We start from the raw sequence: 214,437 nt of genomic DNA on the forward strand, positions 1-214,437 counted from the left end.
CAGTAGACAATGAAGCAAGTTCTTACTAAGAATGAAAGAGTGATAACTCTGGGAAAATAAAATGAAGCCAAGAAGCAAAACACAAATAAAAGCACAAAAAAAAAAAAAAAAAAAAAAAAAAAAAAAAAAAGGAACACAAACAAGTTATGCAAAAAGTAACCATATTCAAAAAATCTGGTTGCTTTCACAGCTTAATGCACACTACCAAGTGAGTGCTGGAGAAGTGAAAAGGATGACAGAGTTGAAAAAATTGACTACTATTATATAAACAAACAAACGACAACAGAAATGGTAGAGAAGCTCCTTCCCAGGAAGCTATTGTGTTATTTACTGTAACAAATCCCAACTCTTTGAGTTTCCGCTCCTTGCTGCAAGCGGCTGTCATAGCTAGAGGGCATGTGACTTTTCTGAGAATTCATTAAAACTCAAACTCTAAATTGGAAAGTGCACAATGGATTTTCATTTCCGTGCTGAAGTTAGACGCATTAATAACAAAAGGAGAGGCATGTGCCAATCTCTAACCTCAGTCCTCATTAGGTAATTTTAACAAAACATCTTAGGCATATGTCAAAATACAGTATCTAAGTAAGATTAACTTGTGCTTGATGTTTATCCCTAAAAGAATTGTATTAGTTTGGATACTTAATGAAATTACCTCTCCTCAGATTCTATACAAATATTTTTCTATATGAGCATACTGTAAAGGTTTCCAGAAGAAAATATATATATATACATTGCAATATTAATTATCAGCTGAAGTAAAATCATTATTTATTAAAGTAAACAATAATTATCAATGTGTTTTTATCTACAAATATAGATTTAAAATTATTCCTAGTAATTTTAATTTGTGTGTTAGCACACACAATTCTGATATTTTATTCTTCATATATTCACTATTAATCAAAGAGGAAATAGAATTGAAAAATAAAATCAGTTATAGCAATGTATTACATCTTTCAAGTCACTGCCTTTTTAACCAGCTATCCCATTTCCTTCAGGTTTGGTCCAAATTTCCCGATGTAATCCTGAAAGTATTGTTTCTACCAATATCCAAGTGATCAACACTTTCTTTAGGAAAACATATTCAGTTCATAATGTGTGATACTAATAAGGCTAATAAAACTTATTAGAATTTTAACATTTCTACTCTCCTTTGAACTTACTAAACTGGAGAATATAATATAAAGAATGCACCAGTATTATTTCTCCTTGTTTAAGTTTTATCAGCAAATAAATTTCCTACAGTGCTTAATGCTATCCCACATGCACGTCACATGTAATTGGTGTGATAAATAAGTGTTTATATATGCAGATTCTTACTAACCTACTCAGCTTTTCTGCTGTTCCACTAAAGACAGTGTTTCCATCAAACAGTTATTAGAGAGACAGCTATAAGCCAGTATATACAAGCTTCTATTTAAAGCATATACACATTCCCTATGCAGAGATTTTAAGTATTTCTCTTTGTTCAGAAATGATATTTAGTAAATTCTTAGTACAGATTATATTTGTTCTTGCATGTACATACACGTATATAGGCACAATAGTGACTGGATCTGGATGTGGTATACTCTTTAAAGAAAAGCAACATTTCAGGATGCATAACCCATCTCAGCTTAGCATGGTGTGCTGGGCATTTCATGGGAGATAAGATAAAACAAAGCATAGAATGGCTGATATTAATCAAAACTGCAGAGTAATTTATGAGAGAACAGTCAGAGCCAAACTCTGTGGCTCAGTATCACCAGATTTAACAGTAAGTAGTTTTTGAAATTACCTGACTGAACAGATACTATATCTAGTCCTTGACAAGGTATAAAATCAATGTCTTTCAGCTAATTCCATGTAGCTAAGCTGAGTTTGGCCAGTCCAGATAAAATGTTTGCAAAGTGATTTGAAAGAAATTACAGCTTAATTTTTCCACAGAGCGTGCTACATATGAACTTGAAATCATTGAATGAATATTTAAATATTTGATCCTATGTTATTCACATGTTAAGGAATTTTCCCATTGATTTGAAAGGCAACATCTTAATGTCCAAAAAATTAGCAATTTTATTAAATATGGAGACTACGAGTCTGCATAGTCAATCTCAAAAAGTTAAAAGTTTCTTCACTTTAAAAATATAGCATCTGAATATTTCTAGTGCTGAAGCTTCTTTGCCATCTGCACAAGAGAAAAGACATAAATTTGCAATTATAACGATATGGCTATATAACACCCCAATCTATGCCTACTCTTGCATGGATTCAGAGGCTTAATGAAATATTGATGGGAAAAAAATAAATAATAATAATAATAATAAACGGAATGAAAGATCACTTTGGAATTGTAGCAGTCTGTCTAGACAGTTTAGCCAGTGTCCCGCACTGATGACTTGCAGTCTGTTCCTGGAAAAGAGATGTTTCAGCTGTATAAATGAAAAAATTGTTGTTATGTTGCTTCCTCTCCCAGCATAGACAAATAAATCCAAGTAACAATATTTAAAAAGGTTAAGAGAGAATTCCATGGTGCAAGATTCAGAGATGCCTGTTTTTTACATATTCCTAAAGCAAACAGAAAGGTTTGCCTTCTGTTTTGTGAGAGATTAAATTTATGTTGAGTGAGAGAGGTACACAGGTCAGCTGACAGTACAGCAAGAAGATAAGTTGGCTGTTTTTGATGGCTAGTCTGGACCAGAAATACCTGAGTTGGAAAAAGTATGGATTGGTTCTGCCAGTGTAGCAAAGCGAATTCTGAATAAGTTAGGTGCATACAATCTCTTTTCTTCAGATTCTAGGTATTGCTTGAATAGAAGACAAATTATGAAGCTGACTTATACAACATTCTGAAACCACGTTATCAAAGCTAGGGTCTTCAATCTTATGCTGATAGTATTCTACTGTGGTGGTTTTCCTTGGGTGGGCATCTGAGCTCCTCCACAGCCACTCTCTCACTCCCCTTCCTCAAAGGTAAAGGGAGAGAAAATAAGATGCAAGGGGCTCAAGGGTTCTATGAAGAAAGCATTTCCCTGGTTCATCACTACCATGCATAGGACAGTGGAAAACAATTGCCCACTTGGCAATTTCTCTTACTGTAAAAGAAAAGAAACTGTGACTACTACCTGTGAATCATAACAAGGCATCCACCACAGTTTTCACAATTTGAAAGTTACTGAACATAAATTATTTTTTTCCAAATATAAAATGGGGAAAGAATTAACACCTCCTGTGTACCTAAGATTAATCATCAACCTGTAGGAAGTCTGGACATTTCCACTAACAACGAATGATACATACCAGTTTAGCTGACACATACACACACATGCACCAATAAACAAACAAACAAACAAACAAATAAATAAATCTCTGCTGGGGGGAAAGCGGAGAAAAAGAAGAAGGAAAAAAAAAAAAAGAAGAAGAAAAAAAAAAAGGAAAAAAAAAAAAAGCTAACTGCTTTTTTTCTTCGTCAGGTGGTTTATAAGCCATCATGAGTAACAACATTGAAAACAGCCCTCATCCCTTCTACCTCTCTGGAACCTACAGAGTACTAAATATGCCAAAATGAGCAACAGATCAGACACTGAAGCTATTCTGGCCTCTTTGCACTGTAGTCTTCATCAAGGGAAAAATGCTTAACAGGAAGACATGCTACTTGCGACTGTTCCTTAGAGGCTGTGCACCACTGACTCAGGTGGAAGAGTTCCTGTCCACAATGCTACACCATGAGCCAACTCACCATTAAAGTGCTACTTCATTTACAGACATTCAGGTGGTTAAAATGACCTTCTTTTATTTTTCTCTTTTCTTTTCTTTTCTTTTCTTTTCTTTTCTTTTCTTTTCTTTTCTTTTCTTTTCTTTTCTTTTCTTTTCTTTTCTTTTCTTTTCTTTTCTTTTCCTTTCTTTTCCTTTCTTTTCTTTTCTTTCTTTTTTTCAACACCGTTTCTGAAATGCAATTGTGCATTTCCTATTGTGAGTTCCTTTTTGTAAATCACATATATGCATATACATATACATAGATTGCTATGTCCAGAGCAATGTAAAAGTAACTGTGACTTAGATGACACTCATTATTTTAGTTATATACACACTCATTATACACACTCATCTTAAGACCTGTTGGGTTTAATATTTTAAACTATTTAATATGGACCAAACTAACCTAACAGCAGAACAGTGCCAAGTGGATCTGCAGTGGCAGAGTGTCCTCCTCATAAAACAGGGAAAGGTCTATAGAATTTAAAATGATTTGTGTTTTATTTGTAAATAAAAGACTTGAGAATGATTGCAGGAGTGGCCATTTCAGAACAGAATAATTCAATCAACGTTGTAAGCCTTTCTGAATAAATGACTGACACAAACCCAGTTGTCATTAACATGCCTGAGAATAAACATCTGATGGAACCTCTTTACCAGATTATCACCTATCTACCAAAACAAACAAACAAAGCAAAGAAAAAAAAAAAAAAAACCACCACCAACAAAAACAAAACAGGTAGAACAGGTAGGAGGGAAGAGGTCAAGTCTCCTGAGCTCAAGTTACTTGCCTTCACAATGCTCCAAGTCAGCAAGCATGCTAGTTCAGCATATCTCACTTACACAGTTACTGCTCTGCTTTAAAGCTACTGAACTGAGGCCAAGACAAAGCATTAGTGGTGTTATCTGGAGCTCATCAGACAGAACTGACGCTACCAGAAAAAAAAAAAAGAAAAAGTAATCATAGAATCATTAAGGTTGGAAAAGACCTCCAAGATCATCTCATCCTACCATTCCCCTACCACCAATATCACGCACTAAACCACATCCGTAAGCACCACATCCAACCTTTCCTTGAACACCCCCAGGGACGGTGACTCCACCACCTCCCTGGGCAACCCGTTCCAATGCCTGACTGCTCTTTCTGAGAAGAAATGTCTCCTAATTACCAAACTAAGCCTCCCCTTGTGCAACTTGAGGCCATTCCCTCTAGTCCTGTGGCTGGTTATCTGTGAGAAGAGGCCGACCCCCAGCTCCCCACACCTTCCTCCTTTCAGGTGGTTGTAGAGAGCAATAAGGTCTCCCCTGAGCCTCCTCTTCTCCAGACTAAACAACCCCAGTTCCCTCAGCCACTCCTCACAGGACTTGTGCTCCAGGCCCTTCACCAGCTTTGTAGCCCTTCTCTGGACATGTTCCAGGGCCTTGATGTCCTTCTTGTAGTGAGGGGCCCAAAACTGAACACAGCACTCATGGTGCAGCCTCACCAGAGCAGAGTTCAAGGGGATGATCACCTCCTTGATCCTGCTAGCCACACTGTTTCTGATACAAGCCAGGATGCCGTTGGCCTTCTTGGCCACCTGGGCACACTGCTGGCTCATGTCCAGGCGAGTATCTACCAACACCTTCAGATCCCTTCCCTCTGCACAGCTTTCCAGCCACTCTCCCCCAAGCCTGTAGCACTGCATGGGGTTGTTGTGGCCAAACTGCAGGACTCGGCACTCAGCCATGTTGAACCTCATCCCATTCGCCTCTGCCCATTGATCCAACCTGTCCAACTCCTTCTGCAGTGGCTTTCTACCCTCCGGAAGATCAACACTTCCCCCCTACTTGGTATCATCTGCAAACTTACTGAGGGTGTAATCAAGTCCCTCATCCAAATCATCAATAAAGATATTAAAGAGGATGGGGCCCCAACACCGACCCCTGGGGAACACCACTCATGACCATTCACCAGCTGCATTTCACTGCATTCACAACTACTCTCTGGACCCAGCCATCAAGCCAGTTTTTAACCCAGCAAAGAGTGTACATGTCCAAGCTATGGGCTGCCAGCTTCTCCAGGAGAATACTGTGGGAGACTGTATCAAAAGATTTGCTGAAGTCTAGGCAGACTACATCAACAGCCTTTCCCTCATCCACCAGGAGGGTCACCGGGTCATAGAAGGAGATGAGGTTGGTTGGGCAGGACTTGCCTTTCATGAACCCATGCTGACTGGGCCTGATTCCCTGGTTGTCCCGCATATGCTGCGAGACTGCATTCAAGATGACCTGTTCCATCAGCTTTCCTGGCACCGAGGTCAGGCTGACAGGCCTCCTCATAACCCTTCTTATAGATGGGCTTCATATTAGCAAGTCTTCAGGCATCCAGGACCTCTCCAGATGACCATGACCACTGATAGATGACAGAAAGCAGCCCAGCAATCCCATCCACCAACTCCCTCAGCACCCTTTGGTACATCCCATTGGGGCCCATAGATTTGTGGGTATCTAGCTTGCCTAAATAACCTCTAACCCAATCCTCTTCAACCCGGGGAAAGTCTTCCTCTCTCCAGGTTTTCTCCCTGGTTTCCAGGCTCAGTAGTGCATGGGGGCTAGCCTTAGAAGTACAAACTGAAGCAAAGAAGACATTCAGTAACTCCTCCTTCTCTGTATCCACCGTCACCAAGGCACCCACCTCATTTAGCAGTGCACCCACATTTTCCTTAGTCTCCCTTTTGCTGCTGATGTATTTGAAGAAGTTCTTCTTGTTGTCCCTGATGTATCTTGCAATGTTTAATTCCAACTGGTCCTTGGCCTTACTCATTGCATCCCTGCATTCTCTGACAATGTTCCTATTTTCCCCCCAAGTGGTCTGTCTCTTCTTCCATGTTATGTACACTTTCTTCTGTTTAAGTTTTCCTAAGAGCTCCTTGCCCGTCCACACAGGTCTTCTGCCTCACTCATTTGACTTCTTTCTCTGAGGGATGCACCAATCCTGAGGTTGGAGGAAGCAGTGCTTGAATATAAGCCAACTCTCCTGGACCCTTTCCCTCTAGATCCCTGGCACTGGGGATTCCTTCAATTATGTCCCTTAAGCTCTCTTGAAATCCAGGGTTGCAGTCCTACTTTTTGCCCTGCTTCCTCCTCGCAGGATCTTGAACTCCAACATCTTGTGATCACTGCAGTCGAGACTGCCCTCAACCTTCACATTTCCAAATAGACCACCTCTGTTTGTTAGTACCAGGTCAGCGGGGCCCCTCTCCTTGTTTGCTCACCTACCACCTGCATCAAGAAGTTATCCTCAACATTCTGCAGTAACTTCCTGGACTGTTTGTTCTGAGCTGTGTTGTCTTCCCAGCAAATATCAGTGTGGTTGAAGTCCCCCATAAGAACAAGTGCCTGTGATTGTAAGGCAACTTGCAGATGCCTGTAGAAAGCCTCATCCACTTCTTCTTCCTGATCTGGTGGTCTGTACTAAACACCCACCACAATGTCACCTCTGTTGGCTTGCCCTTTAATCCTCACCTATAGGCTCTCGGCTCACACTTTCAGCTGACTCACTTTCAGCTGACCAGAAACCATAGTCAGACTATAATTATCTAGAGCAGGCTAGTGAGCTTGAAAAATTACACTGTCTTCAATTCTTTGGAATGGGAGTCTCTGCTTTGAAGACAAAATATCAATATACTTTTTCATAAGATAAGCACATACATTAAAGTATTTATTTCCATTAACGTGAGGTGTATTCTTTTTTCATTCCTCTTTTATATAGCAGTTTATCATCGACTCTTTTATAAGTGTCTAGTTTCCCTTGAAACTGCCAACCTGTCTGAAGAGAGGAAACTGAAGAATACTGTTAAAAACAGTAATCTGTTAAGATAAGGTAAGGCAAGGTAAGGGTAGGAAGGTAGTCTTGAAAAGGAAAGTAAAAAGTCACATGAAATAATATGAAAAAAAAATGTTCTTTGGGTACTATCATATAAATCTTTGTTACAGCTAACAATTACACAGGAGATGGCTCACAGTCAGATATCAAAAATGCTAGGACCTGGAGACCAGAAAGGACCACAACCACAAAAGGCAGTGCTATTTGATAGGCCTGTTCTGTTCTGCCTCAGTTCGTCTCATCTCACTTTACTGGAAACTTACTGGAAATGTTCCCAGAAAAATCAAAAACACAAAGTAAATGCATAGTGTATAAAACTGAACGGCAAACCTATTGGGAAAAATAGGGAAAATAGGGAAAAAAATAGGGAAAAGCAGAAGCAAGCCTAACCTTTTGGGCTTGCAAATTGGGGTATTTCTTTACTATGACAAACTTCTCATGAATCTGCCAGCAAACAGTATGTCAGCATAAATAAAAAGCATGAACTTGATATGTAATGCAATCAGAATAATGACTTTTAAAGATTTTCATCCTACAGATCCTAACACAAAAGGGACACAATTATGAAGAATCATATACCAAAAGGCAAACATCAATCTGAGGATCTGATGCTTACTAAGTGATACATATTCATTTTGTATTCTAATACAAGTGTTGACTCCCACCATCTACTGCTGCTGTGACAGAAATATAAAAGCACAAAATTTCTTTGACAAAGAAGTCAGAAGTACCAATGAGGAAGTCAAAGTTCAGGTATCCAAATCAGAGTGGCACACAGAGAGTACTTAGCTGTGTCCTGTTATCATTCAAACACTGATGTCATGATGTGCAGAGCTTGTTCCAGCTTGCTCCCTCATAATTTTTAATGCCATTCTACGTTACAATATTAAAATAAATAAATAAATAAATATTGCCTGATTTCCATTGGAAGTTTTGCAAACAGGTGAGTTTGGAAGAGGAAAGAGTGGAAGATAGTTCCCTTTTCCTTGCAATGCATCTCAGCAGTGAGAAGAAGAAAAATAATGGAACTGACTTTCCATTGAGCAAACAATGCACAATTTTATTGCTTATGATCTGTTGAATAAATGTCCTTCAACACAGATTCTTTGAATGAACTAAGCTGCCAAATTTTGATTTCAGTTTTGCACCAAGACCTGCCGCAGCCCTGTCACAGCTTCATGCTGCTTCCTCAGATCCTATTGCTGATCACCAGAAAGAAGAGATCAGTGCCTGCCTCTCTACTCTCCACATGAGGAGGATGTCGGCCACAATGAGGTCTCTCCTCATCCTTCTCTAAGCTGAACAAACCAAGTGACTTTCCACCACGTTTGAGGTGTCTGATGGCAGAGACCATGCTACATTAATGACTAGCAGTGATGAACAATTTGGCTCTTACGTCTCTTAATGAGGAGATGGAGTCTAAGCAAAACACTGCTTAGCTCTGCTTTTGAATATTTGTTTATGCCAAAGTTATTCAAGATTTCTTCAAGGAGATGCACACTCTGTAAGCTGCAATAACCCTGTGGAGTCTACCAAGGAAAACTAGCATTGCTAGAAAGACGTACCAGTCTGTATGTTACCTCTTTAAGCATGTTGTGCTGCCTAGGGAAAAAAAAATTACATAAACACTCATACAAGTAGAGGCTGAGAGAGCTCAGCATTAATATGGCTCCAGAGATGATCTTTTCAGTGTTTACAATAAATATCTGACAGGAAGTATAGAGAAGACCGAGCCAGACTCTTCTCAGTAGTGTCTGTTGACAGGAGAAGAGGCAACAGGCAGAAGCTGAAATGTGAGAAATTCTTTCTGAAGAAAATACTTTTCTTTTTTTTTTTTTCTTTTTTTTTTTTTTTTTAATTATTGGAGTGTTTGAATATTGGAACAAGTTGATGAGAAAGGCTTTAGAGTCTTCATCTTTGGAAATATTTGAAGCCCAACTGGATATAGCCTTTGGCAACCAGCTTGTAGCTGACCTTGTTTTGAGCAGGGGTTTGGACTCAACAGACTCCAGAAGTCCCTTCCCACCTCAAATGCTCTGTGATTTTGTCGTTGCCATCGTGACCTCATCTGGTCAACATGAGAAGAATTCAAGCTCTGTTGTACTGTTTTTTTGTTTTTGTTTTTGTTTTCATCAGGAGCCATCCCATATTCCTAAGAGACTCTTATTATTCTGATTGCAGCTGAAGAACATGTCTTAGGAGGGAAGGCCAGTAGGCTGCCTAGAGTTCAGCAGTAGCAGCTCCTTCTTTCTCATTGTTTTAAGCCTCTCTTCAGAATCAGATGATAATTTTCAGTTACAAGTTATCAATATGAATAAACTTAGTAAGGTCTTGTGAACCACATCTTGTGAACCGCATTACTTCTGCAAAATCCTGGATGAAAGTTTTCACTGAAAGGGGGTAAGCAGTAGAAACAACAAAGCCTCCCTCCCCAGAGGCACACACCAGTGGAGACAGACACTTACAGGCTTCCCTGTCTAGCACCAAAGCAAGCACCTACCAACCCTCATGTCAAATGGGATAAATACTGTCTTCTGGCTTAGTGGGAGAGATGGGAACAGGCATTTATGCATTGCTTTCTTTGGAAAGCCACTAACACACTGAAGATAACAAAAAGTTTATAAATCTTACTATTGCAGATAATTCAGCAAAAGGCTACAGTTATTGTCTAAACCTGCAGAATAGAGTAATCTTCACTTGAAATTATACCAGGCTGTCCCAGGTAACTTGCTTAAAACCATGACAGCTCATAAATCTCAGTCACAGAACTTGTCTTCTTTGCAAGAGACCACAGAGCTCAACACTCCTGCCATCACATTGCCTTTTTACTACACCTCATCCCCTAGGCTTTGCTCTCTTTTTCCTTACATGTTCTTTAGAGCCAGAGAGAAATTAATCAAAATTAAATAGAAGCATTCTCAATTGGATTTTATTTTCCAGTAAGTTTGAGCAAAGCCCACAAGGTAATGTAGACTACCTGAAGGACATAATACAGCCAGAAGAAAGTATGCCCCAAGTCATTACCACAATAGACAAACATTACTCCAATACTTTTTTTTTCAAACTATTGGTTTTACTCCAATAGTTTGAAGTGTTATGCTTGAAGTGTAATGGTTAGGTGTTAATGAGAAGTTCTTTAAACATAATAGCTTTTGAAGTATAAATGAGTACAGCAAAGTGCTATTAGTAGTGGTTGAATGCAATAAAAACATATATGTAGCTCATTAGTCCTGGTTAATGAAGATTTTCTCCTGGTTTGATAGGGACTATTCTATAGAACTTTTAAATCCTTTAAACTTCTGTCTTCGCTTATCCTGTTGCAGTTAGACAAAATGATAAATGACAAAGCATTGAGCATCATGCTCCTTTCTCTTTCTCTGTTGAGCTTTTATGCTATTTACCTTGGCTTTACATATTCAAGAAACAACTAAGTGTAAACTGGTTTTCATAACATTTAATTCCTTGGATAGAAAAGTTTGGTGAGATGTGCATCTTTGTTATCTAATTTCCCTGGCATGATGTTATTTTTTGTCAGTGTTTTTTCTGAGTCACATGAGTAAGGGGACATACCTCTCTTTGTGTGGGACACATCTGGAGAGTGTTAATAAAACTCTCATCGTCAGACTCTTCAGCACAGTGGTTCTGCTGGAGACACACTTCAGTTCAGAAAAATGACTTACTAAAGCAAAGTAGAAGAACAATATGACCTCATATACTCATTCAAAATCAACACCAGACAGTAGTGAGTCTTCAGAAAAATAACCAGGTTGGAACCATGGTTATAGACATCCGAACTAATTAAGAAGCAGATTGACTCTGTTCTCTTTGTTTCTTCAAAAGCCTAATACTTAGATTGTTAATTTTACTTTATTAGGCAAACAGGACAGTCCCACATTTTGTACAGCAGAAGCTAAAGATAGGGACATGAGTAATCTGTGGATTCATTTAACAAGTACCGATCATACACTCAAAACGTTAAGAGCTTTGTTGACAAGTTGCAACAAATTCATGCCTAACGTTGATAGATAGTAATACTGCACATTAACTCCTTCTGATTTGATAAATAGCATCACTCACTGGAAAACAAATTATGGCATCACCTTCAAAGCTTGTCGCTCCTGTGGAATTCAGGAAGAACTCCTGGAAAGTAAGAACTAGGTACACCAAAATCAGCGGGGCATGCTTCAAGTTAGGCAAGTATGGACATGAATTGCAGCTTTAACGTGTATCCTAATAAAAGTGATGCATATATTTGTAAGGTCCTCACCTGTATTCAAAACAAGCTTTGAATACTTTATATGAATAACATCTGGACATTGATAGCCCGTACCCTCTCCATGTTATTACAGGTAAAGAAAACATCAAAATAAACTAAAGTGGGATTATTAAAACAGAACTGAATGTTTTTTAATTGTCGTAGAACTCATTTTTACTACTGAATTAGTTGTAACATATATTAAAGTTTAAACACTTCTGTTTTTATACAAATGTGCAATTAAATTGCAATTGCTTTATAAGAAAACCCTAAACCTAACCAAACTCTAAACCTAACTCTAACCCCTACCCTTCCCTAAACTTAACCCTACACCTAACTGAAAACTAACACTAACCCTAAACAATAACCCTAATGCTAATGATAATTCAACACTAACCCTAATCCTAAAACTAACCCTAAAAATAATCCAACCCTAATCCTAACATTAAACATAACACCAATCTCAATGCTAATCCAAACCTAAACCTACCTGAAGGACTAAACCTAACCATAAACCTTTACCTAGCCCAAACCCTAAAACTAACCTTAACCCTAAAGCTAATCCACCCAAAAACCTAGCCCTAACCCTAAACATAACAATGCTCCTAGGCCTAACCGGAACCATACCACTTACCAAAACTCAAACTCTAACCCTAACAGTACCCCAACCAAAACCCTAAACTCTATTCCTAATCCAACCCTAGCCATAAACATAACCATAAATCTAACTGTAACCATAACCAAAAAAACCCACCAAACCTAACCCTAATTGCAACTCTAATCCAATCCTAGTCCTAACTCTAGAGCTAACCCGAACCTAAACCCTGATCCTACTACTAACATTAACTCTAAACCCAACCCTAACTGTAATTTTAACCAAGAACCAGAACCCTAACACAAATCCTAACTCTAACCATAACCCTAATCGCAACTCTAATCCAATCCTAGCTTTAACCCAGACCTAACTCTAAAACTAACGCTAACCCAAACCATAACACAAAACCTAATGCTAACCCAAATCCTAACTGAAACTCTAATCCAACCCTAGATGTAACCCTAACCCTAACACAAACCCTAACCCTAATCCCAACTCTAATCTAATCCAAGCCCTAACCCAAGACCCAGCCCTAACCCTGACCCTAACCATAACCCTAAAGCTAAACCTAAACCTAACTCTAAAGATTTACGCTAACTCTAATCCAACCCTAACCCCAAATCCAACCTAAGACCTAACTGTAACCCTAAACCTAACCCTAACCCCAAACATATCCTAACACTAACCCTAAGTGAAACTCTAATCCATTCCTAGAGCTAACACTAACCCTGACCGTCAACCTAACCCTAACCGTAACCCTAACTCGAACCCTAACTCGAACCCTTACCCAAACTCTAACTGTACTTCTCACCCTAACTCTAATTGCAATTATAATCCAATCCTAGCCCTAATCCAAACACTAAATGTAATGTGAAACCTAAACCTAACCCTAACTCTAACCCTAACCCTAAATCTAAACGCAACTCTAACCCTAACCCTAATCCAACCTTTACACTATCCCAAACCCTAACCCTAACCAAAACTCTAATCCAACCCTAGACCTAACCCTAATCCAAACGCTAATCCAACCCTAACCTGAACCCTTACACTAACCCTAACCCTAATCTAACCCTACCCATAACCACTAACCCTAACCTAACCTTAAACTAGACTTCACCCTAACCATAAACCCTAACCTGACCCTAACCCAAATCCCTAACCCTATCCATAACCTTAATCCTAACACTAACTCAACCCTAACCCTATCCTAACCTTAATAAAAGGTCAATATATCCAAGGAGGGTCATTTCTCAATTTTATATGATTCCTTATTCACTTCTAAATCTTAAACAGTTACTGAGGCACTCTTCCTTGCTCCTTTTTTTCCACCTTTGAATTTTCAGTACATTTTTCAGTCACAGTCAGTGCTTTGCCCAATTTTTCTCAAGAGGTCAGCAGTTCTCTATTCTTTTTGATTACAATTCTCTTTGCACAATCATCATTTTCTAAATATTAACATAAATAACTTGATTTTTCTTTCAGGGTTGTAACTTTACTGGCCATAGCCTCAATGGGTTTTACCTTCTTGTGGAATGAGTGCCCCCATTAGACTAGGATCCCTAGAGAACATCCTCTTTGGGTCTTCCTGTGCTGAAGGCTGCTCTTTGAACTCCACTATCAGTATTTCATTTCCCTCTTCCTTCCTGACCTGATCTTGAAATAGCAGGTACCATCACTTAGTGATTATTCTTATCCAGATTACTGAAAAAAATCAATAAATAAAATGAAATTTCTTCACAAAAGCAATAATTTTATTGGAAATAACACAGTTGCAAGAAGTTTTAGCATACAGTGTTGCACTATGTATGTTTTGTAATTAAAAACTGCTGTCTAGCTGGAATCACTACAACTGTCTCTGCTTTAAAGCTGCTTAACAGAACGTCACAGACACCATTTTAACTTTTCTTACACACCATCTTGTGCTAGGAAACCTCCATGTTTGGCAAACTTATTTTTTGAAAGAGAAAGTGGTAAACAGGCTATACAAAAGTAATCTTTCGGTGTTTTAGTTAATTAATTGATTATGTTTACCATTGTCAACCTCCATTTTAAACTGTGTCTTTTTCCACTTCATTTCAGTTTAACAGGAGGCTGACTTTGAGTTTCGCCATCACCTGCCTCCAATTCATTTACCCCTTCCTGTAATTCATCTTCTATCTCATAGTCTGAGATTGAATCATTGTTATCATCCAAATAATCAGCTTCGGATCTGTCCATTAAGTATTTCTGTGGTGTGATGTCATCATCAGGAGGATTCCTCATTTTTTTCTTTTTCATTTTCTTTTGAATCTTTGACAGCTGCTGCTCCTGTTTTTGTGTCCGGCAAATGCCTTCTGTACCTCTTGACACTTTCAGTCTTTTGTAGTCCATTATCTGCTTATTCAGCAGTTCATGATCAATACCAAAAAGATTAGATCGCATGGGTGAATCAGAAGATTGAGTTGCTGAAGAGAATGGTTCACTGTGAAAAGGAAAAAAAAAAATGTATTTTTCCCCCTGCATATAATTAAAGGAACAATACAAACTGGGACAACTTGAGGAATCTATAAATAAACTGGAGTTTTCAGTTTGACTTTATTAATGTCCTGTATTCAGCATTGTGCTCCTTATGTTAAGAAGGAAGCAGTACCACTGCACTATGTGTAGACTGGCTACGTATAATCTTGTCAGCCTTTCAACAGATTCAGGGGTGGGTGGGGGCAAACAACTACATCATTCCAGATTAAAATTTAATTCCAGAGTGAGCACTGGATCTGGGAGCCCCAAGGAAGTTAGACCACTCCTAGCTTTTTCAAGAAGTGAAAAACAGCTGCCTGTGCCTAGTACACATCAGACACACATACCAATGACCATGTAGCACCTTAAGCTAGACAGAAGTATTCCCACAAGATACAAACAGAACAAGCTGTTAGGTGCCCTGTGGGGAAGTCTGTCACAAGCAATTTCCACCAAGAAGCAAGTTCTGATTTGCAACTGGTAGTCTGAAAAGTCATTTCTACCAACAGACTACAGCACACAAGTGCAAGGCTCTTGGTTTTGAGAGCCTCCAGTTCACGTAATCATTATGCTAGGAGATCACCATCATTGTCCCTCAAGAGCCAAAAATCCCTCGTAGAAGAATGCTAAATTAAGTAACTTTTTGTTGATTTAGAGAGACTGATCACTAAAATGTATGCAGGTATATCTAATGGAAGGTGTCCCTGCCCATGGCGTGGAATTAGATGATCTTTAAGTTCCATTCCAATCCAAAGCATTCTACGATTCTGTGATTCTATGTACAAGTGCAACAATCCAAACTTCTGCCAGTATAAAAGTGGACAAATGGAAGGTGAGCAATCTATTTATATTGGTAAATACAAGGCTTATATTCTCATAAGACTAATAGCAAGAAACAAATATTACTGCCGTGAAGCTTTTTTTTTTAAATGTTTAATGATTGCAGACACAGTGAATATCGAATTCTAAGAAGTTCCAAAAATATTTCTCTCATAAAAGTTAATATACTAATACTGGAATAAGTATTAGGTCTGCAAGTAAAAAGGACTTATGACTGTGTTGCCTCAAGTTTAGATGTTAAACACAGCTGATTTTTAGAATTATGTTCTGATATCGCCTTATGTGTTAGTTGCCTCCAAAAGCATATAAAGTATAGTGTTACAAAGGATAATTCAGTCATTTTTCAAGCTTAACAGAGGTCCACTTTTATACAAAACCCTTTCTATATTTGCAAACCTGCAGCAAGGTACCTATACAGAAGAACCAAAGACAAAATAACCTATAAAAATGTGTCTGTACTAAAATAGGAAAGTAAACTAGAGCATATACAGTAAGAAATATTTTCTCTCAGTTTTAATAAATGGGTGTGATATTAGCAAAGCTTAAATGACAAATTAAAACACCATATTCTACATTGAATTTCTGGGATGATTACTTTTTTATCCTATTTTTTTTTGTTTGTTTGTTTGTTTTTGTTTTTCTGTTAATAAAAGACCCCTAATTGGCAAGGACTTCCATAAAGTCTCTTTTCTACCTTTTATTTCCTTGCATCACGTTGCTGAACTCTGAGATAACAAAAATATATGTATCTAATTAAAATATACTTTGTGTCATGCCAAGCAATACCCTATACAAATAATAAATAATACACAATACAAATAATAAATAAAATTTAAGCTGGTCAACAGTGATGAAAATGGACATCTGCAGCATTTTGTTTCAAAAAACTCACCTGGAATCATTTTGAGTTAGTACTTTTTCTTCTTCAGGTCCAAAATCAGCAATTGATAATAATTCCTCAACCTGTAAATACACAAAGAAAATAAATATTAAAGGCACTGTACTAAATTTACTTTGTTCATACCTCTACAAAAAACAAACACAAAACATTTTTTTCTACACGTTAGAATACTTAGCAAAACCATTTCAAAATACCCTTTTCCTCCATTTACATTTCACTACTGCAAAATATACATTAGGGTATAATTCTTCACTGGCTGTAAGATGAAATTATATCACATCAGATCTTATGAACTTTTTGGTTTCCAACAGTTCCAGGAAACACTATCCTTCTTGCCTAGGAAGTTTGTGTCAAATAGTATAACTGAGCCATGGGTTACCATTCTTAAAAGTTTTTTTTGCCTTATGTATATTCTGAACAGCTCGTTAGGGATTGTGTGATAGATGTAATTTTTTTTTTCAGCCTTTCAAATCATTTTTCATAACATCCTTACACCGGGATTTCAGAGACATAGAATGGTTTGGGCTGGAAGGAACCTTAAAGATCATCTAATCCCAGCCCCCCTGCCATGGGCAGGGAAACCTTCCGCTAGACCAGGCTGCTCAAAGCCACATCCAACCTGGTCCTAAACAGTTTCTGGGAGGGGGCATCCACAACTTCTCTGGGCAACCTGCTCCAGTGCCTCAACACCCTCTGAGTGAATAATTTCTTCCTTATATATAGATATAACATAAATCTCCCCTCTTTTAGTTTAAAGCCATTACTCTTTGTCCTATTGCTACACTCCCTGGCAGAGTCCCTCTCCAGTTTTCTTGTCACCCCGCTTTAGGTACTTGAAGGCCACTATAAGGTGTCCCAAGAGCCTTCTCTTCTCCAGGCTGAACTACACCATCTCCCCTCAGCCTGTTTCTTTTCCATTTCTGTAAGTTTTTGTCCCTAATATAGGGAAGTTTCAAGTTCCCTTTTAACATCTAACCAGTAAATGCTAAAAATCTAGTATATTCAGTAATGACAAAATTTTCACAATTAGGTACAGTTTATCTCATTCAAAATTTTTATTCCTACTTTACATTCCTTCCCTTCTAACTCAGGGTTTAATCCTTTTAATTAAAATTGAATAGGATGCTCCTTCTCTCCTGCAATGCTTAAAAATCAGTTTCAGCTACATTATTTCTAGTTATCGAATCTGTAGATTACATACATCTGACAGTCTTTGAAGTATGAAAATATGATCCAAGTGCTTTCTAGTGCCATTCACTGATAGGAGCTACATATGGAGGGTTTTTGCACATCTTGAGTGGTTAACTTTTTGGGTGCCTGTGCTTCAAACAATTTCAAGGTAAGGTGGTGCAAGGGTTTTTCATCTTCAGAAAGAGTAAGTGGTTGTTTAAAGAAGTTTGAGATACAGTGATTAGCAAAACAGGTTCCATAATAACCACCCTGAAAAGTACAGCCTGCAGGAATAGCTATTTGTAGCTCCATCTAGATATGTTAATAACACAGTGATTGTAAAGACAAAGCACTTCCATAATCACAGGTAGGTTGTGTAGAAATGCTTGTGATTAGGTGGAGAGTATGAACAAACATAAACAGCTTTCAGAAGTGTTTAGTTCATTTTTGTTCTTGTGCTAATGTAGGTTATAAAGATCTGCACTGTGGATCAGTACACTGGCATCAAAGTGTCAGAATTTTTCACCAAAACAAGTTCTAGCCATTTTACCGCATTTCTAGAGAGTATGAAATCTTATTATTTCTTCCAGCTCTGCTAATATGCACCACATGAGCCCATAAGTAACTAAGAGAATTTACATATGATGGTCTCAATAGTAACACATCTAAGAATAAGGCACTTCAGGGCATAGAAATGTGAAAAACATACTCTTTTCAACTAATGTCCTTTAAATTCACATCAACAGCTTGAGGAGCCAATTTTGCACGTAATTTCACTCAATAGTGTCACTCCTCTCTTCTAAAATTCTCACTTCACAGTCCTAGTAACAGTGGATTTCCAAATAACATTATTCTGAAACTATTTCCACACCATGATAGAAAATCAGTATTTGGAGAAACAAGCCGCTGGTATGTAAGGAATTCAGGTAGCTATTGTTTCACATTAGTAGAGTAAATTTAGTGAAGCCTTAGACCACAGCATGAGCTCTGCATCAGCTGAACCTGGTATGCAGTGGTGACTGAGCAACTGTGAATGGCATTGTGTGGGTACCGGGTGGTGCCAATAGGGAAAAGGGGGGATGTGTTGGCCAAGGGCTGCACCAGATCAGAGCCTGCTGAGATAACAGAAGCCACCCTGCTGTGCAGTAACAGAAGCCATCCTGCCCTGCAACAAAGAACCACTATTCTGAAGGAATATAATGTGTTGAGAACTGATTGGACTATAGAGGACAAAAACAAAGATTGCACAGGTACAAGAACCCATGGAAAATTTTGAGCAGGGTCCTTCCCTTAAAGGCACCCAGTTTAAGCTGATATCTAAGTACCATTAAATTCTTGCTGTTTTAAGAGTCGACTCTCTGAATGAATCTCAGGTGCCTGGTGAGACCCATTCTACTAGGAGAAACAACAGGATCCCCCAACAAATAATAAAGGCAAGTTAAAAAGAAGGGAGAAAAATTAGTATGAGTGAGCTTAAATCCTCTTATGCAAAGATATGCCTTTCCCCAGAAACGTTATAACAATTCACAAATGGAAAAGGGTTGGGGTAAAAAAACTAAAACTAAAAATCACTGATTAGATTCACTGAGATTTTAAAAACACGTAATATTTAAAATATGGAAGACAGCTCCTCAGACCTCATTTTATACATAATCACATATGCCATACCATATATTGGCTAGCATGTATTATTCCTTAAAAATGTAATGTCATTTTTTAGGATTTATTTTTTAGCTTATTTAATTATCTGTCACAAGCTTCTCACTTCAGAAGTTTTAATAGTAGCCTCAAAAAAAGTTAATGAGGCAATGGCTACAAAGGTTCTTTTACATTGTATATAATCATCAATCTTACTAAAGATTCTGTGCTAAAATGCTTTGCTAAAATGCTTTGGAACATGAAGTACAACAAGTATAGACAAAGACCGATCTTTAATGTAACAATTAATATATAGCTCTTGAGCAATCAGCTTTCTCAGTATTCCCAAACATTGTGATATCTAGGTCCTACATTTGCATGATATTCGTATGTTGAGTCAAGGATTACAATTACCTTTTTTACAGCCGCAGCTTCTTTGTCTTTTACAAATACTATCGGGGGTACATTTCCTAAAATTTGCTGACTCATCAGGAGATACCTGCAAAAATACAACATTCACCAGTATGAATAACAGTACAGCATTTCGAGGAAAGGTAGAACACATTCAATTAATTCCAACAGTACTACATGTTTAAGGATCCAGACAGCAAAACTTAACAGTATCCATTGTGGTTAGTGCTAAGGCACTAAGTAACATCCCTGCAAAATCCCAACTCTGAATGTGTAACATACAAAAACTATTAGCTGCAGATCCCTAAGTAGTGATGGTATTAGATTTGTCTCCTATATGCACAGGCTGATTCAAGTCTTTCCAATCTTGTTTTGGCTTCCTCATCCCCGCTGTAACAGTGAGAACAGTGGTGGGATAGAGCCCTCACAGCATGGCAAGACAATAGCACTACATGGTATCTGCAAGAGGGACTGACTGAGCTTCCTTTGTCTTCTTCCCAGCCAGCAACATTCCTTCTCAAAGTGCAGAAGCTATTGAGAGCAAAGGAGGCCATTGTGATGGAGCAGGAATTACAGGCCTAGGAAAACGGAGGAAAAAGAAATAGACCTACAATTTTGCTTCACTGACACTTTCCCCATGAGGTGAAATCCTGACCCTCCAACAGACTGGTTGGATAGCAGAGGGTTTAGCCATGCACAGAGGGAGACAGAAGTCTCCATGGGTATCCTGAAAACTCATTGGACCCTCCACCAGAAATGAGTACATGTATCATAATACATGGTAGCATCCTGACACATTTTTTGTTGTTGTTTTGGGTATTGTGAAGGATTTCTGTAAAATCAGTCATCCCTTCTAGAGGTCCAATGTGTCTCTAGTGATCAGAATTGCACAATGAGCCTGTAAGGAGGTAACTGTGTTAATTGCCAATCCTCTTGTGCAGCATCACATTCTGACCTACTGTTAAGTACAGCATATTCAGGCCACCATCACTAGTACAATGAAGTGCTACTTTATCCAAACTCCTCTTTCTTTCTGCTCAATTCAGTCAAACCCTATGAAAGCAGAGAAACCAAGCAAACCAGCTGCACTCCACTAGGAGAATTCACAGCTGCTCTGACACAGCCATCCATCCCTGTGAGGCTCATCACAAGAGATGCTCTGACTCCAAATGTATAAAATAAAAAAGCATTCCTCACAGGTCAGATTTAGACAGTCAGAAATACTCATTTGTTACTATAACACAGCTAGGAATTTATGAAGCAGTCTAACTGTTCGTCGCACAGCAGTACCGTATACGTGGAGCACTCTTCTGCAGTAAACTTTCAACATAACTTTCGTTCTCTGTAATAGCAGCAGGATTCCAATACACACGACATGCTGAAAAGTTTGATGCCAGGGACACCTGCAAAAAGACAAACGTGACTTTAAAACTTTGTATCTATATACGCACATATACACTTCATATACAACAAAGCCTCTGGTTCATGAATAAACATGCAGTGACTCAAACTAGGTATCTAAATTCTGAAGAGAAACTGTTCTTGCATCCCTGCTTCTAAGAACCAAAATTACATGGTGCCTTTACAGAGCTATGGTTTACGTTCAGTACCTGAAGATGTTGTTGTTTTTTTTTTTTAATTTATGCAATTCACTGCCCAGTCTCCATTTTAACTGAAATTAAATGCAGAAGTCTGTCAATACCTCCATGTTACTGACAGTGCTATATTTAGTCAATATGCGGGTACTACCATCTCAAAGGCTGTGGATGGGGTCTATCTAGACTTCAGAAAGGTTTTTGACAGTTTCCCACAGCATTCTCCTCAAGAAACTGGCTGCTCGTGGCTTGGACTGGCGCACGCTTCGTTGGGTTAGAAACTGGCTGGATAGCTGGGACCAAAGAGTCGTGGTGAATGGAGTCAAGTCCAGTTGGAGGCCGGTCACTAGTGCTATCTCCCAGGGCTCGGTGCTGGGGCCCGTTCTCTTCAATATATCGATCTAGATGAGAGGAGTGCACCCTCAGTAAGTTTACAGACACCAAGTTGGGCACGAGTGTTATCTCTTCAAGGGTAGGAAGGCTCTGCAGAGGGATAGGCTGGACCAACAGCCTGAGGCCAGCTGCATGAGGTTCAACAAGGCTAAGTGCTGGGTCCTGCACCTGGGGCAAACAACCCCATGCAATGCTGCAGGCTGGGGAAAGAGTGGCTGGAAGGCTGCTCAACAGAAAGGGACCTTAGGGTATTAGTTAATTGCTTGGTGATCATGAGCCAGCAGTGTGCTCAGGTGGCCAAGAAGGCTAACGTCATCCTGGCTTGTACCAGAAATAGTGTGGCCAGCAGGACTAGGGAAGTGATTGTCCCTCTGCCCTCGGCTCTGGTAAAGCCAGCCTTGAACACTGTGTTCAGCTTTGGGTCCCTCACTACGAGAAGGGCATTGAGGTGATGGTGTGTGTCCAGAAAACAGCAAAAAAGCTAGCAAGGCATCTAGAAAACAGGTCTTATGAGGAGCATCTGAGGGAACTGGGGTTGTTTAGCCTGTAGAAAAGGAGGCTCAGGGGAGACCTTACCACACTGTACAATTATCTTAAAAGAGGCTATAGCAAGGTGGGGATTGGGCTCTTCTCCCAAGCACCAAGTGACAAGAGGAGGGAAAATGTGCCATAAGCAATCCCTAAAGACCTACAGAGAAATATGGTATGTAGGACAATGCACACGCTGATACAAAAAACAAAAACTTTTTAACTTCACCCATGTAATTTTAACCATTTGTTTGAAGACAGAATGAAATCAGCCAACAAAAAGATCCATTTCAATTGCAAATGACAAACATTCTGTCACAGATGCGGCTATGACATATTATTTTTTTTCCACACTTGTAACCGAATAAGCTAAGTCTGTCAAGCTTTTGAGCTTGACATTTGTATCATTTAATTTGAAAAGAACAGCAGACAGTGCAGAAAAAACTACTGACAGTAAACAAGAATGTGGAGAGTGACTTAGTTCCTGAATCACAGTTGTAACATCCTTTTTAAACCTGTGAATTATAACAAAATGAGATACAGTTAGCTCCAAATTCCAATTCTTTTTGAAATCTTGCTTGCCAATGCCATTGTCTTAGTCTTGACTTTTTTTGCTCTAAGCTTATGCCCCATTTAGGTCATAATTAAGCTGGTAAGGTACTCAAGGATGAATCAGCTCTCACACAGCTGCATGAAGACTCCTGGAAAGATACATTTATGTTGGTAAAAATCAGGGCTCTCCTTCTGAAAGGACAATATAAATTGTACATGTACAACAGCAACACCATTTTTCAGTTGGCCTAAATGGCATTAGCATTATACTGACAAAGGTCTACTAAATGAGGTGCAACAGTGGCAAAACTCTCCTTGCATGAAAGGTGAACTGAGGCTCATTTTGCTGTGCAGCAGCAATGCTGCAAAACTCTTCCTGCACGCATCACAGTACCTGGGGGCTTCAGCACACCACACCAGCCTCAAGTTGCAGTCACAGCAGCTCAACAGGAACTCTAGCTTTTTTCACTTGCCTTGCAGATTTCCAGCTTGAGGTCATAAAGCTCTGGATTAACTTCACCGGTACTCATCATCTCTGACACAGCTTTATGAATAAGGTTATTCAAGACTCTACAGCGTATGGTATCTTCTTTCCTAGTTTTTGTATGGTCACCTTTCACAACAGAGGTCAACTTGGTTGGCTCATACATCTTAAATCAAACAAACAAACAAACAAACAGCTGTTACAAACTTACATTAGGAAATTTTATATAGTTTTGTACCACTAAGTATAGTCTTAGAATGGCATTGTTGCAGCTGTCATGGCTTTGTATAGGTCTTATGTATCAGATGTTTTGGTAGAGGGTATTTCTACTCATAAAATCTTTGACCTTCATGTACTACAGTCAAAATTTCTTACTTTACTGTTTTGTAGCTCAATAAATCAGTTTTCTAAAATATAGCTAGTGTTAACTGAAAAACACTGATCGCTTGAAAAGCAAACATAATTTGTTTTCCAGGTAAGTTTCATGCACTCACTTTTTGCAACATGGTTTGCCTGCACAGAGAACTATGAGCACAATTTTAACTAGAAGTTAAAGAACTCCCAGCATATCTAGTAATTAAAGGCAATGAAGGCAGAGGCCTGTCATTCTGTGACTGGTACCACTATCTCCAGACTGCTGATCTGAATTTGCCTCCCACCAATAAGAATTGATAGCAATCCTAATCACTGATACCTCTGGCACGCACACTGTCATTTTCAGTATAGGAAAACTGGAGAAGATTTCCTGGATTCTCAGACCTCGTTCCTTGAAATCATAGGCAACCATATAACAGACACTTCCAAAAGGATCCACAGAACATCTATTCCACATACTCCTACACTTCTTACAGGAGCAGACCACAATGCTGTACTTGACCTAAAAGCAACTTTTTTTCCACTTGGCCACTGTTTCATGGTTCTTTTTGCTGCCACAAAGTAGCAATACCACTTACATAATTGTTAGCTTTCTCTCGTAGTGTATCCTCTTATTTATGCTAAGCACAGGTTATATGCATCCAAGACTTGCTGAGAACCTTACTGGGAAATGATCTGGATTAAAACTAAGTGTGTATACATAAGTATTAACCTGGACCAGATTTTTGATACAGGCTCAAAACCACAAAGGGAAGTGCTGGGGCTCGTACAGATTAAAAAAATGACACAAAGGAAGAAATGGTCAAGGGAAGAGCTTGACAGCTTCTCTCACAGCAATCCTAGCATATCACAGTAAAACTGGAGTGCTGGCGTTCACTCATTAAATTCTGCTCTTTCTCCACCAGAAAATGCTTTTCCCAATGTTATAGGCAATGGAGGAAATATAAGCTTGTTCTCCCTGGAAGAGGTGCACGCAGCATTTTAAAAGCTTGTACTCACCATTTTAGACCCCAGGGCTGGGCTGTCATACCAAAACTTCTTTCTTTTGGAAAAAGGAAAAGCATACAGCTTTATCAACTCAGAGGAATAACGGGTAGGTACCCTGTTTGAGTTTCCCACATAATATTTATATATTAGGGCGACGTGCAGCGATGCTTCCCGTCCACAGCAGAAGCTACACCGGGGAGGCAAGGCAGAGCCAAGCGCTAACATCCCCGCACCGTGGGACAACCACAACCGGCCTCACCCTCCCCGGTGCTCCCGCAAGCCCGGGCCGCGGGTCCCCGTCCCCCCGGCCGGCAGCAGCGCAGCCCCGCACCTACTTCTTCTTGTGCAGCATTTTCTTCAGCAGGTTCCTGGAGCCGCAGGCAGGGGCCGAGCTGCGCAGCGCCCTGCAGCAGGGCAGCCCCACCGCGGCCACCGCCGCCCGCCCGCTCCGCCACATGGCCGCCACAGCCGGCCCCGGGCTCTGAGCGCCTGCCCCCGGGGAGGCGAGGCGCCACACGGCCCCGCCTCGCTGAGGAGAACACGGCCTGCTGCTGGGCCGCGCTGTTTGGGCTGGGGGAGGGTTAGTTTTCGTCACAGGAGGCTGGGTTTGGGGTTTTTTGTGGTGGTGGCAGCGGGGGGGCTGCGGGTGCGCCAGGGTCTGGGAGGGGATGCAGCCAAAACAGGCTGACCGCAGGGATCTTCCGTGCCACATCGCCCCATGCTCAGCAATAAAAGAAAGGAATTTGGGGCACATTCAGAGTGATGGTATCTCTCTTTCCCAAAAAACTGTAGTACATGGTGAGCTGTGCTTTGCTGAAGTGGCTGAAGACCTGCCTGCTGATGGGAAGAAGTAAATGAACTCCTTCGTTTGCTTTGCTTCCATGCACAGCTTTTGCTTTTACCTACTAAATTGTCTTGATCCCAACCTATGAGTTCTCTCACTTCTACTTTTCTGATCCTCTTCCCCATCCTACCTAGGAAAAGTGAGTGAGCGGCTGTGTGGTGCTGAGCTGCCTGCCTGACAGGGGTAAACCACAACAGCAACAAAGGGGTGACACAAGACAAAATGAACCCAGGGGACAGTTTTGATAGCACTGAAACATCACTTGGGAATGTGTCTGTGTGACATGGAAAATTCATGGAAAAAACGGGGGAAAATTCAGACTCCTACCCCATAGCCAACCGCAAGCCCTGTGCATACAATTAATGCACAGGCTCCATTATTTGCATAATCTTAGAAGTGAAAACAAATGTGGTTGCTACATTGCTATAAGAAGGCTGTACCAGCAAAGGCCTTGCAAATTATTCTCCAAAGAATAGTTCCATTGCTGCTGGACTTTCAGGAGTAGTTGGTCTAAAATGCTGTCTGCAGTTTGCCGCAGTTTGCTGTAGGTCTTGAGTGGCACCAAAATACGGGGCTACGTAATGACTAAAATGTCCTTTGGTTTAGTGTTACGTTGATCTGCCATTCTAAGAGGATGCAAACAGCATGAATCGTACCAATTTAAGACTAGACTCCTGAGTTTTTCACTGAAGTTCATGACAAAATATGGAAGTTTTTCACACAGAATCACTTTTTGTTATTTCAATAAATTAAAACCACTAAACCCATAAATTAAAACCATCTAATTAAAATCATACTTCTACATTTATTCTGTACAACATATATAGGCTAATTACATGAAACATTATCAAATTACTGTTTCCTCACACTAGGATAAACACTACTGATGTTAACATTAAATGCAAGCCACTTTACAGTAATACTTCATAAGGGATAGGACGATTTGTAAGAGCTGCTTGTATGCTTTCAGTCATGTTTTCCATCATAAGGAGGCGTGTCTTTTTGGTGGCACTTCCAATGTGAGGAGTTATTAAAACATTATCCATTTTTAACAAAGGGTGATCCCTGGGAAAAGAAAAGAAATGCTGAGGTATTCAATCAGAGAGCGTGCTTCTTCAGCACCTGCTGAAGATGCTTAAAATAGTAATTAAAAACTAATTGTATGACTTTAGTGTACTAAGAGTTCAAACTGATACCTGGCTTGCAGCTTTTTATTTAATAAATCTTTCAAATGAGTCAGCATGGATTTTGTTTGGCTGCTACAGAAGGACTGGGGACATCATTTCAGCAGGACTAGTGCACATGCATTATGTACAGGATTATTAACAAGATTATGTAATTTCTCACATGCCCATAAACTTGTATGCACACACATTAACTTAATTACATGCCCTACCTTGGCAAAGGTTCAGGATATGTCACATCCAGAGCAGCTGCCTTAATAACTTTGTTTTGAAGGGCTTCCACCAAATCATCCTGATCTACAACCAGACCTAGGTTACAGTAAGAAAGATACTCTCATTTTTGTATTCCACACAGTTCTTTCACCATCTTTTTTGGCATGATGGTTAAGCAAATTGTAGAGCTAGTGATGTTCACAAAGCAGAAATAGCAGCAGAGGGTGCTCAACCAGGGGGAGGAAGCTTGGGTACACACATCAGAGTTGGACAATTGGGAATATTAAAAGGCAGGATGTAGCAGCATAAAATAAAGTACAGCACCAGGCTTCAGAGTGAGCTTTGCCACCTAGATCTATGTTAGGAAGCACACTGCATTAAGTAGAGAAGAAAATAAAACGCTTAAGTAAGACATTATATAAATACACACGGGCTTCTGACACTCCAAACTCAGTAACATTTTAGAGACGTACTTACTCATTATGGAAATGCTTAAATATTTTGCTGAGATATGACCATGGGCTAAATAATCTAGTAATCAGAAATTTAATTGAAAATTTCAGAGTAACAGACTCTTTATTGGAGTTGGATTTTCCCAGGTCTTTCGATACAAAAACTTAATAAAACTACATTATGGTTCACTGGCAGTTATCTATACTGTACCCTACCTCTGCTGATGTTAATGAGAGTAGCTGTGGGTTTCATTAGCTGTAGTTCCCTCTTCCCAATCAGTTTGTGTGTCTGAGGTGTCAGGTTCACAGCTAGTATCACAAAATCTGACTGCTGGAGCAAATCATCTATCTTCTTACAGTAGATGGCTCCAACAGCATTTTCTTCTTCCTTGTTTCTGGGAGGGGAGGGAAGGGAGGAGGAGAAAATTAAAGTCTAATCGTAAGCAACAAGTTGTAGGAAAAGTTCAAATCAGCATTAGAGGAAATGCTTCTTCATTTTTTCATTAAGAAGCAGCTAGCTAATTACCTGAGTGAAATTCAATAAGGAAAAATTTTAAGCTCTGTTTCCCACAATATCAAGTGCACTATACAAACATGTGCAGTACTATACCCATGGGAGGAAAGTAAGAAATGCACATAAATGCAATGAATAAATAATAAAATAAATGCATTTATACCACAGCTTCCGGATGTAGGAATTGGTTCTTTTCCAACCCAAATGCAAAACCGATGTCTGACATGAATTCCCTTCCCTGTGAAAAGTAACTCATCTGAAAATTGCTGAGGAAACAGATGAGGCAGGGCAGGGCAATTTTCAGAAATCTGTGTCACCAGCACTCTGCTTCCTATGAGTATCAGCGCTGTCTCACTGAAACTACCTACTGTAGGATCAGACAGCGTTTTGATCCGTATCAGGATAAATCAGGGCGTGCATTGCCTTGCTCCCGCCAGGTTCCCACAGAAGTAAATGAGGCACGGTATGTGGGAGCAGGCCTTGCCAAACAGGTACACAGAAAGGCATGTGTGTTTCATACAGAAGACAGCCAAAGGGCTGGCAAGTCCAGTTCTCGTGGCCAGCTGATTCTAAAAGGATGACTGAGGTATTTCTACCTGCATCCCTGCTACATGTACGTCACAGCACCTCCCTGGTTTGGTCTCAGCCCAGCCCACTCACCATGAACCTGCCTGATGGCTTGGACTTTTGGATGAACCTGGCCATGGTCTCTGTGCTGAACACCTGGGCCCTGGCCAGAGAGGCCTCTGCCCTGCTGGCCATGTTATCACTTAGGGAGCAGCTCCCCTCGCTGCTTCCTAACATCTACAATATTCAACAGTAATGCAGAGAACACATCATCCTATCCTAACGTGGGGCATACGAGATTAATTTGTCAGTGAAAGCTATGAATAATGTTCAAAAGCAGTGACAAAGTAGACTTTTCATGGAGCTGTAACTGTTTTTACCTCTGTTTCCTGTTGTGGTACAATATTTTCATTTCAAAGGCTTTGGCTCTCTCAGCCACTTTGTAGCCAATGGTGCCCATTCCAATGATCCCTAGAGTAGCTCCAGAAACCTCAGCCCCCAGCCAATTGGCAGGGAAATATTCAGTGTCAGGGGAAACCGCCATTTGATAGCCTTCGGGGAAAGAAAAAAAAAAAAAAAAAAAAGGAAAATGTCATGTAAAGAATTGTACGGCTCCTGGCATCTGGTTACTTTTTATCATAACACAACACAGAAACAGAGGAACAATAACATAATGCTATTGTGTTTCTGGACAAGACTCAAAAAATGCTGCACTGGCAACACAATTTCTTACATTGATTCCTTGCTTGGGATATAAGTGTATCCAGACTCTTTTTGGAAGACAGGGAAAGGAAGGCCAAAGCAGCAACCTCACTTTGATGTACAACACCAAACCTACTCATAGTCTTTCTTTGTCTGCAGTACAAATTATTGTTCAATTAAAATGCACCTCAGCAATACAGCTTCCTACTCATGGAAGTTCATCACCAGCACTAATGTAACTGAAAGTGCCACAGATATCACCTATGCTGTAGGCACTGAATAATGTAACTGATGAAATATAGGTTGTAGTACCATCAAAAGACTTTCAGCGAAGCCAAAATATGTTTCCCAGCCATCTTACAGAAACAACATAGCTCACAGGGAGAAGAAATACAGTGCATGGTGGACAAATTTCTGGACAGTTTGTTCATAATGACTCAAATTGGTATCAGCTTGGCAAAGACAGGCTTCAGGGTTCCTTGCAAATAACTTTGTTTATTAAAACTTGAAAAGCAAGACTGCAGTGAACATGTAGAATGAGTAAGTGGCTATGGACTGAAGGAGAAGAAGCCTGAACTCAGGGCCATCTGGAAAAAGGAATGTATCTACCTTGATAATATATCTGTTCAGAAATTGAATACACCATGTGCAAGTTCTCATCATCAGCATGACAGATTAACATCTCCGTCTTCGTATTTTTCTGTATTGCTACTATTAAGCTTACCTTCACAGCAGCACACACTTTCTAATTCCATGTTTTGAACAGCCAGCTTTTCTTTAAAAAGGCCGAAAGCATTTCAGTTATTACCTTCCACAAGCCTCCTGGAGGATGCCAGCATCAAAGCCATCCCCAAGTCTGCAGTGTCAGTGGAAACAATAAATGGAGTGTTAGACACTTTCACACCATAGCGGGAGAGGAGGTTCAGGTCCAAATGGTCTATTCCCACTCCAGAGCTTGCAACTATCTTCAAGTTAGGTAGGCTCTGGAGTAATTCTTCATTAATAACTGGTTTGTGATACCACATATAAATAGCTCTGATCTTTTTGCCGAGAATTGTCTTGTTTTCATTATATTCTTTCATGGTGATGAGACAAAAATGTTCCTTCAGTAATTCAGCATGATCTTCATATACTCCATGCTTCTCTCCTATACAGTCAATTAGCACACAAGGCAGCTTCTGATCCTCCATGCCCTACAAAAACGAGAAACCAAGAGGACATCTCCTTAAGTGAGTCATTATACCTTTTTTAAAAATAGGAATCAACACGCCTTTTCTTACTTGATGATAGAGTTGGCTAAGGACAGTCACTTCCACACGCAGAACTTCTGTGTTCAGTTTTTACACAGCCTTGGTAATAAGACAAGAACACATTATTGTTTCTAGCATACCAGCCAGGCTAACACTTGACCAAAAGAGCTACCATATGTTACACCTGCTCAATGTTCAGTCCATTCAGAGGCCAGCGTCTTAATAATTTACGAATGTGGCCATAAGAGTTCAAAACTATCTTTTAGCCTCCAAGTTCTGCTTTTGATTTCCATATATGCAGTCACGTCGATTAAAAAAGCATGAATGAGATTATCTCAGGAAAAGCCTTGTTGAATAAAACCACTACAATTTGTTAACTACGGACTCTGGAGTTAGCAATTTACTTTCTCAATGTAAGATTGCCCTTTTCTTCCCCCTCAAATCTCCTTCAGTATCCTGACACCTCTGCTCGGAGGGATGAGCACCCTCCTTCCCCCCCAGCCCTGCAGCACGCATTTCACGGCTGTTTCAGCCGGCGGGGCGGGCTGAGCCCTGCATGAAGCCCCCTCTGCGGACTCTCGCCGCCTTCCCGAGGAGCCTGCAGGTGGAGCTGAAGACGAGAGCATTCCCGAAGGGCAGCCCGGCGCCTGGCAGGACTCGCCCTGGCCATGGCCCTGCGGGACGCCCCCAGCCAGGCCGGCTCCCCTCTCACCGGGGGCCGCTCGGCCCCGCTGAGGCAGCGCCGGGCTCGGGGCCGCCCTGCGGGCGCCTGAGGCGGGGCGGCCGCCGCCGGGCCCCGGCGGGCCGGAGCCCCCACAGCGCTCACCTCCGCCTCTCGCCGCCGCCGCTGCCGGGGAGAATCGGGGCTGAGGGGGAAGGAGGAGGAGCAGGAGGAGGTGCTGTCCCCTGGGAGAGGTGCCTGGGAGGAGGTCAGGCTGCCCGTGGCCTCGGCTGCTGCCTTCAGACCGTGTACATATATCTATTTGGTTTTTCAGAAGCGTGCTGCTTTTGTGCTGTTGATACTTTCAGAATAAAGAAGATTTTGCGTTAATGTCATGTTTGCTTTCCTTTCATCCATACCCTCTTTGAGTAGGAGGCATGGTCCTGTTCCTCTGGTGGGTCATAAAGCTATGTGCGCTTGAGTTACTGCTTCATGAGGAGTCTCTGACCGGCAGACACCCGTGACAGATCTCATTGCAAGCACGGAGAATACTCCCAGTGCTCCTCTGAGATCTAAGGAGCCGGGACAGGCTAAGAGTGGTCGTTCATGGCAGCTGTCACCCCTGTTATAGGCAGTCCTGTGTCTATCACAGATGAGAAATGTGTAAACGTTTTCCTGTCATGGTGACTTGCACCATAAATCACAGGTAACGGAGGCTGCTGAGTACTGCTTCAGTATTTTGTTCACTAAATACATGCTGGAGTGATTCCCCCTAATATAAAGGCGACGAGCAGCCACTCAAGGAGGGACCTGACCTGTGTAGCGAGAGCAGCTCAGGAGCCAGAAATCCCTCCTTCTGCCTGGGGCCAGGGGATCTCTTTTCTTTCCAAGCTGAGATATAGCTGTCACTTGCAAACTTCTGGGCTTCCCTTGGGCACTGCAACACTCTGAGATGGTGCAATCGTATACAATTGCATCTCCTCCAATTCTACCAAACACATTTGGATATGCTATACAGAGAAGCAATCAAGTTCAACACAAGGTCCTCTGTAAAATAACTAAGAAGAGATAAAGGATAATAAAAAAATGTAATAATTATACAAAATTATACAAAGCCATAAACTGTTATCCTCTTGATGACTTTGGAGTACATTTGTTCACATGGATTTCAAGTTTGCACAGTTAGACTTTAAACTAAAAATTCATTAACTAGCAAGACGGAGTTAAAGCGTATTAACTGGATTCCTAGTATAAGCAGGGTTTTTTGATCTTTCAAAAGACAACAACAAAAAAAAAGCAATAAACACTTAATGCTTACACATTTCATGTTCCACATCAACCTCTTGCAAGTCTGCTGATGAGGCATAATAGATGATCTTTTAACTTAGTGCTTATGCAAGAATGCCTGAGATCAAAGGACCATTGTAAAGCAGAAGACACAAGTTTGCTCTAGCTATAAGTCTAGGAAGAAAGTCTACCAAATTTTAGTACTGAAAGTAAAAAAAAAAGGGGGGGGGGGAACATTTCAAAGTACACTACAATACTTACCCTTTTATATATCAAATCAACAAATTTGGATCAACAAAATGAAAACACAATTAGCCAAAGAATAACCAAACAATAATAGTCAAAGCGATGTTACTGTTTTTTAAGCAAAAATCCAGGATTTATGCATCAAATGTTGAGAAAGTGCCTCTATGAGGCACCATGCTGGTAGACATGCCCATAGCCTCTGGGCCCAAGATATACTTCAGCTTTGTATTGGGGAAACAAGCCTGTGGGGAGCGAAAATTTTGGACAATACAGCAGGTCTAAGAAGGAGTGATGATTCAAGCCACTTCCACACATTCATGGTATGTTACATCTTCAGATAAAAGAATTGAGAGAAACACCGATGTAGTTTTAAAAAGTGATTTTGTGGAGTGGTTTACTGCTCCCCTGGCACACAAGTTCCTTCCTGTTGTTTCCTGCCGCCTACACTTCCCTTTGGCCTGTTATCAGTCCCAGCATCTGGGCTGCCTCCCATTCTTATTCAAAGCACTTTCACAGAAAAGCCAGGAGTGTAGGGGCTGTCTCTGCCAGACCTCTGCCTCCGGGCATCTGGCGGGGCTCACTCAGTGTTTAAGAGAAATAAGCACAGATGACAACGTGGGCAGTGAATCCGGGCAGGTGATGTCCAAAGCTGCAGCCCCAAAAAAACAGTCTGCAGAACTACCACCTGCACCTCTTGGTCAACTATGGCACTTAATTTGTAATAACAGTCTCTCTGATTGCTATTTTCAGGTAATAATCTGAGACAGAAAACAGAGCAGAAAGGTAGAGGAAGAAATTTTCACCATGTCTGATCTGCCTGCAGTACATGCACCAGCTGTGTGGTTCATGCAGCATGGTGCTGCACGCACCACAGCAGAAGCTGGCTCATGTTTTGTACTCAGGCCAGTGAACTGTTCTTAATATTACCTCAGCTGATGTTAATGAGAGTAACTGTGGGTTTCATCAGGTCAATCTCTCCTTTCCCAATCAGCTTGTGTGTCTGAGGTGTCAGACTCACCACCACCATTGCAAAATTTGCCTGTTGGATCAAAGCAACTATCTTTTTACAGTAAATGGCACCAACATCCTGCTGTTCCTGCTCTTTCCTGATGGGGAAATAAGAGATCACACTGCAACACCTACAGCCTGATTATCTCATCCATGAAACAAACCGGTGGCAGATTAAAGTGTGTTTAGTGTCAGCTGGCTGTTTAGGCCCTTATTCTGCAAGGTAGCAAGTCCTACTGCAGGGGATGGATTGCACGCTTGCCTCTCAGCCACTGTGGTGCAGGGTCCATTGGCTTATTTTAGTGCCTGTAAGTGGGCTAAGCACTGTGAAGGATGTCAGCACATGGTCTGTTCTCCAGGATCCTCTGTGGGAAAGGCGCACCTCACAGGATGCAGTAATCACTCAAAACAGAGTTGTCAGGTTCACGAGAATTCATCCATGGGACCTCTGAGTGTGCTGCTGGTCCTCATCCTGTTGCCATCATCCAGCAAGCCTGTCATTCGGTGATGAGAGGAATCAGCAAGAAAATGCTTTGGCAATTTATGATGGGCCCTGGCTGCTCCAGGACTTTCATGAAATAAAGTGTTCAATGCAAAACATTACCAAAGTAGACAGAGATTTTTAATTTGAACTTTTCACAGTAAAAAATGGTACTTGCCATTTCTGCTGTTCATTGTAAACTTAGCTGCCTGGACTTTGGGAACTAAGGAAGCAATGATAGGAGACTACATGTACAGCATTTTGCTCCTGATTGCAAGAGAATGACTTTGAATTATCTCACCCCTAATCTAGAAATAAAGAAAGAAGTAACATGAAGAAAATAACTTCAGTGTCACTTAGGACCACGTGTCTCCTAACATATCCATTTTGTTGTTTTCTTTTAGTGTCTGAGTCAATAAACAGTGAATAAGCGGGAAAAGAACAGACTGGAATTACCCCAGTTTTGTAGCACTCAGAATGCATCTTGCTTCAGCACACAACATGGAAATGTACTTTAAAATAGGTAGTTTTGTTGCACTGTGCACTGATAATTCGTCATTACACTCTTAGATGAATATCAAGGAGCAAAACATATTAAACAGAGGAAGGTATTGAAGACTAGCAGGAAAAAAATAATAATTTGTGCTTTATTTTCTCTTTATGGTTTATAAATTCTGAAAGATCACTTTATAAATTCTCAAGAACTGAAGGAGGGAGTTTTCTAGTATTTTTTTTTCCTATGTGGGTTTGCTCAGTTGTTATAATTTCTGAAGTAACAGTAATTTCAAATATGGCTAGAGATTTCCAGACTTATGGCTAGAGATTTCCATCCTTGTGGTTTGGCTAGAACTAGCTAGAGCAGCAACACTTCTGCTGCAGTCTATGTACGGCGAAAATCACTCAAAGACAGTGGTACTAGTACTGCAGATTCTCCCTTCAACCAGGGAGGAGTAAAGCTGTCTCAGGGTAAGTCACGATCTATAGCAGTAAATATTTACTCTTCTTCTTGGCTTCACCCAGTCTGGTTGCAGATGTCTTAAGTTGTACATGGGAACCTTTTTCACCTTTATATCAGAGCCCCCTGCCAAATCTCTAACTAAGCTCAGATTCCCAGATGTGCAATTTAAACGGGGCAAGTAATAAAGAGTGAAATCCAGTTAAATATTTGGCAAAGTTCTTACGGACTTGAAGAGAAACAAGGTTTTCTCAAGATCAGATCAGCAATCATTTAATCAGTCCTCAGATTTTCCTAAGTATTCCCTTTCTAATTCTTCAGTCACTCAGAATTTCAGCAAGATCAATCCTGAACTTTGACATATGGGAAAAAAAATAAACAAACAGCAGAGTTATATGTCACTATGGTAAAACGTAAGAATTAAAAAGGTATAAGCTTGATTTTCCTTTTTCTGCTCACTTCTCCAGAAAACCATAGAAATTCTAACATTAAAGCTAAATTAACTTCTCAAGTGTTGTTTAATCAGTAAATGATGCAAACACAAGACTGTTTTGATGCAACCATTCTTTTCTTTTCTCTTAATCCTGGCCCTATTCTTCCATTCCTTGCTGTGCTGACATAATTCCTTGAAATGGAAGTACAGGCTATCTAAAAGGCAATTTCTGCTGTAATTAGGGTCTTCACCTCTGTGTCCTGTTGTGGCACAAAAATCTTCATTTCAAATGCTTTGGATCTCTGTGCAATCTTACACCCAATGCTGCCTGTGCCAATGATTCCCAGAGTAGCTCCAGTAACTCGAACTCCTAGAAAATAAGCTTCACAGTGAACTTCAGTAAACTTCAAGTACACAAAAACCATTCCAATATGAAAACTGAATGGGGTCCAACACAGAGGAACAAGAAAAAATAGTCTATGCTTGAGGTGCTACTACAACACATATGTTTAACATTCACAAACACAGTTTTAAATAGCAATGCTTTTTGTAATCTCCTAGGTTATTCCCTAATATATCATCTTTCCCTGCCATGTGTGTGATGTTCCCCACTTGTTCTCACCATACAACTAAATGCCTTTTGATGTAATCTCCCCTAAAAATCCCTTTAGTGCTTTAGACTCAGAAGAGTATTGACCTGTTCTGCATCAGTACTCAAAACAATTATTGCCAATAACGCTGCAGAGGTTGGAAATGTTATGAGGAGAATAACACCAGATATTGGTCATGCTATTTAGAATAAGAGCAGGTTTCCTGTTCATCTCTGCCACTCTTCTTTGACAGGGAAATGTGACTTCTTTAAAAATCACTTCTCAGTAATTTCCACAGATTATCTGTCAAACCTGCAAAATTGTGTATGGTTACACAAACAGAAAATAAACTTACATGCACAAAGAAACAGAGTTTATTAGCCTGCTACTAAGGTGAAAGGCTTCTGATGTTTCAGTCTTACAATGTTGCCAGCTCTTCTAAAACGTAAGCAAAATATTATGAAAGTGAAAATAATAATAATAATAAAAATATTTCTCTACATATTATATATATATACACATATGCCATATATATGCCATATATATATATATATATATATGCCACAGGATAAAAACTCAGTCATGCCAGAGCAGAGAAATGCTGCCAGGGATAGTTTATGGAGGTGGAAACAAGTCATTAATCTCCCCTTTAATATGTCTCCTTCTTCTGAGGTAGAAAAAGATCTGGGGGGAGACACTTATCACTCCTTTGAGTTTCTATGAATCCTGTGGTAGAGGAGGCAAATCAAAGGCAGGTAAATTTAACAGGATAAATCTGAAGGATCCATTCCTGAAGCAGAAGACATTCTAACCAAGCCAAGGATAGGTCTATCAGGGAAAACAGCAATAAAAAAAATGAATAAATAAATAAATAAATGAAACTGGAAAGGATGCTACTAGCAGAAACTGGAGCAGCCTGCCTTGTCAGTCCCTGATGCCTCTTAAATTACTCAATTCCAGCCTCTAAGATCAAGCCCTGTCCACAAATGACAAAGTCATATTTGAGTACACCATGATAAGATTCTGCTCAAGTATTTTCAACCCAGGCTGGTGACCTGTGAAAAATTAACCTCTTTGATTTTATTTATACGTGGTTGAAATATGTGTTTGTGTATAAAGTAACAATTTTGATATATTTATGATATATAAAATATAGGAAGTGCTGGAGTTGCCATCCTTGGAGGTATTTAGTGCATGTGACACTTAGGCATGTGGTTTAGTGGTGGACTTGGTAGTGTGAGGTGATGGTTGGACTTGATCTCATGGGTGTTTTCCAATCTAAATGATTCTGTGATATCAAAATACAAATTATTCTGTTTGCTAACCCAACATGCTTATTTTTTATGTTTGATTGCACTATGAATATCTCCAGATAAACAACTCCATTAAAGTCAAATTAATGGTATGTAAATCTTGTATGATTTCTAGAAGCTACAAAAGAACTGAAATGTTACCTTCTAGCAGTTATGTCTTCTAGCAGATGTCATCAACAAAGCCATCCCTGTATCTGCTGTGCTGCTAGAAACAGCACATGGAGCATTAGCTATTTTCACATCAAAACTACCTACAAGTTTCAGATCCAGGTGATCCATTCCTACTCTAAAATTTGCAATCACTTTCAAGTTTGGCAGGCTTTGGTAGAAGTCTTGGTCAATGACTGGTTTGTGCCACCACAATTAGATTGTATGGACCTTTTTACTCAAATGCTTTCTGTCTTCAAGAAATTTCTTCACAGTGATGAGGTAGAATTGTGTTTTTTTTTTTCAGAAACTCCATGTGGCCATGCAAGTATCCCAGGTATTCCACCAATTTCATTTACCAAAAGTCCAGAGAGCACTCCTCCTTCCATAATCTGCACAAAGAAGAAAGACATAGTATCAGAAGAATTGCACATAATTATTTCCAGACATTTTAAAGAATCATCATTTTCTTGTCCTGTTTCATGACAACTGTGACAAGAAATCTTATAAACCACATATTTGAACAGAGAGGTAAATGAGCCAAGAAAAGAAATCACCCCTTTTAGTATACCATCAATTATACGCAACTGAGACAGGGAACAAGATAAAGGATGTTGATTCCGTAGGTCTTAGCTAGCACAATTGTATGTTGTATAATTGTATGTAAAAGACTGTATGCATAGATAATAGAACCAGCAAGAACTGGCTTGACTGCTGAAGTCTGTCAAAGAAAGGAAAGGTCAGGAGTTTAGCAGCAAGGAAGACTTCTGGCCTTCATCAAAAGACCACCAGAGTACACTGGAGGACCACCCAAGGACTCCAGTATGCATGCGAATAGAAGCGGGAACCTATGTTAATGAATCTTCGGAGTTGAATATGCAAGAGCCTTACAGGAAATGAGTTGAATATGTATTTGTCCCACTAATATAAGCACACTGCCAGTAACCCTTGGTGTGTGTGTGTTAGGCGGAGCGATGCCTCCCACACCCGGTGCCCTAATGAAGAATACCTGCTTCATAACTAGTTATTGAGTTTTCACTGTGTTACAACAAAGAAGCAAAATGAACAAACCAAAACAAAATAAAAACCAACACCCCAGTATCACATAGTGAAGTCTGAACAAGTTCTGTCCCTTAGGGGCTGTAAAGTTTTATATCACTGTCACCAGGGTCAAAACATGCAATTATTTCTGATTAATTACTGAGTTTCAGACCGTAAGTATTCTGGTGTACAAATCTCCTTTCCTACCCTGAGATCATAAATTACTCTGTCTAAATATCTTACATTGAACCAAATCTTAAAATTCCTGAAAATAAATTCATTTCCTGAAAATAAATTGCATAGATTTGTCATGAACTTTGTGCTACAGGTTAATTTTTAAATGTTTTATTGCAGAGACTTTTGCAGCTTCATGTCCTGAAGAGACACCAGTGACTTCTTAACTGCAGCGCTTTCTCTTGAGGCGATCAGAAATTAACAATATAATAGTTGCTTAAGCAAGCACTTTCAAACAAGGATTTAAGCACTTGAATTATTTTTTTTTTCCCCCTTCAGGAATCAGAGACCATCTGTTTAAGGGTTAAAGGCAGTCTGGGAATAGACAGCTGTTTAAAAAAAAATAGACCTTTTACAGTCACCATGAATTTTCCATAGCAATTCAGTAAAGAGCTGCCGGTGGGGAGAGGGCAGGGCAGTGTTCAAGGTCTGAAAATCTTGGAATCCCCTATAGCAATGCCGACTGCTGCCTTGTTAGCAGTATTTCACTATTTGCATGTGAATGTCTTGCTCTTAGCTTGTCTAAAGTTACTGTGCTAAATCTTCATTTTACCATCACATCAAGAAGCCTCACCGTATTCCAGAATAATGAAGAGTCTTCATGGTTGTATGGAGGTTACAAATATTTTACTGCATTTTCTAATTGTATTGCTTGCTGATAGGAAGGCAAATGCAAGAAAAAAAAGCCTTTGGCTGGAAGTTAGCCCTGATCACAAATTTTGCTTTAGGCTGTGCCCTCATCCAGTTGATTTCACTGCTAGAACTACCACTGTTTCATGCTCAACAAAGAAAAAAAACCAAACACATAATTGCTGTCTGCAGAGAGGAACTAAATTTACTGTGAGGATCCTGTCAGGTAAATCAAAGATATTTTTTCAGTGGCTGGCTTCACTTTGATTTGACATGTAGATGATGCAGAGTTCTTCTTACAGTAGAAAACCTTAGGACTAAAATAATTTCAAAGGAGTTTGCTTTGTTGAGAGTTTTGACATCCAAATAGAATATTGAAATATTGGCTAAAAAGAGTTTCGGGATATGGTAACGTTTCTGTAGGATATTAATGCTCGATTCACCTTAAATATATTTGAGAGTCTCATGCTAACTGCTCAATGCACTTGCTTATCATTATTGTACTTGCAAGTACTAGGAACAACACACGGATACTCATTGAAATAATGAAGATATCGAAGCACATAACTGCTCAGTTTAAAACCTTCAAACAAAATCCTTTTATCAATTTTTTATTTTTCAGAATTGTAAATGACAATACAGGGTAAGTCGAGTGAGATGACAGCTTTGCAGTATCATGACAACATCATCAGTGCAGAAACAGTTACTTTTTTAAAAAAAAAATTAAAAGTGGTACTGTAGGAAATAGTGCCTTCTTATAGATAAGAGATTTAGCAGTGTCATCTGGCCCACATCATTTGTGAAACACTTCACTTGGAATGGGTTGACCATTGAGAACTGCCAGAATATTTGCTATTGCTTCTTCTGCCATCATCTGGACGGCTTGGACTGTTGCAGTTCCAATGTGAGGGGTTATAATGATGTTATTTAATTTTAACAAAGGATGATCTCTGCAAGAAACAGAACAAACAGAATGCATTACACATCGAATTTACTCTGTTGCTGTTACATGCCAGTTGTTAAGGACCAAACCGCAGGAAACAGCAATGGCATGTGAAGGTAAAGGTGCCACACACACAGGATGGGCAGAAAACTGTGGGAAGCTCACTTCCCATTTGTCCTTCCTCTGTATTGGTGTTGTTGTCTAGCTTGTCAGTCAGGTTGGCAAAGAACTTCTAGATTTGGGGAGGGGCACAGTTTGTCATTTACTTGTGATTGTTCAAGATAAACTGAGGTTCTGCTCTTAAACAGTGAGACACTCCCCATAGAGATCAAGATTATGAGCACACCTTTGCTCACAGTTTAAAACATTGCAGATTAACAGAATGGAAAACAGGTTTCTCTACCTTGGCAGAGGCTCAGGGTATGTCACATCCAGAGCAGCAGCCCTAATGACGTTATTCTGGAGAGCTTCTACCAATGCATCTTGATCAATAAGTGCACCTGTATTGAAATAATATCTTTCTATCATGACAAGTTAATGAACGCATTTTTACCTGGCAGCAGGAAAAGGTCTCAAGACTCCAGTGAGAAAAATTAAAGGATCTTTGTTTTGTTAGAAACTAGAATGTCCGTCTAATAACCATTAACCAAAGAAAACATAATGAGATTTTATTTATTAACCTTTAATTTGAGGTGTATTTTGGTCTAATGCATACATTTTTTCCTGGGATGTCAGAGATCTTAGTATTTTCCTCATTTTGATGCCTACTTCCTGTATTATTCTATAGTATTGCTTCCTGTGTTATTATATGTAGAAAATAACTTAATTCCTTTGAGCTTTTCACTCTTTTATCTCTGTTTTGTTTACTGATTTATAGTCTCTCCAGGTCTGCTCTTATATATATTTGTTCAGTACCAGCAGATCTGTAATCCCATATCAGGTTTCTTTTCCACATAGCTGCTCCAGTTGAAGCTTATGTTTTCCTTTGTACCCCGTTCATCATCCAACCTTTGATGAAGAGTAATGTTATTTCCACTATGAAAAAAGATGTCTTCAAGTTAAGGCTACAGAGATGCAGAACATCTGCTGGACATTTCCATATTCCATAGGACCTTTGAACACATGGTATCTGAATTACGGCAAGTCACTAATTTGTATATTTCCAGCTATTTTGTGACTCAAACAACACAGGGATATCACAGACTGACGCTGGAGTGTGGAATGCCAACATAATCAGGTAAAACACAACCTTAACTATGGAGCCATAACCGGTTCTGGTAGATATTCCTACCTCGGCCAATGTTTATAAGAGTGGCTGTGGGTTTCATCAGCCCCAGCTCCTTTTTCCCAATCATTTTGTGAGTCTCAGGAGTCAGGTTCACAACCAGCATAACAAAGTCAGATTGCTGCAGCAAGTCTTCCATCTTCTCACAGTAGTGGGCATCAACTGCCTGTTCCTCCTCTTTTCTTCTGAAGGAAAAATGCATATCCAATTTGACACAAATACTTTGAATCGGCTTTAACAATCAATCAGTCCTAACAAAGAACTTGAGCAGCCTTAATATTAAGAGGTCTGAGGCCAGGATAAAGGAAAAGACATTGATAAGAACAGATAGCAGAAGGGAGGGAAGGATGTGGCCTTGAAAGAACAACAGGATTGAGGAGTGGTAGGACACTGGTAGAGTTGCATAAATGTGAAATCAAAGCACATAGGTGATATTAGGTATAGGGGGCTGGATATGCAGAAGGCCCCTGTTTCTTTCTCTCCTGCTTCTGTGCCTATACAGTCCCTGTAGACTCTCTCTTTGCTTGACATGTCAGGTCTTGTGGTGGAAAAGGGATAAAGAGGAAGAAAAGAAAGAAACTATAAAATGATGTGAAGTTAAGATCCTTGGCATTAGTGTGGTGACTGAACTGTCTGGGCTGAGGAAAGGGGTGACAGCTTGAGGGACAGCCTGGGCTGGGCCAGGGATGTTGCCAGAAGCCTGAGAGAAAATTTTGGCAGGACAGGGTCTGGTTTGTCTCAGCTACACCTTAAAAAAGGTTAGCACAACCCTTTCTCCAAAAGTACAAATAGCTAACTAGAGAGGAGTGAGCACAAAGGTGAGGAGGAGGTGCTTCCCAGCAGGAGCAGCAGGGAAGCAAAGTGAGGATGTGGAGGCACGGTGATATTTCCTCATGTGGCTTACAACTGTCACAAATGACTACGAAGAACAGGGACACAGACCAGAGCTTCCAACACTGCCCCCAGACTAATTTAACTACACACAGGAAATAAACATTTTTACCTCTGCTTCCTGTTGTGGTACAGGATCTTCATGTCAAAGGCTCTGGCTCTCTGAGCCACTTTATACCCAATTCTGCCCATCCCGATGATCCCAAGAGTCGCCCTGGAAACTTCAACTCCCAGCCAGTCAACAGCAAAATACTTTGTGTGTGGAGAAATTGCTATCTGGGAGCCTGAATGTAAAAACACGCTGAGTGGGTACAAACCAATCATAAATTCAGGTTGGGAATCAGAGGAAAAAAAATATCTCACTGTTACAGCAGGGTTCAGAAATACTGTTTAAAAAATGTCCTAACTAATTTAAAGATGAATTTTGACCAGTTTATGGACAGGCCTGGATGGTGCCATTCCCTGCAACAGCCAAGACCGGATCCAGTGACACAGAAGGGCTTCCAGAAGGTGGTATCCTCCTGGGAGGAATTGCCTCCTCAGGAAATTAACCTTTAGTGACTGGAATATTTTTTCTGAAGATCAAAACTAGCTTCTGGGTCATTTACCACCCCACAAGCATTGACTTCACATTTTTTTAGCACGGACAAATCTCATAATCTATCTGCTGGACCATAAACCAAAACAGCTGTACTGCTTGAGTGAGGTTGAAAGTACGCCGCAGATTCCAGCTCTGCCAGGGATCTCTGTGAGGCTTTATACATCAGACTCGAGGTTCAGCAAGATGCAACAGTGGTAAACATCAAGGGAAAAGAGGAGTAACTTCATACTCAGGTATGCAGCAGTGATAACAGAAATTCTGAGTCTCAAGGCAGAGGCAATCTTGTCCCTGTTGTCTCTCTTTCTTGTCTCTACTGACACCTTCCTCCCCCAAAGGGCATTACACAGCAAGGGCATGGGGAGAAAGGATCTACATTTAGGCACATAACTTAAGGTTGGTGGTGCAGTTTGGAATAACATTATCAAAAGGATTATCAGCTATTTCACTAATAATGCTGGTACTACTCTCAGAATAAAACCCATTGGTTTAGACAAACTCTTCACAGAAACAGGAAAAAATGAAGTGCTATACTCATTCCTGCTCTAGAGATGCAACTGAAACAGTTTTACTCTTGTCACTATTGCCTTAAAGAGAAGTGGGACATGAGAAAAGAAGAGGCCTCTGAAAACTGAGTCCTCAGAAAGTTTTTTTCTTGTAAAGGCATCCCCAATATCGATTCTGACAGATCATCTGTAACATAGGAACGTGAGATATGCCAAAGAAATACATAAGATCCAGGAAGATTTAAAATATTACCTTCAACTAGTCTTCTGGCAGAGGCCAGCATCAAGGCCATTCCTATATCTGCTGTAGAGTCAGCAACGGCATGAGGGGTATTGGTGACTTTCACACCGAAGTTAGAAATCATTTTCAAGTTTAAATGATCCACTCCAACCCCAGAGTTTCCAATTACCTTTAAATTAGGCAAACTTTCTAGAAGTTCCTGGTCAACAGTTGGCCTGCACTCAGACACAAAAACGGACTGGATTTTTTTGCTCATTTCTTTTTTGTTTTCAAGAAACTCCTTCATGGTGATAAGGCAAAAGTGTTTTTTCAAAAGTGCTACAATATTTTCTTGCACACCATAAGTTCCTCCAATATCCAGAATCAAAAGACCTGGCAACTCCTGTTCTGACATGGCCTACGATAGAGGAATAGGAGAAATACACTGTTGTTTAGTAGAACATCCTTAAAACAGTGACGGTGCATTGATCATTTAAATTCACATCTGTAAAATAGGAAGGTAATGGAACCTAATACTCCTTTTAATAATACAGAATAAATCCACTATCACGTGATACTAGCATGTTCTTACATTAGAAATGTTCCAGTATCTTCATTAAGTGCTGAATTAGGCTGTAACACCAAGGAATATCCACCCCATTGGATCTAAGTCCAGTTTAATTCCTACTAGGTGCTCTTAAATAGTTTCATTTTAGTCCTGAATTCATACTGATTTCATACAAATCTGGTAGCTTCTCAGTCTTATTCACAAATTTATTATATGAACAGTGGTATGAAACTTCTGCTGGAAAATTGCTGAAAGCTTCCTGTCTATTGATTACAGCTGGTGAAGCTGTAGGTAGTGTAGGGAGGCACTGGGGCTCAGACAGGTCTGACAAACATCTGTCTTGAATGGTTCGGGTCTAAAAAATTTGCACAATGAAGGATCATCCTTGGACAACTGCTACACTGCTTGCCTTCAGTGTTTTAAATATCTTCACCTGAACTTACTTCCTGCAAAATTTAGCAGTAAAAGTCAATCTTTTGGACACCTGTGCCTACTTGCTGAACCACTGGGGAAGAGCACTAAAGGTGACAGTGTAAGTCCCATTGATAACAGTCCTTGATACTAAAATTTTTCAGTTTCCCAGAAATTTTTGAGACCAGTCTTGCCTGCAACAGACCATGCAAATATATTGTATCCTGCAACCATACAGCAAAGAAATATTGAGTTCTTAAATATATCTCATCTATTTCTTGCCAACTGAAGTCTTTTGAAATCAGCCAGCCCACCATGGTTGTGAAAATTGTCCAAATTTCCCCAGCTGTAGTCTGTGTATTTCTTAGAGTATCACACAACATGGCCTTAGAAGGCGAAATTAGATTTAATTCTCCAGAAATGACCCATAAAATAAAAGACAAGATTTAATGTCATATTGTGACAGCATTAGCCAGCTTTGTGATGCTACTGAAGAAGCTTATTCAGACTGGGTGGCAACTAAATCTTCTGCAGTTACATCATGGAAAACTGAAAACTGTTTAGGTACTGGACATGCTCACTTGGCTGGCAGATGCCAGTAGAGCAGGATTGTGTTAAGCCATTTGCTTTCATCACCATTTCCTTCTCTGGTAAAATATACCACTCATGATGGTCATAGTCAAACCCACGTTTATTTTAGAAGCACTTTCTAAACTTTGGAAAAGTTTATAGACTCATAGGGAAGCCACAGTACAACACATCAAGAGCTGATTTAACTTTAAACAAACCATCTTGTTCACACAAAACAGGTTAAGTCACATATAATTACTCTGCTCATTACTGTGGATACACTGAGTAAGCCACGGTTTCAGCCATGTTTGATGTGGACAGGAACAGACTGCAGCCTTGGTTCAAGAACTGGGCTTCTGCAAGTACCAAGTACAATATTAAAAAATTATATTGATAGCAGTACTGTAAATACATTTAAGGAAATCTTGAAGAGGGAAAGGGGCTCTCCAGATACTAACCTTGGTCTGAAGAGCACTACCTGCACCTGTCTTGTACCTCTGTCTGTATGCCACACTTCTGTGAGGGCGATGTCCATGTGAAGCAATAACTGGATGAATACCTTTATAAGCCAAATTTGGCTGGCCAGCCATCAAGTGAATAGATTTTAACAGATTGAATGCTTTGCTCCTGAGCATAATTATTCAGATATAGGATGTCTTGTCCAGTGTGCTAAATGTAACACCTGTTAAGCATATGACAATTTTGGTTTTGGACTAGTATCATCTGCAGTAGTGCCGACTTTTTTTTTTTTTTTAAGCTGTCTCTCCACTCATTTTCTATTTACATAAAATTATCTGCTTTCATGTATCTATACATCCATAACCAGATATAACATATTGTTATAATGTATGTGCACTGATATCAAGTTCAGGTCCTTGCACTGCAGAAAAAAAAACTCTGAATATGTGACTGATTGAGACAAATAGGCAAATAAACAGGACTACTTGTAGTTATTAACTTCAGTGTCACTGTTTTCTTACGCTAGCCTTATTTCTTATTTGGAGCTTGATTTGCTACTTACTTTCAGATTCATTGACTGTCACTGCTCTATGACTTCATTTAGCCGAATCGTAGCAAAACAAACCTCCACATTTTTTCCTCTCTCTGCTTTCAATTGAAATTAACAGTGCATTTTACCCAGAATAAATTCCTCCCACTTACTTAATTACAGAAGAAAACTAATTACCTTGATAACCACCAAAGAATTAATCTGGACCGGTTCCTTTCTGACGATGTTTTCTTTACAGCTAAATCTCGCGGCTCCCGGAGGAAGCAAACCCGAGCAATTTCCTGGTTACTTGCAACACGCAGACCCTAGCCCCCTCTGCCACCTCCGTGCCAGGGCCAATAGCTGCTTGCAGTTCCATTCCGCCAGCAGGGGCACGTCCTCCCACGGAAATTTCAGCCCCTGGCTGCTACATGCGCTTGCTTAACTCTTGCTCTGCCTGGTTTTGTCTGGAGGGTATATATATCTGGAAAAGTCTCTGAACACTTCCAGAGAAAACCACGACATGCGGCAGAAAACTGACACAGCCTGGCCCCCGGGTGGGAGATCACCACTTGCTTCTGTGAGGCCATGTGAAACAAGAGTGCCCTTATCTGAAATGAACCTAACTTCTCCTCTCAGTTTTGAAACTTAATTTTCTAGAAAGGACATCCTTTCTGATACTGTAGAACAAGCACCTTTTGGTACTTTTTTTTTTTTTTTTTTTTTTTTGAGAGAGAGAGTTTTGCAATTCTGTGGAAAATAATTTGGTACAAATTCCACCTACCCTTCTAGGACTATTCTCCAAAGCACAAGTTCAGGTTTGTGTGGATTGTGTTGAAAATATGCATTTCATTTCTCCTTGCCTGCTGCAAGCTAACCTTTTGAAAGAGTTCACATATACATGTATATATGACTTTCAGATAAAGTCATATATACATGTATATGTGAAAGCCAAAAAGATAGGCCTGAGATGCCTTCTCTCAAATATCAACTCAGTTCTTTCGAAACCTAATGCTGGTAATGCAATTGTCCTGGTTTCACTACTGATAACTTCAACCTAAATATTTACCCAGTATGTTCAGGTACCAGCCTTTTGGTTGTGGGAGGCTGTGGTGGTTTTACTCAGATGGGCAGCCAAGCTCCACCACAACCACTCTCTCATTCCCCCTCCTCAAAGGGAAAGGGGGAAAAAATATGATGAGAAGGGCTCAAAGGTTGAGATAAGGACAGGAAGATCACTCAACAATTATTGTAACGCGCAAAACAGACTCAGCATAGGGAGATTAATATAATTTATTACTGTTATAAATTAAGTCTCAATCTGAATTTAGTAATATTTATAAAAGGAATATTTATAAAAGGCAAGTAAACAGTGTTGGGTGTGCGGGGAGTCGACGCTCCACTGCACATACAAACATCAAACATTCTAAATATACAGAACATTGCTTTTACATACTAAACCCGAGCACGCCTATACATATGTACAATCAAAAAAGGTAACAAACAATCCTTTAAGTTCCATGACTTAACAGTCTCCATTTTCCATTCCTTTTCTTGATTACATACAAGTCTCCATTTTCCATTCCTTTTGAACAACATGTCTCGCTTTAAGTTATCAAGCAACTCGGTCTTCGGGCCTTATGTATCCCGTTCTTCCCAGATCGAAGAAAAGCATATCCATCTCCTTTTCAGGGCCAATAGGCCTGGGTCAAAAGGCACGTTCAGGTCAGCAGGGGGCGTAACAGCAAAAGCCTTCGATGGCTGTAGCAGCAGAGGGGCCGATGGCGTCGCAGTCGGATCAGTAAAGGAGCCCGCAGCTCCCTCACTGTCTGGCAAACCACACGTTTCTGACTGTGGCTCCACATGGCTCTTTAAGGCCTCAGACTGCTCGCCAGGTGCTGAGCAATCCCACTGCAACCTTGTCGTTTTTAGTTGCAGAGTCCCACACCTTGACCTCAGTTTGGTCTCATATTTCAGGCTCATAAACTGTCCAGTTGTTAATAAGGAGAATAAGCTGTAAGGTTACCAGGACAGTCTTTGTTTCTAAGGACGAACGATTCCCCATAACGCACAACTGCTTAACAGCGAGGGGCAGTTGTGTGCCGGGTCCGCTTCTCTCAGCTTGAGCTTCCCAGCTCCGGTGCGCCTGTTTCCAGCGACTTTCTGTACGAGCTTCTCTGAGCAGTTTGCTGAGTTTGGCCAAACCCATCTTCATGAGGCGATCAATGTGCCTGTTCCTGTCCTGGTGTCCGTTCTGGTCGCCTGTTCCTTTTCATTCCTTCTTTCTGCCTCTTTATCAATGACATAACTTCATTATATCGTGTTGCCTTTTTTTATCTTGAGGGCAGGCTCCCCTCTTATTCCCTTCTCCCCACAGCAGTCCTTTTCAAAAAAACTTCTTATTGGTCAAACAATTTTGCATATAACAACAACGGCAAACACCCAGAAACTTCCACGCCTCAAGGGCTGGAGAACAAGCAACCAGAGATGGCATGGCGTCTCCTGAATCACCCTTCTTTTTTCCCTCTAAACTCTTTTACATTCCTGATGGCCTCATCGTTAAGAGTCTGATGTTATCATCAACTATTGGGCTTGCCCACCCCCATGGCCACACTCCCACTTCTGCCCCTTCTTTATTAATATCAACCATCTTCTCGACACGAATTACCACTCAATATATAACAATTACCTATTACTAAAAAAACTAGAGTAGTGAGAAACAAACAACAACAATACAACTAGAAAGAACTTCCACCCATCCACCCTCTTCAACGTCCTCCCCCTGAGTGGCACAGGGGAATGTGGAATGGGGGCTGCCATCAGTCTGTGACATTTTGTCTCCAGTGCTCCTTGATCAGTAGGTATCAGTACAGTGGGAGGCTGTACTGATACGTACAGTACGTGGCACTTCACGGTGAGGGTGGTGGAGCACTGGAGCTGCCCAGGGAGGTTGTGGAGTCTCCTTCTCTGGAGATATTCAAGGTCTGTCTGGACGCCTACCTGGCCCTTGAAAGATGGGGCAGCTTCTGGATTCTTCTCACAGAGGGCAACCCCTGCAGACCCCCACTACCAAAACCTTGCCACGTAAACTCAATACAAAGGAGGCAGGGCATAAGGTACTTAAATATAAGTAATAGCAGGAGCAGGGCACTGCAGCTTCCAAGGACAGGATCAGCTTGTGGTATAAAATATATGGGAAAAAAACACAGAAGATGTATATGCTGTTGTGATCCACACGGTTAAGATATATCCATATTTTCACCCAGCATTCAAGCCACAAATATCACTAGCTCAATCATTAAGGTGTTTATTTGTCACAGGTTTATTTGTTTATATGGTCACAGGTGAATGTACTGAGCAAACAATCCATAACCAGAAAATACATGCTGCTCTCCGTGTTGGAGTCCTTGATCAAATCCAATGGAGGCACAGGAAGTTTTTAAGACCCATAAAGTGGAAATTAGAAGCAGAAATTAGGAGAAGGCTGAGGTGACCTCCATTTCACTGGGCTGCGCCAGGCACCCCAGCACGGCTCCACACCCCTCGTGAGAGGGGGGAATGGCTGTGGATGTGTCTGTGTGTCAGCACAACCTGCCCAAGCGCCTGGAGCGAGCACCTCCATGCAGCAGGGACACCCCCCCAGCAGCCATCCACCATCTCGGCCCGGAAGCACACGTTTATCAGCAGGGCGCCGGGCAGCGCTGGCTTTTCTCGTCATTTCCCCTGCCTGCGGGCAGCGCTTGTGCCGCCCGGTCCCGCCGAGAGAAGGACGCCCACGGGGTGAGGGAGCCGGGGGAGGGCTGGGGGGGGAGCCCCGCGGGTGCTGTGGAAGCGGCGGGCGGGACCCGCAGCCGGTGGCCGCAGCCGGAGGGCTGTGGGGGGGCTGCCCTTGGTCGGGGAGCCCCTCTCAGCTTTCGCTGTCGTCCCGCAGGCCGGTCGCCTTCCCGTCAAGATGTCGTACATGCTGCCGCACCTACACAACGGCTGGCAGGTGGACCAAGCCATCCTGTCGGAGGAGGACCGCGTGGTGGTCATCCGCTTCGGGCACGACTGGGACCCCACGTGCATGAAGATGGACGAGGTGCTCTACAGCATCGCCGAGAAGGTAAACCCGCAGCCGCACCGCGGGGGGGACGCTTCCAGCACTCGGGGTTGTAAGTGGCTTATGCAGAGTCTGAGGTGGATTGCAATTTGGTTTGTAATTTGGTTTCCGGAGAGGTATTCCTGCAGTAGGAGGTAGCAATGGAGCTGTTGGCTTCACTTTCCTGAGCATCTCCTAAAGCTGCTGACTGCCCTGCTGTGCATAACATTTAGTGTCGTGAAAAGCGTGGCAAGTTCAGAAGTCACGGTCACTAACTGTTAATAATCCATCACTTAATTAACTTTATCATTCAAACACAGGCACGGGCTTGGTAGTAGGACTGTCATGACTCTAGGTAACACAGCACTATCGCTTCACAGAGTACGTCGTAACTTCAGGCTTCCATTAAAAGTCACATTCATAGTGACGCTTAAAAATGGTAAAATCCTGGTGAATTTCCGACTAGTGTTAATTAATACATCAGTGATACTCTGTGGAAATAGATGGCGCTCTCTTGAGATGCATGGGCTGAAATCAACTTTAGGAGCAAGGTGCTGAAGCTGTTTTCAGACAGAAACTGAATGCCTGCTGACAGCTGGCTTCTTGCTCAAGAAAAGGATGTTGAAGAAAAATTAGACTGTGTTTACATACTTTAAAAGGCAAATCAGACCTGATCGTGTATTTAGTAAAGGTTTTGCACGGTGATACGTGTAGAAAACAGCTCTTCTGTAACTGAATCACACAGAAAGCAAGCAAGAAATCTGAATTGGAAGTGGTTACAATTAAACTTGGGTAAGAAAAGGATTCAGCTATTTTCATGTCCAATTATGTGTAGTCAATAACTTACACATAGATCTTCTTGTGGTATTCTCCTTTGTATTCTAATGGTGTTGTTAAATAGATGTACTTCTGTCTCTAAAATCCCTATGTTAAGTATCTATGTCTGCAGTGAAATGTTAAGACGTGATAGAATACAGTAAGGAGTTGTGACATGGTTTAACTTCGACTTTTTTGTGTTTAATGTGGTGGGAGTGTCTGAGAGCACTTTTAGTATTTACTTTTGGCAGGATGCTTGGCAATCTAGCAGACGTTTTGGCAGTTAGGGGTGATTGGGGGATGAAAGAACAATGTAACTTGTTATTTAAAAATCTCCCTCTGCAGAATTGGCAGATTAAAGGGGGAGATCCTTCCTCATCCTCTTGCTTACAAGCCATATTCGGATCTCTGCTGTTTTAAAGAGTGAGTAAATGTTCAATTGTACAGGTGTTTATACAGAGAATAATACAGAATGTTAAGATGCTGTAATTACATGCTACATTTGAAGAAAACAGCCATATTTTCCTCTTTTTTTTTTGCTTTTGTTTTACATTTGGGGTAGCAGTAATATTATCTATACTTTAAAATATGAAATCAGGTGGGCTGTTTTGCTGGGTTTTATTTTTTATTTATTTTTTTAAATCCTTTTGGGGAAAAGAAACCAGAACACCATATGAAAATTCAAAGCAGATTATTTCCCCTGAAATGTATTCCACTTATAATTAAACTATAATATATTTTTTTTCAGTGTTAAACATGAAAAAAGGCAAGGTTTCAAAGAGTTTCAAAACAAAACATTTTAAGATGTTGGATGTTTTGGTTGAAACCTAGACAAAACAAAAATCTAAGAACTTGAGTTTTACTAAATTCCCGTGGAACACCTTTTTTTTTTTTTCTTTTTTTAAGAGAAGGCTCAAAATTGCAAAAGCCCATTCCTTGCAATAATTTGCTTTGGCTGCTAAATTTCATTATTACCTTTTATTTAAACTAATATACAAATCCTGCCCTGGTTTGAAACCAGGTCACTTCAATGAATACATTGTACTGGGTGAGTGCTGCATTAGTGAAGATTGTTCAAATGTCTTGCACTTACTTAACCATAATCAGAAGTGTGAACAGCTGTGGCTTTTGCTCAAACATTAGTTGTACTTCTGCCTATCTGTTAAAGTTAGAGGAAAATGGGGAGTGGGAGGAGAAGAAAAGGAGAGGAGGAAAAAATAAAATCCAAAACATTGGCATTATAGTTACTGGTGTTTATCGTTGAGCAAAGCTGATCCATTTACTTTAGCCCATGTTTTTCAAAATTGTTAGCTCTATGCATTGCATTTAGTAGTATAATGTCTTTCTCTTCTACCATATAAAATTAACACCTAAATTTACAGCATAGTTGGAATGAGAAAATTGTCTAATGACAATGCAGACCTTGAAGTTTCTACTTAATAGTGTTTGCAGCCTCTTTCAGTTCAGTAGTGCAAGTCTGCTAGGCTTCTTCAACTTGAATCAATTGTTTCGAAACCTATTCTCATTTCCCCTTCCCCCCCCCTGTGTGATTTCTTTGTCCATAGGACATCTAAACATGAAAATAAAAGTCTAGAAACTTTTTAGGAAGATACTAGTTCTTGACTCAGATTTCTTTAGGTATTTCCTGTATGCATTTTGGGCCACAAGCGAAGAGAAATTTCTTCTTATTTCTTCGAGAGAGTTGAAATTATAACAAAAAATGTCTTTACCTCCACCAGAAATGCAAAGAAAACTAATGTGATCCTTGCAATTCTTCCTAGTCATTGGTCATGCTGTGGCAATTTGGTGTTGTAGGCATGCATTAAATTTATTTGAATGATATTGTTAATGAAATTTTGCAGGAGAAATTATATTTATTTTATCTGGCATATGATTTTTCCCGTGTTTGCATTTTTTTTTTACCAGCTAAGTGTGAGACAGGATCTACAGAATCTGTATATTAAGTTCAGCTATATCTGATGTTAAGTGTCCTATATATTCCTCTGCTTTATAGTCTTGAGGCACTCCATTTACAGATTAAATAGTAGTCCACTGAAACAGACACAGTTCTGCAAAGTATTAAAATACTGGCCTGTAACTATGGTGAGGGAGTAATATACTTTTGTTTCTGTGTATATTTGTTGAATAACATAGATTAATATGTGAAACTACTTTTTCTATTGAAAATGGGTTTTTATCTTCAGGTGTTGAAAAAGTGGTACTGTTTGAAAAAAGGTAGATCCAGTATAGTTTTTTTGTTTGTTTGTTTGTTTTGTTTTTTTGTTTTTTTGTTTTTTTCCCAGAAAGAAGCAAACGTACTATATTGCAGTGTGTGTTACAAGGTTAAGTACTTTCACAGTAAACTTGGGTTGACCTGTAGCTTCTAAAATGCTACAGGATTTTTGCACACTGTACAGCAAATTTTTTGTTTAAATTCGGTACCTTAGTGTGGAGTCTGAATTGTTACAACTTTAGCTGCTTTTACAGTGCGGTTTGCTTCCTCAGAGCTGTGTTTAATTCTTGCTCTGAGGTTCCGGTATCATATCTGTAGCTACAACTTAAGTCAGAAGGAACTTATAAGCAGCTGCTGCCTTGAAATGATTGCAAAGCTTGTTCTGCTTTGAAGTGATAGCAAAGGGATGTAGTTTTGAACTGACAACTCTCTGGAACAAGGATTCATGTTGCGATGGATGGGGAGAAATTAAGATATACGGAACAAGTCTCCATATATTTAATAGCTCAAGTACAGATGAACTCCTGCTTCTGTGCCAGCTTGAATCCAGAAAGACTTGAATTGCTTTTGCTTAAAATGAAGCCTAGGTTAACCAAGTCTGGCTCTATAGGAAGGTAGCTCAGATGCTCTGTGCTACTGTTTTTGTTCCAATACAGTGGCTGAGATAGTAAGCACTCCTTCAGGCTGTAAAGCTGGTCAGTACTGTGTAACGAGACATTTGAGTAGTTCTGCAGTTCTGCTCATCTCTAAATAGTGTTGAAATAAAATGCCTCTCAGTGACAAGCCTGCTCAGTCTGGCATGCCAGTGAACAGTAGATACTATGGCCACTGTGGTGCTTTACTGCATCACCCTTTCCATGAACGTTTTTAGCCTCTTACCTATCTCTTTCTCTATTTAATTCTTAGGCCTGAATGCCAACTTTCTGTTCCATATGTTGTAGGGTTCTGTGGCAAGGCCCATGTCGTGGGTAAATTTGGCAGCCAGTGCCCAAATACAGAACGAAATGCATCCTTTTTCAAGGCAGTTGGAAGCTAAGTGGCTTCAGAGGGATAAATGCTGTAAACTAGTATCTTTTCATTGTGGTGCTTGATTCTAGATCTGAAATTAATTCTTCAGATCTGAAATTAAGAAACAGCGGGGAAAAATACAATTTTAAACCTCTGAATTAACATTTAAGTCTTCTATCTAGCTTTGAGGTCTGCTTTAGACATCAGAAAAGGTTTTGAGCAAGCCACTGTGCGTCATCAGTTCCAGTTCTTTAAAGCGAGTAGCTTTGATTCTTTTATTTACATGTAGGAGAGAAGGGAGATTCAGTTAATGTCTGAGATACTTGGATTATGTTGGTAACTTGCATATGTGCTGTGCAAAGGTGATTCAGATGAAACAGTCCTCTTGAGTGATTTTTAGTTAATAATTTTAAAGTATCCGAGTTTCAGAAAATAAGATAATACATTCTTTAATTCTGGTTCTCTTTTCTAAAATCTTATGCTTCTGGGGCTCATTAATAGTGACAAGCATTTCTGGTTCTGCAACAGCTTGACTAAATCAAGTGTATATAAAATAAAACTAACTAAAAGTTTTGTTGTTCTAATGCTATGTGAAGCACAAAGTTCTTGGAAGTAAAATCTTAGTTTAAGACTTGTAGTAATACTTGGTTTAACTTAAAACCATTTTCGTCTCCAAATTAAAAACAACTGTCCAAAGATTGTTTAGCTTATGAGAATCACCAAATTCTTGTGTTGTTGCAGAAATTGCCACGCACAGTAAAGCTGTGCTGCTGATGCTAATACCAGTAGAATGGAAGGAGAAATAAAAGGAAAAAATTAAAATAGGTTCTTCGGGTTACTTTTTTAAACCTGTGTTTTGCCTCCTAAGGCTAACCAGAGAGTAACTTTAGTCAATTCTCAATAAAATTGTTCATTTTGAACATTCGCTTAAGTTTCTTAGAAATATTTAATGTAAAAGTGAAGTGAGAATGAATAATCAATTCAGAGAATGTTTAATCTGAGTAACTTGGGTTTTTAAGGCTTTACCTTTTGACTGGTTTGGAACATTTTTTAAATGGGATGGTTTCATTAGATTACTGGTATAATCTAAGATTATAAATGGCTCCATAATAGCACAATAAGAACTATTTAAATGGTGCTTCAGCCCAGAAGAGATTTGACTTCTTTTCGCTACTTATTTTCAAAATATTTTTGAATAAATATAATGCAGAAATTGTTTTGAAGTCTGATAAAATTTATTTACTATGTGCTGCTGTTTTTTTTTTTTTGTGAATGAGCATCTCCACACTTTCTCAACTGAGGTGTTTGCTAGGATGTTTAAGTACAGGATACACTGCGTATGATTTTTTTCATGCAGTCGAATCCTGTTTTCTGGGCTAAAATAAAACACCTTTACATCAACCAGAAATTACACTTACCATAGAACTTCCAGACGCTTGATAGCAAAGGTAGTAAGTAAAAAAGCACTTTGAAGCAGTAAGATTGTCACAAATCTTAGACCAGTTACACTTCAGGCATTACGTAGTCAAATGGGAAGGATGAAGGTGGTGTTTGTACGTAAGGATGGAAGCAGAGTGCATCCATGGAATAGTGCATGAATATGTAATTATATACCTTAAAGGTCTGTGTAATGTAGATGCCTGCAGTCATGTATTTAATTTATGGGTATGTATTAACTTCTGATGTACCTTCCTGTGTATAAACTAAGTTTAGAAACTAAGGCCTAAGGCTTCCTTATGGTCAAACGTGCTCTGTATAGAAAACAAAAACATGACAGTTTTCATTCAGGAATTAAGACATTCACTGTGAAATTAAAGGGGAAGAATCTGGAAATTCTGGAAAATGAAAACCTATCTTAACCAGAATTGCCTAGAGAACAGCTTCTCATCAGGGTATTTTTTTCATAATCAATTAAAATCTCAGTCTCCTGTTTTCAGCTTTACAACTGTCAAAAACATTAGTTGTTATTACTAAATTATCAGTTTTATTTTCATTTAATGAGCCCAGTTAAATTAAATAGTTTAGAGAAAATATGCTTGGAGGTAGGCACCAAGACATTTTAAGTGATTAATTTTCTGAAGTGTGTAAGCAGCTGACAACAGAGGTAAAATGTATAAATGGGTGAAATGGGTAAAATGTGTCAGCAGGTTTTTTTAAAGTTACTTATTTAGAGCTGCGCATGTCACTGTGAGGTCACAGCTGTATACAAAGGCTTGTTTCTCTGGATGTTCATTTAGCATAGTCAATTTCCATTTGAAACTGGATGTGAAATTAACATATTGGCTGTATGTAAGGGTATTTTCTATGTGATTGGTCCTTGTGCATTTAAAAAGAATTACAAGACTGTTTACTGTGATTTCCTGACTTAGTATTTTGTAAAAATAAATGTTGCAATTGAGAAAGTCTAGGTCTTTTAATCACTAATACAATTAATCAAAGGCTTGTTAATATATATTGCTTTTGTATTTCCTGTTTTCTTTTGCTTAGGTGAAAAACTTTGCTGTTATTTATCTTGTGGATATCACTGAAGTACCAGACTTCAACAAGATGTATGAGTTGTACGATCCCTGTACAGTCATGTTTTTCTTCAGGTACATGATGGTTTTTAAAATATAAGTCAGCTGTGAATGTGTTCTTAGTACAGTGTCTCAGTAGAACTATAGATCATTTCTAAATGCATATCAGCATGCTGATGCTTATGTTTATGTTGCTCTAGAAAAGAACAAACTCTTCATCAGAGTATACTGATAGGAAAAGGGGTAATTGCTTTAAATTGAAATGTAGATTTAGATTAGACATAGGAAGAATTTGTTACTGGGAGGGTAGTGAGGGTTTGGAACTTCTTGCCCAGAAGAGTTGTGGATGCCCCATCCCTGGAGGTGTTCAAGGTCAATTTGGATGGGGCTTCGAGCAACCTGCTCCAGTGGAGGGTGTCCCTGCCTGTCACAGGGGGGTTTGAAATAGGTGATCTTTAAGGTCCTTTCCAACTCAAACCATTCTAATATTATATGACTGAGTAGGCAAATGACTTGTTTGCCAATTAGCATCGTAACAGTATTTTGATGATAAAACAAATTAGTGATAATGAAACCTGTTTTTATTATGCTTTGGGTATAGTTGTAACTAAAAAAAAAATATATTATAGAATGCTGTGGTAATAGAGGGAGGAGTCAACCTTGTCAAACTTGCTCTAAAGATATACCTAAAGTTCTAAAATTTTTCGAGCCATGGCACCTACTTTGGTATAAAACATACTACTGGTAAGTGTGGCATTCTTGTGTTAGATGGTAGTGGGAAAGAAATACAAATAATGAGGAATGTACTGAAGAGTAATTGCATTGAGTAGCATTCTTCATGTGGGAACATGTTTGCAGTCATTGTTTTAGCTTTAGGAATAGGCAATAAAATGTCACTTTGAGGGTGACAGGAGTGGATACTTTGACACTTATTATAACCTCATTGTTATAAGGCTTCTTTTGAATCCTACAAAGCATTCTTATGAGGGATAGATAAAGTTTCTTTTTGAATTATAACTCTATTAACCTGTTTGGTTTCTTCTCTCCCTGTAAAGGAACAAGCACATCATGATTGATTTAGGTACAGGTAATAACAACAAGATCAACTGGGCAATGGAAGATAAGCAAGAGATGATTGACATTATAGAAACTGTTTATAGAGGAGCCCGAAAAGGTCGAGGCTTGGTGGTATCGCCAAAAGATTATTCCACTAAATACAGATACTGACACGTCTTTGGGGCAGCCTTTTCTTTTAGCCCTGCATCTACTGAAATTTATTATTGTGTATGTGCGTACTATATATATGTCTATTTAAAACAAAAATAAACAAAACAAAACGAAAAAAAACAACCCCACAAATTGTTCAACTTTGAGCATATTTGAATTATTTAAAAGCTTTGAATTTTGTTTTAAAAAGGTAGAAGTCAAATCCTGGAACTGTCTTGACTGCAGTAATACTGTAGCTGGTTTTTTGTTTGTTTTTTTTTTTGACTTTTACTCTGTGTTGACCTTTTGGTATGATGCATTTTTGTACACAAAAAGCCTGTTTGTAGAAAAACATTTCAATTGTCTTTGCTTGCTTTTGTTACATAAATATCTGGGAAAATTATAGTGTAGTTTTTTTAAGAAGAATAAAACGAGGTCCACTGATTTGCCTTAATGTTCTTTAAAGTTGAGAAAGAAAACAAATGTAATTGGATGCAAAATCATAATCTTGAAGATAAAGGCTTGTCACTTTTTTGTGGATTTTCTTGCATAGTGTCTTGGTCTTTTGTATCCAGTAACAAAAGGGAATATACTAAGGTGCATTTGTTAATATTTAACAAAGCTAAATAAAAACATCTTCAGTGATCCCCCACCCTTCAATCAACTTAATAAAGTTGTGATGGTGGAATTTTCGTTTTCATGGTGATTATATATGCTAGTCATTTCAAATACATCATAGTAGATTCTGTTCCAAAGTTTAGTTGCAGTTCTGGAGCTGGTTGCATAGTCAATGCTTAAAGAAAGGATGAACTGTGCTTTCTCTAGAGCTGAATTTGTCTAATGGTAGAGCGAAGTGTTTATATTTATCTACTCATGAAACTTGGATTGGATTCCACTGTGGTATGGCTTTTGAAGTTTCCATACATGCTTCTGGTAACTTCTGTTCCACAGTAAAGAAGTCACTGTTGGTTCGTTATTTGCTTTTTGTTACTGCTCTTTGTTTGTTTTTTAAACTGATACATGAATATTTAGAGAATTAATGAAAAGCAAGCCAGACTGCAAGAAATGAGGTACGTGTATTTTGAATCCAGTTTGTCACAAAATGAAGTGTTCAAAATGGAATTTATATTTCTGTTGTCCATTCTTAACAGAAAAGTAAATACTATTCAAACTACTTCAAAGGTTCTATCAAACTAGCTTAGTATACAATGTTAAAGAATGGAATTAAGTCTAGTTATTCTTAGAGTTGCTTCCATGAACCTAAATAGAAAACTTACTCTGTTTGTTAGTGTCTAAGCACACAAAATTCATTTATGACTCAGTTGCATATTCTGTATTGCCAGTTGCTTACAGGCTTATCCATAGAGATAGAGTTTTTATACTTTGTCTTCCCAGCGATTGCAAAGCTGATCTACAGTGTGATCTCAATCCGTGTGATTGATTTAGCAAGATGTTGTAATATGGTTAGGCCATACCTATTTCGGTACTCAGATGATAAACCATTTCAACAAACTACTCGAGTGGATGGCAGCTTTGTTACAGTTGGGTACATTTTCTAACGTGAAGAATTTGAGCATCAAAATGGCACGTGCAAGTGGAAAAGTATTGTCATAGAAGGAGCTTGTTATCCTGAGAACTCTTAAAAATGCAACAAAGAAACATGATGAAAATTTTAATATTAAATGAAATTCACTTTCCACATTGAAAAAGTTTGTGACTGGTAAGCTTGCTATACAGGATAGTTTTCTAACCATAATATTGCTTTTGCCTCCCCTGAAATGAGTGGTTCATTACCCATTACAGGAATTACAGTTTGGATGAATAAACCCAGCTTCTGTCATGGCATGGTGCAAGCGTGTTGGTTTCCACTGGTATGTTTTGTGATTGATTGCAAGCAATGACACATTCCCTGATTCAGTGCAGTGCTGTTCTCCCTTTATCTTTCTTGATCACATCCTCATTTCAGTGCTGCAAAGAAACAGTGAAAAAGTAGGTTAGTGGTTTAATTATTCATGAATGTGATTCAGCATAAAATAAGATCTCTATACAGTTAAATATACAGTTAAATACATCTTCGTAAGACTTTCCATATTTGTAAAAATAATTTCACAGCTTATCACCAGGAAAAAGGCAAGATAAATAGACACTGAAATTACTTCAGCGTATTTACAGACATTTCTCTCTTTCACTGCATAAGCAATCTCAGTTGGTTTAAATCAGTAAAGCCTGCAACAACAGGAAGAAGGCAACAGCGCATTGAGAACTCTAAAACAATGCTGAGATAAATACCAAAAAACACCAGCTAAGGCATACATCTGGGGGGACTGTTTGTAACAGACAGCAATATAAAATCTGACATGCAGCCCACCTACTCATACTACCAAGTATTTGATAACAATGTTGTTAACTTCCTCGTTAACTTCCACCTCGCATTTTACTGCTGCAAAGAATACATTATTGCTCTGTTCTGGGCAAGGTGTTTATGAGGTGTGCTCTGAGTCACACTGGGAAGCTGTAGCAAGTTTAAAAGAGGTGTACATAAATTTACGCCACAGAGAATCCTCAGCCACATCTGTTAGCATACTTGAGAGACAGGAATAGTGGACAGGAGTGCTTTAAGCCACGCACATTTTCTTACAAATATACAGCCTCAGTTTACATATTTTGGATTAGTTTGCACAGCAAGCTATAGTTTGGGTTCTTCTACAAAAGTCGTAGCATCTTTTGGCTCTTGTGGAAAAACAAATCCAAGGTAATTTTAAATATTTTAAGTACATTCCCAGTATATATTAAAATCCAAGTAAATACATAAACACTACTTTCATGCTAGGTGCTGCCCATATTTCAAAACTGAGTAGAAATACATATAATACAGGAAAAGTAAAGTTTCTTTACTCTTGACTCTTCATCGGTATTCTCTATCCCAGCCTCTGTCATTAGGTCAGCAACGTGCTTCTCGAGGTCATCAATGCGCTCGCCCATTTCTTCCAGTAAGAAGTTAAAGATAACTAAGAAATACGAATGCTATGATTGCATTTTTTTTTTTATTCTATGAGAAAAATACAGAGCTTTCTTCCAGATGCCTCAGCCTTTTACTTACTCATGTTCAACATTAATGCAAGGTGAAGCTCACAGGTGTATCACAAGGCTGTATTATAACAAGACAATCCTACTTTCTCCTGAAACAGGGAAGCATTCCAGTTCTAAATGTTATCACATGCTTTCCTGTCTGCCTGCGAGTGAACTAGAGTATCTTCTGTGTAAAAGATTGTTTTCTGTCCAAGGAACTATTTTAGGTAATGCCATATGGTCAATATAAATAATCAAGATAAAACTGCTGTTAAACATTTATTTTTCTTTATACTAAAGATGCAACTTCCTGAAAGTGGGGAGTTTCAGAAGAGTAAAATGTGTTGAGTCTGTAGTTTCAAAAAGCAGAGATAGGTCCTGTTAACCACATCTAAGGAGAAAGCTCAGTGACCCTTCATGTCTTGTTTTCTTTATCTGTGCTTACCTTCCCAAACTCAGGAGCCTAACAGAGTTGTTTCTAACCCACCAACATGCAGTGTTATGCTAATTTAAATGCATTTTTGAAGATAGCTCTTTTTTTAAAATGTACCTCCAGAATAGTTGCACATAATTTGTCCTGTACTTTACTTGAAAGCTGGAATTGATGTACAGAGACTAGCTCACTGGGACTGATCTGGCCTTCAGGAAAACCTTTTTAGGATTTCCTTAGTAAAGGGAAAAAAGAAACAGGGTACAGTTCAGCTGTCTTTATACCACAGGTGTCTAACAACATCAATAACATCTTAATTTGATATTCTGAAAAAAAAAAAACCCAACCACATCCTGATTTTAAAAAGAAGATCGACAACAACGATGACAACAAAAACAACAAGACTTTACATCTATTTGTTAATGAAGGGAAGGGAAGGGGAGGGAAGGGAAGGGAAGGGAAGGGAAGGGAAGGGAAGGGAAGGGAAGGGAAGGGAAGGGAAGGGAAGCCTAACCCTGTGGAGGAGCTACACCTCCAGAAGTTATGAAACTTGGCTCACAGAGCTAGTAACCCAGATTAAAAAGAGGATATTTCTCAGCGTTATCTTTTCAGTCGGAGCTTCGAAATTCTCCTGCAGCTGACACAGCAGGCTCTCCGCCTAGGAAAAAAAGAAACGACGAGATAAAAAGCAGGAGGGTCCCAGCAAGGACAGCAGGGGGTCAGCCCTCACACAGCCGCGGCTCTCGCTCCCTTCCTCCCTCCCTCGGCCGGCCTCCAGCCGCAACCCCCATACCTCCCCGTCTCCCCGAAGGGAAAGCCGCTCTCCCCGTGGCCTTTTTGCCTTTTTTTCCCATCCTATTCCTCCAGGGCAGCCGCTCCGCTGCGGGCGGGGGGGGCCCGCTGAGGCCGCCCCAATACGAGGCAGGCGCCTGACAGGGGGGCACCCAGCCCGGCCGGGCTTTCCTCGGGGCATCCCCGACCCGCTTTGCCCCAAGCCCCCCGCCCTGCTGGCCGCAGGAGCCAGCCCCGAGCTCACCAGCTGCGGAAGGGCCCCCGCGCCCGGCGGCTCGGCGGCCGCCATCGCTCGCGGTGCCGCCTCCCCGCCAGGTGAGCGCCCCGCCGGGGCCGGGCCGGGCCGGGCCGCGTCGCTGCCTGACAGCCTGCGGTGGGCTGTAGGGAGCAGGTTTTGTCCAAGACGCTGATTTATTTGTAAGGTGTTAGGGGTAGAGCTGGTGATTCTTCACCCCTTTCTTCGCTGTAAAACTTGAGAGGTATGACAAGGCTGGAAAAAATGGTCTCATAAGTGTTTATGTTACAAAACAACTATTTCTATTATGTCACAAAATAACTATTTCTGGTTAAAAAATCGTTAAATTTTGTCTACCTGTAATTTTGTCTACCTGTGGTATTCCTTTTTTTTTTTTTTTTTTTTTTTTTTTTCAAAATACTTACACAGAGTGATAAATAAGGATATTGGGGTTTGATCTTCAGGGGTCTTACAGTTTCACAGGACAGAAGTGCCAATTTAAATAAAGAAAAACATTTATCGATTAATAAGGCCCAAGCTTTTTTCTTTCTTTCTTTCTTTCTTTCTTTTTTTTTTGTAAGTTTGTTTCCTTTTTCCTTGTAATTAGTTTTGTAATACAGACTGGCCCAAATACCAGTGCTCTTTGAAGCTTGTTGCACCAGGACTTCTAAGCAGGCAGGACCAAAGGCATGGACGAGAATTGCCTGCTGCCTCCTAGCAGCCCAGCTAACACGTAGGTCACCCGTGGTTTTCAACTTTGCAGCACAAAACCCCCCTGGTCTATCTATTGCAAGGGTGTCTTACTGTAAGTAGAGTATTCCAGGTGCTGTAACTGTTGCCTGATACAAATGAAGAGGTTTTCAACTTACAGTGCCTGTATAATTAGAATATTACTGTTGGGCAATAGCTTTCCTTAGTCTGTTTTTCACAGATGTGCCAAATACGTAACAGTACTTTCCTCCATAATAATTCTCTCTGCTGAGCTAGTAACCTGAAGTGCTGGGAGGATTATCTTTTGTAAGTCTACCAGTTGGTATCTTTCTTAATAAACATAATTGTTTTCCCTTTTGACTTTATCCTACCTGATTTAGGAGGGAGAGAGGTAATGTCTGTGGTGAGATTCTGGCATCAAAACAAATCTCCCCTTTGCTACCTGCTTCCAGTTATCACGGCATCTCCCCTGTACATCCTTATCTTCCTACTCTTGCAGATTCTTCTCCTTGCCTTTTTTTGTTGTAGAAAGAAAAATCAAGCAAGTTTTTCAGAGTTTGAGTAATCTACCAGCATCCCATAGATCTACCAGCATCTGGAAGCTCTAGAAGGCTTCCAGATAAAACAATGTGAACAATAAATCTATGTTGATATGCTTTGCATTTGTATGTAGCAAGATGCTGCATCCACATAGCTTTTTCATTCTGTTGCATAAATAATAAGAAACAATTTTTGTTTTTTACATGTTTATTAGTTGCTAATAGATCTCCTTTCCCTTAGGAGCAGATAGTAGAGCTGTACTGCTTTTCCATTTTTACTCCTGATAACAACAATAGTCTTTCTGGTTTTCCCACTTGCCAGAACAGCTACGTAAGCTTCCCTCTTACGCAGCTGCATTTTCCCCTTGAGGCAGTTGAAAAGATACTGGCTCCTTGGGTCAAGCTATCTTGAATAAAGGCATAGAGTCCTGTTTGTGGTGAAGAGCTTGCAGATGTACAGAAACATCTGGAAGTATGGAGGATTCATCGTACAAACAGCAAGCTTGTGAGAATTGCACTAAATCTCTAGCACAACATTTTAGCAATGGCTAGGTGGGGTCTAGAGGGGAAGACATACGAGGAGTGGCTGAGGTCCCTTGGTTTGTCCAGCCCAGAGCAGAGCAGGCCGAGGGGAGGCCTCATGGTGGCCTGCAGCTCCCTCACGAGGGGAGCGGAGGGGCAGGCGCTGAGCTCTGCTCTCTGGGGACAGCAACAGGACCCGAGGGGACGGCATGGAGCTGGAACAGGGAAGGGTCAGGCTGGGGGTTAGGGGAAGGTTCTGCACCCAGAGGGTGGTTGGGCACTGGGACAGGCTCCCCAGGGATGTGGTCATGACACTGAGCCTGTCAGAGTTCAAGAAGTGTTTGGACAATGCTCTCAGACATATGGTGGTCAGTCCTGCATGGAGCCAGGAGCTGGACTCGATGATCCTCGTGGGTCCCTTCCAATTCAGGATATTCTGTGACTCTGAAACATGTAGCTGTGTATAGCTAATACAAAGCTGTTTTTATGAAGCAGAAATAAAAGTGTTTATAAATCCAAAAAAAATGGTTGTGGAAAAGATCCAAAGTTCAGCAAACCTAAGGACAGAGGGGACAAACAGAGGACAAACAGTTTTGCTTAGCAAAGAGTATATTTAAAATAGCATTCTCAGCTTGGCCCTGTTATCCACTGTTCTCTCCCTCCTTAGAGGGCTTAGTTTCTCAGAGTTGAGCTGTTACATTCATTTCCAGGGTTTGAAATCCAGCAATATAAATGAACCATATTTTAAAAACAGTTGTCCATGTTAGGAGTGCATTCATGGACTAGTTGAACCTGAGCAAAAATGTTTTTATTTTTTTATTGGTTTCAAAGGCATAGGTTTAGATGAGAGCCAATAAACAGCCAGTACTGCTAGTATTTATGAGTATTTACTCCAATAAGTAAAGAACAATTCATTTATTAAAAGGGAAGTTGATGTTGGTAATGAATACAAAAATAGATCTTGAGGGGGCCAGAGAGAGGAAGAGATTTGACAATGTAAATTCAATTCCCATCCAAAATAGGCTCTGTGTTACTTTCTTTTAGAAAAAGTCTTGGACTTTAGTCTTTTTCAATTTAAAAAAGTCCTTGGTATGAAGCGCATGAAGTAAAAATAAAAATGGGTTCACCTAGAAACTGGGGAGCCATCTTCTTACATCCTATTTCAGAATTGCAGGCCTGTACTGTGAACCCTTCAAACTGTGCTTTTATGATAGCCAGAGCGTACTTCTTGCTCTTTCTTAGGGAAATTCCAGTCCCTCTCATTCTAGAAGGAGATGTCAGGGCAGCAAGATAGGAAGTAAAAATATGTTTAAGCATTTACAGTTCTACACTCTGTCAATGCCATTACTATAAGACATGATGCTGTAAAGGCCTGCAGTGTGGAGAGAGAAAGGAATTGTTTTGTAGAAAAGTGCTATTCTTGCTGTTCAAATGTTATGTAAAGTCCCTTCCCTCTCCTCTTTGCTGACAAATGAGATTTTATGTAACGGGGGTCAAGAATCCTTCAGTTGTATACTTGGAGCATGTCTGGCTGAAGGCTGCTTTGGAGCAGTGGTGGTGATGGAGAGAGAGCTTCCCAACAACAACAAAACAACAAAAAACAACCCAAACACGTGTTTGGTAAGAAAGAGATCAGGTAATTTAATCTTAGAAGGAGACAGGAAGGCAAGCATTCCTGGGACACCATGGTGTGGTAGCAGCTTGTCATACTGTAGGTCAGAAGGCGGTATGCAAATCATGCTGCAGCTTTTGGGGGTTTTGCATTTTTTATTGGGAGGGTGGCACAGGCACGAACAATTGTTAAAATTTTATTGTGAAGAGAAGTGGTCTAGGTACAAGCTAGTTCTTGCACCACAGATGTGCTATTTCTGCTACCAAATTGTACAGTTGGGTGTTTGAGTCATGCTTTGCTTGGTCTTTCCCTGTCTCTTAGGAAGTCTCTCTTACATCACAGTTTTCAGTCATTGTTCGGAAGGATACAATGTGCAGAAAAAGTATCTGGCACTGCTAGGTAATCAGATTTTGCATGTTGAAATCCTAAATGTAGCTGGTGTTTCTTGCAGGCTCTGAATGTTTATTTCTCTTGACTCGGCATAATCTAGTTCACTGAAAACTTGTTCCACTGGAATACTCACTGGTGAAGGCATCAGTTTTCTTTAATCTGGTAACATCAGTAGAAGCTACGTTATTGTTACTTGAAAGTATGAAAAAGTGTGGTGAGTGAAATGCAAATGTTTCAGGCATGGAGAAGAGGAGTTGAGGTCAGCAGTGTCTGACAGATCTAACACTTCTTTGAAAGGTGAGTCATTTGAGGTGAACATTAAAAACTTGTGCATGTTTCAAATTTCAAATTCTGCGTCTCTGAGGAGAAAGAGGTAATTCCATTGGTCAGGAAACCTGATTTCTGATTGCCACGTTCTGCCTTCAGTGAGGTTGTTGCTTTTTGGTTCTGCTGCTCATGTGAATGCCCTAAATGTGAAGCTTGTTCAGTCGGTCCCTTTCTACAAATTTCTCCAGAAACAAAACTGTCAGGGTTAAAGATACTCTTTATGAGAAGTTTCTTGTGGGAAGTAGGGTGTCATGTATCACCAAGTAACTGTAAGAGAAAACAGGGTATGGTTTTCTCTCTAAGTGTTCTGCACTGGGGATAAATGTGCGTTTGTAGGAGGAGCAGAACGCCCACCTGCAGATGCTTCGGGTATGGAGACTGGAGTGGCAGTGTCCTTTGGCTGTGTGGAGAGTTTTGTATAACTCATAGCTGTGTGGAATCACCTGCTGTTGAACAAATTATTATGCTGTAATCCAGAAATCTCTAGCGCTTTTTCTCAGGTATGGTTGGTAAAAGATGCTACTTGTGCTGTTTTCTGCTCCAACCTAGTTGGATGTTGTAGGTGCCAGATGGAGCTTTCCTGAAGAAAAAAAAAAGTGTGACAGGTAATGATCTGCCTGTGTCCCACCACACTGGTGAGGCAAAGCAGCTTTTGCAGCACAGGGATGGTGATCCAGCTTCACGTGGAAAGGCCCCTTGCTCAAATCCCATAGCCTTGCCTGTCTGTTTAGGTGCCTCATGGCCACTGCAGAATGTACGTTTTATACGCAGAGATTAAACGCGGTATGGGTGTGGGCAGGGATATGATGGAAAGAGTACAAAATTTGTTGAAAAGGCCTGTGCTGAAGAGGCTGGAAGCTGGGCAAAAGATGGAATAGTTCTGCTGGTGGGAGGTGGTGAGTGATTGCCATTGCATCACTTGTTTTTCTCCATATATTAAACTGTCTTTATCTCAACCCATTAGTTTTTTTCTTGCTTATGCCCTTTTGACTCTTTCCCCCATCCTGTTGGAGTGAGCAGCTGTGTAGGGTCTTTGCAGCTGCCTGGGGTCAGCCCACTGCGCTCTTTCCTTGGTATCAAAAGCCCCTTGCTGAATGCAGTGATCCTGTAATTAGTAAGTGTTTTGCACTGGGGACTGACGTGAGGGAGAGAGAGACAGTACAGGGCTCTTTTTATATCTCAATAATGAAGGCCTGATGACAACAAATGGCTTAATAAAACAGCTGTTTTTATAAGACTGAATAAGAAGGGGAATATAGATAGCAAGTAAATCTATAGCCCCTTCAGCTGCTGGGCACCATATGTTCATGCAGCATCAGATGGACCCTGGATGGATATTCCCAAGGGACACTGTGCAGTTCCTGTCCATAGAGAGAAGCTCCTTCTTTTTGGTCCTTCGAGCTATTAAATAATTTTCTTACAAGTGAACAACTCCATTCCTAAAAGTTGTTCACATGACAACTCCTTCCCGCACTGTTAGATAAAGGCAAGGCCACACAGGTGGAGGGGTCACTGGTGCCAAGTGTGGGCTGCCCACTGGCTGCTCTGCCACTGGGAGCTGGCTGAGGTGATTCTGCAGTCAAGGGGCACGGCGACACAGCACAGCAAAGTGGAGCATGCCACTGCTATGTGGAGTGAGAGATGGGCTTGTATGCCAGACACATGTTTTGTAGGTCTGCCATGAAAATGGAGAGAGAATTCCTTGTCATACCAGTGGGTGTTGCACCCACATTTATACTCACTGGTCTGTGGAGATTTTGGTCAGTTTACAAGGAACAGTACAGAAGGAGAAAGAAAAAGTGGTGAAGATGAGCAATAAAACAGCCTCTCCCATTAATGTTAGTTTAATTATTTCTATCAGTCACAAAAACAGGGGCTCACCTGTGCTTTGAACAGTCCAGGAGGTAGCTTCTGCCACCAGCTATAACAGGGTTGCTTTAGAAAATCAAGTGTGGAGTGAAGAGGACAGCTGATTTAGTGATAATATATCTTGCTAGGAACGGTCAATTTCAATGTACTTAAGACTCATTTACTTGTTTTATGAATGGTACAGTGAATATTTCCTTTTAATCTCACTGTGACTCTATTTATAGGATGAGATAAAATGTGATAACGGAAGGGAATTTTGGCTACTGCAGGAATTCACATAAGCCTTATGACAGCATTTATTGTGCAATGCATTCAAGGCTCGGACCTTATCTGCATTGTGTCTTTAGACTGTCTTTCAGGGACTTCCTACATTTGCTTCAGTGTAACAACATTTGCCTAATGTAGACTATAAAATAATTTTAATACTCATCTTTTAAAATGAATTGTCGGAACACAGACCAGGTAGAAGACTTGCAGCAATCTGCTTCTTTTGCTGCTGCAGTGATGAACTGTGAAGCATCCCCAACCCCCAGAAGACAAATGAACAAAAGATCCCAAACTGCAGAGAAGTTGCTAAGACTGCTAAGGTCTTGAAACTGGTTGAACATGGATGGTTGATTCCTGCGTCCCAATGTCCCAGAAGGCCCTAGCATTCTTCTGCTGAGAATATGGCTACGTGGATCCAATTGTAGAAACAAGCCTCTTCTAACTCTCCTAATTCAGTAGACCTATCTACAAAGCAAAACCTTATATAATACTTTTCTACCTCTCCAATGTTAAAACCCATTTGAAAAACATCCCGTATCTATTCAACACGTTCATCTTGTGTAAACTGTATCCAAAGACAGGGCAATTCTGGATAGGTACCATCTCTATCAGATTTCTTAATCTGGAATAAATCAAAGTTCATGTTCCCATTAGAAGTTTAGGTCCTGTGCTGTTACCCAAATACTAACTGCTGGGAGCTAGTTTGTAACTAGGCGACTAAAGTTGCTCATGTACTCAATTTCAATGTTCTTACAGCAGTTATCATAGAAGATTAATGTTAGTCTTCAAAGACCTGGTGTGAAGTGTCCTGTCTGCTGCTGTTTTCTGAATTATTAACACAGTTCTACCAAATGAAAGATAGATAGATAGATAGATAGATAGATAGATAGATAGATAGATAGATAGATATTTTAAAGGGGGAACTTTGCCAGTCCATAGGGAAACCTAAATACACCTATTTTGTCTGCAGTTCACTGGGATTGATTTCTGGCAGTGTAGCAGTACTGTTTCCATGGTGGGCTCCGCTTTTACACCAGGGCAGTGGTCCTCCTGAGCTCCCTCAGAAAAGTAGTTGGATGTAAACCCTTACAAGGGTTCATCTGGCTGAACCCAGGCCTGTAGGCTGCTGAACTTTTCCTCGGTGAGGCGATGTTTAAAACCAGCTGCTATGTCCCGAGCTGTAGATTTTCTCCACAGGATGTTCCTGACAGAGCCTTGCTGGGACTGCTGTGGTGGGATGTTCTGCGTGCCAGGCTGTGTGTTATGGTTAGCCGGGGAGCACCGTAGGTTGGCACCGCTGCCAGAGGATGTTACTTCAGCTGTTTGTTCTGACACCTGAGCAGTGCCCCCCGTGCTGGCACAAGCTGCTGTGCGGCTCAGCAGCTTGAAGCCAACCTGTCACCGCACCTGTCAGCCAGCCTGGCACCGGCAATCATTTTAGGTTATGTGACTAACTCCTGAACAAGGAGGGCCTTTTTAAGGGACCAGATCTGCGCTACGTTCAAGCAGCAGCGTGTCGACGAGCTATTATTTTTACATTTTCGTCTTCATCTGAAACGAACCCAAGCGACTTTTAACAATTCCACGGCGTTTTCTCCAAAACCCACTCGTATTTTACGCTAACAGCACCCGCCCTCCTTCCCGGCCCGGCCTCCCCTCACGGCGGCCGCGGGGCGGCCCCGGCGCCCATTGGCGGAGGCGCTGCGGGTCCCCGCGGCGTCACGGAGCTCGCCGGGGCCCCGCCGGCTGCCGGCGCGGCCATGGCGGGGGCCGCAGCGGGGCGACCAGGTCGGGGCGGGCGTGAACCGGGAGCCGGGGGGCTGGGGGGGGGATTGGGGCGTGCGGGAGGAGCGGGGAGGCCCCGCCCGAGAAGCGGCCGGGCGGCGGGGCCGCGCTCGGAGGGGCTGCGGGGCTGCCCGCGCCCCGTGCTCGGCGCTGCGCTCACGCCTCCCGTCTCCCCCCCACGCAGGTCCCGGCGAGGCGTGCGGCTGAGAGCGGCTCTCTCCGGCCCGTCCCTGCTGCCTGCCTGCCTGCCCCCGCCATGGAGACGGAGGGCCTGGAGTGGCTGCTGGTGCCCGTGCGGCAGCTGGTGGCCTGGGGCGCCGCCGGGGCCATGGTGTTCGGCGGCGTGGTGCCCTACATCCCGCAGTACCGGGACATCCGCCGCACGCAGAACGCCGAGGGCTTCTCCACCTACGTGTGCCTGGTGCTGCTGGTGGCCAACATCCTGCGGATACTCTTCTGGTAAGCGCCCGCTTCTGAGCCTTCGTTTGGAATCCCCCGAGGAAATAACGCCGTTTTTATGTGCTTTTTGATGCTTTCTCTCAAACATCAAAAAGCTGCTTCGTGGGTGAATCTGCACCGAGTGTAACCAGCCGGGTGCAGGAGCGCTGCGTGTTGCCCTCGCCCGTCGTTCCAAACAGCATTTTCTGACTTGCTGCTAAATAAAAAAAATTAAATAATTATTTTAAGTCAGACCTCTTCTTCCTCTTTTATCTTTCCCTTTCCCTCCAGCTCTGAGCGAAGGCCCCGGTCCTGCGCGCTCGTTGTAACCTCCAGCAGGTCTGAAAGCTGCTGGGACGCTGGCCAGATGTGCTCGCCCTTTCCTGCGATGCCAGCTGGCTTCAGGGGAGCTCCCGTTCGCTTCCGCAGCTCCACGGATGAAAGCATCGTAATTTGATAAGCAGGAAAATGGTGGGCTGTTGCCCAAAGCACGCTCTTCCTGTTTCCAGCACGCTTCTCAGCGTTAAAAGGCGTGTTTGTTTTCATAGCTTGATCTGGTGCTGCTGAGCAAATAACGTTTTATTAGGGCGTGCATGATTTCCCTGAATAAATTTTATTAACTTATATTCCTCGCTACTTCTAATAGTGTAGATGCTGCAGCATTGGTAATATATTTGAGAAACCAATGGTGAGAAAGTTTGGGAAACGACTGCAACTAAGGACAGTTATTCTAAGAATATTTTGACTTAAAATAGCGCTTTGTAGTCTGCAAAGGACTGATAGGTGAAAAGCCACTTCCTTCTGTTGGTTTCCAGTTTCTTTTCAAAGCTTCTCTACTTCCTTAAGTGTATGCAGCTTTCTGGATTCTTCTTCAGCAAAATCAGTGTTGCAGTATAGCAGGGAAACCTGTGGACCCTCTCCTGAGACCATAGCTAGCAGTTGAATGGGGGAATCATCACTGGATCAGAGCTACTTGTGCTGGAACTCTGCTTTCTTGGGGAGAAAGCATTGGAAAGAGAAGTGTATGGGACAGGTGTTGGAAAAAGCAAAAGGAAAGTAGAGGAGCTGACGGGAGGGGAGAAATTAAAGATTTTTTTTTTGTTTTGTTTTACTAAGGAAGCTGAAATATACAAATGATTTACAGCCGAATGGAGATGCTGGCAGTTCCTAGGTAACCCAAGAGAGTGCATCTGTTAAATGAGATATGGAGTATGGAAGAGCTGGAAAATCTTATTTGAGTTGATTTTAAATATATCTCATTAAGAGATGTGCAGAAGAATAAATACTGTGAATAGTGAAAAATTTTATTTGATATTAAACTTAAAAGCTTTGTCAGCATTTGAAAAGAGAGAAAATGCAGTTACATTGGTTATGTGTTTTTTCTTAATTATTTTTTTGTTTTATTTTTTGCTGTGTGTATTTAAGCTGTATAAAAGTATTACTCCTTGACACACAGTAGTTCTGTGTGTGCTCTGGTCATCTCAGAGCTTGTCAGTGATGCTGAATGGCTTCATACATCATATACATAGACATATCTGGCATGGCTACAGCAGGAGCATAAGGGATGCGGATGGCTTGTGATACAGCCACTTCAGGCTTATACTGTAGGCATGAGCCTGCAGAAACATTTCTATCTATGCTTATAATGAAGTGTCTCTTTCTGTCTCTATTAGCTAAACGACAGGAGAGAAGACTTGCCTAATGATAATTCAGTGTTCATGGAAAAGGAATATTTAGTTTCTCTACTTGTAAAGATTAGGCATCCCTACTAGTCCACAATAAACACTAGTAAGTAACAAATACAGTATTGAGGGTGGATATTGTTCTTGGCCATATGGTTGGTTAGAGTAAGATAGCAGAGTAAGAGCCTCAGACTTACTGGAACATGTTTTAAATGCACCCATAGAGCAACTTGGCAAAATGATTTTTCTGTTAATTGCTTAATGTCATCTATAGCTGATGATACTATGTACCTTATCTGGGATGCAGCGCTCTAGGTAATGTGACATAAGCAGCAGAATTATTTTAATCATATATGTCATTGGAAGGAATTAGTTGTGGTGTATTTGATTTTAAATTTATTGAATAATTTGATCCATTCTTGTGCTGGAACAGAGCTGTTTATTTTGTTTTGCCTATAATTTTCCCCAATCTGACTTTCAAAGTACCAGTTGATAAGACCAGTCCCCCTTTTCTTTAGCAAATCAATCCAGATCTTAACACAGGTCTCTCTTTTGAAATCTTCAGTGACATTTGGCTGTTATTTTCAATTATTTTTAGTTTCTCTTCATTACTTTGTTATCACGTATGTGCCAGATTCATCCTTCCTGACTTCCCCTCCATCCTGATCCAAAAATAAGTACTTAAAATTGTAGCCTTTAAAAACTCTCAGGTTCTAATTCTGCTGCTTTGCAGGCTCTAATTATTCCTTAGGAAGGCTGTTTGTTTATTTTAACTTCAAAGACATTTCTCTAATTTACTGATCGTTTCTGTTGTTACTTCCAGATCTTCCTTAATTTCATATATTTTTCTTAAATACAAGGGTCACAGAGTGGAATGTCACATTTTTTTCAATCCATGCATAACAGGAACAGACAGTTCCTGCCTTTTATGCCATGTTTGCTATGTGTTTTCATTCTTCTTTATGCTGGTCTTTCTGTATCTGTGTCAGTCGTAACAGATGTCCAGGCATTCAGTCCCAGCTCTCCCCTCCTGGCTCTACTCTGCCTGTTCACTTAAGCTCTGGGACAATTCTCTCATTTCCTATTTGTGAATGGGCAGATTCCACGCGTTCCTAGAACTCTACTCCTCTCCCCCTGATGTTGTCATGGAGTTTGACCTCCTCTCCAAATAGGGTATTTATTTCCCATTCTTCTTGACATATTTTTGTAGGTGGAGTGATAACACTGTGATGGTAGCTAATGAACAAAGTACTTCTGAGAGCAAAGATAACAATCCTGATTCCTCTTTTCAATTTCTTCTCCTCTGATCACACTGTTTATAATGGTAAGCAATTTTTAAAGTTGGAGGACTTAGCACACTGCTTCTTCTCCTCATCTTCCTCCCACCTAAACCCTTAGTTTCATGGCGTGCTCAAAGAGAAGAGTGTACATTTGCTAGTGATGACAGTAACACATTATCTACTAAACCACTTTTCATGCTTCTCTATTTCAGAGCGTCTCAAAACTTCATCTTTAGAAGGAGAGTTCTGCTTTCACTTTGGGGTGTTTGGCCTCGTCTGTGCCAATAGTGAGCTTTATGCCAGAACTTTATGGAAAAGCAGTGGGAGAGGACTGGCCTGCAAGAACGAAAACAGCATACAGATAGCGGTGTGCATGAGTCCATTTCACTCTGTTTACACATACGTGGCTTTCATTTAGGAAAAAGAAAGTAGAAGTTTGAGCATGCCGTCTTTTGACTTTTTGCAGCACCGTTTTTGTTATCTGATTCTTCCTGTACTTGCTAGAGTTAGCTCTGATTTCTTGTTCTAGCTTGGTTGGTAAAAATATCTAACGGATGTGCAGTCTTACTGGTGCTTGAGCTTGGGGTGGTCAGTGATCTGGTGAAGTTGTCTTGTGCTGTTTAGAAGCTGAGGGCTGGCTGCCAGCTTCAGAGCTCACTGTGGCACTTGAACACGGCGGTGACAAAGATGAACGTGCCTTCTTGGTGCGTCTGCCCTTCAGTTTGCCAGCTGACTAGCTTTGAATTACTGTGATCGAGAACAGGAATAAGAAGGTGAAGAGTTGTGCAATCAGCTGGGAGTGGAGCATGCAGAAGAATTTGCGAGAGTTCTCTCCCTGCCCTCCTTGCCCTCTTCTTTTGTTTAAAGCAGCTTACAATAAATTATGGTGTCTTATATTATTAAAACCAGAATAAATAAATAGCTGGAGGAAAAAGAACTACAGATTCATTAGAAGTCAGCAGTAGGCATTTTAGTTGTATCTTGGGAAAGTTCAGCCAAAAGCTTCCTGCTGTTTCCAGAGGGTTTTGGACTTTTTTCAGTTGTGCAGTTAATAAAATGCTTCATATAGTAGTATAACATGACTTGTATATTTTTCAGGAAGATGATCTGTATTCCATGAGTTTTGAGATGCAGTTCTGTTGGCCAGTGGCCTAAGCGTCATGCAGCAACGTCCGAGAAATCCAAACAACAGAAAGTAACACACAACCTTCCCATTTTTGAGTTCTTGCAAAATTGTTGCCTTGAGGCAAGCTCTGAAAACAAGTTGTGACAGTTAGGGAAACAGTGGAAGCTGCTGATTTTGTTATTTCTGAGCAAAGTCACCCTACTACCCGTTCCATATCAGTTCATCTGAAACAAGCTCGGTTTTGAAAGCTAATGCCAGTAGAATTGGGAGCTCTCTGTGCTGGAATCTGTAGAATCAGCTGCCTGTTTGTAACAGGCTTACCGAGACAGGTATGCAGTGGGAGGTGATGTGTAGGAAGGTGTTGGACTTGCTGTTGGACGGGGTAGGCTCCTACACATTTGTTTATTTTACTGCAACACCTGCGGTGCTGCTTGTGGATCAGCTCCTGATGTCGGGTGTTGCTTTGACTTCAGGTAGTAGGCCAGTGGGGTCTGCAGGACGTACTGTGGGAAGGAGAAACTTCTAAGACTTCTGTTACTAAAAAGAATACTGGTAGCTTTTTCTACACGGGGAGGGTGAGATGATGCTGGAAATGTAACGTTGAGAGATTGCTTTACCTGTGGTCTGCTAGTGGAGTCTTGCTCAGGTACTGAGAGCAAAAGTGCTATGCAATTCCTCCTCCTCATAAATGCCAAGTACAAAGTGCACTGCTGTTCTGCACGAAGAGTAAAGTAGGACTTTGTATGCCCAAGTGAGATGCTTGTTTTGGGTGCTCTGTAGCATCCCAGAAGTTTACATCTCAAGGAGGAGCTCACATAAAGAAATCCTGTTGTTAAACTAGTTTTTTTTCTTGAGCTTCTTGCTGATTACATTCTGTGATTGTGTGGGCTGTCTTTTCAGAAAGGCACTGTGTGTCTTTCCTGTGGCCCAGCTGGTGGCATACAGTGTCCTGCACGCTTTCCATCTTCCGTAGGATCTTTAACTTCCCGAAGAGTTGGAAAAATTGATCCAGGGTGGTGAAACCTGTGGTAGCTCTGGTTGCTTGGTGGTTTCTACTATTGCAGTGAGCAGAACTGCCTTTGTGAGCTGAGGCAGTGCTGTGATGGGCACAGCACAAAGAGAAAGCCTTGCCCCGGGGCTGGGCACTGCTGGGAGTAGCAGACAGCACTGGAATGGTGGCTGTGGGTGTAGGAGGAAACCATGCGGTCGGGATGGTGGTGATCTGGTTGCACCAACAGCAACCAACTTCTTTTGAGAGATGTTTTAGGAAAAGAGATTTAGTCTAGTCTGTTTAGTCTAGTTTGGGCTGCTTTTTCACAGGACTGGATTAGCAGGATTGTTGCAGTAGGATTGAGGCATCCTGATGGAATTACATAGTTTTGCCAATGACTAGTTAGTTTCTGCTGTGGCCGGAATGTCTCCTCCTCTTGTCTTCATCACCTGACCACGTGATAACTAGTTTAAAGCTGTTGAAATACTAATAAAATGTAAGACCCTACCCTCTTCTTTATTTCACACATATAACTAGTACTAGTTCTTAGGAAACCACTGTGTTTTTTTTTTTTTTTTTTTAAGAATCTTCACAAATCTTGTTTACAGAACGATTCTTGTGTGTTGAGCGTTCTGATGTGCTTTTTTAATTGTCAAAGAGATGAAAAATCTGCCATAATACTTCCAGTCTCATTTACATTAAGGCTGTAGTGATGGCAAATTGTTACGACGAGACAGCAGGTGGCCTTGCTTATGTGTGTGTGTAGTGGGTGGATGTTTGTACTCTAAGCCATCCATTTGTCACACAGCCATTACTGAATCACCGATGGTCTCATCAGCGGGGAGAAACTAACCTTGCAGCAACCTGTGCTGGATTTACTGTCATAATAGTTTCTAGCTTATTGCACTGCTAGCTCAGCCCCTCTTGAATACCTTATGACTTTACATGCAAACGTGTTTGTAATTGGAGAGGGTTTTTCTAAGCTTGGTGTAAACATTTTTAACTGTGTGTTAATTCTAACTAAGTTTTAGTTGTTTCTTCCTCATTCCTTGAATAGGAGACACATACAGCAGCAGATTGCAGTGGTTCAGGGGACCTTAGCCACAGTCAGCAACAGAGGCTGCATGAGCTTTGGTATTGCGGGCATGGGACATACACTGGGCCAAATTTGGTCCTTCTGCCTTACATTTTTTCCCAGTGCAGTGAAAGTCAGAGCGCTCAGTGCTTGCAGTTATATGCATCAGTTGTGTTCTTTACTCCTTTCCTCGTGATGTCCTCCAAATGTGTTAAGATACTGGCTGTTGTGACCCACCACAAAGATGGCAGAAAGAAGGGTAGGACTTCTATATCCTAGTGAAATATATGTCACTGTTACTCTTCCAGTGGTGTTTTTGACGATGGTGTGGAGGCTCAAGGCGTTGTAGTATTCTGGCTGTGCCATTAGGCAGGGAATACTTGTACACTTTCCTTGGTGTGGGCTGGTTGGCTGCTCTGTACAGGAAGATTTCCAAGGAAGCTGGTCTCCTGTCCCTTATCAGTTGGTTCATAACAAGAAAAAAAATATAGCTCTGTTGGAATGGTTGTCCTGTAATTCAGTATCATGTAACAGAGTGTGATGATGAACCTGTTTTTTACCAACACAGCTCTGCCACTGAATTAGCCCAGGCATAAGAAATTATTTCTTACCATAGAGCAGGCACCGTCTAGAGGCGGTTATCGTGGCTTTGGATGTGGCTGCAGATGGCAGTGTAGCTGAGGTCTTTGGCAGCTTGATGTGCTTGGATAAAGGTGTCAGTAAATGCTTTTGGAAGGTCCGTGTAACATGGTGTGGGCTGAAGGAGCTGGGGAGTACAGCAATACGTCTTCACCATTCTCAGCATCTCCATCCTCAAGGCATAAAACCCAGAAGAGCTGAGCAGAGAGAGAACTCCATGTGTTGTGTAGCCTTCCTGTTGTTAATCTAATATCCTTCAAGAGCTGCATGTGTAAAGCTTCCACCCTTTACCCCTAATCCATTTAGGGAGCATGTCTGGTGAGGGTTGCTGAACTTCCATCAAGCAATGCAGGAAGAGAAACTTGAAGTCACGAGTCTTCACTGAAGGGTCTTGTTTTCACCTGGCAGAACCTTATGCAAGCATGGAAGAGAAAGCCCTTCAGTAGAGACTCACCACCATCCAAATTTCTCTTTTTGTGTTATGTTCAGGAAAGCTCAGTAGGCCCCACCACACATCATCTCTGAGACAATGGAAATTCAGTTTGGGGCTGGGGGTGGAAGAGGAGAGGGCAAGAGAGGACAAAGTGTGAATGTTCAGTTCTAGTACCTTTTAGATATTTTTCTTTCCCAAACCTTGGTCCAAATTAGATACAGCCTGATGAGTAAGTTGGTGTGGTTCTCTGACCTGCTGCTCAGATATCTGGAGGCAGTCAAAGCATGAGGCTTACATATTTTTTTCTTTTTCTATAGGAGGAATTTATGTTAATCCTACTAAACTAATAGCTGTGGGTATTTTTTATGGGCCTTTCACAACTGTTACAGTAAAGGTAGTTTAGGATTTCCTTTTTCAGGTGCTTAGGGTGAAAGAATGAAATAACTGAATGCAACATTTGTCATCTTTGAGATGTTTTATATATTTTCCTTTCCTTTTTGTTTTTTGTTTTTGTTTTTTAGGTTTGGAAGGCGTTTTGAATCCCCTCTTTTGTGGCAAAGCATTATCATGATCATTACTATGTTACTGATGCTGAAACTGTGCACTGAAGTTCGTGTGTCCAACGACCTAAACATAAAACGCCGCTCTTTTGCAGGTTAGTGACAGGAACTAGTTGTTGCAGAATGAACCTTTTTGAAAGTGTATTGCACTTGTTTTGGACAGAAGTTCTGCCTGAATTGCAACCCAGTCTCCTTTCTTGATGAATCAGTGTAGCGCTATTTCAACTTTTTTTTTTTTTTTGAAACCACTTCCTCCCAGATGAATGTTTAGATGAATGTTTAACATTTTAACTTTATTTTAAACAGGTCTTGGTTCAGTCTGGAAGTAGTTCTTAATGTTTCACATCATGCCCTAGGACACAGAGCTGGCTGTCATGCAGTTATGCTAGCCTGGATATTTTTTAAGATCTTGTCCTGCATAAGAAATTTTCTTCTAGTGTATTCTCTACCATGTTCTTAGGTGGGAGTTAGATCCTGATCATACGCTCTTATCTGAGATCTTATTTTGCAGTTGCCAACACTTGCTTTTGCACAGAATTTATTTTCTGCTTAATAAATTGTTGGCTATCAAAACAGATGTTGTCATATTTTAGATGCAAAACTGTCTTTTTGTATACTTTTTTAGTGTGGGAGTTATGGGAACTTTCACATATATTTTTATATAGTTGTTTATCTCATTTTTAGGCATTGATACTTCCAGCTGGGACCAGACTATTATCCTTTATGTAATCAAATATTTTTGTTATGCAAAATGTCTTTGATTTTTCTCCCCTCCCCAGATAATGACATGAAAGGGATAGTTTTTGTTTTTTATCTAGAATGACTTTGACTTACAACATTTTATATTACAGCTTATTACCAACAAGATCAGAATTAATACTATCAGCTAAAATTTTGGCAGTTGTTTTACCAATATGGATGCATAATTTATTCTCTCCATCTGTTCTCTTCCTTCACTCCCTAAAAATTGAGGGTCTGATTTAGTTCCAGATATTCATGGCCTTCAAGGCAGTGGATACTGACTGTGCAGTAGGGTAATGTATCTAATACCTGAGGAAACTACTTCTATCCCTGCTTACTATGGAGTGTAGTGTGAAACTGTTCAGTTAAGTAAATTCATGTGGAAAGGGGACTGCACTGCACCTCCTGAACAAAAGTTGCCGTGTCCTCTAGTATTGTTAGTCTGGCAGGATGAATATTTTAAAAACTTAGTTTCATCCATCTTTAGCAGCAGTTAAATCCGGGGAGTATTTAGGAGGGATGTGTATGCTTTCTGCCTCTCAATGCTTGCGTTTCATGAACTGGCAGAAAGGTTTCTCTGTTTGCACTTTATGAGGTGAAATTATCCTTGTGCACGTTTATGCACGCTCTTGCAGGCTTCCTCAGTAACCTTTGGACAAAAAGGGAGGCTATTCAGTTTAGCATATAGCCTTCTTTAAACATCCCTTCCTGAAAGACATACAGTTTTTTATACCAGGTAATGGAAACTCCTCAAGGTTGTGTTGTGTCATTTGATCCTTTTTCCTGAAACTCAGCTTGTTACGTGTTTTAGTAGCTAGAGTGACTGATTTTTACTTGTGGACATTAATTATTTCTTGTTGTTGGAATGCTTGCATCTTCCCACAGACTTTGAGACCAGTTAAAATCCTTTTCTTATGTGTGATAATTTTTCATCTCTTACTTAAAAATCAGTCTCAAATGTCATCAGGCTGGACAGAACAGACACACTGAGGACATTGACCCTCTGCGAGCTCTACTGGGATGTCTCAGAACATTTAATTGCATACTAAACTTCTTTCAAGTGAGGCAGAAGAGGGTTTATATTTCAAGCATGTCGAGTGAGATTTGCATTTCTAATCCTACTTCTAATCTTATCTTAAGTTTTATGGTGATTCAGACAAGCTGATAAATCTGTGTACTTACTTTCTTTCCTCATAGTTCACCAGGTTAGTGGGAAGCTAGGTTTGAAGTCAGTGTTTTTCATGAACCTTTCAGAATCCTGAGTGGAAAGTGCAAGATTTCTGTATGTTAGTGTAATTTATAATCCCTCAGATGGCTGGTCTTCGATTTAAATCTTTTTCTTTAATTTCTATCCTCCCTCTGAATGTTTCTACAAAACAATCCAGAATATTTAGAAAATGAAGTTGTTCTTACTGCTTTCTTGTATTACTAGTAGATGCTGTGGTTCTTCCCTTGTCACATTAGTGTATTTTTATCGGTATATCTTGAACTATGTCAGAGTTACCTTTTCCTTTTCCTTTTTTTTTTTTTTCTTTTCATTATTCTCAAAGTAAGGTCACTTAATAATAGTCTTGCAAAGAGAAAGCAAGTTGAAAGTGGCAGAGCCCATCTTGTGCTGCTGCTGTCTTCTCTGTCTTTTTGTTCTGGATACATAAATTTAGCCTTAAAATGCAGGTACTGCTTGAAAAGAGAATAAGCCCTCTTTATATGTCCAATTGTTGTATTTTTTTTTTTTACACTTGACTGTATAGCCAGTTTTTAACTTAACTATTTTGGATTGAAAGAAAAAAAAAAAAAACAACATCAAGAGAACAACAAAAACTTTATTTTAAACCCTCTAATGATAGGCCAGTTTTCTCTTGGCATGTGACTACCTCTGAAAGGTAGTGTTTATGTGAAGAAGTCCTCAAATGAAGTCAACAGGCATGAATAATAGCTTACCATCTTTTATACTTTATTTAACACCATTTTAATTCAATCTTGAATGTTTTACATGTAGATTTCCAGGCACCATTGTTGTGGTAACAGCTCTCCTTATTCATTGCTGGTATTTAAATTGGTGTCTGTCCAGTTGTATTTATGCTGTCTTGTTGACTCAGTACAGAAAGGCTCAAGGTTCAGTGCTGCTTTATTTTGTTAAAGGTGGTTTTGTTCAAAATGCTGTATTATTTCTGGGTCATAATGATGCTACCATGATAGAGAGCTAGATACAGAAGAACAACGTCCACATGCCTAACTCATTTCTTGACTCCAGAATCAAGGCCTTTTCAGGAGGCTGAAGCAAGTTGCTCACAAATACAGACTGCTAAAAGCATCTAGTCACTCTTGGAAACGTTGACAGGCCAGGACAGAGACTGCATATGCTTGGAGTGGCACTCTACTAAGGGTCTTCCTTTTCTTCCCCAATATAAGCCTTCACCCTCTTCTCAACAAAGATTCAGTTGCAGTTATGCCTAAGGCATTGTGCCAGATGTCAAGAACCCTGAGTACATGAACTATGCTGAAAGCCAGCAGGCAACTTTTGTTAAAAACAGGTTCTTAGACATCTCTTCTTCTTACAGTACAGTAAAGGCTCCTTACATGGTTATCTGGTGTTATGCAAAGATGATTATGTCTGGTCATTTGTCCAGTTTTATCTTCCTTCCAGCTGCTTATTTTCTTAAACTGCTTTATAACTGGTATCTTATTATAGCATCTTGATCTCTTGAAGAGCTCTGATTTTGTCACTGGAAAACACTCTTGTACAATACGTGGTTTTCAACTGGCAGGAAAAGGAGAGTTAAAGATTTTAGGATGCAGAATGATTGCAGATGGGGTCTACTTTGTCCTTGTTGATAAGATTACATGTAGCTTGAGCTGAGGCTTTTTGGAGCTATTTTAGAGCAGTATTTTCCCAGGAGGTAATGCAACTGTATTGTCTTAATTGATTATACATGTGTGTATATATTCAATGTTGCTGGGCTAACAACTTGTTTTCTGTGATCATGAGAAACATATGAAGTGAGAGTTTAGCTTTCTCTTCCACTGTTTTTAAGTCTTCATTTTCTCCCCCTGAGTAAATTGCTGTTGGGGATGTTCACTGAGGCTGTTCTGAGCCTTCCTGCTGCTTGACCCTATCTTAATGTCACTGGGTGGAAGCATTATAGAAAGCATGGAGACTAAAATTTGTCATATTTTTTTTTGGCTTGTATGTTTTATAAGCAAAATATACTAACTGACTAAACGTGAACTAAAAGACCCACTGTTTCATTTAATCATACAAGTCTATTTTGTCTTTCCTTCCTTTTTTTCTCCCCCTCAACTTTTTTTATATAGCTGCAGATAGTAAGGATGAAGAAATTAAAGCACCTCCCAAGAGATCCTATCTGGGTATGTACTGTCCAAACTCACTCTGCATGAAGTTGCCTTTTCAACTACCTATTTCATGCTTTGCCACTTTTTGTAACCATTTTTAGAAACAATTGCATGATCACTACTATATTAAATGTTTGCATTAAGTTTTTGTGACATATTAAAGCCTGGTGCATGGTTTCGTTTTAATTTTCCCTTCCTCAGTTTTAACCTACATAGTGGAAAACGTGCTTACAGTTCTACTTCAGAAATCAGTTTTTGAAGGCAGTTGAATTCATTGCATTGTGTGTTTCACATCTTTCTCTTTTTCCTTCCCCAAGGTAGAAAAGCAAAATACTGTGTGATACATATCATCATAGTCATATTCCTCCTCTTCTAGCCCTGCCTCTGGAGGAAACAATGGAAAATACAGGAGTATCTTTCAGCATTGTTCAGAATGCTAGATAAGAATTTTCCCATAACATCTGATGTTCAGCAAAATGCCTGCATCTTTGCGATTTCCCCCCCCCCCCGACTTGTTCCTCTCTTTATTAGAGTAGCCTCAAAATTGTTTCTTGGTAATTAGTAACACTCTAAATTGGAAGTATTTAGAAGAATACTTTCTAAAGAAGTATTCTTCTAAGGAATTCTTCTAAAGTATTCTAGAAGTATTCTTCTAAAGAGGAAGTATTAGGCACAAACTAACCTCGTAGCGTTTTCAGCTCTCATTTTTTTTTTTTTTTAAATTAGTTGTGGGTATCATGTTAAGGTAATTATACCAGCCACAGACACAAAAGTTGTCCAAAGTCAATTTTTATATTGGTTTAAAATGAATTGATGAAGAATCTCACATTGATACTAGTTATTTTCTATTGCAATTCTCAAGCTAATAAGGGATCAATTAAAGACATACAGGGTAAAGAAAAGTATTCCTGGTGCAAAAAAGTCTCTACTATATTTATCAACAGTTAATTAAACTGGAGCAAGCTTTGAGAAACACAAAGAGAAGCATTAACCTGAGTACTGTCTTGAAACTGTAAGACCAAACCTGAAAGGGTTAAATAGATTCTACCATTAATCTTCTGGATCTTTCCTTTCAGATTTAGGGACAAAACGCATCTTAAATTGGTTTGATGGCAGTATTTTGCAAAGTACCTTTTCGTTGTATGCTTTCAAAACATTTTTTCTGGACTTCGTATGAAACTGTTTTATTTTGCTGTTTGTTTTCTACTTTGTAGTGGTTTTCACTGGCTTGCAACACTAACCAATGGAAAGTAAACTTTAAACAATTCTATCCTTTTCGCACTTATCTTCCTGTTGTCTTTTACTGGTACTCAGAAATGTTTTATTTACAGTGGCAGAGTTAGAATCAGCTGCCTCTGCTCCTAGATATGACTGAGTGGGTTATTTCAAAATGCTTCATGTGGTTAAAATTAAACAGAAAAAAAGTAACTTAATGTGACCTTTTATTCATTTCTGTTTTTTTTTTTAAGTGCTTAAAAAGGTTGACATTTGTAAGGAAAAAAAACGTTTAATCTTAGTCTAACTGATTTAAATCTGAAACAATTGGTTAATAAATGGTGACTGAAGGTCATTTTGGAACTGCTTAGCAAAATAATGAGATGAATCGCATTATCACTAAGGAAAAAGGGTAGTCTCATGCTCAGAGGTTTAATGATAGGTTGGCACGTCTGTTCTCTGTTCAAATGGCGTAATTCTTACTGCTGCAAACAAAGTAAGAGATGTTTTGAGGTGTTTGTGTGTAGTGCACATGCAGAAGTATGCCCAAGCGGGCGTACAAGTGGGCTATACAGTGCTTTACATCACAGCATAAGTCATACTTTGACTGGCAGGGGGTTATTAAACTGAGTGAGCTATGTCCTCAGGTGCTCTGTTTGCTACAGCTCTGGAAAGCTCACTGAGAGAGTAGTTAAGGGGAATATTTGCTGTATTCTCCTGTGGTATGAGGACATTCTCACAATGTCTTCTAATGAGTTCTAACAAAAATTTTGTTCAAGGAGAGATTGGCTTCTTCCTTTTCCCTGTTTATTTTGGTTTTCTGAAAATATTCTTCAATGTGCTTTCAGACTCCAGAGATCATTGTATTACTTTCTTTTTCTTGTTATGTAGTAAACATTCAGCCTATTCTTTTTGTAGATGAAGATTGGCTATCCACAAAAACTATTAGTGTAGATGTTGAAACATTAATCCGAGAATGTACTGTGAAAGTTAAGGACATGATTAATTTATTTTTCTTGATGAGGTGCTTTAGAACAAATCATAGAATCATTGAATGATTTGAGATGGAAGGGTCCTCTAAAGGTCATCTAGTTTGTGAATAAATGTCTTAATCTGTTTCACCGAATTGCAGTAAAATAAGAATTAGAGGCTGTCGTCACAGAAGTAGCAAAACACTAAGCAAGACTTTGCTCCAAAGATGTATTGTGTGAAACTGTTTCAAAGGGTCTCATTGACATGGCAGATGAATCCCAAAGTGAATGTGATTTGTTTGATTTTCCAAGTAAATATTTAAACACTTTGAAGGACGCTTCCAGTAGATGACAAGAGTTTTCCTCCCTTTTGTGAAGCTGGGTTTAAAACTTTCCATGCTACTGAACCCTGAACCTTGCTTTTTGCCCAAGCAGAAAGTTATCCAAGTAAGGAGTTTTAAAGCAACAGTAATAACTAAAATGCAGATGATCTACCTGTTGCATTAATATTTAAAATGACTTATTTTCTTTGGGTGAAAAATGTAAAATGTCTGTGCAGGTAAGTTCAAAGTTAGAACCTGCATGGTAATGAAGACAAAAAAGCAATGTGAATGAAGTAGGAACCTGCATAGTAATGAAGACAAAAGAGCAATGTGAATGAAGTAGGCACATCTGCTACTCTGTGCTGTTTCCACTTTGTCCTGGTTTTGTCTGGGATAAAGTTCATTTTGTTCCCAGTAGCTGGTATGGTGCTGCGTTTTGGATTTAGTATGAGAATAATGCTGATGTTTTCAGTTGCTGACAGGGAGCAGCACTAACACTAAGCCAGGGACTTTTCAGCTTCTAATACTGCCCTGCCAGCGAGGAGGATGGGGGTGGGTGCACCAGGAGCTGGGAGGGGACACAGCCAGGAACGCTGACCCACGTTGGCCAAAGGGATATTCCATAATACCCGATGTCATGCTGAAAAATAAAACTGGGGAGGTTAACCAGGGAGCAGGTTGACTGCTATTCGGGGACTGGGAGGACATCAATCAGTGGGTGGTGAGCAATTGCACGGAATGTCAATTGCTTTGTGTATTATTTTATCATAATTATAGTAATAATATTTTCCTCTTCCATTTCCTTTTAAACTGTCTTTATTTCAACCCATGAGTTTTACCATTTTTCCATTCTCTCCCCCATCCCACGGGGACGGGAGGGACTGGCTGTGTGGTGCTGAGCTGCCTGCCGAGTTAAACCACTGCACAGTCATCGTGGCAGCCCTGTGAGTAACTTACATGTTCACCTCTTCTTTTGTCCCTTCACTTCACTCAGGGGATCAGCTGGCTCATGATAAATTGGGAGTTGGCACGCTCTGGGATGCAGCTGACACATCGCGTGCACTGTGACGGCTGTAAACTTTTTTCAGTCAGCTCTCTGGCTCCCTCAGGTCGTAGTACTCAATTTGTCTGAGTCGAACAGGAGTGTCCAGCTAGCAGACAAGCAGATGTGCAATGTGGTTGTCTGCGAGTGCTTACAGCGTGCTGCTCCATCCAGGCCTCGCTAGCTTGAGCAGAGCCACAGACACAGTTTCTCTTTGCCAGTTATGTGGGCATCGCTTTGGTTTCATTGAAAGTGTGTCTTTCACACCATAGTTTCTAGTTATTGAATTCCCCGTACGACTGTTGGGTAGTTAAATACATAGCAAAAGCATAGCAGTTGCTGGTACACAGCTGCCTCTGTCTGTGCATAACTGCAAGTAGACATGAGGGGAGTTAAATACCGTCTTGCCAGGAGTACACGCTCCCTTGTTAGACTCGTGTTGAAGTGCTTTTTTTGGTCTTTTAGGAAGGGAGCCTAGGAGAGGGGTTTGCAACAGCATCTCTGTGTGAAACTAGGATGTTTGCCTGATAGAATGACATCCAGCTGCATCAGCATTTCGGCTGTGGTTTTGTGTGGTGGGGACAGTTACTCCCCCCTTCCTTCTCTGCAGTAGTATTTAATCCTTTTCAGAAGACATTGAAAATAAAATCAGAAATGGAGAGTCGAAGGATAAAGTGGCAATTTGTTATAAAAAAAAACTTACGTTGATAGCTGTAGAATCTTATTTAAAATATATAGAAGAAAAGCTCATAGCAACATCCAGCCACATGAGGGTGCTCTCGGGTTTCCCAGTCTTCAGCAGAGCCACTCACCCGGAGCCTGTGGGGGACTGATCCTGCTTTCAGGCCTGTTGTGCTACTTGTAGAAATAGTGAATAAACAGATTTTGAAGCCTTCTCTTCTGGAGGCTGAAAAAATCAGTTCTTAGTTTCTTCATGTATGCCATGTACCTCAGCTCCTTAGTCATCTTGGTGACCCACTCCTGGGCTCATTTCAGTACAGCAATGTCTTTCTTGTACCTGGTGGCACAAAACTGAACACAGTATTCCCAATAGGGTCTCGAGGGTGTTGAACAGAGAGGAATAAACACTTCTCTCCACCTGCTGGCTGCACGCTTACTCAACTGTATAGTTCAGTATGCAATTGGCTGTCTTTGCCCCAAGGGCTGACTCATGTTCGGTTTGCCAGGCTCCCCTCCACTTTTCCACAAGCCTCCTCTCTAGTAAGGCAGTCCCCTATAGCCGTCCTGTGGCATGTTGTTATTGCTCCCCGGGCGTGCAACTGCACTGAACTTCATGGTATTCCTGTCAGCTTGTATCTCTATCCCTTAGAATAGCACCCCATAACTTGGTGTCGTTCATGAACTTCTTATCCAAGTTGGTAATAAAATGTTAGGGAGTATTGGCCCTGATATTGATTGCTTAGCAGGTTGCCTTGTAACTGACCATCAATTGTGTGTTTTTCCATTGAGAGGAGAAATTTGTAGAGCCTGATGGTCCAAGACAATTTTCTGCACTCTTTATTCTCCACTTACCAGTTGGTATCTTGCTAATAAGCATACTGTAGGAGACTGTCAACTGCTTTGCTAAAGGCAATATAAACAATATCCAATCCTTTCTTCTTTCCCTTAAAGTCAGTCATCTCCTAACACAAGGTAATCACATTGTTCTAATGCACTTTGCCCTTTGTAAATCTGTGTTGTCTGTTACTAGTCACCTTTTTGTCCTTCATGTGCTTTGAAATGGATTGGAGGAACCATTTTCTTCCATATTTCTTCCATAATCCTCCTAGCGATAAGGTTAGGGTGACTGGCATGTTGGTTCCACATATACTCTTCATCGAAGATGGGTGTGATTTTTCTTGTTGTTTGTTTTTCTCCTTTTCCTTTTTCCTGTCATTGAGAACCCATCCAAATCACCATGAACTTCTAGAGGTGACTGAAAACATCCTTGAAAGACATAAGCCTGCACTTCAGCATCCTTAGAAGTATCCATTAACATAAGTGCTTCCAAACTCATACCTTCATCATCTGTGGGTAATACTTCATGCACTCAACCCTGTTAGTAGGGCTCAGGAACTGTAGAGGGCAGTCCTTACCAGTGAAAGCTCATTAAAGTATTATTAATGCAAGAAAGCAGAATGTAAGTTTACATCCAAGAGAATTAGTTGTCCAGCTTTCATTGTGATACCCTGCTTTGCTGCCTGTCTCACGTATTTCAGTTCTAAGCAAAGCAGGCAGGTGAGAAGAAACTGTTATTTTCTATATGATAGCCAAGTTGACAGACACTAATCTCCCTGCAGATTTCCAAAAGATCTTCCAAGGTGAAATACTTTTAGTTCTTAGTAGAGATATGTTGGTAGCTCTGTTTTTTTCAGTGGTTTGTAACACTGGGTGACAAGAAATGCGCTTAAGGAAGTGTTGTTACCCAACTTTGTTCAGACATAATGGATTGGCTGGACAACTTGCTAGGGAAAAAAATCAGGCTGCAGCACACTTTTAGGATCTTGTTATAGATCCTGGCACATCTATATTTTGTAGATTTCATGTATTTCTAAAGAATGCTGTCTTTGCATTTATATAAGCGATTTAGAATCAGCAGTTCAACACCTCAACTGGGCCCATACATCAGCAGTTACGTCCTGTACAAGAGATGGAGGGATAGCTTGCACCCAATTGCTGCTGCTGATTTTTGTAAATAGACTCAATATGAAAGGTAGACATGCTGTCACTCTGGAAAGCTGCTCGTCTGATACATACTCAAGACTTCTACTTCCATTTACAATTTGTCTTAGTCTGTTGGAAGTAAGTCCCCTGAGATAACCATACCCCATGCAGTATGTGGAGTGGGAGGAATGGTCAACGAGGTGACCCAAAGGGTGGGCACATAGAAGTGCTGAGCTAGGTGGCAGCTCTCACTTGGTCCCAACTGCAATGATGTTACGGGGGCTTGTGTGACAGTAGGATGTCTGAGCTGGCATAATGCACTTTATGAACTGAGCTATATGTGGAGCTGATGGTAAAGGAATATCCTTATTGTTGCATTCAGCCTGATTTATTTTTTTCCACTGCATTTTGTGTCCTTTATGTTTTATTAGCCTTCTGTCATTTAAAGTGCGCCAGGAATGTAAAATTAATAGTTTCTGCTAAGCTAGAAATAGGGAACGCATTTAATAAGACTGCCATTCAGAAGCTCTTATGTATAAATAAAGGTGTTAATAAGGCATTTCCTTTTGCTGGATATTGAAAGGCACGTATCACTGCAGCATCGTTGCTGTTTCACGGGGGGTGGGAAAAAGAAAAAATGACCTTTTCTATTTAAACCCAAGTGTCATGTTTTTAACTTGTAATGGACTACACTGACTATCCTTGAATGAAAACAATTAGGGATAACTTTATTTTACTGAAAGATTCCCACCTTCACCCCCTATGCACTCCCACTTTAAAAACAGTAATTTCCCAAAGATACATTTACTAGAAAAGGATTTACAAGCCCTAGGTAGATTTTTCAAGTAAGAAGAGAAATCTTTGGTATGCTCCGGTTAGCCAGTCTCCCTGGGCTGTTTGCTTTTGGGAGGAGATGCAGGAAATTCCATGTTATGCCTGAGGTCTGAAACCAGAAAACTAAGCAGTGGATTAGACTTTTATCTAGATATTGCTCAGGTTTGGTGAGATGAATAGTGACTGTGCTCTGTGGTATTGAGGATCAGCAGCGCCTTGTATAAAACTTCCCCCTTTCTACTAATGAGTTTTGCTTACTAATTATTCTTTTAAGACAGTGAGTTCACAGTTGTCTTTATTAATGTTTATTTTTTGTGTTATTTTTTATGAACCTGCAGGCCCAAGGCATACTGAAGAGCAAAAAGCAAACAAGCACCCCTCTGGTACAAAGTGCCAAATTGTCACTTTTGATGCTGGCAAATTAACAGGTTGCCCGAAGAGCAACTTACATATGCTGACAAGAAGAAACTTGTTTAGGAATTAGTCCTAGGCTCTGTTCCCAAATGCTGGGGAGATAGGCATCGCTAAGGAAAACAGCACAGAGCTAGGCATTCAGCGCAGTGGCTGTTTGATGGGAATGCTGCGGTAGCACAGACTTGGCTGGCACATAGAAGCTGATAGCTAAACTTTTGGTTTGTCGTACTTTGGATAACATAGGGAATCTATTTCTTCTGAATTTAGTGAATTTAGAAGAAATATTTTCTTCCTATGCCTGTACTCTGTCTCAGCATGACAGTCAACTTTTGAAGAAATGCAGTATGTTATCATCTCCATTCCCTCCCTCCTGGCAAGAAACATTTTATTATTACATGCACCCTAAATAAACAATTTTAGAAGAAAGAATTGCAGTAGATATCAGGACAAATGGTTTAGACATGTAGCAATGAGTATTTTTAAGAGGCATGGTTAAAAAAAAAAAAAAAAAAGTTAAAATGAATGTTCAAGTTGAGATATACAAATTAATAGCACTGTAATGTGTCTGGAAAGAAGAACTTGCCCATCTCCTGCATGATGAAATAAACACAAGTTTTTGCCTATGGTGTGAGAAATTACATTTTTTATCATGTTAGAAATGCATCAGATGTTCATGTATTAGACTGCTTTTACTTGCAACGTATGTCAAACAGTTTTTGTTTAAAAACTGATTTCAATTGAACTGCAGAATAATTGATTTAAATTTAAAAAATTGTAAATAAGCTACAGTATATTGCATATTTATTTTGTGGGAACATACTTTTTAAAAAAGACTATTTTTTAAATATCTATTTTTGATAAATTTTCAATAAAATTAATTTGCTCATCTTTTTTCTTATCTCATTCTTTTTACTCTCAGTCATTCTTCAAAGACAGAGAGGGAAACACGTGTTCATTCAGTTCCCAATTGTTGTTTCCCATTATTTGAATAAATGAGGTATTTTTACAGAAAAATCTGAAAAAGTAAAAAAATGTTCTTGCAGGAGCAAACAAAGCCTTCTAAGGTCTGGTTCCAGTGAAATAGTTGGTAATTTTTGGGGTTTAGTATTTGACTCTTTAAAGCTATGCAGTAGATGCACAGTGATTTAAGTAATATAATAGCTTGGTAATCACAGGCCTCAGTTAATGTTTGCAATCATATTTTAAACTTTTAATTGGTTCTGTTTTTCAGAGTAAAAGTTTTAAATGTTAAAATTTCATTTTATCATGTTACTAGAACAATTACATACACTCTGTCTGTGTGAGGAGATGACAGTGCTGAGTGAGGTTGGGGAAGAAAGTAACCTAGAAGAATGGGGGAAGAATGTAACCTAGCTGTCCGTGAGAAGGTGCTGCCTGTATCCTCTTGAATCAGTAACAGATAAGGTAGCTTTTTTTCTGCAAATCATGAATTTATGGTGAGAGTCAGGGCATACGCAGTCTCCCTTCAGATACTTTGATGGCTAGTAATCAGCATGTTTTACTCCTTGTGGAGGGAAGTCTAGCACCAGTAATCCTGAAGTTCTTCATGTCTCCCTTCATATGCATTTATTATGTGCCCTAATTTCTCTTTGTGCTGCTCTGTGATCAGTATGCATTACACATATTGCATCAGGATCCTATGTTCCTTCCCATGGGTAGGGGAAAAATCCCAAACCCAGAATTCAGTTCTGACATTTAGTTTTACTTGCATTGTAGATTAAAAAAAAAAAGGGGGCCTTGTTCAACCTGGATGGATTCCATGGAGACATAGGAACTAGAGAAATGAAGACAGATCCTCATAATTTCAGGGAAACGCTATTTAATTTTAATAGCTGCTTAAAGCTATCTTTTTTACTATTACTTAGTGCAGCTGAAAAGCCTGATGAGAACTTTGGAGATTAAACATTTTAAATATTCAAAATATCTCTGCTTCTTCAATGAAGGTTTATGAGATTTAGGATTTTTTTCCCCACATCAAAACCAGGACCAATATAGCTGTTTCTAAACTAGAGAGACTGCTTTGTTTTTATACACGCTAGCCTTTGTGGGTTTCCTGCCCTCTGTGGGTTACTTACTTATTTACACCCGCCCACACCCCACCCCACATAAAACTTGACAAAAAAAAGGATTTTCTCCTTATCTCCGATTTGTATAGCCTTTGGAGAAAACAAAACAATACAAAACAAACTGTTGTTGGTTTAAAAAATTCTCTACTTCCTTTCACATTTTTTTTTTTGTCCATTTATACAAACCACCAAAACTGGGAATGACTCCTCGCCTATATTGAAGTTTTACATTGCTGTACTTTCTCTAATCTTTGTACCCTTTGGCATGTAAAAAAATCAAAGCAGTTATTTCAGAAAACTTAATTTGCTCTAAATTCCTTACTTTGTCTTCAGAGACACTATTTACTCTCTTATGCCTTACTTCACTCCCTGTTGGGAGTAGGATGTAGCAGAACATGTAACTGTGCACCGAGGGAAAATAGCGAACTTAATATCAAAATGGCTTAAGATAATCTTTATCTACAAGTTCCTCGTTAAATTTCTGTGCGCAGTGGCTGTCAAAGGCTGTTCTTTGACAGCCACTGCGCACAGAAATTTAACGAGGAACTTGTGGGTAAGACTGTTGTTCAGCAGTCAATTATTTATGGTTCATCAGCTGTCATTTCTGCATCCCCTGCACTCCTGAGTGAGGGATGTGTAAAGGATGTGGCAAAGGAAGGCAAAGTCCTGCATCACTTGGTCAGGAGAACGAAGGCTGTAACCTGTGGGGACAGAGTCATCTAACTGGTAGACACTGACAGCGTGCTGTCTTCTGTTTGCTTTGGATTTTTTGTTGTTGTCATTTTAAAAACTAATTATATTTATAATGGGGCATAACAGCCGAAGGCTTTTGCCTCCAGCAGTGGCTGGGTGCCAAACCCTTTGGCAGCAATGCCTGCCTAAGATAGTCCTGATCCTCCTCCTCTCCTACCGATACTCCCCCTCCTGCTCATCCCAACCTCCTCGCCCCCACTTTCTTGCTCTCGCAGTGGTACTGAGAAAACTGTTCCTGGGATTATGTTTCGAACCAAATAAAGAACAGATCTGGCTGATGATGCAGGCTTTTTTTTTTTTTTTTTTTTTTTAATTAAAAAAAAGCCCACATTCTTCATCTTCAATAAGAACTAGCTGCTTCAGGAAACTAAACAGTTGTCCTGTTGCAGCTTGAGGGGGGTGAGAGGGGCTTAAACTTCTGCTTGGAAATGTGAACAGTTTGTGAGTGCATGACCTGCATTGCAACCAAACTCCTTAAATCCATTACTGCTACCTTTCTTTCCAGATCTTGAAGACACCTTGACTAATGCAACATTAAACTGTAGACGCGAGGTGTTCAGAAACCCTGTGGTATTCAAAAATGCATCTTGCTTAACCATCACTGCTCCTGTCAAAGCAGGGATTTATCTGCGGTCAGACTAAACAGCTGGGAAGTTGAAGGGGAAATTCTGTTTCAGGGTGGCTCTGTTTCACTTGGCTCCTCCAGTTACAAGTGCTGTAATCAGTAAAGCAGCCTGCAAGCACTCAAGTGAAACTCTGTATGGGTCTCCCTCCCTATAAATTCCTCCTGCTAATGTAATGAAGTCACTTGTATGGAAATTTCTCCTGTTTGGTCACCACATACAGTACTTTAGATCTCTGCAGACATGTGGTAAATAGAGTAAGTTTTGGTTTAAATGTTGTAAGAGAACACTGCAGGCTATGTAGGATATGGAAAACCTTCCACTGCCAGAAGGCCCTTTTTTCCTTTCCTTAAAAAATCATATGGAGAATAAAATTATTTCTAACTTCATCTACCTAAAAAATATTTTTTTTTCAAAATGATTTTCCACAGTTAGTTCTACAAGTGCCAGTATGCTTACCTGATGTTTATGCTAGCAAGTCAGAAATTATATTTGAGATTTTTCTGTTAGTGCTGGCCAGAAATTTGTGAATTGATTGTTGGGGAAAAAGGTTGTCACTGGCGGATGATCACATGTTCACAAACACACGCATAAATGATTTCAACGAATTTGTTTCATCATCATGATTTGTTCATCTGTAAAGGGTAGGATTTATGCTGAGCGAAGATGCTTTCTGACCTGAATAGGTCTAGTGACTGGGTGGTCCCTTAGGATGTAGAAAAACCTGTGCTGAAGGTTCTTATTTCAAACCATAGAAGGAAAAAAATTGAATCTTTTTCCCAAATCCCATCTGTATGTTTGCTTCTCTTCCTCCTCACAAGGTTTTCAAAGTCTTTTGTTCTGCTATACAGCAAAAATCCAGAAATACCAATTTATTTTTTCAAAACAGAAATCTTGTTCACCACCCTCCCCTTTTGTTCTTATTTGCAATTGATATTTAGAAGGATACACTATGAAACAGAGCAGATTGTGCGGTCACTTTGAGGTACTAGCATCTTTGTAATGAGTTCTGATTATTAAAGAAAATGTCTAAGGTTGTCATATGGCAGTCAGAGAATGGACAGAAGGAGAGAAGCACGTGAAAGAAAAAAAAGATCCAAAAGCTTCCTACAGCTTCCTACGTGCATCTGAGAATTCTGAGGTGTTAAACTACTGATACTGAAAATGGGTCGTTCTGAGGTTAATTTAGGCAATTGCCAGGAGATGTTTAGCAGGCCACACGGCATACTTGAGCAGAGGAGGCAGCTGCACAACGCATGACTCTGTTTGGGTACTAAATTAGTAGGGCCAGTTTGGGGGTTAGAATTTGTCTTGCCTGGTGGTGGGTTACCTAGGCAACAAGGACTAAACTTTCAAAAAAAGATCCTAAATGAAGAGAGGAGTTTATATTTTTAGGAAGGCTGTTTAGCTTTGTGTTGTATACACGTTTGCAAATGCATGCCCGACTTTGGTTTCAGAAAACAAACAAAAAAATCACACAAATGCTTTCTTTCTGTGGTGTCTTCACAACAGAGGAAATGGGGCCTCAGGTACCTCAGCTCAGGGTTAATTAAGAGAGATCATTTCTCTTTATGCAAGTCAGTTGGTATTTAGTGTTTTCCCCAGCGACGTGCAGTTCAAAAGGGGGGTGTGTTGTTGTCTGACAGTCACTTCAAGAGTTTCTGGGGGTAACTTGCTGTATTGTGTGTGCAGCCTGGCATTGTAGTCTCTGGTGCTGTGGTAACTGAGACAGCCTGCATCTAGACTAATGAACAACTTGTTTTTGTAGTATTTAATATTTTTATTCATCTCTGTAAGTCTAATTGTAGTCTTGGAATGGAGTATGACGTGTACACATTGTTTCTAGCAGTGTAGTAGGCTTAATATCTTTTGAGAATTAGACTGTGCTAATTAGACGCTAAATTAGCCTCGGTACTATTGAAAATAAATTAAACTGTTTCCAATAGAGTTTGTAACTCCAGCTACAAGAACCTGGAGCCAAGGCAGCCTGCTCTGCAGTACTTAACCAATTGCCTCTTCGAGAGAAGTCTTTTGTCTGGAGACCTTTGTGAACTGCCTGATAGGGCTGTGGGTGGTCACTTAGAGAAGCCGTGCTGAGGGTAGTGTAAAATGCTGTTGAAATGATTGTAAAAATAGTAACTTGGTGCTATACGTTCTTGCTGTGACATCCGCCTCATCCCTGGTTAAAAAAGAAGCTGATTTCTATAGTTAGCGTAGTATCTAGCCGAAAGAAGAATTTAGCTCTAATCTGCTGCCTCCATGGTTAGTGTCATTTGGAGTGAAGGCCAGACTTCAGGGCTGTCCTTGTGGGCAAAGGGCTGGGGGATTTATTTGCTTAGTTTGACTTCCTGTGATCCTGTGGTACTTTGGGATTTTCGATGCTCTTGGCAGGAGGTGAGCAGGATCAGGGATGTTTGCCTCCCGTAGTCATCAAAATTCCTTCTTCTGGGTTGCTCCCTGGGCTTGCCATTCCTCTTCTTCCCTGGCCGCTTCTTGAGATGCTCCTCCTGAAGTCCACGCTTGCTGTCTCATGTGGTTTATAAAGCTGTTCGTGCTGCTTTCACTCCGGCTTTCAAATGCATAGTTTGTTTTCCACAGTGCTAATTCCTTTGGGTCACAGCTACCACATTTCAGTAGCTTTCCTAGCTCCATTATCTGCCTAATTATTAAGCTGTTCTCCTTCATCAGTCATCTTGTAGGTCAGATAATAGCTGCTTTTTCCAGCCGTTGAGATGATCTCATAGAGGCAGTGAGTAAGAAGAATGGTCAGTGCATTGGAGTAGAAAAAGGGAGCCTTTTTCTGCTCTGAACAGGCCAAAGTAGCAGGATCACAGTAGATTATTTCTGTGTTAATGTTACTGAGAAGGCCAGTCTTCACAGAGGAAATGCAGTCCTATTTTTCCTATTCATTTTGATATATCTAGGATAAATTTAAGTGCCTTGCCTTAGTAGCAATATTGGTATGTATCTGTGGCGGTGGGCCTCTCTTTTTTCTTCTAACCTGACTGACCTGCTGTAGGAGTACAGAGTTGGTGTTTTCTCTCAGCAGGAATTGGGAGGAAAAGATTGGATGCATGTGTTTCATGAGGTAACTTGGTAGGTTATTGCAAGAATACCCTCTGCGCGATTGCCTTGAAAACATCTGCCATCTGTATTAAAACAAAAAGTCTTTCTTCTCCTCTGCTTACTTCATAATTTTGCTTTCTCTTCAATTTAGCAGTAGTGCCATGAGGAATATAGATGCATGTATGTGTACATATGAAAACACACATGAAAATTTCAACAGAGGCTGGTTGTCGGGCATCACAAGTGATGTAGACAATTTTTTATCTTTTTGCAAAAACAGCATGAAATGCTGAAGGTGAGTTAAAGGTAGTTTCAGGGACTTGTCTTTTTTTTTTTTTAATTTAATTTTGTGGGTTTATACAACTGCATTTTTCTCTAGAATGTTTTTTTATTCTTTTTAGTGTGAGCCTCCCATAAATTGAAGCTTGTGTACAAAGCAAATTACACTGTTAGCACAGCAAAGGCTGTTTGTCAGCTGCCCAGGGAGAGTGTTTTGGTTTGGGTTTTCATTCTTAGCTGTCTTGTGTATTGTTAGCAGCAGGGGGTGAAATTTTCAGACTAAGTCTAACTTTTAAATTGCTGATCCTTAAGGTTCACAAAATAGTCAATGGGGCTGTTACTGCTAATTATCTCTGGTAAAGACCACTGTGCTAAGTGATATTCAAGGGTTTCCCTTAAGCCAAAGGCCACAAAATCAGGAAAAGAGCAAAATAATGGGAAAGGTGAGGTGTTACGAAATAGAGTGTGGTTCTGTGACTTTTTAATATATACCAGTTCATTTGCATGTTTGTTATTTTTTTTAAGTAACTAATGTGTTAACCTTGCAATTATTGATTTCCTTTGGTGAGGTGGTTGAGTGGACCTTAGAGAAACTGTAGGAGGATACTGAGGAACTGAGGAACTGTATGGAGTATGAGCGTAACACTGAGGTGGGGACAGTGCTGGAAAAAAAAAGAGGTACATATCACCCCACTCCTGTATAGCTCTGTTGACAAGGAGGAAGAAGAGTGGGTGACAACCTGATAGTGGGGAAGAAATGAACTTGATGTGACAAAGCAGAGAGCTAGTATAAGAGACTATAAAAGCTGGTGACAACACATAAAATGAGGCAAAGAAAAATAAGCCAAGTATGTGCCTTCAAAGGATCCCCAAAATGGATTTCATTAAATGACAAAAATTTGTTTTGTATAGGTTTGGTTGATACTTCCAGAAGGTTTAAGACTTTCTGGATTATTTTGCTTCCATCCTAGAAGTTCTAGAGAAGAAGCAGAGACAGCATTTGGGTACTACCGAGTGTGAAGGCCAGATAGTAGGAATCTGTAGGACAGGAACATTGTAAGATAGACACAAGGAGATGCTTGTGTACTGTGGTAGCAGGGCTGTCAGATACTGAAACGTAAACAGAGATGCAGAAATTCCTAGGTCACAAGCCTGAAGGAATGGCGATACAGAGGGTGTTGATAGTAGCATCTTCGTCTGTGCATGATGAAGGATTCCTTATTATATATTTTTTTTTTCTGAAGAAGAGGAGTTTGGATCAGAGCCAGAAGTTCTTGGTGCTAAACTCTCATTTCTTCTCTTGTACCCTGCGTGAAACATAGCAAGTGCCTCTTTAGTCCCAGAAAGTGTAAAGGAAATTCTGGCTTCACACAGTATGTTGCAGGTTTCTATCACTTTCTCAAAAAAAAAAAACAAAGAAAAAAATCCTAAATGCACCAGTATTCACTGTATGTGTCTTGTGCTGCTTCCTTTCTTCTTCTTACTGAAAGAAAAGAAGTGTCTAGCTGGATATATTGCTAATGAGCATGTAAGAATTGGTTATGGATCACCTAGGAAGAGTCATGCAAAGCCCTCCAGGTATTTCTTGGGTGCCCAGTGGGGTGCTCATGAATTTCCGAACTGGGGATTGGAGAAACGCACCTGCTGACTGGGGAGCTGTCGAGGATGAACAAGATGGGAAGTACATCTAAATGTCCTATCAGGGAGCATAGCAATAGGACGAGGTAATGATTTTAAACTAATAAAAGATAGATTTAGCTTAATCATTAAGAAGAAATACTTTACTGTGAGAATGGTGAGGCACCAGTTTTAGGATGTCAAAGCCTTTGCTTCCCAAAAGAAACTAACATAGCTGATGTTGTAAAATGCTTCTTGGCTAAAAATAATTTAACCATTTGGACCTCTGTGTCACACTCACCCTCTCTTGAAAGCCAACACTGTAGACTTTTTATGTCAGTTGGCATTTACACCACCCCAGAATCTTGAATTTTCTGCTTTCAGTTTGTCTTGACTAATGCCAACCATGGCTATTTGTAATAGTGTATCTGCCTGCTTAACATTTTTTATATCTAACCTGCAACATACCTCTCAAAGGAGTATTTTAATCTCATCTTTCTTCATCCTTAATCTACATTGGCTTTTCTGCATCTGCCCTCCCCCCTAGCATCAATAGGATTTTCAAACATAAAGAGGAGGAGGGGGAGCTAGTGAGAGGAGTGAACAGTGCAAACAGTGCCTTCCTATTTCAGGGAATAGAAAGGTATGCATCTGGGCTTAACTTGGACAGATTTTGAGATGACTGATGGAAATAAACTGTGGTGCAGTGGAATTTCCTGTTTCATCCTTTTAAAGAAAAAGGGTGATGTTTGCAGGGGAGCAGAAGTGCCAATATTTTCTTTATCGTTCACAATTTTCTTCAGATGTAAATATTTTCAATAATAATTTGTAACCTTGGTTATAAACAAGAAATGTACTCATAAATTTCAGAAACTAGAATTTATGCATAACTTAGTATAGCAAAATGGACACTGCATAGCATCATGATAGTTTTGAGCAAAAGATGAAACAGAAGAATCTCAGTCTCTTTCCTTGTTTATTAATTAATTGCTTCAGCTGAAGTCCTGTTTCACGCAATGGTTTTCTCGTCTGTGTGCGTATTATAACAGAAATAATAGTTAAGGTTTTCAGATAAAGGATGATGGCTAAATTACTGCCATTACCAGATTTCCTGTCTGCCTAATACTGGGTTCAGAGATGTATTTACGTGAATGGAAATGAACTTCAGGGTAAAAATACTGAAAAGGCACACGAACAGCTGACAAAGTAGGAGGTATTCATGTGTTCAGGTGCTTGCACAAGGCCATGGATCTTGTAGCTGGCCTCATGGTAGGTCTATGAACATTGACTTCTTTTATTTTAGAGATGTGCTCTGTTCATTTCTGTTATGACAATGAATTTGGGGAAATAAAAATGTGGTGTACAGTGATGATTATCTTCAAAAGGGTCTTTGAGCATGTGGAGAATGCAGGAGGAAAAACACAGGGTATGCAGAGCAACTGTGGCAGCTGTGTGAGGGTTCAGTAAGTGAGGGGCCACGAGTCCTGATGCCATGCAAGCGAGTTCCAAACTAAGCTGCTGAGTCCATCCTTTGAGGTGTAACAACTATGTGCCCAGCTTGAGAGCCAAAAGGGCCTCTTCTAGGGCTGGAGGAGCGTGGCTGGTGTGCTCTTGTCTATGGCTGCCACTTGTTACTAATCTTCTGGTAGTGGTCTGTGTCAGTTGTCTGATCAACACTGTATAAGGTTGAATGACCCGTGCTGGAAAGTAAATGCAGGTTTTCCACCCAATGTGTTTGAATGTAAGAGGTCTGAATTATAATAAAATAATTGCCTCTTTAAGGGATGAAGGCCAGTGCTTGAGGTGTCTGTAAAAAAAAAAACAAACAAACTAACTAAAGTCTCTGAGAACATCTCAGAACCGGCGTTTAAAGAAGTAATCCGGTCAAAGTAGCTATTATGTCTTAATCCAAAGCCGTCAGTAGCTCTCCTCTTCTAGAATGGACGCTGCTTTTTTAAATGATCCATAATCTTGCCACATTTTTATCTCTGCACACTTTTTTTCTACTGTTCATTATTCTGTCCACACTGTCAGCCCAAATGCCTCTGTCCCAGAGGGTCTCTATTTTAACAGTTGCATAGTGTCAGGTCTCTTTTGGTGGGTTAGGCCATTTGCTTGGGATTGCTCAAGAAGCTGAGTGCATAGTGGAAAAACCAGTGAATTTACTCTGTTCTCCCTCTTGCTAATTAGTGTTAGACTAAGGATAGCATAGGATGGAGTAGTTCAGTTGGAAGGGTCATTGATTCAGTGGTCATTGATTCCTGCTGCCTGACCACTTCAGGGCTAGCCAAAAGTGAAGCCGTATTGACGAGGACATTGTCCAAACATCTTTTGAACACTGGCAGGCATGGGGCATCACCCACCATGCTGGGAAACCTGTTCCAGAGTTTAATCTCTCTCATGATAAAGAAATTTTTCCTAATGTCCAGTCTGAACCTGCCCTGGCATAGCTGTGTGCCATCTCCACGTGTCCTTTCATCGATTACCGGGGGGAAGAGACGGGCACCTCCCTCTCCACTTCCCCTCCTCAGGAAGCTGTAAAGAGCAACATGTTTGCCTCTCAGCCTCCTTTTCTCCAAGCTAGAGAGACCAAGTGTCCTCAGCCTCTCCTCCCAGGACATGCCTTCCAGCCCTCTTACCAGCTTTGTTGCCATCCTCTGGATGCTTTCAAGTGCCTTAACGTTCACTTTATATTGCGGAGCCCAGAGCTGTACACAGTATTGAAGGCGAGGCCACGCCATCACTAAATACAGTGAGGCAATCATCTCTTTTGACCAGCTGGCTATGCTGTGCTTAATGTGGTAAAGTAAAATGAATAATGTATTTCCTGCCTTGGTGGTTATGGCTGTCTTGTGATGTCCTTTTTCTGCTGCTTTCTGTTCTGTTCTTCCTTCACCCCCACAAACAAAAGCCTTCACAGAGCTCCAGAAGTGCGTGTGTGATGCTCGCATGCTGGGTTGGCTGTGCCAGCACCAGGACTAATTTTATTTAGTCTTATGTTCCTGGAAGTGAACTTGAACTCTGAGGCTGAGGAGGCACTGCCATAAAATACTGAAGGTCAACATTACATTGACAGTGGCTCTGTCAGTGTAATGTAATGATTATTTAATGTAGTGTAGTTCTTGTAGGTGATGGCTGACGTACAAAAATGCATTATGCAGCAGGTTGCATATGGCTTCTGGCTGTTTTTGCCTCCTTCTTTGTATGGCAAAGAAAGGATTTAACTGGGTGCAGTAGTTGTCTTGAGGCACGGTTTTGCCAAGTATTAAAAAAGGGAGAGTAGTTAATAAAGAGCGTCCACCAGACTAATAGCTTTTTTAACTTAAAGTGCTCTTAGAAAGGAAGACACGATCAGCAGCTGCAAATGAACAGTTATTTCAGGATTTTTATTATTGGAAATTCAGCTGTTGTTTTTCTATACTGTCAATGACTTGACTATGGGTTTGTATATTTTATTATTCATCAATAAAATAAATGTGTATCTTCCAGTGGTATGTTGTTAATGTAAGCAAACATCACACTTGGCTTGTTCTTTGTCTTATTCTTTCTTGAGAGAGAGTATTTTGTGGCATAGCGTTCTCATAGGCGTAAAAATAAATGTAAACCTTACACTCATTTGTACTGGCAAAGTACAAATGTGAAAAAGTACACCTTGCCCTTGGAGAGCAAAGTGATGTCTGTGGGAGGTCTTGTTCCAGGTTGGATTCTCTTCACAGTTGTGCATCTTCCTCAGTAAACCTGTACTGCCTGTGCATCACAGCTTGCCCTTGGCTGCAGGCAGCAGTACCACACCAGGGTACAGAGCTGCGGACTTCAGGTGACCTTCTTTCAGCCTGCATTCAGGCAGTTTGAAGCTAAAGATAATGGTACTAAATGAAAGCACACTGGCATTGATGTGCTTGGGACCCATGCTTGGTATTGTGAAATTTTTTGTGGAGCACTTCCTGTGCCAACTCTGCTACATTCATCTCTAGAGTTTATGTTTCATACCTGAAGGTCAAAGATTTGTCTTAACAAAAATGACTTTTTTTAAAAAAAGTAATATTTAAATTAAAAATAAAGGTTTTGCAGGTCTTTGTTTTATTGTTCCCGTATTGAACATCCCCACCAAAAAAATATTTTGCAAATCAAGTTTTTCATTTTTTTTCTGTTTATATATATGTATTGAATTTTTATTTATTTATCTATTTATTTTAAAATAAATAATTTTCCTCTTATTTCTGCTTCTCCCCTTCCCCAAAGGCTGACAGTTGTACTGGTTCTCAATTCCACCCTGATAAACTTCGAGTTAGGTTGGAAAAACCTGTTTTAATTCCTCCATTCCTTTTCTGTTGCAGATTTTGACTTGAACTATTTTTGGCATTGGAGCAAGTTTACAGACTACGTGCAGTGTGTCCTGACCTTCACTGGTGTCACCGGTTACATCACTTACCTCTGGCTTGACTCATCTCTGTTCGTGGAGACACTGGGCTTCCTTGCAGTGTTCACTGAGGCTATGTTAGGTGTTCCCCAGCTCTACCGTAACTACCAGAATAGGTCTACAGAAGGAATGAGGTACGGTGTTTGTCTTAAATAAAACAATAAAGTGCGTGCATGTGTGTGTAGGTAAACTTTTGTATAGTGTGGGTATAATACTTTCTGTGTGGGGCGACATCATCTTTTTAAATTTTGCTTGAAAATACAGCAGTTGTTGGAGTAGGTCCTCTGTCAGCACACGCTGGTGCTGGCCTCACTTATCCCTCTGAGGTTGGACCCATTGTTCAAGTCCAGCTGGGCAGTTCAAAGGTGGAATGTGTTTTATTAAAATAAATGTGTAAAACCACTGCTTTTGCCATTAGCAACATATTGTAGTTCAACTCAAGCTGTGCCACACTTCTGATTAGGAATGGACTAAAGAGAAAGTATTTTGAGTCTGCAGCTTGTCACTGTCAAGTGTAACTCACATATTTGCTCGTCACTTTTTTCTCACAAATTTATTCATCACTTTTATGTAATAGTGTATTTAAAAATACTGATATTTTAAAAAGCTCAAACATGAGAAGTTTACAGTCACATAAACAAGTGTGGGACAGAAAATTTTAATCTTGTGCCGACTGTTGGGGCATTAAACTAGATTTTTGTTTCATACGGTTTATTGGATATGTCAGTGTTAACACTAAGGTTTCCAAATTGCAAAGGCAACTTGTAAAATCTTTAAGAGAGGAAAAATTCACTGTGGTGCATCACTGCACAGGTCTGTAGAAACAGTTCAGCTGCAAATTCAATTCACTAAGTGCTTTGGTCATTTGTGATTGACTTCTGTTTCCTTGTTTTGAAACACTTTCTCTTTCATTGATTTTAAGCTTGCTAGCCTAATTTTTACTTTGGTCACAACAAATAACCACTCCCCACCTCTCTCAGTTCAAAGTAATTATGTTTTTTTGTGTGTTGATATTGTTTCCCTTGCTTGTTTGGCTTGGAAACACTTATGTTAGCTACTTAAGTTCTTTTCCAGCTTGAAATGTTTTTGAGGGAATGTTTAGAAATCTGCTTTGATGCTCAAGGCATTTTTTGGTTGGGAGTACATTTGGCACAGAGTCAGGATTTTCTCCCAAAATATTTGATTGTTTTGCATGCACATGATGCCTTGGTATTGTCTGTACCCATGATACCCAGACAACAATTTACCTGCTAGACCTTGTTCATACGCTGGTTTGATTTTTCCCTGTATGTTTTTTACCTATGAGTTGTAATAACATAATGCCATATTATAATAGCTGCTGCCAGCAGCTGTGTTTTGCTTTTCCTTAGTTCCTCTCTGGAGATCTGAGCTTAGTTTTCTAGTCTCCTGTATATGCTATTTCGTAAAAGAAGGAAAAAAATCTTTGTGTTTTCATGTAAAGCATTAAGCAAAGAATTGCAGAATTCTCATCTAAAACTGCTTCAGAAAAGAATGCTGTGTTTAGTCAAGAGAAAACAGCGTAAAAGTTCTCATTCCCTTGCCATCAAACAGAACTGGGTCCAAAGGTCCATCCTCCTTATCAGCTGTGCCGATGGGTTTGCTGTGGGTTCTACTCCCAAAGCAGTACTTTGTATGACATTGGGTACTGATGAGACTGTATACCACTTAGTGTACATGTACTTATGTTTGTGCCAATGTGGATGTTCATATCTTTCTTTTCTCAGGTTGTACTGTAGTTTTATATATCTTGCTGGAACCACATATACTTTCTAGCTGTATGCAATACTGAGTTGACTTAATGATAAGCATTACCAGGCTGTTCCTACTGTTAGAATGACTTCTGCTACTATTTTAACAGCTGTCGAAGAAGCTGTTGGAAATTTTTTTTTCTCAACTTGCTTTCCTGTGCCTACTTCTCTGTCTAAAAGCATGTCAGAGAAGATACACCAGTCCTGGAAGGACAGAATTGAGCATGCAGCAGTCCAGCCAGGCTACTCACAGGACTGAATTTACGAACTTGCTGATGCCCATGGGGATTTATTTACCACTCCATGCAGAAATAGTGCGCATGTGGATGTTTACACTGTCAAAAGCAATTGAGCTGGTGAGCCTTTGCCTGTCAGTTGGACCATAATGGCTGGCTGCCAGATATTCTTGTAGCAGTCCTCAGTGGCAAAGTAAAATAGATGAGCTTCAAATATCTTTGTGGCTTTAAACTCAATGGGGAGGGCAATGAGAATTAAGCTGCTCTGTTTAGCCTATTTATTCTATTTAGTGACCTTCTGGACAATTATGTCTTGGTTAGAGATGATAACTTTTTAAACCACAGCAATTTTGTCACCCGCGTTGCATAAGTGGAGCCCATGTCCCTGATTTGCATCACAAAATTTACTGAGGTCAGAGAAGAGGTTCCTTGAAAGTCCTCATGGCTTGGCTGAGGAAAACAGCAACATGCATCTGAATTAGGGTAGAATATGACACAGCAGCTGATATGTTAAATATATTTCTATTTTAGCAAAAAAAATACTTTCCTAAGTGTAAACCAACAAAATAGAGGCAGCGATGCCAACTCTGCTACAGTTGCAGTCAGATGCTCCTGGTATTACTCAATGCTTTTGCTTTGGGACAAAAACCATACAGACAAGAATTTCCCTGCTTATTTATCTTTGTCTCCCCTCTCCTGACATACTTGACTTGTAGATGCTTTCCCCTTCTAATAAGCTGTATTTTAGAGAAAGGGCAGTGTTCAACGTGAGGCACCAGAGAAGGAGGTTCTAGGTCTAGCACTGCTGCACACAAAGGTAGGGACCTCCTGGACAGGAGGATAGGACAGAGAATCCCACCCTTATGGGGAAAGCAGCTTTTGCAGAACTCCTGCAGTGGGAGTTGTGTGCTTTTTGGTGGGAAGAATCTCATCTCTGCGGAGGCTCAGGCTCAGGCAGGCACTGGTGTTATTATTATGCACCCTTCATAATCTCATTAGACCTGCCTGTACCGAAGGAGGAGTGTGGAGGGTGTTCCTCTTTGTGTACTATGAAAAAGCTGTAGGTGTGCTGTCCTACGCAGGGCTGTGTTAACCCTGGTACTGCACAAGGCGTGGGTTTGCTTCTGGGCAGTCTTTTTTTTTGCATTCCTGTCTGCTGTCCTGCCCTGTTCTGGGACAATAATTGACCATCATTGAAGGTTTTTCACAGAAGCTCATCAAAATCACTTGGCAGTGACCCTCTTTGCCTGTCAACTGCTGCTCAAGCCCCGTGGAGCTGTGGTTTCTTTCCAGGCAATGCTTGGAGTTTCAAAGCTGCTGCATTGTAGAAACTCCCCAGGTTCAGGAAGGGGATCCGGCAGTAGGACTGAGCTGGGCTGCGTATCTTGGAGTCTGCCTGAGAGGTAGACCTTTCTGCATATCCTTTGCCAAGTTTGGCCAACACTGGGTAAAAGGCTCAAAGCTTTGATACTCAGGGACAGCTGGCACAATTGGTTAGCCTGCTTTTCTGTTCCTTTCAATCTGTCTTGAGAAAGCTGACCTGAAAAGGCTGAACGAGGAAAAATTCGGTATGGCATTCAGTCAGATTAGAGTGCGATGTAGGTCGCTGTGATTAGCAAGTTTAAAAAAACACAAGTTGGTATTTTTGGGGGAGACAGAATTTTGTTGTAGGCTGCTTTTATTCAGAACTGCTCTATAGCTTTTTCCTTTATAACATGTGCAGTTCTATATAATTTTGAAGGGAAGCTTTTGGCTTCTGAGGAAGTCTTTTCTTTGGGTTGTCCCAAAGACAAGTTCTCGCTTTATCCAAATTCCTTGAAGGTTAATGAAAGCTGCTAGACTTTTTTGCTTGCATTAGGTTGGTCAGCTGCCATGATAAACACATGTAGAAGGCTTTATTTAGGACTGGTTAACCAGTATCTGGTCACCTACACTAGTGAGATTTTGGATTTAGGCATTTTGGTCAAGTGCTCTAAAAATGGTACTGCTGAGTTAGGCTGAGGGAATTTTTGAATAGCAAGTAGGTAGAACAACTCAAGTGAGTTATTATCTTTGGAGTTATGGTATTTAAAAGAAAACAAAACCCTAAATTAGAGAGAACTGGCAAAAGTTGTGGATGTTTCCAAGGCATGAACTATACATTAGCGTCTTAACTAATAAATAAATTTAGTTCCATTGAAAAGAGATGTCAGATACCATCAACATCTGTTATAGCAATTTTGTTAATATCTGTGGTTCCTTGGGACAGTTCAGTAAAGGAGGAAGAAAAATAAGCTGGAAGAGGATTTAAAAAGTGCTGAAAAGAAGGAAAATTAAGAGTAGAGAATGCAGTCAATGGCAGTATTGTGGTTTGTTTGTTTGTTTGTTTGTTTGTTTGTTTTTACCCCAGCTCTTGTTTCTCATTGCCAGAACTTGTATGGATGATAGCAAAATCAAAAAGAATAGGATAAGAATAAAGGATGCCTGTATAAAAATTTTAAAGTAGACACTTGAATATGATGGTTACCTGAGTTGGTAATGCCTTGTGTCTCATCTGGTGCTTTTATCAATGAAAGTACAAAGAGAGTTAATTGTAATTGTACGGTTCACTTGTATAATTCACATGATTTTTCTGGGGGTTTTAGTTCTTTCATCATCTTGCTTTGCTGACTTTTCTTCTTTCACTACTATAGCACTGATTAGCTGGTTACTATTGTCCTTTATAGTGACCTTTATAAAAACTATTCTTTGGGGATTATCGCTTTTGGTCTTTGTATATACATCCAAGTTTGCAGAAATTTATGGAGCAGCCAGTAAAGAGTTTTCATGACAAGATGGACAAGATTTTGGAAGGCTTAGCACTTTTCTCTTTACCTCTTCTCTCTTCACCTCTTCATTTGAGTTTCTAATGAACACCAGAAAGATTCCCTTTCTGTCTTCTTTAGAGTTAAGTGGGTAAAGCAAGTGTAAGTCCTCAGAAGATTGCTAGCCTCTTCTAAGAGTTACTACATCAGGAAAATAAAGGGGCTTGGTCTCTCTTAAGTGCCCTCAGAATGGCATGGAGTCCTCTCTCAGCAGGTAAACAGATAGCATGAAAACCATTTTGTTCCTATCCCTGGAAGTAAAGAGCTCCTCTCCTATTTTCCCACCCGTTCTTTTCAGTTCCAGCAAACCTGTGATCTCTCTGCCCTTGGTCCTGTGTCCTTGCCCTTCCCTCTTCTGTGCTTCAGTGTCTGCAGGCTTTCTGTGGACACATTGCCTGCAGGTTGCTGTGCTGAGGCCAGCACCATGTTCATCTCTGTTCTTGCCTGGCATGTCTCCCCAGAGCTGTTCTCTCGAGACTTGCAGTCACTCAGTCTCTCGAGACTTGCAGTCACTCAGTGTGAGGCTCCAAAGACAGTTCTTTGTGCCCTGTATACCCAACACATAGGAATTTCAGGAACTGAAGGAAGAGGCGGGTTGAAAAAAAACACAGGAGGGAGTGTGAGACCTTCCTTCCCTCGCCCTTCCAGCACTTCTGACGGTGTATGAGCAGCAGTATCAGCTTCCTTATGCATCATCCAGATTGTAGCATGGTATGGATTGCTAAAGCTCGTGTACATATTGAACCTCTTTCTCTTTTCTCTTCCCCTGGCACCTAATCCCATCAGCTCAAAAAGCAAATTCAAAGAAAATGACTTCAAACCAAAAGCATTCATCTTTTACAAATAGTTCAAGGCTTCATCACATTAAAGGGAATAAAGCACTGCCTGCATGTCCAAGCAATGCTCTCTTCGGTTGGTGCTTTTCTCTGTGCCCTGAAAATTTGAAATACAAGAGAAAAATTTTTGTACTTCTGTAACAAAAGCATTCCATTAAATCTGGTCACACTGTTTTCTGCTGGCAAGGAAGTTTCATGCAAGTTATTTTGCATAATTAAGGCCCGGTATTGCCAAATCACATAAGGTCAGAGTTGGTCTTATTACAGGAACCTGAGAGAGGAAACTTTTCTAAAAAATGCATTGTTCCTTTGACACCTAACAAATTTGGGAGCAAAAATGCTTTGATTCTTGGAATTCCAGCACCTGGATGATTCTGCTGTCGTTCACAGCAGCCAGTTGTATAAGAAGGATGATTTGTTTGCTTATGTGGCAACAAAATTGCCCCCCTCCATGCAGTAAGACCAAGCTGGATAAGGAAACTGGAACGGAAGAAAAATGAGATTCTGCTTGGGACAAATGTAAATTGAGATGTGAGCATGCAAATATCCAAAGTGGTGATATTAATTGTGATGAAGATTTGTAAAGTGCGAGTGATTAAAGTGGTAAATAGTTGAATAGCAGAAAAAACGGGTTAGTGGAATTTAGGCTGGGAAGTGACTTTGCAGAATGGTCCAGAAAGATGGGATTTTCTGTTTCCAGTTGACCTGCAATGGTGCATCTGGTCCCTGCTCTTCAGATACTGAGGGAAAAACAAAGAGAAGAAGAGCCAGCAGTGCTGTGTCTGATGTGCTGGATGGTCTGCCCAAAAGCTGAAAGAGGGAAAGAAATGCTTGTAACATTCATGAGTGGGATGATGAAAGAAGTGAAACTTGCTGTCAAAAAAAAGCTGTTTCGGTGGTGCTCAAAGGTAGGGTTATAATTTGTTCCAGGGAGGATGGCTGGAAATGGTATATGTGAACATAAGGGAATGGAATCAAATGACAAGAAAGGCGTCCTGGCATTTTCATGTAAGCTTTCACAGTAGTGGTGGAAGAACTGTCCCTTCAGATACTAAATCCTGTGCTAGAGAATTTCCTAAAACAGGATTCATACTGGGCAAAAGAGAAGATGGGAAAGAGTTTGGGGATGAAGTTAGCCTAGGGGATGTCTGTCCCTTTTGGATTGCATTTGGATTTCATCCCTCTTTAAATTGATTGTGTCCCAACTTACTTACAAGTATAAAATGAAAGAGAGAGAGGTAAAGGGGGACAAATGCTCTAGAACAAATTTGTGAGGGAGATCCTAAAGGATGCTGTAATTCAGGTGTGCTCTAGACCATCTCCACTGAACTGACACTACTGGGCCCTGTGGTGGTAGCAGACTGTGCTGTGAGCAGTGCAAGATGTGGTTTGTTTCCCAGCCCCTTGACCTGAGGAAAGCATCTTCCTGTCTCGACAATTCTTGCAACTTCCAAACCCATCAGGAGCAGAACTCAGAGTCTTTCTGATGCATGTTTGTGCCACTTGTCTGAGCAGCCCTGGGCTTCGCAGCCTGGCTGGTGTCCATTTCTCCATTTCCTGGAAGGAGGGCACTGGTGTGAGATGTGGTTCAAGTCTTTCCTCTGATCCACAGAAGAGGTTTATTTTAACACCTGCTGTGCAGACTGAGGGTGTTTGAGGCTGTTCAGATCTGCTGCCCTTCTTCCTGCAGCATCATATAGCCTAAGGCTGTAGAGCATTAGAAATTTATGCTTGCATACATAGAAGGACCCATATACACATTTAGTTCCCAGAATTTCAAACTCCAGCCTTTGTATAGCTGATCCCAAAGTTGCTTACCCCCCCCAACTTCTGGCATGCTGAATGATTTGCCTAGCATCAGGAAAGCTCCTTCTTTGTTAAGCCTTTTTGTTTGTTTGTTTTGTTAGGAACAAATGCTGTGTTTACTGATTTTTGTTTGTTTTGTACAGTGTTAAAAATACCACGCCATTAGGATTTCATGTTTTCCGGTTTTGCATTTCACTGTTGAAGGCAGGCCAGCCTCTGATTGAAGTGCAGTGTTTGGGATACTTGTTGTCTTCTCTAAGCAGCTTATTTTGGAGCTGCAGATGGGAGCTGAAAGTTTTCCAGAGTCAGGGTATTGTAACAGAATCTGCTTTCTCTTCCAAACATTCCCATGCAAATGGCTTGGGGGAGGTAGCGGCTTAAAAGGTTGCAAGAGAGAGACTTTCTGTCCCCTCTTCCTCACTTCCCAAGAGCAAATGCAGTGTTGAGAACGTTCATTGAAAAGCTATTTTCATGTGGACCTTATCCCCCAAAGGCGATACTTGCTTGTCAGCCTTCAAATGACTTTATTCTGCTTTTATATCCCAAGAACTATTGCATTTTTTAATACATGTATATATGGAAGCCAGCTGCCAGTATATGAGTAAATGCCTGAAATTGTGGCAATCTACAAAAATCAGACTTTGAATCCAGCATTGCCTGTGTCTTGGTCTAGCTCTTGGCCATGATTTGGGGAAGTTGTGGTCACCTTCCACTAAGAAGTCTTGAACAAAAGGAATCTAAGCTAATTCTCCTTTTTTTAGGTCCACTTGCCTGAGACAGAAGGAAAAAAACAGCTTGTGAAGTAGATGAAGATTAATAAATCTTATTCGTTTTTCTGTTATTGAACATAGCTGTTGGGATTTTTGTGATCATTGACTGCCTGAGCACAGTTGGCACCAAGTTTGTGGCCGTCACAGGATGCAATTACATCAGGGCAACATGTACCTCCTGTTGCTATTTGTGCCAGTATGTCTGCTCAATCCACTACAGAATTTCGCAGCAGAAGTCACTATCTAATGTCTGATTCTCTTTGTACCTTCCAGAATGCAGCGTATTTTTGGGTTTGCGTGTTAAGATACAAACATGCAGTCATAACATTGATGTAAGAAAATCTACAGAGCAAACAGGAAGCGAGCACTGCCATGTTTCTGTTTTTGTGTAGGTTGGTGCCAATATCAGACCATGTTCTTCAAAGTGCTGTTCTGCAGCTCTGCTAATGTGTCACAGTTCGTAAGTTGTTGTGATAGGTGGTTGCAAGTAGTCTTAAGACGGAGTGGTTTAGCAGGGAGGGAAGGGAGGAGGCTTCTTGTGTATTTTTTTCTACAAGTTTGCTCTTCCAGATGAAGACAGAAGAAAGGTGTAATGACCAAGAAGTGGCTAATGTTGAGCAGAGTATGCTCAACAGTCTCCAGCAGAAAATCAAAGATCTGAGATTGTGACAGCCAGGTTTTCAGCAGAAGGAATGAAAAAAATGAAAAGCTTTTCTGAGTCCAGCAGAATTAATTCTGGATAATGGGGCTGGGGTGGGTGTTGAGCCTAAATATCTGGCTAATCTCACTGTTTTGTAAATTACACAGACTTTAGTACAGTTACTCACAGAGAATAAACACAATGTGTTTTTTTTTTTTTTTTAATACACTTTACAAACTCTACACATGAATAATTTGTTGAGTATTCTTTAAAAACCATGATTCATTGGCTGACTGTAGATAATGGTGTACTCATCGACATTATCTCGAGTTGCTGTCACCTCAGAATTAATACACAAAGTACAAGGAACCTGAATGAGGCAAGTTCGTTTCTTGAGAAAAATGAATGCTGTTTTCCAGCATGCCATTTATTTGTTTAGAAAATGATATTGGTGCAGTGTCCTTATGATACGTGCTATCAGTGGCACAGTACAGAAGCACTGTAGGGCATTTTTATATTGCCATATTAAACAATAGAATTTAGCAACGCAACCCTAGTCGTCATCAGAAATGATGATCTAAGGAAGGTGCTTGCTTTTACGAGGCTTGTTGTCACTGGGCACTGCAGTACTTACTACTTTTACATTACATTACATTACAGGTAGGTGCTATTTTTACTTCACATCTGCTTTGGCCTCTGGCAGTACCATCTATTTCTGTGCAGTTCCTTCCTCCTGCCCTTCCAGTTGGCACTTCTGTTGTTACAGAACCCAATGCTACCATTTGTTTCTTTCTGCCTCCTCAAATTGCTCTGTGGTTCTGCACTCCTGTAACCCACTCACTCCTTTGTGCCAAGAGCAGAATGGACATTATGCTCTCCTAATTATTACATCCTTCATATCAACAAAGTGAACATTTCCTGCCTTCCATGCCTCTCTGGTGTGGCTTTAGGCTGTTCCTGGAGGGATACCAGTTTGTTTACTCCTAAATCCTGCTTTGCTGTGTGCAGCTTCCATGTGCTGAGCTGTCCAGTGGTGATGATAGGGCCTGCCTGCTTCTTGCAGCAAAACTCATCTGTGTTAACACCATGGCAGCTCCTCTTGCACTGTGATGCTGTGATCTGGCAGCTGGTGGCACCTGGTGCGTGGTGTTTTGGAGATGCAGAGCCAGGCAGAGGGCTTGCTCACCACTGTTGACAGCCTGCACTAGAGCCGCTGCTGCATTACGTGGCTCTGTGTAACAGCTCAGGCTGTTACTGTCATCCTGCACATCTGTCATGTGGCATGCGGAGTCCTGCAGGGAAAGAAAGCTGAGGGACTTGTGGGTTGTCCCCTTTAGAATATTGGTGGCTTTTTAAAAATGAGCTGCAGACATCTTACAGGAAGGGACTGGAGCAAGCGGAGCAGAGGTTACAGCAGAACACTGGAGGAAAGGCTCAAGTGTACTCCCTTTTTTTCCTGTTTCTTCCCCACAACCAACTGAAAAAAAAAACAAAAAACAAAAAACATTTATTTGGTCAACAAAACCACGTTTCTGCACAGACACTCTGCTCTTTTCTCCTCTGAGGCAGATAGGATGGCAGCTGATCTGACTAGAGTTCGTTGCTTTCTTTGTTTTCTACTCCAAAAGTAAGAAAAAATTCACAAATTACTTCCCTTTCCCGAACAAGTGGGCAGTGTTGAGAAGCTGCAGACAAAAACTGGCTTTTCTATACAGTCTGGAAGTGAAACAGTAGCTGGAAATTAGAGAGCAGTGATGGTATAACCATGCAATTGGTCATGCACAATCATGCACACACCTTTGCATTACTGTGAATGACGTATGCAGCAAGGACGAAGCAACTGCACAGCCTAAGTATGGGGGCAGGACCATGACTATTGCATTCTTCCCAAAGACTTGTACCACAAGTTCGCCTTTTTCTTCCATTTGCTGTCATCCCCTGCACTGTTGTAGCCTCTTTTTCCCCTTCTCATCCAACCAACCTCTGGTATCTTACCAGCTTTCCTCCAGGGCTTTTCATCTCCTCTCACTTCTTGTTCGTCCCCGTTTCCTTGCCAAGCTGTTTTGGGTTACCCCCCACACCTTCAGGTCCGTGCTGTACATGCTCCTTTCATCCAGACCGAGTCTCTACTTGAGGGAAGCAGAGGAGAGTGAGCAGCCAGCACTCCCTGTCACTGTGCTGCATTAACCCTGGGTTCTGGCAAGCTAGGTGCAGCTGCAATACAAAATGTTTGAGGAACACCTAATATTTTATGTGTTTTTGTATAATATTTTGTATTTTTACAGTCCTTTGGTGATTTGCAGGTTTTGTTCAAGCTATTCAACAGAGGAAGGGTGTACATTTTTTGATTGCTGTTGTTAGATTTTTAAACTGTCTGTGATGTTTCTAAAATCATTTTTGAAAAGGACAAATTGAGATGTTCTTGTGTATAGAGCATTTGGCAGATCTAGGTGAACATCCCCGGCATGTTGCTGCTTTTCTTGAGCATCTGATATGCCAGCTGAAGAGAGGGACTCGAGAACATGCGAAGGCTCGTGAAATACCTACCAAGTTACCCAGTTGGTATTGTGAGCTGCTGAGTTCACAGGTGGTTTTCCAGCAAAACCCTGAGTTTGCTTTAGTAAACTCTGGTGATTTAACACTGATGGCTAGCTCAGTACCACCACAACATGCTCTCACTCCCCCTCCTCAAAAAGACGGGGAGAAAATGATAAAAAGAGCTCATGGATTGAGATAGGGACAGAGAGATTGCTCACCAGTTATCATTATGGGGAAAACAGATTCAGTGTAAGGAAAATGAATGTAATTTATTGCCTACTGATAACAGGCTAGAGCAGTGAGAACTATAACCAAACTAAAACCACCTTCACTCCATCCACCCTCTTCTACATTCCTGAAGTGACACAAGGGAATGGGGACTGGGGGCTGCGGTCGGCCCCTAACACTTCATCTCTGCCGCTCCTTCATGGTCACTCTGCCCCTGCTCCCCATGGGGTCCCTTCCACAGGATGCCGTCCTTCCCAAACTGAGCCTGCAGGGGCTGCCCACAGGCAGCAGCTCTTCAAGCATTGCTCCCACACAGCTCCATACCACGGGGTCCATCCATCCCCCAGGAGCAAACTGCTCCAGCACGGGTCCCCCACGGGTGGGTGGCAGCTCCCCCCAGACCCCTGCTCCTGCGTGGGCTCCTCTCCACGGGCTGCAGCTCCGGCCCAGGGCCTGCTCCTGCGGGGACTCTCCATGGGCCGCAGCCTCCTCCAGGCCACATCCACCTGCTCCACTGGGGGCTCCTCCACCCATGGGGGGGCTGCAGCGTGGAGATCTGCTCCATGTGGGACCCATGGGCTGCAGGGGGACAGCCTGCTCCACCAGGGGCCTCTCCCTGCACAGGCTGCAGGGGAACTGCTGCTGCCTGCCTGGAGCACCTCCTGCCCTCCTACAGCTCTGACCATCAGGCGCTGCAAGGCTGCTTCTCTTCACATCTTCTCACTCCTCTCTCTCCCAGCTGCTGTTGTGTAGCGTTTTTTAGCCTTTCTTAAATGCGCTCTCACAGAGGTGAAGCCAGCATTGCTCGTTGGCTCAGCTCTGGCCAGTGGCAGGTCCCCTTTGGAGCCAGCTGGAGCTGCCTCTGATCTAACATGGGGCAACTTTTGGACTCTTCTCACGGAGGCCACCCCTGCAGCTCCCTCTGCTAACAAAACCTTGCCATGTGAGCCCAATACAAAACTCAGCACAATGTGTGACACAACTAGAAGTCTGTGTCTAGAGTATGGTTCCTAAGGCACTGCTGAACTGCAGGTATCCACAAGGTTTCACCCAGTGATAATTCCTTCTTTGGGTGTTGAAACTGTTAAAACTATAAACCTCCTGACAGTGCATTTTTTCCACGTCTTCACTGCACTGTGGGGTCATTTTTAAAACCTGGCTAGCTTTCTCCGTGTGGAATATAGGCCAAACATCCCATGTATGTTAAATTCCTATTCAAATCTTTGGTGGCATGCCTAAATTAACTTTATGTTGGTGACATAACAGTTTGTCTGGCCTGCCAAGGTTAGCACATACTGCACCTCTAGTGCTGGTCCCCAGCCATGCTTTTAAATGGTGATCAGCTGCCCAGCAATCACTGACAAGCTTAAAAGCAGAAGAGGAGGAATCTTGGCTGCCTGCAAGCAAATTGGCAGTTTTCTTACCCTCAGAGTTCACCATCCAACCTAATTAAAATCCCACACAATCCCCACCACCCCCCTACATGTGTAAACCGCCCGTAAGTAGGACATAACGCGATCTGTTGAGACTGGGGATGGATGCAAGGCAGGTGGTGCAAACTATTTGTGCTGAGCACAGATGATGCTGTGGGTTCAGCAGTTGTTTTCCTTCTTCTCTGATCATTTATGTACATTTTTAGAATTACCTTGAGTGGGGAGTGACTGCTCACTCAGCCCCATGTCATTGCTTGCACTTCCACACACTGCCTCTCTTTGAAAGGTCTGTAACATCGCAGACTTTTTGTTTTATGCTGTCAGTCGGGTGACATGAATTACAAAAGCCTATGTTTCTGTAGTGCCCTGAGTCAATATAAGCTGATGCTCTTGACCACCATTCCCGTCTGAGGAGGGAGCGGGCTGCAGCATTTGGCTTGCAAAACAGCGTTGTGTACTTGTGTCCAAAACAAAAATTGTGCTAGCTCCCTGGCTGAATGTTAGGGAAGCGAACATTCTCCTAACCTGCTGTGCGTGCGTGACTGCATTTGATGAATTGAAGTCAGTGCTGGCAAAACATAATTGTTCCTAATTACGACAAATCATGCACAATGCTCATACTGTGAACTACAAAGCTTTTGTCTACTGCCGCTTATCCAGCTGCTCTGTAAACTCTCCGGTTAAAGCACATTAACCTCAGAAACAGCCTTCAGGAGCTAGCTGTTCATGTTTTGTTGAAGGCATAGAAAAAAATGGTTTGTGTGAAGTTTGAAGAACTTGCTCCTGTTCCCCAGAGTTTTTGTGATGCATGAGCTGGGTTGCAGGACAGGAGGTGTCTTGGTGAGACAGCAAGATAAAAGCAAAGATGGCTTATTAAAAGGAAGTCTGGGTGGGCATTGGTCTTATTCTGTGTCCTTGATGAAAATCCCTGTTGATATTCAGCCTTCTGGTAAACAGCTGCAGGCACATGATTTCCCCTCTTTCTCTATTACTGGACAGTCTATCTTTCCGGGTTTTAGGTTTTTATTTTCTTCAGTAAGAAAAGATTTCTTGTATCTATCAGAAACGTGTGTTTCTCCCTGATGCTAAAGTAACATGATGCTATTCTGTTTCTACAAGATGCTAAAAAAGTGTGTGTGCACGAGGGAGCAGGTATATCTTGTTACTTCACATGGTGTAAGCGCAAAATTGTACAGACAAGAAGAAGCTGGGGTTAACTGATTTTTTTTGCATGCACTGGATTACTTTGTTTCATGGTCAGTGCTGTCAGCGTGTTGGTCATGTTTACAGAGCACTTCTGAGTCAAATATCCTATCTTGGCATTTTAAAACATTGGATGTCTAAAATGTACCTTCATAGCCATGGCATTTGAAGCTATAGTTGCTGAGGTAAGAGCACCGGAGGTTGTGGGGTGGAGAATTTCCAAGTACAGCACCACACCTCATGGCGAGGCTAAGCTGTGTGTCCTAGCAGAGAGGAACCTCAGCCTACCGTAGAGTATAAACCCTTGCTGATGTAGGTGGATCCTCTGGTACAGCTGATCTAATCACACGCTGAGTTCTTCCTTGCAATAAATACCAATACCCTTCTTCTCTATCTTTTAGTGTCAAGATGGTGCTGATGTGGACGAGTGGGGACACCTTCAAGACTGTTTACTTTATCTTGAATCAGGCCCCTTTACAGTTCTCCATCTGTGGACTCCTGCAGGTCTTCGTGGACATCGCTATCCTGCTGCAGGTTTACTTGTACAGCTCCTACCCTCAGAAGCCCACCTCCCACACGGCACACCCTGCCAGCACCAAGGCCCTGTGAGGCGCTGGGCAGGACAGGCTGCAGGTCAGTGGCGCTGCAGGGTCAGCCACGGCACCTCCTCTTCCACTTGTAAATACTCCTGCATTGCTGAGCTGAAAGCAGAAAAGAGAACAAGGATCGAAAGCCTGGTTGCACTTCCAGCTCTGGGGTTTTTATTTTAAATAACTTGCTCTCTCTGTTCTCAGGCTTTGCTGTACAGAACTGGTTCCTGGTGGGGGGAGGGACACTTTATTTTTGCATATGTACCTATGAGCCTTATCAATTCACATAGGTTTGTATATTAATCACAAGGGCTGGATGTTTTGTGTTTTTAATGCTATTTAAAAATGTTACACCACAGAAATGATAGGATATTTTGTCTGAGACTTTTACCTATTTATATAATATGAAGTCTGTATATTGGCAGGAAGGTTGTGGCATACGTTAGCATTCAGTATCTCCATGACGTAGGAAGAAGTATTGGAGAGCAAATGTAGGAGCTTTCTCTTTTTTTGTTGAAGAAGGGTAAGCAGAAAGGGAGAGAAGCCCTGCAAAGAGGCGAACTACCAAAAATGAGCAAGTCATACACAGTATGAAGTGTCAGCATGCCGAAGAGTGAACTGTAACACATGCCTGCTGCAGAATCAGTGCAGCAGGCAGAAATGTCAGCGTGAGGAATGGTGGCTGAGCACAGGCACCATGTGTAAAGCAGGCACAGTCGATCAAGTGGTCAGACAAAAGGAGAAGCGAACAGGAGATTGTGTGAGGGGCTCTAACAGAGCCTTGCTCAATGGGATTTGGGAGCAGACTGACTGCTGCAGCCATGCACAGGATAGGACTGGGCTGGAAGATGCCTGTCCCAGGGGCCAGTAGACGTGCATTGCCAGGCAGGTACTTCTAGGCAGCAAATCAGAGCCACACAGGTGGAAGTGAGTCCACTTTCATTGCCCTAGAGGGAGAAGTGAAAAAGTTTGAGACAAAGTCATGTCCTATGGAATAGGACTAGCATCTGACCACTTGATTTGTCGAAGCTGAGAGTCACGTTCACGCTGTTTAATGCCAAACAAGAAGCAGTTTGTATTTGGGGGTGTTTCTTGCGCTGACCCAACAAGGAAGGAGTCCACATTTTTCCTTTTTCTGTTGCTTAAGATCTTCCAAGCTCTTTGGAGAATCAAAAGTCTGTAGTTGGACAGAGGGACTGAGAAAGCTGATAGGGCAGAGAGTTTATTTATAAACACAGACGTTGGCTGTACTGGCTGCTTGCCAGCATAGATCACTGCGCCCTTTCTGAGCACTGCACGTCTAGCAGCTGTGGGTGGTGTAGGACCCTCACGGAGCTGTGCCCAAGCCCATGGGCTTCTTCTGCCAGTTGCCATGAGGAAACCACCACGGTTGGGCTGAGACAACTACAGCAAGATGCAGAGCCCCAGGAGCATTTATGCCTGTGCTGCTTTCTTCTTTGTGAACCTCCCTCCCCGCTGCGGGATGAGCCCTGTGTGACTGCAGGCAAGGCATAGAAGCTAGGATAGATTTCTGAGAATCATTTTTTTTTCTCCAAGATTAGCACAAGAGCTTATGTTTTCTTATCAACGGGAGCAAGTCTGAGGTTTAATAACTTCACTGAGTAAATCAGGTACTTTCCCTACCCTATGTTATTTGGGAATCTCATGACCTGAGTCTGGACTGTCTTCACTGGTGGCAAACTCCCCTCTGTTGGGAAAGCAGCAGCAGGCCACAGCAGCAATTGCATGACGCCTGGTTAGGAATGTCCCTTGTAGGACAGGGGGGAGTGGGCTGGCCCCGCGGTCTGTGCTGCTTTGCAGACCCGTGCCCCTGCTGCTCCCCAGGCAGTCCAGGCTGACATCGGGGCTCGTGCCGCACGTGCCATTTGGTTTTGGCACTGCCATGTCGGTGGCAGAGCACTGAGCCCCAAACCTGTGAGCAGAGGTTGTCCCTTGAGGCTGGGCCACCCTTCCCTTCTGTGGGACACTGCTGAAGGTGGAGGTAAGGGGCATCCTTGCAAAGTCCCTCCTGCCCAGGCAGATGCAGCAGACCAGGAGGGAGGGAGGCTGCTCTTTCTGAGGGGTGGGCACAGATGCTCTGCCTGGGCACTGCCTCAATGCTCCTTGTTCGATACCCTTCTCTTTTAGGCCTGAAGTGACCTTACAACGACAATGTACCCGGCATGGCAGACTATGAATGTTTTGTTCCTCTCTCTTTTTTTTTTTTTTTTTCTTTTTTTTTTTTTTTTTCCAGTGTTCTGGTTATGTTAAATGAACATCTGGGCTTTTGTCTTTTTTAATCGAAGACTTATTTAACAACTGGCTTCTCTGGTATGCTGCTTTAATGAGGATTGTATTTCTACTGTATGCAAATGAACACTTTCCTGTGTGTTTTAATGGTCTGATTTTTTTAATACCTTGTAATGATAAGATTTTTGTATATGGTGGTCTTTTCTAATCTATGAAAAGGGGATATAAAAATTAAATGGCTGTTAAGAAATACGCTTCTGTATGTTACAGCTTCACCTGGGAGTGCACACTTTTGGCCACCCCTTTGGCTTTAATCTACAGGTATTATTGATAAAATAACTTGTTTTTTCCATATGGGACTCTCTCCTGGGCAGTTTCTTGAGCCTGCCACCAGTACCCAAACCAGTGTGCAGTCTCATTCACACTAGAGGTGCAAATATTGGAAGAGAAGCCAGTAAAAACACATCTAAAGTCATCTTCTGTATGTGGCATTTAATAAGGTAGGACTCGGCTGGGAACTGTTGAACATCACCTTGCAAGATACTTTACAGAGAAGATGTTACAGAACTTTGTTCCTTAGTTGTCATGAAGTATCTGTATCAATGATCACCTCGGAGAAAAATAAATCAATTACTTTAAATAACTCTTTGAATGTATGGCACATTTCACGAATTTATTTTCTGTCAGTTGCAATGCTTTTTAAATAAAAGAAACCTATTATACATAAACTGCAGCATTGCTGTGTTTTGTTTGGATATAAGATACATGTTTCATAACTGTTACTGTAATTCATCCTGTACAGAGCATCATCCATCGAAATAATTAGCAGTGTTTTTCCTCCTGATGGGTGGGTAAGCACAAGGTGTAGCTTGTTGGGAGATCGTGATAGAGGATGACAGGAATTGTGCATATCTGTCCTCAGCTCTTTCATACATTCTGGGGCAAACTTAACTATCTTTTTTTAACCTACCCTCTTGTATGGTTGTGATGTTCATGGTAAAAACAAATTACCAAGAGATTACTATGTAGATTAAAAACAAACAAACAAACAAACAAACAAAAAATACACAAGCAAACAAAACCATGTCAGGCAAACTGCACAAAGAGGTCAAAGACAGGATGCAGCTGAGCGCTCCCCCCCGCCCATACGAACACCTCCTCTAATGGCGGTCTGCCGCTAGCTCAGCTGCAATGGTGTACACCGGGCACAGCGCTCTCTAGGAAGTCTGTACACACCCAGACCGACTGCCCGCTCAGTTCAGGTCTCCGGGTGCAGGGAGTGCCTGAGCCTGCTGCTACCACCTGCGGGGGGCAGAGACTGTGTGTGTGAGGTGCGAGCAGGTGGACGACCTGGTCCTCCTGGTGGCAGAGCTCAAGGAGGAGGTCGAGAGGTTGGGGGATATCAGGGAGTGTGAGCGGGAGATAGACTGGTGGAGCAACTCCCTGCGGGGCCTGAAGGACAGGTACTGGGGTGAGACACCCCAAATGGGGGTGGACCCCTTGCCCTGCTGCTGTCGGGCAGAGGGAGGGGACCTGGGAGTTGAGGAGGAATGGAGACAGGTCCCTGCTTGACATCGCAGGGGATGCCCTCCCCTACCGGCCCCACCTTCCCAGGTGCCCTTACACAACAGGTTTGAGGCCCTGGAGCTTGAGAGACTGGTGGGTGAGGAAGAGGTAGAAAGTGTACCCAGGAGGATGCCTAGGGCAAGGAAGTCGACTCCACGCCTCAGGACTGCCTCCACCAGGACAGAAAGAAGGGTGATTGCTGTGGGCGACTCCCTGCTCATGGGAACAGAGGGCCCTATTTGTCGGCCTGACCCTACCCGTAGGGAAGTCTGCTGCCTCCCTGGGCCAGGGTCAGGGACATTGCCAGAAAGCTTCTCGACCTGATTCACCCCTCTGACTGTTATCCTCTTTTAATAGTCGAGGCTGGCAGTGATGACATTGAAGAGAGAAGCCTGAAGGCTATCAAACGGGACTTTAGGGAACTGGGACGGTTAGTGGATGGAGCAGGAGTACAGGTGGTGGTTTCATCCATCCCTACGGTGGTAGAGAGGGGTACAGAGAGGACGCGGAAAGCCCACCTGATAAACACGTGGCTCAGAGGCTGGTGCCAACACAGAAATTTTGTGTTTTTTTGACCATGGGGCGCATTACTCGGCACCCAGCCTGATGGCCGCAGATGGGTCCCTATCTCTAAGGGGAAAACAGATCCTGGGCCAGGTGCTGGCGGGGCTCATTGAGAGGGCTTTAAACTAGGTGAGAAGGGGGACGGGGCTGAAACAAGGCTTGTTGGAGCTGTGCCAGGGGGAACAATGGCAAGGCTGGGAGAGAAGGCAATGGCCCAGCTGAAGTGCATCTACACTAATGCATGCAGCATGGGTAACAAACAGGAGGAGCTGGAAGCCATCGTGCGGCAGGCAGGCTACGACTTGGTTGCCATCATGGAAACGTGGTGGGACCACTCTCAGGACTGGAGTGCTGCAGTGTCTGGCTGTAGGCTCTTCAGAAGGGACAGGCAGCATGGAAGGGGTGGAGGTGTGGCTCTCTGTATCAGAGAGAGTTTTGATGTCGTGGAATTTGGGCTGGGAATGATAAGGTTGAGTCCCTATGGGTTAGGATCAGTGGGAAGGCCAACAAGGCAAGCATCCTGGTGGGGGTCTGTTATAGACCACTGAACCAGGAAGAGGAGACTGATGAGGAGTTCTACAGGCAGCTGACAAAAGTTGCGAAATCGTCAGCACTTGTTCTTGTGGGGGACTTCAACTTCCCAGATATATCCTGGAAGCACAACACAGCCCAGAGAAAGCAGTCTAGGAGGTTTCTGGAGAGTGTGGAAGATAGCTTCCTGACACAGCTGGTTAGTGAGCCTACCAGGGGAGGTGTCCTGCTAGACCTTCTCTTCACAAACAGAGAAGGACTGGTGGGAGATGTGGTGTTTGGAAACTGTCTTGGGCAGAGTGACCATGAAATGGTAGAGTTCTCCATTCTTGGAGAAGCCAGGAAGGGGACCAGCAAAACCGCTGTCTTGGACTTGCGGGGGGCCGACTTTGAACTGTTCAGGACACTGGTTGGCAGAGTCCCTTGGGAGGCGGTTCTGAAGGGCAGAGGAGTCCAGGAAGGCTGGGCGCTCTTCAAGAAGGAAATCTTAATGGCGCAGGAATGGTCTGTCCCCACGTGGCCAGAGACAAGCCGGCGGGGAAGAAGACCAGCCTGGCTGAACAGAGGGTTGTGGCTTGTGCTTAGGAGAAAAAAGAGGATTTACAATCTTTGGAAAAGAGGGTGCGCCACTCGGGAGGACTATAAGGATGTTGTGAGGTGGTGCAGGGACAAAATTAGAAAGGCCAAAGCTCATCTGGAGCTCAGTCTGTGTACTGCCATCAAAGACAACAAAAAATGTTTTCACAAATACATCAACACAAAACAGAGGACTAAGGAGAATCTCCATCCTTTACTGGGTGCGGGGGGGGAACTTAGTTACAAAAGGTGAGGAAAAGGCGGAGGTGCTTAATGTCTTCTTTGCCTCAGTCTTTAGTGGCAAAACCATTTGCTCTCTGGATACACAGTACCCTGAACTGGTGGAAGGGGACGGGGAGCAGAATGTGGCCCTCACTATCCATGAGGAAATGGTTGGCAACCTGCTACGGCACTTGGATGTATTCAAGTTGATGGGGCCAGATGGGATCTACCCGAGGATACTGAGAGAACCGGTGGAGGAGTGGCCAAGCCGCTTACCATCATTTATCAGCAGTCCTGGCTATCAGGGGAGGTCCCAGTCAACTGGCGGCTAGCAAATGGGATGCCCATCTACAAGAAGGGCCGGAGGGCAGACCCGGGGAACTATAGGCCTGTCAGTTTGACCTCAGTGCGAGGGAAACTCATGGAGCAGATTATCTTGAGAGTCATCACTCGGCACTTGCAGGGCAACCAGGTGGTCAGGCCCAGTCAGCATGGGTTTATGAAAGACAGGTCCTGCTTGATGAACCTGATCTCCTTCTATGACAAAGTGACGTGCTTGGTGGATGAGGGAAAGGCTGTGGATGTGGTCTACCTTGACTTCAGTAAGGCTTTTGACTTCCAGACCTCCATCCTGCCCCTTCTGTGTCCCAGCTTACTTGGATTTGACTCTCACAGGTACTGTCCTACCTGTGCTAAGCTGCAGCTGAGGGGTTTTGCTCAGCCTCAGGCGGGCCAGCAGAACCACACGGGATTTTTTTACTCTTTTCGTCTGCCTCTTCCCTCTTCTGCTCCAGTGCTTCAAACTCTGTTAAGGCTATATTTAGTTGGAGTGAGGTGCTGTGAGAGCTGTGGATATTGTGCTCCCTGTGAAGCAGCTGCTGTGAGGCTGCCACAGGTTATGCCTGTTCTGGCCCTGTTGCTGTGACAGCAACCTTTGTTTGGGTGACCACTGAGTGTTTCGACTGTCATGGTTTTCTTATGATAGTAATTTTTCTTAATTAAGGTTGCTCTGAGGTGGAAGATGGCTGTACATGTGCCATACCAGTAGCAGGAATTGTGCCTGACTTTGTGCCACTCCCTCTAACACTGTCCCTTTACAAGCGTGTTACCACATTTTTAGCTCTCAGACATCTCAGTCCCATGCCAGAGAGGACATTTTTTTTTTTTCTTTGATGCAAAGAGAATGTGCTGCAACCATGAAGTGTTAGATTGTGCTTCACAAGAAGTATATATAGCTATCTACTGGCACTGGCATGCATGCAGGCACTAGCACAGCATTTTTTCTAGTTAGTGATAAATGGCCCTAAATCATTCATGTGCCATGTCAAGGAAAACAACCACACACAAAACCAACAATTCTCCAGCTATTGATCAAAAGTAATAGCCATCACTCATAATAACAGCTATGCTGGGGGGAACTCACTGTCCTCTGGGTATCTTTCATGTCTGGCAATGCGTGCACCAGAACTTTATACAGCTTCCAAAAATAATTTGTTTAAAAGGTTCCTGGTTTATATTTGTCTCCTCATCTGTCATCTCAATAGATAAAATGAAACTTTATTAAAAGTCAGACCTCGACTAACAAACATGATGAGTGGGTTTTGTCACTTTATTAAAAATCCGTGTGTGCTGGAATTAATTATGTGCCTTTTGAAAATACAAAGAACTCGCTGTTGTAGGACAATAGCAACTTGATGGACCGCAGCAATAATGGGTGTCAACTTTTGCTGCACAGCTGCAGAGCTGCAGTTAGCTGTCTCAGGGTAGTTTTTTCACGCTGTAGGACCATGGGAGGCATTAATTAAAGCTTATTTGCTAGCACTGCAAGCGTGAAGCTCTTCATTCTGCAAGGATGTCTGCTTTAAGGTGAGTAAGCTGTTAGGAGTAAACTAGTACTGATGAAAGTTCATGGGCCCTACCCCCCTGAGGAGATGTGTTCTGCACCCTTTGAGGGGCCGCTGCTCACTGCATTCACACCAGAGATTTAGCTCTGAACTGAAGGGGATGTGCTTGGGACATAAGTACCACGGAAGGCTTTCACCTGAATGCACACCAAGACATCATAAAATGCGCTGTCCCCCCCTCATCGCCGTGCCATGCCTTGCCCACCCACGTTCTTCGCTTTGCTGGATTTACCCAGCCGCAATGCTGAACCTCAGTGTTAAACCTTAATAAGCCTTGATGCAAGAAACTCCTGTGTCAGGATTTAAGAAAAAATAAATTCAAATCTCTCAGTGAGTCACAGCAACCTAACGCTGGTATTGGTTTGCCAGGAGTCTGAGTCAGCACAGGTGGCATCCATCACCCTCCTCGCCTGGCACACGAAAGCGAGCTCCGTGTGGCAGCAGGCTGTGACTGGTGGCACAGCCCTGAGTTTGTTTGTAACTCAGTGCAGCCAGGGGACTGGAGACCCAGATACAGCCTTCTGAGTGCCTGGGCTCAGTGTGCTCCCTTCACATCTCACAGCAGTGCTCGGGGGTGTCTGGCATGGCTGTGCTTCCCTGAGGCACCCTCTGCTGCGGCAGCAAGGGAGCAGTGCCAGGGCTGCAGCTCTGGTGGCTGCAAGCACGAAGCCCAGAGTGTGTCCTGCAGCCCTGATGCTGGGAGCCTCCCATAGCCACGTGCCTCCACAGCCCTGCTCCCGTCCCCAGAAACAGGCACACGAAGCTCCCTTCCCTAGGCAGGTGGCATTGAGAGGGAATCGAGCCCTCCCCTCCCTGCAAAATGCATTCGTGGCTGTCCCGAGCAGAGGCTGCATGTGTATGCGTATGTGTGTGTGTCTTGCCTGCTGACTCCATCAGGCACATGCCAGCACAGAGAAACATCACCTTCCCCCCATCATGCAACTTGTAAGCATCACTAGAGGCACTTGTTCTGCAACACAGCTTCCCATTTTTATCAAAATCAAGTGTAACCTTTTTTTCCCCCCTTGCTCCATTCCTATAAGGAATGGCTTAATACAGAACTCTGCTAGTGTAGGGTTGGTGCTATAAGCTGAGGCAAAAAAAGCAACCAAAAAAACCAACAAACCCACCTTTAATATTTTGTTCCCTTCCTGGTATGAGGTGAATATGAAGGACGACACCACGGGGTTGGTCCTACAGCTCTGCTAATACCAATGGAGCTGTAGGTACAAGAGGCATTTGTGCCCTGTTTCCTGCTGTCTCCTGAAGTATCCCACTTCTAGGAATACTTAAAAATGCACACAGTGCACTGACTTAGATCAGCTACATGGCTCCTCAAGTAGCAAAACCATACATTAGAGGACTGGAAAGCTCATGAGACGAGCAGCAGTAAACAACATGCAGATGACACCATACTCATTTTCCCTTCCAACTGACAAGTTGTTTTTTTTTTTTTTTTTTTTTTTTTTGAGAGCCGGGGGGAACAGACAGAACAATAATATTGATTTTTAGATGACAGGATCATCTTTTTCTTAGTAGTGGGGAAAAAAGCCTACTCCTAACGTAGCTCACAGCTGCTATGCTGCAGCTTAGGCCACTGGAGGAGTATCATTGACTTTACTCAATTTGAACTGGTCCTGACTGCAGTCACTGAGGAAGAGTATGCAGAACTGGGAGTCATTGCCGGTATAACATCACCTTCCCCTTCTTGGGCAGGACGTATTTGAGGTTTATTCTTCTGTTAAACGTGGTTTTGATGTATGGGAGATGGAAAGCATTAAAAGAAAATGGAGAAATGTTGTGAATTGTAAAAGTATTTCTTATATTCAACTGTAAGAAAAAAAAAGAAAACCAACAATTCAACATTCAGTACAACAGTCGGGAAGATTTTCTATGTATATTTCTGTCATGGGGCTAAGATACAAAGCTCACTGTGGTAAATATGCATATTTACTAAATAGCGCGTACTGAGCTAGAGCACACGTTGGAGCTGGCAGCTGGCAGTGCCTGATTTGTAAGACAGACAAAACCAAGCCCCTGTGAAAGCCGAAGAGTTATTTCTGCCCTTCTCTCCCCCTCATCCCTTTGCTTGTCTGAGATTCATGTTCCTCGGTGGAGCTGCCAAAATGAACTCCCTGTGCACGGAGCACACCAGGGGAAACCCCTCACTCGGCATGTCGAGCACGGTGTCACAGAGCAGGGAGGAGGCGACACGTTCACTGCCCCACCAAACAGCACCCCGGTGTGGACTCTTGGTGCTTCAATATATCCTCCTGTCTGGCTGCATTCAACAGCTGCTCCTTGAGGTTGCCAAAACCAGTTGCTCAATAGAAAAGAAATGCCCTACAAATAGTGATGGAGCAGAGCCGAACTTGGTAGAGTTCCTAGGGATGCTTTTCAGTAGGCCCTTAAGATCAAAAGTTGGTCTTTGGGGAAAATCTTGTGTGTGTCTGCCCCTAATTTATGCAATTCAGGCGGTTCTGATTGCAGAATTGATCCTCCACCTCATGTCTACTGCTTCTTGTACTGCCAACTCACTTTAACTGTTGAGAATTAACTTCTTTTGGCTTCCTGGTCCACCGCTGGCTGACCCACCTCCCTGGCAGCATCTAGTGGGGATGCAACACTGTCACCACCTGTGAGCTTGGTGCTCTCTTCTAGCTGGCGCATCTGCCTGCTTGCTGCTCGTTGCTGCTGCTCCTTCAGCTCACTGTAGGAACGGGAAAAGGTATGAAAGATGGAGGTGACCGGGAAGGCCATCAGTAAAATACCGCTCAGGATACTGCTCAGGGCTACCACTTGTCCAGGGATGCTACGAGGCACCATGTCCCCGTAGCCAACAGTGGTCATGGAGATGACAGCCCACCAGTAACTGGTGGGGACACTTGTGAATTCTTGCTTGGCTCCCAGTTCGCTCTCAGCCAGATACACCAGTGGCGAGAAGAGGGCCATGGCAACGCAAAGGAAGAGCAGGAGGAGCCCAAACTCCCTCGTGCACCGGCGCACGGTGAGCCCCAGGGTCTGCAGCCCCAGCGAGTGCCGCGCTAATCGCATCACGTAGAGGATGCGCAGAGCCCGCAGAAAGCGCAGCACCAGGCCCACTCGTTCCAGGTACTTGTTCCCTGCTCCTCCGCCAGGCTTGCTGCTGTTTTTTGTAGAGACCATATCCACAATGAGAGAGATATAGAAAGGCAGGATAGCCAGGATGTCGATGATGTTGAGTGGGGTTTTCAGGAAAGCACACTTGTTCTCTGCCTGGATGGATCGCAGGAGGAACTCAAACGAAAACCAAGCCACGCACACTGTCTCCAGCACAAAGATGTTGTAGCACTTCTGTGAACATTCACCCTGGGGAAAAGAGGAGCAGGAAAAACAAAAAGGGGGGAAGAAAAAGATTTAGCCAGAGAGCAAACCAAAGAAACACCAAGTAGGAGTTCTTGAAGGCAAGTACCAATAGCATGTTACATCGATACAAATCGCTAGCTACCAAAGTAAAATCATTACTGCTAAGAGCAGTTGGAATGAATGACTGAAAAACAGAGCAACTAACTGTGTGCTTGGCTGCAGGACAGGTTAACAATGTTCTGAAGTGTCCCAGGGCTGCCAAGAATTTGCTGTGATGTTATCAGCTGCCAGTCGGACAGCCCCTGCTGAAAAGCCAGCGTCTCACGTCTCATTTCTGAGCAAGCCTTTAACATTCTGCAGAAAGGATTAGTACATGATTCACAGACCTTAATAAATGGAAGATTGCACCATCCCCTCCTGATAAATGATAAATTGCTTATAAATGGCTGATAAACACCCACAGCTTTTTATGTTGTGTGGTTGGAGTCACCTACAATCTATTATTCACGGAATACAAATGTTTTTGAAACGCCAGTGAGCATTTATTAACCCACTAGCCCTATAGCCAAAAGCTCATAGGAAGTACTGACAAATGTAGGTATTTCTAAAAGAAAAAGAGGAGGAGCTCCGTGGACCATTTAAAATTACCTAACCTATAACAACCAATGACCATGATGACCCCACAAGCTTTCTGAGGTAGAAAAGCACTGGAAAAAAAGTCCCCCAGGCTCAATGAGTGGAAAATCAACAGAACCTTACTTCTTTCCTTACAAAGCCTGTAAACGAGCATCTGGAACATGTGAACAGAAACAAACAATAATGGTGATGATGACTGTTCTTTGATTGTTAATTCAACAGCAGAAATACTGTGGCAATTCTCCTCTACTTCACTGCTGGTAACTCCAGCTGAATAATAACCAGCTTCTTTAAATAGATTTTGATGTGGACAATTATAGGGCTAGCACTGTTTTCTCTCTAAATGCTCACATAAAAGTGTTAATACACTGGTGGCTTTGAGCGGAAGGGAAGTGTATATTTATTTATGGGAAGTGTATATTTATTTGGTGAATCAGTTTGACTTGGAAGAGTTCATGAAAACTCTTGTAACCATGCAGGAATACATCCACACTGGAGGGATATGTAACTCCCACTGAACACACCAGCTATTAGGTATGAATGTAAAACATCGTTCTGCTTGCCTATGCTAAATCATAGCGATAAAATCTCATTAAAGAGCTGTGAGGCTGTGTCAGTGGGAGAGGCCTGTTTCACCAATGGCCAATCTCAGAATCTGGCACATCTATAAACAACTTCTGCCCACACGCTCACCACAGGTGTCTTCTGTGAGACAGAGCTGAGGAAATTTTTACTGCACAGTGACACATCCTACTTTCATCACTTCTCTAAGTGTTTATACATTCTGTTATTCTTGTTGTTAAACATAACAGCAAAAAAAGTAACAGATTTTTCTTCAGTCGCTAACTACAGCATTCCCCAACTTGCGAGGGAGTAACTGGATACACATTTCGAGTACAAAAGCCCTGCTACCCCAAGATATTATCCAAAGTGCTGAGGTGTTCTTCCCCTTTCACGTTTAAGATAGGAATCTTCAGATCCTGCTTTTGTGATCCTTGTATAAAACACCATGAAAGGCTGCAGCGCTTTGTACTTCAAGCTGTTTTTAAATCAGCTTCCTATTGGCATGATGTACATGTACCTCCCATTGTCTCCCGGAGGGCATTCTGGTATGGAAAGAAAATTAATTACTTGTCCCATTGAAATTGCTGCCCTGCCAAGATCTTAAGCATATCACAGGGAGGAGAGAATCTGGTTTTCCTGATGTAGTAGCTCAGCCTGTAATCAACTTCCTCTCTAATTTTGATAGGTATGAAGACTAGAATTTGTATCTGCCTCACTACACTAATATGGTCATAAGTATTTTTGTCACAGACATAACACATGGGACAAAACGCTGTTTTTAGGGGCTCCTCTCACGTCATAATTAAGTTAGGAGGTTCTTCTTCCATTAGGTAACGAACAAAGAAGCTTTCATCCCACTGCACAAATCTAGTTTATCAGGATATGCTTGCTCTCACTCCTAAGGGCAATGGTTGCAGGCGATTTGCAGCTCTTGACACTATCCTTGCTCTTACACAAAAGGATCAAACTGAGGCTTTCTGAAGAAAACCTACAGAAGAATAATCCTGGCTAAAGTGAAGCAGCAGAAAAGACAAGAAGGAAACAAAACAAAACAAAACAAAAACCCACCAATGTGCACATTTCCTTTCTCTGAATGGTAGATCACTACCTGGACCACCATGCAAGGAGACTAAAATGTAGCCTGCTTTAACAGACCTATCTGCCAAGAAGTGGTCTTTATTTTTATGTGTTTTCCATGCCATTAAAAGTTTAAGGAAGGTCAGTGAAGCCTATGGATAATTTAGCCTTGGAATAAACCTATGAAGATGTTAAGATATTTAATAGTTAACTTGGTGTCTAGTATTCCATCCCACGTGGTGCAGAAGGGAAGGCAACATTCCCAAGTAATTCTGTCTATGAATTTTGGTATAGGAGCAAAGAGGAGTGAACATTGTTCTCCATTAATGGAATACCAGAGGAGATGTCTTCCATAAGACTCTGTCTGCCTTCCTACATTGTGACATGTTTATCCTGGGTAGATTCACGAATCCACAGCTTTGCTATTTATGCCTCCAGTCTCCTGCAGAACTACATCAAAAAAGCAAGCGCAGGAGCAGCCTGGCAAGCTGCACTCAGCTCAGCATGAAACGCTTGGCTGTATCCGGAGTTTGGGCCATCCAATTCAGCAGAATTAAACCAGCATCTTTACCCATCACTGTAATGAAGAGCCGAAATGTACTCCATCCGGAACTGATGGGGGGCTCTGGCTTTTCCCCACTCTTCCCACTTTCTGCAGCTGACATTGCAAATGCTGCGATGTTTACTTTCAGTAGAGAGGAGCGATAATGCTCTGATACACGGAGCTCACTTTAATGGGATGAAACAATCCCCTTTTTTAGCTGATGCATAATTATCTTCAGCAAAGTATTACTCCTTCTCCGTATCGTTATTAACCTATTGCAATCTAAACAAGCCCAGCTCTGTCCAAAAACTGTCCTGAGGATAAGAGGGTTTGAGCAGGTCTTAGAAAGCAGACCTGTGTGTCAATTAACCTGCCACAGGCCTTTTTGCATTAATTAAATGTCTTCCCCTTCTCTGGACCATGTTTCAATTACATCTAGGCATGATCTGTTACAATCTTCAGATGAAATCACAAACAGAAACAACGAACACATGTTTCATGCTCCTTGCACTTTGCTTCTTTTGGCTGCAGCTGCTTTTGCTTGCAGATTTTTCCCCTTGATAACAACATTGTAAAAAAACAGCAAATATTCTCATTCTAATTTTTTTTAACAATGCATTTAAAAGTCCATCCAGATGCTGTAACTGTGCTTAGGTTTTTGATTTTTTTTTTTTTTTCTACTCAAGAAAACAAATAGAAAAGTACAGAAACACACACATGGGAAAAAGGGCAACCAAGAATGAACCAGCCATTGGAATATAGGAAAAACAAGTCCTAACAGAATTGGATAGTGTCCTGCCCAAAACAGATCCGTATCAATGCTGCATGTTCTCATAAAAAGATGAAGTTATATCATAGCTATAAACACATATATCAACAACTACATATTGCTTTTTACTTTTTCAAAGTAAAAAAGCTCTTAGCTAGCTCTCACTCTGACTAACCATATTTCTTTGTCTGGTAATCTAACTGATACATTTTTATGGTTACATTTTCATACCTAGTTTTATAAAGATGGGCCACGGATAAAAAAAAAGTTTTTTTAGTTTTCACAACAGTTTGATTTCTTCTTGTCATTTAGGGGTCTAAACAACAACAAAAAAATAAATGAACAGCAATCACAAATGACACTCCCATTACACTTTTTTTTTTTTTTTTAATACTAAAAACCTAACATATGTATTTTTTAATACATATGTAACCATAACATTAAATAAATAATGTCTTAGACTTTTGATTACAAAAAGCAGTGGTATAGTAAAAATACATCTGCAGTTACACAGGATTTTGGGGACACGTGCTAATGTCAACTCAGGACACAAAAAAAGAAAAGACAGAATGTCTTAGTGAATAATTCTGTGCAGTCAAATTAAAGTGAGTCTCTTTCACTAGGATTTACAGAAATTTGCTGTCAAAAAGCCAACTGCAGTGCCTTTCTTCTGGGGACAGATTCTCTTTGCCAAAAGAACTGCTGAGAAAATTACATAAAGAAAAGCTGGTGTCACTGGAGTTCAAACCCGACTGTACTCACTGCTCTACATAGCCTAAAAGTTTCATCCGCCTCAGAAATGTTGTGGTTTGGTTGTGGGGTTCCTTCCACTGGCATTCCCTGGACTGTGACTCAGAAAAATTCTAGACATTGTTACGTGACTTCTTGATCCTTGTTTTGTCTGATTTCCCCTGATTTTTCCTCTGATTTCCCGAGAAGAAATTTTGACTTTTCTCTAGGTTCTCACAGGCTTTGATGCCATCTCCCCCCTCTGGTATGAGAAGATGCCAAAAGCCAGATCATCTCTTAACCATCCCAGCTCTTGTGTTGTTTTGCATGCATTTTTGCATGTTCAGTAGCTCCACAGTACTTTCAAGGAAGAAGTTTCAGTGCCACCCCCTTTACCCGTATAGAGAAGGATTTCCTTCCCTGTCCAGTTTGTAGGGTAAGGAAACAATAACAACAACAACAAAACCATGAGAGGAATTGCATAAAAAAATCCTTACATAAGCTTTAAAATCATGACATTTCTAGAACATTATTGGGATCCTTGTTTTTTGACAAGCCTTTTGACACTTGGGCATTTTGGGTCTTGTTTTTTGAATGCTGCTCTGTGCATGACAAATCAAGTTGTTTTTTAAATAAGAGATTCTGTGGAACGACAATCTCAGCACTGGAGATCAGCATCACAGAGACCTGCAGACAAAGGTCCTTATACAAGGGTTGTCCATAGCTGCAAAGCGCGAGACAGCCCCCAGCCCGGTGCTTTATCTAATTCTTGCCAGATTTGGGTGTGAGGCTGAGCTGCTCGCTTCACTGACTGTCTGCAGAGAGGTCTGGGGGACAGACACACCTTTCCCACATCCCCTTCCCTCCCCAGACACACTTCCAATTATTCAGCGACCTAATCATCAGTGTGCTTGCCTGGCTGGTGAGAGACCCAGCTGCTGCTCTGAAACACAAGTGTGGAAACCTGCACCTGGCCCTGTCCCAGCCTGGCCCTGCCTTACTGGGTCAAGGTCCTGAGCATCACTCCGAAACTGAGAACCCTTTCCTGACAGAAGCCCCAGCAAAGCCAGCAGCATTACCAGGCATACACACAAAGAAGACACAAAGGTTCTGCTCCCACTGGCATTTTCTGATGAAAAGCAATTTCGGGATGAAAAGCGATTTTCTGATAAAAGTACCCAGCCAATTTTCACAGCAAGGATGGGTGTACGACTTCTGCTACGTGACCCACCACTGGAGTGCTGGAATGGCAGAGCAACCCCCCTCCTTGGGCACAGGCATGCTCCCCTCTCCTGGTGGCCACTGACAGACTCAGTTACTGCAATTTAGTACTTCTGCCATTAAAACTGAGGTCAGCCTGAACTGGCAGCCAGCCTGCTCTGAGCATTTCTTGTGCTCCTGAGCAAAGATGATTCAGATGCTGCACAGTCTGTCCTCACAGCTCTCTGGCTGTGAATTCAAAGTAGTGTTATCTGTTTGTCAAGCCACCAAGGGGCCACAGTACAACCCTCTAGTTCTTGCTGTAGACGCTTTGATCTGGAGCTAGAGCTCAGTTTGTGCTTCAGCTAGCTGCTAGAAGAGATAACAGAAGTCTTGCCTTTATTGAGGAGGATTGTCACTAACAGTTTGCAGTGGTATTACTGATATAAAATAGCTTTTTTTTTTTTTTTTTTTTTTTTTTTTTTTTTTTTTTTCCACAGAACTTTATTGAGAACAGAGGAGATGGGCAGGAGCAATACCTGCTCTCTCTCTGAATTCCTTTTGACCTCCAATAGAACACAGCCACAAATCACCACTTTTCAATACCTTTCAGCTCGTAACTTTTAATCTGCTGGTGAAGCTGCAAATAACCATGGAACACCAACAGGAACAAGAGGTGCCTACAGACTATGGTAACTGCCAGCCATAAATGTTACTAAGCTGTAAATGTTGAACCTTGAGACCCATTTACCCTTTTTCCCTGAAAATCTTGTAAACCTCTTAACAGCTGCACTCTGACTGCACAGATTGGGTGTATGTATCTGAATATTGGAGGAAGATGCAAGAATTTCTGGGAAGAATGGAAAGCAGATAACTCATCCTACAGGTGCACAGAACAACCTCTCATAAGCATCTTCTCAACCAGTTTTCCTCACAGCTGCACCTACTTTTAAAACCCACATCTCAAAAAGCAACAACATTTGTTGGAGGGAAAAGAGTGTTATCTGGCTGTGCTTTATGGAAAGCAACCAAAAACTGTGAACTCCAAGGAAGAAGAAGTATGTAAAGAATAAAAGAGACCATAAATATCCATGAAATAGAACATGATCAACCTCCCTGTTCTTCAGATGATTATCAGTAATGGAGCAATACCTCATCTGGTGAGGCTGGGGGGGATGTAAAGACATCTAAGACCTTAAAAACTCCTCAGACTCTGTGACTGACTTGAGGGAATGGTATGTGCCCCAGCAGCCAGCTGCTGCTATCTCTCAGTCTGATCACACTACACACGAGGAGAGAGGGGCTACGCTACTACTTCAGAAGAAATAAACAACATTTGTATGTGGAGCTCACTGACAGATTGCAAGATGTAAGTGAAGGATTTGATTTCTTCAAGAACCATTCATGTTCAAGAAGGATGATTCAAACTGGAATGAGTTGAGAAAGTAATAACCCAAGGTTACTTGGATGATTAGTAGAACGGAAAAACTACCTTAGAAACAGACAATTAATTGCATTTGAGTTGTTTGCCACCATTAAATGAAGGTAGAAAAGAGGCACAGATGCTGTCTGTAAATATTACAAAGGGATGAAGAGAAGCACTGTTTAATGGTGTGGTCAAATGTTCTCACACAGATTTATGTGGACTAGCTGAAAATACTGTAATCTTAATTGACTGCCTGGATGTTTAGTCCCCATCTCAGCCCACAGAACAGGACTTAATCCTTTTCATTCTTTAATTCTTTATCGCATAACCCTTAATTATTTTTCTCTAGTCCTCTTCAGCACAAAGTTAAACAGGATAACTCAAACTTCCCTCACTTCCCTCAGAAGCTATCTCTACATGGTCATGAGCAACCTCTTGGTGTCCCTGCTTGAACAAAGGAGTTGGACCAGATGATCTCCAGAGGTCTCTTCCAGCCTCAACCGTTCTGTGATTCTGTGATTGTTATTAATCTAAAGGACAGTGTAAGACAGTAAGTGGGCTAGTAATGACATTCAGAGCCCTATGACCTCTGTGTTCAAGAACTTGTTTGCCATCATTTTTGTGAACAGACACTCTGAGTCAAAACAGCAGTGAGCTGTATCTGGGCTCTGCTTTGGCAATTTGATAATCTCTCAGTGACCTTTGGAAATTGCCTGAAGATTAACAGCTACACAAGGAGACATAGGTCCATGAGAATAAGATACTATATCTGAAATTTAAGAGCTGCCACAGCATTCAAAGCAAGATTTCACAGGCCACTGCCCATATCTCTTTCTTTCTAGCAGCTTTGTTCTGCAGCAGATCCTCCCTGTGGGAAGCACGCAAGGGCAATGTGTGTACGTGGCTCCCACAAAGCCTGTCGTGCTTGGACCAGGCATTGCTTGCCCAGCCTAACCTCAGGGAGCTCAGTGCAAAGGATTTGTTTATCAGTGCCACTGCCAGTATTACCGACAGCAACACATAAAAGAATGATGATTTTTAAAAGGTTGGACCACATGATCTTAGAGGTCTTTTCAGACCTTCAGGTCTTCTTTTTTTATCTTGATACAGATATACCATTTCTACAACTGTGAGCTTCCTAAGAATCATAGAATAGTTTGGGTTGGAAGGGACCTCAAAGATCATCCAGTTCCAATCCCCTCCCGTTGGTAGGGATACCACCCACTAGTTGGTTGGTGGGGTTGCTCAGGACCTCATCCAACCCAGTCTTGAAAACCTCTAGGGATGAGGCATCCACAACCTCTCTGGGCAACCTGTTCCAGTGCCTCACCACCTCCTGAGTGAAGAATTTCCTCCTAACCTCTTATCTAAATCCCCTCTTTTAGATTAAAACCATTCCCCCTCATGCTGTCAATATCTGACTGAGCAAAGAGTTGTTCTCCATCTTTTTTACAAGTCCCCTTTAAGTACTGAAAGGCTGCAGTGAGGTCACCCCCTCAGCCTTCTCTTCTCCAGGCTGAACAGCCCCAGCTCTCTCAGCCTTTCTTCATGGAGGAGGTACACCAGCCCTCTGGTCATCTTTGTGGCCCTCCTCTGGACCTGCTCTAACAGCTCTGCAGCCTTCTTGTGCTGGGACCCCCAGACCTGGGTGCAGCACTCCAGGTGGAGCTTCACAAGGACAGAGCAGAGGGGTACAATCACCTCCCTCCCCTGCTGCCCACCCCTTTGTTGATGCAGCCCAGGATGCAGTTGGCCTTCAGGGCTGCAAGCGAGCACTGCTGGCTTGTGTTGAGCTTCTCATCCACCAGAACCCCCAAGTCCTTCTCTGCAGGGCTGCTCTCAGTGAGTTCTTCTCCCAGCCTGTGCTCATGTCCGGGGTTGCCCAGGCCCAAGTGCAGCACGTCGCATTTAGACTTGTTGAACCTCATTAGTGGTTTAACACGTGGGCCCACTTCTCAAGCTTGTAAGCCCAGCATCATATTCTTTTCTTCTTCTTTTCAAGATTGCTTCACACACTAAAAGAGACTCTTATTCTCACTCTCACACACACATTTTGTAACTTGCTAATTGGATTAAAGAGAACAACTGATTCTTTAAAGCATTTTAAAGCTTATTTTCCCTCTTATTTTCCCTAGTTTTCCCTTTCTTTCAATCCATTTTATAGGCTTTTCTCCTCCTACTGCCTCCCACTCACTGCTGGTTCTATGTTACTGACCCAAATTAGTTTTACTGGTTCCTGCAACCCTGCAACCTGCTATAGAAGTTGGGGGGTGTCTGTTTTTTCAACTTGGAGGAATGAAGGACAGAGTCAAGCTTATTCTTTTCCTCTTACATGTTTTTCCAAACCTGCTTTTTTTAACCCTCTCTTTCACTTTATCCTATTAGCTGAAAACAAGTGAAGGATTTGCCTGTCTTGCCTCTGGGCAGGTTTGCTCCCCTGCTGTGTAGTGGCTCAGCTGCAGCTGGCAATCTGCTGCTGCATTGCCCTTGCATTAAAACACCCTGAGCTGTATTCCTGAATTTGTGAAGTGGGTGATTTTTTTGCATGATGAATCTGACCACTGTGAAGCCCTGCACTCTTCTATATTTCTTCTTTCTGCCCAAGGCAATGGTGTTTCCTGTGATGCTGAAGCAGAGCAGAACTGTGTGACTTACCTTAGAATTAATTAGTCAGAAGTTCTGCCGTGTACAAAGGCAGCTAGCTAGGGACTTGGAGAAAATATCCACAGCTTCTGCCCCCAAAAACTCTGTGTGTGTGTGTGAACTTTTCAGAAAGGTGCTGGAATTTCTGTTCCAATCACAGCTCAGGATGTACCAAACCATCAACAAAACACCTAAGCAGCTCTGAACCAAAACCAGAAACAGTTTCATGTCTTTCCACATACACTGTCAGTGGGTGATGATTTCTGATGGTAGTTTTCTGCTACTTTGAGATCTAATAGAAATTTGTAAAACATTTAATGTTAGAGGTAAGTTTTTGAAAAATGTCATTTTTATTAAAGAAGGATATGTGGCACTGATTTAAACATCTTACAGAAGTATAAGTATCACAGAATCACAGAATCACAAAATTTCTAGGTTGGAAGAGACCTCAAGATCATCGAGTCCAACCTCTGACCTAACGCTAGCAGTCCTCACTAAACCATATCCCTAAGCTCTACATCTAAACGTCTTTTAAAGACTTCCAGGGATGGTGACTCCACCACTTCCCTGGGCAGCCTGTTCCAATGCCTCACAACCCTTTCAGTGAAGAAGTTCTTCCTAACATCTAACCTAAAACTCCCCTGGCTCAACTTAAGCCCATTCCCCCTCGTCCTGTCACCAGGCACATGGGAGAACAGACCAACCCCCACCTCACTACAGCCTCTTTTGAGGTACCTATAGAGAGCGATAAGGTCGCCCCTGAGCCTCCTCTTCTCCAGGCTGAACAAGCCCAGCTCCCTCAGCCGCTCCTCGTAGGACTTGTTCTCCAGGCCCCTCACCAGCTTCATCGCCCTTCTCTGGACCCACTCAAGCACCTCGATGTCCTTCTTGTAGCGAGGGGCCCAAAACTGAACACAGTACTCGAGGTGCGGCCTCACCAGAGCTGAGTACAGGGGGACGATCACCTCCCTAGCCCTGCTGGTCACACTGTTTCTGATACAAGCCAGGATGCCGTTGGCCTTCTTGGCCACCTGAAGTACCTACACTAGAAGTACCTACACTAGAAGTCATTTTTTCCAGAAAACTTCACAACTTTATAAAATTATATTGTTTGACTAGTGAGGCGTCTTCTGAACAGAATTATTTTTTATAGTTTTACTTGGAACTAATATTATGCTTATCTTTTTAAAGTCTATCAATCTTGTAGTTTTCTTCCAGCCCTTTCTTAAGCTTTTGTTAAAAAGCTATTGTAAAATTTTTAACCTTTTTTTTTTTTTTTTTATTTGTATACCACTCACTCCTCTCTTAATTTGTCTTGAACTTAAATGTCTCCATGAACACTATAAAAAGTCCTCAATTTCAAGAACGTCTATACTTCATCTTAGTCATGACACGTTAAGCAATGAAAATCTAAGTATAATGTTAAATGCTTTAGTGCACAGCCCAGTCAGCTCATTACCTCAGCCCACTTCTATGAGATCTAGCCAATCAAAAATCTGGTTGCTTTCTTTTATTCGAAACCTCTGGGATGGACAGCGACATGCCCTGGAGATCTGAGATGAATACAGAGACCTTGTTTTTGTTACAAATCAGTGAAAGATTCCTCTCTTTAAAAACACTAGGACAATATTAAACATACTCATACAACATAAACTCTCTTGCAAAATGCAGTGGCACAAACCATGGGGTGAAGAAGCTATGCTGTTCCCTGACAATATTACAATCCAGGCTATACTGAGTAGCTGCATTGATTTTACAAATGTGACTGGAGACCACACAACTATTATCATGAGATTGCTTCAAAGACTCCCTGGATGATTTACCTAGATGATTCAAGCCCACCGGTAGGTATTGATGTTTATGGCAGTGGAGCCACAGAAATTTAAAAGAAACTAAATATGAGTACAATTTTCTGGGTGAGACACATTGCACAAAACATAAACAAGTTAACATGACATAATTACCAATGCTTTTATGGAAGCGTCTTAGCTGTTTAATTATTTATCACTAATGTTATATTGCAGTATATTTATACAATATTTAGAAGAAAACCTAAGCCTGCTATTTATTCATGAGAAGATACCTTGTAGACAGAGTTCATTAGTACATCATAAAGTTATGAACAAGTCAATAGGAATTTTGCCTTACCCAATTCTTACTTCATCCCCAAGCTAGCAGTGCAGAGAAACACTCTGCAGATAACCAATACAGATTTAGATTCAGATCCACAAAAGAAAGATTAACACACATATTCCTTTTACATTAAGGACTGTACCATTCAGGTGAACCACAGGCAAAGCACAGTTCCCTGTGGGAATCTTTGGGGGCCAAAGGACATTATCACCACTATCACCACATCTTCGTATTTGCAGAGAACACCATGCTGTTAGTCTTTTATTTGCACATTCCATGGTAATTAGATAAAAGATGAACACAGCTCAAAAAAAAAACAACCAACAACCCACATAACTCAACATTTAAAGTTTAGATTGTGGAGAGGTCCTCAATTCCTTGATTTTAAAGGTATGTGTGTGATCCACAGAAGCAAACGACATCATTTTCAACTGCTTTCAGTCAGCCTTCAGCTGCCTGAAAGGCAACATGCACAGCAAATTTCTCTGACCGTCAGATAGGAGCTGGGAGACTACACCACGATGACTCAGACTTGCACTGTGAGAAAACTTGCAGCTACTCCTCAGTCTGAGATAGTAACGATATCATACAGCGACTGCATCTTGTATGAACTAAGATGGTCTCATTGATGAAAATAGTAATTAAAAAAATTCTTACTTAGAAACCTAGCTCCGAGGCTGACATATGATGAATGTGCACTTGTATCTGAATAGCGTTATAGATGCAATTTTTATTTGTGATCATAAAGTCTCCAAACATACTCAGGCTTTCTGTCCAAAAGCATTCACAATCTAACTGAACTACAGGAGATCAAACTACATGAAATAGATGGAGCATGCAAACATTGAAACAAACTTTTGCTTATTTCTGATGACTAAAGTGGTGGGTAAAGGATTATCTCAAAGCCTACAATTTGGTGTTTATGTTACCATTTTAATGTAAGCACCATCTGAACAGAAAATGTACCTTAAGTTTATGATGGAAAAAAAATAAGAAATGCTTCAATTATAGTTCACATACAGCTCTGCAGTGCTGTGAGTACTGTGTGAAAGTGAAACTGAACATGAATCTTAGGAGTCTGCAGGAACTTCATTGACAACAATGCTGTAGAAAAGGCAGGTCACAAATCTTAGCAAGTTATTTGGTCCCCTCCATTCCTCCCCCCCAGCTAGCTGTGGTGTGGACTGCCCAGAGTGAACACAAAATGCAACCTAGCAATATGGGAGACGACTACATCAGTATGATGTACTGACAGTTAGATGCCTTAACTGCTGATATTGCCAAAGCTCATTGTTTTTGCATTTAAGCAGCAGAGCTGTGGAAATGGTATAAAACATTCTCAGATGATCCCTAGGGAAATAAGTTAGTTCAGTTGCTTAAGATTCTTTTTATAAAAACTCACCCTTTGTGCCTATATACTGTAAATAGTTATCTGCAATGCCAGATGGGATTTTTTAAAAATACGCATTTTATGTTGACTGTGTGGTAATTCCTGTAACAGTTTATTCCATAAAGAAAAGAAAAACACAAGCTACAATTTTATTAAGATTTTCATTCATGAAAACAAATGATCTATGCAACACAAATGCTGCTGAGTTAAAATCCTCTACAATCCTTTTTCACTGAAATCAGTGGATGACTTAATGTAAAAATGACAGTTTTCCCCATTTAGAAGTACCTCAAACTACACGACTTTTGAGATGAGGTGGTATCTATCTTTCATTCAACAAAATGTTGGCATTTCTGACACCCCGAGGCCCTAAATACTTATATTTCTTCCTCATTTAATGACCTATTTAGACTACAAACCTAAAGAAATCAACATTAATCATCAAAGAATCACTGAATGGTTGAGGTTGGAAAGGACCTCTGGTCAAGGTCGTCTGGTCCAATTCCCTTTCTCAGGCAGGGCCACCTACAGCACGTTGCCCAGAACCATGTCCAGATGGCTTCTGAATATCTCCAAGGAGAGAGACTCCACTAGGTCTCTGGAATACCTGTACCAGTGCTCAGTCACCTGCACAGTAAAGTCACCTGATGTTCAGACAAAGCCTCCTGTGTTCCATTTTGTGCCCACCGCCTCTTGTCCTGTCACTGGGCATCACTGAAAAGAGCCTGCCTACTTCCTCTTTGTACCATCCCTTAGGTATCATTGATAAGACTCCCTCTGAACCTTCTCTTCACTAGGCTGAGCAGTCCCATCTCTCTCTTCATCATTTTTACGGCCATTCATTGGAGTCTCTCCAGTAGCTCCATGTCTCTCTTGTACTCAGTTGTGGAGCCCAGGAGTGGACACAGTACTCCAGGGCTGACATTGCCAATACTGAGTAGAGGCGAAGGTTGACCTGCCTCAACCTGCTGGCAATACTTTGCCTTATGCAGTCTGGGATACCATTAGCCTTCTTGGCTAATTTGCTAATGGGGCACATTGTTGGCTTATGTTCAACTTGGTGTTCACCACGATCCCTGACCAGACTGGCCTCCAGCCAAACTTTGCACCACTGATCACCAGCCTAGGCCTGTCCATTCAACCAGTTTTCAACACATCTCACTGTCTGCTCATCCAGCCTGTACACACATCAACAGCTTCTCCTGATGACTCGTTATGCAAGACTCTCTTAACCTTGTCTGAAATTAGGTTTGTCATGTACCTTTGCAAACCGCAGTCTTTAGTCACAACTTTGTTTAAAGCACACATTCAAAATTTATCTACTCTTCATGAAAGTCGAAGCACAGTGTGCAAATTAAGCTTAGAAGGTTAAATTGTTTCAGGCTTCTTTATGAGCTATTATTAACTTCATTATTTATGAGTCTCTCTTTGTTGTAACGTTCTTCAGCTGAAGGTTACTGAACTGTAACTTCCTATCAGAGCATCTTTAATTAGCCTAGCTTTTCCCAATGCATTAGAAAGCATAGTGAAGAAGGAAGTTCCATCTGATTTTCTTCTCCTGCTTTTTACACAATACCACTACAAATGATTGAGCTCAGTGGGACTCAGCCCTACAAATGCTTTTGTGAATCAGGACAAAATGGCTGATGTTAATCTCTTTGTTCACTGTTTTTTTTTTTTTTGTGATGAGGAAGATTGCCTAACAAAAGAAAGAAGCTATCTTCTTTAGATAGAAATGGTTGAAATTTCTTTTTTTCTCCAAGAAAAAAAAAGAAGAGTCTAGTATGATGACCACCTGGCTTTCAGGTGAATCTCTTAATGTCTTAATGTTCAGCTCTTACTGTGTTCTGAAAGCTTTTACTGTAATGTATTCCCAACTTGGTTAAGCCACTTCACTTTCCTGCAAATTTCAGAAGCAGTTAGCATGTGCATCACTGGATTGGTGGATTTATTTGATTTAATTAGTAAACAAAAGCTAAATGATAAAAAAAATCACAGAATGTATGTCCTAATTTGGTAAGTAAAAAGTAGTTTAGAATCTGATTCTGCCAGCTTTATTAATAGTTGTATAGCACCTGAAATCTGATACTATTTCCAAAAAGAGTAAAACTTGTGATGAATCAGGGTGACCATTAATGAGGATAAGATGGTTGCAGTGCATGGGAACACTATCCTTTCCCACTCTTGACACTAGGGATTGCCACTGTCATTTAGAACACCTGGATCAGCTAATAAAGACAACAAAATGTATCATTGATTATTTTTCTGTATTTTAAAAGAGATAAGCAGATACCTAAAATAATGCACCTTGAGTACTGTGTTCAGCTTCGGGCCCCTCACTACAAGAAGGACATCGAGGCCCTGGAAGGTGTCCAGAGAAGGACTATGAAGCTGGTGAAGGGCTTGGAACACAAGTCCTGTGAGGAGCAGCTGAGGGAACTGGGGTTATTTAGTCTGGAGAAGAGGAGGTTCAGGGGAGGCCTTACTGATCTCTACAACTACCTGAAAGGAAGGTGTGGGGAGCTGAGGGTCAGCCTCTTCTTGCAGATAACTAGTGGTAGGAATAGAGGGAATGGCCTCAAGTCGTGCCAGGGGAGGTTCAGGTTGGAAACGAGGAGACATTTCTTCTCAGAAAGAGTAGTCAGGCACTGGAACGGGTTGCCCAGGGAGGTGGTGGAGTCACCATCCCTGGGGATGTTCAAAGAAAGGTTGGATATGGTGCTTAGGGACATGGTTTAGTGGGTGACATTGGTGGTAGGGTGACAGTTGGACCAGATGATCTTGGAGGTCTTTTCCAACCTTAATGATTTTATGATTTCCTCATATACTTGGTAATTAAGGCTTTTAAGATCCCACATTTACTTACACCTCTTCAACACATCACTGGTAGTAACAGCTGGTCCCTTCAGATCATATTAAGAGATCAGGGTATGAAAAACTGCTCTCCAGCACACTTGGTTCATTATAAAGTCCTCTCTTTCCCTGCAGCAATAACAGGACAGATAGGTGGCATATAAATCTCTTCTAGAAAATGCCAGCTCAGGGAAAAGACCATTGCTTGTTAATCAGAGTACCTACCGCAACAGCTCTGACACAGAATCATAACAACAATAACTCCAGCCAGACAGCCTGGAAAATGTACACACTGAGTACTGCACGTCCTTGAAATAATATTTACTGTTTGTTTTTGTTCCTTAGCCAGAAGAGATGCAGACACATTTCTGCTTGTTAGGAGACTGCAAAATCAGATCAACGAGCTACCCATGGGTACGAATTTTATAGTAGGTTCTAAAGGATACAGCTCAGGACGATTAACATGCCTTTGAATTCACATGAGCTCTCTTCTCTCCACACCTATTATTTGAGGAGCTGCTTTGCCTTGCCGAGCCATGTACAGATGACACACAAGGAGTCTGTAACTTAGGTCTCTGCTCCGACAAGCCACTCCACGTGGGCAGATGCCTGACTCCTTGCCCAGCTTTACTGAGGCTGAAAAGATCTACACAAGTATTCACATCCATTTGTGCAGGACCAAAATCAGTCATTGTGTATAACTCCTGGAATGACTAATTACAACTCAGAGTGCTGCCTTGCTCTGGCTCAGTAGTAGGCCAGGAACATGACATGAAGTAAGCTATGTAAGAAGTGATATCTCACCTGTGCTCTGTGCTACAGAATTACTTTTATCTCAAAAAAAAATAACAGCTTCCAGTCTGTCCACAGTCCTTCTCTGTGGAAAGGACAGAACAAAGCTTATTTGCAGAAGGTCTGTGCTTTTGGAATTTAAGGGCATAAGAAAACATCAGATCATTTACTCTGATCTCCTTTATATCACAAGTATTTCACCTTTGCAACTTGAACTGAAATCAGTAATTTATATCTAAATGAATTAGAATTTGTTTAGCCAAGGGCTACCTTCCAGCAGGGCACTGAGCTTAGAACTCAAAATATCAAAAAATACAAAATCCAATAATTCTCTTCATACTGCCCCAGTAATTTATCACTGTGGTATTGAACATTGACACCAAGTTTCCCATATGAATTTACTAGTATTCAGATTTTAACCATACATCCTTTCTCTTCTTAATTTAAAGGTCTTGTAGTTTATATACTTCCCTCCCCCAATAAAAGGCTCTTTTTTGATTAATCAAGTCACCCTACAACGTTCCTTTTGATAATCTAAATAAATGAAAATGTTCATATTTCTTACAGTATAGCATTTTCTCTAGGTGTCTAATATTGATAATTTTTTTCATCCTCTTCCATTTTTCAAAACATTTAAAAATGTTAATGCGAGAACTGACTGCAGTATGCTAGTGTCACTCTCATCTATGCTGCACAGAGGCACAAAATTATCTTTCACCTTCTAATCGCTACTGCCTAAGCTTGCAAATTCAAGGATTGTATTAACCCTTTTCATTTTATACTGCAAAAGGAACTTATATTTCATTGATGGTCCTCTACATCCTGTTTAGAGACTCCCCATTTTTGCAAGAGTAAGTTTGCCTTCATTTTCATTGCACAATTTTTTACCTGTTTGTATGAAAATATGCTCCTTTTAATGGCCACAGATTACCAAGAACTCCATGCTTCTCTCATATGTTTGCTCTGTCCCCCTTATTACGCTTCTCCTCCCAAAAAATTTTATTAGTGAATAGTCCCTATTCATGTTCTGATCATTGGTAAAAATGTAAGGAGCCTAAACTCCAACAGAGTATTCTGAAAGCAATTGTTCAGCTCTCATTTAAAGCAAGGAACATCTAAATATAAAATACATCTCAGTTTTCAACCGTAAAATATCCCTCCTGTGCCTAAAATTCTAGCATACTGGAGCACTATTGTTTAATTAGAGTAAAAGGCATACATTTTAGAAATAAACTTTTTATTATTATTTTTAATTATTAGGACAGTATAGCTTTACCTCTTACCCAGTTTAGCTACTATCCTCAAATTTTGTATGATAAAAAGCCTTGAAAACAAAGGTGTCATAATGAATCAACCATTAAGCAACATAATAAATATTTTTCTTTTTTCTTGGCATGAACTGCTGCTATTAAATGATTCAAATCAAACAACTCAGTTGATATCTAACCTAAGCATACAAGCAAAGGTTGGTTTAACTGCACACAAAGTACTCAGTCAAATGCAGCATGAGTTTCTGTGGAATTGCTGGACCCATTTTCCATCTGCAAGCTTTTACTTCCAACAGTACAAAACACTAAATGTCTTCTGTCAGTTAATGACCACTCTCTTTCTGTTAATAGCAGTGAGTGATGAGCCATTCAGCACCTAGGAGATGGCACACAAGAAGAGATCTGCTTTAAGGTGAGTTTAGTATTCAACTAGTAGACAGAACTTGACTGGATGAAGTACTGTCTTGGGAGGTGAAGTTCAGAAATGCATTTAATGATCATTGGGCTAGAAAAGAAGCCCAAACTTTTAGCATCTTGCTTGGATCTGAAAGGAAGGCGTGGGGAGCTGGGAGGTTGGCCTCTTCTCACAGGTAGCTAGTGATAGGACAAGAGGGAATGGCCTCAAGTTGTGCCAGGGGAAGTTTAGGTTGGAAATTAGGAGACATTTCTTCTCAGAAAGAATAGTGAGGAATTGGAAGGGGTTGCCCAGGGAGGTGGTGGAGTCACTGTCCCTGGGGATGTTCAAGGAAAGGTTGGACCTGGCACATAGGGACACAGTTTAGTGGGTGACATTGCTTGTAGGGTGATGGTTGGACCAGATGATCTTGGAGCTCTTTTCCAACCTTCATGATTCTATGATTCTATTCTATGATCTGGATAAAACTAAAGAGGCCATGAACTCTGCTAAAAGTTGCCACTCCAAACCCATTAGATTGCATTCCAGCATGCATTGAGTTCAGTTGTGAAAGTCCTCCTTTATCAGTCTTCACATGAACCCTCTTTGGCCTACATACAGTTAATTCTAGGAATCTGAACTTCTGCACAAACAAAGCACTAAATCCTTGGGAAATTTACTCTGTTTCTACAGTTAAATCTCTGCCTCAGCTTCCCTGCCCTTTAACTCACCTGTAGTATTAAAATATTGTTAGATATGTTTTTTACAGTGAGTTACTGAGGGTTCATTAAAATGAGTACGTTAAATTTCTTCTAAGGAAAACTGATCTGTTAGCTCTTAACTCTGAATGCTCTTCAAAGCATTAACTCCCAAGCAAGGCTAATTTTGATAACCACAACAGCTAGTTTTTCATCTTGTCATGATAACAGTAAACAAATCTGTTAGATAAAGCTGTCGACTTGTGTAAACTGGCAAAGATGTGCTGGCAAGATAGAGCTTGGCCCCGTCTTCCCTCAATATTAAGTGCATAATGCTTGCTGTGCTCAACTCTGGCCAGCTCTCCACATCACAAATACTGAATATAATACCTGCAAGAGCGACTTTGCCTATCACCTTCCATGAGGAGACAACAACGCAAAACACACTTTACTCTGAGAAAAGCTGCACTCACCCGATCTTCTTCTTCTCTGACATCTGGCATGGTGCTGATACAGAGGCTGACTGCAGTGATGGCAACAAAAGAGATTGAAATACAAGCAAAGATCTTTCCTGGGATCCCTGAGTGGGGGTTCTCCACCATATCCCTGAGCTTTCTCATGCACAAACTCAGTCGGCTATTGTCCTGGAAGGCACATTGCGTAGTTTCACTAAATACCATCTCCCCTTCATACAGCCTGGCCTCAGCTGCCTCCTCCTCTTTCTGTCGCAATCTCTTTTTACAGCACCACTCCAGGTGGTCCTCTTCTATTCCCCAGTACACAAGCTCCTCCTGAAAAGAAAGAGCACACATCTCCCTGAGCAGCCTCAGCTTCCCAGCTGTCAGGAAAGTCATGATTGTCCTGAAGGCACAAGGATTACGGTCAAAAAAAAATTCATTGCAGCTAACATCATAGTCATCACAGATGTTCATGATCTCATCATAATTGTTGCAAGATTTTAGCTTCCCAAGCCTGGTCAAGGGGCAGTTCTCCAAGGTGGTCCATGGGATTTTGTATTTAATGCCACCTACATTGATGATCACAAACCTGGTCCGGTCATCCAGGCGGGCTAAGCAGCACAAGTCTTCCCCAGGGTGCAGAAGTTTGGCCTTTTTGTAGAAAAGTCCTTTCTTGGTTTGCACTTCACACAAGCTTTCCAAGTTATTGAAGGAGTAGGAGCTGAACGCAGGATCTGCATTTCCAGTGAGTAATGCCATTTCTTAATACATTTATGGAGTTCATAGGGAGGTAGGGGCTACTCAAACAAGAGCATCTGGTCCTTGATTGGAGAGTTGGTCTGTGAAACAGAATTTTTAAACAACAAAATGAATACTTTGCTAGGTGAAAAACAACCTCATCTCATTAAACTTTTCTCCATGACATTACTTTCCCCCCTATTATGTTAGAACCATATTCGTCCTATGCCCGCTGAAGAGTAAGAACTTAAACTGCAGTAAGGTTGAAAGCCATGTCCACACTTCTATAGTTTAGTCATTGAATGAATGGAAAAAAAAAAAAAAGTGTGTTACATTTTCAGCAATCTCTTCTACAGGTTCAAGCTCTATCCCAGATGCCTAGGGAAAGGAAAATGGGGCTTTTAGATAAATGGGAATTTACATTTTAGCAACTTAAGGAAGGAACTTAGTTGCAAATCTTTTTTGATTATTTTGACCCATCTATTTAAAATACCCATCACAAAAATGCCTGAAGTGTGAGGATAAAATGCATGTCTACAGTACCATCAGAAATGCGATTGCAGTAATGCTGGTAACTGCTATTTTAAATTTGCCAAGTTTAGCTACTAATAGCAATGAATATGCTGGAGCTGAGAATCAAGTTTGCAGCCAGCACCCAAGCCAGTTTGGGTGCTTGAGCACAAAGTGTGTACTACTGAGATTCATTTGCTACTGTTGTCCCATCAAAATGCATTAAAAGCTATACTGGGCATACCTACCAGTAGATAAAAGCAGAAAAGCTGTGCTGTCATGCCTAGGTAACTGCCATACAGTCTAAAGAAATCTCCTGCAGGGAGGTGCACATCCTGCCTCTGAGTGGAGGCTGTCAGAGGTGGCAATCTGGAATAGAAATCACTCCAGGAGCCTTGGGAGATTCTGGTGTGGTTAGACTAACTAATAGAGATAGAAAGAATACCCTGCAGCCCAGCAGCAACTCTGAAATGGGAAGCTGAACCTCAGAACAAAGCAGAGCTGGAAGCGACCAGCTCATTGCTTTTATTTCTGGGTAATGCAGAATCCAGCTGATCCCAGTTTAATAGAGTTAGGTATAAGGTAGTGATGGCTCTGCCCTCTTCCTGACAAATGTTCCTGAACAAATAACCAGGGTGAAATCAGATGGATTTTTCCACTGATCTGAAAGGGGTGGCAGAAAGCAAGGGGCTGGGAAATGGATTTTACCTTCCTTTTCTAGCCAGGCTACAAGACAAAAGAGAAGTTTGCAGCTTTTTAATGTGAGGTGAAAGATTCTTGCTGCAAGAAGTTTTGCTCAGACAGCTAAGTAGGCTAATATGCTGCTGCACTCTGCCTTACCCAATCAAGCATTATGGTAACTCCAGGATTCAGTTTGTGCTTTCTGCTTACACATCCTTTACCACATAATCATCCACAGATCTCTTGAACACATTTTTTCACCTGTTATGTTGCTTCCTCACCTTTTCCAGAGTTTTCCACCAAAGTTCTCCATGGCTGTCTCTCCAAAGCGGTATTAGGATGTCTTGAATTGCTACCGTGTAACTACATTAGTGAATCACCTAAAATTTCCTCAATTGCTTAAATGCAAAGTAGGAAACAAGAAATTGGTGTGAGTGTTGAGACTCCACATGAAAGATTTGGACAGAGAGTGGATACAATGATGGTGAATGGTTTTAAGAAGAGAATGTAGAAACCTTGCAAGCTGACAAAGGACAGGAGAAAAAGTTGAAGTATGAAGGATAGTCTAATGTTACTGATGACAAGATGGTAACCATGAGGTTGTAATTCCGTAATTTATAAGCAACATCTTTCTAATTCCCTTTGAGTCTCATGTCTCAGCCTGGAGAGGATACTGAACAAGAGGGTGCCAAGAAAAATTAGAGCACATTCCCAGAGACGCATATTCCTTTATCCATAATCAACTCACTATCTCTGAATTCATTAGACTTAATCAAAACAATCTCCAAAAAGAAGTGGTGAACGTTTGCTACTCAAGGCCATGAGTCACCCTCTAAATACTACCAACCACATCCAACTGAATCATGGCAATTGCAGCGGTATTCCCACTTCTGTGTTTCAGATACAGACATAAAATTTTAGAAAGGCATTTATGTTGTATATTTGTAAGAAGTCAGAAAAAGGCTGGTTTACATATAAAAAGGGTGCTCAGTCACCAAAAGATACTTTTTGGCACTGAGAAAATTTAAGAAGAGCCAATGATGCCAAAACGTTTCCAGATTAATTTAGGGCAAAAAAGTTTTTTCAGAGATTTCTTTACACGTGCCGACACAAAAAACAGACCAAATCTCATTCCTCTCACTAAGGGCCAGTAAAGGGTAAATGATAGCAACATTCACTCTGAGAAACAGGTGCTTTCATATCACAGGCCTGAGTGCAGCTGGGACTGCAAATACCATTACTGTCACAATAAGAGCGCATTGTAAGCACAGTGTATGCCTTAAGAATTTACTTTCTTGTTTCTTTTTGTCAGTAAGATAAAATATTCACTGCTGCTACTCTGGGAACTGTGCTTCTGTTTTCATGCCTTGCTTGTTACACAAGTCAACATTTAAAAAGTAATGTACGTTGTTTTGACATCAAGTCCAGGATTTGCTTTTCTCCTCTCCCTCATGTAGCAAGTCGTTGCATAAAGGAATCAGATACATTTCACAGAACTATTTTGAATCTAACCTTATATCTGTTTCTTCCTTCTTCCAAGAAGCAGCTAATTCAATGTGAAAATCTGGAAGTATATTTTTTATTACAAAATCTTGGGCTTACAGATGGTTAGTTTTTTATGTTGTGAATATAAAGTTATGTTGATTAAATGTAAAGCTTAAGGATGTATCTATTCATTTTTATTTTTATTTTTTGGGATCATCAGTAGATAAACAGAAAGTAATATTAGAAGTAGTTACAGATGCTGCTGCGTTTAGTTTGATAGGCTGATTCTGGACATTAGACTGTTCAGCTCCTAAAGTAAATTTTTTGTCCTCATTCTTTGTAAGACAAATACTCCAGATTCCATAATTCATAACAGTATACATTATTAGTTGGCAGCAATTGTTTTGGAAATCTCAGCTAAAAGATAAGCATGTGTATAAAGTTGTATTATTATTCTTCTTGGCACCTCTGTGAAGTGGTTGCCCAAGACCAGGGCTGAGATGTCAGTGGAATGGCATGAAAGAGCTTGTTGTGCCACTGTAACTGCCCTACAGAAAAACAAAAGACATTAATGCAGGCTCCCAATCTGAACTCTATACTAAGAAGTAAAATAACCCTAGAAAGTTTGTTTCTGATCTTACATGCATGGAATGTACCATGACCTTCAGTGAATATTAAAGGTTATTTCAAAATTATTTGGGTCTTAAAATAGTTTTTGCATGCCTACTGGAAAGCATCCCATTTAAGATTAACTTAAAAAACCAATAGTTCCAGAAATGATGGTACATTATCATCCATTCCTACCATTCGATCAGACACATAGGTGCAGGAAGGACAAGAAAAAAACCAGAGCCTGTAATACTCTTCCTGTACAGTGACACAGGACAGAATTTGGCTCTATATTTGTTGTTCATCATTTTAAAATGCTGCAGAAGAAATGCCATATAAATGCTTCAGTTTGAATGACAGACTGGGGTGGCAAGGAGCAAGAGCTGTCCTGCATGTGAGAGAGCAGAGGGAATGCACAGGGCTCTGGCTAGCAATGGCAATGAGCCTATCAAGAGCTTAGGGGTCAGGGCTGGTGGGCCAGAAGTGGGAATGGGGAACCCAGGAGAAATGTGCAGGAAAATGGTTAGGAAAGCTGAAGGCCACCTAGAATTGAATCTGATGAGTGTTATGAAGGACAGCTACAAGGGCTGCAGCAGGTGTGCATCAGCTGCAGAAGGAAGAGGAGAGAAAATGCTGGCCTGCTGCTGAATAGTACAGGGAACTGAGTGACAATGGAAAAGTCCAAGGTATCTATTGCCTTCTTTGCTTTGGTCTTTACTGCTAAGAATTGCCTGCAGGAATCCCAAGCTGTCAAGACCAAAGGTAAAGTATGGAGCAAGGAAAATTTGCCCTTTGTGAAGGAGGATCAGGCTAGGAAACACCTGAACAGACTAGACGTACACATGTCCATTGGACCTGACAGTATGCACGCACAAGTACCAAGTGAGATGATTGATGTCATTCTGAGGCCACCCTTGACAATCTTTCAATCAAGAGACACTTCTGAGGACTGGAAGAAAGCTGATTCTGGTCTTCAAGAAGGGCAAGATGGATCTGGGGAACTACAGGCCAGTCAGCCTCATCTTGATCCCCAGGAACATGATGGAACAAATAATCCTGGAAAACATTTCTAAAAACACGAAGGAATCACAAGAAGGTGACTAGGAGTCATCAGCAGGGCTTTATGAAGAGGGTAACGTGCCTGACCAACCTGACAGCCTTCTGAGATGATGACAAGCTTGGTGGACTAGGAGAGCAGTGGATACTTTTTATCTTGACTTTAGCAATGACAGGGATGCCTGCTGAGTCTTCAGACAAACGGAGAAAATACAGACTCGATTAAGTGGGCAGCCAGGCGGCCTGAAAACTGTCTGAACTGCTGAGCCCAAAGGGTTCTGATCAATAGCAAGAAGTGCAACTGGAGGGCAGTCAATAGTGATGTCCAATACTTTTTAATATCTTCATTAATGACTGCATGATGGGACAGAGTACACACTCAGCAAGTTTGCAGATTATATGAAATCGGGAGGAGCTGTTGATACATCAAATAGTTGTGCTGACATTCAGAGGGACCTGGACGTGCTGGAGAAATACATCAACAGGAACCTCTAAGAGTTCAACAAACGTGAAATGCAAAGTCCTTCCCCTGGGAAAGAATAAGAAAGGATAACCCCGCGCACCTGTACAAGCTGGGTGCCAATCAGCTAGAGACTGCAAAAGGGAATGGGGGTCCTGGTGGACTGCCCATTAGAAAGATTGCTGTCAGCAGGTTGAGGGAGGTGACATATTGGTGCAACACATTTGGGAGTGCCGCATTCAATTCTGGGCTCCCCAGTAAAAATGAGGCATGGATGTACTGGTGAAAATCCACCAAAAGGCCATAAAGACAATCAAAGGCTTGGAACATCCAACATATGAGGAAAGACTAAGAGAGCTGTAGCTGTTCAGCTTGGAGAAGAGAAGGCTCAGGGTGATCTGATTGATGTTTGTGAGATGGCAGGCAGTAAAGATGGAACCAGGCTCTTTTCAGTGGTCCCCAGTGAAAGAACAGGAGGCAATGGGCACAAATAGACATTTAGGAAATTGTTGCATTTCCTGTATTCTTCTTAAATGTAAGAAGAAACTGGTACTGTGAGGGTGGTCACACAGGCTGCTGAGAGAGGCTGTGGGCTCTCCTGGAGTATTCAGATCACAACTGGATACAATGCTGAGAGACTGCCTAGCTGATTGCTCTTTGAGCAGTGGAAGTTAAACTCAATGAACTACACAAGTCCCTTCCCACCTCAACTACTCTGTGATTTTGTGAATATGCTCTTTTGAACTTTTGCTTTAAGTTACAAAGTTCTGAACGTTTATACTCATACTATGGCAGCAAAAGGAAGCCACAAGGCTTTTTAGTAATTAAAGTTTTAAAATTTTCCTTGTGAAATGAAACACACTTTGACAGAGCACAGGTTACTTTGTCATAATTTGAAGTCGCAGACATGAAGCATAAATTAGGGTGAACACAAGATGCTTTCTCTCAAGTCCAAAGAGAGTTGAGTCAGTGAATTCATTCTGCAGCACTCAGCCATTTTCCGTCAGAGACAAACTTGACATTGCTGCCTACTGCCAAAGCAGTACCCACAGCTTGCTGTGACATTATTTATAATTTACCATGTACACAATTATTTTAATTGTAAAGCTTACACATGCAGTTGACCATACATGTGGTGGTATTACAGCTAATGCTTTGGATGAAAATGTTCAGGAAATCCATGTTATCCTTACACTTACTACATTTTGGTAGAACCTGGATTCCCTGCCAGACATTGTGAAACCTGAAGAGATGACAGAGATGAAGAGACGACAGCACCTGCTCCAGGGGCTTAAACAATATAGAACAGGTGGGATGCAATAGACAAATGGGAAACAAAAACAAAAACAAAAACTGAGACTAGGAGGATATGGAAACAATAAAACACACATCTTAGCAAAAAAGCAGACTTCTCCTGATCTGGGGAGTTTCTGAGTTTGTCCACATCAAATATTTTTGCAGTCTGATACTCGTCCATGCAGGCAGAGCATTCAAAACTCTAAGGGTTGCATTAGACTACTTCTGGCAGCAGTGTTTGAATATCTACATTCAAATTCCCTTGATAAAGGAACTACTCTACATGTGTACAAGTAGACCAAACTACAAGCCAAGACATATACAATGAGGTCAACAAGGGACTACAACTTAGACACAAAATTGGAAAGAGGTGAACCACAGCAAGACAGATCCAAGACTTTGTACCTCAGCTCTCCAATCTACGTTAAAGTATCTTTATACAAAGACATGGACAGAATTTGTCTCACACTTTTCTTTGAGTTTCTGTTTAAAGTTTTCTAAGCAAGAACCATCTTACTGCATATTTGTACCCCTCCAAGCACAACAGGGGTCTGAATTCTGCCTGTTGCTTTCCTACTTTCACATCACAAAAAAATGTTGTTTCATAAGGAATGAAAGTGGGACTGTAACACTGATTAAACCATAAGCACCTAAAGCATCTTTCTGCAAATTTTCTGGAGCAGAGACATCATTGATAAAAGCAGTTTTGGAATTAATCTAGATTTCAAAAATCATGAAGACATGTAAACACAACTTGTTTCCTATGTATGGTGCTGGCTTCACTCTCAAAAGACTCAAGGAAAAGAAAAAAAAAAAAAAAAAAGAATGAAAATCAGCACAAACTACTATAAACTAGTAAAAGGTATACCACAAAGGACAAAGGGGAGATGTGTTAATTTCACACATAGTATTTTCTATGTAACTCCAAAAAGTTGAACTTTACGTGTTTTTGTGTTTACTATCAATAACCTATTAAACACACTTAGAAAAGGCAGTAGTCCAAGAAGTTGAAATTATGAACAATCCTTTATTATTTTTTTCATTTCTACATCAGTTACAGGATCTAACGGAGAAAGGCACAGTAGACCAGAAAAGCTAAAATAGCCTTTTCCAGAATAGTCTGGGGCTACAGGGAGATGCTGTATCAGTTAACCCAGCAACAACAACAACAAAACAAAAACAGGAAGAGTCATACTGCAATGGTAGTTGCAAAATTCAGCATGTGAAACTGGACATTTTTGGCACATCCTGAACGTACATTTTCTTTTAACAATTTCATTAATTTAGTAGAGGAAAAAAGGAAATTTTCTCATCTTCTCTCACTACATCTTTGCCATGCTGCACAATTAGCTGAAATAATTCAATTTGTAAAATGAACAAGTCAAATAACTTGACTCAACACTAATTATTCTGACATGTATCCATAGCTATACAAATAGCTCCATTAGGCAGATTATGAGTTATCTAGTGGTACTGCACTTGCCAGAGCTGTACAGTGAAAGCATTATCACTGTGAAATTCTTAAGAAATCAGAGACTTGGTACAACAAGCTACCTTAAGATATAGGATCCTTATCTGTATCTCCATACCATAAAATAATGTTTTTCTGCATTTCCACAAGCTTTCATTGCTCTTAAACAGAATTTATTTATTTTTTCTGTGAAGCTATTTGCACATTTCAACTGCACAATAGATGAAGACAGACATGCTAGAAAACAGACAAATGAGAGGAACTAATGCTTGCTTTTACATTCTCCCCACAATTACAGAATTTTGTTCAGGCTAGCAAGCTTGAAGATGTCACAAATGTCTTAAAATTTGGAGTGCACTTTCAAAGTGTATTTAAGTAAAGGGAACTGATAGATCCTAAGCAGTAAAAAAAAAAACATAGAAGAACCTAAAAGATTTGGGAGATCCTACGAGGATTTTCTACAAAGTAGAAAAGTTTTTCCCTACAGTTCCGGTTAACTACAAACATGGATGAAGTATACAGTCTCATGAGTTTAAAATTAAAAGGTATTGTATGCAATGACATTAATGATAAACTAAAATCATGTTGAATTCAAAGGGAAACTTCTCTTTAAACAGAGAAAATGGGAATATTCTTCAGGTCAATACACAAATAACTTATGAATTACATGAGAGGAAGAATGTCAGCAGCAAAAAAAAAACACAAAACAAACAAACAACCAAAAAAAAACCAATGAAAATGCATAAGATCCAGTGTTAACTTATTAAATCTAACAAAAGGAGCAAGACACATCTTTATACAAACACTTTATCTTTTCTGTAAAGGATTTCATATGGAAGATAAAAAAGCCTAATGTTCATTTAAAACCTACAGGTACTTGATAAAGAACATGTATTTGAAAATATATGTCTAATAACCATTCATACAAACCTGTAAATGGCCCAAAAAGATACATAAGAAGAGGTACACTCACCCTTTTACTAGGAAAAGTGCCCCAGCAAATCATCATGAACATCTGGATGTGAAACTGGGCCGAGAGTTGCGTCATACAGTCTGAACTCCGTATTTCCAGTCAGGAGTGTAAATGCTACGTTTTGTATTAAATCAAGTATATTAGTCATCTGGGTGGGAAATTGCTAAGAATAGAATTGCAAAAATCAGTGGGATAGATCAGAAATAAAAGATACTGGTATCTGCATTAGAGAAGGAGCTATAAACTGCTTTCCCTACTGCAGCGATGCAGATCCACTGGAATACCTGAATCATAATTCCATGACTTGCAAAGACACCGTAACTCATTTGTTTTTCCATGCTGCCAGAATTTTGGCAACATAAATGAGATAATCTGTTTAATTTCCTGGGTGAGAGGAATAAACAATGCTGTTTTAACACCCTACACAGTCTGTCATTTGCATATGATAGTGCCATTCACATTGTACCTTAGGCCAGCTGTGGATGCATAATCGTGACTGAAGTACATATTTTTAAAAAAATGGATTCTGATGATCACACAGAATCACACATCTGATGATTAGTTATGCCGAAATACAGCAATCTAAAGGCATGGAAAGAAATATTTCAGATTGGCAACTAACACCACCTTAAGTAGCAAAGTTTAGTACTCATATACAACCATATCTGAGTCTCTTACGCTGGCCGATTAAACAGGATAGAAAAAGGATTAATTGTTAAATCTCCTAGAACAAACTCATGCATGATTCATAGAAGGATAGAAATTTCATCGTCTAGTCGCTGCCAGGATTCAGGATCAAAGGTACCCTGTTAGCATGGCTCGGTCACTGACCAAGCAAATGCAGAAAGAACACATTTTAATTTTAAACTCTTGAGACTGATCCATGTTTGTAGTTAACAGGATCAAACAGTACTCCATGCACAATCTAACTGCCTCGAACTCTAAAGTATATTTCTTGATCTGAAGTCTGTTCACTTTAGCCATCGCTAGGCTTTGTTCATACCTGGTACCTTGCTAATGTGTTCTGGAAACTAGAACTGATTATGAAAACACATTTTACAAGCATACTGTCTTCTTGTAACCAAACTAAGGCTTAATATACCTAAACAAATAAAACACAATTTGGACATGAAGCTCTGTTTTTAAGTAAAAATAATTCTGTAGGGAAAAACTTCTCTGCCTAAACTTTGTAGATTCTTCCAGTTTTTTACTACTTAGTCTCCCTCACTTCCCTTTTCTGATGAAAGCATACTCCAGATTTTAAGGCATAAGTGAAATCTTAAAATTCAGCCATTTGAGCATGGTATCAAATCAGCACAGAGACCACATAGGAAAAACAGGGATGACATGTAACTCTTTCCAGCTGAACCCATGATAATCTACCTGTGGTGGGCTAGCCTTGACTGGCCATGAGATGCTTGCCCTCTCACATCCCCTCCTCAGAAGAAGGCAGGGAGAAACTACAATGGAAAAGCTAATGGACTGAGGTAAGGATAGGGAGATCACTCACCAATTACTGTCACAGGAAAAACACTTGACTTGGGAAAGATTAATGTATGTCCAATTAATAACAGAGTAGGACAGTGAGAACTAAAATGAAAAACACTTTTCACTCACCCTCTCTTCTTCCCAGGTTCAACTTCACTCCCATTTCTGTGCATATGCACAGGGACAAATAGCTTAGCACAATATAAATAAGGCTGCACTTTTAGAACTGTTCTATGAGGTGACCTTCAAACAGAGAGGGTTTTTTAACTCTACAGTAGAGCTCCAATGAGGCATGGTGCCATGTACTGAACACTAAGAATAATGAAAAAAATGCAACTAACTGCTGCATAATGCAGTGAGCATTCCCTTTCCTCTGCTCTGTGGGCAGAATTAGGAAATCCTGCCTGCCAGACATGTTCTTAAATGAAAAGGCTCTCCAGATCTTGCCCTGTATACATGTTCCATTTTCACAACTAATAAGCTTCGTTGTCTGGAGATGAAGATCCCAGAGCCTTTCTATTCTGTGTAGTCTTTACCAAGTGACACTCACATTTTGCAGCTTTCATGTGGGGTGAACTGGAAATTTTGCAGAAGCTTGAAGTAAATTAATTTTATTTATTTATTTTTTTTTCTGAATTAAATATGAAAATGAATAATATAACTAGGAAAGTATCCCTCATGTGCTTATATTATTTTAAACATAAAATACCATTTTGAAACACCATTCAATTTCATGACATCTTCTGTTCTGAATTCCTCCTAGGCAGGTGCCTGTACTAACAACATTAACCTACTTAAAAAAAGCTGACAGGACGAAGTTAGAGCTTCTGGGTGGAAATGTTGCTGGTTTTGGCTGCTGGAATGGTAGTAGATGGCTTGGATATTTTTCCTCAGTCAGGTGACAGCAGAAACCTTTGGCAGTTTGGTGTAACAGATCTTGCAATCTTGACCTACTGAAAATGAAGATGAAAATTTATGAGGATGAAAAATGACCCAGAATAGTCCAAGGCATCTCTGTAATTCATCTCATCAGCATCCCACTTCTCCTTGCCCTGACTTGCCATTGCTGCATTCTGCAGAGAAACCCTTAAATTCGCTAAACATGTTTGTTCATTTCTCTTATTTCAGTGAGCTCGCGGAACAATGGTGATAGAATTTAAGACCTTGCTCTCTATACGTCTGTATTTTTGATGGACTTCTCTAAGTGACACAGTGGCAATGAGGGAATTTCACTGTGAAGATGACGGCTTTAAAATCAAGTAAAATATGACTGTCCCAATTACGTGCAATATCTTCAACAATCATATTGAACCCTTCAAAAATTATGTCCCTTTCCAAAAACCCTGGAACAGGTGCAAGAGGTAGGGTGACAGACTCAATAATTGTGTGCATAACAGATGAAAACGTTGCAGTGACATCTTGTTGGAGAGCACTGGTGGACCAGAGGTTGCAAATACAGACTCTGGCATAACATTAGGGAGAACTGCTTCAGTGACAGAAACACAAGAAGCTCAGCTCTAACCGTGCCTCCTGTCTAGGGGTTTTTGACCCAACAAGTTTATAAGAACTACTGAGTAAGGAGAGCTTTTGGGGCAATGAAAGTAGGTGAGAAAACAGTATGTTAAGAAAACAATCCAGGCCTTTGGGTGATGCTCAGGTTGGTAATTTATTTACTAATTGTTTTAGCAGGTATTTCATTGTGCTAGCACATGTACAATTGATGCCCTCCATGAGAAAGCACTCCTTTTTTTCAGAACACTTTCTGCTTGTGCCAAACTGTTGTTCTACCTGAAATGTCAACAGATACACAGAAATATCAGGATAAAATAAAGCTATGGGGTTCATTTAACAGCATTACTGCTACCGACAGGGGGTTGTTTCTGAGCAGTTATTTTCATGTTGCGAAAGAACATGTTGTTACTCACAAAGCATACATTATTCTGCAAGTGCTGCAAACAATAAATCTTTCTGCCAGATCACAGAACCGTAGAATGGTTTGGGTTGGAAAGAACCTTTAGAGATTTTCTAGCTCACCTTCCCCCGCCATGGGCAGGGATACCTTCCTTTAGACCAGGCTGCCCAAAGCCCCATCCAACCTGGCCTTGAACACCTCCAGGGATGGGGCATCCACAGCTTCTCTGGGCAGCCTGTGCCAGTGCCTCACCCCCCTCTGAGTTAAACATTTCCTTGTAACATCTAATCTAAATCTACCCTCTCTCAGTTTAAAACTATTACCTCTTGTCCCATTGCTACATGCCTTTGTAAAAAGTCTCTTCCCATCTTTCTTATGAGACACTTTTAGGTACTGGAAGGCTGCTAAAAGGTCTCCTTGGAGCCTTCTCTTCTCCAGGCTGAACAGCCCCAGCTCTCTCAGCACTTCTTCACAGGAGAGGTGCTCCAGCCCTCTTATTATTTTTGTGGCCCTCCTCCAGACCTGCTCTAACAGGTCCATGTCTTTCTTGTGCTGGGGGACCCAGAGATGGATGCAGTACTCCAGGTGGGGACTCAGAAGGGTAGTGTAGAGGGAGAAATCCCAGTACCTCTGGCACACTCCAATCCTCATGGATTTCTTCTCCAAGTTGTTCTTCCCCTATATCATAAATCTCATTACCATCAGAAAGATGACCAGGAATTTAAAGCTACTGCAGTCCATTACCACCCAAAATTCTCCTTCTGTGAGGAAGGCTCCATGAGCTGCACTATCTCATCATTTTAAAATTGAAATTTAGAGGTTATTAATCCAAGGGCTTTGTTCAGAAGGTGTGTAAGACTTCTGCAGAATCCAGGGCTTCTTCAGGGTTCCCAGTAGATGATCATTCTCACTCAGTTCTAACTTCCCAGTGCAACTTACACGTAACAAAACTCCATAGGTGTAGGGTTATTATGTGGTGTTGTGCAGACACACAATGGATTTCACATAAGCAAAATCACTATGACCACATAAACTAATTTACCCTGCACCTGGATTATGTTGGATATCTGACACTTCAAGTCTGAAGATAAATACCGTGTACTGCATGATCACCCTAGTGCCTGCCTTGATGACTTCACTCACAACTGTATGTACAAAGGGCAACAGATCTGTGGGAACCCCATTACCAATGGAAAAGAAAAAGGTGATTAAGATGTTGGTGATCTGGGCCTGTAGAGTTGTGGAAATTGATTCTCTAAGTTCCCTCTTCCCAGTTTGCAACTCCAGGTTGCTTGCTCCTTCTTCATTCCACCTTTACCTGATAGGCCAGCATAGTAGCTAGCCATTTTATTTTTTCAACTAAAAGGGTATATATGACTATTCCATTTTCAGCAGTGGAAGGCTGCTTTAACTTTCTTTGTTGCCAGAAGCTCCAGCATGCTCTCAGAAGACCTGGAGACTGCCACATGTAGTCATAACTTTGCACCTCTTTTTCTCAGACCAATGCTCCTGACTGCCAAAGAAGGCTCCCTAGAAGGTGTTCTGCAGGTGAATAAGCTGGTCTAACTCATCAGGTCACTTTTTTTTTTTTTTTGGTGGTGAAGTGCTGCATTACCAGCGTTGCTTGGGGAGAGTAGCTTGATGCTTGACTAACTGAGAAAGCAGAGTTTCACAGATAACAACAAAAAGGAAGGTATGACACATCTCAGTTTCAAGTTTGTATTGTGAGTGGCAAATATCTAATATGCCTTGTCCACTAAGGAATTTAGAGCCTGGTCTCTATAAAGGCAGTTTCACTCCATAACAAAAGTACTGAGTAAAAGTGTTTCTATGGCACAGTGTTTATATGCTCAACAGCTCTGTGATATTTGCATCATGAAATAAAACAGAATACCCCAGATTTACCTACCTCTATTTTACTTATCCTATGGTATTACTCCCAAACAAAACTTCATTATTTTGTTATTGTTTTCCTGCTAGACACTTCTACTACTCATACAGAAGGCATTGAGGAAATGTGCACAAAAAAAAAACTTTTGTCCTCTGTCCTCCTGAAAATTTTCAATAAATATAACATTTCATAAAATATAAATTCATATCCCCTTTGCTTTCTCACCAAGTGAAGAGTAAACATGGATATCAGTATCTACAAATGTAAGTAAAGATAAGTAAATAAGTAGATAACAGCTACTTAATGAGGATGTTTGAAAGGAAAGCATGTAATCTGATTTGTAGTGTATAATTCTTTTTGCATAATTTATTTTACACTTTTATTTAATGCATTTAGCAGTCTCAGTAGCTTACACTGATGCAGAATTGTTTAGCTTAAGCTCTGAACAAGTAGCTGCTCTCGTTTATTCAGTCTCCTTTCTAACAAGAGAATTAGCTCTCCAAAGTCAATCCCATACAACTACATGAAATAAATATTAGACTGCTGAATAATTCTACATCCTGACAGGAATTTGCAGCCCCATTTGGTCTCAAACACTGTGCCAAAGTATAGCATCATACTCCATAAGCCCTAGCCTGAATTGACTCAACAGGAATTGAAAGGCTATGGAAACAGGCTTCTAGGGATGTAAATCCTCAGGCTGGAACAGGGGGGATCGCTGGCAATGCCTGCCTGATAGAGCTAATCAGTAGAAAAGATCCTATCAGTGTCATACAATGAGTCTGGTTCATAATGTAAGTATCTGTGTTTGTAGTCATTACATGGATCTTTTGAGGCCATAAAGAATAGCCTCATGATCTAGAAACTAAGCAAAATGTAAAATAAATATATGACATAAGCTAACATAAACGGGTTTACAGAAAAAGAATGGGAAAGAGAAATCACTTAGCCAAACCTCTTGTGGTTGACAAAGAAATGTAAATCGCACTGTTCCAGAGAAACTGTGATAATGAACTAAGATCGCTCGGTGGTTTTATGCTTACAACAACTAATAAGTCAAAAATAAATATGTAATTTCCTGAAATGCTGTGAAGAAGGAGAAGTGAAGGATAAAAGGCTTTGAATAGAGACAAATATGGTATAAAGCAGCTACTTCATTATTGTAGAGCATAATCCAAGGCTATGCTGAGTCCCTGCACATGTAAATTAGTAACTGCCAAGCAAAATATAATAGTAGTAAGCTCTCTACCTTCTCAGAATCAGGCCTTTAGTATGCAATACCACCTAAGAAAACTGTTTCCAAGTAAATGCATAACTGCTACTAAGGACAAGCTTAAATGTGTGTGTGTGTTCCCCTTATATATTTTCCCCATACATCTATATATTACACATACACACACTTATATCCACACACATACAGATATTTTCCCCTGAACACACAGGGCAACGACAGACATGAGATTCGAGACATGAAACACATGTGCATTTCCAAGTACAGCCCTCAGGAGCACAGGGCAGGGAAAGAACAAGGGTCAAATCAGCCATCAGCTCCTGCCAGCTTACAGTGGAAACAAGAAAGCTTGAATCTGGTGCCCACCCAGAGGGCAATCTGAGACACCCTGGGATATCTGAGAATGGCAGACGTGATGTTGGTGTGATGTGTGTGGTAGCACTAGAGCCTACCTCTCTGTTTCTCAGGAAGCTATAGAGAGCAATGAGGTTGCCTCTTGGTCTTCTTTTCTCCACACCAGACAACCCACGTATCCTCAGCCAGTAGTTCCCTTCCCTTCCCTTCCCTTCCCTTCCCTTCCCTTCCCTTCCCTTCCCTTCCCTTCCCTTCCCTTCCCTTCCCTTCCCTTCCCTTCCCTTCCCTTCCCTTCCCTTCCCTTCCCTTCCCTTCCCTTCCCTTCCCTTCCCTTCCCTTCCCTTCCCTTCCCTTCCCTTCCCTTCCCTTCCCTTCCCTTCCCTTCCCTTCCCTTCCCTTCCCTTCCCTTCCCTTCCCTTCCCTTCCCTTCCCTTCCCTTCCCTTCCCTTCCCTTCCCTTCCCTTCCCTTCCCTTCCCTTCCCTTCCCTTCCCTTCCCTCTCTTTCCATTTCCATAACAAAAGATCCTTCAAATTTATAACTTTTTAAAGTATGCCACTCTGACATCAGAAGTCAGCACTGAGTATCAAGGGATCTCTCAGAAAAGATACTGACTGAAATAGCAAAAATACTACTAAAAATCAATTGATTTCTACATTTTTGTAGTGCACATAAACCTAAAATATTCTGTAATTAAAACTGAGTGCTATGCTTGAGGAAGTTTTTTGTACGACTCACAATAGGCTGGTATATTTATTACTAAATGTTTCTTGTTTTATTGAAGCAGAACGTATTCCCAGAATTTCTGTTAAGAGGTATATCCCCTTTTAATTCTTCTGTTAAATGTAATTGCTGCAGATACTGGTTTTGCTTGTACTCAGCCTATGCATTCAAATTTCCGATGTGCATAGCTTGATTGAGTGTCTACTTGAGTGTCTACACAGGTACTTGTCACAGGAAGCAGGTGGAAATATGTATATGTGTGTTTATGACAATATATATGCATCTAAGCTGAAAACAGAATACATTATTCCTGGATTTGGAAAGAACATACCTTGACAGTCCACAAGTAACAAAAGGGCTGTGCTTTTCCTTTCAGACAGTGCTCACACATTCATTCTAAGGTACATATACATAAAGAAGAGTCATATTGCAGAAGAGAAGCCAGCACAAGGGTCAAAGACTGTCAGTTGGTGTCACCTCTTCTGGTGCTGGATAAATGTTGTCATCTAAAAATAGGAGATACCCTTCTCGAACTGCATTCCTCAGGAATCACAACAAAAAAAAAATGCAAGTTTCCTTCAAACCCTAGAAATCGCTCTATTCATTTTACTTATATGGAAAAAAAGCTCAGTGATAAAAATAATATAACTAATCAAATAGATATATTTTTTCTGTAACACCTATGTGAGGATCTCATGCTTTTACCCTTTGCCTCTGTTTTATGCATTCTCTGCATTCCCACTTGATTAAAGGCAACTTGCATTTTGTTACAGCTATAGGAAAGTCAGGGTCATTGACTTCACCAGCCCACAACAGTTAAAAAAAATAAAAAATAAAAGCTACTTTTCATAATGCATATAAAAAACATCAAATAAGCATTAATTGGTAGCTGTTTCAGAATGCTTATATATTGTGCTGTTTGTCACACTGTCATAAAATGTTATAAATGCACAGCTAATAAAGATCTTAATTGTACATGTAGTCTCGCAATATGGACTGCTTATTTGCATCTAAATATAGAAGGTTCATTTTAATTCTGGATATACGGAACAGCATACAGCAAAGAATGTCCTCACTCTTGTAAAACTTGTTAAGATTTTCAGATTTCTGATTAATTTGCACACAGAAAAACCAGTGTTTCTTCAGCTCCAGCAGACCTACTGGATTCAGTGAGGCCCCACTGAATGAGCTGAAAAAGAGAAAAGCAAAGAATGAGAAATCACTACACTGGAGCCTTCCTGAAAGAAGAGTGCAAAATAGTAGCAATAAGATGAGGACAAGGTAAGGGACAGGACAACACGTATCCTCTTTTCACTCCCCAGTGTCACACTCCGAAATGGCTTTATTTCCTGGAAAGAGTGGAACATCAAAAGCTCCACTGCCCCCAGCCAAGTCATCCCAGGAGGACAGTGGAGAGGAATCCTATAGATGCCATAGACATCTTCATGCCAAATTTTCCCGGATGTGCCATAATTGCTGCCAAGCACCTCCCTTTTAGACATTGACTTTTACACCCTTGCCAGTGTTTAATGCTTCCTCCTCCCAAGGAAATCTTGAGCTTCTTTTTTTCCTAATTAATGAATAAAACAACTTCTTCTGTTCTTCTAACAATCCTGTGTAGTGATTTCTCATTCTGCTACTTTCCTAATAAAAAGGCATGGAGCTACTTTTTTTTTACTTTTCAATCTAGGAGTTGGTTGGAAAAAAACTTAATCTGGTCCAACCATCACCCTACTGTTCCAGTGCCTGACTACTCTAAGAAGAAATGTCTCCTAATTTCCAAACTAAGCCTCCCCTGGTGCAACTTGAGGCCATTCTCCCTCTAGTCCTGTTGCTGGTTATCTGTGAGAAGAGGCTGACCCCCAGCTCCCCACACCTTTCTTTCAGGTAGCTGTAGAGAGCAACAAGGTCTCCCCGAGCCTCTTCTCCAGGCTAAACAAACCCACTTCCCTCAGCCACTCCTCATAGCACTTGTGTTTCAAACCCTTCACTAGCTTCTTAGTCCTTCTCTGAACATGCTCCAGGGCCTCGATGTCCTTCTTGTAGTGAGGGGCCCAAAGCTGAACACAGGACTTGAGTTGCAGCCTCACCAGAGCAGAGTACAGGGGGACGATCACCTCCCTGACCCTGCTGGCTGCACCATTCCTGATACAAGCCAGGATGCCGATGGCCTTCTTGGCCACCTGGGCACACTGCTGGCTCATGTTTAGCCAAGCATCAATCAGCACCCCTGCATCCTTTACCTCTGCACAACTTTCCAGCCACTCTCCCCCAAGCCTGTAGCACTGCATGGGGTTGGTGTGACCATAGTGCAGGACCCAGCACTTAGCCATGTTGAACTTCATCCCATTGGCCTCTGCCCATCGACCCAACCTGTCCAGGTCCCTCTGCAGGGCCTTCCTACCCTCCAGCAGAACAACACTTCCCTGCAACTTGGTATCATCTGCAAACTTGATGAGGGTGCAGCAGTTTCTTCACCCTCTCTCCAAGTCCTTTTCCACTACAGCAACATACTTATACTCTCTTTACAGACCCTTTCACCCCAAATAAACATCTCACAGTATGAGCTCATCATGCATCAGTTCTGTCTCCTCATTATCAGATCAATTTTCTCTTCCAAAGAGACATTCATAATTATGTTTATACCATTTAGCATATATAAATCACATATAACTTGGTCATGCGTTCTAAAAAATAGTCCTGCAACTGTTTTCTACAACAGAACTTCATTCATCACAATTATTACAATTATATGTACCCATCAAATCTAAGCCATAAAGGTTGCTCTTTACGGTTGCTCTGACTGAATATGGATTACTGAAGCTGGGTTTTGAAAAATTGTCATTTATTTACCTAAGCCCTACCTTCTAAGCTATTGTGATTTGATCCACACAGGCCTTGAAACTGATTTTTGAAAGAGCACTTAAATCAGCTTTTCAAATGATGAACTTTTATTTGGTAGTTGTTTTAGAAGTTAACTCTGCCTTTTCATTTACTGTTCTGTGCTCTGATGTCATCTGTTCTTCTTTGCTTGTTGCTGTGTGCTCTGACACAACTGGATTTGTGAGCTACTATTACCACAGAGGGAATACGTGGGCAACAAAAATTTCCTGACACTTTAAATAAGCAGTGACTAACAGCTTTTTAATTATCCAAACAGTGATAAAAGTAAGTGATATTTAAGGTTACATTTTTCACTGTCTCTTTGTTTGTATGCACAAAGTATGCCCACATAGATGTATCAGCTAATTAGCTAAGCAGCTATTCAAATGCTTCCTCAAGTGCAGCTCTGTATGCGCAAATACAGATTTTTCATATCTGAATGAATGTAAACACACAAAACAGAACCTCAACAAAAATTTGGCTATTAAAGCTAGAGGATATTGCATATTGAATAACAAAATCTGCATTTTAATATTATAAATTATTGCTATAGTACCCCATTCATCATTTGCAGTTTGTGCATGAAAAGAATCACATGCGATTCACTGAAAATAAATCTGGTTAGAGAGTACTGTAAAATTTAGAATGTGCAAAAGCTCCCACAAACAGAACAAGCAGACCTGCCTGATGAGTGCATAGAGACTATTTTAAACTTATTTTACTGACTTTGTATTTCTTCTGTTCTTGGAACTTCTTCCTATAAGTTATCTTATGCTCTAATTAATGTTACTCTAAGTCCTCCCACCTCTTTTTGTTCAGTTCTGCAAATTTTATTGCTTGAAACTTACTGTAAGCATCTGTAACAGATACTTACATTTAATGTTCCATATGCCCCTTTTTCCCATATCATCTTTTACCTTCTAGGACAAAGAAAAGCATCAAATTTCCTTTATTTTCACTAGCTTTCTTTCTTCCTGTTAGATGGCACATGTAACCTTTAGGCTTACAGTTTACTAACTAAATAAACTGTCAGCACTTTTCATCTTCCCTCAGCATCTTTTCCCTCCATAGATTTATCTCTATTGATTACACCTTGGAGTTCTAAAAACCTTCAGAATTTAGTCTACTGAAATTCAATACCCGTATGGGATGACATAAGGACAGTTTATAATCTTGACATAACAGTATGGTAAATTTTGAGCACACAGCTCTGCTTAGCCCTGACTAGTTTTACTTTGTTTACCATTCAATGGCTAAAAGTATACCTGAGGCACACTATATGAACCAAAAAAAACCCAAAACATATGCCTGTCCTAGAAAAAAAAAAATTATTCCTTTATTCCTTAGTCAATGGATAAACAAGCAATTCTAAGGTTTTCCTTCTAGTCCTTGCTTTTATAAGATTCCAAGTACTCTGACTGAAATCACACTATCTGACTACTTTCCCTAAGGTAGCTGGATATAGATTATTTGAATATCTTTCTCTCTCTCTTTTTTTTTTTTTTTTTTCTCCTTTAGGGGGTGAGGCCAACAAGTTTTATACCAGATTACCAACATGCTGAAAAGGCAAAATTTAAGGAAATACTCTATACATCTCCTGCTCTAATTTTTGATGTGGAAATGAATATTTCTCATGTTGATTTGAACATAAAAGGGCCAGGTATATTAGAAACAAAATCTCAGTTAGTTACACTGAGCTATTTTTCTTTTATTTGGCCTTCTGTCTCCTCAAACCACATCACTCTAGTTTGCACCAGCAACTATCTATCATTTGCTCAACAACTCAAGGCAGCACTCCATGACTTCTTCAAGGTGGCTCACAGAGCATGAGACCAAGCTCAAGGTAACTTCAAGTGAGAATAAAATCTGCAACTTGTCACACCAAACATAACTTCTCTTTCTACGAAGTCCCAGTTTCCTCCTACCTGTACTTCTCCTCCCAGCCCTACAGAGGGGAAGAAGTAGGGCTGCTTCCTTTCAGAGCAGGAAGAAGTAGGTTATTTGAAGCATCAGCCTGCAGATGTTTCTGAGATGTGCCTGTGGTTAAGTAAAGATCTTCCTTTGATTTTGTCCAGCTCAGAAGCAGATGAAAGATATGAATCTGATGCATAGACCTCTGTGTGGATAAGGAATTGGCTGTATGGTTGCACTCAAGGAGTTGCAGTCAACAGCTTGATGACCAGGTAGAGATAAGAGACAAGTGGTGTTCTCCAAGGGTTGGTATTAAGACCAATGGTAATTAACATCTTTTCTGGTTACATGAACAGTGGCACTGAACACACCCTCAGTAAATTAGTGGATGACATAAAGCTGTGTAGTGCAGTTGATATGCTGGAGGGAAGGGATGCCATTCAGAGGGACCCTGACAGATTCGAGAGGTTGGCCCATGAAGTTCAACAAGGCCAAGTGCAAAGGTCCTGCACTTGGGTCAGGGTGATCCCAAGCACGAATACAGGCTGGACTGAGAGCAGCCCTGAGGAGAATGACTTGAGGGTATTGGTGAATGAAAAACTGAACATGAACTAACAAAGCTGTGGATGCCTCATCGCTTGTAACTGTTCAAGGCCAGGCTGGATGGGGCTTTGAGCAGCCTGATCTAATGGAAGGTGTCCTCATCCATGGCAAGGGGCTTGGAACTAGATGTCTTCAAAAGTTCCTTCCAATCCAAACCATTTTATAATTCTATGAAAGTAAATGGACTTTTTCTTCATAATTTTTTCTTCTGTATGCAGTTACTCTTGAAATGCTTTTGAAATGTTTTCTAAGGATTTGGCCTAAAATCTTGGTATATTGCCTTCTAAAATTCTCCTCTAATGTATGTTATCTGCCTTGAAGCTGATAGCATCTTTCCACTTTGGAAAAAACTTCAGTCAGCAGAACCTTGAGATTTTCCATTTCCAGACTCAAACCATTCAGTTGTCAAGGAAAGAATTAGGTCTTCTACAAAATGAAAGTTAGGGCACATGGTCCTGCTCACACAGAGGAAATGAATCTGCTAAATATGGAGGTGTCATTTTGCACAGTGCCTTTTCAGAGCCAAAATGCCATATGATGTTGTTTAACTCTCCTTCACTCACATCCTCTCTGGAGGAAATCAGCTCTCTGTACTTTAAGTCCACTAAGACTTCCTAAAAATTTTCTACTTTACAACTGGTATCTACTTGCAGACTGATGTATCTTCTCACCCTGCCCCATGGTGCTGAAATACATTTTCAGTGCTTTAGGCACCTTTAAAAGAAAAATATAGATCTTTTCCACAGATGTTGTGTTAGGTGATGCAACAGGGACATGGGCTCATGTGAGGGTCCATGGTAAGTTAAGTCCAAGATGCAAAGCAAATGATAGGGAGAAGGGGTAGTCTTTTGCTAGGACTGTCTTTTTGTCTCTGACTCCTTGTGAGTAGCACACAGGGTTGAGGTGGTGGAGGGAACCCATAGTGTTGTTCTGATTCCCTGCACTGCATCAAAGGAGCTGGAGAGAAAGGCAATGGGAGAAGAGCCAAACCTCTGCTATGCCCAGCCCAAGTCTATCCCTTTAACACTTGCTATAACAAAACAACAGCTTCACTACGTATCATTAAAGTTGAGCAGTACCTTCTGTGTAAAGACAGACTCTTTGAAGTGCTCTACAACATCAACACCCACGTGGAGTCAGAACTGTGTCGTGCAATACTACTGAAAGCCCTTACAGGTTTGTCCCTATTCTCCTCTAGCCTCCCATGCTAGCTTCCCCAAACACTAGCTTCCTGCCCTTCCACAGTAAAATAAACCTTATCACCTATTACCCTCAAAAAAACTTTTTGAAATGGAAGCTCCACCCAAGACCTCCCTCTCGTAACCTCACCTATCTTCTCTCCTGCCAAGTCCTCCATGCCAGGTCACGGAAAGCACTCCTCTCACCACCTTCACTTGGGAAATCCATTTCTTTATCATGTTAATTCATTATTTTTCATCCTCTCTCACTAGATGAGAAGCAAGCTATGTACCACCACTAATACAGGTGCTAACACCTAGGGCACAGTCCTGGGTTTAGGAGTTGATTTAGAAGTTAGGCATTGCAGACCCTAGCTTGTAAGCACCTACATCCTATTTCTGAGAATATGCAGCTGGTGGCTGCAAAGCCACTTTAGATGGCTCTTTGAGACATCAGTTAACTCTCTGAATGGTTAAGTGAATGGGGACAAAACTTGTTCTTCATGTTCAGGACAGCAGAGGACTATATATACTGCCAGATGTGTGGATAAGCAGCCTGAATACTGTTCTACTTTGACCTGGTACCATTTGAAGCCAGAATATCAGTCTGTGCAGTTTTACTCTAGCTTCCTATTGTTATGCTTATATTATGCCAATTTTAATACATTTCATGGCCATCTGAAACACCAGCAACAAATGGATCAAAGTCAGACCTCCCCTACTAGCCTTCATTAATAAAAATAAGAGGTAAAAATCAGTATATAAAATAACACATTTCACTGGAAGGTTCAAGGAACCTCATAATGCACAGCAATGGCTATCTTGCTCATAAGGGCAAGTAATGCACAGTAATGGGTATATTGCCTTTATGATGGGCAAACCCTGACACTGCATTTTCATTTACATTCTGAAAATAAATGGCCTGATTTCTTTTATACCTTTCTATACTATTTAATATAACTGCAGCCGTTTCCCTTGCTCCATTAGTTTGCACTGAAATCTCCAGTAATTCATCGAATAACTTAAAAATTGTAGTGTAGGATTATTCTGTAGTACAATTTCTTTTTCTTTTCCTTTTCCTTTTCCTTTTCCTTTTCCCTTTCCCTTTCCTTTTCCTTTTCCTTTTCCTTTTGCTTTTCCTTTTCCTTTTCCTTTTCCTGTGGCATAAACTGACATACTCCTGTGTATTCTTAAGATTCATGGAAAAAGATAATTAAGAAAATATTGCTCTCTATCAGGACTGCAAATTATTTCTGTGAATTCCTTTGAGATCTTCACTCTGTCTCTTCAACAGTTCTGCCTGCAATTGAGGTTGGTCAAGCTATGGAAAGTATGCAGGCAATAACTAGGTTATTGAGAAGGAAGGTACTATCAAAATCCTTTAAATAGGTCATTATGGGCCTCATATAGCTCTTGTGACCAAGTTCAGGGCAGTGACTGCAGCATGTGATGCCAGGATCCTGCAGAGATCTCTTAAGTGATGATGATGGAAGAGTACTGGAAAGAAAGATGAAATCTGTCTTGTCAAAGCTACTGCTAACCCCATCATGGCCAGGACGGTAGTAATTGGCTTCTTTCTTGCTTCCAGAGAGATGCAATCAGAGTGTAAACAGGCATCAATCTGCAGAGCTCACTGCTGCATGTGCTACCATTGAGCTTATGTTTTATCTCACTTCTTGTGCTTACTTACAATGAGCAGCAACCTTACTTTATAGTTGTAATTCACCAAGTTAGCCATACTTCCAGAGTAAAAGAAGAACAAATAGACACTATCATATTTGCAAGGATATTCAAGTATGAATAATCAGAACAAAGGGTGTCAAGGAAGCAAAAAAAAAGGGGGGGTTGGTGGGCAAAAAGAAATTCATGTCAACAACACATTGATTTTTAGGTCAGCAACACATTGATTTTTAGGTCATCCTTGAAAAATCTTCTCAACTAAGAAGGAGGCAAGAAAAGTCCAGGGAATTGTTGCCTCCAGAGGCTTAAGAGAAGAATCAGGCTGCCACCATTATATATGACAAATCCCTATCTGTCTTTGGATTTTCAGGCTGATAAATGCATACAGCAAGGTAACCCCCTTACAACGTATTTATATAAGTAGTGCAGTTAACCCAGTTCATTGATGTATAAGTCTTGGGTGCATACACTGGTCTTCTCTCACTTAAGCTGAAGGAAGACACCTTCATTTGGAGAATAAATGTATTCTAGACAATCTTAAAAAAAAACAACACACAGCATTATTTAGAATAATAATATGTTGTTGCATAAGCAGCTTGTTTAATATGAAACTAAAAAGTATATTTCTGAGAAGTATGCACACATACATCTACAGAATCTGAACAGGTGTTATTTGTCACAGTCTACCACATAGACTATTAGAGACTACAGAGAAATGCATAAAATGCACTAAAAATGATTCGGCACTTATTAACATGACAAAGCATAGGAACTGTGAACTAGTAATTAAAATGCATGAGGTTTAATAAATATAAGGTTTCTAAATGTTCTGTAAGGACCCACTCTTGAAACTCCTTCCTTCAGGAGTCTGTACTTAGTTCAGGATACCTATGTATTCAGTAGCAATGTTTGTCTGAATAGGGATTACCAACAAAGACTAAAAGTCTTGCAGGATCAGACACTGAATGTAAGCTCTTTTCACAAATTTTTATTTTAATGTTAGAAAAGAAATCAAATCAGAAGTGTTACCCTTGTTTAGCCCAAGGACAGTATGTTATTAATCCATGACTCTGAAGTTTTTAGCTGTAGACTACAGTACAAGTATAAAGAAATACTAGAACAAACATCTAAACCTTGAATGTGTTCTCATTTATACCAAAGTAATTCTGGACAGGCTCTTTTGATTTACATAAAACAAACAAACAAACAAACAAACAAAAAAAAACTAACAACAAACAACAACAACAACAAAACAACTGAGAATATTTTGGTGACATTTACATTAAAGAATAGACACACAAAAGGGAAGATTCACAATCTATAGTCCTACTCAGTCCTTCCCGAAAGTGCTTCCCGAAACACCTTTGATGACAGAACAGACATCTAATAACAGTAAAAAATACAGTTGAAAGGCAAGCCTGAATAAATGACCTTGAAAAACATGAGAAACAAGAACACAGCAAGAAAATTATTCTACGTACAGAACTTAGAGGAAACCAATTGTATGTGAACGCAAACTGGTATGCCTGGAGTTATTCTTGCTTTCTTGTAGGCTGAAGAGTGTATGTCTAATGCACGGCTGTGGAACCACAACTCTACCCAATTCACCAAATTCAAGATCAGCTAAATGGAATGTAGGAGGAGATACATAAAACTTAACTTAGAAGTAAGGCTTTATATGTTAATGTGACTACTGCCACAGGAATTGTCTCCGTGTTTAAATATAACAGGGTCAAGGTTTTTAACGTGTACTTCTGGACATTGAGAGATACCATATAAATGAATTATAATATGAATTAAATCCATATTAATTCATTATGAATTAATTCATTAAAATGAATTAATTTGAATATAATGCAAGGTAAGCATATGTACATATCAACAGAAACCCCAAACAAGCTTCCTGTGGCTTCACTGACTGCTTAAGTCTGACAACTGCTGGCAGGTAAGATCACTAAGATCAGTCATAATTCTGAACAGTGGGGTAAGCGTAGAACTACCTTAGAACCAGGTTTATTTCTTGTAAACAAATTTACCAGTTCAGCTGATCAACAACGTTGTGCAGCCTGAAAAGATGGCAAAAGGTTCAGTAACAGTGATGGTAGTAGTTTTCCTGTGGAGACACATAGCAAATTTCTGCCATCAAAACATAACTGCAAATTCACTACAGAGAAAACTAAAAGATGAAAGGAAGTGAGAAGCAAATAAATATGGTATCAATCCTGATAATGTATCAAAATCTTCATAACCCAGAAACACTTCACAGTGACCACCATAAGGAATAATTTCTGATGTCAGAATCACAAACTAGAATTTCTGAGGATGCTTTTTAATAACTGCTGGGAAATAACTGCTTTTTAATGTATTTCCCCCTTAAATCAATCCCATTATCAAAGGCAGTCTAGAAAGAATGAGAAATCATTCTTGACAGCCATGTAAAAATTTCATTTGAACAGGTCAGAATAAAGTAGCATCCTAACCTATACAGACTTCAGCCTTGGAATAATATTTGAAAAGCTGTAAACTAAAGAGACTTGGCTTTCATTCAGACTTCTGTTGAATGAATTCATGTTATGATTTGCAGAATCTCTAGCTTCATGGCTTTATCAGTTCAAAAAACTGCACTGAATCTGAAGGAAAGCAACTGTTTCTACTGCTGTCCACCACAATCTGCTCAGCAGGGAGGACCTAAGGTTCTTGCACTTCACTCTGAGAAGTTCAAAGACCCTCACCTTCCTCAAGCTCAATCTGTCCCTCATTCTTCTGACCTTTCCAGTGTTTACAATACACATCATTAATCTACATCCTTTCTACTGTTAAACTGGCATGTTCCTGCTGCTGCTGCTGAATATGGTGTTGTTACATTATTACTAACCCAAGTGAGCATCACTTTAGCTGTAGCAGATTTTTCAGTTTAGCTCTGAATGAAATTGTTCCAGCTCAGGCCAGTAACAGCTCAATAATCCTAAACCCACTTGAACCTGCAGCAGTGTAAGGCACAGAAACCAGAGCTCATGATTTGACTGAGCCATGGCAAGGGATAGACTGAAGAGGAAGAGGTTTATCCTAAATCTGACTCTTACGTCTCCTCTTTCCTTGATCTGTCCAGTCTCTTCCCAAACATTTTAAAATTCAAGATGTCTTATAATTCACATAGTGGAGTAAATATACATAAAATGAAAATGTGTGAGGAATTTGCCTTGCAGCCAACACACAATGCCTGCTTTACAGTACACCTTAGAAACTGCATTTTCAGCTCATTACAGTAATGTCTGACTGGAAACATAAAAACAAAAAATCACAGTGTGGCAAAAGGTACACATATATAGGCTGGCTTCTCAGAAAGCTGAATTTATCATTCCTCTCCCAAGTTTCCAGGGGACCGTGCTCAAATTCAGGGTGGACCAAGCAAAGCCAACAAACATATTTGTCAGCTCCCCTTCCACTTGGGGAGGAAGGGAGGCAATGACTGGATCTGAAACACAGTTCAGACAAAGGCATCACCAGCACACCCACAGCTGTTCTGGTGGGGCTCCTGTTCAGTAAAGGGAGTGTAGAACTACACTTGGCCATCCTGGCACAAGACAATCCTGAATCCAGGCAGCCCTAAAGCTGACCAATTATTCCCTGACTTATTTATATCAATCTATTCATTCTACTAATGGAATCATCAATAGAAGGCTCAGGCAAATGGTTCTAACTCAATTGTCAAAAAAATCCAACACCATTGGTCTTTCAAAATGCTTCCTGTGGGTGGTATCTCAGCCTAAACAATATTTGTTTCTTCAAGAATTGTGAAGTTCTGAAAAACAAGACTATAATAATCTGTATAATCTTTGATGTGTAATTCTTCATATTCTGAAGCAATGCTGAAAGGATATGTTTTTAATGCTTTATTTTTTAGTCTTTATTGCTTTAGTATTCCTGAAATCTTCAGCACAGTATTTTTCCTTTTAAATATTCGTGTTCTTTCCCATTTGTCTAATATTGATTTACCTCCTGCCAGCTGTGCAGAGCTCCACTTTAACACACTTTAGTTGGATCCCTTGTTTTCAACAAAATTCACAAGTTCTACCAAGATTGCTCAGAAAATGAAAGATACTGGTTAACCAAGTAGCACGGAGGACCATTATTTGTGTAGATGTCCTGTAAACAGCAGTGTTGTGATATTTTTTCCCAATAGCTGGCATCACAGTTACCAGTATTAATGATCCTTATTATTTTTAATTTAGGTTAAGACAAAAGAAATACAAAGAGAAAGAGATCACTTGTCACCTTTTCTACTCAGGAGTAGAAACATGTTACAGTGACTCCATTCAGTTACAGTAGTTTAAGCTCCTCCTTTAGTTTTCTGTCACTAGGAAAACATGCCACAAACCTCAGCATCTATTTCACTTTAATGTTTTAGATTCTATCATCATTATGGTTCTGAAATGGCAAATTTGTTGATATAACCTGAATGTTTAACAGAGAAGTCAGTTCATGTCAGGAAGTTGAGAGACTGTATATTTCTCATCTTTTTTTTTTTTTTTCCAGGGTGTAAAAAAAATAAATAAAAGAGAGATTGTAAATATTTAGTTAGAACGATGCTCCAGAAATTGCTCTTCAATGGAATACATGCACATAAAGTTACTGGAAGCAGTACTAAAAGCACACTGGCTTTTAGTATGATACCATAAATGATTTTTGATTTGATAAGGGCAAAAGGAAAATTATAAGATAGCAGAGGGACTCTGGCCCCTCTCTCATCTTTAATAACAAGAAGAACATCCATACGTTCTGCTGGCAAGCCAGGGGAAAGCTACTGGCAGTCAGGGAGCACTTATCTCACATCAGACATTATGACCAGTGCCAGCATCTTCAAAATCCTTCTTTTAAAAAAAAAAAAATCTTGGTTCTGCTCAACATTTAAACACATTGCACAGAACCTGAATTCACTTTAGTATCTTTGGAAAAAAATAAAAAAAATAAAGTGGAACCAGGGAAAAAGTCTTCCACAGAGCAAGACAAGACCACAAGATTATGCAAGAGGAAAAGAAGCAAAAGTCTGATTTTCCACACAGCTAAACTGCATCCTGAAATGGGAGATAGGTTCAGCTGTGATACAGAATAAGAATACAAACTAAATTCACCAGGAAAGAAGCACGAGGTAACTGGAAGTTTTCAGTTTAATTAATGAGTACTTAAAAATGCCTGACTGACAAAAACAAAACATTAAAGTCCATTGAATATAAACGGTGTAGTATTCACTGTAACAAAGACATGAATCTGAGTAGGGAAATGTGTAAATCATATAACTCTGAACTGATGCCTTAATTGAGCAAATGAACTACTCAATGCCATGTAATATACGCTGTCTGTTTAAAGAGGTACCTGATCAGAGCAGACAGGGCTTTTTCAAAAAAAATTTTTTTTTTAAACTACAAAAAAAAAAAGAAAAAAGAAAAAGAAACAATCTTAATCCTCATCACCTACATACATCTGACAAAGATGTATCTGAATCCCCTAATGAGACCTACCTGTATCAAAACCTCAAAAATTCTGGTCCTAGAGTGCCTATGTAATTTTTAAAATAGGAAAATGCCTCCTCAATCACTTAGACATTTAGGAAATGTTTAGAGTTTTCACTATCTCCTGTTTTCTGTTTCTTCCCTTAATAACATTCAAATCAAAAATTTATTTTACTGTCTGTCCAGTCTCAAGATGCTGCTGCCCATCTTTCTGCCTTGCAAACTATGTGAGGACATGGCGATCACATCCAATTCTGTCCTTCTTCCAGTTGCTCAAAATAAGCAACCAAACAGTTGCCTACAAGCAAGTGAACAAGACAAAAGCTGTGCTCAGACTTCAAAAGACAATACTTATTCTGCTTATTCTACTCACTGTCTGGATACACTCACCCTGTAGCAATAGTGCTGGTGCATGGTGTTAGTGTAGGTTAGATACCACATATTCAGTTCTCACCAGCTTTTCTGGCCCTAGCTTCTCTAATTAGACAGGTCCTGAGACCATACCTACAAACTTATGACTTTTTTTATAGATGGTTTTCACAGCATATAAAAAAACAGCCAACGCTGGCTTGTATGTTTCCAGACAGAAATGGGTTCAGTGCCTGATACAGGATGGATCACCTAGAAGCGATCTCAGACTGTCCTGAAATCATAGTCAGGCATTTAAAGTTACTTCTCTGAGAATCAAACACAACAGCAAAGAAAGGGGAAAGGCAAAAAGCATGCAATGACCATTGTGATCCTGCCTAAGCATCTTGTTCCAGAAAAAAATGCATCTGTTCACTTTTTTGTTCTATCAGCACAGAGCTGTTAGAGGAGAAAATAAATAAGTAGAACACACATTTTAGGGCTTCAAAACTGAAGCCACAGAAACAGAGCTGGGCTCTGTTAATAAGGACAGCAGGTCTGGGCACCACGAGAGTTATTCATACACAGGGCAGTATCACATTTAAAAGCTGAGCTGAAAGTTTCCCTTGCATGCCATTTTAAAACCATTTCATAATTAAGCCCTAAGAGATGACAGACATTTACTGACAGTTAATGCACTGCTGCTAATAGGCACAGGAACAGAGGTGCAAGGGCAAGTGCTGTTAATCTCCTAACAAGTGCAGTCGTGTCTCAGATACACACTGCATGAAAGTATCTGGCAATATTGCTAATATTATTTAAAAGGCAGAAGTCTAGAGATTTCACAGAAACTGACACGCTGATTAAGCAACCAAAATAATGTTGACCTGGAAAAAATCTGAGATAATTTGCTCGTTTTAAACCCTCTTTTTCCATGTAGGGAATGATGCATAAAAAATGACCACTGTCCCTTCCCCTGCCCCATTTTGTCCTTTAGCAGTATCAAATCTGATCTTTTTTGCTTGGCTAGAAACCTTCCCGGGATCCAAAACAAGTGGGGATGTCTGTCAGCTTTCCCTCAAGGGAAGGGAAATGCTGAATATTCAGTCCTAGGTTTCTTTTCAAACGCTTTACGTGTTTGTTTTAGGGAAGCCTTAAGAAGAGCAAATAGAAGAGGTCTGAAACCCTCCAAACAAAGTTGAATTCCTCCTCTGAATGCCATCCCCAAGTCATTTCAGAACCACGGAAATAGCAGGGGTGGAAAAGCAGACTTGGAAGACACCAATCCTTCTGAAACGGCTTTGGTGCTGGAGGCTGTGCCAAAAATATTCCTCCACGTGAAGGTTTCCCGTTTTTTAAGGACCTGACCAATTTTCCCCATGAAAAAAAATAAAATAAAAAAAAGGAAAAAAAAAAAAAGTGACAAAAAGTTCCTTTGTACAAAAGTAACTCTGGCACCAAGGCTTCCAGGAAAAGAGAGCTCGTCTCTTATGGAAAGATGCCATTGGAAGTGATCAAGGTTATCGAGGGTCTCACAGACAAAAATCTTCCATGGGACAAATCTTAACCCCTGCTTTTGGGACAGCACATGAAGACTGTACGGTGTGGTTCTGAATCAGTAATAATCATAATTATTCTCAAATTACAGCCAGGTCTTGCTGAGAATTTGTCAACACTCACATTTTCTAAGGCATTTAACAACTCATGACTGCGACTGACATGCATATTCAGAGCAAATTTTGCTGAAGATCCCGACTGAAATTCATAATCGCGTTGGCTCTACATGCTAGTTAGCGGCTGTGGCAACCCGACCGAGTATTTTAGATATTGATTAAGACCCCGGGACCCAGCGGGGACTCTGCCTATGCAAAAAAAAAGTACGGGATTTGGGGCTCGGGGGCAGTCTCCTTCCAGAGCACACTGTCTCCGTGCGCCCTGAGCCCTCCCCGTTATCTTCAGCCGCGGAAGGACGGGCCGGCAGCCAGCGGGGCGCCGCCGATAAACGCCGGGCTGAGCCCCCCGAGCCCGGCACCGCCTCAGCGCCCGCGGGGAGGTCCCTCACGACCCCGTGTCCCCGCACACCGCGGTCCCCTCTCACCTCAGGCGCTGCCTCCTCGCCGCCGGGCGCTCTCCGCTCCATGGCGAGCCCCGCCGGCCGGGGATGGGCTCGGCGCCCCTCCGAGCGCCGCCTGCCGCCGGGGGCACGCCTCTCCCGGGGCAAGCTCCCGTGCCAGCCGCCGCACGGAGCCGGGGCTGCCTTGCGGAGGGGCTGCCCCGAGCCCTTCACCGCCGGGCTGGGCGCGGGGAGGCGGGGAGCCAGGCAGGGACCTTCCGAAATGGTGAAGGCGCCCTCCCGGCTGACGGGTTCGCCCCGGTCGCGCCGTCCATCTCGGGTAAGTTCAGCCCGTTCAGAAAGCCTCTCGCAGGGTCGGTGCAGCAGATGCAGCTCGGCTCCGGCAGGCGAGAGCTGTCAGCGAGCCCGCACCGCGAGCGAAGTGCTTTCCACGCCTCGGGAGAGCTGTCTTCTTCCCAAGTTTCTGCTGAACTCTGGCGCACCTGCTGTGCGCCTACGTGCGGGGAGCCGGGCAAGGAAACGCATCTCGAAGCAGTGCCTCAGGACCCCAGCAAAGCACGCCCCGGGGTGGGTGTGCACAGACCCTCTTCCAGGTGCCTCTGGGGCTTCTAGGACTCCTCGGACCAGCAGAGCCGGGAGCAGCGTTCACATACGGACAGGGACAGTCGTTTCCCTGCCCGAAGCCTCTGGTCTGCATGCAGGGATGCAGGAAGATGTAGAGCCTTTTGATGCCAGTGTGTGTTCAGGGTCTGCCCACGTGTACCACGCTGCCGTGCAAACAGGAAACACAATGCCTGCAATTTTCGTGTTTTTAATAACGAGAACATGTCCAGGACTTCCCTCCGTCAAGTTGTTCTAGGCTATGGCATCTTGTTTGCAAGAGGGATTGAAATACTTTTCCTGAGGTACCCCCTATCTCCCAGTTTCTTCAAAATGACTCTGTGCTTAGTATCTGGCTCCTGATTTTTGTCAGTCTTTACACCTTTTAATTTATTTACTGTGTATGGTATCATTCTTTCCAATTTCTTTTAGTCCTTCTTCTGCCCCATCTCCTTGGGGAACCTTCTGGCTATTATTGGCTTCTGTTATGCTTTTTGCCTCTTAAGACCGAAGCAAAGATTGTGTTTGTATTATTAGTGTCTTTTCTCAGTTAGTGAATCTGATGCAAGAATATAGGAACCATCAAACTTGATTAAAAACTGCCAGTCTCTGGCAGCCCCTTGCCTCTGCAAGGAGCCAGCTCTGCACGTCTCAGAGAAAAAAGCAAACCCTTATCTGCTGTAAGCAGCCACGAGGATGCCCACTTACAGAAGCGTGGCGAAAGAAGCCAGTGGGTTGCACATCTCATGCTGCTTGATGTTCTCTGTCCCCATTTAGTTGTGTTTATACAATCTGTAGTCATTAGGGAGGTTCTCTTTGTACATACGTTTCATCCGTCTACAAGTTATTGCTTACATTTAATACAAAAGTCCATCAAGTCTCAAGGGAGTACTTCATTGTTCTTAAGTATCTGATTTTCAAGGTAATATTAAAGAAGAGATCATCAATTTAAATATATTGCCTCCTAAGTTCATTTCATATTCTTTTCTTGCTTTATGGAAAAAATGGACAAACAAGACCACCCATTCACCCTTCCCTGTGTCCTTCTCAGCTCCTTCTTGGCACTCCTTGCATTCTCTCCATGAATCATCGCCTCAGCTCTCCCATTGAAGTCTGTGGCAGTGAGACAGGCATCTCAGGATCTGACCTTGTTTTTACCCATACTAAAGAATTATCCAAAACCACTCACGTTTCTCTCACAGCAAGATCTTTTTTATTTTGTTTGTTGCCTGACAGCACATGCAGCCCAGGACATACTTCTGCTGGCATGAGATTTCTCCCCATTTACTTTTCGACATTCTCCTGTTTATTTATCTACTTACCTTCACCATATACAGCTTGCATTTTGTCAAAATGTTCTGAGTTAAAAAATGCTGAAGCATACCTTTATTATTTATTCCTCTAATTCCTAACCAGTAATTTGAGAACTCTATGGACATTAGGAGCCTGATTCTGTTCATGTGCAGGTGGACTTCATAAGTTAGCTTTTGGCTTGCAGTGGGCCAAGCCATTCTGCATGCAGTTAGTTGGATGTCCCAGAAGTGAAAAGCGAGCATGACTGCACAAGACTCTACAAGTGTAATTTCATGTCTGAATATGTCCAAAGTATCTAACAATGTCTTTATTCTCCAAATTCCACTGAGTTCCTAGACATCTGAATAAAATTCTCTACTGGACTCAATAACTGTGATGGCGAAGAGGGCAGTATGCCATTTATAGGGTCCATGCCACTGACCTTCAAAAATACAAACCTGCTTTTACAAACAGGTGGAGAAAAGGTTGCATGGAGCACTTCACTGGTTTGGATAGGACCATAGTTGTACATTTATGGCAGAACTGATGTTGAAAGCCAAGTCTCCACCTCCAGTCTTCACATGGTGATGCTGCCTTTGTGTTGCTACGTGCTTGTGTTCCTTATGGGCAATCTCATGTGTGTCTTTCCATGCCTCCTCACACCACACCCACAACTGCAGCAGGGAGGCTGTAGACTCCTATTCAATCCTTCTGAAGACCATAGCAGAAATACTGGGCAACAAATCAAAATGTAGAATGGCAGCTTAGCTTCATGCTATGCCTGTAGAAGAGTGGGAGAGCTACTGTTCCTTCTTACTCTTGTTCCAGAGCTTGCCTGAAGTAAATGTATCAGGTTTTGTTTACAATCAAGCCTTCCTATTGCAACTAAAAAGACATTTCTATGATTTTCTCTGAAGAGCTATTTTTACATGAATATATAGGTACAGCCTCATCATTCTTACAGTTTAAAATTTCCAGTTTCTAGTTGGTCTAGTTGCTTCTTCTCCAAATAAAATTATCACCCGAAGTCCCAATTATGTCAAAGAAAGTATGATTAAATGCTTTGCAGATATGTTTGCCCATTTCTTCCCAATCCAGTCTACTGGTGTTACCATTGCTTCTGTTCCACAAAAGCTATTGTCACAGCGACAGGGCAAACACCAAAGCCAGGGCATACATCAGTTTAACTTGTTTAATTAGTTTAAAACTTCTTAAATAATCATTTAGAAAATAAACTTATAAACTTAAAATCATTCACACCTTACATGCTTGCAGTGCTCACTGAGACCTACTTTCATAAAGCAGAAAAAGAAGTTTGTAGCACAATCCTTAAAGGTTTATTATCTGAAAACTGAGAAAAGATAGACTGTTATCCAAGAGCTAGGAAGAGGGAAAGGCTGCCATACTCTAGATTTACTGTAGGGTCATCCTTAACACTACTGGCTTGTTGATTTCTCTAGATTGTTTTATCACCTTGGTTGTTATTACTGCCATGATGAATTGATTTAGTATTTGTATTATCTAATCTAGAATGGATTTTGTGGGTCAATAAGATGTTTCAGATGGGTGTTGAAAAACACTCTGTAAATGCTTTCACCTTCCTGGGACTCTTTTGGGATAAATAACATTAGGGATTAAGGTTTATATAGGTATTAGTACTCCTGTTTTGCAGAGGGAGAAACTGAGACACCATGGTTAAATTACTTCACTGGTGACCAAAGAAATGGGACACAGCTTTAGGCAGTAAGAACCTGTACTAAAGCTACAGAGTGATTTTGCAGTTTCATCCTGGTGGCCCAGTCAGCCAGGTTGTGTTATCTGGAAACCGGGTTGTCTCCATCTGTCTCAAAGAGTAAATTGGAAGTCTTTGCAGGGAACATGCCTAGAAACACCAGCATCAAGCAGAAGCTGAAGCTGATGTGTTGTTCTCACGTAAAAAGATGAATCCCAAAAGAGAGGGAAAGGTGATGGGTGACCGTGAATTTTGACTGCCTGGGGTGTGTTGTAGACTGTGTCGACAGGTATAGAAACTCACTCCTCAAAATAAGTGACAGAGATAAAAGGAAGCCCCAGGAAGCCTGACTCCCACTCCTCAACTCTAATAGCAGAAAGAAATCCCAGAGATGGCAAGTGAAAGTGTCTGCAAAGACTGTCAAGAACCATTATTGCAATAATCTTGATAGATTGTCACCAAGTATTGCTGAGTGTGCTTTTGAAGGGACAGAGAGACAGACAGCAAAATTTTGCTACCTGTCATGGAGATAATTATTTCTGTAGCTGTAAAGAAGGAAAAGAATAGGAAAAAAATGAGAAAGGAAAATGAAGCATCGCTTGCTTCAGGTAAGAGTGATTTTTCAAATAGGAAATAATTAATTCAAACTGTGTTTGCATGACTGCAACCGATTCCTTTCCAGATACCTGATGTGAACGAAGTTCTTGGAGCTGAGAAATTATACTACAGATAGCAATGCAGTGGGGAGGGACAATGTAACTGTATCAGTGACAGCAGTGAAGAAAATACAGTAGTTTTTCCCTCAAGCTATTTGTGAGTGAAGTGCTCATGTGCATGTGCAAAATATTAACAATTTGCTATAACAGTGGCCAGACATATATAAATATAATATTTTTTCTGTGTATTTATGGTTGTTTTTTTTTTTTTTTTTTTTTTTTTTTTTTTTTTTTTGTTAAAGAAGGAGGATGTAGATATTTCTGCAACCTATATATAGGAATTATATAACCAGCTGCAGGCAGGGTGTACTTTTTATATTAAAGACAATTTTTCAAAGTATTTCAGGGAAAATTACCCTAGCTGTAAAATCACAAGAGTTAAGTAAACAAAGGAAATTAAGAAAATGACAAGACATCATAGAGCTACTGTGGTGATGGGCTCATAATCACTCTATATCCTTTCTGTGTGGAAATAATATTGCTGTGAGTTACAGCTCTGGTATTTCCTCTTTTATTAGACATCAGGTTATGTTATTGCAGCTTTGCTGAGAGTCACAACAATGAATTTGGGTCTCTACAATCTTTTGTATCCAGTTCCAAGACCACAGGTGTAACAAACAGAACACAAGCTATTTCCCAATTAAAGCTAAACTTGGATTTAAGGCAGTATATGCAAATCTACACTGAAATGGAAATCTCATTAAACTCATTATCTATGGAAGTGTTTATTTTCTCCTCATTGTGTTTATCTCCAGAGGGCAGGTGGGGTGGAGGGGAGTGTAGCTCTTCCAAGCAAGTAACTGCTAGCTCCTTGGCTCTTTGATTTGAAAATGAGACCTAGGCATACATATTAACAGTATTTATCAAACCAGAAGCCTCTGGAGAATGAAATGTACAGTTATATTTCAGCTACTTTTTTCCAGTGGGGGTGAAAATTTATGCTGTGACTGTCCCCATGTACAGATCTGACCAAACTGCCAATCTCAGGTGGATAACAGCACTCCTCCCATCCAGGCAGCAATGCTGTTCTGATTGTAGGCTGTGCCACACATTCAGAAATTTCTTTTCTACAAAAGGTTCAAATGTAAAAATCAGCATATGTCAGCCTCCATGTTGGCACAACAAATCCCATCAGCCAGGCTCAGGCTGAAAAGATATTTTGCTAGTGTCAGGATTTGCCCACTCAAAATACCAAGACAGAAAACATTCTGTAAGTGGGAAGAAATACAGTGCCTAAACTGCAAGGAATTTTGAAAACAGGTTTCATCTCTCAAAGCAGACATAGGCACCTGAGACTCTGAGATGAAATGATGCTTACTGAATAAAGACATGCTTAGGCAGCCAAACAAACGAGGAAAAATCCAACAGTGTTGATCCTACCCTGCTTCTGGCAAAATTTCAACCTCAAGGGTTAATGCTTCTTTAACACAATTTGTTGTGTAAATTCAACATTCACCTGAAGTATTATATTTGTTGTATTACAGGCTTTGCAGGCTGAAGACTCTTAAGAAATTTGGCTGAAAATCCAGGACAATGAGAGGATAATATCAGGATGATCTCTATGGGGTTTATCTACACTTTTGTACTCAAAAAATAATCCAAATTAACCACTTTCAGATTTTTTTTAATGGATTATTGAACCAAGGTAGGTTTCTATGTTGACTCTCTTAATCAGAACTCAGGTTTTCTCATTAAATTGTAGTTCATTTTGGGAAATGCAATAGGAGAAGTAAATCTGAATGTCAATACTCAGAAATTTAAAACAGTTTAACAAAATCATTTTGAAAGTTGATTCAGATTAATATTTAATAATTCCAGCATTGCAGCCTTGTGGAAGTTTATGAGCATGGGAAACTTAAGGTACTGTAAAGCAGCTTTCAAATTCTCATTGCAGGACAATATTGTACTTTCACAAAAGACTAAACTACCACTGGGAGTGGTCTGTGTAAGGAGTTAATATACAGTAGTGTTTACAATCCCACTCTAACTTCACAGTAACTTCCTGCATAGATCTGCATACAAATAGATAGGATAGATACAGTGTACACATTATTCAGCTTGCTTTGCACAAATTGCAGCACTTCAGGTACAAAATAGATCAGAGGACAAGTAGTAAATGATGGCTATGCCAACATTAGGGGGAAAATGGTGTGGAGGACTCAATATCTGCACTCTATGTGTTTCAGGAGTTTTTAGTTCAGACTAGCTGCAGCATGCACACAGGGACACAGTGCCCATTAGTAGCTGAAGTGTGTCTTTCAGTTCAGTTCCTGCAGAAGAGCTCCAGGTCAGGCAGTGTGAACCCCAGAAGAGTAAATGGGGAGTAAAAAGAACTGTTTTCAAAAGCATGGTCGTAAGCTGAACAGTGATGCTAATGCAGACATGCCCAAGCAATGCATGTCGTACACAGAAGGGCTAGTCCGATGCCAGCCTGGGCTCACCGGGAGCCTGGGCTGACCAATGTCCTAGAGACCTGCTAAAGGATGGCTCGGGGAGCCCCTGCACTAGCATTTTCCATTTTGTGGGACAAAGATGCAGAAGAGCACTCTTTATTTTGATGCCTGTGGCACCATTCAAATTGTCACAGCACTTCATGTGGAAATAAAAGCGACTTTGTTCAGAGCACGCATAGCACTCTGTTACAAAAAGCACGTCATAAAGGCTGCATTGAGAACTGGTCCTGAAGCTCTTCCTCCCCAAGTCTGTTTGCCATGAGAAACAGTAATCAAATAGCACTGGAAACACTGGACTCCCGTAAGTAATAAACATGCTGCCTGCAGAATTCACTAGGCAAGTGGTCAGTGGGCTTAATGAATTTGACTGTGTCTTTTTAAAGATTTCATATTATTAATGACATTTGCAGCTTTCTGTGTTAGCTTACTGCAGAGCCTTTGAAACAGATTTAAAGGTTCAAGAAGGGATCTATTACCACTGTACTACCATTGACTTTAGCGTTTCTTTTGTTAGCTATGTACATTGCTGTGAGGATCACCTTTCAGCCTTTAATCTCTCGCCACTGAACAAAAAAGAAACAGGTAAATAATTTCCTCATGTTGCAATTAATATTTAATGTAGTGCTGGCATATGTGGCATTTTTTCCTAAGAAAACAGACCTACACTTCAAGCAGCCTGCAACATAAATTAGAGAAAACTGCGAGGTTCAGCAAATGTGTTTGTCCTCTTTACATAGCAATTAAGACAGAAAAGAAAGCAGATGGCTACAGGTGGGTCCCAAATAGCTGTGGTTATGTTCTGTACATAAATCTCAAATATCCAAGATACTATGCATCTACTTTTTTGGATTCTGGTGTGCATAAGAGATAGGTGAAGGGCTTTCTGAAAAGCAAGATGCACATTGTGTTATCTGCGATTCTGTCAGCTATGGGTTTAAAAAAAAGAGAGAGTTAGGATCTGTAGAAGGATGCAGACATCTGGAGAATGGGGAGAAGAATGCTATTACCCCATTAATTCTGGCGTAGTTCACATAAGCAATGTGTCTTAAAAAAACAAACACAGAATTCCACTAAGACTTGTAGAAGAAAGTTTGATGTATGTTGCATTGTTTGTGAAGTTGAATGATGTTTAAATATCTATTTGCAAATGACAGTGGGTCATAGCATGAAGCAGAAAAAAGCCACTGCAGTGAAGAACATGAGTAATTTCAGTGGTGGTATCTGCAGAATTATTTAAGTGGATTTGTGTGATAGCTGAGGCTATTTTCATAGCGTTTAGGCTTGATGAGGGTAAGACTGATGTCTTCTCTGCTCTGCTTATCACATTTACTGCTTAATAGCGATGGAGCTGCTCAAAACAAACAAACAAAAAATTGTCAGGAAAGTCGAGTGATTGCATTACCAGGTAATGAATACCCAGAGTCACCAGCAGTGTTTCTGGCAAATAGCAAACAAACACCAAACTTCTGAATTCCCAGAGGTGGAGGTGATTGCTCAGAAACACTGGCAGGGATTCTGCCAGTGGGAAGTGTTACAAAAAAAGCCAATTGCCTTTGGCTCCTCCTCCTTCTTTGGAACCTTTTCCATTTCCATAGAGCAGGAATTGCTGTGCAAGAGAAGGGAGGACAAGGAAGGAGACAGAGTGAAGTGTTTTGTCAAGGAGCAGCAGCCATCTCGGCTGTCTTTTGCTCATTTTCAGTTTCAGACTGAAGGTAGCTTTTGAAAAAAAAAGTAGTTATTAGGCTATTTGGGAGCTGGCACACTGCCTCTCCTCAACCAGCAATTAACTTGAGTTAGAAGATGAGGCTGCTATTTTGTGAAATGCTTATTGTCACTTAATGGTCATGACAGAGATGAGACTGCTGGAAAGTGCAAAATTGACTCACTTATGCAAGTCACAATGCAACCAACACCATCCACAGCAGCAGAATCAAACCATACTTTGTGCTGGGAAATTCTTGTGTTGAACCGTTGAAAGCAAAAGATGTCACTCACTTTTCATTGCCCTCTTTCAGCCAGCTGGTTTTGAGATGTGGTTTTATAAATTCAAATAGAACCCAACAGCTATTTTTATTTATTTATTTATTGTTTGTTTTTTAGCCCTTTTCAGAATGACACGCCCCAGAAGCCCAGAAGCCTTTTGGTTTGATGGTGCATATTGAGCAGACATCTTTGCTTAACCATTCACAAATATCTCCCCAGGATTTTTTTGTTTTTTAATTTTTTATTTTTAATGGGAAGGTAACACCTCATTTAGAGACCAACAGGACACCTGAAAAATCCATATGAATTTCAGGTGAAACACCTCTAGGTACAGTGTGGAAACAGATGGTTTACTTGACTGAAGAAGGTAATTTCTCATTCTAGCTATCTATCTTCTGTATCCCTCATTCTAGTTATCTATCTTCAGTAAAACCAAGGTGACAGATAAAATGTCACTAACAACCTTCATACTTTTCCTTTTAATTAATGATTCTTTGGGTGAATCAGCAAACACGTAAGACTCATCTTTTTTTATGAGTAATTTGCTACTAAAACCTATTTCATTATTGTAGTTCAATGGTGCGGTTGCTTCCTTACAGTACACATTTGCAAAACACTCTTTCAAAGCCCAAGAAGAAATTAAAGTTGATTAAATACGTAGTACATTGCCAAAAGCTACATGGAAACTGGCACAAGTATCTTCACAATCTAGAAATGTTTATTTATTTATTTTCTTCTAATGAGGGGGGTTCTCTAGAAGTTACTATGAAGATCTGAGGGTTAGACCTTGTTGCTGAGAAGGGCTGGAAGCAGCTATAGCAGCTGGCTTTCAGTTGGCCAGCTGGTACAAATCTCAACACACAGCCTTTCAGGGCTGCAATTTTTCTTCCTAACTGTCTTCCACAAGTTTATTCCAAGAAGAGACATGATAAATTATAATTAGTGTTTAATATTTACATTTATTTCATTCAAGATATTACCAAAGATGTTATTCTTCCTTTAATTTTCTTTTTCTTTTCTTTTATTTATTTATTTATTTATTTATTTATTTATTTAAGAAAAATACCATGCTTTCCTATAATCTTATTAAAATCAACAGGTTTGTCTGAGCTTACACCAAAGAATTATGCATGTGCTCAGCATTTTTCTCATTTTGCATCTCCTCTGGCTTAGAAAACGTTGATCTTTCTCTGAAGTCTGTGTAACTAAAACACCAAATGAATGTATTTCACATGACCAACTTGTCTTCCTCACCTCCCATCTCCTCATTGTGAATTTATAGGTCATTCTGCCTGGCAAACTGTTATGGGGAGAGAAGATGTCCCACAGCTGGGTCTGAGGGTCCCAGTTTCCTGACCGGAACTTTGTGCAGACTGGCAGTATGACAGCTGTTCATCTGCTCCCTGACCCAGAGCTCTACGGGGAAACCAGCTCAGTGACATCAAGGGTGACATGGTGTACCAGAGCCCCACCACATGACTGACTTAACTCTTGTGCCACTGCAGCATCTGTCAACTAGCTTGTCTGTGGAAAAAAAATATATATATTTACCTGGGATGTCAACTAAAAAACCAAACCAAAACAAAAACAACAATAAACACACACAAAAAAAAACCAGCATAATGAAGTTCAAGATTATTGTACTTTCTGCACATGTAAGAAACATTCACCCAAATGGTCTTTTTATCCTACTACTTAATTCAATTTACAATAATATAGCAATTTCCCAGGATCACGAACACGTTCATGTGCAGAAAGCAAACAAACTCAGTAAGTTGCTGATGAAAACAAACCAACCAAATGTCTTTCCCCAGAACAACATGCTCTCAACCATCATCAAAAAAAGACACCTGTGTAAAAATGGTGACAAAAAGTTCATACTTAAGGCACCCTCTCCTGTACTGCACTACTTGTGATATAAAACCATGTAGTTTATTACAGCATACAAAAAGATTTTATCTGAAAATACTTTGTAGTAGCTCTTTCTAGCATAGGAATTATGGGCCATTAGCTATAGAATAAGAAATTTAGAGTCAAAATCCAGCATAGCCTAAACTGTATTCAACCCATTCATTTATAAGACAGCAGCAAGACACCAATACCTTTACTCAAATAGTTGGATGTGAAAGTAATCAGTGGTCTAAGTCCAGATGCTAAAGGCAGGTGTGAAAATAATAAAAATTACTCAATCAGATGCCACTAAGAGGTCGTGTGGCTTGACTCCCCAGCATAATGTATCAGGAAGGTGGGGAGAGGTTCAAGGCAACAGCAGCTGGAAAAGTGCAAGAGAAGATGAGTTTCATCCTGAGGAAAAAATAGTGTCAGCACATTCATAAGAGCAGAATGGGAGAAGAGTGTGTGACAGGCACACTTTCAGTGGAGTAGAGGAGAGCAGGTTATTTCAGATCTGAAAATTTCAAATTTAACCATAAAATATCATTGGCAGTCTCCTGCAGAAGTCTGAATACCAAGGCATTAGTTGAACATGAAACTACAGTTACAGGAAGAAAAATATATGGCCTGAAGGAGTGGATCAAAAGAAAGAACAAAATGTCTGAAGAGCTGGATACTATAGAAAATCCTGGATTGACAGTGAAAAACCAGGAAAATATTTTATTTCTAAAACTGATGGCACCATCATGCTTAAAATTGCATTATGCATCATGCTTTACTGACCTGTGGATGCAGAGAACATGAGGACACCCAGGTAAAGCCTGAAGAGCCACCATAGGCTTATAAATAGTGGTGAATAGCAAAATAAATAAATAACCTATAATTAAATTTTAATTCAACTACAACCAAATAGGCACAAAGGAAAATGAGCTTTGGCTCCAATTTCTCAGAGAAAAGTTGATAGTCCTACTTCAACAAAATAGGTGGGAGAAAAATGTATCCTTTTGCAAGTGCATTTTCCTAATTTTAACTACCACATTTAACTACCAGCTCTTAAATCATGTCTGAAAAGGCCAGGAAAACACATTAGCACCTCTGCACAAGCATTGTGTTTTGTTTGAATATGGTTGGCTTGGGGAGAGAGGAAAGAAAGATTTCTAGTCTCCCTAGAGATAAGGCCTGGGGGCTGTTGGCACAAGCACTAACCAGGGTAGTGATTAAAGATAACTGAAAGAAAATGCCTTTAAAGTAGAATTCACAAAACAAAGCAAAACAAACAAACAAACAAACAGAAAACACATTGAGCAGCAAATAGGAGACAGGACCTCAGTGAAGAGTGATTAATAATTAGGTCACTTCTCAGTTGCAAAACTCTTTTGGGAACTACAAACGTATTCTAAAACAGGAGTCAGAAACCTGCCAAAGCTGATTTGCCTGGCTGTTTCAGAAACCCTCCTGGATTCCCTAGTTTAGTTTTCACCCTCACAATTATCCCTCTGCCAGGGCAACCAATACAGTACATTGACTAACTTCTGGAGCTGCTCACTGCCACTCTCACAGAGTTACCAGCAGAGCTCTGGGAGGCATATGCTGGTGGCTGCTTCTGAGCAGCTCCCAGAATTGACCAGAGGAATGAGTGATGGACCAACCAAGAATTTCTGTGCAGAGGGAGACAGTACAATTCTGAGTTATCTACTGCCTTAAAAAAATTTCCCTTTCTGTGGTCATTTGTCTTCTATCTCTGTTTCCAGGTCAGCAGAGCACTTGCACGTACATTGTATGTTGAAGTACACATTGAGGGCCTTTGCACGGTTCTGACTTGGTGTGTGCAGGCTCTGTCATGCAGCTCATTCGGAAAATACCATCCAATTGAATATTAGCCAGCAGTTACACCCTGAATCCAGAAGTGGATTCACAGTTATGATAGAAAAGATGAAGCTGCTGCTTGCTACCAGAGAGCTACTGCAGTAAAGGTAAACAGAGAAATGTCATCCTCCCATGTACAAGACAAAGCATGCCAGCCCCTGGAGCTTTAGTATATACGTCTCCATTTATTTTCTTTCTGACAGCTTAAAATTTGTATTATTTTCAAAAAGGAGAGTATGTGGACAATAAAAATTGTTTGCAAAGGATAACATTTGTGCTCTGGAGGCAGTGTCTGGATGGCTGAGATGGCACCTCAGCGGCAGGTGGGTACAAATTTCCAATCAAATCAGTCATCTGTGCAGAGTGGGAAGTGAAGCTCAGCACATGTTTTTGGCAGGTCTGGGTGCAGCGTGGCTGTTTTTTAAACTAGTGTCAACTCGCTCTGTTGTTTTGTTTCCCAAGCAATGTTTGAGTGGTGTCAGGCTTTGAAGGGGCTCTGCCATCACAATTGGGATTGGAGTTGGATTTGGGAGCCGTGAGGGGCTTGTAGGAAGTACAGATCAAGTGGGAGCTGAAGGCAAGGCTCACCTGCAAGCCAGAGCAGGTGAGGGCTTGGAGAGAAGTCAGACCAGCATTAGCACTGGACTTGCAGCCAGAAGCTCAGCAGTGGGAACAGCCTGCTCCAGCCAGAGCAGAAGCTGGTCAGCTTTGGGTGCCCTGGAGGGTGCACAACTCTCCTCAGGCTGCTCCTCTTCTGGGGCATTGCCATAGTCCTTGGGATAGACTCAAGTCTACAAGGCTGCGAAGAAGCAGAGGACAGACCAAACCACCTGCAATCCCACCTGCATTATATGCTAATGTGCTTTAGTCAAAGTGACATGCAGGGATTAGTTATTTTTTAACCTAGCGAGAACAGCAGTGTTCTCTGCCATTCCTTCTATAATGCAATTAAAATTTTGCTTCTGTTTTATGGTAAGGGAAACAGAATAAACAGAAAAAAATGAATAAACCCCAGAAACTCTCCCTAGACAAAAAACATAGATATAGGCTCTTGTTTTTTTGTTATGTATTTTTTCCTTTTACAATGTGGAAACAATTTTAAGGGTTATATGTATTAAAATACAACGTATATAATTTAAAACTATTTTCCAGGCTGAGATGAAGCTTTATTTTATGTTTTGCACTCATACAATATAATCTTATTTATTACTACTACAGTAGATTTATTTGATGCAGTAGTGTTTTTTTTTTTTTTTTTTTTTTTTCCCAGTTATGCATTATCATTTAGTAATCTCTCTTTGGGAGTAAATACTCACTAAAATGAATTATTATTATTATTATTATTTTCAGCCCAGTCCATTTAACCTAAGCTAAAATAAATATGGGTACACTGGCAACAACTCACTGCCCATGGACCACTTTAGTCATATACTGTCAATCACGTGTCACTGCAACAATTTTTCAGTGTCATTGTTTATTTTAGATTAAGTTGACATGCTTCTGGCAGTGCATTTTTGCTGTGCCTTTGATTTTGCAGAAACAAATCAATTCTGCTTTGAAAACACTTGATTCTGTTTTAGGGCCTTCAGAGTTACAGATTTTGCAACTGTCTGTACAGGTGAAGATTCTCAGCTTAGACTTTAGGTACTTTAGGTACTTTAATCCATCTTTTGGTTATTGGCTGAGATACTGAATACCAATGCAGGAAAATATTCCATCACAAAGAAAAGCAGGCAAAGGAAGTGAGTGGTATACATACACTGCTTACACAAAATGCAGGCATTTTTTCTGAATAAGCAAGCTATGATAATGTGAGAAGTATGGGCTAAGTGGGCAGGGAGGAAAACATGAAAAGGAATATTGATAAGAAATTGATTTGCAAAGACCTAGAGATTTTGAAGAAGTCATCCGGTATCAAGGGTTATATTTTAGGGGTCTGAGAGCGTCCTCCCACTAAACAGCAAGTCAGTGAAACCCCAATGCTCTCTATCATTATTAGCCAATAAACTCCCTATATTACTTATGTAAATGTTATAGATTTGGCATAGTGCAAGGCTTTGTGGAAAGTTAGAGATCAGTAAAAGCCATACAGGATTTTCAGAAGAGGTCTGCTTTCTGGTTCTGGCTAAGTTATGGTATGAACAACAATGGAGAAACAGCTGGTCTGCATCCATGCAGGTCCTGAAAGTCTTGGAGAGCAATTCTGATAGCGTGAAAGTTGGGAAAATGAAAGCAGGAAGAAGCACAAAAACACGAGGAGAGAGATTAGAGGTATATAGGATCAACCACTTATCGACCAGTAAGGAAAATACGAAGCTAAATGGGGAAACTTTGGGATAATTTGATCCTTTTGAAGCACTTGGGTTTAATGACCCTTTTCACAGTTTTGGGACAGTGTACTTGAAGTGCATTGCAACATTTTTTTATTCTTGTATATAGGGTTTGAAACAAAGAAAAACATAGAGAGAACTAATACTTTTCCAAGAAGCTGGTGTAAAAACTGAATTACACTGAAAAAAGAAAGCCCACCAGGATTTTACCTTTCATGAGTGAGATTTCTAGTCATAGTCAGCATTGAGACAGAGTTTTGACTGATTTCACTGGAAATAGATTATTCATGAAAAAGCTTTGCTGAGCTTCTGAAGTCAGAAAAAGTCACTTAAAGTTTCCATGAGTTTGATGTCATTTTGTCACAGAAGAAAGATAATCTATTTTTCCTTTGAAAGTTAAAGTCCTTTCAGAGCCACAGAACTTAAATAAAAATAAAAAGAGTCAGTAATGCAAAGAACAGAAATCTCATGTCTTTTGAGCATCGTTTTTTTTTTTTCAATGTTACAAACCAAATTTGCAAAACAATCAGAAACAGTAATACAACTTATGTAATACGGAGACATATGTAATATGAAGACAAAAGAGATGGTCAGATAAATGGTCTTATTCAACCTCCTCCTGTAATATTTGGAAATATTTATAGTTTTTTTTGTTTAGGAGACTCTCATTGATCTCCTTCTCAACATCATTTATAAGGGTTAAGATAAAACTTTTAAAGATAAAAACTTTTAAAGATAAAAGTTAGCATTCTAAACAAATGGTTGAAGTAATAACTTCAAGGGTGGCAGGAACACTATAGAGACCTTTGTTAAATAACTTACAACTTTTTTTTTTTTTTTATACTTTTACAAATGGTCTAAAGTAAAGAGTAAAGAACATATTAATGAAAGTTCCAGATATATTAAATTGAAGGAAACTGTGAATATGAAAAAAAAAAAAAAAAAAAAAAAAAGACATGAAAAATAGGAAAGCACTCAACCGGATAAATATAAGGAGAAAGTGAGAAAATGTGATACCATTTATGGAATAAAACTAAAAACCTAAAAACCTATTCTTATTCACAAGGGGAAAGAACAATCTAAGACACGCACAATCAAATAATCAGATAAACCTGTGAATAAATTATATGGAAAAAATGTTAGGGGATTTTATTTGCAATGTGGAATAGCAAGATGAAATAGCCAGAGCAACATATAATGAGACTGGAAGATACAAATAGAATCCTTTCACAGTCACACCTTCAATAATCTGTTCATTTCTGTGTCAGATGAAAAAGATCTGATATTAGGAGACAATTCAGATAAGAGCAGCAAACATACTTATCAAAGTCCAAAGTAAGTCTGATTTATAAGGATGAATGAAAAGACTTCAAAACCTATAATTAGATTAAGAGACAAATACAGCTTGGAAACAAAAGAAGAGTCTTGAAATATACAAAAACTATAAATAGTGTAGATAAAGGGACGTAGCTAGCAAACTGAAAGCAAAGTTAAAATAAGAATTAATAGGTGAAATTAAGACAGGAGGAGTTTGTAGTGGGTGTCAACAGTCCCTTCCCTAGCAGCAAATTCTGTGTCTTTGCAGTGATCTTGCAGGAGACATAATGAAAGAAACGTCACTAGGCCCATTTAAAAACCAAGAACAAAATATGCTAGAGAAAATAGCACGGAGTGAGCAGATTTGGCTGCTGGGCTAGCAGTGACTGATACCCCACCCTCCCTCAGCACAGTCTCTGTGTAGCAGTTAAACCCAGATATTTTCTTTGCCCCTTTTTGACAGAGATAAGTTAAATTCTGGCACAGACACTGCTCTGGACTATGTACTATGTTTGTTTTGCAGATTTAACTGTGCCCAGGTAAGACAGTCCAGCATACTCTAATGGCATTTCTAAGCGTGGCAAGTACAAGACTTAGTGGAAACTGTGTTAGCTGGGAACAAGAGGCTGTTTCTGGCAACTGCAGGAGTGGTCTTCTTTGGGAAGAGGTACAACGTTTTGTCCTCTTTCACAAAGCAGAGGAGACCAGCAGGTAGGATTAGAATTACAAATCTGGGGAGCTAAGAGCAATGTCATGGCTCAGTAACCTGGTAATTCTGAAACTGGAAAATGCTTGTTAAATTTCTTGGCATTGATGTTCTGATGAGCAGTTAAGCTGCACAGCATCAAAAGTGAGTTGCTGGGAGATAATGTCTTCTCTGCCCACCTCTGTGATCCAAGTGGATACTTCCCTCAAACCCTGTTTTCTCTCTGGGCCAGCATTTCACACCAGCACTGTGATAAAGGAGTCTCAGCACAGACAACCCTGCTTCACGTACAATGTGCCCCAGCTCACAGTTTCTGTTTTCCTAAAACAAATTCTCTGTTGCTGTTGGAAAGGATATCGTGTTATTCATTAAATCTTTTATTAGCATGCTGCTGGGTTTCATTGTCTAACAGCACCCACTGTGTTAATGATCATACAGTGTAACATTGAATACGTACTGTGGGAAATAATACGCATAATACAGGCAGGAGGGCAATTGATTGGATGGTTTAATCTACTAGTTTATTCCCCCACTGCCATTAAAAAGACAATGTCATTGAGTGAAAATGCCAAGACATCATCTTGTGAGGAATCTTGCCTTTGATGAGATTTAAAGAAGCAATGTAAAGTAAAGAGAGCATTAAAAGTAAAGCAATACTTACATAAAACTCTTCCAGACCCAAATTAGTCACACTGTTTGCAGGTAGATATATGTTTCAGGAGATACATTTATACAGTAGCTCTGAATGTCTTTCAGCTTCATTTACTGGATGAAATAAAATGCAGTGACCTTTCAATTTTTATTTTATTTATTTTTTTGTAAGTCTGAATCAGAATCCCAAACCCAAACACCCCCAAATGCTGGGACAATTTGGATTGGATAGACAGATTAGCTAAGTAGTTAGGGATAAGTTTAGATATTTGTGGAGGAGGGAAAATAAGTCTTCCAGCGTGTTCCACTGTATATAATCATAATATCTGCATGGAAAGAGCCTGCATTTGAATAGGGGAGAATGACTAATCAAGGAAGAGAACAATGAAGAGGGAATACATGGAAGAACACTAAAGTTCTCCAGTTACTGGAAAAGGCACAAGTCACCTCACCTACTGCTAGATCCTTACATTCAGCTGAGGTGATACCATAGGAGGAAACCACCATGTAAGCCACAGCCTGACTGAATGGCAGCAGGGCCCACCCAGGGGGCAGCTGCTTGAGCAGGTTTGCAGTGCAGTAAGAAGTTAAAAAGCAACAGCCAAGGCTAGGCCAGGTGCTTGAAAGATCAGCCTATTCATTAAGGGAAAGATGAGAGTCATTTCACCTCACCCTTCGCAGTTCTGCCTTTGCAAATTGGCACCATGAGTGTGGCTGTACAAACAGCCACGTTACTTACTTGGAGGAGGAGTTATCGTAGGGGAATTACAAGAGTCCAGTTGTATAGATTTGGGGGTCCCCCTTTCTCTTCTTTTCTTCAGGACCATCTTGTTCCAACCCCCTGCCATGGGCAGGACACCTCCCACCAGACCAGGTTGCCCAAAGCCCCATCTAGCCTGGCCTTGAGCACCTCCAGGGATGGGGCATCCACAGCTTCTCTGGGCAGCCTGTGCCAGTGCCTCACCACCCTCATATTTTTATGAATGTCTCTACAGCTATCTTCCCCTTTGTGTGCTGTTGGACACAATTTCTAAGTGTAAATGCCCACATGCATTTTGGTAAGGAAAGACACTAGGGCAGTCTTCTTCCTGTCTGGTGGCATTTGCAGGCACCAGGGCAGGAAGGGTGCACTTCTGCCATCCCTACTGTCTGTAATGTGTTTGGAAATATTATGACAAGTAGTTTTTGTGGGGAATTCAGACATCCCATCCACTGTGTAGAAGTCACGACAGGTACTATACACAAGACTGGGTAGCTCACGCTAGAATCCTACCTAGCACTGGGAAAATCTACCTTTGAGGTAGGCATTGCTGTAATGCCCCAGACAAGCACCTTCACCTAGCAGGAACTGCAAATGCCGAATGCCTCTGTGAGTGCAGCTCTGAAAGGAGCTGACGAGGCACTGGGAACTCAGAGCTACACAGGAGGATGGGCTGCAGCCACACTGCTTGGCTGATATTTTTGTAATTATTCTGTTTTATAATTGAAAACCCAAAGCTTTTCATTCTCTCTAGCAGTCCCGTGAAGATGAGTCACCAAAATGAAGAGCAGATGCTGCACAAAGGAAGCACTGAGAGTGAACCAGGCAGTGTGTTTGGGGATCCCCATGGAGCACACTCTGCCTCAGGACCCTGGTGAGGCACCTGCAGAGCAGTGGTGATGGTGATGGGGTAGCAGCAGTGGGACGGTCCCTGTGGGAGGTACCTCTGAGCCCTTGGGACCCGCAGAGGGCTGTATGAGCCTTGGTGAGGCACCTCCTCATTCCAAGACACTTGGTGGTATTTATCAGCAGATGAAAAAACATCATTTCTAGTGCCTGGCGTTCCTCCCATTGTGAGCTCTACTGCTTGCATTTCTGGTGCCCCTTGTCCCCTGGGCCTTTGTAAGGCCCTTACCATCCAGGTTGGAGAAGTGATGTGCATTACACAGATGCAGGCAGAAAAAACAATGCTGTGAGGGGCAATGTTACAGCACAGGAGACTTTGAAAGGCTCCTGCTGTTCCTTTTTATGCCTGGGATGGGTGCCTGCCTTATGGACTCTGAGCTGACTCATGGCCTTCTCCACAAAGAGGCAGCCACTGTCACAGGGCCATGCCCACCATGGCCATGAGCCTTGCTTTCTCTGCACTTCAGTTTCTCCCCCGTGAGCAGCAGTGACTTCCTCCTCAGCAATGTGGAAGAAGCAAGCCTGTTCAAGACCCCTCCCCAGAGCTGGGGTGCACAGAGCATGGGTGGAGGTACCCCTTGGCAAGGGAGTGCCCCACGGCCAGCGATTTGCCAGGGGAAGGCTTGAGCCCACGCCTGGGCTCATAGGCTTTGCCAAGCTGTGATTTTTTAGTGAAATAAGTGGCTAGAGGAAATGGAATAAAATTCAAATCAATTATGCTGTTCAAAGTCAGTCTCTAAATTAATCCAATTATGCTGCAGCAATCTTTGCTTAATGCCTAGGAGCTAGGAAAAGATTGTTAAAGCGGTGGTTTGGAAAATTAGTTGATAATGGCAATAACCAACAATGGAAGATGCTATACTGAAAGTGAAGTGGCAGAGTGGGGGATAAGAGAGGGGAAGAAAACACTCTATTATTCATACTTCAAGTGAAGTATATTGCTTAGCTATTACAAGATAATGCACCAAAGCTAACCAAACACAGTGCTGCCCCAGATCTCAGCGAGGAAGAGGATGAAGCTTGCTTATCACTCTTTACTAAGGGAACTTCTCAGCACTGTTATTATTGAAGTACAACTCGTTACAACTGTTCCACAGTGGTCATCTTGCCAACATAATCTCTCTGCCTCTGTCAGGCAGGCTACTAAAAGCCAATTTTTATGTTTTCAAAATTTGGGCTTTGAATCAACTTGGTAACACAGCTCAACTTCAGGACATTGATATTTTTAACACAATCGGCCACTTTGGACTTTCAGTTTGGGTCCTGAATAGACTAAGGGGTTGCAGGTGCAAACAAGAATATACTGCTGCTTGAATTAGTCAGTTTGTGTGCACAACAGCTAAATAGCTGAACTTGGACCTTTTGAAAGAACCAGTGAAGAACTGCATATTAAATCAAACAAGATGGGACACGAAAAATATTTTAAAATATTTGGTCCAAAATGCCTATGTAATGTATAGCAAACAGGCAGTGAGAATTTGGCTAATTGCACAAGTTTTGATCAGAGCCTTTATCTCAGGTAGTCTTTACGGTGGAAAAAAATGACCTAAATCATGAAGAATGCTTATGAATTTTGTAAAAGACCTATATCCATGCCTCTATATCAAAGTCATTAGTATCTGGGGTGGTTTGCATGCCTTTAAACCCAAATGTCTCTGAATCTTGGACTATTTTTTTGTTATTTTGTAGGATAATACACAGCTAGACTTTATTTCTGAGCCCTAGCTCTACTCTTCAAACTATATTGTTCAGATCCTCTCTGCTGGAAAACAGATGCATCCACCAGTGCCTGATCTCACATATCAGAACATAAAGAATATATTTATAAGACCCTCTGCTCTGAAAATGCTTGAATGTAATTTCTGAGGCAGGATGCTTACTTGTTAACACTTGAAGAACCTGTTTCCAACACTGCATCCCACATGCTGCTCATATGTTTTTTTTTTTTTTTTTTTATTGAGCTGTGCTGAGATTTCACAAAAGACTTGAAGGAGTCTCATTTCAGCCCATCTGGGAAATTTGTTTACACCTTTACAACCCCTTGCCTCAAGACTACTATTCATAGCACCTCACATTCAAAATTGCAAGTAAAACCTCACAAAGCCATTAACTTAGCTTTAAGAATGACCAGGTATATATGTTGCTGCTATGCAGACAAGTCATACTTTCAAACTTTGCTTCACAACCTGAAGGAGATAGAGAAAAAATGTATTTTCTTAAAGTGCAAATTGAAATTCTTAAAGTTAGTAGACTCCAGAAACCACACTTCTAGCTAGAAAAAGAGTTGAGGCTTTGTAGCAAAAGCATGTCTTGCAAGAGTTACAGAGCTGCATTTATAGATACAAATATGCTAAATTAGATTGATTAGCTAAGTACCTTCAAGCAAAGCCAAGCAAATATAAAAACACAAGAACTAAAAGCATCGAGCCTTTAATGTCACAACAGGAAACTCTGAGCAATGAAGGTATTTTCTCTGTTGTGCTCTCAAGGTCTCAAGATGCTGTATTCTTCCACAGTGACCCAGCAAACTTTCTTGAGTTGACTTCTGAGTTTCTTCCACTTGTCCAGGCTGCAGTGTGCAACAGCATCCAGAAATGCCAGAGAGCACCTTCTCAGCCAGCACAACCCTGCCAGAGGGCTTCAGGGCTCATGTCAAGGGAGCCAGGGCAGTTTTCACAGGGCAGGATCTGCCCCTTCGGAAACCTGTAACGTCCTGCAGCACTAGAGGTAATCACAAAGACAGCAAGCAATAGGAGGAACCTGCGAAAACAAGACATTTTTATAGACCTAATAACAAGGCCTGAGTTTCATATGTGGCCACTGGGAAACTGGATCCAAATCCAAATCCTCTGCAAAGACATAAGGATAGGGAGCTTGTAGGTCCTCGGTTAGCACTCTGCACCAGGTTAGGTGCACCAGAGGTGAACAAGCTGTAGCTCAGTAAACCATTCCTCGCCCATAAGAGCAGCATTTTTAGTGTTTGCTTACTGAAGGATGCACGAAAACATCAATTGTTTCTGCGCTGCTATTAGTACCACAGCACATGAAGTGTCACGGCAATGAAACATGGCTAGGTAATGTTCCTTGAACATCTTAAATGTTCATTGTGCAGATGCTGCGCCACGGTTATAGAGTTCTTGGGTTCGCTTTGCACACCACCAGCATCACTGCAGCCTGGACACAGGGGCAAGTTCCTTGTGCCTAAGGTGAGACCTGGCTTGGCTGAGAAGGACGTGGCACCTATTGGATGTGAAACCTGTTAGCTCAGAGTGAGCAAAAAGCAGCTGAAGGCACCAAGAAATGCTGTAGTGACATACATGATACAAGATGGGAAGAACACAAGAATTACTCACAGACTACTCAGCACTGATGCTGTGTCCGCTAGTGCCTTAGCCTCACAGTAGTCAAAGGCAGGCAGTTACAATAAAAGTAATGAAAGTTCACAGCAGACATTAACCCATGCTGTGCACTGGTTTGTACCCATTTTCGGGCAGAGTGTGCACAGATGAGCTGAGCTGCTTTCCAGTGATAAACCAAATCAGGAGGCTCTGCTGGAGGGCCTAATCACAGACTTTGGCTCAAGTGACAATGACAGTAATATTTTGCCATTCTGCTTTCTCTCATGGAACAACAACCCTCTTGTGTAATGAAACAGTGTACAGCCTTTGTTCACTGCTTCAGATTTCTCCTCCTCCTGTCCTTAAAAGCATCCCAGGTTTCTGACACGCAGACATTTATCACACCTAGCCTGTTTGTGTGGACAGGCTACTTTAAATCACAATCTTACAATCTTACAGAATAAAACCATTAAACAAAATCCCAATTCTAAATCCAATGCACAGCTCATAGTTATCAGAAATAGTTGTAGATTGTACCTCAAGCTGGAAAAATGACTGACTGATATCTTCCCTTGCCTGGTTTGTACATTCAGATTAAATGCATGCCAAGCACAGCCTCTGTTGCAATAGACAAGTTCTTTTAGACAACGCGTAACTTTTGGACTGTTGAGTTGCTTTTCTCTTCAAGTCATACAGTCCACCTGGGGCCTCTGCTTTCACCTCTTATCTGACTTCTGAAGTGTAAAATGCAAGAGAAATTTTTAAGTGTAATGTAAAAAAAGGAGTGCTGGAAAGTGGTTTGAATTACTGACAGAAGGAGCCAGTGGAGAGGGGGGGGGCAGGAAGCTCACCGTGTCACACAAACCAGCTGAAATGATATTTCCACCACTGAGAAAAAGACAATGGTCAGTGAAGCAGACAGCAATTGTCTTGGACAGTGCTTGAAGACACGCAGCCACTGCTCTCAGACGTGCTTGGAGGTGCCACTGTTTTCCTGAGCAGTCCCTCGAGTGAGAGCCAGGGAGGATGCCTCTGGAGCCAGCAGGGAGCTGCTGTACATGGGGTCCTGTCCCTGCACTGGGGTTTCTGTGTGGTCTGAGGGGCTGGCTAAGGATTTGTATTCAAGGCCAGAAAGGAAGAAATGGGGAAATAAAATGGGACATTTTTCATTTGGTATTCTGTGTCAGGGAAAAGAAAGCTTTTGCTGTAGGTTGCAGCTATAAGATTAGGCGAGACAAAGGTGAGTTACTAAAACATTTATTCACCCAAGTGCATGCTGAGTTCTCCAAGGACCAAACATATCCTCTTAATTAAAACAGAGAACTTACCAAGGACCATTTATATAGGCACTAAGTGGCACATCTAATACTTTTGTCCTGAAAGGGTCATACACATCCATAGCAGTAGATCTGAAAATATAAAAAGCTTTTATGGCTTCTTTCTATACTCCCTGCCAAAAAGTACCGGCACTTGGTCTGAAGGCAGCACGATGAGGAGGAGGCTGTTGCCTCCAGGCTTTGCTGCTGACAGTTGATCAATAGCAACAGTGGGCGGTGCTTTGGTGAGAACAGCTTGGCTGTTGTGAAAGAGTGACAACATCCAAAATCTGAGAGACGAGGCAGGCAAACACTCTTGGGGGTGTTGGTCTCTTGTAATGAAGGGACGTGGAAGGGAACTCAGCTCTCTGGGGTGTTCTGGGAATAAGTAGGGCATTTTCTTATTGTTCCTGTGAGGAGCAGAGAGGAGATGCCTGCATTGCTGAAGTCCTGCAGCAAATTCAGAAAAAGATTAATGTTTTGTCACCCCGTGTTAAACCAATGTGACTTTGCAACACACTTGCTGTCTACCAGCTATGGTGAGAGTTTGGCTCTGGAAGATACCAGCGGGAAGGTGGGTAACTAAACAGAGAAGCAGGAAGGATGCACGAGGAGGAAAGCCTCATCCCATTTCCTCTTCCCAGTCCCCCCCTTGTGAGACACACTGACTCACAGCTGGCAGCTCAGTGGAACAGGGCAGCACATAACGAGCCCCAGACATAGATGTCCATCCCATGTATGTGGCCACAAAATGCACTGTCGTGTTAAAGGTTAATATTTAAAGCACCTCCAAACCTATCCGATTGCTAAATCATTCCATCTTCTTCTTGGGGTGGAGATACTTAGAAATGCCATATATGCTTATGTCTACTGGATGAGGCTCCGTGTCTTGTTAGGAAACAGAATTTGGAAAGAGAATGAGAATTCGTCACACAGGAACCATCCTCTGACAAGGGAGCTCTTTCCCGTGGAAATCAGTCACAACTCATTACTGTGACAGCACAGGCACTTTGGGCATGAAAACTACAAGGTAAGAGAACTCCAGTGGGTTTAAACAGTGCCAGAGCATCTCAGCAACGCAGAGTAATGCAAACACATCAAACCTGTCTCCTGCTGCATGAACAAACAGGATCTGTGTCAACATCAGCTCACACCTGGCCAAGTAAATGGTCTTAATATTCTGGGCTTGGGGTATATGAACAAAGCCATTGTGCCCTGAGATCAGGCCACAGGTTCTCTCTGTTCCTCTAGTGAAAAGAGAAAGTGCCACAATACCGTGAAATAGATAATTGGCTGTACCAGAAACAGCGCTTATGCAAAAACACAATCTTTTAGCTCATTTCTGCTTCTCCACCGTTCTAGCAATTCTGCCCTCCAACCAAATGCTTGGCAACCTTCTCAAGACTTGTTTTCCCATATGGAAATTTCAAGTGGCTCAAAAAATGCCACCACAATTATACTAAAATCTACTTAATAATTCCTCTTTGGAAGAAATACTGGAATGTGTTAAGAGATGCATGTGATATATGCAATAACAATCTTGCTCATTCTTTTTCCCTTGCACATCCCCTCATTAATCACGAAAAAAGAAAATCTTTCTTATTGTGATGGCGGTCTGAGCACTGGAACAGGCTGCACACAAACTGCAGAGTGTCCGTCCTTGGAGTTACTCAAAACCTGCCTGGTTTTGAGTCCTTGGCAACCTACTCCAGCTGATCCTGCTTGAGCAGGGGGCGTGGACTAGATGAACTCCAGAAGTCCTTTCCTAATTCAGCCACGACTACGGTTCAGTGATTTTCTCTGTGTATATGCACATATTGATGACAATAGACAGTTTTTGTCCTTTGAGGAGAAAGATCACAGCAGTACATGTGTTCCCCTTGGAGCTCCAGGAAAGCAGCTGTCCTAGCTTTTGGTGAAAATGACCATGCAGCTGCTGGGAATCAGCCAGATGAAGGATGGGCACCTAGACCAGAAGCAAGGTGAGTTTTTTCATTTGTCATAATGATGTGTATGACACTGAGGAATAAAGACGTTCCTCCCTCCACATGAAAGCATTCACAGAGGGTATTGTCCAAGTGCCTCTTGAACACTGACAGGCACGGGACATCAGCCACCTTTCTAGGAAGCATGTTCCTGTGTTTGACCACCCTCACAAAAGAGAAATTTTTCCTAATGCCCAGTCTGAACTTCCACTGGCATAGCTTTGTGCCGTTCCTAGTGTGTCCTGTCATTGGTCACCAAGGAGGAGAGACCAGAAGCTCCTTTTCCACTTCCCCTGCTCAGGAATTTGTAGAGAGGCAGTGGTTCCACTAATCTGTAACATTTGGACTGCTGTCGCTGTCCTTCATACATATAAAATAAAGATAGTCTAAGACTCTTCATTAAAAACAACTGTGGGAGGTACTTGCCCACCTGGAAGAAAATGAGACTTACCTAGACCAGCTTTGTGAAGTGACCATGTGTGCAACAGGTGGAGCACTGAGGACTTCATCCTCCTGCTGCTCCCAAGCAGGAGTACCTTACCTGCATGGTCACGAACAAGAATTGCCTTGGTATCTGCTGGGTTCACTGCTGGGGATCACAATGCTGGACCAGGAGCTGGGAGAGCAGCAGTACACCAGGATGAGGAGGATCTTGCTGATGGGGCTGTGCTGAGGGAGGAAACCTTTATGTATAGGCCTGTTTCTGATGTTTCTATGGGGAGAACAGGTAGGTGATGTGATGACAAGAAGAGGCACTACGTGAGCTGTATGTTCTTATAGCATGCTTCAGGTGGGGAGGGGAAAGGCTGGCATAATCAGAATAAAATGATAAAATAACAACTATTAATAATATGTAAGATCATGTTAAAAGGAAAGTGCAAAATAAAGCAAACAATCTGCTCTGTGGGGATCACAGAATCACAGAATTGTCTAGGTTGGAAGAGACCTCAAGATCACCAAATCCAACCTCTGACCTAACACTAACAAGTCCTCCACTAAACCATATCCCTAAGCTCTACATCTAAACGTCTTTTAAAGACCTCCAGGGATGGTGACTCCACCACTTCCCCAGGCAGCCTGTTCCAATGCCTAACAACCCTTTTGGTAAAGAAGTTCTTCCTAATATCCAACCTAAAACACCCCTGGCTCAACTTTATCCCGTTCCCTCTCGTCCTGTCACCAGGCACGTGGGAGAACAGGCCAACCCCACCTCGCTACAGCCTCCCTTGAGGTACCTATAGAGAGCGATAAGGTCGCCCCTGAGCCTCCTTTTCTCCAGGCTGAACAAGCCCAGCTCCCTCAGCCGCTCCTCGTAGGACTTGTTCTCCAGGCCCCTCACCAGCTTCGTCGCCCTTCTCTGGACTCTTTCGAGCACCTCCATGACCTTCTTGTAGCGAGGGGCCCAAAACTGAACACAGTACTCGAGGTGTGGCCTCACCAGAGCCAAGTACAGGGGGACAATCACTTCCCTAGCGCTGCTGGCCACACTGCTTCTTATGCAAGCCAGGATGCTGTTGGCCTTCTTGGCCACCTGAGCACACTGCTGGCTCATATTCGGCCGACTATCAAACAATACTCCCAGGTCCTTCTCTGCCTGGCAGCTTTCCAACCACTCATCTCCCAGTCTGTAGCTCTGCTTGGGGTTATTGCGCCCCAGGTGCAGGACCCGGCACTTGGCCTTGTTGAACTTCATGCAGTTGACCTCAGCCCATCGGTGCAGCCTATGCAGATCCTCCTGCAGAGCCTTCCTACCCTCGAGCAGATCGACACATGCACCTAACTTGGTTCATCTGCGAACTTACTGAAGGTGCTCTCGATCCCCTCATCCAGATCATCGATTAAGATATTAAAGAGGACCGGCCCCAGCACCGAGCCCTGGGGAACACCACTAGTGACTGGCCTCCAACTGGATTTGACTCCATTCACCACGACTCTTTGGGCCCAGCTATCCAGCCAGTTTCTAACCCAACGAAGCGTACACCAGTCCAAGCCACAAGCAGCCGGTTTCTTGAGGAGAATGCTGTGGGAAACGGTGTCAAAAGTCTTGATGAAGTCAAGGTAGACCACATCCACAGCCTTTCCCTCATCCACCAAGTGCGTCACTTTGTCATAGAAGGAGATCAGGTTTGTCAAGCAGGACCTGCCTTTCATAAACCCATGCTGACTAGGCCTGATCACCTGGTGGCCCTGTAAGTGCCGCATGGTGACACTCAAGATAATCTGCTCCATGAGCTTCCCTGGCACTGAGGTCAAACTGACAGGCCTATAGTTCCCCGGGTCTGCCCTCCAGCCCTTCTTGTAGACGGGCATCATGTTTGCTAGCCGCCAGTTCACTGGGATCTCCCCCGATAGCCAGGACTGCTGATAAATGATGGTAAGTGGCTTGGCCACTCCTCTGCCAGTTCTCTCAGTATCCTCAGGTGGATCCCATCTGGCCCCATCGACTTGAATATATACAAGTGCCGTAGCAGGTCGCCAACCATTTCCTCATGGATAGTGAGGGCCACATTCTGCTCCCCGTCCCCTTCCACCAGTTCAGGGTACTGGATATCCAGAGAGCAACTGGTTTTGCCGCTAAAGACTGAGGCAAAGAAGGCATTAAGCACCTCCGCCTTTTCCTCATCTTTTGTAATTAAGTTCCCCCTCGCATCCAGTAAAGGATGGAGATTCTCGTAGTCCTCCGTTTTGTGTTGATGTATTTGTAAAAACATTTTTTGTTGTCTTTGACGGCAATAGCCAGATTGTCCTGGTGGAGGCAGTCCTGAGGAGTGGAGTCGACATCCTCGCCCTGGGCATCCTCCTGGGTAGACTTTCTACCTCTTCCTCACCCACGGGTCTCTCAAGCTTCAGGGTCTCAAACCTGTTGTGCAGGGGCACCTGGGAAGGTGGGGCCGGTAGGGGAGGGCATCGCCTGTGATGTGGAGCAGGGACCTGTTTCCATTCCTCCTCAACTCCCAGGTCCCCTCCCTCTGCCCGACAGCAGCAGGGCAAGGGGTCCACCCCCATTTGGGGTGTCTCACCCCGGTACCTGTCCTTCAGGCTGCACAGGGAGTTGCTCCACCAGTCTATCTCCCGCTCACAGTCCCTGATATCCCCCAACCTCTGGACCTCCTCCTTGAGCTCTGCCACAAGGCGGACCAGGTCGTCCACCTGCTCACACCTCACGCACACAGTCTCTCTGCCCCCCACAGGTGGTAGCAGCAGGCTCAGGCACTCCCTGCACCCGGAGACCTGAACTGAGCGGGCAGTTGGTCTGGGTGTGTACAGACTTCCTAGAGAGCGCTGTGCCTGGTGTACACCATTGCAGCTGAGCTAGCGGCAGACCACCATTAGAGGAGGTGTTCGTATGGGTGGGGGGGAGCGCTCTGCCCTGCCTGCTCACCCTGCCGCGCTTCTCCCTCCTGATGTGCCATGCCCATAACCATACCTTTTCATAGCATCAGCTTGACTAGCAGTCTTAGCTACTAGGGAAAATTTCTCCTAAAAAAACCCCTGTTTTGAATTTGTGCTTTTGCTTTTTAATTAAAAGTGGTTCACGAATGTTTACATTTCGGATAAGCTTGATTTAATAATTTATGGGAGACTTCTCATGCTGAATTTTCAACTCCATGAAATTATCCACTTCCTTAACAGGACTACTATATATTCATTCTCTGACTTGTCATCTACTGCAGCGTTCGCTGTAGTAAAAATAGGCAGAACTGAGAAATCTTTAGGTACAGCTCCGAGTTTGAGTGTGTGGATTTTCACACTTGTAAGACAGTCACCTATTTTACAAGCAGTAGTGCCAAGAAAGAAACTTGAGACTTTGCACCCTCTGCAGAGGATGTTACTACCTAACACCGAGAAGACTCCAGGGCCCGCTCCACATATGCACAAAACCTGACAGGGGAAGTATTTGCGTACTTGTTTTTTCACATCTCGGTGTCAAGTGACAAGTTCCCTCACCTTCCCCTCCTCCAGCACCTATGCACAAAGAAAAAAAGCTTAGGCCACTACCCAATGCTTTTTGCTTTCATCACAGGTCCTCAACACATCCCTACACAGAGCTGGGATGCCTTTCCATTCTCTTAAGAACTGCTTAGGGCAAATCTAGAAGGAAAAAGCAAAACTGTCAGTCTTTAAATTGAACTGACTGCTTTTACCTGTTCTTAAACAGCTGTCAGACATCAGAAGCCATCCTTCCTAGTCAGCAGTGCTAGTATGTCTACAGAAAGCTTAATGAAGCATTGTCTGCCTCTTCTATACTCACTTCCATGCCTGGTACCCCTTTAGAAAACAGCAGTGCTCAGTAAATCCAACAGGAGCCCAGGCTTCAGGTCTGCTCTGAGAGAGCCCTTTCTGGCAGCAGGTCCTTGATAGCTAGCTAACACGCAGATACAATGATATGTATGATAGATACATGCAAGTACAATGATCAAGAAGGTAAGATAAAACAACTAGTGAGGAGATGTGGGTCATTTAATAAAGAATTAAAAGGTTTTCCACAAGCGCATTTATTGCCTTTCCTAGGATACTCCTGCTTCTCAAGATGTTAGTGGGAGTGGCCACTTCATACATTGAAAGGCTTCTTTTGGGGACTTTGGCCATGGCATTCAGCTTTGTATCTACTCAATTTTCAGTTTCCATTTCTCTCCCCTGTCTGTACAGAGTCTGGTGACCAGTTTACTCAAAGCAGGTACCAAAAGGAGCACAATTCTACTTTTAAACAGCAAGCAAGCTGAATTGCTGGATTAATCTGGCAGTGAACAGTGCTAATGCCTCTCAAAAAAACCCCGTATTTGGTCCCCCCCAACACCCTGAGGATTAAAGAGCTGGGGTTATTAAAACTACCTGAATAATTAATGTCAAAACAAGCATTGTCTGTGATGCAAGAGTCATTAGGGAACTGCTAGGCTGTAATCCTGGCAGTGTGCTGCCTGCTCCCTGTGGCCTCTGGGTATGGTACTCATTGTAGTCTTTTGTAAAATCCATAGAGACAGAAGAGTCTTTGCTGGTACCAGAGCCCTAGATAGATGGGGTCTATCACAGTCTGGAAGAGAGTTCTTGCTTGGTGTTTACACAAGGGTCCCAGACAATACTGGGTCTAGCAGAGGGCTGATCGTTTTTAGGATTCTTGCCCAGACAGATGCAAATAGTAGTTAAAGCAAAAGTGGCAGCCATAAAGTAAAACTGGGAACAGGATACAGCCTTTCACACCAAAAAGCTTTTCAAATTGTGTGTATGGAATTGCTCCACTTAGCACTGAGACAGCTGGCTGCGCAGGAACGTGGTACCCAACGAGCAGCTTAAACCAAGATAAGAACATCACCGAAGTCATAGCAATCTACCGATTTTGTTCCCTAGCTGTGTTTATGTTCATAGCTGTGTCACTGGCAGAGAACATCAGCCAAAATGGTTCCCTGCTGAAATTCATGTTGTGAAATCATTTGCAGCATCACAGTGACCCCCAAAGTTGGTATTACTTCACATTATTTCAGCTAGAAATTTAAGAAAACACAGAAAATACCCACCAGCCCTGACATTTAGTTTAATGGAAGGGAATCATCCTCCGCTATCTGGGGAGGCTGCATTAAAGTTGCTGAAAAAAATGTTTTGACTTCTGTTAGATTTTTTTTTTTTGTGCAGTATTTTTGTTTGTTTTCTGTTATACAGTTTAGCTCACTTGGAGAAGTCCTGCTTGTTTTCATGAAAAGCTTAGGAAACAGGTCAGTGTAGGCTTCAGTTATGTGGTACCTATGTAAATATCCGGGAAGTTTAATATTTTATTACTGAGAACATTTTTATCTCATGGATGCTGACCTTGCATTCTGAAGTGGAAAAGCAGTATTAACCTGAGAAGATTCTCCTGTTTTCTCTCTCATCCTTTTATCATCATTATGAAGCTTTAGGAACTAGACTGTTCTTTGTAAACCAGCAGAGTCTACTGAAATGTTTTGTAATTGTAATGTAATTGTACCGTTAAAGTGGCAAAACTAAGCATTTCTGCACCAGAAAGTACTTTTAACCATAACATGTGAACTAATGAGCATTCTTTTGCTAACAACTTTTAAAAGAATGTCTCTCCAGTTGCTAACCATTGAGAATACACCACAGTTCTAGCCTCAAAAACCCCACGCCACAGTAGTGACTCTTACAGTATCTTCACAGGTCAACCAAAGAGAGAGGAGAAAGTGTCATAATGTAACAGTTCACGTACCAAAGAAAAGGTAATTTTCAGAGGTAGTGTTTCTCTTCTCTGGCTCAGTTAACTCCCTGAATCTACAACTTTACACTCACTTTCAGTGTTTTTCATCATTTTCATGCACAGTACAGGAAAAATGATGTGCAAAGGGGCATTGTGGTTGGCAGAAGCAAATGAACTCTTGTTACTCACTTCTGTGATGCAGGAATGGGAAACGATCTACAAAATGAATTTTTATTAAATGAAAGAAAATCTGTTTTGTGGGTCAAATATGAAATAGAATATACAAAAACTTTACATCAAATCTCTTTTCAAAGAAATTAAATCCTAT

The 214,437-nt window shown here is 41.2% G+C and overlaps 6 protein-coding genes and 1 long non-coding RNA gene across 13 annotated transcripts; 3 read left to right on the forward strand and 4 right to left on the reverse strand.

Annotated features, from left to right (window-relative positions):
• Positions 1–14,192: 14,192 nt before the first annotated feature.
• Positions 14,193–25,288, reverse strand: RBFA (ribosome binding factor A). Its single transcript, XM_084282345.1, has 7 exons — positions 25,159–25,288; positions 24,836–24,878; positions 23,451–23,627; positions 21,200–21,312; positions 19,913–19,997; positions 16,682–16,752; positions 14,193–14,914 (listed from the first exon to the last, which is right to left on the reverse strand). The coding sequence occupies exons 1-7, from the start codon at positions 25,278–25,280 to the stop codon at positions 14,524–14,526; spliced, it is 1,002 nt and encodes a 333-aa protein (XP_084138471.1). The 5' UTR covers positions 25,281–25,288; the 3' UTR covers positions 14,193–14,523.
• A 1,771-nt stretch (positions 25,289–27,059) lies between these two features.
• Positions 27,060–46,849, reverse strand: LOC311206335 (uncharacterized protein; the record flags this gene model as incomplete). The annotated part of the gene is made up of 14 exons (XM_084281615.1): positions 46,754–46,849; positions 46,026–46,249; positions 44,052–44,436; positions 42,807–42,978; positions 41,810–41,988; positions 40,922–41,018; positions 40,384–40,525; positions 38,030–38,062; positions 35,872–36,024; positions 31,376–31,507; positions 30,108–30,492; positions 28,978–29,149; positions 27,733–27,911; positions 27,060–27,160 (listed from the first exon to the last, which is right to left on the reverse strand). The coding sequence occupies exons 2-14, from the start codon at positions 46,200–46,202 to the stop codon at positions 27,060–27,062; spliced, it is 2,307 nt and encodes a 768-aa protein (XP_084137741.1). The 5' UTR covers positions 46,203–46,249; positions 46,754–46,849.
• Positions 46,850–50,289: 3,440 nt separating this feature from the next.
• Positions 50,290–60,255, forward strand: TXNL4A (thioredoxin like 4A). 2 transcript variants are annotated; one of them, XM_084281530.1, is made up of 4 exons: positions 50,290–50,335; positions 50,487–50,660; positions 57,181–57,284; positions 58,265–60,255. In XM_084281530.1, the coding sequence occupies exons 2-4, from the start codon at positions 50,508–50,510 to the stop codon at positions 58,434–58,436; spliced, it is 429 nt and encodes a 142-aa protein (XP_084137656.1). In that variant the 5' UTR covers positions 50,290–50,335; positions 50,487–50,507; the 3' UTR covers positions 58,437–60,255. The 2 variants fall into 2 exon arrangements, with proteins under 2 accessions (XP_084137656.1, XP_084137657.1); XM_084281531.1 differs by lacking the exons at positions 50,290–50,335; positions 50,487–50,660 and adding an exon at positions 51,802–51,875.
• Positions 60,256–60,377: 122 nt separating this feature from the next.
• HSBP1L1 (heat shock factor binding protein 1 like 1) lies at positions 60,378–63,005 on the reverse strand (the record flags this gene model as incomplete). The annotated part of the gene is made up of 4 exons (XM_084281616.1): positions 62,951–63,005; positions 62,474–62,572; positions 61,311–61,439; positions 60,378–60,383 (listed from the first exon to the last, which is right to left on the reverse strand). Exons 1-4 carry the CDS (start codon positions 62,993–62,995, stop codon positions 60,378–60,380), a joined length of 279 nt encoding a protein of 92 aa, XP_084137742.1. The 5' UTR covers positions 62,996–63,005.
• Positions 63,006–70,894: 7,889 nt separating this feature from the next.
• Positions 70,895–121,460, forward strand: SLC66A2 (solute carrier family 66 member 2). 4 transcript variants are annotated; one of them, XR_014618189.1, is made up of 7 exons: positions 70,895–70,966; positions 71,148–71,422; positions 79,149–79,282; positions 83,244–83,297; positions 103,508–103,724; positions 118,294–120,113; positions 120,631–121,460. XR_014618189.1 is itself a non-coding variant. In XM_084281255.1 (7 exons), the coding sequence occupies exons 2-6, from the start codon at positions 71,220–71,222 to the stop codon at positions 118,499–118,501; spliced, it is 816 nt and encodes a 271-aa protein (XP_084137381.1). In that variant the 5' UTR covers positions 70,895–70,966; positions 71,148–71,219; the 3' UTR covers positions 118,502–118,525; positions 120,631–121,460. The 4 variants fall into 4 exon arrangements, 3 of the variants coding, with proteins under 3 accessions (XP_084137381.1, XP_084137380.1, XP_084137382.1); XM_084281255.1 differs by having other exon boundaries at positions 118,294–118,525; XM_084281254.1 differs by having other exon boundaries at positions 118,294–121,460.
• A 6,516-nt stretch (positions 121,461–127,976) lies between these two features.
• On the reverse strand, positions 127,977–182,197 carry KCNG2 (potassium voltage-gated channel modifier subfamily G member 2). 3 transcript variants are annotated; one of them, XM_084281251.1, is made up of 5 exons: positions 182,102–182,150; positions 166,222–166,396; positions 160,576–160,734; positions 149,030–149,853; positions 127,977–129,443 (listed from the first exon to the last, which is right to left on the reverse strand). In XM_084281251.1, exons 4-5 carry the CDS (start codon positions 149,771–149,773, stop codon positions 128,649–128,651), a joined length of 1,539 nt encoding a protein of 512 aa, XP_084137377.1. In that variant the 5' UTR covers positions 149,774–149,853; positions 160,576–160,734; positions 166,222–166,396; positions 182,102–182,150; the 3' UTR covers positions 127,977–128,648. The 3 variants fall into 3 exon arrangements, with proteins under 3 accessions (XP_084137377.1, XP_084137378.1, XP_084137379.1); XM_084281252.1 differs by lacking the exon at positions 166,222–166,396 and having other exon boundaries at positions 182,102–182,178; XM_084281253.1 differs by lacking the exons at positions 160,576–160,734; positions 166,222–166,396 and having other exon boundaries at positions 182,102–182,197.
• A 45-nt stretch (positions 182,198–182,242) lies between these two features.
• LOC311207220 lies at positions 182,243–192,349 on the forward strand. Its single transcript, XR_014618257.1, has 4 exons — positions 182,243–182,396; positions 187,903–188,063; positions 189,386–189,453; positions 192,137–192,349. It is a non-coding gene; the product is annotated as an uncharacterized lncRNA (long non-coding RNA).
• Positions 192,350–214,437: the final 22,088 nt, after the last annotated feature.

The sequence above is a fragment of the Netta rufina genome (assembly GCF_964035555.1).
Source record: "Netta rufina genome assembly, chromosome: 2".
Classification (NCBI taxonomy): Eukaryota; Metazoa; Chordata; class Aves; order Anseriformes; family Anatidae; genus Netta; species Netta rufina.

What these genes read in the sequence shown, in the direction of transcription:
- SLC66A2 (XM_084281254.1), top strand. Translation starts at nt 71,220, where the DNA reads ATGGAGACGGAGGGCCTGGAGTGGCTGCTGGTGCCCGTGCGGCAGCTG. An exon ending in ATCCTGCGGATACTCTTCTG is followed by an intron (nt 71,423 to 79,148) that starts GTAAGCGCCCGC and finishes TTTGTTTTTTAG; the next exon opens with GTTTGGAAGGCGTTTTGAAT. An exon ending in AAAACGCCGCTCTTTTGCAG is followed by an intron (nt 79,283 to 83,243) that starts GTTAGTGACAGG and finishes TTTTTTATATAG; the next exon opens with CTGCAGATAGTAAGGATGAA.
- KCNG2 (XM_084281253.1), bottom strand. Translation starts at nt 149,773, where the DNA reads ATGGCATTACTCACTGGAAATGCAGATCCTGCGTTCAGCTCCTACTCC. An exon ending in TCAGAGAAGAAGAAGATCGG is followed by an intron (nt 129,444 to 149,029) that starts GTGAGTGCAGCT and finishes TCTTTTCCCCAG; the next exon opens with GGTGAATGTTCACAGAAGTG.
- RBFA (XM_084282345.1), bottom strand. Translation starts at nt 25,280, where the DNA reads ATGTGGCGGAGCGGGCGGGCGGCGGTGGCCGCGGTGGGGCTGCCCTGC. An exon ending in AAGAGTGCTCCACGTATACG is followed by an intron (nt 19,998 to 21,199) that starts GTACTGCTGTGC and finishes GTATTTTTGCAG; the next exon opens with GTATCTCCTGATGAGTCAGC. An exon ending in CTAACTCAAAATGATTCCAG is followed by an intron (nt 14,915 to 16,681) that starts GTGAGTTTTTTG and finishes TCCTTTTCACAG; the next exon opens with TGAACCATTCTCTTCAGCAA.
- TXNL4A (XM_084281530.1), top strand. Translation starts at nt 50,508, where the DNA reads ATGTCGTACATGCTGCCGCACCTACACAACGGCTGGCAGGTGGACCAA. An exon ending in TCTACAGCATCGCCGAGAAG is followed by an intron (nt 50,661 to 57,180) that starts GTAAACCCGCAG and finishes TCTTTTGCTTAG; the next exon opens with GTGAAAAACTTTGCTGTTAT. An exon ending in ACAGTCATGTTTTTCTTCAG is followed by an intron (nt 57,285 to 58,264) that starts GTACATGATGGT and finishes CTCCCTGTAAAG; the next exon opens with GAACAAGCACATCATGATTG.